At 40.9% G+C, this 206,878-nt stretch overlaps 2 protein-coding genes, 2 long non-coding RNA genes and 1 pseudogene across 9 annotated transcripts; 4 read left to right on the plus strand and 1 right to left on the minus strand.

The window, feature by feature from the left end:
* LOC110256559 lies at positions 22,399-28,813 on the plus strand. The gene is made up of 3 exons (XR_002338191.1): positions 22,399-22,503; positions 28,080-28,212; positions 28,308-28,813. It is a non-coding gene; the product is annotated as an uncharacterized LOC110256559 (long non-coding RNA).
* Positions 64,871-80,674, plus strand: CDV3 (CDV3 homolog). The gene is given in 8 exon segments (XM_021069464.1): positions 64,871-65,392; positions 65,395-65,441; positions 65,443-65,589; positions 66,289-66,365; positions 74,446-74,597; positions 76,939-77,098; positions 77,532-77,534; positions 78,265-80,674. Coding segments are annotated over 8 exon segments (792 nt in total). The 5' UTR covers positions 64,871-65,337; the 3' UTR covers positions 78,416-80,674.
* LOC110256300 lies at positions 89,876-129,772 on the plus strand. The gene is made up of 3 exons (XR_002337691.1): positions 89,876-91,493; positions 124,711-124,862; positions 129,369-129,772. It is a non-coding gene; the product is annotated as an uncharacterized LOC110256300 (long non-coding RNA).
* TOPBP1 (topoisomerase (DNA) II binding protein 1) lies at positions 127,771-205,897 on the minus strand. 6 transcript variants are annotated; one of them, XM_021069465.1, is made up of 28 exons: positions 205,708-205,897; positions 204,991-205,081; positions 202,371-202,505; positions 200,449-200,592; positions 199,424-199,605; positions 197,771-197,967; positions 195,564-195,743; positions 193,804-193,973; positions 192,240-192,403; positions 191,839-192,089; positions 185,896-186,239; positions 184,911-185,083; positions 179,715-179,926; positions 178,032-178,318; positions 160,465-160,638; positions 160,265-160,374; positions 156,200-156,323; positions 155,466-155,612; positions 155,244-155,346; positions 152,813-153,005; positions 150,603-150,823; positions 149,375-149,541; positions 149,027-149,138; positions 145,620-145,783; positions 143,498-143,635; positions 140,690-140,779; positions 140,351-140,512; positions 127,771-128,604 (listed from the first exon to the last, which is right to left on the minus strand). In XM_021069465.1, the coding sequence occupies exons 2-28, from the start codon at positions 205,072-205,074 to the stop codon at positions 128,461-128,463; spliced, it is 4,572 nt and encodes a 1,523-aa protein (XP_020925124.1). In that variant the 5' UTR covers positions 205,075-205,081; positions 205,708-205,897; the 3' UTR covers positions 127,771-128,460. The 6 variants fall into 6 exon arrangements, with proteins under 6 accessions (XP_020925124.1, XP_020925127.1, XP_020925126.1 ...); XM_021069468.1 differs by having other exon boundaries at positions 127,839-128,604; positions 193,804-193,958; positions 195,585-195,743; positions 205,708-205,877; XM_021069467.1 differs by having other exon boundaries at positions 127,839-128,604; positions 195,585-195,743; positions 205,708-205,877.
* Positions 161,427-165,783, plus strand: LOC100737323 (annotated as a pseudogene).

A 206,878-nucleotide genomic window follows, 5' to 3' on the forward strand; every position in this document is an offset into this window, starting at 1 on the left:
TACAGTTTGCATGGCACCTTTATATAATTCTGTTTATCAGGGCACATAAATAGTCAAGACACCACCTAACGCTGCATTTCAGCAAAGGGCCAATCCCTTCTGTAGCTGCACAGCCTAGGAGTGCCCAGGACAGAACCACTGGGGACCAGGGCCTCCCCAGAAGAGAGTGTGTGTGGCTGGCCCATTCACTGAGGTCTGTTTCTTTTCTTTCTTACTTTTTATAATGAATTCTTTGCCCCCCAGCCAGAACCTAAATCCCTAACCTAAACACAACTGGAGAGTCCCAGAAGGTCAGCCATCAGAAGGAGGGGCTTCTGTGTCTGAATGGTTGCTCATTTTCCAGAACCTGGAAGCTGGCTCAGCTATGAGGAAGGGGAGAATGGATTTGCACACCCTCCCGAGTTTCCACCAGCAGGAAGCTGTGCCAGGCTGTGCATGCTCGCCCTCCTTCGCTCTGTAATCTCAAAGAGCAGCTGCTCTAAATCATTAAGTTAATCATCCTTTGGCAGGGAAAGCCCAGCAGGCTGGTGCTTCCAGTTCTCAGCACGGTTTCTTGCTGTTTCTAATGAGGCTTCATTAACAGGTAAGAAAAGGCACTGCTGGCCCCCCTGACTCTGCCAGAGCCTGATTTAACTCGGGCTTCCTCTCACAACATCCGCTACAATTATACTCTGGCAGGGAGGCTGCTGCTTGTGTTGGCTTTGTTCTGGTGCAGACCAGAGAAGGGCTTCCGATGGACTCCTCTGAAAGCCCAGACAGGCTCTGCTTCCAGACCAGGTAAACTCCTCTGGGCTCTGGCCTGGCTCCTGGAGCACAATATAAACTCCCATGGCTAGAATATCCATCGGATTTCAGACTGAGGTCCTTAAGCCTCACCTTCATTACCCTCTATCTTCATTGTCTTCCAAGCCCCTGCTGGTACCCCATTTTGTTGGACTTTGGGGATCCCAGTAAAAAGACACATTTTCTGCCTTGGTGGGTTTACGGTCTCATTGAGGAGTTCACATGTGCACATCAAAGGACAAAGTATGTCAGGCAGAGCAGCCCAGTATGGTTTGCATGACCCCTTCACATAATTCAGTTTGTTGTACAAAGCGTGAAAATCGACATTCAGATCTGATCTCGGCTGGGTTTTGGTGAGATGATTCCACAGGAATCATCATGCACCAAGCTAGTTTCTGATTGTCTCCAAATACCCCATAGATTTTTCCCCGGGGTTCATTGAGATATAATTGACATACAGAACTGTGTAAGTTTAAGCGTACTGATTTGACATGTATTTTGAAATAACTACCACAACAATCAAGTTATTATGATTATATAAAAATGTAACATCCATCATCTCACATAGATTTTTAAAAAAAGAAAAAGAAAAATTATGCATTCTCATTATGCCCTAGCAGGTTAAGGACATGACATTGTCTCTGTAAGGATGTGGGTTTGATCCCTGGCCTGGCTCAGTGGGTTAAGGATCTGAGGTTGCCAGGCTGTGGCTCCAATTCAACTCCTAACTGGGAATTTTCATATGCCCCAGTGTGGCCATAAAAAGAAAAAAAAAAATTTTTTTTTTCCTTGTAATGAGGACTCTTAGGATTCACTCTCATGTAGAACATACAGCAGTGTCAATTATATAATCACGTTGGACATTACATCCCCTGTATTTAGCTACCTTATAACTGGAAGTTCATATATTTTGACAACCTTCATCCAAGTTCCCCTCCCCCAAGCTTCCACCTATGGTAACCACAAATCTGATCTCTCTTTTTATTTTGCTTTTTAGGGCCGCACCTGAAGCATATGGAATTTCCCAGGCTATGGGTCCAATCAGAGCTGCAGCTGCCAGCCTACACCACAGCCACAGCAACAAGGGATCCAAGTTACATCTGCAACCTACACCACAGCTCATAGCAATGCCGGATCCTTAACTCACTGAGTGAGACCATGGACTGAACCAGCGTCCTCATGGATGCTAGTCGGGTTTGTCACCACTGAGCCACAATGGGAAATCCTGATCTCTTTTCTCCATGAGTTTTTTTTTTTTTTTTAAGAATGCCTCATGTGGAGTTACCATCGTGGCTCAGTGGTTAACGAATCCAACTAGGAACCATGAGGTTTCGGGTTCAATCCCTGGCCTCACTCAGTGGGTTAAGGATCCAGTGTTGCTGTGAGCTGTGGTGTAGGTCGCAGACACAGCTCCGATTCAACCCCTAGCCTGGGAACCTCCATATGCCAAGAAATGGTAAAAAGACCAAAAAATAAAGAAAGAAAGAAAGAATGCCACATGTAAGTGATATAATACAGCATGAGTCTTTCTCCCTCTGACTTATCTCACTTAGCATAATGCATTCAAATTCCATCCATGTTGTCACAAAAAAGAAAGATTTCTTTCTTTTGAGGCTGAATAATATTTCTCTGTGTGTGTGTTACATCTTTATCCATTCATTTGTAGATGGACACTTAGGTTGCTTCCATGTGTTGGCTATTATAAATAGTGCTGCCTTGATCATGGGGCACAGATATCCCTTTCACATAATGTTTTAATTTCTCTCAGAGTCCCAGAAGTGGCCTTTTTAAAAGAAACTCTATACTGTTTCCATAGCGGCTACACCGGGTTAGAAGCCAAACAATGGTGCACAAGGGTTCCCTTTTCTCCACACACTTACCAGCATTTGTCATCTCTTCTCTCTTCCTCTTTCTTTTTTTTTTCTTTTTGGAAAATTTCCAGGCTAGCCACAGCCATGCCAGATCCAAGCTGCATCTACGACCAATGCCGAAGCTTGAGGCAATGCATGATCCTTAACCCACTGACCCAGGTCAGGGATTGAACCCACATCCTCATGGATAGTAGTCAGGTTCTTAATCAGCAGAGCCACAACAGGAACTCCTCTTTTGGATGCTAACCATTTTAACAGGTGTGAGGTGATCTCATTGTGGTTTTGACTTACATTTTCCTAATGATTAGTGATGTTGAGCATCTTCTCATGTACCTGTTGACTGTTTGTCTATCTTCTTCGGAAAAATGTTCATTCACATCTTTTGGCCACTTTTTTTTGCCATTTTTAAATTATTGAGTAAAGTTGATTTACAATATCGTGTTAGTTTCAGGTATACAGTGCAGGGATTCAGTTATACATGTGTATACATTCTCTTTCAAATTCTTTTCCCTTATAGGTTATTACAAAATATTGAGTATTGTTCCTTGTGCTATACAGTAGGTCCTTGTTGATTATCTGTGTAATTATGTATAATAGTGTGTGTATGTTAACCCCAACCTCCTAATCTATCCCTCCCTCCCCTTCCCCTTTGGTAACCATAATTTTGTTTTTTGTTTTCTATGTCTGTCTGTCTCTGTCTCTTTTATCTTTTTCTTCTTTCTTCTTCTTTTTTTTTTTTTTTTTTTTTTTGCTTTTTAGGGCCACACCCATGGCATATAGAGGTTCCCAGGCTAGGGGTCAAATTGGATCTGTAGCCGCCTACCTACGCCACAACCACAGCAACACGGATCCAAGCCGAGTCTGCGACCTACACCACAGCTCATGGCAACGCTGGATCCTTAACCCACTGAGCAAGGCCAGGGATGGAACCTGCATCCTCATGGATCCTAGTCAGATTCATTTTGCTGCACCACAATGGGAACTCCCAAGTCTTCTTATCTTTTGAAAATAAGTTCATTTGTATCCCTTTTTTTAAGATTTAGATTCCACATATAAGCAATATATTTGCCTTCCTCTTCCTGCCTTACTTAGTATAATAATTTCTAGGTCCATCCGTGTTGCTGCAAATGGCATTATTTCATTCTTTCTATGGCTGAGTAATATTCCATTGTATATATGTACCACATCTTCTTTATCCATTCATCTATCAATGGACATCTAGGTTGCTTTCATGTCTTTGGCTATCATAAATTGCACTGCAATGAACATTGGAGTGCATGTATCTTTTCAAATTACAGTTTGCTGCAATTATATGCCCAGGGGTGGAATTGCAGGATTATACGGTAACTATTTTTAGTTGGGTTATTTTTTAATTGGATTATTTGGTTTTGCTCTATTTTACTGTGTGAGTTCTTTATATAATTTGGATATTAAACCCCTATCAGATGTATAGTTTGCAAATACGTTTTCCCATTCCATGGGTTATTTATTTACTCTGTGGATTATTTATTTTGTTGTGCAGAAGCTTTTTAGTTACATGTAATCACACTTGTTTAATTTTTATTTTGTTTATTATGCTTTAGCTGTTATATTTTTTAAAAAATTGGAGTTCCTGTCATGGCTCAGAGGTAATGAACCTGACTAGTATCCATGACGACACAGGTTCAATCCCTGACCTCACTCAGAGGGTTAAGGACCTGGCATTGCCATGAGCTGTGGTGTAGGTTGCAGGTGTGGCTTAGATCTGGCATTGCTGTGGCTGTGGTGTAGGCCAGCAGCTACCGCTCTGATTCTACCCCTTGCCTGGGAACCTCCATATGCTACAAGTGTAAAAAGACCAAAAAATAATAATTATTGTCAAGACCCATGTCAAGGAGATTTTTTTCATATGTTTTCTCCTATGGTTTTATGGTTTCCAGTCTTACATTTGTCTTTAATCCTTTTATTTTTTTTTAATTTTTTTAATTTATTTATTTATTTTGCTTTTTAGGACCATACCCATGGCATATGGAAGTTCCCAGGCTAGGGGTCAAATCAGAGTTGCAGCTGCCGGCCTAACCATAGCTCATGGCAATACCAGATCTTTAACCCACTGAGCGAGGCCAGGGATTGAACCCGTGCCCTCATGGATACTAGTCTGCTTCATTTCTGCTGCACCACAATGGGAACATTTTGAGTTAATTTTTGTGATTGATATAAGGATCTAGTTTCATTCTTTTACATGTGAATATCCAGTCATCCTAGCACCAGTTATTAAAGCAAATGTGTTTTCTACATTGAGTATTCTTGGCACCCCTGTCAAATATTAGTTGACCATTTTTTGTTTGTTTGTTTTTGTTTTTGCTTTTTAGGGCCACACCCACGGCATATGGAGGCTCCTAGGCTAAGGGTCTAATCGGAGCTACAGCTGCCAGCCTACACCACAGCCACAGCAATTCCAGATCTGAACTGTGTCAGCAACCTACACCACAGCTCACAGCAATGCTGGATCCTTAACCCACTGAGCAAGGTCAGGGATCAAACCTGCAACATCATGGTTCCTAGTCAGATTTGTTTCCTCTGCGCCATGATGGGAACTCCTAGTTGACCATTTGAGTGTGGGTTATTTCTGGGCTCTCAATTCTGTTCCATTGATCTATGTGTCTGATTTATGCCAGTACCATACTGTTTTGATTACTGTAGTTTATAATACAGCTTGAAATCAGTAAGTGTGATACTTCTCCTTTTGCTCTTCTTTAAGGACTGCTTTAGCTGTTCAGGGTCTTTTGTGGTTCCATGTACATTTTAGGATTGTTGTTTCTACTTCTGTGAAAAATGCCTTTGGAGGAGTTCCCATTGTTGTTCAGCTGTAGTGAACCCTACTAGTATCCTTGAGGATGTGGTTCAATTCCTCACTCAGTTGGTTAAGGTTCCAGCATTGCCAGGAGCTGCGGTGTAGGTCACAGACACAGCCTGGATCCCGAGTTACTGTGGCTGTGGCGTATGCTGCCAGCTGCAGCTCAAATTTGACCCCTAGCCTGGGAATTTCCATATGCTGAGGGTGAGGCCCTAAAAAGAAAAAAAAATGCCATTGACATCTTGATGCAGAGTACATTGAATTTCTAGATGGCTTTGGGTAGTATGAACATTCTAAAAGTATTAATTCTTCCAATCCATGAGCACAGGAATACCTTTTCATTTGTTTGTATCTTTGATTTCTTTCATCAGTGTCTTGTCATTTTCAGTACAGAGCTCTTTCACCACCTTGGTTAAAGTCATTCCTAAGTATTTTATTGTTTTTGATGCTATTGTGCCACAGATATTCTTTCAAACATCATTTGTTTGTTTTGAGAAATGGCAAAAGAAGTTTGTGCCTCTTTGGGGAATTCTAGCATCTAACCTAGAGTTGCTGGAGTTAGCAAATAAAAATAATTTTCAGTAGAAGTAGGTCCACATATTGCATGAGTCATACTTCTGACAAAAAATTATCAGGCAGCCCCAGTCATATCAGACGGAAACACTCCACTTCATATTCCTTCACGTAGTTATCAGACCTCAAATGTTACAAAGTCTTGTCCAGAATTTCTAGCTTGGATACCACAACATACAAGAAGGGAAAGGGGTGACCCAGGCCATGTCCTTGCCCAGCCTTGACTGAAAACTCAGTCTCGACTCAATGGCAGGGCAGGTCCAATAATGTTCAAGAAATTAATCTACTAACTGAGTGATGAAATTCATCAAACTCTTTTCTCCACAAAGCGACTGGCTTAATTAGATCATATAGACTGGTTATTTTGAACAATAGGTTGAGCAGGAACCGGAGTAGATCCCAACATAGATGAGCTGTGCTGCAGAGTCAACAGAAAACCCAATTTTCCCCGTCATGCCCAAGAGGAAATACTCCATTTTCTCCTGCTCTTCCAGAGTGGGAAAGGTAATTCACACCACAGGGCATCAAACTTTCCTTGTACTTCTACGATTGGACACAAAAGCCATGTTGCATTTTAGACCCTTGCAGAGTGGATGAGCAAAGTAACTACCGAATTTCTTTGGACAAATCATAGGTACTTTGGTTTTGTTTTGTTTTGCTTTTACAGAATGAAATACATACATTTACACACAATTACATTCACACAGATTATTATAACATGGATCTTAAGAAACAGATTAAGTGACTCTCACTGGAAAAGTGGAATGGAAAATATGCTGAGACAAATAGGAAATTTATTCTATACTTTATCCCAATTTTATGGCTTTCATCTTTACTACTTAGTTTTATCTATTACATTTCAATTTTTCTTTAAAAATTAGCATTATATTAAATTGTTATATTATGCAACTAAAATTTATAAAGAAGAAAGCCTTATATACCATTAAATATTTTATATAGCATAGTAAAAAGAATAACAACTGGTAAGCATAACAAAAATAATACACCCTCTGAAAATAAGTAAAATATAAAATGCATAAGTTGGTTAAAAACAGTGTAACTATATAAATATGTCCTCACATTTGTTCCATCTCATTGATTCTTCAATAAAGGCATTACACCATTCTAGGTGATGTGATAAACAAGACATTATAGACTTTACATTGTACCATGGACAGAAATGGTTATTAATAATAAAATTGTAGAACTGTATTATTTAATTGTACAGTGGCATTATTTAATTATAATTATCATAAGTTCTTTGATGGAGAGGAAATCAGAATCAGATCTAAGAAGACTTCAGCATTCCAAGAATGATGTCAAATGACCCCCTTCATGGTGGCTTATGCACTTATTTACTATGAGATATATTTCTTTTCCAGAGATTCCTTGTTTGTGTATCAATTGTAGATTTTTGGTTTGCAGTTATTCTGAAGTTTTGATGTAAGAGTCTATATGTATATGAGATTGTTTTAAGTTGTTGTTCTCTTAATTGCAAGTTCATCTCCGGTGTCCCGCATTTGTACCCACCTCTTCTCATGATTTCTGATTTTGATGGTATAATTGTGCATGGATGATTTCGTATCTTTACTGTATATATACCTTTACTGGTGAGCCTTGTCATTTGTGGCATTTTTGTTTCCTGTTGCTGATCTTTTCTTTCCTGCCTAGAGAAGTTCCTTTAGTATTTGTTGTAAGGCTGGTTTAGTGTTGCTGAATTCTCTCAGCTTTTGCTTATCTGTGAAGGTTTTTATTTCTCCTTCAAATCTGAATGAGAGCCTTGCTGGGTAGAGTATTCTTGGTTGAAGGTTTTTTCCTTTCATCACATTAAGTATATCATTCCACTCCCTTCTGGACTGCAGAGTTTCTGCTGAAAAAATCTGCTGATAACCTTATTGGGGGTTCCCTTGTATGTTACTTGTTTCTTTTCCCTAGCTGCTTTCAAGATTTTCTCTGTCTTTAATTTTGGTCAGTTTGATTATTATGTGTCTTGGTGTGTTCCTCCTTGGGTTTATTTTATATGGTACTCGTTGTGCCTCCTGGATTTGAGTGAGTGGTTCCTTTCCCATGTTAGGGAATTTTTCAGCTATTATCTCTTGGAATATTTTTTCTGTCCCCTTCTCTCTCTCTCTTCTCCTTCTGGCACCCCATAATATGGATGTTGGTGCGTTTAACATTGTCCCAGAGTTCCCTGAGACTCTCTTCATTTTTTTTTTCAATCTTTTTTCTCTTTTCTGTTCTGCATCCGTAATTTCTTCTAATCTGTCCTCCACCTTGCTTATTCGTTCTTCTGCCTCCTGTATTCTGCTGTTAGCTGCTTCTAGTGAATTTTTTATTTCAGTTATTGTATTTTGCATCTCTTTTTGTTTGTTTTATATCTTGTATCTCTTTGGTTAGTGTTTCCTGTAAGTTATCCATCTTTGCCTCCAGTTTATTTCCAATGTCTTGCATCATCTTCAGCATCAACAGTCTAAAGTCTTTTTCCTGGAGGCTGAAAATCTCCTCATCAGTTAGCTGATTTTCTGGGGTTTTTCCTTTCTCCCTCATCTGAGTTATAGTTCTCTGTCTTTTCATTTTTATAGGTTTTTGGTGTGGTGACCTTTTTATAGATAATAGAGCTGTAGCCTCTCTTACTTCTGGTGTCTGCCCCCCTTGTGGCTGAAGTTGGTATGGGGGGCTTGCTGTAGGCTTCCTGATGGGAGGGGCTGATGCCTGCCCACTGGTAGGTGGAGCCGATTCTAATCCCTCTGGTGGCTGGGGCTTAGTCTCTGGATGAGATTAGGGGCTGCTGTGTGCCTGAGGCTCTTTAGGTAGCCTGTTTATTGAGGGGTGGGGCTGTGATCCCACCTGGATTGTTGTTTGCCCTGGGGCTTCTCAGCACTGACTAACGGGTGGGGCCAGATTTTCCCAAAATGGCCACATCCAGAGAAAGGCAACTGCTGAATATTCCCAAGAGCTTTGCCTTCAATGTCCTTCCCTCACAACAAGCCACATTCACCCCTGTTTTCCCATGATGTCCTCCAAGAACTGCAGTCAGGTTTGACCTAGGTTCCTGTGGAGACCTTGCTCTGCCCTGGGACCTAGTGCACATGAAAGTCTGTGTGTGCCTTTTAAGAATGGGGTCTCCATTTCCCCCAGTCCTGTGGAGCTCCTGTGCACAAGCCCCACTAGCCTTCAATGCTAGATGCTCCAGGGGTTCTTTCTCCCAGTGACAGATCCCAGCATGTGGGGGTTTGATGTGGGGCTCAGAACTCTCACTCCTGTAGGTGAGTCTCTGTGAGCCAGTTAGTTTTCAGTCTGTGGAGCTTCCCACCCGGGAGGTATGGGGTTGTTTATATCACGAAATCACCCCTCCTACCTGTGGATGTGGCCTCCTCTTTTTCTTCTGGAGTAGGGTATGGGTTTCTGGTCCATTTTTGTGGAGATTGCTCAGTCTTTAGTTGTGAATTTTGTTGTTTTTAGGAGAGAAATTGAGCTCCAGTCCTTCTATTCCGCCATCTTAATCCCGTCAAATCATAGGTACTTTGTTGTTTTGTTTTGTGCAGCTAAATTTCTTACTGATGGTCTGCCTAGACAGGACAAACGTATAAATGAGAGTCACAATTTTAAACTAAAAAGCCTACTTGGCAAACCTGACTAGCTAATTAGGACAAGTTGTCATCAACTCCCTTTGTGACAACCAGTGGTGCTCTGGGTGCTTTGAGAAGGAATCAAGAACAGGGGGGCAGGAATCAGTAGTCAAAGGGGAGGTTTAGCACCTCAAAATTTAACTATTGATGACCAAGAAAAAAGAGGCAAGAGAAATATGTTAAGGTGATAAGCTGCCCTGGGAATGTGAAAGAGTAGTTTTACACATTATTTTGGGAATTCAGTCTTAGCAGTGTATCCATCACACTCAGTAGTGGAAAACTCACTCTGGGATTAAATCCTCTTCCTTGGAGTTCCCACTATGGCACGGTGGGTTAAGAATCTGATTGCAGCAGCTCAGGTCGATGCAGAGGCATATGTTCAATCCCAGCTGGTACAGGGGGTTAAGGATCTAGCATTGCCATAGCTGTGGCAGAGGTCGAAGCTGCAGCTCAGTTTCAGTCCCTGGCCCAGGAACTTCTATATGCCACAAGGGCAGCCACTAAAAAGAAAAAAGAAAAAATTCTCTTCTTCAGTAACCGTTTATGCTACCCTGCTACACGTTACCTTGAAGGTGCCAAGGACAGGGAAATGTACAGAATGTGGACCTGACTTCAAATAATCTGGATCAGCACTGTCCAACAGAAATAGAATGCAAGCCACGTATGTCATTTTAAGCTTTCTAATAGCCACACCTTTAAAAGCAGGGCGGCGGGTAGGATCCCATTGTAACCCAACAGAAACAAACCTGACTAGTATCTATGAGGATGAGGGTTCAATCCCTGTCCTGGTCAGTGGGTTAAGGATTCAGCGTTGCCACAATCTGTGGTGTAGGTCACAGATGTAGATCCAACATTACTGTGGTGTAGGCCAGCGGCTACAGCTCCAATTCAATCCCTAGCCTGGGAACTTCCATACTTCGCAGGTGCAGTCCTAAAAATTAAAAAAAAAAAAAAGTTTTCCTTTGATGTTTACAACTGTATTGATCATCTAGAGTCACCTTTTTCAGAGGAATGCATTTAACTTTGAAGCAAAATCATGTCAATTTCAAAACCACACCTGTCCAAGTTAGGTAAATCCACTCCCTCTTGTATACACTCAGGATTACTAATATCATGTTTAAAGAGGTATTGCATCAATTGAAAATCAATTCTAAGTCTTTAAGTTTCAAAAATGCAACATGTTGGAGTTCCCGTCATGGCTCAGATGGTTAACGAATCCGACTAGGAACAATGAAGTTGTGGGTTCAATCCCTGGCCTTGCTCAGTGGGTTAAGGATCCAGTGTTGCCAGACATGGCTCGGATCCCTCGTTGCTGTGGCTCTGGCGTAGGCCAGTGGCTACAGCTCCGATTAGACCCCTAGCCTGGGAAATTCCATATGCCTCGGAAGCGGCCCTAGAAAAGGCAAAAAGATAAAAAAAAAAAAAGAAAAGAAAAAATTCTAGGACAAATATTCTATATCGCTTCAATTTTTAAATAAAAATATTAATTAAAGTTAAATCACACTTCAAATGCAGTTTCTCAGCCACATTAGCCATATTTGAAGAACTCAGTAGCCACCCATGGCTGGTGGCTATGATATTGGACAGTGCAGATTAAAGTTGAGTAGAGGTGGTTGGGACGTGTGATGGGCTTAACCACCTCATGAAAACAACTGAGGCCGTATACGTGAGCTTATTTGTGAGGACCCCTGCTTTCACTTCCCTGTGGATGTCTGAAGTGCCTGGCAGGTGGGTAGTATCCTAAGTGGGTATAAACCGAGTGCTTCCATTCCAACAGTTTTTCAGGCTTCTTCCCGGTAATCCTCTGCCATTGCATTGTTCCTCAAAACCAACTCTCTTGGAAAGAGTTCTCCTAGCAGAGCTCTTAGCCTCCTGTGACACAAGCCTTTCCTTTTATGCCACGTCTTTCTCCTTTCTCTGACCTTCTAACTTACTCAGGCGCTGGTGGGGTAATGAATCAAAAGAGGTTCACAGGACCTCACGTCTAGCTGCCACTTGCTCAACTGCCAGTTCCTTCTCCCTCATTGTGATTTTTCTCTCCCAGGTCCCATAGCCTCTCCCTCAGTCGAGCTACATCAGGACTCACCACTAGCCATTTTAGTTCCTTAGACAGATGTGACCCCACATCTAGGCTGAATTCATATTCTTTCTTCAGCCCCATGCAAATCATGGTATGTAATCAGGCATCTGTTTCCGTGTTCTCAAATATTTCCTGAGTTTTAAGAAATTCCTGAACTATCAATTGTAGTTAGTGGGATAATCTCCCCAGAGCACAAAAGGGACCTTAGGGGATAGTGCTGTCCAGCTCCACTGGGTCTTAGCTAGACCAGCCCAAATGCCCACATATACTATGTTCATGGAACTTAAGGCATCATTGATTATAAAATGTAAAATGCATCAATCCTGGATGTAACACTAAGAAATAAAACCACTCCAAATGGAAGTCTACTACGAGACCCCAGATAGAGCTGAGACACTAAAGCCATTAGAATAGAGGTAAATGAGAAATATACAGAAAAGAGAGAGCAAGAAAAAGATAAGCAGAGGGGGACAACAAGAGAAGTTGCATGTTTTGATTTCATCTCTGGGTGGAGGAGGTGAAATATTTTCCCAGATTGTTTGAACCCCAAGTTGGTTCTCACCCAGACTGTGGTACTACTGTGCAATCCAAAAATCCCCAGAGAATTTCATTTACAGCAGCCTCATGTGATCATGAGTTCCCTGGCATGGCCAGAGCCTAAAGCTTATACAATTGGGGGCCATCTTTAAGAAAAGGAACATAAAATATCTTATTCTTACAAATTTTACAAAAACAGATGAACATAGGAAGCTGTGACTCAGGCCCTTTGCAGGGCTTTGGAAGAGTCACACAAGTGAGGGGCCCTGAAGTTTTAGTTTCATTGGCTTCAGGTAGATCTGTCTCTGCTCCAAAGGGACTGGCAGAAGCAAACAGAAATCCTCTGTGAATGAACTCCATTTTAATCCAACTGGACAGCAGTAACACACCATAAACTGTTATCATTACTTGATTTCAGAGATGCTGAAGAATGAGATGATGTGCTTCTTAGGATCAGTGAAATATGGTATTTAAAAAGGAAAGGGATCGGAGTTCCCTTCGGGGCACAGCAGAAACAAATCTGACTAGGAACCATGAGGTTGCGGGTTCGATCCCTGGCCTTGCTCAGTGGATTAAGGATGTGGCATTGCCATGAGCTGCGGTGTAGGTCGAAGCCTTGGCTCGGATCTAGCGTTGCTGTGGCTGTGGTATAGGCTGGCAGCAACAGCTTTGATTATACCCCTAGCCTGGGAACCTCCATATGCTTTGGGATCCGCTCTAAAAAGACAAACGACAAAAAAAAAAAAAAAAGAATAAAAATAAAGTATTCACATTTCTTTTTTTTTTTTTTTTTTTTGGTCTTTTTGCCATTTCTTGGGCCGCTCCCGCGGCATATGGAGGTTCCCAAGCTAGGGGTCGAATCGGAGCTGTAGCCCCCAGCCTATGCCAGAGCCACAGCAACACGGGATCCAAGCCGCGTCTGCAACCTACACCACAGCTCACGGCAACGCCGGATTGTTAACCCACTGAGCAAGGGCAGGGACCGGACCCGCAACCGCATGGTTCCTAGTCGGATTCATTAACCACTGCGCCACGACGGGAACTCCAGTATTCACATTTCTTATATACTTATCTAGCTCTAGGAATTTTGACTGGCAAACACTGAGACAAAAACTTAAAATTTTAGCTGTATTATTTAAAAATTTATAAAATTAGGTAATGATTTCAAATTCGTGGACTTTATTTTTAAATGGTTAGGTTTACGGAATAGTTGAGCAGACTGTACAGAAAGTTCTTGTATACTCTCTCTCCCACACAGAGTTTTCCCTGTTATTAACATCTTGCCTTGGTGTGGTACATTTGTTACAACTGGTGAACAAATATTGGTATATTATTACTAACCGAAGTCCCTAATTTATATTAGGGTACACTCTTTGGGTTTCGACAAACATAATGACACGTATCCATCCACATCACAGTGTCATACAGAATAGTGTCACTGCCCTAAAGGTCCCCTGTGCTCTGCCTATTTGTCCTTTCCCCCCTCACCCTGGGCAACCACTGATCTTTTCAGTATCTCTATAATTTTTCTTTTTCCAGAACGTCATATAGTTGGAATCACATAGCACGTAAGCTTTTCAGATTGCTTTCGTTCACTTAGCACTATGAATTTAAAGTTCCTGCCTGTCTTTTCGTGGCTCAATATCTCATTTCTCTGTACTGCTGAATGATATTCCATGGCATGAATGACATAGGGCATGCCAACTCGTTCATCCATTCACCTATTGAAGGACATCTTGGTTGGTTTCAGCTTGGGGCAATTATGAATAAAGCTGCTCTAGATATCTTTGTGCGGGTTTTGTGTGGTTTTCAACTTACTTGGTTGGAATATTATGTATTACTTTAAAATATATGCTTCAGTTTCATATAGTATCAATTCTCTATATTAGAGAAAATGTCATTGTTAGCACAAGGACACACGTTCTCCTCTTTCCTTCTTAGTATTTTTTTTTTTTTTTTTTGGCTTTTGTCTTTTTAGGGCTGTACCCATGGCATATGGAGGTTCCCCAGCTAAGGGTCAAATTGGAACTGCAGCCACCGGCCTACGCCAGAGCCACAGCAACACAGGATCCAAGCTGCATCTGTGACCTACACCACAGCTCATGGCAACGCCAGATCCTTAACCCGCTGAGCAAGGCCAGGGATCGAATCCATGTCCTCATGGATACTAGTCGGGTTTGTTACTGCTGATCCACCACGGAAACTCCCTGCTCACATTATTTTTACTTAGGGTTTATCGTATTCACATTCTTTTCTGAAACTATAATTCCTTTTGTTGTCCAGCCGTCACCTGCCTGTATTTAAATACACTATAACCATAATGTTGTCATTCCTGGATTGTGTTTCATCTCTTGGTTAAATGGATTGATCTTTAAGGAATTTTCCAAGAAGTGCTGACGGCTGATGGGTACTTGACTTCCTGATTTCCCTGATGTTTGAACATGCCTGTTTCTGTTATATTTGGATAAGAACTGCCTAGGTACCCTGCTCCTGGGTCATACTTTGTTTCCCTCAGAACTTGGCAGACGTTGTCCCACAGTCTGTTGGCTTGGGCAGTTGTTGTGAAAAAGTCTGAGGCCAGCTTAACTTCTCCTTCTTTTTTCTGGACACCTGAACAATTTTTCTTCATTTTTCAAGTTCTTAAAAAAATGAGAATGTGCTTTGATTACCATCATTCCCAATCAGTTTTTCCAAGTATGTGATATGCCCTTTCTGCCTAAAAAATTTATTCTTATTTCAAAGAAAATTTTTGTATTATATCTTGGTATTTTTCCATTCCATCTGTGAACATCTCTGCTTCAAAACCTTCTTATATGTCTATCATCTCCTCTCTAGTTTTAAAAATCTTTTTCTGGGAGTTCCCATTGTGGTGCAGCAGAAACAAATCCGACTAAGAACCATGAGGTTGCAGGTTTGATCCCTGGCCTTGCTCAGTGAGTTAAGGATCCGGCATTGCCCTGAGCTGTTGTGTAGGTCACAGACGCAGATAGGATCTGGCGTTGCTGTGGCTGAGGCTGTGGCTGTGGCTTGCAGCTGTAGCTCCAGTTCAACCCCTAACCTGGGAATTTCCATATGCAGCCCATGTGGCCATTAAAAGAAAAAGAAAAGGGAGTTCCCGTCATGGCTCAGTGGTTAACGAATCCGACTAGGAACCATGAGGTTGCGGGTTCAATCTCTGGCCTTGCTCAGAGGGTTAAGGATCCGGCGTTGCCGTGAACTGTGCTGTAGGTTACAGACGTGGCTCGGATCCCCTGTTGCTGTGGCTCTGGCATGGCTTCAGCTCCAATTAGACCCCTGCCTGGGAACCTCCATATGCCGCGGGAGTGGCCCAAGAAATGGCAAAAAGACCAAAAAAAACAAAAAGAAAAAAGAAAAGGAAAAAGGGGAAAACACACACACACACAACTGTGGTTTCTGAAATAAGTAAATAAATAAATATATTTTTATCCCATTTCTTTTCATTCATTGTGATTATCTCAAGATTATCCTGGTATGACTATTCATAACTGTATCAGTTTGTTGATTACACATCTAACAGTATTAACTTTTATTTAACTCTACAATATTCTCTTCAACCCATTCTGCTGTCTTAGCTTATTATCTCATAGATCTTATTATATTAAGAATACACCTGTTCTTATAGTGCCCCTATTTAAGGCTGTTTTTTTCTTCTGTGTTGGTATTTTTCTATGTCATTTATATTTGAATCATGTATTCAACATAGATTTGAGTACCTACTACTGAAAGACAGTGTTTCGGTCTCTGGCAATACCACAAAACAGAAAATGTTCTTGTTTTCATGGTGCTGATGTTGTGTGGGTGTACTTGTGTGTGTCCACAGTGTGTCAGTATTTAGGTTTGCTATGATACATTTACATAATAACTACACCATTTCTTGCCATTTTACTAATAGTTAACCTGTGCTACCCAGATCTTTCATTTCTCTAATGAAGTGAGATTGAATTTTCCTTGGCATTTATTGTTTTCCCATTTTCTGGAACCAGTTTGAATTCCCTTCAGGGTTTCAGATTAAATTATCCATGTTGATTTTAATCTACTTTTCTGTGGCCTGAGGATAGAATTGCTATGATTAAATTTATGGACTTTAACCTTACAAATAGGAATTCAGTTTGTTGTCATAACAAACTTTTCTTTATAAATTCTTTTTTTTTTGGCTGTGCTTACAGCATGTGGAAATTCCCAGGCCAGGGATCCAACTCAAGCCACAGCAGTAACCCAAGCCACAGCATTGACAAGGCCAAGTCCTTAACTACTAAGCCACCAGGGATCTCCTAAATTTAATTTTAATTACATATATTATGTGTGTGTGTGTATATATATATATATATATATATATATATATATTACATTTTCAAAAAGTTGGAAAAGAATAAAGTCAACAATTTGTGAGTTTAGGGGAGTTCCCATCGTGGCTCAGTGGTTAACAAATTCGACTAGGAACCATGAGGTTGCAGCTTCAGTCCCTGGCCTTGCTCAGTGGGTTAAGGATTTGGCGTTGCCGAGAGCTGTGCTGTAGGTTGCAGACATGGCTTGGATCTGGCGTTGCTATGGCTCTGGCATAGGCCAGCAGCAACAGCTCCAATTAGATCCCTAGCCTGGGAACCTCTATATGCTGTGGGAGTGGCCCTAGAAAAGACAGGAAAAGAAAAATACAATTTGTGATTCTATTGGACTACAATTTGTATGATTTGTTGCTGTTGTTGTTGGTAAATGGACCATTACCTAAAAATGAAAAAGCAGAGGAACCAATAGAAGGAGCCCCCTGGTCTCCATTAAGAGCATGCATTTGGAGTTCCCTTTGTGGCTCATCGGAAATGGAAATGAATCCGACTAGCATCATGAGGATGCAGGTTCCATCCCTGGCCTTGCACAGTGGGTTAAGGATCTGACATTGCCATGAGCTGTGGTGTAGGTCGCAGACTAGGCTCGTATCTGGCCTTGCTGTGGCTGTGGTGTAACTGGCAGCAACAGCTCTGATTTGACCCCTAGCCTGGGAACCTCCACATGCTGTGGGTGTGGCCCTAAAAGACAAAAAAAAAAAGAAGAAGAAGAAGAAAAAGAAGAACATGCATCATTTGACTCTGAAAACTCCTTGTTGATTGCTTAGAAGCAAAACGCTAAGCTGCTTCTAACAGTTCCATGCAAGTGAGGAATCCTGAAGGTGTTCCATCTCTTGGTTGTATTTCACAACAAAAATAACCATAGGCAAGTGTAATTTCATTTCTGTCCAAACTGGAAATACAGCTTCCACCTTCTCCTTTGTCTTCCTCTCAGTCAAGAATCATGTTGGTAGATTTTGCGGTGGAAGGGAACAGAATGGTGTCAAATATCAGAAATAAAATGTATCTCTAAGATTGTCTCCGAAATCAGAGAAGTCAAGAGGCAGGACATTTGCAAAATCAACAAACACAAAATTGCCTTAAGCATTCACAAGGAAACTGTTCAAGGATTGGCATTCAGAGTAAGAAGTACAGAATAATAATACCAATTCAGATGAAAGAAAATTCCTCCTCCAATTGTAAAATGTATCTCTGAATTTCCTGGCAGCCAAGGCAAGAAGAAAAATAAAATATGTGTCACTCCTTTTGCCTTATAAATGAATGTCTCCAACCTATTATAAGATTCCAAATTTTTCCCATCTTTGCCCTCTGAAAGAACAATTTTTATTTGGATCTTTATATATAAGATCATAAACAATGGAATAGATAATATTCCATAAGTCCATTAGGTCACTGATGTCTCCTATGATCCCAGATGTAAAGACAATAAAGCAAGATGTAGTTTTATAACGTCAATGCCACAAAAGGAATTCTTAGAAGTCCTGTCTAGATTAATGAATCCACTGTGCGACTTTCTTCTTACTCAGTGTTCTGTTTTCCACTGCTCCTGCCTTTGTGCATTTTCTCTGATTCTGTTTCTCTCTTGAGCATGAAAGCATCATCTGTTACAAGCCATTGTTCAACAAACCATTCTGACAGCCAGAACAGAATGAGTAAGCTGTTGTCAGAGGCAGGTTGTGGCGAAAGCAGGAAGCAGAAACCATTCTCCTTTTGATGCTCTCTCACCTCTGCATGACCTCTATATCCACCCCCCACAGTGGGTCCTCACTGCTCTCTCTGGGCTTAGAGCTCCCCACTGCAGTGTCCTATCCAGGCTCACCTCTCAAATATTGCCCAACTTTAAGATCATCTCCTCCCTTTATATTCTATCATAATTTCTCTGCCCTCAGGGCTGGGTGCAGCATCAAAAGGAAATTATGTATATCAATCCAGGTTCACTCAGGGAAGCAAAACTGCAATGAGCTCTGGGATAAGGTATTTGGAATTAGACTTTTTACAATGATGGGAGAAGCTGGGAAGTAGAGGTCAGAAAGGAGTGAGATGAGAGAGTCACCAGCTGGTCAATCAGTTACATCCGATGCGAAGGGGAAGCTGGTCGAGAAGTGTGTCCGCAGCGGTGCCTATGTTGGTTGTGGGTCCGCAGACTGGCATCTGGTGATGGGCCTGGGGCTGCTGTTGGTCATCGGGGCAGCGCTTGGAAAGAAGAGCTGGTCTCAGAGAGCAGGAGGGCCAGGGCAAGCCAGAACCCACCAGCACCTCTTCATCTGTCACTGCCTCTAACCAGGATGACACTCACAGCGTAATGGCAGCCACTTCTCCTCACCTCCCAAATTGGGTGCAAGGTCCTCTTTTGCCCAATTCTAACCTGAAACCATGCAGGAAAAGGGATTCTGGAAACATACTTTCCAGTTTACCCAAGTGGACCATCGAACAATCCAGCAGAATGTGTTTAGATAAATTCGCACTGAGTAGCAAATGTCTGATACGCTCCATGAACTCCCCTCGGGAAGATACTTTCCAGTGAAGAAGCCTTTGTTCAGGGCTGGTGAGCAACATCCTGGGAGGGAGAGGAGCTAGTTTCCTGCTGTGCTTCAGACCTCTGCACCCTTCCTACTGACAAGCCCCAGACTGCAGAGGACAGTAAATGCAGACTCTAGAGGACACACACCAGAGCCCGAAGAAGCCCACCACAGACTCATAATTTCTTTGACATTTTCTGTTTTATCTTCATTATTCCTGCTAATCCTCTGTCTTACTTTGCTAGTTTTAATATTCAAATAAATTTTAAGTTGCTCACTGGATACATTTTTTAATATTCCTTCCCTGACAGTTCACTATATGCAAGAAGGCACGCATATTAATCCACTGGCTTCAAAAACTATCATGTATCCCCTAGAAAGTTCACATCCAAGACAGAGAAACATAGGCTTTCCCTTGAAAGCTAGGAGTTCCCGTTGTGGCTCAGCAGGCTAAGAACCCAGCTAGTATCCATGAGGATGCAGGTCTGATCCCTGGCCTCGCTCAGTGGGTTAAGGATCCGGCGTTACTGTGAGCTGCAGTGTAGTTTGCAGATGCGGCTCAGATCCAGGCTGTGGTGTAGGCCAGCAGCTGCAGCTCCAATCCAACCTCTGGCCTGGGAACTTCCACAGCCACAGGCACGGCCCTAAAAAGAAATAAAGAAAAATGGCTCAGCTAATCAGCCACCTCCCTGCTTCAAACATTCAAAGGCTCCTGACGACTCTCAGGATCAAGTCTAGCCTCCCCAGCCCAGCACCCCTCCTGACTCCTGAAGTCTGCCTTCCAGCACATTCCCGAGGGTCTCTGACCACCCTGTACTCTCGCTGCTTCCACACCCTTCCTCATGCTGTTCCCTTTCCTCTGCCCATTTCTTCGCCTGAGGAAACCTTCCTCAAGCCTCAAGACCCAGCTCGCAAGCCTGTCTCGGGCACATTCAGCCCATCTTTGTTAGCACTATTGGTGCCACAGCTTTCATTCCTTCACCTGTTAGTGTTCTGTCTGGCTTCCCAAGTGGCCTGAGAGCTCCAGGGCAGACACTGCCAGAAGCCTACCAAACAGCCATCCCGCCCTTCCTTCTTGCTAACAGACAGCCAATCATACCTAGAGGATCACAGTTTATCATGGCGACCCCGTAGTCCTCTGCCACTGAGTGACAAAAGATTGGACATGACTCATTTCCTGGCATAGATGTATAGAAGGGACGCCAGAGAGCTCTCCCTCTGCCCTCAACCCCCCCCCCCCCCCCGCCATGTAGGACACAATGAAAAGGCAGCCATCTGCCAGCCAGGAAGAGAGCTCTCACCAGAAACTGAACCCTACCAAACCCTAACCTTGGGAGTTCCCATTATGGCTCAGTGGTTAACGAACCCAACTAGCATCCATGAGGACAAGGGTTCAATCCCTGGCCTTGCTCAGTGAGTTAAGGATCTGGCATTGCCTTGAGCTGTGGTGTAGGTCACAGACGCGGCTCAGATCCTGTGTTGCTGTGGCTGTGGTGTAGGCCGGCAGCTGTAGCTCTGATTTGACCCCGAGCCTGTGAACTTTCATATGCCATGGGTTTGGCCCTAAAAAAAAAAAAAAAGCAAACTTTAATAGGCTCCTAAAACGATTATATGCCCTGGCATTGTGCCCACATCCTCCCAGTCCTAACATATGTGTTGCCCCTGGGTTATAACTGTCACAATCCCCATTTCATAGAGTTTAATTACTACCTGATGATCAAACATCTTGAAAAATGATAGAACCAGGATTAAAATTCATACTAACTCCAGTGCCTGTGCTCTTAACTGCTCTATCAGGGTTTTCAAACATCGTTGATGGTGACTCACAATAACACAGTGTGATACACACACGCACGCACACACACAAGGGAATCAAAAGGTTCATGTAACAATGTTTACCCTTACTGCACATAATTCATGCTGATGTTTTCTATTTTATTTGGTTCTATTTCATTTTTTTAAAATGCCAATTGCAGCCTGACAGAATTCACAACCCATCAATGTATTGTGACCCACAGCTTGAAAAACCATGCCCTCCACTCCAATACCATTAATAAATATTTGTTGAATGAATGTTTTGGGTAAAGAGACAGGATAAGGACATCACTCAACACAAATATTTTCAGCCAAATAACTATCCGTTTCATCTCTTGAACAACTGAAATAACATGAAAAGGAAATGTGTTATTTTAGAAACACAATGCCAGTGGTTGAATATTTTAAAGTATCTCCTTCCTAGAAAGAATGTGGTAAGGGCTCTGATTTTATGCGGTTTTTGTCTTGAATAAGTCTTAGCATTCCATTCTTCTTAAGATGGAGCTTGAAAATGTGCTTCACAAAACTCAGGAACCTGGGGCTAAAACGAGACAGCTCACTCCCTTGGGTCTGTGTTTGCCTTTTTTCTTCTTGATTCCTTAAACACAAGCTTTTAATCTGGTTTCCTTAACTGTGTGCTAGGGGAAAATGTAAATTTCAAGCTGGCTAGTTAGCTGAATAAGGATTACTTAACTAGACCCAAAAGGAAGATCGGGCCATGTAAATATGCTACTGGGGTGATTTAAAATTATTCTGAAGTCTGCAGGACTTCTGAACCCCTTAACAAAGAGGCTACTAATATTAATTAGATATTCTCAAGAGACCCTGAGGGGCTGGCTTTCCTGTCCTTCCACATCTGGGGATTCATCTTGATAAAGAAAAACCTTCATTCACCAGGACCCTGGGATAACTAGCTGTACACCAATGTCCAGACTGGCAGTGGGTACCGCATAGCAGTTGGTCACTGATGGATGAATAAGGCCTACACGAAGGAATGAATGAGTGTTGTTGGCACAAGCTGGAATTAAGGAAGTTCAAACCAAGAAGTTATAAAACCCAAGTTCTCAGAGTAGGAGTGTAAGCGAGCAACTGACAGGGATAGAGTAGGCACAGGTGGTTGTAGAAGTCCCAATAGAGGATCACAGATAAAGAAGGACACCTGGAGGATGTTGGGAGCCCACTGTAAGTCCAAGAAAGCCATCAGCACAAGGCAGCCTTGCTTGATTAGTGGAGGTGCGAGAACTGCCTCAGGTCATTGGGTGGGGGATGGGATGAGGCCTCCAGATTCAGACCAAGGGCAAGAGTTTGAGGACCGCCCTTCTGCTGAATACACACCTTAGCGGATACTAAGGAGGAGCTACTACACTACTACTCCTGGAAAGGAAGAGGCGGGCCTTTCCAACCCCCTTGCCCCTTGGATGATAAAACTAAGGCCCACGGGATCCTCGGGAGAGCTTCAGTGCCTGCCCGCTTGCATCTCTCAGGATCACCCCATCCTAGTAAGTCCGTTTCTTGCCTATTGCTTTGTCTCTCGCTGAGTTCCTTCTACGCCGAGGATAAAGAACCTGAACCTTAGTGAGTCCAAACACAGGGTAACTCAAACTTAAAACTATGGGTTTAAGTGCTAATCTGGCTTTAGGTTGGGTTTGCGTCCTGGCACGTGGGTTCAAGCCCCAATCTGTGTTCTGGCTAGGTTCAGGCAGTTCATGCTGACCATTTCACAACCATTAGTGAGGGACTTTTAGTGGTCCTGCTCAGCCATTGGTCAACATTGTAATGAGCCCTTCCCCCAAGCAAGTGACAGTGACAGAGTGACTGTTGACTCCTCCCTTTCCCCTTTCTCGGTAAAAAAGAGCCTGAATTCAGACTGAGGCAAGACGGGATTTTGAGACAATAGTCTGCCGTCTTCTCGGTCTGCTAGCTTTCCGACTGACGTCATTATTCCTTGCCCCAACAATGCGTCTCCAAATTTAGTGGCCTGTCATGCAGCCAGCAGAGTGAACTTGGGTTCAGTGTGGGGGTGGGGGGTGAGGCAAGAGGAAGAGGGCAAAGAACAGCGGAGGATGTAAGGATTATGGTGGAAGGGTCCAGAACAGGCAGGTGGGGGCGAGGTTCTGTCAGTTTTGGTGTGTAGCTTGCAGTATGATTGTGACCATTGATTTCACTTTTGTGACCCTCAGTTTCCTCACCAGTAAATCAAGATGTCTCCACCCACTGACATGAAAGGGTCCTTTCAGCTCCCAAATTTCAGAATTCCCCACATCTGAACACTGAGGGTCCTGGCTTGGAAATTTTTTTTTATAATGATTTTTATTTTTTCCATTATAACTGGTTTACAGTGTTCTATCAACTTTCTACCGTACAGCAAGGTGACCCAGTTACACATACACATACACATTCTATTTTCTCACATTATCATGCTCCATCATAAGTGACTAGACAGAGTTCCCAGTGGTACACAGCAGGATCTCATTGCTATCTATTCCAAAGGCAATAGTTTGCATCTATTAACCCCAAATTCCCAGTCCATCCCACTCCCTGCCCCTCCCCCTTGACAACCACAAGTCTGTTTTCCAAGTCTATGATTTTCTTTTCTGTGGAAAGGTTCATTTGTGCCGTATATTGTATTCCAGATATAAGTGATATCATATGCTATTTGTCTTTCTCTTTCTGACTTACTTCACTTAGTATGAGAGTCTCTAGTTCCATCCATGTTGCTGCAAATGGCATTATTTTGTTCTTTTTGATGGCCGACTAGTATTCCTTTGTGTATATGTACATCCTTAATCCATTCATCTGTGGATGGACATTTAGATGGTTTCCATGTCTTGGCTTTGTGAATAGTGCTGCAATGAACACGTGGGTGCATGTGTCTTTTTCAAGGAAAAAAATATGCCCAAGAGTGGGATTGCTGGGTCATACAGTAGTTCTGTGTATACTTTTCTAAGGTACCTCTAAACTGTTTTCCATAGTAGTTGTACCAGCTTACAGTCCCACCAACAGTGTAGGAGGGTTCCCTTTTCTCCATACTCTCTCCAGCATTTATTATTTGTGGACTTATTAATGATGGCCATTCTGACTGGTGTGAGGTGGTATCTCATGGTAGTTTTGATTTGCATTTCTCTAATAATCAGTGATGTTGAGCATTTTTTCATGTGCTTGTTGGCCGTCAGTGTATCTTCTCTGGAGAAATGTCTATTCATGTCTTCTGCCCATTTTTCCATTGGGTTGTTGGCTTTTTTGCTGTTGAGTTGTATAAGTTGTTTGCATATTTTAGATATTAAGCCCCTGTCTTCTGCATCATTTGAAACTATTTTCTCCCACTCTGTAAGTTGTTTTTAGGTTTTTTTATGGTTTCCTTTGCTGTGCAAAACCTTGTCAGTTTGATTGGGTCCCATGGGTTTATTTTTGCTTTTATTTCTGTTGCCTTGGGAGACTGACCTGAGAAAACATTTGTAAGGTTGATGTCAGAATGTTTTGCCTCTGTTCTCTTCTAGGATTTTGATGGTGTCTTGTCTTGCGTTTAGGTCTTTAAGCCATTTTGAGTTAATTTTTGTGCATGGTGTGAAGGTGTGTTCCAGTTTCATTGCTTTACATGCAGCTGTTCAGTTTTCACAGCACCAATTGCTGAACAGACTGTCTTTTTCCCATTTTATATTCTTGCCTCCTTTGTCAAAGATTATTTGACCATAAGTATCTGGGTTTATTTCTGGGTTCTCTATTCTATCCCATTGGTCTGTGTGTCTGTTTTGGTACCAGTACCACACTGTCTTAATGACTGCGGTTTTGTAATATTGTCTGAAGTATGGGAGGGTTATGCCTCCTGATTGGTTTTTGTTGCTCAGGACTGCTTTGGCAATTCTGGGTCTTTTGTGGTTCCATATAAGTTTCTGGCTTGGAAATTTTGATGTTAGAAAGAGGTCTTCAGGGAGTTTCCTTCATGGTTCAGCAGAAATGAGTCTTACTAGCATCCATGAGGGTGTGGGTTCTATCCCTGGCCTCACTCAGTGGGTTAAGGATCCGGCGTTGCCATGAGCTGTGGCGTAGGTCGAAGATGCAGCTTGGATCTGACCTTGCTATGGTGTAGGCCGGCAGCTGTAGTTCTGATTAGACCCCTAGCCTGGGAACGTCCATATGCCGTGGGTGCGGCCCAAAAAAAAAAAAAAAAAAAGGAAGAAAGAAAGAGGTTGGAGTTCCCACTGTGGCTCAGCAGTTAACGAATCTGACTAGCATCCATGAGGACACAAATCTGATCCCTGGCCTCAATCAGTGGGTTACAGATCTGGCGTTGCCATGAGCTGTGGTATGGATCACAGATGTGGCTCGAATCTCAAGTTGCTGTGACTGTGGTATAGGCTGGCAGCTGTAGCTCCGATTCAGCCCCTAGCCTGGGACTCTCCATATGCCATAGGTGTGGTCCTAAAAAGCAAAAAAAAAAAAATAATAATAATAATTAAATAAATAGGTGATAAATGGATAGATAGGTGGGTAGATGAGAAAAAAAATTAAGAAATAATGTGTATCAGGAACCTAAGATATGTCAGGACTGCCAACCCTTCACTCCAATTCTATTTCCTCTTCCCCATAGTTAGAGCTAGGCTGTATTTCCATGTCTTCTTGGGAGTAAAGCATGCCTATAAGGCTGATCTTAGCCAGTGGAATGTGAGAAATGAATGGATACCAAGCCTGGTCTACAAAAACCTCTCCATTGCCTTCTTCATGCTCTTTCCCCGTATTAACTGAATGCAGAGGATGGTCATAGTCAAGTGTTGGCAGAGCTGCAACACGGAAGAACTCGAGTGCCCTTGAGTGTGGGGGACAGCCCCCATTGACATGTCCACCTTGGACAGTTACAGCAGCAAGATAAAATTCTGTCAGTTCAAACCATACACTCTTCATAGTCCCATCTTACACTCTTGAAAAGTATTGAGGACTTAAAAAGTTTCGTTTATGGAAGCTATAGCCAGTGTATTAGCAATTAAAACTGAAAAAAATTAGAAGACTTACTAATTCAAGAAGAATAAATATATTACATATCAACATAAATGCATTTTTCTAAAACCACTCTATATTTTTTTAAGCAAAAAAATATAGGGAGTTCCCATCGTAGCTCAGCGGAAACGCATCTGACTAGTATCCATGAGGACACAGATTCCACCCCTGGCCTCACTCAGCAGGTTAAGGATCTGGCGTTGCTGTGAACTGTGATGCAGGCAGGCAGCTATAGCTCTGATTTGACCCCTAACCCGGAACCCTAAAAAGACAAAAAATAAACAAATATATGTATAAATATATATATATATATTTAGTGAGTTCCCTTGTGACTCAGGTTAAGGATCCAATGTTGTCACTCCAGTGGCTCAGGTCACTGCTGTGGTGCAAGTTCAGTCCCTGGCCTAGGAAATTTCATATGCTAGCACCAAAATACATATGTATGTATATTTTAAAATTTCTTTAACATCTGGACCCAAATAGAATATAGACTAGATTGTCATATCTGATGCATTTAATTTATAAGATAAATTGTTTTGTTTTAAATAATGAAAAAAAGCCTCACACAGGTATGCAATTGAGAAAGAAGAATTTTAATAAGTTTTCTCAAATAATTTTGGATATTCTTGTATACTACATCTAAACTCTACAGACGATAGCTTCTTAAATAGTTGCAGTGTGAAATCTGAAACCAACAATAAACTTTCACATTCTGTTAAATTAAAGCCATTCATTTATGGTATATTCTGGCTTTTTTTTTTTTTTTTTTTTTTTTTTGCTATTTCTTGGGCCTCTCCTGCGGCATATGGAGGTTCCCAGGCTAGGGGTCGAATCGGAGCTGTAGCCACCGGCCTACGCCAGGGCCACAGCAACGCGGGATCCGAGCCACGTCTGCAACCTACACCACAGCCACGGCAACGCCGGATCGTTAACCCACTGAGCAAGGGCAGGGACCGAACCCGCAACCTCATGGTTCCTAGTCAGATTCGTTAACCACTGCGCCACGACGGGAACTCCCCTATGGTATATTCTGAATGGATTCTTTTACCCATGTATAATTTTATAATATCCATTGATCGCTTGGAAAATAGTGATTCCCTGAACCACAGAGATCTTCCAAATATTAGCACATTTTATTACACATTTTATTTTATTTACTGTACTTTTAGGGCCACACCCGGGGCATATGGAGTTTCCCAGGCTAGGGGTCAAATTGGAGCTACAGCTGCTGGCCTGCACCACAGCCACAGTTTCACAGGATCTGAGCCTCATCTGTGACCTACACAGCAGCTCACGGCAACACCGGATCCTTAACCCACTGAGAGAGGCCAGGGATCAAACCTGCATCCTCATGAATACTAGTCGGGTTGTTAACTGCTGTGCCATGACAGGAACTCCTGTTACACATTTCAAAATCACATTTGCGGAGTTCCTGTTGTGGCGCAGCAGAAACGAATCCAACTAGTGACCATGAGAAACCATGAGAAAGACTGAAGAAGAAAGACTGAAAATATAAGCTAGAATTTTAACCATTTTCTTGCCGTTTTTCTGATGGTCTGGTCTTTAAAATGATACATTTTGGAATTCCCTGGTGGCCTCGTAGTTAAGGATTTGGTCTTGTCACTGCTGGGGAGTGAGTTCAATCTCTGGCCCAGGAATTGAACATACCGTAGGAACGCCCCCAACCCCCAAAAAGAAACATTTTGATATGGTCATATTTTATGAAGTCTTCCTTTCCTTCCTTCTTTTTAAAATATCCTCGGAGTTTCCGTAATGGCACAGCAGAAACAAATCTGACCACTATCCATGAGGATGTGGGTTTAATCCCTGACCTCACTCAGTGGATTGAGGGTCTGGTGTTGCCATGAGCTGTGGTGTAGGTTGCAGACACAGCTCCGATCCAGTGTCGCTGTGGCTGTGGTGTAGGCCGGCAGCTGCAGCTCCAGTTCAACCCCTAGCCTGGGAACTCCCATATGCCTCAGGTGTGGCCCTAAAAAGCAAAAAAATAAAATAAAAAATAAACGTCCTGGTATTACTAATAACAGTGCTGCCCCCAAATCATCAGGACTTATTAATTTTATAGCAGGACCCCCAAAGACTTCTGAGAAATTCTTGGCCTGCAAAAGAAAGGAATTCCCTTCTCTGGGAAAGCTGCCTCTACTCCTATATGATTAAAATGGCCATGTGCAGCAACAGCGCTAATAGAAGCCCCACAGGTGAGAATTCCTGGCCTCCTCCCCTTTCCCTATGTTCTAGGCCCCCACCTGGGGAGATTTGACTTTCTCTTTTTTCTGCTCTTTTCCTACTCCAGGTTTTCAAGCTTCTGACCCCCTGAATTTGATTAGCCTTCTCCCTCCTGGTTACACTGACTATGGAAACCTCACAAGATTCTCTTACTGAACCCTCTGGTATTTGTTATCCACGCTTCAGTATATAGTTCTTTGTGTTTAGTTATTCTTGTTGGCTTGGAATTTGACCTATCGTATTTGCTCCTCTTCATCACATATGCTGCCAGTTTTCTCAAATGATTTTAAAATTAGAAGCCTTGCACATTATGGGAGAGGCTTTCTGTAGTATCAGCATGGCTCAACTCACCCCTTCCTGAGAACTGCCTCACCCACCTTCAGGAAGGGGACATGGCAGCCATTTGTCATCTGGACCTGCCCCTCCCTGACCAGAGCTGACTGGGTCCAGGGTGAACAGCTGTCTGAAAACCAGTCAGTTTTCTCCCCTAAATGTAGAATTGGGCTTAAAATAAATGAGTCCATCCGCTGGTTGCTGGACTCAAAGATGGGCCAGCTCAGGAGCTGTGGGTGGGCAAAGAAATCTAGACGGCTTGGAGTTCCCGTCGTGGCACAGTGGTTAACGAATCCGACTAGGAACCATGAGGTTGCGGGTTCAGTCCCTGCCCTTGCTCAGTGGGTTAACGATCCGGCGTTGCCGTGAGCTGTGGTGTACGTCGCAGACGCGGCTCGGATCCCGCGTTGCTGTGGCTCTGGCGTAGGCCGGTGGCTACAGCTCCGATTTGACCCCTAGCCTGGGAACCTCCATATGCCGCGGGAGCGGCCCAAAGAAATAGCAACAACAACAACAAAAGACAAAAAGACAAAAAAAAAAAAAAATCTAGACGGCTGGTCTACTGGGGGAAGACAGGAAGCAGGTGTGCAGACAGGATGAGAGACAGAGACCTTGCAGCTTTGCGGAGTCAGATGAGATCTCTACCTGGGCTCCCAGAGTCTGGACAGCTCTTGGTCCCAGGCCCTGGGAGACTATTTACTGTGGGTTCCAGGAAAGCCCATATTTGCTCCAGAAAACTTACCCTTTTTGCTTTGACATACCTCCAATTTGACCAGGAGCCTTGGTAAATTCTTTGCCCTGGTTCTGGCTGAGGCAGGAAAAAAGAAAGTGTGACTATTAATTCCCATAACAGATGCTTCCTGAGCGTTCACAACATGTCTCATATGTTCAGAAGCTCCTGGGCATACAGACCAAGAGTCCACAGTCCCTGTGGTCAAATAACTTATGTTTATGGAGAAAACTAAGTTTTATGGAGATACTCAATTCCCATGGAACTAAGAACACTGCCCTCCCCCCCCCCCCCGCCAAAGATGTGGCTAAATGGGATTTAAAAGTGATCTCTCAAGTAGGTATGGATATGTGCACAGATGCAGATAAATATAGACACATAGGATGCTTGTAACATCCTGACATAAGTATTAATTTGCTAGGGCTGCCAAAACAAAAGTCCACAGACTGAGTCACTTTAACAGTAGAAATGTATGGAGTTCCCATTGTGGTACGCGAAAACAAATCTCACTAGGAACCATGAGGTTGCAGGTTCGATTCCCGGCCTTGTTCAGTGGGTCCGGTGTTGGCATGAGCTGTGGTGTAGGTCACAGATATGCCTCAGATCCTGTGTTGCTCTGCTGGTGGTGAAGGCCAGCAGCTGTAGCTCCAATTCAACCCTTAGCCTTGAAACCTCCATATGCCATGGTACAGCCCAAAAAGAAAAAAAAAGAAATTTATTCTCTCATGGTTCTGAGGCTAGAAGTCCAAATTCAAACTGTCAGCAGATTTGGTTTCTTCTGAGACCTCTCTCCTTGGCTTGCAAATGCCTACCACATCCCTGGACCTCATGTGGTCTTTCTTCTTTGTGGGCAGGCTTCCCTAGATCTCTGTGCGTCCAAATCTCTCCAGTCAGATTGGATTAGGACCGACTCTAACAGCCTATGTTTAACTCAATCACCTCTCTAAAGGCACTATCTCCAAATAGTCACATTCAGAGGTACTGGGGGTAAGAGCTTCAATATGTAGATTGGGGAAGGAAACACAGCTCACCCCATAACAGTGCACAACAGCCAAACCCTTTAGAACCAACTGAAATATCTAATGATAGGCTAATGATTAAGCTCATTCAAGAAATATATACTGAGTGCTCCCAGGGCCAGCACTGTTGCTGAGTTCCTGGCCACAGTCTAGTGGGGGCAGGGGGTGGATAGACAAACCATAAAAGAGACAGCCTGGTATGGTTCTCACAGCACAGATTCTGGACGGAGACTTCCTTGCTGCCCTACTTACTAGCTGGATGGCTGGGCAAGCTGTTGAACCTCTCTGTACCTCGGTTTCCGCATCTGTAAAGTAAGAGCACTTTCCTCTGTTTTAGGAATGAAATACTTATCAAGTACTTAGAATAGCAGCTGGCACATAGCTCTATGAGTGGTAAATAGATAAATTTGTGAACCTCTGTCCCAGTCTGGCCTTGAAAATCAGGTCTGTGTTGGAGTTCCCATCGTGGCGCAGTGGTTAACGAATCCGACTAGGAACCATGAGGTTGCGGGTTCGATCCCTGCCCTTGCTCAGTGGGTTAACGATCCGGTGTTGCCGTGAGCTGTGGTGTAGGTTGCAGACGCGGCTCGGATCCTGCGTTGCTGTGGCTCTGGCGTAGGCCGGAGACTACAGCTCCGATTCGACCCTAGCCTGGGAACCTCCATATGCCGCGGGAGCGGCCCAAGAAATAGCAACAACAACAACAACAAAAGACAGAAAAAAAAAAAAAAAAAAGAAAAAAGAAAATCAGGTCTGTGGTAGACGGCATTAAATGGGCTCCAGTGTGACCTCCCTCCTCACAGCCAGGCCCTTTGCCGTGTTGCTCTGTAATTTTTCAATATGTGGTGGAGTTTGCTTCTTTGCCCCTTCCCTTCAGCCCATGTGACTTGTTCTGGCCAGTGGGGTGTTAGCAGATGTGAAATTGGTAGAGATTTGAGGTGTGCTAGTGGGTGTGCCCCCTTTGTGTTTCTCTCATTATCCTGAGAACCTGCAGGAACTAGCCTGCTCATTCACTAGGAACCATGAGGAGACATATGGACCAGAGTCACACAACTGACCCACAAACACCTCAGTGAGAACTAATTTGAGACTTATTTCATGACATGAGGAAATGGCCTCAACGAATTACATGATGGCCAAAGAAGATAAAACAATTTATAAGCAAGATCCTATATTTATTTCAAGTAAATATGTGTACGTGTTTGTGTGTATCCGTGCAAAAATATAGACCGAAATGTCAATTAGTGGTTGTCCCACTGGGTGGTGATTTTTATTTTGTGTGTGTGTGTTTTCCATGCTTTAAGTAAGCTAAATGACCATGTTTGGATTATTTATTTATTTACTTATTTATGTATCCATCTTTTGTATTTATTTGTTTATTTATCGGTCTTTGTATTCATTTATTTATTTATTGGTCTTTTGTCTTTTTAGGGCTGCACCCGCAGCATATGGAGGTTCCCAGGCTAGGGGTTGAATCAGAGCTGTAGCCGCCGGCCAACGCCACAGCCACAGCAACACAGGATCCGAGCCGCGTCTGCAGCCTATACCACAACTCATGGCAACACCGGATCCTTAACCCACTAGGCAAGGCCAGGGATCAAACCTGCAACCTCATGGTTCCTAGTCGGATTCGTTAACCACTGAGCCACAACGGGAACTCCTGGATTTTATATTTAGACTGTGAGACATTATTTGAAAAGATACCTAGATGGATGGAGAGATGAATGGTAACTGGGTGGATTGAAGCTGTCCCTCCCTGGTTGGTGCCTGTTCTTTCATCCCAGATTTTGGTCTGGATTCTGCTGTGGTGTCCAAACCCACACTGCAGTAGGGCTGGAGGCCACACAGAATGTCTGATTGAAGGAGTTTGGAAAATGATTTATAAGATAGCCTTTCAAGGTGACACAACTTGTTGAGATTCTTTGAGGCCCTTGGAATGGTTCCTGTAGGGCTTGGAACATCATGTTTAAATGCATTTGGACACATGCCAGGTCAGCATGAAATTAGAGGTTAACATTTAGTTTAAGAACAAAACAAGAGAAAGCCTGAGGAACAAGCTCGAAATATCAGCTCTGCTTTCTCCAATTACTTCATTTTAGGACACACTGTCCACACTGTTGACTTGTCGTCCCCCCCCCCAGCCCCCACTTCAAGGGTGATCAGCCCTGGTAGGTGGCACCTGGGTGTGCAGGGCATGAACCTTGAGCCAGAGCAGGACAAATTGTGCAGCCTTGGCTCCATCTCACTCTGGATTCAGAATCTACCCTGGCAACACTGTGGTTTCCAGGCCTTGGTAGGAAAGACAGTTGGTATGTTCTTTTCTGATACCTTTTTTTTTTTTTTTTTTTTGGTCTTTTTAAGGCCGCACCCGCAATATATGGAGGTTCCCAGGCAAGGAGTCTAATCAGAGCTGTAGCCACCAGCCTACGCCAGAGCCACAGCAGCTCGGGATCCAAGCCACGTCTGCGACCTACACCACAGCTCACGGCAATGCCAGATCCTTAACCCACTGAACCAGGGATCAAACCCGCATCCTCATGGATGCTTGTAGGGTTTGCTAACTGCAAGCCATGTTGGGAACTCCACGATCCTTTTTAAAATCCACTTGTCGAAATCTAATTTAGAGACAATAAAATCCATCCATTTTAAATGTACGGGTCAGTGAGTTTTGACAAATACACGCATTCTTGGTATTCCTGCTGTGGTGCAACGGGATCGGCAACGTCTCTGCAGTGCCAGGTCGCAGGTTTGATCCCCAGCCCAGCACAGTGGGTTAAAGGATCCAGTGTTGCCACAGCTGCAGCGTAGGATGCAACTGTAGCCTGAGGCTCAGATCTGCTCCCTGGCCCAGGAACTCCATGTGCTGCAGGGGGACCAAAAAAGGAAAAAAATATGTACACTCTTGTAGCCACCACCACAATCAATATATAGAACTTCACCATCAACCTTTCAAGCTCCTGCAGGTCCCTTTGTAGTCAGTCCCGATCCCTGCTCCCAGCCTTCAGCAACCACTGATGTAGATGAGGTTTGCCCTTTCTAGAATGTTACATAAATGAAGTAACACAGTATGCACCCTTTTGCATCGGGCGTCTTTTGCTCAGCATAATGTTTCTAAGATTCATCCAAGTTGTGGTATCAATAGTTCTTTTCTTCTGTTGCATTGTATGGATGAACCACACTTTCTTTATTCATTCACCTTTTGATGGACATTTGGGTGATTTCTAGTTTGGGGCTGTTATAAATAAACTTTTCTGTCTTTTTTTTTTTTTTTTTTTTTGCGTTTTGACTGTACTTATATGATAGCTGTTAGGGGACTCAGTAGCTACAGAATGAATAATTCCATTGCTTTTGCACCAAGAAAAAATATCTGATCAAACAAGTTGATGATTCACTCTATTTTTTGAACCATTCACTCAAGAAACCATTTATCCACTAAACATTCACCTGCCACCTACTATGACTACCAGTAACCTTCTTTACTGAGTGCTTAATAAGGTCACCACGCTTTGAATGTTATTGGGATTTTCACATTCATCTCTCACGACTGTCATATAGGGTAGCTGAGAACTGGTCTCAGCTTAAGGTGCTTCTTTAACCATAATGTGCTATGCAAATAGCATATTTTTCAACAAAAGAATTTTCTCTACAACTTAGATTTTTTCATTTATGTCCTGGCCTGCCCTCCTCTCTCTCATTCCACTTGCCGTGAATTGATGAGGTTTTATGACAATCTCTCCTCTAATCAGGACCAAATGGTCAATGACATAGCTCAGGCTTTTGTGTTTATTGGCTGACACCAAGAGGAAGACATTACACTCCCGACATCCCTGGCATCAGAGCCAGATTGGTATTCACTCCAGACGCACACAAAACACTCCATCTTCCAGACACACGATTGCGCCAAGGTCAATCGAGTCAACAAAATAAGTAACGCACTGGAAAGCCAAGGGCAGTCCTGTCCTTACGTGGCACACAGAAATAGAGTTAAATTTCTGAGTTCCTACCGAAAGCTCATCAGGAACTTTGGGAAAAGAAAGAAAATGAGAAGATGAAACAGAGAAAGACTTTCTTAAAGAGTTGATTAGTGGGAGTTCCTGTCGTGGCTCAGTGGTTAGTGAATCAGACTAGAAACCATGAGGTTGCAGGTTCGATCCCTGGCCTCGCTTAGTGAGTTAAGGATCTGGCATTGCCATGAGCTGTGGTGTAGGTCACAGACATGGCTTGGATCTGCCGTTGCTGTGGCTCTGGCTAGGCCGGCAGCTATAGCTCTGATTAGACCCCTAGCCTGGGAACCTCCATGTGCCGCAGGAGCAGCCCTAGAAAAGGCAAAAAGACACACACACACACACACACACACACAAAAAAAAGAGTTGAATTAGTATGAGAGCCAAGAACAAGCTGAAAGAAGAGTTATCAAGAAAGTATAAATAAGGGGAGGAAAAGAGCACATCAGAGCTTCTACCATCTGTCAAACACCGTGCTAATCCAGGTGTTCTCCAATTTGGCTGGTCCACGATCCCCTAGGGGGGCTTGTGAAAATACAAATTGCCGGGCCTCAGACCCAGAATTTCTGATTCAGCAGGTCTGGAGTTTGAGCTCAAGCATTTACAGGTGCTGTTGATACTGCTGGTCCAAAGACCACACTTTGAGATGCACTCAGATTTGATAATATGTGCTAGACCCATGTAGATCCCATGAGCACTATGAAGTAGGTCTCATTGTCCCCATTTTGCACATGAGGAAAGTAGAGCTCAGAGAACTTTGAGAACTTGACTTGGGTCCATAGCTAGTGAGCAACAAAGCCAAATTTTGGGGGAGTTTGTGTTTTGTTTTGTCTTTTTAGGGCCATACCCACAGCATATGGAAGTTTCCAGGCTAGGAGTCAAAGCAGAGCTGCAGCTCCTGGCCTACACCACAGCCACGCAACACCAGATCTGAGCTGTGTCTGTGACCTACACCACAGCTCATGGCAATGCCAGATCCTTAACTCACTAATTGAGGCCAGGGATTGAACCCACAACCTCATGGTTCCTAGTTGGATTCATTAACCACTGAGCCATGATGGGAACTCCTGTTTTGTTTTTGCTCTCACATGTATTATCAAATTTAATTCTCACTGTAGAAATATTTGAATACACATCAAGTTTACTGAGTCAACAATAAAAGTGAATGGAATATCAGGGAGTTCCGTCGTAGTGCAGTGGTTGGTGAATCCGACTAGGAACCATGGGGTTGCCGGTTCAATCCCTGGCCTTGCTCAGTGGGTTAACGATCTGGTGTTGCCGTGAGCTGTGGTGTAGGTTGCAGACGCGGCTCGGATCCAGCGTTGCTGTGGCCCTGGTGTAGGCCAGCGGCTATAGCTCCGATTCGACCCCTAGCCTGGGAACTCCATATGCCACGGGAGCGGCCCAAGAAATGGCAAAAAGCCAAAAAAAAAAAAAAAAAAAAAGTGAATGGAGTATCACAATAGCAAGACATGGAAACAAACTAAATGTCCATCAATAGATAAATGGATTAAGAAGATGTGGTACATATACACAATGAAATCCTACTCAGCCATAAAAGAACAAAATAATGCCATTTGCAACAACATGGGTGCAACTTAGATTCTCATACTAAGTGAAGTAAGTCAGAAAAAGAAAGACAAATACTGTATGATATCATTTATATGTGGAATCTAAAAAATGGCACAAATGAACCTACCTACAGAACAGAAAAAAACTCTTGGACATGGAGAACAGACTTGTGGTTGCCAAGGGGGAGGAGGAGAGACTGGGATGGACGGGGAGTCTGGGGTTAGTAGATGCAAACCATTACATTTAGAATGGATAAGCAATGAGGTCCTACTGTATAGCAGAGGGAACTATATCCAGTCACTTGGGATAGAACATGATAGAAGACAATATGAGAAAAAAATGTGTAAATATATATATATATATATATATATATATATACACAGACACACATATATATGTAAATTGTAAATCAATTATAATAGAAAAAAATTTTAAAGTGAATGGAGGCATTCCACAGAAAGTCATGATCCTTGGAAGTCCCCATTGTGGCTCAGTGGTAACTAACCTGACTAGTATCCATGAAGACCCAGGTTCCATCCCTGGCTTCACTCAGTGGGTTGAGGATCTGGTGCTGCTGTGAGCTGTGGTGTAGGTCGAAGACACAGCTTGGATCTGACATTGCTGTGGCTGTGGTATAGGCTGGCTGCTACAGCTCCACTTGGACCCTAGCCTGGGAACTTTCATATGCCACAGGTGCAGCCCTAAAAATAAAATAAGTAAAATAAATTTTTAAAAGTGAATGGAATAAATCCTACAGGCAAGCAGGAACACTTTATAATCCTCCAACCAACCATTCCTCATTTATCATTTATCTTAATGGCAGAAAATTTTGAATGTCCAGATATAGAAATATAGAAATACCTTTTGTTCCCTAATTTTGTTTTTGTTTTACTTTTTAGGTCCTCATCCGTGACATATGGAAGTTCCTGGACTAGCGGTCGAATTGGAGTTGCAGCTGCCAGCCTATGCCACAGCCAGAGCAATACCTATGCCACAGCTGTGGCAACACCGGATCCTTAACCCACTGAGCAAGGCCAAGGATTGAACCTTCATTCTCATGGATACTTGTTGGGTTTGTAACCCACTGAGCCATGATGAGAACTCCCTGTGTCAAATTTTATTTTATTTTATAGGTATTTATTTGCTTTTTGCTTTTTTAGGGCCGCACTTGCAACATATGGAGGTTCCCAGGCTAGAGGTCAAATCGGAGCTGTAGCCGCTGACCTACATCACAGCCACAGCAATGTCAGATCCAAGCCACATCTGTGACCTATACCACAGCTCACAGCAACACCAGATCCCCAACCTGCTGAGCAAGGCCAGGGATCGAACCTGCATCCTCATGGATGCTAGTCAGATTCGTTTCCACTGAGCCACGATGGGGATTCCCTTGTGTCAAATTTTAGATTTCGCATGTAAGTGGTATCATATGGTATTTGTATTTCTCTTTCTGACTTAATTTGCTTAGTATGAAAATCTCTAGGTCCATCCATGTTGCTGCAAATGGCATTATTTTATTCTTTTTAATGGCTGAGTAATAGTTATATTCAATACATATTTTGAACATATATATAATGGGATATATATTTGGAATATATATGATATTGCTATATATATTCCATTATATATACATTTTATATATATATATATATATAGAATGCCACTATGAACATTGGGGTGCATGTATTTCGAATTATCGTTTTGTCTGGGTGTATGCCCAGCAGTGGGATTGCTGGATCATATGGCAACTCTATTTTCAGTTTTTTGAGGACCCTCCAACCCAACTTTAAATTTGGGTCTGTCTCACTCTAAAACACATGGTTTTCCCACTATTTCAAACTTCCCCCACACTCTTCCTGGAAAAGCAGACCTACACTATTATCTAAGCTAGTCAGTGTTGTCAGAATCTCCAGTGTTTAAGAGTAAACAGGTACAGTGACATCATGTAGAGTCACATGCTACCACAATAATAGGGTAGGTAACTGAATGGTTTGGAAAGGATCCAGACTGTAGGAGTCAATGACCCTGACCAAAACTACCTGCTCCTTTGAAGTTAACTCAGGAGGCAGAAAACTCCAAGGTGACCCACCAGCCCAGCTTCCTCCTTTCATAAAGACAGAGCCTCGCTACAAATCAGATTTTCATCTGACTTCTGATCTCCTTTCTACTTCCCATAAGCCTCCAGCTGAATTCATTTAGCGTAAGAAACAATGCTATAAAATATGTAAAAGCAAAAACTTCAACCTCGGTAGATTTCCTCATGTGAACAAAGAAATTCTATCTTCCTGTTGAATTTTTGTCTTCTAAAACACTTTAATTCAAACAAAATTACCAATTTGAGAAATGAGAGAGGAACTAATGTTGTAGATTACAAAGATAAAAGGATGATAAGAGACATTTCTGAACAACTTTATGTCAATAAATTTGACAACTTGGATGAAATAGATGAATTCCTTGAAAGACACAAACTACCAAAGCTCACTGAGGAACAAATAGATAACCAATAACATCTATTAAAGAAATTGAATTTTTAGTTTAAAACTTCTCCACAAAGAAAACCATAGGTCCCTATGGCTTTATAGGTAAATTCTACCAGACACGTAAGGAAGAAATTATATGAATTCTATCCCAGTTTTTTTGGAAAATCGAAGAGAAATTATTTCCCAACTAACTATGAAGTTAAAATTACACTGAGGGAATTCCCATTGTGGCTCAGTGGTAATGAACCTGGCTAATATCCATAGGATGTGGGTTCGATCCCTGGCCTCGCTCAGTGGGTTAAGGATCCAGCACTACCATGAGCTATGGTGTAGTTTGCAGACATGACTTGGATCCTGTGTGGCTGTGGTATGGGCAGGCAGCTGCAGCTCTCTTTCAACGCCTAGCCTGAGAACCTTTCTGCTCTAAAAAGAAAAAAAAATTAAGAGGGGTGGGAAGCAAATCACAATTTTAGTAATGCCGGACAAGATGGAATCCTCAGCCTCATAAAAGCTCCAGGAAGTAAGCAAGGTTCATATGTGTCCCTGCTTTGCAGGGACAAGGAAACAGGATGGGGAAAGTTTGACCTACATAGCTCCCCTCTGGTGGTAGGGAAGGTAGAGATAGACAGCAGGACACCCAAAATAAGCTATTTCATGATTTCCCTGTGGATGAGGTTAGAAAACCTTCAAAGTCACCAGAGGGTATCATAGATGGTCCCTCGAGAAGACTCCGGAGATGGCACTTCACCTCATGGGAAGATTTTTTTTTTAACTTTTTACTATAGAGAATTTCAAATGTATCTACAGGAGATACAGCATAATGATGTCCCACACTGCTTAGCCTGCACCAACCAACAGCCATCAACCAGCTTGTGCTTCTAGGCCTCCACCCATTGCCTCTGTCACATACAGTAGTCCCCCAGTGAGTGGTCCCCTTTTCGGTGGATGCCTGAAACTGTGGATAATACCGAACCCTATATATATGATATATATAGATAAAGTTTATAAGTTAGGCTTAGTTAGGAGATAAATCATAATAACCAACAGTAAACTAGAATGATTAACAATATACTGGAATAAAATTTATGTGCATGTGGTCTCTGTAAAACGAAGGTTGCTCGAATACCAATACTGTGATCTAAGACAGTTGATCTGATGCCCTAGGGGCCTGCTAACAGAATAACAGGGGGATACCCTGGACAAAGGGATGATTTACATCCAGGGCAGGACAGAGTGGGATGGAGTGGGACTTTACCATTTGACTCAGAATGACATGCAATATAAATTTTCCATGGAAAATTATAGATATATGATATACATGTAGAACTGATCCCCTTGCTGTACGCCTGAAACTAATACAACATTGTAAGTCCACTCTAACAATTTTTTTTCATTTTTATTTATTTTATTTTTCTTTTTTAAGGTCCTAACATGCAGCATATGGAAGTTCCCAGGCTAGGGGTCGAATTGGAGCTGCAGCTGCCAGCCTCCACCACAGCCACAGCAATGCCAGATCTGAACTACACCTGTGACTTATGCTGCAGCTTGCAGCAATACCCAATCCTTAACTACTGAGCAAGGCCAGGGATAGAATCCACATCTTCATGGGTACTGGTTGGGTTCTTAACCTGCTGAACCACAATGGGAACTCCCAATAAATTTTTTAAAGAAATAAAGGAAGGAAGGAAGGAAGGAAAGGGGGTAGGGAGGGAGGGAAGGATGTAGGAAGGGAGGGAGGAAGCAAGAAAAATACAAAAAACTAAACTAAAATTTCCCTTGGAGTTCCCTGGTGGCTCAGTGGTGAAGGATTTAATGTTGTCACACCTGTGGCTTGGTGCAGCTGCTGTGGTGCAGGTTTGATCCCTGACCTGGGGAACTTTGGCCTGCCATGGATGTGGCCAAAAATAAAGTAAAATAAAAAAAATAAATAAAATAAAATTTCCCCCAATGAGCAAGTTCTTTACATTAGTAATGGTCACCTGCAAGTCTAGGTGAATAAGATTCTGAAGCCCTGTTAAAACATATTAGAGGAGGAGTTCCTGTTGTGGCTCAGTGGTTAACAAATCTGACTAGGAACCATGAGGTTGCTGGTTCAATCCCTGGCCTCACTCAGAAGGTTAAGGATCAGGCATTACCGTGAGCTTTGGTGTAGGTCGCAGACACAGCTCAGATCCCGAATTGCTGTGGCTGTGGTGTAGGCCGGTGGCTACAGCTTCTATTAGACCTCTAGCTTGAGAACCTCCATATGTTGCAGGTGCGGCCCTAGAAAAAGACAAAAAACAAACAAACAAAAAAAAAACCCACATTAGAAAGAAAGGCGGGATTGATGACTGATATCTGACATGGGCATGTGATGGGACGGTAGTAGAGATTTATATTCCTAATCTATTTTACTCCCCTCTTTTAGAAGTCTGAATAGAAAGAAGTAAGATCATTACATGTGGCTTAAGAACAGAGTGTTGAATGTGATTATGGAGTCAGGGCAGGCTCAGAATCAAAGTGGTTATTTTTCTTTTCTTTCCGTGTGTGTGTGTGTGTCTATGTCCACAGCACACAGAAGTTCCCAGGGCAGGGACTGAACCTTTGCCATAGCAATAACCTGAGCCACAACAGGGACAATGATGCATCCTTAACCACTAGGCCACCAGGGAACACCTTTTTGCTTTTAATGATAATTCCCAGTGCTGATAATGTGCAAGAAAATGGCACTTTCAGATACTATTTGTGAGAACATAAACTGGTATAATTTTTCAAGAGGACAATTTGACAATATGTAACAAAAACCTTAAAAGTTTGCATATCCTTTGATCTAGAAATTCTACAGTCAGAAATTTATCCCGGGAATGTGCAGAAAGACTTTATGAAGTTGTTTGTTCGACCAGTCTATAGTAATAGAACATAACATCAACCTAAGGGTTTGCCTGTAGGGAATTCACTTAAGGCAGTATGCTATCTCATCAGTGACCTTTCAGTCATTCAAATATCACAGAATACGTGTAAGGGCACAGAAAGAGGTTGATGACATATCATTGAGTGAAAAAAAAAAAAAAAGGTCTAAAGTAGTGTGTTCAGGGAGTTCCCATTACGGCTCAGCAGAAACGAATCTGATTAGCAGGTTCGATCCCTGGCCTCACTCAGTGAGTTAAGGATCTGGCATTGCTGTGAGCTGTGTTGTAGGTTGCAGATGTGTCTCAGATCCCGAGTTGCTGTGGCTGTGGCGTAGGCCAGCAGCTGCAGCTCCAATTCAACCCCTAGCCTGGGAACCCCCATATGTCTCAGGTGTGGTCCTAAAATACAAAAAAATAAAATAAAATAAAAGTAGTATATTCAGTAAATCCCATTTTTTATTTTTTAAAAAGGGATTTATGCATATAAACATGAGTGGAATAAGAAGTCTCACAGAGAACTCTTCCTCATATTCTGCGATAATCTATATGGGAAAAGATTCTGAGAGAGAATGAACATGTATATGTGTATGACTGGCTCCTTTGTTGCACAACAGAAATTATCACAACCTTGTGAATTACCTATACATTACTAAAACTTAAAGAAAAACATGTCTCAGTAGTTCTACCAAAGTATTAATAGTTAATATTAGAATGTTAATATTACCTGATGGTAAGAGTAGGGATAATTTATATTTTCTTCCTTTTGCTTATCTGATTTTTCAAAATTTTCTAGAGGGAATTTAATTTTTTTTAAAGATAAATGCTTTGGAGTTCCCTAGTGGCTCAGTAGGTTAAGGACCTGGTGTTGTCACTGCTGTGGCTCCAGTCAATCCCTGGCCTGGGAAATTTCTACATGCCATGGGTGCGGCCAAAAAAAAAACAGGAAAAAAAGCTTTAATAACAAGTACTTTAAATTACAGTTGCCAGATACCATGGGATATACATACACCAAAAGATGATTTATTGTTTAATCTGAAATTTAAATTTAAGAGGGTGTTTTGTATTTTTATTTGCTAAATCTGACAAACCTACTTTTTATTTTTTTTGGCCATGCCCATGGTATGTGCATCAAATCTGCACCACAAGCGGCAACAGAGACAACCCCAGATCCTTAACCCACTGAGGCACAAGGGAGCTCCAGGAAAGACTGCTTTTAATGCAAAGCAATCAAAGGGGAGCTGGGGCCTGGACCCCAATGTGCTGGCCACTTGGAGGACCGGAGGAGAGTCATGGATTGTTTCAAGTCTTTTAAACCAGGAAATAGGAAGGGAGATGCATTTGGAAGCCATATAGATGATACCTGGACTCTGCTACCACCACCACCATCCTCACTCCCCCACCCCAGCCCCATTCACCCCACAATCTGGATGTTCTGGGGCAAGTCCCTTGTCTCCCCTGAGCCTCAGTAAATTATTAGCCTGATTTGCCGGCATCAAATGAAAACATGTGTGTGCAGGCACTTTGTAAACTGCAAGTGCCAAGCAGCACATTATTATCATGTGAGTAAATTATACACACAAGGACACAATGAACAGGAGCAAAACATCTGCACAAGACAACTGCAGAATTGTTCCTTGCAGCAGATTTTTAATGGCTCTCTGAGGTCAAAACAACTCAAGGTTTAGTCACTCCAGGACCGAACCCATACATTAACATCTATCCAGATTGTTCTTACGACCCTATTTATAGATGCACTGATCGTTAAATAGTGTTGGAACACTTGGCCACAAGTCGGTTGTTAAATGTCTTGGCGAGTGGCTCAGAGGAAGGCCGCGTGCTTTACGAGGCTGGCAGCTCATAACTCCAGGCCCTCACCTTATCCTCGCACAGCAGGCTCAGTCACCTTGGAAACTGCCCTATTCTAGATGCAGAGCACAGAGCGCCCCGGCTGACATGGAATTAATCAGCAGCCGCCTTCTCTTCTGGTCTCTGTTACTGAAAAACAGTCAGTGCCTCTCCCACTGCTTTAGGAAGGATCCAACGGTGAGGTTTCAAGGATTTTCCAGGGGGAATTAAGACAGGAGTTTGACAAAATAGAAAAACAACATGAAGGAGAAAGAAATTAAGGGAGAAGGAAAGCGGAAAGGAGGGAAGGAAAAAAGAGAAGGAAAAATCAGAAGGAAGAAAATGAGAGCATTTATCCTACTTTATAGATGAGGAAAGTGAGGCCCAGAGGCCCAAGGTCACATGACCAGCAACAGCTCCTCCTGGGAACCAGCAACTCTGGAAAGAGTGACACAAAAATGCAGCATATTAGGAGTTCCTGTCGTGGCACAGCGGAAACGAATCCAACTAGGAACCATAAGGTTGCAGGTTTGATCCTTGGCCTCACTCTGTGGGTTAAGGATCGGCGCTGCCATGAGCTGTGGTGTAGGTCGCAGACGTGGCTTGGATCTGGTGTTGCTGTGGCTCTGGCTTAGGCCGGCAGCTGTAGCTCCTATTGGACCCCTAGCCTGGGAGCCTCCATATGCCACGGAAGTGACCCTAAAAAAAAAAAAGACAAAAATTTAAAAAAAAATGCAGCTTATTTGCAAAGTGGTAGAGCACAGGGGAGCAACAGTGAGAGGCAGCCCCCACCCCCACACACACACACCACCAGCCCTCACCAGACGCTACCCCAGATCTGGGACTCCCCAGTCTCTAGAACTCTGAGAACTAGATTCGTTTAAGCCACCCAGTCCATGGCATTTTGTTCTAGAAGCCCAAGAGCGGGCTAAAACACCTGCTACTACTGTTTAACTTTATGGAGGAACATGCAGGGAAACCACTGACAACCACCAAGGTCAACCTCAGCTCAATTCTAAAGACTCACCCCCAAACCTCTGCAATGTAGCAGTTCTCGCCTTTCCTGCTTTATCCCAAACGGCAACTTAGAAACTGCAGCCACTGCGTCTCTGCCGTCTTTCTTAATGTCTTCATTCATCCCTGCTGCGTGAAGCCACCTTCTAGTCCAAGGTGTTCGCTAATCTTCCAAGGCAGAGGGAAGAGAGTCACCTTGCAGGATTGAGGGATTTGCCTCCCTATCCCCACGCTGAAGCAGGGCCTGAACACAAGTGGGCAGAACTAGGTTTCTCTTCTCAGCCAGGGTTCTCAGTTGCCGAGTTCAGTAAATTTCCAGAGAGCCAACTTTTATGGGTCCTGCAATTGCCCGTTTGTACGTTTATGCACTTTTTCAAAAATCCATGATTTGTTTGGAGGCTGTCAAAAGACATGTAAGGAAAGGCCAGGATCCAGGATCTTAGCAATTTTTTGAGACCCTGAGGAAGGGGTTGAAGAGATTGTTCCAAAAGACCTGACCTCTAAAGGTCACAGTAATGCAAATGCAAATGAGTTACACCCTCCTGTTGTCTGACTCCCAGAATGGTAATTCCATCTCAGATGGTGATCAGATAAATGACTCTCACTTCACTTACAAACTTACCCTGAGCCTTTTATTCTCAAGGGCACTGAGGAAACTGAAGCTTTTTCCTGAATTCTTTTAATCAGAATGAAGAAAACTGGCCCAGGATGACCTCAAGACAGGAACCACTAGTGTCAAGGAATCCTTTTTTTTTTTTTGAGGAGGAGGAGGGGGGACTGCACCCCTGGCATGCAGAAGTTCCTAGGCCAGGGATCAAACTGTCACCACGGGAGTCCCACTGGGACTCAGCTGGTTTTGAGCCTGACTAGTATCCATGAAGATGAGGGTTTGATCCCTGACCTCACAGGTTAAGGATCCTGCGCTGCTGTGATGCAAAGGCAGCTCAGATCCCAAGTTCTGTGGCCGTGACGTACATAGGTCAGCAGCTGCATCTCCCATTCAACCCCTAGCCTGGGTACTTCCAAATGCCACAGGTTCAGCCCTTAAAAGCCAAAAAAACCCCAAAAGAACAAACAAAAAAAATAACACATGCCACAGCAATAACAAATGCTGGATCCTTAACCAACTGAACCACCAGGGAATTCGCCCGTGAATCTTTACTAAGCACCCACTATGTGAGAGATGCACAGCCAGAAAGAAGAGCCGACTGCACAGATGCACATGACTGGAATTAGTCCCCAGCCCTGGGACAACCACCCCTCCTCCAGACTGTCTATTCCACTGAGGTTTGGGAAACCAATGTCTGTAATGTAAGGAATCTGATCCACCCAGCAATTCTCAACCCCATCAGGAGGCTGCAGCTGCAGCAAAGCCCTTATGAAGATCTACTCAAGTATGAGTTAGAATGGGTTCATCTTTCATCAACGCACTTGAGAGGAATAGGCACTGGAGAGGGCTGGCCCCACTCAGTGGGTGGGCAAGGTGGGCCTCCACCTGGGGAGCAGGAGGCTTGGCTGAAAAAATGATGGAGTGTCCTTGGAGCTCAGGACTTTGCATGCCCTAAATCTTAGGTATTTTTGGTTGGGGCTGGGAGTCAGGGACCAAGGATATTGAGGGAGTGAGGCAGCCTGCCATGGCAGGCGGGGGGTCACCAGCTTCAACTTAACCTCTGATAGGTGGGGGGACCGGGGGACCGCAGCAGGTCATTTCCCCTTTCTGACCTCAGCTGCCTTGTCAGTAAAAGATAAGCTGGGTGGAGTTCCCGACATGGTCCGGTGGAAACGAATATGATTAGCATCTACAAAGACCCAGGTTCAATCCCTGACGTTGCTCAGTGGATTAAGGATCAGGCATTGCTGTGGCTGTGGCGTAGGCCGATGGCTACAGCTCTGATTCAACCCCTAGCCTGGGACCCTCCATATGCCGTGGGTGCGGCCCTAAAATAAAAGACAAAAATAAATAAATAAACAGTCATACAATGTATGGTCTTTGCAACAAAAAAAATAAAACAATAAAAATAAATAAAAAGACAAAAAATGAGTTGGTTGTTCTAGATCTGGTGATGGGAATTTTTTTACATTGTACTGTAAAACTCATATATATGTATTCACAACATAAAGCTTGTCATTACTTTTAGACAACGTTTACAATGTCGTGTGACTGTCACTCCTCTCTAGTTCCAGGATACTTTCTTCCCCCACAAAAGAAGCCCCACACTCCCCTTTACTCAGTTCCTGGCCCCACTAACCTTCTTTCTACCTCTTCTCTATGGATTTCCTATTCTGAATATTTCATATAAATGGAATCATACAATAATGTGGCCTTTTGTGACTGACCTCTTTCACTCAGCATAATGTTTCGAAGGTTCATCCATGGATCAGCACTTCATTCTCTTTTACAGCTAAACAACACTTCATGGTAGAGATATACCACGTATTAGCCATTCATCAATTGATGGACATTTGGGTTGTGTCCACCTTTGGGTTGTTGTAAACAGCTAAACATTCTATAGATGTTTGTGTGCAACCATTTGTTTGAGTATCTGTTTCCAATGTTGGGGGATGTATATCCAGGAGTAGAATGGTTGAGTCATGTGGTGTTATGGATTGAATGTTTGTGTCCTCCCAGAATTCAGATGTTGAAGCCCCCATCTTCAAGGTGATAGTATTGGAGGTGAGGCCCTTTGGGAAGTAAGTTTAGATGAGGTTGTGAGCGTGAGGCCCCCAGGGTGAGATGAGTGTCCTTATGAGAAGAGAAAGAGACCAGAGCTCTCCTCCCAAACACCCACCCCTGCCGCCCATGTGAGGACACAGCCATCTGTAAGCCAGGAAGAGTCCTCACCAACAGCCTAAACCTGATCTTATACTTCCAGCCTCCAGAACTGTAAGAAATAAGTGTCTGCTGTTTGGGAGTTCCCACTGTGGCACAATGTTCGACTAGTATCCATCAGGATGTGGGTTCAATCCCTGGCCTTACTCAGTGGATCGAGGATCAGGTTTGCTGTGAGCTGTGATATAGGTCACAGATGCAGCTTAGATCCAGTGTTGCTGTGGCTGCGGTATAGGCCAGCAGCTATAGGTCCGATTAGACCCCTAGGCTGGGAACTTCCATATGCTGCAGGTACAGACCTAAAAGGCAAAAAAAAATTGAAAAATAAATGTCTGCTGTTTAAGACAGTCAATCTATGGGGGTTTTTGTTTTTTGTTTGTTTTGAGGTTTCTTTTTTGTCTTTTTAGGGCCATACCTGCAGCATATGGAGGTCCCCAGTCTAGGGGTCCATTCTGAGCTGCAGCTGCCGGCCTACACCAGAGCCACGGCAACATGGGATCCGAGCCGCATCTGCAACCTACACCATAGCTCATGGCAACGCTGGATCCTTAACCCACTGAGCAAGGCCAGGGATCGAACCTGTGTCCTCATGGATGCTAGTCAGATTCTTTTTCCTGAACCATGACAGGAAGTCCTCAATCTATGTTTTTTTGCTACAGCAGCCTGAGCAGACTATGATATACAGTAATTCTGTTTAATTTGTTGAGGAAACACCAAACTATTTTTTCCAATGGCTGCACCACTTTGTATTCCTGACACTGAGATAAGGTTTGAGAATTCTTTTTGCTCCTCATCCTCACTAACCTGACAATTAATTTTAAGCATGGAGGGCATTTAGTAGTAAAACCTTTTCTTCTAATGAAATCTGTCTTGGAAACTTATGATAATAAATCAGATTACAGGGGTTTCCATTGTGGCTCAGTGACAGCTCTGATTAGCCCCCTAGCCTGGGACTTTCCATATGCCACAGGTGCAGCCCTAAAAACAAACAAACAAAAATTTTAAATAAAATAAAATAGATTACAGAGAAACCGCTGGGGTAGAGGTGATAGCACTTCTAAGGAACCCCCTAGTGTTCTAAGAAACACAGTTCGAAAACAGTTTGCTCCAGATGGGTTTGTTAGAACCTGAGGATCCCACCTTGATCCCCTTCTAAGGTTCATCCTAGTGTCTGGACGTCTGGCTTAGATAGGACTCACCCCATCTCTATGCTTTTAGGAAAGGCCTCGGATTGCAGTGCTGTTCAAGGTGTGGTATGGAGTCCATCAGTGAACGAATCAGCTGGTTCTTGCTAAAATCTCTGGGAACCCACTCCAGGCTGACAGAATAGGAATCTCTTGGGGAAGAACCCTGGAATTTGCATTTTAACATACTTTCCAGTTGATTTTGAATCCTCCAAATTTAAGAACCACTGAAGTGGAAGAGACTGAGAGGTGAGGGTTATGAGAGTAAACACCTAATATTGATAAGACCACCATCTTACGGGAGTTCCCGTCATGCCGCAGCAGAAACAAATCCGACTAGGAACCATGAGGTTGCAGGTTCAATCCCTGGCCCTGCTCAGTGGGTAAAGGATCCGGTGTTGCCGTAAGCTGTGGTGTGGGTCGCAGAACCGGCTTGGATCCCACGTTGCTGTGGCTGTGGTGGAGACTGGAGGCTACAGCTCCGATTGGACCCCTAGCCAGGGAACCTCCATATGCCATGGAAGCAGTCCTAGAAAAGGCAAAAAGACAAAAAAAAAAAAAAAAAAAAAAAAAAAAAAGACCGGGAGTTCCCATCGTGGCGCAGTGGTTAACGAATCCGACTAGGAACCATGAGGTTGTGGGTTCGATCCCTGCTCTTGCTCAGTGGGTTAACGATCCGGCGTTGCCGTGAGCTGTGGTGTAGGTTGCAGACGCAGTTCGGATCCTGCGTTGCTGTGGCTCTGGCCTAGGCCAATGGCTACAGCTCCGATTCGACCCCTAGCCTGGGAACCTCCATATGCTGCGGGAGCGGCCCAAGGAATAGCAAAAAGACAAAAAAAAAAAAAAAAAAAAAAAAGCCCACTATCTTACTGAACTGTTGTGAGCTTCCTCCTCTGCTCTTGGAGTGGGAGAGAGAAGTTGGATTTTGTCTTGAGATCTAAGTGCCAATTGGGGCTACCCAAAGGTCATACTGGCACCACCTCCTGCCCACAGGATTGTGAATTTCCAAAAGATAACCACATTCTTAGGACCCTCAGGAAATGCACACAGTGTTTAAGCATTTCCCAGTGCTGTTATTTTTTAAATGATGGTTATTATGGTTACTTTTCTGAAATTTAAAAATATAGCAAATCAGTCATAACGTGATGACTGTTTATAGGAATTTTTGCAGCATTAAGCAATGCCTTCTTTGTGTTGAGACTCAACATTATTTACTTTGGGAATCTTGCCCAGATTTCTGTTAACTCCTTTATACAATTTCTCCTCCCAGACTAGTGACTCAGTGAAGTTTTCCCCATCTGGGACAGGGAATAAGGAAAACTGTCATGTGCAGACCCAGCCTAGTGCACTGAACTCATAAGTATCATCAAAGGTCCCCTACCCCAGAGCAGGAACCCCTTCTTCAGCTCTGCTGGGCCTCATTCAAGAATGAGCAGCTCCCCACCTGTTGTGGTTACCCATTGCTATGTAACAAATCTTGCCAAAGCTCAGTGACTTAACACGAAAACTATTTTATTATTACCTCTCACTAGTCTTTGGGTTGGCTGAACTCAACTTAGCAGTTCTGCTCCTTGTGATGATGGTTGGGGCTGCAGCCATCCGGGGGCTCAAGCGGGCTGAAGTATTCGAGCTGACTCATTCACATGGCTGGGAGCTGATGCTGGCAGGCAGCTGGCAGTTTAGCTGGGGCTATTGGCTGAATTGTCTACACACAGCCTCTTCATGTGGCTTGGGATTCCCACAATATGGCAGCTGGGCGAAAGAGGGCGTATCCTAAAAGCAGGTGTTCCAGCAAGGAGGAAATGGTTCAAGGCACTGATTTGGCTCTAAGGCCTTGGATAAATTACCTCATCTCTTGGATCCTAAGCTTCTCCATTATCAAATGAAGACAATGCCTTCCTCATCAGGTTGATGCAAAGACTGAGACAATGTAAAGGCCTTCACACAGGGCGCCATAAACAAGAGTGGGTTATCCTCATGGACGCACCAACACTCAGTCCTGGTACATCCTTGACAATACCTGCTGCACCTCTCCATTCTTTTTCCTAGGCTCATGCACATAGCTGAGTTTCCATCACTGACTTGAAGAAAAGGGGACAGTTGCCCTCTTTAGTGGGCTCCTACAGGACTAGAGGTAGAACTCAGAAACTATGACATGACTCCTTGGAATGTGTCTTAAAGGGAAAAAAATCTTACAAGTATTTAAATATATTTGAATGTTCATTGCAATGGTGTAAAATGTTATCAATAAAAGATTATCAAGGTGAAAATCTGTCAATAGGGGATGGAATATTATACATCCATATTCTGCTGGATATTTGTTGCTTTGAGGGTTTCTAGTATCTGATCCTTTCTTTTAGAGAAAAATTCTAAGATAGGGAAGAAGCACCCCTGCTTTCTATTACAGAAGCAGAAAGAAGACACATATGCCCATTCCCGGGACAGGAAGGTACAAGTATGTGAGCAGAGTGGCCAGTGAGAAGCCCCTGCCTAAGCTTTTGCCTACAAAGGCATAGGGACAGTTGGTGCTTTTCAAGATTGCCAGTTGGCAGTGGAACCTAGATTCCAGTGGTCCTGAAGTCAATGTCTGGTGAGGCAGAACTGCCACAGGGACCTAGACCACTCACCTTGGGACTGTTATGTGTGGGAGAAATAAACTTCTATATTCCTTAATCATTCTAACTTGAACTGTCTTAGTTATGGTAGCTTAGCTTATCCTAATGATGATGATTTTAGAACATGGCCACAATTTCTTTGATACTCCTCCCTCTAAGTAGAGTCTATATACCCTTTCCTTGAATCTGGGCAGGGTTGAGACCACTTCAATCAATGGAGTATGGTAGAAGTGACTTCCAGGGCGAGGTCAAGAAAGGTCATGCAGCTTCCACCCAGCTTGCTAGAGCCCTAGCTCCTGGAGCCCTCAGTCACCTACTAAGAAGTCAGCTTACCCATAGGCTGCCACACTGTGAGGAAGCTCAAGTCATACAGAGAGAACCTATATAGGCATTCTGATAATCCCCACTCAAGAGTTCCCATTGTGGCTCAGTGGGTTAAGGACTCAACATTGTCTCTGTGAGGATGCAGGTTCGATCCATGGCCTCTCTCAATAGGCCAAGGATCCAGTGTGGTGTAGGCCATAGATGCAGCTCCAAATCAACACCTGGCCCGGGAACTTCCACATGCGGCAGGGACAGCTATAAAAAGGAGGAAAAAAAAAAGGTGCCCACTCACCTCAGGGTTGACCGAATGCCAGCCCTGTCTCCAAACCTGTGCTTGAAGAAGCCTCCAGATGGTTCTATCACCCAACCCCCACTCCAGCCTTTCATCTCATTCCTAGTTTGTGACATTGTGGCATCATTTCTGCTGTGCTCTGTTAGAATTCCTGATCCACAGAATTTATGAGTATATTAAAATGGGAATTGTTTTGTTCCACTAAATTTTGTGATTATGTGACAATAGCTAATGGAACACTAAACAGACATTTCATAGATTCCATACCTTCAAAAAATTTCCTTTTTTGCTAATTAAGTTAACCACTATGTGTTCCTGTTGTTGCTATCAAGAATCTTGGTAGATACACAATGAAACACTATGCAACCTTTAAACTGAGGTAGCTCTATATTAACTGTCACAGAAAGATGTTCACAATGTAGTTTTAAGAGAAAATGGTAGGTTCAAAATAGTAGATACAGAATGACTCCATTTTTTGTAAAATAAAATTATTATTTTTGCATAAAATAAATTCTAAGATGCTAGGTATCAAAATATAGCAGTATTGGAGTTCCCATCGTGGCTCAGTGGTTAATGAATCTGACTAGGAACCATGAGGTTGCGGGTTCGATCCCTGGCCTCACTCAGTGGGTTAAGGATCTGGTGTTGTTGTGAGCTGTGGTGTAGGTCACAGATACGGCTTGGATCCTATGTTGCTGTGGCTCTGGCATAGGCCGGTGGCTACAGCTCCAATTAGACCCCTAGCCTGGGAACCTCCATATGCCACAGGAGTGGCCCTAGAAAAGGCAAAAAGACAAAAAAAAAAAAAAAATATATATATATATATACACACACACACACACACATATATATACATTTATATATATATATATATAGCAGTATTTAGGTATTATAGGGTTTTTTTCCTATGCTTACCTGTATTTTCTAATTATAATGAACATAATTACAGTTACATGTGTAATTTTTAAATTAAAAAAAATTTTAGGGAGTTCCCTTCATGGCTCAGCAGTTAATGAACCCGACTAGGATCCATGAGGACGTGGGTTCAATCCCTGGCATCGATCAGTATGTTAAGGATCCAGGGTTGCCATGAGCTGTGGTGTAGGTCACAGATGCAGCTCTGATTCTGCATCTCCGTGGCTGTGGCATTAGGCCAGCGGCTGTAGCTTCGATTGGATCCCTAGCCTGGGAACTTCCATATGCCGTGGGTGTGACACCAAAAAGTAAAAAAAAAAAAGAAACTTTTTTTAAAAATGGAGATCACTTTACAAATGAGGAAACTGAGGCACAGAGAGGTTAAGTAACTTACCCAAGTCCTCTCAAATAAGTGGTGAAGCCAGGCTGTCTGATCCCAGAGCCTGTATTTTCTTTAAAGCTGTGTGACTTAGGATAAAGCCTGTAATATTTCTATCCTCAATTTCTATCTATAAAATTGAGAAATCTGGAGTTCCCGTGGTGGCGCAGTGGTTAACAAATCTGACTAGGAACCATGAGGTTGCGGGTTCGATCCCTGGCCTTTCTCAGTGGGTTAAGGATCTGGCATTGCTGTGAGCTGTGGTGGAGGTTGCAGACGTGGCTCAAATCCTGCGTTGCTGAGGCTCTGGCGTAGGCCAGCGGCTACAGCTCCAATTCACTCCTTAGCCTGGGAACCTCCATATGCCGCGGGAGCAAGCCCAAGAAATGGCAAAAAAAAAAAAAAAAAAAAAAAAAAAGACCAAAAATAAATAAATAAAATTGAGAATTCTTTTTTTTTTTGTCTTTTTAGCATCACACCTGTGGCATATGGAGGTTCCCAGGTTAGGAGTCCAATCAGAGCTGCAGCTGCCAGCCTACACTACAGCCACAGCAACGCCGGATCCTTAAACCACTGAGAGAGGCCAGGGGTCAAACCTACATCCTCATGGATACTCATCAGATTCGTTTCTGCTGAGCCACAACGGAAACTCCCTAAAGCTGGGAAATCTTTGTGAGGATTAGAGATAATGTACATAAAACGACTGTCAAGGCAAGAGCCTGGCATTTCATGGATATTAACCATTTTCACTAACTGCTTAGTACTATGAGTTGAATGGTGCCTGTGAACCTGAACTTATTTGGAAATAGGGTTTTGCAGATGATAGTTAAGATGAGGTTGTTAGGATGAGAAATTTGGACACAGAGACAGACACAAAAGGAGAGTATCATCTGAACACAAAGGCAGAGATTGGGATGATGCATCAACAGGCCAAGGAACACAAAGATTGCCAGCAAAATTTCCAGAAGCTGGGGGGAGGCTTAAAGCAGATTCACCCTCACAGCCCTCAGAAGGAACCAGCCCTATGACACCTCCAGACCTGGGAGAGAAGACACTTCTGTTGTTTTTGGCCACCCAGTTTGTGGCACCTTGCTATGCAGCCCTGTGGCACTCAGGGCTCAGTGCATGTACCTGTACCTTCACTTACTTTGCAGTGTGTCTCTGGGTTTCGGGGTACAAAGCTGCTGAGCGTTCTGGGTGCTCTGCACAAGTGCAGCCCTGCAGCCTAACTGTACACAGAGGCTCCTAACACAACATTAGGGGTGGACCAAGGTCAGCTTTTCGGGTCCTTCCTGGCTTTTGGGTTCCCCTAGATTGAGCTACAACTACTCTTAGGCTACCCTGGGCAGGGCAGAAAGTAACTCAATAAACTCATTCAGAAAAAAGGTGCTGGTGGTTAGGGAGTGCCGCAGAGTACTTGCAGGCCCTACAGGCCATGCACCCCATGCATTGCTCTCTGCACAGATATCCATGTTGCTAGAGATCAAAGCAGACGTTCTAGCACAGAAGGTGATTTCAGCAATCCAGGCCTTCAGGGAAATCAGGACAGCCTCAGAGAGCATTTCAACCTGGGGAGGCAGAAGAACCTTGTGAGCCCAAGAGACTCATTGTTACAGCATGGAAAACAATTAGAGTCGGGATGCTCTCACCCAGCAGCAATCAGGGGCCCTGCCTGGCACTGTTCTTTAGGAACTCTAGAAGTAGAATTCCCTCGGGTTGATTTCCAGGAAAGGAAGAAATCCCCAAACAGAAAGATAATCACAGCTGTTTAAAACAAGGGGATGAGTTCTTATTGGGGTGCAACGAGATTGGGGGTCTTGGGAGTGCTGGGACACAGGTTCCTTCCCTGGCCTGTACAGTGGGTTAAAGAGCCAGCATTGCCACAAGTGCGGATTAGGTGCTGAGCCACAATAGTTAAGAACCAACATGGCAATTCCCATCGTGGCTCAGCGGAAACAATCTGACTAGTATCCATGAGAGCACAGGTTCAATACCTGGCCTGCTCCTTGATTAAGGATCAGGTGTTGCCATGAGCTGTGGTGTAGGTGACAGATGTAGCTCGGATCTTGCTTTGGCTGTGGCATAGGCCAGCAGCTACAGCTTTGATTCGACTCCTAGCCTGCTAGGAACCTCCATATGCCACGGGCGTGGCCCTAAAATAGCAAAAAAAAAAAAAAAAAAAAAGATAAAAAAAGAAAAGAAGCAGATAATTTAAAGGGTTCAGAAATGTTGTCTTTAATCTTGTTCATTATTCATTATTACACATACACAACTTAGAGAAGTGGAAGAGAATTGATATTTAATTGAGCTCCTAATTCGATTTCTGCCTGGTGATTTTATATGCATTATCTTATTTAATACTCAAGACAACCTAGCTTGTATTGCTATCTACCTTTTTTTTTTGGCTGCACACACAGTATGTGGAAGTTTCCCAGCCAGGGATCTAACCAACACCACAGCAGTGACCCAAGGTGCAGCAGTGACAACTCCAGATCCTTAACATGCTGCACCACAAGGGAACTCCACTGTCTACATTTTTTAAAAAAGAAAAAGAAACCAAAGCCCAGAGAAGTTAAATAACTTGTAGGTGATCACACAGCTTATGAGTCAAGAGAGTGGGGTTTGAATGGCCAGTCTGTCTATCCAGTTAGAAAATCCATGTTTTTGTCACTGTTTCCTATCCCCACACCACCTCTTTTGGCTCAGACAGTGGTCTACATTCCACTTAATGTGACAGCATATGTGCTTTTTCATGTTGTTGCAAAGCCTCCAAAACCTTCCTTTTAAATGGCAGCATAGGAGTTCCCACTGTGGCTCAGCAGTTAATGAACCTGACTAGGATCCATGAGGACGTGGGTTCAATCCCTGGCATTGCTCAGTGGGGTACGGATCTGGCCTTGCTGTGAGCTGTGGTGTAGGTCGAAGATGTGGCTCAGATCCTGTGATGCTGTGGCTGTGGTGTAGGCCAGTGGCTACAGCTCCAATTAGACCCCTAGTCTGGGAACCTCCATATGCTGTGGGAGCAGCCCTAAAAAGACCAAAAAAAAAGGGCAGCATATTATTCCAAGCATAGTTTACACACCATTCCTCTATCATTGAATATTTACTCTCCTTCCAAATCTTTTTGCCATGAAAAGGAATTCTGGGAGTTCCCGTCGTGGCTATGAATCCGACTAGGAAACATGAGGTTGAGGGTTCGATCCCTGGCCTTGCTCAGTGGGTTAAGGATCTGGTGTTGCCGTGAGCTATGGTGTAGGTCACAGATGCGGCTCAGATCTAGAGTTGCTGTGGCTGCGGTGTAGGCCAGCAGCTACAGCTCCAATTAGACCCCTAGCCTAGGAACCTCCATATGCCGTGGGTGCAGCCCTAGAAAAGACAAAAAAAAAAAAAAAAAAAAAAAAAAAAAAAAAAAAAAAAAAGATAAAAGGAATTCTGACAGGAGTTCTCTTGAGGCACAGTGGGTTAAGGATCATATGTTGTCACTGCAGTGGCTCTGGTCACTGCTGTGGCACAGGCTGGATCCTTGGCCCAAGAAATTCAACATTTGTTTGTGGCCAAAATATATAAATAAAAGGAATTCTGACAGTTGCATAATGTTGACATAGATAGGAATTGGGGGGGGGGGTTCCTTTGGTATTACCAGGAATCTCATCTACAGAACTCCTCCTCCAGCCCCCTCCTCACCCTGACTGCCTTAAGGAACATACTCAAGAGAGTCAGAGAAGGAGAAAAACAATTCCCATCGAACTCACACCCATTCAGGCCAGATGAGTTATATCACCTTTTAACAATTTAAGGCAAGACCTCATCAATCTTAAATAGTTTTGACAACTGGCAACATTAAGATTGTGTCTGGGTTCTTGTTGGTTTTGAAAAGACTGTAAATCCTCTTATTTCAAAAGGGCCAGGTGGATGGTTTTTAAATCCTGTTAAGAATTTCAGCTAGTATCCCAGAGCAAGAAGTAACCATTGAATGGTTTAAATGAGAAGTGATAACCTGATCTGATATTTCAATCCAGAAAAAAACACCCTGGTTTAAAGGGCAGGATTTAGTGATTAATAGGGTGGAGGGTGGGGGGGGGGGGGGAAACAGGGAGTAGTCTAACACAACCCCAGGGCTCTGCCCAGGGCAGCTGGGTGGGTAGGATGAGAAGCAGGAGAGGGAATGATAAGAAGGTAGTTCTCTGTGGACCAGGCGAGCTAGGTGGGCTGAGGGTGGGCTGAGGGCAGGGCCGGCCTGGGGGCTCTGCTGGGGCAGGCAAGTCAGCTGACTTCAGACTCCACAGGCCTCAGGGACTCTTGCTGGCTGGCCACTTGGAACACAAGGGTTACAAGGACTCAGGACCAGGCGGGAGGGCTCCATAGGCCAGGCCAGCCCATGGAATCAAGAAGGTTCTGGGAAGCCGGGGCTGTCCCAGCTGAAGAACTGGGGGTACTGGGGAAGGCCCTGTGTCATGAAGCCTCAGTAACCCAGAGACTGTTAATCCCCTCCTTCCTGTGAAGGGACCAGGACTACCCTATATTCAGGGACCATTTGAGCCAGAGGTCCTCAAGTCCCTGGAGACTTTCAACGATGAAGATTATGAATGATTCTCTGCTTAAGGGAAAACACTCCAGCCGTAGCCCCAGGAAGATCCCAAAGATCTTCAGCCCACCTGGGACAGAGATCTACAGCCCCTCCCAAAGATCTATAGCCCCCTGGGACAAAGGCCAAGATGAAAAGCACAGGCTGGGATCAGTGTTTTAAGGGAGATACAAAGTCTCAGGCAACCTGGGAGAGATAGAGTTTAATCCCACCTAGGCACCTGGAAAGGTGAAGTGATGGGGCCCCAAAAAAATTCGGCATATACAGGAGTTCCCCATCATGGCGTGGTGGAAACGAATACGACTAAGAACCATGAGGTTGCAGGTTCAATCCCTGGTCTTGCTCAGTGGGTTAAGGATCCAGCGTTGCCGTAAGCTGTGGTGTAGGCTACAGACAAGGCTCGGATCTGGCATTGCTGTGGCTGTGGTGTAGGCCAGCAGCTGTAGCTCTGATTTGACCCCTAGGCTGGGAACCTTTGCACGGCCCTAAAAAGACTAAAAAAAAAAAAAAAAAAAAAAAAAAATTGACATCTACAGTAGACAAGAGCAGGCAGAAAGTTCCCAGAAGAGCCAATGCAAAGATCCAAAGAGGAGAAATACAGGACATGTGGAGGCAGAAAAGCTTTGCAGTGGCCTGATTCTTTCTAGATGCAAAGAAATACAGTGGTCTGTACTTCTGAGACTTGCATGATTGTGAGGATCAGGGGCAATAATCCAACCCTGGCCCCCAAACCATCCTCATCATCAGTGTCTAAGATAGAAAATTCCTGTAGTGTCATCTGGAGAAAATGCTAGGAAGCTCAGTCCTGAACTCAGACCTGTCCTCGCTTCCAAAAGCAACTTTCCAGAGCCTTTGGATGTACATTTTTTGTGCTAGCCTCATCTCTCTCTGCTTTCCTTTCCTACCAGTGTTTTTCCTTTTGCCTTCTTTTTTTGTATCTTTTTTTTTCCCCCGTTTTTGGCTGCCCCTCTGCATATGGAGTTTCCAGGCCAAGGATCAGATCCAAGCCACAGTTACTACCTAAGCTGCAGCTGCGGCAACACCAGTTTGTTAACCCACTGTGCCGGCCAAGACGGAAACTGTGTCCCAGTGTTCCCAAGATGCTGCTGATCCGGTGGTGCCATAGCAGGAACTCCTTATTTTAAGTCTTGAGATGAGGGAATAATATATGTACAAATAAACCTATAAAATACTAAACCATATTATCTTCAAAGCAATTCCAGTGTCCACCTCCTCTTGAGAGGGGCCTTGAATCTCATGGGTGGAGCCTGATGGGGCAAGGAGCCCAGAGAGGACCTTAAAGGAAGTACAGGAAGGAGAAAAGCCTGGACAGGGGACGCTGGGGACAGGGCTTGGAGTAAGTTGGAACCTAACACAGGAAATCCTCAGGGAGCTCAGAAGGTTATCAAAGTCGACTGGCACGCAAATGTCATCTTCCACTGAGGCTGGTCAGGCAAGACCAGATGCCAGGTCATTTTCATCCAAATGTCACACTCTAGGGTAGAGGAGATTTTCAGGCGTAACATTTTCCACATGCAAGAAATGAGGTTCCCTTTCATGGGAAGTGTGAGGACCTTGGGACCTGAGAATTGGGTTGCGATACGGTGATAAGGAGTCTTGGTAGCATCATGGATTTGTTGCAGTTTGGCAGAGCAGGGCAGGGGTAGGTTGGGGTCCAAGTGCCTACATCATGGATTTGGGGATGCGGGAGGGTGAGGGGTACCACAGCACTAAGAACTTTTGTGCGTGTGTGTCTTTTTGCCGTTTCTTGGGCCACTCCCTCGGCATATGGAGGTTCCCAGGCTAGGGGATGAATTGAAGCTGCAGCCACCAGCCTACACCACAGCCACAGCAACATGGGATCTGAGCCACGTCTGCGAGCTACACCACAGTTTGTGGTAACACTGGAGCCTTACCCCACTGAGCAAGGCCAGAGATCGAACCCACATCCTCATGGATACTAGTAGGTTTCATTTCTGCTGAGCCACGGCAGGCACTTCGCCCTCCAATTTAATTGGAGCATAGTTGATTTACAAAGTTATATTAGTTTCAGTTGTATAACAAAGTAAATCAGTTATAAATATACATGTATCCATTCCTTTTCAGATTCTTCTCCCATATACAGTTATTACACAGTGTTGAATAGGCTACCCTGTGCTATACAGGAGGTCCTAGTTACCTACCCATTTTGTATACAGTTGTGTGCATATGTCAATCCCCAACCCCCTAACTTACCCCCCCCACACACACATTTCCCCTTTGGTAACCATAAATTTGGTTTCAAAACATTTGAGTCTGTGAAATTTTTTTTTCAATTGTCAATAAAATCTAGTGATTGTTTACTATGGGGCAGACACCCACTCAGCAGGCACTGAAGACCCAATAATGGTCAAAGAGGACGGATAAAGGAACAGTCACCAAAACCCCCATGTAACTATAAATCATGTTATGCACCTTTGTAATACCATGACCATTATTAATAACTAACACTAACTCTCAGACGCCTACTTGGGGGGTCTTCAATTCATCCTCTCATTGAATTCTTACAACCCCATGAAGCAGATGTATTCATCACCCTTATTTTACGAATGAAAAAAACCTAAGATGTAGAGAAGTGAATTGCTAGGAAGAGGCAGAGCTGTGATTTGAATCCAGGTCTGACTCTAGAAAACATGCACTTGATGGTAAAACAAATAGCAAGGTGCCTGAGAGAATGCGACGGACTTGCCTTCCACATGGAAAGCTCTCTCCATGCTCCGTACACTCTCACCCTTTCTCTGCTTGTTTAACCCAAGGAAGATGACAGTACTGCTGACCCACTGACCTGGTAACCAGGATGGGGCTGGCTCTGATTCAGAAGCAGAAAATGGCAGACAATTTCACCTCTACTTATTGGGTCATGAAATAGGATTACGACTGGAGTTGGGGTCAAGGACAGGATAATGGTGCCTTGCCAACATAATTATATCCATTGCACTCTGTGATCAAAATGATTGAGTCAGAAGGTTTTGCTTTGTCCTGGAGTCATCTGACTGGCTCCCACAGAGGCCATCCAGGGTAGTTTCACCTTGATGAATTTACCGCAGAGCTGAACCTGTTTCACAGCCAAGTTCTGAGGTTTGCCTAGAGAAACCTCAGACTAGAGAAGACTGACTCCCAGCAATCCAGCTCACAGGAGACTGAAGTATATGACTGGATAACCATGTATTCATTAACAGCTGGTGTTAGTCTTTCAGTAACTAGACAGCTCCTCCCTCAACTGAAGCATCTTTTCCCAAGATCAGCAATCCCAGCAGGCTGGTTGGCGAGTGTATCCCAAGAGGGAGGCAGATTCCTCCAAGTCGGGGTGGGGCTGGGTGAGTCATCTCCGCCTCACAGCAGAGCACTGTGTGAGCTCCAATTTCATATTGCTCTTTCCTGGACAGTGGTGGGTAATAAGTGCCAACTTCTAGACTCTTGGCTTTACCCTACTTCTTTTTCCTTCCTCTCTCTTTTGGCCAGCCTCATTCTTTGTTTCCTGCTTTCTCCATACAATGCAACTGATTAGGTTGCTGATTATTCAATCATCATCACATTCCAGCACTATGCGCCTGAGATGACATTAGGGTCAGGGACATTGCCTTGATGGGTGGGTTGGTTGTTCCCAAGCTCTTCATTCATTTGCCAAATGTTTGTGTTTATTCTCAGATATATTAGGTTGAACCATGTGAAACTGCTGTTTTGGTAGGTCAACAGCAGTCAAATAGCAGCAACTTCACGTGGCTAAACAAACAGCAGACCAGATCCACTAGGGGTAGGCTTAAGGAGTCCAACTCCCTTTTGCAAGCCTAGTGGTAGGTGTATATCTGGGTGTGCTTGGCTTATGCATGGCAGCCCTTTACCTCTTTTTGCCAACGTTTTGTTTTATTTTATTTTATTTTATTTTATTTTAGCTTTTTAGGGCCTCACCCACAGCATATGGAGATTCCCAGGCTAGGGGTCGAATCGGAGCTTCAGCTGCTGGCCTACACCACAGCCACAGCAACGCCAGATCTGGGCCACATCTGCAACCTACACCACAGCTCACGGCAACACCAGATCCTTAATCCGCTGAGCAAGACCAAGGATCAAACCCACAGCCTCATGGTTCCTAGTCAGATTCATTTCCGCTGAGGCAAGACAGGAACTCCTCTTTACCTCTTTTTGCAAAAAGCCTCTCCTGGGTGTCTGGGGCCTCATTCCTCTTGCTGTCCATTCATCTTCCAACTAGAACCTTAATGTCAGGGATGAGCCAACAAGGAACTTGAGGCTGAAGGAGAAGGTCAAATATGTGACAAAATATATATTCTGAAGCCAACAAAGAGCAATGTCAAGGAACACTTAGATAGTCCATGGTTTGTGCAATCCTCTGTTAATGTGGAAACAGAGGACTAGTGGAGACATTTTACAAACTTTGGTCAAGGCGTTCTCTTGTGGCTTATCAGGTTAAGGATCCAGCTTGGTTTGCTGCTGTGGTGCCGGTTTTATCCCTGGCCTGGGAATTTCCACATGTCATGGGTGTGAACAAAAATTTTAAAAAAACTTTGGTCAAATGCCTATGTGGGAGTTCCTGTCGGGACTCAGTAGTTAACAAACCCAACTAGTATCCAAGAGGATTCATGTTTGATCCCTGGCTTTGCTCAGCGGGTTAAGAATCCGGCGTTGCTGTGAGCTGTGGTGTAGCCTGGCAGCTATAGCTCCGATTAGACCCCTAGCCTGGGAAACTCCATATGCCATGGGTGCAGCCCTAAAAAAACAAACAAACAAAAAAATTGCCTATGTGATGTAGGCTGTATGCCCAACACCATTCCTACCTTCAAGTGTCTCCACTGTGTAGAGCACATTGAATTATATGTGTATTTGTGTGTCTGCTGCTGGCTATCAGCTCACTGTATAGGAGGCTCTCTGAGGGCAGGGCCTATATCTGACTTACTTAGCTTTAACTCCTAATTTCAGGCCTGGCATACAATAGGTGCTCATTAAATAAATATTTTACATAAATGAGTGAATAAAAGGGGTTAAACAATAAATAAATCATGGGAATACCAGGAAGGCATTAAACACCCATATGAAACGGAAGGTCTCTGGGCCTTTAACGATCAGGATCCAGGCTGTGTGTAGAAGTCAGCAGAGGTTCCCCAGAGGAGGTGACGTGAAAGTAGTTGCTCCCCCATTGGAAGAGGTCAATGGAAGAGCCCAGGCAGTAGCTCAGTCCCTCACAGATGCGAGAGAGGAAGCCACAAATGAAAAGCTGCTCCCCATTTCTTGGCAAGCTCTTTGGCCAGCATGAGCTGCATTCCTTTGAGCTGAGCATGTGTGGAATTTCCAGCCTAGGTAGCAGAATGGAACTTAGAACAAATAGCTCAGCAAAAAAGAACCCGGGACAATGGGCTGGGCCCAGCTGCCCTGTGCCAGCTCTTGAGCTCACGGAATACTGGAGCTCAGTGGGCCTTGTCGAGGGAGTTAAATGATGGCCTTTGGATTGTACTACTTTAGAGGATTCAGAGAGAAATTTCCATGTTCAGACAGCTTTAGGATTCTTAGAACATGTGCTGTAATTCCTGGGAATGGTCTGAGCGCTCGACACTATTCAGTTTTCCATCTACCAAGGACAAATGAAGGTCGGTTTTGCTTTAAAGATGGGGAGGGTCCAAACATTGAGATCTGGAGGATGCTTCATGATAAGGGTGGGGTGATGATGAGGGGTGTGGCAACAGTAGGATTTAGGACTCTGTGTAACCCATCTGGAGAGTAGGAATATATGTGGTCAGTTTCAGGGCAGGGGATTCAAAGAGGAGAGACTAACTTTATGGAGGAGAGGATTAACCACAGATAGTGACACAAACACAAAGATCCTGGTCCCTCTACAGGCTTGGCCTGAGATTCTTATATATGATCAAGGTTGGGGAGCACTGAAAGGAAATTTTGCTGTGTTAACCCTCAACTGCTGTTCCTTCTCTGCTTTTTCCCATCATTAATTCCTTCAAGACACTGATACATTGATGGGGACATAGGAAAGGGAGGACTGAACTTATTATTCATATTAAGATTTTTTTTTCTTCTGGATTATAAGGGAGTTGAAGTAGGAACAACAAATTATGCCTTGAATAAAGCACATTGCCTTAAATAATAGCTAATAGGTCTTTCACAGATGAAAGAACAAGAGGAAGGAAGGGAAAAAGGGAAGGGAGGGAGAGAAAGGAAGAAAAATATTTGATCAGAGATATTAAGGAAGATGGGGGTAGGGGCAATGCTGAACTTGGCCTGCATCACAAGAAAAGTGGTGTCACAGAAGGAAGTAAACTAGAGACTCATCCTGAGTGGTTGAGGGCAGTTTATATCTGGGGAATAATATGTAAGCTTGCTGTTGGCCAAGGCCAGGTCTTTGATTTGCTTCTTTGACATATTCTGGACTTAGTGCTTTAATAGTAGTGTTGGGGGGGGGGGGAGTGACAAATTTTAACAGAAAAGCTATAAAGGAAAAGATCAAGAAGTAGTTCCATTTACTGGCTGTGCTCTATCTACCCCACAAGGCTACTAACATACGTCTGAGTCATTTCCTCAGTGGTTGTGACAGTTCTCTACTCTGTCTTTAGAAGGAGGAAGTGGAACGTTTAATAACCTTACATTAGACCCTTTTTTCATATGCGAGGATTCATTTCATTCTCAAGGCCCAGAAAGTATTTAAATGGTACAGCTAGGTATAGCATGAGCACATTTGGTCCCCATCTCTATGTTCCATTTCCCTCCTCTTATCAGGGATAAAAGCTAATGATAGATTACAGTCATCATCTAGACTCAAGCCAGGGCAGGAGGTACTATTTAAATGTATTAAAAAAAATCATTTATTACATCCATTGTGTTTTAAGCACTACACTGGGCAGCTAACAGTTACTCTTTCCCCACATATCTTGCAGGAGCTAACTTCTCTGTTTTACAGATCTAGAACTCAAAGCTCAGATTTATTTAGCTTGATCTTAGTAGCCATATCCAGGAGAGGGTGGAGTTCAGATAAAATCAATTCTCTTTTATCTACCTACCGGCTTACCAAGATCATTTAGGAAATGAGAACTAAACTTCAAGCTCGGGCTCCTCACTTTCGTAATAATCATCGTGTATGATGAAGATGAGTAGTTGCCAGACCAGAAAGGGTGAAAGTACAGAGAGCAGCAGAACGGATGGTACCGTTTTTAACATAGCTAGCTTAACACAGTGCTTTTCCGTTTCGATAACGTTCAAAAGACTACAAGGCCATAGTTAGCACTGGACGAGCAGACACACGTGTACTCTACGCATGCGCCCTGACGGACCTACCCGCCCCTTCAACCCGACCTGTTTAGCCAAGTCACCAATGAGCCCTCCAAAAGCCCGCCCTCAAGGCTAAACCCTTGGCCAATCGAGAGACAAGGGTCATCATGACGACACTTATTTAGCATAAACCCTCTCCCCGCCCCCAAGCCACGGCCCCGCCCCATCTGAAACAGGGATTGTCTCCTAAGCGCTTCATCCTGGCATCTGATTGGCTACCTTGCCAGCCCCACCTCCGTCTCCTCCCACCGCCCTCCCCTCTACGCTCTCACAGTAGCGGGCGGAGCTAAGTACGCAGGCGCGGGCGCTGCCTCTCTCTTCTGGTGGCCCGCCCTCCCTCCTCCCCTTCCCACCCCTCCCCACCCCCTTTCCCCTCCTCTCCGGGCCTGCGTGCGCGCGTCGTCCTCCTGCACGCGCCGCCGCTAGCCAAGCACTCTCGCCAGAGCCTCCGGCCCGCGCGTTCCTTTCCCTCTCCGTCTGCGGAGCGGGCGGGATCCTACGCCTCGGTGTTGGTAGCAGCCGCAGCCGGACGGGCTCGGGCGGCCTCAGCGGCACGCGAGCCTTTAGGCGGGCCGTACCATCGTTCGCCAGCACACAGGGGAAGCCATCTGCCCCACCTCACACGCCTTGGCGACCCCACGGGGCTGAGGCGTCGCCGCGCCCGGGAGCGTGAGCGCCGAGCCGGCCTCGACCCCGAGATCGGAGCCCCGCGGGCCGCGCCCGCCACCGGCCCCACCCATCCGGGCCGAGGAGGCAGCGGCCATGGCTGAGACAGAAGAACGGAGCTTGGACAACTTCTTCGCCAAGAGGGACAAGAAGAAAAGAAAGAGCGGAGCAACCGGGCGGCAAGCGCCGCGGGCGTCGCCGCGGGAGCAGCGGCGCGGCGGGAGCCGCCGCGGGAGCAGCGGAGCCGCGAGCGCGGCGGGCGGTGGGGCAGGCGCGGGGGCCCGGCCGGGCGACGGCGGGACCACCGCGGCCGCGGGCCCCGGGCCCGCAACCAAGGCTTTGACAAAGGTGAGGGGCCAGGGAGGCCGGGAGTCGGGGCCCGGGCCGCGCGCTTGCGCCCATGTGCCCGCCCCCGCCTGCCGGCCTGCCTGGGGGAGCGTCGGGGAGGGGCCACCGGGGCCGGCAGGCCGGCAGGCCGGCTGGCCGTCGGGCTCAGGAAGCTGCCGCGTGACGCGGGCTTCCCACTGCCGGCGGTCTCGCGCTCCCCGCGGGACCCCCGCCACCCTGCTCCTGACCTGGGTCGCCTGGCTCAGGCCAGGACGCAGTCAGGCGGTGGCACCCTCCCGGGGAATCGACCCGGGTCGGAAGTGCATCTATCGAGTGACGTAGACTCTCAGTAATTTAGCCTCTGACTTCAGCCCAGGAGTCTGAGCCGAATTTTCTAAGCATCACGTTTGGGGCGGCTTGAATTGACACGACTTGGTCTGAAGCCCGTGAAAGCAAGTCTCATGGCAAGATTGAGCTAGGCGTTTAGTTGTGGGAATACTATTGACTTCATTCGGGGTTTTTTGGTGCCTTTTAAAGTGACCCAGCGGAAGTAACAAAGTTTAGTCACGTTTGTCCTCCAGCCTGGATTGAGCAAAGGCTTTGGCCAGAAAATGAGTACACACTTTACCCTAGGCTCCAGCCACTTAATCCCTTTTTCATAGTCTGATAGTTGTCTCATTACAAATAGCTTTGATTGATGAAATGATGCCTCTTTTACAGGAGGAAGATGAGTGGAAAGATTTTGAGCAAAAAGAGGTTGATTACAGTGGCCTAAGAGTTCAAGCAATGCAAATAAGGTATGGTCTGGGTACAGATGTGTTTAGTTAACCCACAGGAGAGATACTGTGTGTTTGGGGCTTTTGGCCCCCAGACTGCATCACAGTAATTTTGTGCCTTAAATATGCTAATGGAATGTGTCAGTTACTACTCCTTGCTGATGGCAGCCCTTCTATATACTGATCAAATTAGCTGCCAGCCCCAGAATCCTGTGAGAGCTTGCCTACTTCGAATCTTGGTTAGGTCTTTTTATTTGAGACAGCTAAAATGGATTTCGTGGTTTCAAAATTTTTACCTTTAATATTGGTGGGTGGGAACTTAGTTTTTCTTTTGTTTCAAAAATGATATTGGTGGTTTTTAGGTCCTCTGACAAGCAGTAGATACATAAAGCAGTACATATGTATGTGTGTGTTTGTAATTGAGGGAAATACAGATTTTACGCATTCATACTGTGAAACCAATTTGTGTAATCGGCACTGAGGTCAAGCAACTGAGCTTAACTGGAAGAAAGCCCCCCTCCTAACCCTTTGTAGTCACTGTTTTTGCCCCGAAAGAACCATTATCCTCACACTATGGATTAATTTTCCCCAATTTTTATAGGAATGGCATCATAGTCTGCATGTTTTTAAAGTTCAAGGAAACTAATTTCTGAAAGTTGGGTTGGTTGGTTTAGAGGATTTGAAATTGACATTTTTTTATCAGGTCTAGTCTGCAGTAGTCATATGAACTTGAGATTCATGTAAATAAATGTCATGTTTTTAGGGTCTTGTAGGAAAAAGCAGGTGAATATATGGTTTCATTGGTTGCGATTAAAAACACACTTTATTATTCCCAGCTTTAAGAAATCAGTGATCCAAATGCACAGCCTTTCCAGCACAGTGGAGGAAGTAATTTTCCTTAGCTGAACCCTGTCTTCTGATCACTCTAGATGGTAATATTACAATGTTTAAAAACTTACTTAAAAACCAAGGCTAATATTTGACATTTGTTGAGTATCTACCACAGCTAGGTGTTCATTCCTAGGTTCTTTAACATCCTTTGATGAACTTAAGCAAAATGAAACCTGATTGATGGTGGGAAACTTTTAGGAAATGGAGCTTCTCCACACTTGAAATACCTTTATGGTACTAGAGGACATTAGACTGGAGTTTTTTTTCCCAACCACTTCTTGGATTCCTTCTTTTTGAAGAGGTATAGTTTAGAAAATAATCAGTTTTATTTCTCCTGGGGAGAAATGTGGAGGTAGGGATATGAAGTTACTAACAGCCATTTGTGGCCGTGGAACTTCCTGTGTGTTTAGTTCCTCTCTGTTGTAGAGTATGGTTCTTGCTCTGCCTTTCCTGACTGCTCCAAGCAGCCTTTTCTTGGCTGCTCCAAGACGTGGAATGAGAGTCATATTGAACTTACTGAGTAAGAATAGCACTTTATGAAGGAAAACGTTTCACGTTCACTGAGTGCTGGAAATTGCTTTTGTTATAATATGGAGGATGTTTAAACCATACTTTTGTCAATGAATATGTAACTTCCATTTAAGATTTTTTTTCTTTTTTTAATATTTTTTTTTACGTCTGCACCCAAGGCTTGTGGAGGCTCCCATGCTAGGGGTCAGAATCGATGCTACATCTGCCAGCCTACACCATAGCCACAGCAACACGTGGTCGGAGCCACATCTGCAGCCTACACCACAGCTCACGGTAATGCCGGATCCCCAACTCACTGAGCAAGGCCAGGGATGGAACCTACAACTCATGGTTCCTAGTCAGATTCATTTCTGCTGCACCACATAGAGAACTTCAAGATTTTTTTGGAGTTATATATTTTTTATTCATTTTTGGTTTCTACTGAGATGGTGAAACTTTTCTTAAATCCCATATATCTTCCCCCTTTGCCAGGGGCATAAATAAATCCCAACTAGTATGAGCATGAAGTTCTACTTGGCATGAAGTAGACCAGCTTCTGTACTGTGTTGTGATTTCGTTTTTTTCTGCCTTCTTTTTTTGGCCGTGACTGTGGCATAGGTAAGTTCCTGGCCAGGGATTGAACCCATGCTGCAGCAGCAACCCAAGCAGCTGCAGTGACAACATGGGATACCTAACCCACTGCTCCACAAGGGAATTCCTATACTGTGTTTTTTCATTATTCTTAGCATCTTGTCATTGCCCCTAGGCCACCATCCAGAGGTCTTTCTCTTACCTGCTAACTTTGAAAAACACCTTCAGGAAGCTGTTTTCGTGGCTCTTGAGTCACTATGGAATCTGGGGTCTATTTGTGTCCTTCATAAATCAACAAAGGGGAATAAATCTTAACCAGCATCCAGGAAAGGCTTGAGAGGGGAGCCATCAGAGGTTTAATAATAATGACTGGAATAAATGTAAAATATAAATTGATTTTATGTACCTGACCCATGAACAACTGGGTTTGAATTACATACATCTGCTTATACATGGATGTTTTTCTTTTTTTTTTTTTTTTCCTGCCACAGCCTGCAGTGGCTTGATAGGATCTTAGCTCCCAGACCAGGGATTGAACATGGACCACTAGGGAACTGCTGTGGATATTTCAACAGTAAATGATTTCACCACATGCAGTTGGTTGAATCTGCAGAAGAATCAAAGGATGCAGAGGAACTGGAGATGAAGCATATTGTATACGGAATATCTTTGTAAACTTTTGTATTAAATGTTCTTGATAGTGAAACTCAGCAGGTGTGGAAGTCCTCGAGGAAAGACACTTTGGCTCAATAGAATGGGAAGTAGGTTACTTTCACACAAATAGGATGTATGTAGTTGATAGTTTGGCAAAAACAGACTTTAGGGAAAGACAAACCTGGGCATGTGCGACCTTGGGCAAGCTACTTTACTTGCGAGTGTTTTACTTGCAAACTTGAGATGACTGCTTGGAATTGTTGAGGATTTTGAATATTGTCCACTTGGTTAATGTTAATCAACTTCTCCATTCAGCAGGTAAATTAGAATGGCTTACTTTCCTGGGACTTTCCTGGGAGTTGCTCTGCTGCTGAACCATGAGGCACCTGGTTTATAATACCAGGATTTGAGGAGAAAGGATGGGGAGGCACATAATATCATGACCTAAAGTCATACTCTGGTGAATCTGTGGACATTTGAGTACATGGGAATTTCCATTGTGGCACAGTGGGGTTAAGAATCTTGACTGTAGCCGCTCAGGTCTCTGCTGAGGCAAGAGTTTGATCCTCAGCCTAGCGCAGTGGATTGAAGGATCCAGCATTGCTGCAGCTGTAGCTTGGGTTCATTTGCTGGCCTGGGAACTTCACAGGCCATTTTTTAAAAGAGTTACTGTGTGGCTCCGTGGTAATGTACCTGAACAATACCATGAGGATGTGGGTTCAATCCTTGGCCTTACTCAGTGAGCGTTGCAGTGAGCTGTGGTATCTTAAGTTGCAAACATGGCTCAGATCTGGTGTTGCTGTGGTTATGGTACAGGCCTGCAACTACAGCTCCAATTCAACCCCTAGCCTGGGAATTTCCATGTGCTGCAAATGTGGCCCTTGAAAAACAAACAAAAAATACACACAACAAAAAAAACCCAGAAATGTTCAGGTTGGCCTTAATACAACTAAACAAAAATCCTTCAGAATTGCTAGGGATTTTATTTTAGTCTTTTTAGGGCTGTACCCGCAGCATATGGAAGTTCCCAGGCTATGGCCAGAGCCACAGCAATGCAGGATCCGAGCCACATCTGCAGTCTATATCACAGCTCATGGCAATGCTGGTTCCTTAACCCACTGAGCAAGCCAGGGATCAAACCCTCAACCTCCTGGTTCCTAGTCGGATTCGTTTCCGCTGCACCACAATGGGAACTCCAGCTACAGATTTTAAATGGTTGTCTTTTCTGACTTTGTCTTACCTTTTGGGCAGAAGACCTTAGAAGAGGGAAATGAAATCTCTCTTTAGGATTGGAGGGGGCGCATTTAGGCCTTTTTTTTCTTTTTTGATCTTGGGGGGGGCACCTGTGGCATATGGAAATTAATCAGAGCTGGACCTACACCACAGCTCATGTCAGTGCCCCCTCCCTTAACTCATTGAGTGAGGCCAGGGATTGAACTCACATCCTCATGGATATTAGGATTGTTAACCTCATGGATATTAGGATTGTTAACCGCTGAGCCACAGTAGGAACTCCACTTCTTTGATCTTTTTTTTTTTTTTTTTTTTTTCCCAGTTAGGCCTTTTAATTTGTTAACTTTTCTATCCAAGAGAGGCAGCCTTGCTATTTCAGTATGTGACAAGGGAAAATGAAACTTTGGAAACTGGCTTAAAATATCTTGAAATTCTTCATCTATAGGTAGTCTTTTTTTTTTTTTTTTAAATCTTCCAGCTTCTCGCATTGAAAAAGAACCTCAAAAGTTTCGAGAGTAGTAGAATAAGTAGCCTTACATGCTTACTGAGATACCAATCACTTTTGCCACATTTGTTCCAACACAAGTTAGCTGCATGCAGTTTGGTTAAAGACAAGTTCTGAGGGGGAAGACATTGAGATGGTGATAAAACAAGGGGCCTAGTGCTTGCTGGAACTTGAGTTATTGCTTGATAGTAGAAACTAACTGTAGGCCTCTCCCATCTTTAAAGTGGATTTGAGGGAGAAAGGTTTCATTTAGTATTTGTTACTAGGTGGTGAGTAAGCATTTATCCTGCTTAAATTTGTCCTCAAAATACTGAAATTTTCTGTATCATATATTAGCTGTAAGGAGCATAAAATGCAGTAAGAGGCAACCTGAAAGAATGTGGGCTCTGGAATCCCACTAACTTGGCTCTGCTACTTTGTAGCCCTGGGGAAGGTACTTAAGTATCTGAATATAAGTTTCCTCATAGGTACAATGAATCTTCTCCCTGCATTAATGTTATTGAAAGGTTTAACTTTGTAAAGTGAGTACTACAGCTGCCTGGCATAGTAGATACCCAGTAAGTATTCCTTTTTCTAGCAGTCATCATTCCCTTTGCTTCACCAGTAGTGCCTTACAGACTTAGGCATATTTAAGACAGTATCCTTTGTATTGTGAAAATGAATTTACAGTAGCATTAAAATTTTTTTTTTTTTTTTTTTTTGGTCTTTTTGCCATTTCTTAGGCCACTCCTGCAGCATATGGAGATTCCCAGGCTAGGGGTCGAATCAGAGCTGTAGCCACCGGCCTACGCCAGAGCCACAGCGACCCAGGATGCGAGCCGTGTCTGCAACCTACACCACAGCTCACGGCAACGCCAGATCCTTAACCCACTGAGCAAGGCCAGGGATCGAACCCGCAACCTCATGGTTCCTAGTCGGATTCATTAACCACTGAGCCACAACAGGAACTCCATCAAATTAGGCTGTAAATTGTATTTTGGTCAAATAGCAAATTTAGCCTAGTTGTCTTCTGTGGAAATTTGCAACACGTTTCTTTTTCTTTGGCATTTGGAAGTTTGACATTTTTTGGAATATGTAAATATGAAAGAATAGGATACTTGAAGTATTTCTTTTTGGTACTATGGCATTTGGCAAGGCTCTCAGTATCTCTGGGCCTTAACTTCCTTCTGTTGGATGAAATGTCTTGACTAGACAATTTCCAGGGCTTAGTTTAGCTAATATTTCAGAATTTTATGAAGCCAAAACACTTAGTTGTTTTGTGCCTATTATAAATTTACAATGCCTCTAAATCAGATCACTCTTATTTTTTAGTAACGGTTTATAATCTAGAGACATTTTAAATTTGTGGTTATTTTAATCATTTTTTCACTCATCTTTGAGGGTGAAAAGGTGATGAACACTAGATAGTAAAGGAATCTCTTTTTACTTTGGATTCTCAGCATTTGGAACATTTGAAAAGTGTATTTGTAAGTATTATAATCTCTTTTGCTTAGGGATAATCAGTGTTAAAATCTTTTGGTTTTAGTTTATTGCAAGCCAACTAATTCTGGAGTTTGAATATATTAATTAGCCAGATACTTATGGTTTTATATATGCTGCTTATATGAAAACTCAGATAAATATTTAAAAGCATGTAATAGTGAACACTTAGAGTGATCACTGTGTGCTAGGCACTATTCTCGGTACTTTGTGTCTCTTAACTCAGTCTTCGTTATGCAGCGCCATTTTATACATGAGGAGACTGAGGCACACAGAAGTTAGGGGCTATACTCAAAAGTCTGACTGGCTAGAAAATGGCAGAACCTGGTAGTATTGAACCAGGCAGCCTGATTTTAGAATCTGCTCATAGCTGCTTTCTGCATTAAGAAAATAAAGTCATGCATTCTAACACCCACTTTTTTTTTTTTTTTTTAAACGGCCGCACCTGTGGCATATGTAAGTTCCCAGGCATAGGGGTCAAATTGGATCTACAGCTGAGGCCTACACCACAGTCACAGCAACGCTGGATGAATCTGAGCCCCATCTGTGACCTTTGTTGGGTTCTTAACCTGCTGAGCCACAAGGGGAACTCTGCTAGCACTCACTTTTAAACATTTGCACTCCCCCAAATCCTTCTAAATATCTTTCTACTTAGGTACACAGATTTTGTTTTAGTACATTGTTAGTTTATGTGACGTGATTATTCCATGTTAGTATAGGACTAACACATCATTTAAAATGACTGCAGTGTGAAGATGGAATACATATACACAATGGAATATTACTCAACCATTAGAAGGAAAGAAAGAATGGCATTGGCAGTAACATGGATGGACCTAGAAATTATCATGCTAAATGAAGTCAAAGAATGAGACACCAACATCAAATGCTATTACTTACATGGTGGAATCTAAAAAAAGGACACAATGAACTTTGCAGAACAGATACTGACTCAGGCTTTGAAAAACTTAGGGTTTCCAAGTGAGACAGGTTGAAGGATGGGGAGATGCCCTGAGGGTTTGGGATGGAAATGCTATAAAATTTAGCTGTGATGATTGATGTACCACTAAAAGAAATAAAATGCACAGAGAGGGAGGAAAAAAGTTGAAAAAAAAAGTGGCTACAGTGTTAGAAAAAAGAAAACTAAGGCTGGCTTGGCCAAACTCCATCCTTTTTTCATTTTTCCCTCTCAAACTATAGTCTTAAGGAAAAAGGAAAACAAAACTATAGTCTTAAATTCCCATCGTGGCTCAGCAGAAACAATCTGACTAGTATCCATAAGGACACAGGTTTGTTCCCTGGCCTCACTCAGTAGGTTAAGGATTCAGTGTTGTCCTGAGCTGTGGTGTAGGTCACAGATGCAGCTCAGATCCTGTGTTTCTGTGGCTGTAGTGTAGGCCAGCAGCTGCAGCTCCGATTTAGCCCCAAGCCAGGGAGCTTCCATAGGCCACAGGTGGGACCCTAAAAAGCAAAAACAAACAAAAATTTGATCACTAAAAATATGCTTACTATAAATGTCTGTTTTTGTATGCTTTGGTCTTAGAAAAATCTAGTAATTATATCTTTAATCCTTCAAGTTGCCCTTTTCTCTAAATAGTTAGATTGACCTCTCTTCCCTCCCCCAGTAGGGGCTGTTATAAATAGATTATTAAAAGTCTGGCATGTCAGTATGTTAAATATTTCTAGACGTTCTGAAATGTATGAAGTTTGCAAAAAGGAAAGTAGAGACCGACCGAGTGGTTTTCTAAACATTTTTCAGCAATGAATCCTTTTCACATGAAGCTGAAGTTGGGCCTCAATGCACAAAACAGACAAAATCCCCCACTTCTCCTCCCGCTTTTTATTTTTTATTTTTTTATTTTTATTTTTTTTTTGTCTTGTCATTTTAGAGCCACACCTGAATCATATGGAGGTTCCCAGGCCACAGCCACAGCAACGTGGGATCCAAGCCACACATGTGACCTACACCACAGCTCACTCCGGACGGATCCTTAACCCACTGAGTTAGGCCAGGGATCGAACCTGCATCTTCATGGATGCTAGTTAACCACCCAGCCACGACAGGAATTCCTCCACCTTTTTTTTTTTTAAACAAGTGAGGCATTTGGGCTCGAAGAGGTTAATTTAATTAATACCTTATCCAATGTCACAGAGATTGGCTTTCATAGAACTAAGTATTTGGACTGCTGGTTTTCTGATGTTTCTGAAATTGAATTCACTTGTTTGCTTTTCCAATAGTGAAAAGGAAGAAGATGAAAATGAAAAGAGAGAAGATCCAGGTGATAACTGGGAAGAAGGTGGAGGTGGTGGTGGTGGTGTAGGTGTAGAAAAATCTTCGGGTCCCTGGAATAAAACAGCTCCAGTACAAGCACCTCCTGCTCCAGTAGTTGGTAATTTTATTTATTTATTTTTATTTTCTGTTTGCTGATAACTAACATTTTATTTGGCAGGGGATTGCCAGAGCAGAAGTGGAAAAAAAAAATAAGATAAATGCAAACATCTCAGAAGGCAAAATTATAGTTTTTTTTTTTTTTGGTCTTTTTGTCTTTTTAGGGCCGCACCCGCAGCATATGGAGGTTCCCAGGCTAGGGGTCTAATCGGAGCTGTAGCCGCCAGCCTACACCAGAGCCACAGCAACATGGGATCTGAGCCACATCTGCAACCTACAGCACAGCTCATGGTAACACCGGATCCTTAACCCACTAAGCAAGGCCAGGGATTGAACCCGCAATCTCATGGCTCCTAGTCAGATTTGTTTCTGCTGTGCCACTATGGGAACTCCAAAATTATAGTAAATTTTTAAGTTCAAGAAAGATGGGAACATTTATTTACTGAACATAGAGCAAAAGATAGATGTTTATGGCTCATGTAAAGTAATGATAGGAGTTCCTATCATGGCTCAGCGGAAACAAACCTGACTAGGATCCATGAGAATGTGGGTTCTATCTCTGGCCTTGCTCAGTGGGTTAAGGATCTGGTGTTCTGTGGGGTCTGGTGTAGCCGGCAGCTACTGCTCCAATTCGACCCCTAGCCTGGGAACTTCCATATGCCGTAGGTGTGGCCCTAAAAAGGGGAAAAAAACGTAATGATAATTTTACCAGCATAATATCAAAAACAAAAAGTTCCTAAATATTAGTTTGGTATATATTACTGAAGCTTTTACATTCATACATTGCTGCATAGTTCTTTTCAATTAACTTACATTGCAATTCTCTGAGTAGCTAATGACAAGTCTTATTACCCCATTTACAGATAGAAAAGGCTGTTCTTAATCCCTTCTATTACCTTTGCCTCCTGGGGTAATTTTAATATTTCATTTTCATAAAGATATCTGTATAATTTTACATGCAGTCAACTTCTGACTCAGTGCATGCTTGCACTTGGTAAGTGAGCTCTCCTTTCCATTCCTAGGGGGAAGAGAGAGTTTTGTCTGTCTAAAGACTTTCACATCCTAAAAATAAAGGAATTTGAGATTAAGGCTGTAGGCTCCTTAGGAGTTCTCATCATGGCTCAGTGGTAACAAGCCAACTAGTACTGTGAGGATGCAGGTTCGATCCCTGGCTTCTTTCGGTGGGTTAAGGATCCCACGTTGCTGTGACTGTGGCATAGGGTGGCAGCTGCAGCACAGATCCGACCCTTAGCCTGGGAACTTTCATATGCCATGGGTGCAGCCCTAAAAAGACCCCCCCCCAAAAAAAGTTGTACGCTGCTTAAATCTAAATGTAAACTGCCTTCCCAAATTTACATGTTAAAGCTTTTTTTTTTTTTTTTTCAATTTTTGACAGCTATTAAATAAGGAATATTGGGTATCTATGGTTTTTGTTTTTCCTGTTTTCCATTTTATTGTCTTGGGTGAATTCTCAGGAGTGTGGATTTTATCACCCCCAAGGGGATGAAAAGTGCTTGGGTGGAGGTAGTGGGGGCAGTAAAGAAATCTTAGGTCTTACATATGTACGGTGTATGTGTAGTGATAACATTTCTTGGTTGGAGGGCAGGGGTACTGTTTAGGAAAAAGATGTCCAAAGGGGGGGGTTCCTCCATGGCGTGGTGGAAACGAATCCAACTAGGAACCATGAGGTTGCAGATTGAATTCCTGACCTTGCTTTGTGGATTAAGGATCCAGTGTTGCCATAGGTTGTAGACACTGCTTGGATCTGGCGTGGCTGTGGCTGTGGCATAGGCCAGCAGCTGTAGCTTCAGTTAGACCCCTAGCCTGGGAATCTCCATATGCTGTGGGTGCAGCCCTAAAAAGCAAAAAAAAAAAGATGTCTAAAAAGATTGCTTAGGAAGGCAGTGATGAAAAAAAAATTTGAGAAATACTGCTTTAATATATACCCATTATTTTATACAGAATAATAAAAAGAGTAACATCACTGTCCAAAGATCAGATTATTACTATCAACATTTTTCTTTGTGGCTGCATTACACTTGAGCTAATAATGATGTTGATGTTCATTTGAAATGAAGCTTTTGATAACTGGAAAACATGTATAAAACACTGATTCCGTATTGAGGATGGGGGAGAATGATACATAAGAAAAAGCTGGAAGGCTTTGTCCCTAAAATCTTGGCCACAGCATAAGACTGGGCTGCTCCCAGGTCTGCCTATTTTTTCCCCCCATGTTTTATCAGAAAATAAGAATAATTGTTAAGTGATAGGGAATTCAGGAGTAGCTTATTGAAATGCCAGGCATTTTTGAATAGTTTCTCTAACCTGCTATGAAACGTTAGTTTCAGAAACCCCAGAACCCACAATGACTAGTGGCGTGTATAGGCCTCCTGGGGCCAGGTTGACCACAACAAGGAAAACACCACAAGGACCACCAGAAATCTACAGTGATACACAGTTCCCATCCCTGCAGTCCACTGCCAAGCATGTAGAAAGCCGGAAGTAAGTGCTCTCAGTGTTGTATTTTGTTTTGAAGCCCTCCTATCCCTTGGCTGCGGAGTCGGGTGTAGGGAATTTGAAAACCCACCTGGGGGTTGTAAAGCTCAGGCTGCAGCTGAGAATTATGACGGGACTTAACTTTGCCCAGGATTGGGGGGAGGGGGGAAAGGCCCTGGAGGGAGCAAGGGGAAAGAGCACCAAAGACAAACTACTTTATCTGCAAAAGTTTATTTTATCACTAGTTTGTCATTCTGCAGAAATGACGTCTCATCTAGTTAGAATTCTTAATAAATATTAAGTATATTATTGCTGCTTCTATGTTTCTTGTAATATAGAAACTAGAAAAGAGCAATGTTTCATTGTATTCCCAGTTAATGTGAGTAGATGAAAGATGTTGGCATTTATAAATCTAATGTTAAAAATAATCTTATTTCAGCAGGTACTTAAAATGAATGCTACCTGGAGTTAAATGACCACATATGGCACATCCACCCACATCTTATTTAGGGAGATGGATTTTTTCTTTTAAGTAAATAAAATGGGAAGAAACATAAATGACATCAGATGGAAGTGTTTTTTCGGGTGGCTTTTAAAATGAAATCCTGGCCTTTTTGCCTCTTTGAGAGCACAGCTGGCCTGAATTTAAACTTCCACTTTGACTTGCTCCTTAGCTCTATCCTGTACAACAGGGGCAGTGATTCACCACATTCATCTTTCTTTGATCCACTCTCATAAAGTAGAAATTAGGAGAATGATGAGTAGAACTTTAATTGAATGAGAACCATCATTGCCCTTACTTATGCATAAAGAGAGATGTATTGTCTATTATTTGCTAAGAGTAAAAGGGAGTTATTAGAAGGAATCTCCATGTCATTATACAGCTTTTTAACTTAGCTATTGTCGTGAATCTGGTCCCAAAATAGGTTTTGTTTAGTATTCAGAGATTTGCTACTAAGAAAATAGAGCTTTGGTACAGTATTCTCTATTTTCTGTTCAATTGAAGCCTTAAAAATGATTTTGATAAGGATTTTATATAACAGTTTTCCTCTTCTGTCCCTTAAGACTTTTCCAAGGGGTGGCCTTTTTTATTTTTTTAATTGAAGGAAGGATATTTTCCAAAACAACCTAGTGAAGAAATGTATTTACTGATTACATTTCTTTTCCCTTAGGGATAAAGAAATGGAGAAGAGCTTTGAAGTAGTAAGACACAAAACTAGAGGTAGGGATGAGGTTTCAAAAAACCAGGCCCTTAAACTTCAGCTAGACAACCAGTATGCTGTGCTTGAGAATCAGAAAAGCAGCCACACACAGTACAATTAAGGAACGGTCTTTGGTAACCCTTCTAAGGTAACTAGACCACAACTAACCATCACGGACAGCCATCCATCATCTGATCTCTGCTGGATCTACAACTGATGCAGACCACTCGGTATACACGTGATCAGCCTTATTGCACTATGGAAGTTTTAAAGTGTCACAGCTGCTCTTTGTGTATTGGATTTAGGGGGATTTTCAATGTTACATAAAATGCATGAACTAGATTCAGCAGTCAGTGTTCTTTCCTGATTACTCTTCACATACTCAAAAGTCAAAAACTGCAGCCAGTGGTCATTTCAAAATCTTTTTATGTTCAGATACTGAGCCTTCGTAAGGGTTGACTACCTCAGATTTGCTGCACTCATTGTGGACTTCATGTGGATCACAACTTCTGGATAAGAAGGTTACAGCTATTAAGTGTCGGATGTGAAACTTGAAACCAGCTCTACTGGATTCCTATCAGAAATCCTGCAGAAAGTCAGCCATCTGGGTTCTGATCTGCTGTAAAAGATGAAGATTTAAGTGACCTTAATTAACCTGTCCTGTGCCCCTTCCATAAGGAATACTCTGTAGTGGGCTGTGGCTGTATTAGACTTCCTGGAACATGCCGCTCTCAAAAGAACTGATGTATTCAGATAATCTATATAGGGCTGTGATTTATAATTTAAACTTTGAGTTGTATTCTGAGGTAACCACAAATTAAATTCAACCAAACTTGGGTCCACCAAGTGGGAAAAGGGGTAAGGGAGGTAATAATCTTGTTTCTTTTAGTAATTTTTTATTTGGATAGTGCTTTTTTTCTGTGTTCCATATTAAGGCCGTTTTTTCTTTTTCTTTTTTTTTTCTTTTCTTTTTTTTTTTTTTTGCTTTGACTTGGAGTAAGTTTTTTTGGCAGAGCATATTGCTTGGTTAAGTAACCTAAAATATGCATTAGAATTGTGAGATGTCTCATGAATTTGCCAATCCCTAGAGTGGAACCAAATAGCCTTTGATGTAAAGGGCAGTGGCTGCAGGGGGCTCTACTTCAGGTGCTGCTAAAGCCTCCTCTAATCAGGTCTAAACTGTGTAGTAAACTGCAGTGGAAAGAGGATGGTTTCTGCTCAGGCCAAGGGATTCACTGATCTGTCCTTACAAATTCAGAACAGTGTGAGCAGAACCTCAACCCAAAACCCATTTTAACGTTTCATGGATCTCACATGATCTTTGACAAGGATTCCAGATATACTTGTGCCCAAAGGTATTGAACAGTGATTGTCCCAATGTAGTTCTGTTATCAACCTTCTTGTGTCTTTATATTGTTTATTTGGAGAGTCAGGGGCGAAAGACAGGTGACGTAGCACTTCTGTTTTTAATAATTACAGCTTAAACTATCCAGTAATTTTTAGTCCTAAAAAGGGACATCAGGAAGTTACCCGGGATTACTGACAAAAGTCTTTCCATTTGATGAGATAGTCTGGTAATTTCCTAGTTTTGTATCTTTGGTTGAGTAAAAATATTTCAAAGTGGCATGTGACCACTTGATGCAGAGTCTGGGTTTCTCTATAATAAATCCCTTTGCCAAATGCAGGAGTTGCAGACTTGCTACTGGCAAGAGTGAAGCAAATGGGTGAGTAAAACTATCCTGATGTGGGAACATTTTTTCTCTAGGAGTTGTCTTGATAAAGGTGACAATGCAGGAATCGCACTTCTAGGAGGGCTACAGTTTCACCTGACAGGACCTGCCAACCATATCTGGGCAATAATGTTGGCATTATTTGAGGTGGTAGGCAGGATGCCTATATTCTAATAGATTTGGTTGAGTAGCTGAGCCAGCTGAGGAGAGGTTGGATGATTGAAAAACAAAGGATTCTTGGTTAATCTGAAGGTTTCGTTTGGGAACCAACAGTCTTTTAACAGAAAATCTCCTGGATCTTGAGCTACATGTTTTCCCTGAAAAGTATGCATTTTTTCCAGCAAAATTTTGCTGGGGTTATGTTTTTGAAGAATGAACTGAGATGAATATGTGGAACTGTTATTAATGGCATACTGTCCTAGAAACCTGGAGACCTGCAGGAGATTGAAAAATTCCAGCCCTTGTTATAAATTTTTAAAAGATTGTGAAATTATCAAAATGCACATGAATCAAGTTTTAATATGCTGTATGATGGGTGGATGAGGCTGTCCATTATACCATTTCTTTCTTTGAATTCTCAGGCATGGTTTGGCAGTGCAAGAACTCTGTAACATTAACAAATTCAATAAAAAGTAAATATATGGATCTGAGTCTGGTGGTTTTTACTCTTAATGGATAACTTACCCTCGAACTGTGAAAGTGGCATATTGATGTCATGCCTCCTTTGCTTAGGAGAATGGCCATCTCAGGAATGAACTTTTTCATTTTACATAAAACCAGACCTAGAATGAAAAAGACTGTGAAGCTGTGATGAATATTCCTTTCTAAAGATAAACGCTGAAATGATCTCGTCTTCAGACTATATTAAATGTGTTGCCTTAAGCTATGGCAAGGGAATGTATAGTCTCTAAAGATTTGAGTTTTTCTCCTCTGGGAAGAAATGAGAACCATTATAGTTTCAGATTAAATCTGTATTGTAGTCCCTAAATTTCTAAATTAAAAGTAAGTATATTTTAAGTTTGTTTTTTTTTCTTTTGGCATCACCTGTGGCATGTGAAATTACAGGACAAGGATCAAACCTGTACCACAGTGGTGACTTGAGCTGCTGCAGTAACAACACTGGATCTTAACCCACTGTACTACAAGGGAACTCTTGTTTTAAGGGTTTTTTGGTGGTTTCTTTTTTGTTTTTGTTTTTGTTTTTTAGGGCTGCACCTGTAGCATATGGAGGCTAGGGATCAAATCAGCTGCAGCTGCCATACTACACCATGGCCACAGCAAAACCAAATCCAAGCTGCATCTGGGACCTACACCACAGTTTGGCAACACCAGATCCTTAGCCCACTGATCAAGGCCAGGGATCAAACCCATGTCCTCATGGATACTAGTCTGGTTCATTACCACTGAGCTACTACTAAAGTCATTTTTGTTTTGGAGTTTGAAATGTCAAGTTTTATACAAGTTTTTTGTTTTTTTGTTTTTGTCTTTGGGGCCTCACCCATAGCATATGGAGGTTCCCAGGCTTGGGGTCCAATCTGAGCTGTAGCCGCTGGCCTACGCCACAGCCACAGTAACGCCAGATCTGAGCCACATCTGCAACCTACAACACAGCTCACAGCAATGCCAGATCCTTAACCAAGTGAGCAAGGCCAATGATCAAACTTGCATTGTTGTGGGTACCAGTCAGGTTCGTTTCCACTGAGCCATGACGGGAACTCCTTCAAGTGGTTTTAAACTGAACTTTTCATTTTGGAATGAAAATATATATATATATATTTTTATACCTATGACTCATTTATTTTGTACCTGGAAGTATGTACCTGTTAATCTTCATCTATTTCACTCAACCCCCTTTGGCAACCATGTTCTGTTTCTGTGACTGTTTCTGTTATGTTGTTTTGTTTTGTTTTGTTTTTTTAAATTCCACATAAAAATGAAGTCATACATTATTTGACTTACTTCACTATGCATAATACCCTCCCAAGTCCATCCATGCGGCAAGTGGCAAATTTTCATTCTTGGTGGCTGAGTGGTATTCCATTTTACCTATGTAACTTTTTTTTCTTTTCGTAGGGAGGGGACTGCACCTGTGGCATGCAGAAGATCCCTGGCCAGGGATCAAACCTGCACCACAGCAGTGACCTAAGCCACAGCAGTGTCAGTCTGTCTATTGATGCACACGTGGGTTCCTTCCATGTCTTCACTGTGGTGAATAATGCTGCGTTGGACATAGTGATATACATATCTTCAAATTAGTGATTTTGTTTTCCTCAGATAAATACCCAGGAGTGGAATTTGTAGATTCTATGAAGAATCACCATACTATTTTCCGTAGTGGCTGCACCAATTTACATTCCCACCAACAGTGCATGAGCGTGACAACACTTATTTGTAGTCTTTGATAGTAGCTATTCTGACAGGTATGAGGTGGTATTTTCGTTTTGGTTTGCATTTCCCTGATGATAGCAATATTGAGCACCCTTTTATCTGTTGGCCATGCGTATGGCTTCTGAAAAGTGTCTTAGATGCTCTATCCGTTTTTAAATCAGATTGTTTGGGTGTTTTTGATGAGTCATTTTTGTTACCACTTACTATGTCCATCGTAATATCTTCTCCCTTTCAATAGGTGGCCTTTTCATTTTGTTGGTAGTTCCCTTCACTATGTAAACACTTTTCAGGTTGAGGTCCTATTTGTTTTTGCTTTGCTTTCTCTTGCCTGAGGAGACAGCAGATATCTGTGTGTGTGTGTATCTATACATAAACACATATATATATAAATGAACAGTGGTAAAGAGCATACTGCCATTGTTTTTGTTTTGTTTTGTTTTTTTCTTGAAATTTTATGGTTCCAGGTCTTACATTTAAGTCTTTTAAGCCATTTTTAGTTTATTTTTGTATATGGTGTGGGGAAGTATTCCAGTTTGAGCCATTTAACTGTTCAGTTTCCCAATTCATTCATTAAAAGGGTCATTTTCCCATTGTTTGTCTTTTATCAGAGATTAATTGATAGTATAAGTGTGGATTTGTTTCTGGGCTATTTTTCATTGATCTATATCTATATATCAGAGCAGAGGACAATCTCCTGTTCTTTTTTTTTTTTTTTTTTTTTTTTGCATTTTAGGGCCTCGCCTGCAGCATGTGGAATTTCCAGGCTCGGGGTCGAATTGGAGCTGTAACTGCCAGCCTACACCATAGCAACGCAGGATGTGAGCCGCGTCTGTGACCTACACCACAGCTCATGGCAACACTGCACCCTTAACCCACTGAGCAAGGACAAGGATCGAACCTGCATCCTCATGGATGCTAGTCGGGTTCGTTAACTGCTGAGCCGTGATGGGAACTCCCTGTTGATTCTTTCTACTGCATTTTTTTTTTTCAGTTATTGTATTCATCAGCTCTGTTTGAGCCTTCTTTATATTTTCTTCATTAAACTTCCTCTGTGATCATCGGTTCTTCTGGGTCCACTGAGCACCTTTATGATTAGTGTCTTGAACTCTTTACTGGGTAGATTGTTTATCACCATTTAGCCCTTCTTCTGGGGTTTTATCCTATTCCTTCGTTTGGAACATGTTTCGCTATTTCCTCATTTTGCCTGACTTGCCATTTTTATTTCTATTAGGTTAGTTATGTCTCTTGGGAAAGTGGCTTTATGTAGAAGTCCTTCATATCCCAGCAGCACACTGTCTTCTGATCTATATGATCTAGAGGTGCCCTCTCTATGAACTTCTAGCTTCTTCTGATATGGTGGAGCAGACCACTGTGGGCATGCTGGTAGGCATGACCGAACCCTGGTTCATTGATGGGCAGGGCTGGTTCATGGGCAGCTGGCTTCAGGGAAGCTTTAGGGACTAGTGCCAGCCTACTGGTGAGACAACCAGGTCCTGGGATGGTTGCTTGCCCAGTAATGGACCAGGTGTCCCACAGCTGTTGTCTACCCACTGGTGAGTGAGGCCAGGTCCAGGGCTAGTGCTGGCCTACTGGTGGGCACAGCTGGTTCTGGTTCCTGGGGTCTCTGGCTGCTGGGATTCAGGGTTCTAGAGCTGGTATCAGCCTGCTGGTGGTTGGGGCTTGGTCTTGACATGGCTAGCTTAGGAACCTTGGGGGGTCCTATGGCTAGTGCTGACCCACTGGTACGTTGAGCCTGCTTTTGAGTTCTCTGGTGTTGGGGGCCAGGTCCCAGGACCTGGGGGGGCTGCAAGGGGACCCGCAGCCACTGCTGTGGCCCCCTGGTAGGTAAGGCTGTATCCCTATGCACATAGCTGTTTGGCTTGGGGGGAGTGAGACTGGTGCAGACCAGCTGGTAGGTGGGGCGGGGTCCTGGCACTCATAAGCCAGAGGGAGGACTCCAAAATGGCATGTGCCAACACCAGTGTCCTCATGATAGACTGAGCTCCCCAGAATGACTACCACCAGCTGCTAATGATTACAATTTACTATTTGGTCATGTTTTGACTTGATTGAGCCTTTTTTCAACAGTCCTATTTAAAATAGAACACACATAATAACTCACACTTCCTATCACTCTTTTCTAAGTTCCTCATAGTCGTTTGTTTTTTTACCAACCTTTTTTTTTTTTTTTTTTTTGAGATGAAAGTCACCCTTTTAAAGTATACAATTAGGAGTTCCCTGGTAGCTCAGTGGGTTAAGGATCTAGCATTGCTACTGCTGTGGCTCTGGTTACTACCACTGCACAGGGTCCGTCCCTGGCTCCTGAATGTCCATATGTCACAGGTACAGCCAAAGGGGGGAAAAAGTGTACAATTAAGTAGTTTTCAATATATTCTCAAAAATTATGCAACTGTCACTATTTTCAGTTCTGGAATGTTTTCATTATCACCAAAAGAAATCCCACACCCATGCGCAGTCCCTTCCCACTTCCCTTCAAATCCCTAGCCCCAGGCAACAACTGTTCTTTTTCCTCCATAGATTTCTTTATTCTGGACATTTCATACAAGTAGGACAATATAATATGTGCTCTTTTTTTGACTGGCTTCCTTCATTTGGCCTGCTCTTGAGATTCATTCATATCAGTACTTCATTTCTTTTTATTGCCAGACTGTACTTAATTGTATGTATACACCATATTTTATTTACCCATTCATCATTTGATGAACATTTGTCCTTGTTATGAATAATGCTGGTATGAACTTCCATGTACAAGTTTTTGTGTCAACATGTTTGTCAGTTCTCTTTATATAGTTAGGAGGTCACATGGTAACTTTTTGAGTAATTGCAACTCTTTTCCAAAATAGCTGTGAAATGTCTGAGGATTTTGATTTCTCTATATCTTCATAATTACTTGTTACCTGCCTCTTTAATTCTAGATGTCCTAGTTGGCATGAAGTGCATCTCACAGTTTTGATTTGTATTTTGGTAATGATTAATGATGTTGAATGTCTATGTATGTACTTATTGGCTCCTTGCATATCTTCGGAAAAATTCATTTACTTAAATCCTTTGCTAATTTTTAAATTGAATTATTTGTCTTTATACTATTGAGTTATAAGATTTCTCTATACTAGTCCCTCACTGGATATATGATTTGCAAATATTTTCCCCCATCTTCACTTTCTTTTTTTTTTTTTTTTTTTTTTTTTTTTTGCCTTTTTGTCTTTTTTAGGGCTGCACCTGCAGCATTTGGAGGTTCCCAGGCTAGGGGTCTAATTGGAGCTACAGCTGCCAGCCTAGCCACAACCACAGCAACACTAGATCCAAGCTGCGTCTGCAACCTTCACCACAGCTCACGGCAACTCCAGATCGTTAACCCACTGAGCAAGGCCAGGGATCGAACCCGCAACCTCATGGTTCCTAGTTGGATTCATTTCCACTGCGCCGTTTCCACTGCGCCACGACGGGAACTCCTTTACTTTCTTAATAGCGTCTTTTAAAAGGTTTTTATTGAAGTATAGTTGATTTACCATGTTGTGTTAATTTCTGCTGTACTTTTTCATATTCTTTTCCATTGGGTTTATCACAAGATACTGAATATAGTTCTCTGTGCTATACCAGTAGGAACTTGTTGTTTAGCCATTCTATATATACATGTTTGGATCTGCTAATCCCAGGTTCCAAATCCTTCCCTCCTCCACCTTTCTCCCCCTTGGCAACCAGTCTGTTCTCCATGTCCATGATCTGTTTCTGTTTCATAGACCTGTTCACATGTGTTGTTGTTGTTGTTGTTTATGGCTGCACCCACAGCATATGGAAGTTCCTGGGCCAGGGATCGAATCCGAGCCACAGTTGTGACCTACACCTTAACTGTGGCATCACCAGATCCTTTAACCCACTGCTCCAGACCAGGGATAAAACCTGCACCTCCACAGCAAACCTGAGCTGCTTTGGTCAGATTCTTAATCCACTACACCACAGCAGGAACACCTGTGTTGTATTTTAGATTCCATATATAAGTGATGTCATATGGTATTTTTCTTTCTGACTTTGCGTACTATGACCATCTCTAGTTCCATCCATGTTGCTGCAAATGGCGTTATTTCATTCTTTTCAATGGCTGAGTAATACTCCACTGTGTGTGTGTGTGTGTGTGTGTGTGTGTGTGTGTGTGTACACGATATCTTTATCCTCTGTTGATGGATATTTAGGTTGCTTCGATATCTTAGCTATTATAAATAATGTTGCTATGAACATGGATGCATGCTTGTTTTCATATTATACTTTGGTCTTGGTTTAATGGTGTCTTTTGAAGCACAAAACTTTTTAGCTTTGATGAAACACAATTTATCTTTTCTTTAGTTGCTTCTGCTTTGAGTATAAGAAATCATTACCTAACCAAAGTCACAAAGATTTATGCTTGTTCTAAGCATTTTGTGGTTTATTTTTATTTATTTATTTAGTCTTTTTGTCTTTCTAGGGCCATACCAGAGGCATATATGGAGGTTCCCAGGCTAGGGGCTGAATTGGAGCTGTAGCCACTGGCCTACACCACAGCCACAGCAACACAGGATCCAAGCCGCATCTGCGACCAACACCATGGCTCACGGCAATGCTAGATCCTTAACCCACTGGGTAAGGCCAGGGATCAAACCCGAATCCTTAGAATCACACAGATAATCTAATCATTAGTGCCCTGAAACTGCAGGTGTATAAAGATTTTAATTCATCACCCAGCTACTGTGACAAGACACAATGGGGCTTGCAGAATGCAGGCAAGTTATGAATTGCTTCTTGAGCTTGATATAAAGATAATGAAGATTATGAAGGATATATTAATCAAAGAACATAAATAACTGCTTTAAGTGTTTTCATTCTCTAAAAATAAACGAGAGGGATTATCTCCACATCAAGGATTTAGAATATATGTGCATGTAAATAATAATTAAGGTAGTTTAAGTCTGAAATTATAGCCCAACTGAGAACCAGAATTTTTTTTTTTTCCATGCCTGCAGCCTGCAGAAGTTTCTTTCTGGGCCAGGGATTGAATCCGTGCCACAGCAACAACCTGTGCCACAGCAGTGACAACTCCAGGTCCTTAACTGCTAGGCCATCAGGGAACTCTCTGAATTAAAATTTTAGACAGTAACTGGATAAATGAGGAGATGAGGAGAACTTGTCAACTCTTCCTTCACCTGTGAATATCCTCCCCACTGAATAGCACCCCCAACTGTACCCTACAAGGATCCAGTCAGAGCATGCAGTAAAAAAACTTATGAAGTGGTAAGATCCTTTGTCTACAAATGTGATGGAATATAGTGTGTAAATATGAAAAAAGCAGCATCTGTAGTCTTTCTTCATTGGTAATAGGCTTGAGCAGACAACTTTAGTATCAGCTACTGTCTTCCTAAAAAGTAGCAGATTCAACAGAAGGAATGACTTTAAAAACTTATTGCAAATATTTAGGTTGGTGGTCTACATTTTTACAGTGGGGACGTATTAGGAAACATGGACCTCTGGTTTTGTTTTTCTTTATATTTTAAAAATATTTGTTTTGGGAGTTCCCGTCGTGGCGCAGTGGTTAACGAATCCGACTAGGAACCATGAGGTTGCGGGTTCGATCCCTGCCCTTGCTCAGGGGGTTAACGATCCGGCGTTGCCGTGAGCTGTGGTGTACGTTGCAGACGCGGCTCGGATCCCGCGTTGCTGTGGCTCTGGCGTAGGCCGGTGGCTACAGCTCCGATTCAACCCCTAGCCTGGGAACCTCCATATGCCGCGGGAGCGGCCCAAGAAATAGCAACAATAACAACAACAACAACAAAAAAAAAGACAAAAAGACAAAAAAAAAAATTTGTTTTTATTTTTGTTGCTATTGTTATTTTGGGTTTTGTTTGTTTTTCTTTAAACCTGAGCAGTTTTTAAACCCCAAGCTCTGAGGTTTTACAACTTAAAACCAAAGTACTTTACCTTTTCTTACTGTGTTATGACAGAGTGTCTGGCAATAATTTTCTAGACCATCTCTTACCTCCTGTTGTATAAGTTTATCTCCCCCCCTCCTGCCCAGAAAACTCAAACTTTGATTTTTTTAATCTTATTTGTGTGTGGAAGCAAATACATAAAACACACTATTGATAGTTTTGGATGTGAGCATATGGAAACTCACAACATTACCACAGGACACAGACTTTGTGTTCTTGATTTTCTTTTTTTTTTTTTCTTTTTCATTTTTTCACTTTTTAGGGCTGCACTCGCATATGGAAGTTCCCAGGCTAGGAGTCTAATCGGAGCCGTAGCAGCCAGCCTACACCAGAGCCACAGCAACGCAGGATCCAAGCCACGTCTGAAACCTACACCACAGCTCACGGCAACACCGGATCCTTATCCCACTGAGTGAGGTCAGGGATCAAACCCGCATTCCCATGGATCCTAGTCGGGATCGTTAACTGCTGAGCCACGAAGGGAACTGCATGTGTTCTTGATTTTCAGCTCCAAAGTTCAGACATCATATCATCCCTCAAAAGACTGCAGCTGAAATTTTCACCCTATAGTGATTTTCTTCATAAGAAGTGAGGCAACTCTATGGGTTACGTCCACGGTTCTCAGTCTTGCATTTGGGAACATCCTGGAGATCTTTTTTAAAATATTGACACCTCACTCCCACCCCCAGGCAGTCTGACTTTATTGGTATGAGATGTGGCCCGCACATAGGAAAATTTTTTTTTTTAGGAATTTTTTGTTTTTAATGCTCCAATTAGTTCTAATGTGTGGCAAAGTGTGGGAATCACTGGGTTATGTCAAAATGAGAGACAAACGATCTGTGACTCAGTTGGAAAACAGTCACAGAGCTGGAATTCGTAGGAAATCTTTTCAATTTCTTAGCCCAGAAATGATTGTCATATTTCTAAATGTATTTTTGGAGATGGTGAAATGGGTGGAGATGGTTACTGAAGTGGGGGAAAGAGTTGTTGGATTTTGGCAGAGGGGCGGGGAGTTGGCCTAGCTCATGGCATGCAGAAGTTCCCAGGTCAGGGATCAGACCCATGCCACAGCTGCAACCCGAGCCATAGCAGTGGCAATGCTGGATCCTTTAACCACTAAGCCACCAGGGAACCAAACTCCAAGTTTTAAAAAAAATTTAGGTACACTTTCTATAGTTCAGTAATTATCAATATAGAGACCAGGTTAAATATTTCCTGTCATTTCCTAGAAAACTACCTCACCATCAGTATAATTGTAGTTACCTTGTTTCCCTCCTCTTAATTTGATTTGCATCTTGACAGTAAATCTGACCATTCCAGAATTTACTCACCGTAAGTGTTAATCTCCTTTGCACGACTCCTTGTTTATTTTTTTTGGGGGGGGGCACCTCTGTGGCATATGGAAGTTCCCAGGCTAGCGGTCAAATCGGAGCTATAGCTGCTGGCCTACGCCACAGCCACACCAGATCCAAGCCGTGTCTGCAAACTACACTGTTGCTCATGGCAACACCAGATCATTAACCCACTGAGCAAGGCCAGGGATCGAACGCACATCCTCATGGATCAGAGTCAAGTTTGTTACCACTGAGCCAGGACGGAAACTCCCTCCTTGTTAACTTTTAATTTGCCCTTCTGTTAAGTTGCCCAGTGATAACACCTGTGATTTTTAAGGGTTTCTTTAGAATTCTGTAGCTCCCCCGGTGACTATGAGATGAACATGATCAACTTTATCTTTAGCAGTTGCAGATCCTGGGGCTTACCTCCTCAGGCACTGGGACCTCGGATGCTCGTAGTGCCTACAGGCCTGGCTGGTGGTTCACTTCACTCACCAGCCCTTAACTTCTAGGGGTCATGTCGTTGCACTGAATCATCCTTCTGAATGGTGTGTGGGCACTGAGAGGGATCCTCTCAGGCTTTAAACTCCTGGTGAAACTGACAGCACTAACGGGCTGAACCTAGCCAGAACACAGATTGGGACTTAAACACACGTGCTGGGACTTGAACCCACAGTTTTAAATTAGAATTACTCACCCTGTGTCTGGACTCAGTAAGGTTCAGATTCTCTGTGCCTCTGCACATAAGGAATTCAGCAAGAGACAAAGTAATAGGCAAGAAACAGATTTATTAGGATAGGAGGCTTGTGAGAGATGCAATCGGGCAGTCAGGGAAACCCAGCCCGGGGAGGATCTGGTGGGCTACAGACTTATCATCCAAGGGGCGTGGTGGTTGGAAAGGCCCGCCTCTTCCTTTCTGGGAGTAGTAGCTCCTCCTTGGTATCCAGTAAGGTGTGTATTCAAATCAGCAGAAGGGCGGTCCTCAAACTCTTGCCCTTGGTCTGAATCTGAATGCACGCCTCATCCCTAGGACCTGAAGCAATTTTCGTACCTCCACTAGTCAAGCAAGCCTGCCTTGTGCTGATGGCTTTCTTGAACTTGCAGTGGTCTCCCCACATCCCCCAGGTGTCCCTCTTTATCTGTGATCCCCTACTGGGACTTCTACAACCACCTGTGCCTACTCTATCCCTATCCCTGGGACCATTGAAATTTTCTTCCTCACTTTCTCTGGTTTTAGTTCAGATGGATGCCCTTCATTAGGACCTGAATTAAACTTGGATGTCAGAGACTCCCAAATCTCCGTGGCATAGTGTTAGTGTAATGGGGGTGAGAACGGGATGCAGCTTCTATTATATTCCCGTGTCCTTTTCTGAACTCCCTTCTTCCTTCTCAAGAGTGTTACATGGCAAATCATTAATTAAGAGTTTTTAAAAATTACTCATGTAACATTTAACCTTGGGCCAGGCACTCTTCTCAACAGGTAACAAATGGTATTCATTTAATTCCTGGCAGTCCCTGATGAATGGGAAAATAGGTTCTGAAAAGTTAGGTAAGCTTATCTCAATCACAGAGCAGGTGATGAAGAAGCCAGGATTCCACCCAGGTGTTTTGGCTCCTGCACGTCCTTAACCATGAGGCTTTGCTCCCATTCTTGGCTTGAAGATGCCTTTTGCTGCATCCCCACCCCAGGTCAGTGTGAAAGGCCTACAAGCTGGTTTCCTTACCGTCTCCCTCTCAAAGCAGCAGAATAGAGAGTTCCTAAGGCTGAGGTAAGTTATATGACCTTTAAAAAATTTTTTTCTGGCTGTGGGATTTTACTTTTAAGGATGTTTTATGATGACGGATTTCAAATACTTAGTACAGGGAATAGTATAATAAATGCCCTCAAACCCACAAACCAGCTTCAACAATTACTAGTCTGATGGCCACTTTTATTTCACCTGTGAACACACTTGCCATTTTCAAGATTAATTTAAAGCTAATTCTAGACCTATTTCATCCATAAATATTTCACCTACAGATAGAAATTCTTAACCCTAACACTATTACCACACCTTAAAAACTAACCTTTTTTTAATATCAAATATTGTGTTGGTATTAAAATTACTCTAATTTCTCATAGTGCTTCACAATTGGTTTGTTTGAAACAGAATCCAGACCAGGTTACCCACTGCATTTTAGTCTTTAAGGCTCCTGTAGTGTTTTTTTTTGGGGGGGGTCTTTTTAGGGCTGCACCCATAGCATATGGAGGTTCCCAGACTAGGGGTTGAATCGGAGCTGTAATCACTGGCCTGTGCCACAGCCACAGCAATGCCAGATCCTAGCCATGTCTGTGACCTACACCACAGCTCATGGCAATGCCGGATCTTTAACCCACTGAGTGAGGCCAGGGATCAATCCTGCATTCTCATGGATGCTAGTCAGATTTGTTTCCACTGAACCACGAAGGGAACGCCAAGGCTCCTGTAATTTTCCCATTTTATTCCTAACATCATTCTGTTTATTTGTCCTGTAGAATTATCCACATTCTGAATTCATCAGGTTACTTTCCTACACTTCCTATAAATGAGTAGCGCCCCGGTTGTAATAGCTTTTAGCTTCTGAAGCCGCCTTTTCCCGACATTGCAATGGAAGGAACTCAGGACCCGGTACACATCTCCCCTTTGCCAACAGAGGGCGCTGGAGGAACACTAGAGTTAGCTGAGGCCATGACTTTCTCCAGGACCTTTTGGGCAGGTTGGCTTGTGGAATTGGGATGTTCATCTCAGCAGCCCTTGCGGTTCAGCCATGGCTCACACCCTCCTGCTGTTCCTGTAGCCTTTATCCCCCAGCAAGTTCCTCCACTCAGGGCAGGTTGGATGTTGCAGGGCAGCCATGCTCTCTCCCCTCACAGATTTGAACCTTAACTTTGAAAGGGATGCTGCCTTTATTATATTTTTTATTAAAGTATAATTGATTTACAATGTGCCAATTTCTGCTATACAGCAAAGTGACATATATATGTTATACACATATATACACAAAAACATACATATATATATTGTTTATAGATATATATTTTATACTATTTTCCATCATGGTCTATCCCCGGAGATTCGATATAGTTCCCTGTGCTATATACAGTACATCCTCATTGCTTATCCATTCTAAACGTAATAGTTTGCATCTATTAACCCCACTCCCAGTCCATCCCACTTCCTTCCCCCTCCCCCTGGGTAAACACAAGTCTGTTCTCCATGTCTGTGAGTCTGTTTCTGTTTTGTAGATAAGTTAATTTGTGTCTTTTTTTTTTTTTTTCCAGGGCTGCTCCAGTGGCATATGGAAGTTCCCAGGCCAGGGATCGAATCAGACCTACAGCTATCAGCCTACACCACAGCCACAGCAACATGGCCTCCGAGCTACATCAGCGATCTACACCATAGCTCACAGCAATGCCATATCCCCTACCCACTGAGCGAGGCCAGAGATCAAACCTGAATCCTCATGGGTACTAGTCAGATTTCTTTCCATTGTGCCACAATGAGAACTCCTGTGCTATATTTTAGATTCCCTATATGAGTGATATCATCTGGTACTTGTCCTTCTCTTTCTGACTTAATTCAGTTAGTGTGATAATCTCTAGTTCCAGCCATGTTGCTGCAAATGGCAATATTTCATCCTTTTTATGCCTGAGTAGTATTCCATTGTATATATGTACTGCATCTTAATACATATCTGTCAATGGACATTTAGGTTGGTTCCATGTCTTGGCTATTGTGAACAGTGCTGCTATGAACATATGTGTGCATGTGTCTTTTTGAATTGCAGTTTTGTCTGGATATATGCCCAGGAGTGGGATCGATGAATCTTATGGTAGTTCTCTTTTTAGTTTTCTGTGGAATCTCCATGCTGTTTTCCATAGTGGTTGTACCAATTTACATTCCCACCTACAGTGTAGGAGGGTTCCCTTTTCTCCACACCCTCTCTAACATTTATTTGTAGACTTATCAATGATGGCCATTCTGACCAGTGTAAGGTGGTACTTCATTGCAGTTTTGATTTGCATTTCCCTAATAATTAGTAATGTTGAATATCTTTGCATGTGCCCACTGGCCATCTGTACGTCTTCTTTGGAGAAATGTCTATTTAGGTCTTATGCCAATTTTTCAATTGGATTGGTTTTTTTGTTGTTGTTGAGTTATATTTTGTCTTTTTGGGTTGCACCCATGGCCTATGGAAGTTCCCAGGCTAGGGGGCAAATTGGAGCTGTAGCTGCTGGCCAATGCCATAGCAACGTCAGATCTGAGCCACATATGCACCCTACACTGCAGCTCACTGCAATGCTGGATCCTTAACCCACTGAGCAAGGCCTAGGATCAAAGTCACATCCTCATGGATGCTATTCAGGTTCGTTACTGCTGAACCACAATGGGAACTCGTGTTTCTATATTTTAGAGATTAAGCCCTTGTCATCAGTTGTATAATTTATAAATATTTTCTTTCTTTCTGTAAGTTGTTTTTCATGTGTATGTGGTTTCTTTGCTGTGCAAAAACGTAAAAGTTTGATTAGGTTGCACTTGTTTATTTTTGCTTTTGTTTCTATCTCCTTGGCAGACTAAGAAAACATTTGTATGGTTGATGTCAGAGAATATTTTGCCTATGTTCCCTTCTAGGAATTTTATGGTATCTTGTCTTATGTTTCAGTCTTAAAGCCATTTTGAGTTTATTTTTGTGCATGTGTGAGGCTGTGTTCTAGTTTCACTGATTTACATGCAGCTGTCTAGTTTTCCCAACACCACTTGCCAAAGAGACTGTTTTTTTCTCATTTTATATTCTTGCTTCCTTTTTTGAAGATTAATTGACCATAGGTGCCTGGGTTTGTTTCTGAGTTCTCTATTCTGTTCCATTGGTCTGTATCTGTCTTTGTACCAGTAAGTACCACACTGTCTTGATTACTGTAGCTTTGTAATATTGTCTGAAGTCTGGGAGAGTTATGCTGCCTGTTCTGTTGTTTTTTTTGCAGGATTTCTTTGACAATTCTGGGTCTTTTGTAGTTCCATATAAACTTTTGGATTATTTGTTCTAGTTCTGTGGAAAATGTCATGGGTAATTCGATAGGTATTGCATTAAATCTATAGATAGCTTTGGATAGTATGGCCATTTTTTTTTTTTTTTTTGGTCTTTTTGCCATTTCTTGGGCGGCTCCCACGGCATATGGAGGTTCCCAGGCTAGGGTTCAAATTGGAGCTGTAGCCACTGGCCTACACCAGAGCCATAGCCATGAGGGATCTGAGCCGTGTCTGTGACCTATACCACAGCTCACGGCAACGCCAGATCCTTAACCCACTGAGCAAGGGCAGGGACCGAACCCTCAACTCATGGTTCCTAGTCGGATTCGTTAACCACTGAGCCACCATGGGAGCTCCCTAGTATGGCCATTTTAATGATAGTAATTTTTCCAATCCAGGAGCATGGAATATCTTTCCATTTCTTTGAATCTTCTTCAGTTTCCTTGGTTAGTGTTTTGTAGTTCCCAGTGTAGAAGTCATTCAACTCCTTGGTCAGGTTTATCCCTAGATTTTTTTTGGTGGGAGGTGTAATTTAAAAGTTATTATTTTTTAATATTTCTTTTTTCTTTCTTTCTTGTTTGTGTGTATTCTAGATTGAATAGTTTTTTGTGTAGTCCTTAGAGTTTTCTATATCGTGTCATCTTCATATAGTGACAATTTTACCTCTTCTCTTCCAATCCCAATTTAGATACTTTTTCTTTCTTTCTTTTTTTTTTTGGTCTGATTGCTATGGCTAGGACTTCCAATACTATGTTGAATAAAAGTGGTGAGATTGGGCATCCTTGTCTAGTTCCAGATTTAAGCAGGAAGGCTTTCAGCTTTTCTCCATTGAGTATTATATTGGCTGTCGGTTTGTCAGAAATGGCTTTTATTATGTTGAGATATGTTCCTTCTATACCCACTTTGGCAAGAGTTTTGGTCATGAATGAATATTGGATTTTGTCAAATGCTTTTTCTGCACCCATTGAGATGATCATGTGGTTTTTTACTTTTCTCTAGTTAATGTGTTGTATTACATTGATTGATTGGCATATGTTGAACCATCCTTGTGATCTTGGGATGAATCTTACTTGGTCATGGTGTATGAACTTTTTTATGTGTTAATTCAATTCAGTTTGCTAAAACTTTGTTGAGAATTTTTGCATCTATATTCATCAAAGATATTGGCCTATAATTTTCTTTTTTGGTAATATCTTTGGGGTTTTTTTTTGCCTTTTTTTAGGCCTGCACATGTGGCATATGGAAGTTCCCAGGCTAGGCATCAAATCAGAGCTGCAGCTGCTGGCCTACATCACAGCCACAGCAATGCCAGATCCAAGCTGGGTCTGTGAAACTACAACATGGCTCACAGCAACACCAGATCCTTAAACCACTGAGTGAGGCCAAGGACCAAACGTCTATCCTCATGGATACTAGTTGGGTTCTTAAACTGTTGATTTAATTCACAATGGGAATTCCTTTGGCTGGTTTTGATATCAGGGTGATAGTATCTTCGTAGAATGTCTTTGGGAGTGTTCCTTCTTAAATCTTTTGGAAGAATTTATGAAGGACAGGTATAAGTTCTTCTCCTTTTTTTTTTTTTTGCTTTTTTTTTTTTGCTTTTTAGGGCCCTCCCTGTGGCATATGGAGGTTCCCAGGCTAGGGGTTGAATCAGATGGAGCTGTAGCCACCAGCCTACACCAGAGCCACAGCAATGCCAGATCTGAGCCATGTTTGCGACCTACACCACAGCTCACAGCAATGCTGGATCCTTAACCCACTGAGCAAGGCCAGGCATTGAACCCGCAGCCTCATGATTCTTAGTCAGATTCGTTTCCACTGAGCCACAACAGGAACTCCATAAATTCTTCTTTATATATTTGGTAGAATTTGCCTGTGAAGCCATCTGGTCCTGGACTTTTGTTTATAGGGAGTCCCCCCCACCTCCGCCCCGCTTGGGGTTGCATCCATGGCATTTGGAATTTCCCAGGCTAGGGGTTGAATTAGAGCTGCAAATGCTGGCCAGCGCCACAGCCGCAGCAATGACAGATCAGAGCTGTTTCTTCCACCTACACCACAGGTCATGGCAACGTCGGATCCTTAACCCTTGAGCAGGGTCAAGGATCAAACCTGAACCCTCATGGATACTAGTTGGGTTCATTACTGCTGAGCCACAAGGGGAACTCCTGTAGGGAGTTTTTAAAATTACATATTCAATTTCATTTCTAGTGATTGGTCTGTTCAAGGATCTATTTTTTCTTGACTCAGTTTATGGTGGGCTGTAAGTTTCTAGAAAGTTGTCTATGTCTTCTAGGTTGTCAAGTTTGTTGACATATAATTGTTCATAGTATTATGATTTTTTTGTATTTCCACAGTATCTGTTGAGATTTCTCTTTTTTCATTTCTTATTTTGTTCTCTCTCTCTTCTTGGTGAGTCTGGACAGAGGTCTCTCAATTTTTTTCACCCTTTCAAAGAAACTCGCTCTTGGAGTTCTCATTGTGGCTCAACACTAAGGAACTAGTATCAGGAGGACATGAATTCAATCCCTGGCCTCGCTCAGTGGGTTAAGGGTCCAACATTGCTGCCATGAGCTGTGGTGTAGATTACAGATGTGGCTCATATCCTGAATTGCTGTGGCTGTAGCTAGGTCGACAGCTACAACTCTGACCTGACCCCTAGCCTTAGAACTTTGATGTGCTGTAGGTGTAGTACCTAAAAAAAAAAAAAAAAAAAAAGGCAAAAACTAGCTCTTGGTTTTATTTTTTTTCTATTGTTTTTTGAATCTCTGTTTTATTTATTTCCCCTCATATTTTTATGATTTCTTTCCTTCTGCTAACTTTATGTTTTGTTTGTTCTTCTTTTTCTAATTCTGTTAGGTGGTAGGTTAGGTTTTTGATTTTTGAGATTTTTCTTGTTTTCTGAGGAAGGCCTCTATCACTATGGACTTCCCTCTAAGAACTGTTTTGTGGCATCCCATAGATTTTGTATGGTTGTGTTTTCATTACCGTTTGTCTCAAGGTGCTTTTTTGTTTGTTTTTTGTTTTGTCTTTTTAGGACTGCACCCATGGCATATGGAAGTTCCCAGGCTAGGTGTCGAATTGGAGCTGTAGCTGATGGCCTACACCACAGCCACAGCAATGCCAGATCTGAGCTGCTTCTTTGACCTACACCACAGCTCATGTCAACACCAGATCATTAACCCACTGAGCAAAGCCAGCGATCAAACCCTCATGCTCATGGATACTAGTCAGGTTCGTTACTGCTGAGTCACAACGGAAACTCCCCTATTTGTTTTTTAGTAGCTTGTTTTTTAATCTCCATGTAGTCAGTTTTTTCTCATTTCTTTTTCCTGTGGTTGATTTCTAGTTTCATGCCATTGTGGTCAGAGAAGATGCTTGAAATAATTTCTATATTCTTAAATTTGTTGAGGTTAGTTTTATGCCCCAGTATATGGTCAATCCTAGACAGTTTTCTATGTGCACTGGAAAAGAATATACATTCTGGTTTTTTTTTTATTTATTTACTGTCCTGAAAATATCAATTATGTCTAACTGTTCTATTGTGTCATTTAGGATCTCTGTTGCCTTATTGATTTTCTGTCTAGATCTCTCCACTGATTGTGAGTAGGGTGTTAGGGTCTCCTGTTCTTATTGTATTCCCATCAATTTCTCCTTTTGTGTCTCTTAATTTGTTGTATGTGTTTTGGTGCTCCTATATTATGTGCATATAAATTGATAAGTGTAATGTCCTCTTCTTCAATGGATCCTTTTATTACTAAATGGTATCCTTCTTTATCTTTCTTTACGGCCTTTGTTTTAAAGTCTATTTTGTTTGATATGAGTATTATGACTCCCACTTTTTGTTTTCATTTGCTTGAAATATCTTTTTCCATCCCCTCACTTTCAATCCCATGTGTCCTTTGCCCTAAGGTGGGTCTCTTGTAGGCAGCATATTGGAGACTCTTGTTTTTTATCCAGTTTGACACTCTGTCTTTTGACTGGAGCATTCAGTCAATTGATTTTTTTTTTTTCCGACTGTACAGCAAGGGGGTCAGGTTATCCTTACATGTATACATTGCAATTACACTTTTTCCCCCACTCTTTCTTCTGTTGCAACATGAGTATCTAAACATAGTTCTCAATGCTATTCAGCAGGATCTCCTTGTAAATCTATTCTAGGTTGTGTCTGATAAGCCCAAGCTCCCGATACCTCCCACTCCCTCCCCCTCCCATCAGGCAACCACAAGTCTCTTCTCCAAGTCCATGTTTTTCTTTTCTGAGGAGTCAATTGATATTTAAGGTAATTATTGATAGACATATTTATTGCCACTTTAAGCTTTGCTTTCCAATTGATTCTATGTTTCTCCTTTGTTCCTTTCTTTCTGTGGTTTGATGATTTCCTTTTATTTTATGCTTATGTCCTCTTCCTTTTGGTTTTTGTGACTCTATTTGTCTTTGATTTGTGGCTGCCCAGTTTTTCAAGTATGTTAACTCCTTTCTATATCTACTTGCTTTGATGGTGATATATTCTTTTTATTTTTATTTATTTATTTATTTTTTGTCTTTTTGTCTTTTCCAGGGCCGCTTCCCACAGCATATGGAGGTTCCCAGGCTAGGGGTCTAATCGGAGCTGTAGCCACCGGCCTACGCCAGAGCCACAACACGGGATCTGGGCTGTGTCTGCAACCTACACCACAGCTCACAGCAATGTCAGGTCCGTAACTCACTGAGAAAGGCCAGGGATCTAACCCTCAACCTCATGGTTCCTAGTCGGATTTGTTAACCACTGCGCCACAACGGGAACTCCAGGCTCAGACACGTTCTTAAAAAAAAGAGTCTAGGTTTTCTTACTCTCCTCCACGTTTTATGTCCTTTTTTACATCTTCATGTTTATTCTTTTGCTGTTCCTTGTGTTTAACATCGCTTTCACAAATAAGTTTTGTGGGAGTTCCCAACTAGGTCTCAGCGGGCTAAGAATCCAACTAGTATCTATGAGTTTGTGGATTTGATCCCTGGCCTCACTCAGTGGGTTAAAGGATCCAGCATTGCTGTGAGCAGGGGTGTAGGTGGCAGATGCAGCTCCAATGCAACCCCTAGCCTGGGAATATCCATATGCCACAGTTGGCACCCTAAAAAGAAAAAAAAAGTACTTTTTTAAAAATCTGTATACTAGTTTAAACATTTACTTTCCAATTGTGATTTCCTCCATCCTCCATCTTCTTTCCTGTGTAGAAGAGACCTCTCAATATTTTTTTTAAGGATAGGTTTAGTATTGCTGTATTCTTTTAGTTTAGTTTTTTGTTTGTTTTTTGTCTATTTGTCTCTTTAGGGCCACACCCATGGCATATGAAGGTTCCCAGGCTAGGGCTTGAATTGAAGCTGTAGCTGCCAGCTTACGCCACAGCCACAGTAACATGGGATTCAAGCTGTGTCTGCGACCTACACCACAGCTCATGGCAATGCTGGATCCTTAACCCACAGAGCAAGGCCAGGGATCCAACCTGTGTCCTCATGGGTGTTAGTCGGATTTGTTAACCACTGAGCCATAATGGGAACTCCTATCTGAGAAATTCTTTATTTCTGCTTTTTAAATGATAATCTTGCTGAGTAGAGTATTCTAGGCTGCAAAATTTTCCCATTTACAAGTTCAAATATTTCTTGCCACTCCCTTCTAGCATGTACTTTTCTGTAGAGAAATCAGCTCTTAGCCTTATGGCCATCTCCTTGTAATTTACTTTTTCTCTTGCTGCCTTTAGAATCCTCTCCTTATCTTTATTTTTATTTATTTATTTGTTTGTTTATTTTTGCTTTTTAGAGCTATACCTTCGGCCTATGGGGGTTCCTAGGCTAGTGGCCTAATCAGAGCTACAGCTGCCAACCTACACCATAGCCACAGCAACTCAGGATCTGAGCCGGGTCCTACACCACCGATCACAGTAATGCCAGATCCTTAACCCACTGAGCAAGGCCAGGGATCAAACCCACAACCTCATGGTTCCTAGTCAGATTTGTTTCCACTGTACCATGATGGAAACTCCAGAATCCCCTCCTTATCTTGTAACTCCTGCCATTTTTATTATAGGTCTGTTTGGGTTCATCTTGTTGGGAACCCTCCTGTATCTGAATATCTGTTTCCTTCTTTAGATTTAGAAAATTTTCAGCCAAAATTTCTTTGAGTATATTTTCAATCCCCCTTTCTCTTTCTTTTCCCTCTGGGATCCCTATTATGCATAGATTGGAATATATATTATATTATCCCATAGATCTCTTAATGTTGCTTTCACTTATTTTTTCATATGGTTTTCTGTCTGCTGTGCTGACTGGGTGATTTCCACTCTTCTATCTTTCAAGTCACTTATTCATTACTCTGCATTATTCACTCTCCTGTTCAGTGCCTTTAACTCAGCTTTCAATTATTTCCTTTTTGAACTTGGTGTCTGTTAGACTGTAGAGCTCTGGTTCATTATTTACTCCTTCAGGGGAATTCTCCTGAGCTTCTTCCTTTTGCTTATCTTTTTCTTAGTCTGTGAATTGAAGGAAGACAATTATCTACTTAATCTTGGAGGGCTATTTATATGCAGGAGCATCCCTGAGTAGCTTGTGTGGGTTAATTTTTTTTTTTTTTTGCTCTGAGGATTGCTTTTGGTTTGAATGCTTCTGGTCTTTATCCTCAGTGTGGGCAGGCCATTATTCTCTTGAGAGGGGATGTGCATGTGCATGGCCTGCCCATGCTTGCAGGGAGGGGCAATGGGTGGCATCTGGTTGCCAGGCCTTTTGGCAGTGGCAGTGACCCCATGGAGGTGAGGGCAGCACCTGGCCCTTGGCAGCAGCAGAGAGTGTACATTCCTGGGGAGGTGAGGGCAACAGGCAGTGTTTGCTTGCAGGGCCCTCCACAAAGGCAACACTTGGGGTGACTGGGGCAGCAGACAGTGTTTGGGCACAGGATCCTCATTGGTGGTGGGCTGTACCTGCCTCTGGAGCACAAGATGCCTGTAGCAGTTTGCATCCACCCCTGCTGCACATGCAAGAGCCCCCGCCCCAGAGCCTGTGTGTGTCCAGAGAAAGAAATTCCTATGGTGGGCTCATCTCCCCTCCTCTTGCCCTCCCCAACAATGGCACCTTGCTTCTCTAGTGGGCCCAAGCCTTCTCCTGCGCTCCTCACCTGTGGCACACTGCTCTGTAAGCCCCCTCAGGCTGTCGCCACCCAGCCAACCCTAGTCCTCTCCCAGGAACTGACCTCCAAGGCCCAAGTCTTAGCACCCAGCCCCTGATCAAGTGTATCACTGGAACATGGTCTGTATAGCTCTCTCTCTGCTTTGCCCTCCTCAGACCAGCCACTGCCCTGTTGTCTGAGGCTCAGAGGCTCTCCCTCTGTCCCCACTGGTCTCCCCATCAGTTAGGTGGCCTCCCAGGGTGCAGATACCTTTCCTCTTTCACATTTCCTTCTCAGGAGCTTTTTCCCCTCTTCTTTCTCTCTCTCTCCTTCTCTTCTACTGAGTTAGGTGGAGGTTTTCTTGCCCTTTTTGGGTGGAAGTCTGTGGTCTTCTGCCAGCATTCAGTAGCTGTTCTGTGTGAACCATTCTACATGAAGAATTTTTTTTTTTCTTGATGCGTTTGTAGGAGGGGGTGAGCTCCATGTCCTACTTCTCTGCCATCTTGATTCCGGATCTCAGGATGCTGCCTTTGTATTTCTGATTTCCTTCTTGTTCACTCTTCCTCAGCTCTAGGGCTAGTGGCTGCTTTCTATAATTGCTACTGCTTATCCTTAGCACATTTCTTTTTTTTTTTTTTTTTTAATTTTATTTTTTTGTCTTTTGTCTTTTTGTTGTTGTTGCTATTTCTTGGGCCGCTCCCGCGGCATATGGAGGTTCCCAGGCTAGGGGTCGAATCAGAGCTGTAGCCACCGGCCTACTCCAGAGCCACAGCAACGCGGGATCCGAGCCGCGTCTGCAACCTACACCACAGCTCACGGCAACGCCGGATCGTTAACCCACTGAGCAAGGGCAGGGACTGAACCCGCAACCTCATGGTTCCTAGTCGGATTCGTTAACCACTGCGCCACAACGGGAACTCCAGCACATTTCTTTTACACTATTTAGATGTTAACCACTTTTACTAGTGAATAATTCTTTATATTTTTCCTGTCTAAAATTTTTCCTGACTGTTGGCTGATGAAATGTTACCAGGAATGATCTCAGGAGAACTTCAAAGACTGGATTTAGGGATTGGTTTGGTGCTGCCTTTTTTTTTTTTTTTTTTCTTTTTTTTTCTCCTCTTTTTGCCTTTGTCTTTTTGTGTGTGTGTGTCTTTTTCAGGGACACACCCGCAGCATATGGAGGTGCTCAGGCTGGGGGTCAAATCGGAGCTGTGGCCTCCAGCCTATGCCACAGCCACAGCCATACAGGATCCGCGCCATGTCTGCGACCTACACCACAGCTCACAGCAATGCTGGATCCTTAACCCACTGAGCGAGCCCAGGGATCGAACACACAACCTCATGGTTTCTAGTCAGATTCGTTTCCACTGTGCCACAACAAGGAACTCTGAAAAGAAACTTGGAATGGCAAATTATGGCTGGGCTCAGACTAAACTGAGAGTGTTAGTATGTAAGGTCTCTCATATTTGAGAATGGACCTCATTTACCCTCCTGTGTTAGCTGAGAAGGCTAACCTTTTTTGAAAATCCTGAAGTCCTTCACTTGGGCCAGATTGCCTTGCACAGACATTGCTCATTCTCAAGAATTTCTTTGGTGCCACTATACCCATAGCGAGTGACCACAAGGAAAACAAAAATTGTAGGATTTCCCTAACCTGTATGAGCAGAAATCTGGAAAAACATGTGTGGGAGTGTATGTGAAGAGTGTTAAAGCAAGGAGAACAGAACGTACTACTAGATTTAGAGCTGAATCCATTGATATGGGTGCACCTATCAGAGATTCTGGACTTAAAGTATTAGATCTTGAGGCTCTAAGAGCTTACTTGGTTGGTTGATTGAAACTTGGACTCAGTGGTAGCCTATATATTTTTTGTTTTATTTTTTTTTTGTTTGACATCAATGACATGTAACATACTAGTTTCTGGGGTACAACATAATGATTTTATATGTGTATATATTGCAAAATGATCATCACAGTAAGTCAACATCCGCTACCAGGAGCTCCTGCTGTGGCACAGCAGAAACGACCCTGACTAGTATCCAGGAGAATGTGGGTTCGATCCCTGGCCTTGCTCAGTGGATCTGGGACCCAGTGTTGCCATAAGCTGTGGTGTAGATCACAGACAGCTCAGATCCCACATTGCTATGGCTGTGGTGTAGGCTAACGGCTGTAGCTCCAGTTAGACCCCTAGCCTGGGAACTTCCGTGTGCTGCAAGTGTGGCCCGAAAAAAGAAAAAAAGAAAAAAATCCATCACCACACATAATTACAAAAATTCTTTCTTGTGATAGAGATGGAGGTTCCCAGGCTAGGGGTTGAATCAGAGCTATAGCTGCTGGCCTACACCACAACTCACAGCAACACTGGATCCTTAACCCACTGAGCGAGGCCAGGGATAGAATCCATGTCCCCATGAATGCTAGACAGGTTAGTTAACCACTGAGCCATGATGGGAACTCCTTGTGATGAGAAACTTTAAGATCTACTCTCTTAGCAGCTTTTAAACATGTAGTACTGCATTATCAACAGTAATCACCATACTGTACATTACATCCCCAGTACTAATTTATACATTTTTTTTCCCTTTTTCAGCTGCACCCATGGTATATGGAAGTTCCCAGGTCAGGAGTCAAATTGGAGCTGCAGCTACAGGCCTATGCCATAGCAACACCAGGTCCAAGCTGCATCTGTGACTTATGCCACAGCTTTGCGGCAATGCTAGATCTTTAACCCACTGAGGGAGGCCAGGGATCAAACCTGCATCCTCATAGAGACAATATGAGGTCCTTAACATGCTGAGCCACAATGGGAACTCTTCTCTGCCTGTTTTTAAATCAGATTGGTTTTTTGCTATTCAGTTGTATGAGTTATTATAAAGTTTGAATATTAACCTTTTATCAGTTATATGGTTTGCTAATTTTTCTCCCATTCAGTATGTTTTCTTTTCATTTTGTTGATGGTTTCCTTTGCTGGGTAGAAACATTTATCCCACTTGTTTATTTTTGCTTTTGTTGTCAAGTCCAAAAAATCATCACTGAGACCTATGTTAAGGAACTCACTGCTATGATTTCTTTCAGAAGTTTTATGATTTCAGGTCTTATATTCAAGTTTTTAATTCATTTTGTGTTCATTTTTATGTGTGGAGTAAAGTAGTGGTCCAGTTTCATTTTTTGCATATGGCTGCCCAGTATTCCATAACCATTTATTAAAAAGAGCATCCTTTCCCCATTGTATATTCTTGGCACCTTAGTTGTAAGTTAATTAACCATGTATGTGAGTTTGATCTTTTTTTTTAATTACTCAAATGAATTTATCACATCTGTAGTTGTATAATGATCATAACAATCCGATTTCACAGGATTTCCATCCCATAACCCAAGCATATCCCCCCACCCCCTACACTGTCTCCCTGGAGACCATAAATTTTTCAATATCTGTGAGTCAGCATCTGTTCTGCAAAGAAGTTCAGTCTGTCCTTTTTTCAGATTCCACATGTCAGCAAAAAGCATTTGATGTTGGTGTCTCATTATATGGCTGACTTCACTTAGCATGATAATTTCTAGGTCCATCCATGTTGCTAAAAATGCCGGTATTTCATTCCTTTTAATGGCCGAGTAATATTCCATTGTGTATATGTACCAATCTTCTTGATCCACTCCTCTATTGATGGACATTTAGGTTGTTTCCATGTCTTGGCTATTGCAAGTAGTGCTGCAATGAACATTGGAGTAAATGTGCCTTTGCGAGTTGTGGTTTTCTCTGGATAGATGCCCAGGAGTGGGATTGCTGGATCAAATGGTAGTTCTATATTTAGTTTTCTGAGGAATCTCCATACTGCTTTCCACAGTGGTTGCACCAATTTACAATCCCACCAACAGTGTACTAGGATTCCTTTTCCTCCACACCCTCTCCAGCACTTACTGTTTGTAGACTTTTGGATGATGGCCATTCTGGCTGGTGTAAGGTGGTACCTCATCATGGTTTTGATTTGCATTTCTCTAATAATGAGTGATGTTGAGCATCTTTTCATGTGTTTTTTGGCCATCTGTATGTCTTCTTTGGAGAACTGTCTGTTTATATCTTCTGCCCATTTTTTCATGGGGTTGTTTGTTTGTTTTTTTGGTATTGAGTTGCAGAAGTTGTTTATAAATTTTGGAGATTAATCCTTGTCAGTTGATAAAAATGTGGAACACTTCATGAATTTCATGTCATCCTTGTTCTGGGGCCATGCTAATCTTCTCTGTATTGTTCCAGTTTTAGCATATGTGCTGCTGAAGCAAGCATCTGTTCCACTGATCTAAGTGTATGTTTTTAGGTCCACACCATACTGTTTTGATTATTATATCTTTGTAATATAGTTTGAAATCGTCTTCTAGTTGTATTATTCTCTCTCAAGTTGCTTAGGCTCTTCTGGGTTTGTGGTTCCATACAAATTTTAGGACTGTTTTTTTCTATATCATGAAAAGTGTCATTGGAATTTTGATTTGAATCTCTATATTGCTTTGGGTAGTATAGACATTTTTACAATATTAATTCTTCCAATCCATGAGCACAGAATATTTTTCCATTTATTTGTGTCTTCTTCAGTTTCTTTTATCAATGTCTTAGAGTTTTCAGTGTATAGATGTTTCACCTCTTTGGATAAATTTATTCCTAGGTATTTTATTCTTTTTGATGTAATTATAGATGGCATTTTAAAAGTTATAAGTATAGTTGACTTACAATATTATGTTAGTTTCAGGTATACAGCAAAGTAACAGTTTTATCTATGTTTTTATATATATATATACATATTATATATATGAATATATATATTTCAGATTATTTTCCATTGCAGGTTATTAAAAAATATTGAATATTTTTCCTTGCGTATATAGTAAATCATTGTTGCTTATATATTTTATGTGTGTATCTGTTAATTCTATACTCCTAATTTATCTTTCACCCAATTCCCTTTCCCCTTTGGTAAATATAAGTTTATTTTCTTTATCTGTGAGTCTATTTCTGTTTTGTATGCACATTCATTTGTATTATTTTTTTAGATTCGACATATAAATGATACCATAGAGATACCATACCATCTTTATCTGATTAAGCATAATATTCTCTAGGTCCATTCACATTGCTGCAAATGGCAGAATTTCATTCCTTTTTATGGTTGAGTGGTATTTTCTTGTATGTATATACTACATCTTTATCCATTCATCTGTTCTTGGATACTTGGGTTGCTTCCATATTATGGCTATTACAAATTGTGCTGCTATGATAATTGAGGTGCATGTATCTTTTTGAATTAGAGTTTTTGTCCTTTCTGAAAAAAAAAAGTTTTTGTCCTTTCTGGATATATGCCTAGGAGTGGAATTGCTGGGTCATATGGTAACCATTTTCAGTTTTTGAAGGAAACTCCATGCTGTTTCCCATATTTGGGAAAATATTTGTAATACTTGAAAAAATATTTGCAAATGATATTTGGGAATATAAACTGGTGCAACCTTTGGAAATATTTTTTGCAAATATTTTCTCCCAGTCTGTGGGATGTCTTTTCATTTTATTTATGGTTTTCTTTGCAGTGCAAAAGCTTATGTTTGATTAGGTCCCATTTGTTTACTTTTGCTTTTATTTCTTTTTGCCTTCAGAAAAAGATATAAGAAAACATTGCTACATTTTATATCAGAGGATATTTTACCTATGTTCACTTCTAGGAGTTTTAATGGTGTCGCATCTTATGCTTAGGTCTTTAAACCATTTCAATTTTATTTTTGTATATGGTGTGAGGGAGTGTTTGAATTTCATTGATTTACACGAGGTTACCCAACTTTTCCAACACCATTTGCTGAAGAGACTGTCTTTTTCTTCTTTGTATATTCTTGCCTCCTTTTGTCAAAAAATTTTTAAATAAAAAATTTTTTTAAAAGGGAGTTCCTGTTGTGGTGCATCAGAAATGAATCCAACTTGTATCCACGAGGATGTGGGTTCAATCCCTGGCCTCACTCAGTGGGTTGGGATTGGCATTGCCATGAGCTGTGGTGTAGTTCACACATATGGCTCAGATCTGGTCTTGCTGTGGCTGTGGCATAGGCCAGCTGCTGCAGCTCTGATTTGACCCCTAGCCTGGGAACTTCTAGGGTGGGTATGGCCCTAAAAAGCAAAGAAAAAAAATTGATTGAGGGAGTTCCCGTCGTGGCGCAGTGGCTAATGAATCCGACTAAGAACCATGAGGTTGCAGGTTGATCCCTGCCCTTGCTCAGTGGGTTAATGATCCGGCGTTGCCATGAGCTGTGGTGTAGGTCACAGACGTGGCTCGGATCCAGTGTTGCTGTGGCTCTGGTGTAGGCTGGCAGCTACAGCTCCGATTAGACCCCTAGCCTGGGAACCTCCCATATGCCGCGGGAGCGGCCCAAGAAATGGCAAAAAAGACAAACAAACAAACAAACAACAACAACAGCAACAACAAAAAATTGATTGAATGTAGGTCTATGGATTTGTTTCTGGGTTCTCTGTTGAATTCCATTGATCTGTATGTCTGTTTTTGTACCAACACCACCCTGTCTTGATTACCATAGCTTTGTATAATTGTCTAAAGTCTGGGAGGGTTGTGCTTTCACCTTTTGTTTTTTCCCTCAAGATTGCTTTGGAAATTCTGGGTCTTCTGTACTTCCATATAAATTTAGGATTATTTGTTCTAATTCTGTGAAAAATACCATGGGTAATTTGATAGGAATTGTATTATATCTGTAGATTGTTTTGGGTAGTATGGCCATTTTAACAATATTAATTCTTCCAATCCAGGAGCATGGACATCTTTCCATTTCTTTGGGTCATCTTCAGTTTCCTTTATCAATGTTTTATAGTTTTCAGTATAGATCTAAGATTGTTTTCTTAATTTCTCTGATAGTTCATTATTAGTGTACAGAAATGCAACTTATTTTGCATAATGATTTTGTATCCCCATCTTTACTGAACTCAATTTTTTTTTTTTGGTTGTAACAGTCTTTTGATGACATCTTTAGGGTTTCTTTTTTTTGCTATATAATATGTCATCTGCAAACAGTGAGAGTTTCACTACTTCCTTTTCAATTTGAATGCTTTTTATTCTTGCCTAATTGCTCTGGCTAAAACTTTCAAAACTATTATGAATAAAAAGGACTTTTTGTCTTTTTTTTTTTTTAGGGAAAAAAAAAACCCTTGTATGATGTACCATGAGGTATAAAGAAATTGTGATATGAATATAAGTAGAGGCATATCTCAGAGAGATTGTGCCTTCAGTCCCAGACCATCACAATAAAGTGACCATGCAATAAAGTGAATCACATGAATGTTTTTATTTCCCCAGGACATAAAAAGTTAAATTTACATTATATTTGTAGTCTGTTAAGTGTGGAATAGCATTATGTCTAAAAAAAGGACATACCTTAGTTAAAAAATACTTAATTGCTGAAAAATGTTAAACATCATCTGATCCTTTAGCAAGTCATAATCTTTTGCAATAGTAACAGTAAAGATTACTGATCACAGGAGTTCCCGTTGTAGCACTGTGGAAACAAATGTGACTAGGAACCATGAATTGCGGGTTTGATCCTTGGCTTTGCTCAGTGGGTTAAGGATCCAGCATTGCTGTGAGCTGTGGTGTAGGTTGCAGACATGGCTCAGATCTGATGTTGCTGTGGCTGTGGTGTAGGCTGGCAGCTATAGCTCCAATTCAACCCCTAGCCTGGGAACCTCCATATGCTGCAAGTGTGGCCCTAAAAAAGCAGAAAAAAAAAAAAAGATTACTGATCACAGATCACTATAAAAAATAATAATAATGAAAATGTTGTATCTCTGGTTTGTTTGTTTATTTGTTTGTTTTTATGTCTGGAACTGCTGAATATGGAAGTGTCCAGGCCAGGAATTGAATCTGAGCCACAGCTGCATCCTACATTGCAGATGTAGCAATGCCGGATTCTTTAACCCAGTGTGCCTGAGCCAGGCGAACCTGTGCCTCCACAGCAACCCAAGCCACTGCAGTTGGATTCTCAACCTCCTGTGACACAGCAGGAGCTCCCTGGTTTGTATTTTTTTTAATTTTTTTAATTAAAGTACAGTTGATGGAGTTCCAGTTGTGGCTCAATAGTTAACGCATCCAACTAGGAACCATGAGGTTGCGGGTTCAATCCCTGGCCTTGCTCAGTAGGTTAAGGATCTGGCATCGCCATGAGCTGTGGTGTAGGTTGCAGATGTGGTTTGGATCTGGCATTGCTGTGGCTCTGGCGTAGGCCAGCGGCTACAGCTCCAATTCGACCCCTAGCCTGGGAATCTCCATATGCCATGGGAGCGGCCCAAGAAATGGCAAAAAGACAAAAAAAATAAATTAATTAATTGAAGTACAGTTGAGTTACAGTGTTGTGCCAATTTATGCTGTACAGAAGTGACTCAGTTTTATATATATATATATACACACACAATATATATATATATATATACATACACACAAACACATGCACATTCTTTTTTTTTTTTTTTTTTTTTTACTTTTTGGAGCTGCACCTGCAACATATGGAAGTTCCCAGACTAGGGGTCAAATCAAAGCTACAACTACTGGCCTATGCCACAGCCACAGCAACCCAGGATCCAAGCTGCATCTGCCACCTACACCACAGCTCATGGCAATGCTGGATCCTTAAACCATGGAGAGAGGCCAGTATCAAACCCACATCCTCATAGATCCTAGTTGGTTCATTAACCACTGAGCCATGAAGGGAACTCCCACTCATATTCTTTTTTTTAATATTCTTTTCCATCATAGTCTACCTCAGGAGATTGGATATGGTTTTCTGTGCTACACAGTAGGACCTTTTGTTTATTCTTTCTAAATGTACTAGTTTATGTCTATTAACCCCACACGCCCAGTCCTTCCCACTCCCCTCCTCCTCCTTGGCAACCACAAGTCTGTTCCCTATATCTGTGAGTGTGTTTCTATTCTGTAGATAGGTTCATTTGTGCTGTATTTTAGATTCCACATATAAGTGATATCATATGGTATTTGTCCTTCTCTGTCTGACTTGCTTCACTTAGTATGATAATCTCTACATGAATGGGCATTTTTGTCTTGTTCTTGATCTTAGAGGAGAAGCTTTAAGCTATTCACCATTGGGTATGATGTTGGCTGTTGGCTTGTCATGCATGACCCTTTCTGTGGTGAGGTACATTCCCTCTATACCCATTTTTTCTGAGAGTTTTTATAAATGGATGTTGGAAAAGCTTTTTCTGCATCTATTGGAATGGTCATGTGATTTTTCTTCTCTTCTTCTTCTTTTTTTCTTTTTGCTTTTTAGGGCCACACTTGCAGCATATGGAGGTTCCCAGGCCAGGGGTCTAATTGGAGCTACAGCTTCTGTCCTACGCCACAGCCACAGCAATGCGAGATCCAAGCCACATCTGTGACCTACTCCACAGCTCATGGCAGCACCAGATCTTAACCCACTGAGCAAGGCCAGGGATCAAACCCGCAACCTCATGGTTCCTAGTCAGATTTATTTCCACTGTGCCATTACAGGAACTCCTATTCTTCATTTTGTTAATGTGGTGTATCACATTGACTGATTTGTGGATATTGAACCATCTCTATCCTTTGCATCCCCAGAATAAATCCCATTTAATTATGGTATATGATTCTTTTAATGTATTTTTATTTCAGTTTACTTATATTTTGCTGAGAAATTTTTTTTTTGTCTTTTTGTCTTTTCACCATTTCTTGGGCCGTTCCCATGGCATATGGAGGTTCCCAGGCTAGGGGTCTAATCAGAGCTGTAGCTGCCAGCCTCAGCCAGAGCCACAGCAATGCAGGATCCAAGCCGCGACCGCGACCTACACCACAGCTCATGGCAAAGCCAGATGGTTAACCCACTGAGCAAGGCAGGGATCAACCCGCAACCTCATTGTTCCTAGTCGGATTCGTTAACCACTGCACCACAATGGGAACTCCTGCTGAAGATTTTTTGCATCTGTGTTCTTCACTGGCCTATAATTTTTTTTTTAATTTAAATTTTATTGGAGTATAGTTGATTTAATATGTTGCATTGGTTTCATGTGTTCAGCAAAATGAATCAGTCATACATATAAATATATCCATTCTTCTTTTCCCACATAGGTTTTTACAAACTATTGAGTAGATTATCCTGTGCTATTATAGAGTAGGTTCTTGTTAATCATTTATTTTGGGAATTCGCATCATGGCGCAGCAAAAATGAATCTGACTAGGAACCATGAGGTTGCAGTTTTGATCACTGGCCTTGCTCAGTGGTTAAGAACCAGCATTGCCATGAACTGTGGTGTAGGTCGAAGATGCGGCTCAAATCTGGCGTTGCTGTGACTCTGGCGTAGGCCGAAAGCTGTAGCTCTGATTAGACCCCTGGCCTGGCAACCTCCATATGCCACAGGTGTGGCCGTAAAAAAAAAAAAAATAGTTATTTTGTACAGTAGTGTGAATATTATCCCCCCCCCAACAGTTTCACCTATGGTAACCATAAATTGGTTTTGAAATCACAACTTTGTTTCTGTTTTTTAAAATAAATTCTTTTGTATCATTTTTATTAGTTTCCACATGTAAGTGATATCATATGATATCTGTCTTTCTCTATCTGATTTACTCCACTCAGTATAATAATCTCTAGGTCCATACATGTCGCTAAAAATGGCATATTTCATTCTTTTTATTGCCAAATAATATTCCATTGTATATACATATTGCATTTTTATCCATTCCTCTGTTGATGGATATTTAATTTTCTCACATGTCTTGGCTCTTGTAATAGTGCTGCAATGAATATTGGAATGCATGTATTTCTTTGAATTGTGTTTTTCTGTGGGCATATGCCCAGGAGTAGATTGCTGGATCATATGGTAATTCTGTAGTTTTTTAAGGCACTTGCATACTGTCCTGCATAGTGACTGCACTAATTTACATTCCCACCAAAAGTGTAAAAGGGTTCCCTTTTCACCACACCCTCTCCAATGCTTATTGTTTATAGACATTTTGATGATGGCCATTATGACTGCTGTTCCATGAGATGTTTGCAAATTTGGAGATTAATTGTTGCTTCCTTTGCAAAGATTTTCTCCCATTCTATGGGTTGTCTTTTTGTTTCATTTATGGTTTCCTCTGCTGTGCAAAAAACTTTTAAGTTTATTAGGTCCCATTTGTTTATTTTTGTGTTTATGGTCATTATTCTAGGAGGTGGATCTGAGAAGACACTGCTGCAGTTTATGTCAGAGAGTGTTCGGCGGTTTTGTAGTATCTGGTCTTATATTTTGAGTCTTCAATGGATTTTTAATGTTCTGCATTTGTCCTGTCTTCTTACTAGTAATCAGTCTAATCAAATTTTTATTTTCATTTTTTTGTCTTTTTAGGCCTGCACCCATAACATATGAATGTTCCCAGTCTAGCGATCGAATCAGAGCTGCAGCTGCTGACATATGCCACAGCCATAGCAACACCAGATCCAAGCTGCATCTATGATCTACATTGCAGCTTGCAGCAATGCCGGATCCTTTAACCCACGAGCAGGGCCAGGGATCACACCCACATCTTCATGGATGCTAGTCAGATTCATTTCCACTGTGCTATGACAGGAACTCAGAATTTTTTATGCCTTACCTCAGTGTATTCCTTGATAGGAGGTGTGACTAATGTTGTGGGTATCAGAGCCTGCACTGGATACTGAGTTTGGCCTCTTCTCTGCTCAGTCAGGAGAAGAATCTTCCTCCTTTTGTTGGTGTAGGAGCCACCAGATCTGTTTGTGAGTTGTGCTTCTGCTTCATGGTGTGAGGCGGGCAGGATCAGAGCACTAGGAGAGGATCCCTGAGTATTCCTCTGATAAAGCTCTTCACTTATGAATGTGCCCTGTTTTTCAATTATTGTGCAGGTTCACAGAGTACACTATTGCTGGTACTGCTGTGCCGGCAATTGGCCCTGGTGTCTGTCAGGTATTGTTTTCACCAGGCCATCAGCATAGATCCAATGAGGTTAGGTCCCAGGATCATGGTACTCATGCCCCTGTGCCCGCTGTGGGAGCTACAGAGACAGCTTAGACTCTGGCCTTGTCCAATCCCCACGTATATGTGCCCACAGAGCCCAGAGATGGGTGTCTGAGTTTTCACCAGACCCGTCTCAGCTGCAGGAGCCCTCGTTGCCTGTTGGGAGGTTTTTCAGGTGCTAGATTTACAAAATCGGCTGCAGAGGTTTAAATCTGTGGTTCCCACAGCTGGGAGGAGAGATTTTAGCTCTTCTTCCTTAGTTGTAGGGCCCCTGGGGCTCATCTGTTTTTATAGTCCCCACCTCTGAATGTGGGCAGCCCAAGGTAGGAGGAACACAGGACCCTATCCAGAAGGGAGGCAGGTGGGGCAGGGATCAGGCCCATGGGGCTCACTCTGCACTCTCGGTACAGTGGTGGCAGGGTCCAGGCCCCACTCAAAAGTTTCATGGGATATCTGGGATTCTCTGCTCTCCCAGGACAGACGGGGTAGTGGTGCCTGCTCCCAGGTTGCACAAGGTAGCTATGCCTCCCTGCATTCCCAGGACAGCTGGAGTGGGAGTCAAGCACCTGCTGGCAAATTTCAGGGGTATCGTGCCTCCCTGTATTCCTGGGGGAGCTGGAGCTGATTCTGGGGCCTGTTGGCAAGTTTCATGGGGTATTTGTACCTTGCTGTACTCCTGGGGTAGCTGGAGGAGAGTCATGACCTTCCTGGCAGTTTTCACAGTAAAGACTGGGATTAGAGAACTCCCAGGACCACAGGGGTAGGGCCTGGCACCTACAGGCAATTTTTGCTGGGCTATCTGGAATTCCTGCCCTTCAGGGATTTCAGAAGCAGGGCTTGGTGTCTGCTTACAGCTGGTCTCCTGGCAGCCCCTGGGTTTGAATTTCATGAAGGAACCAGAGGTTTGTACCCACTCTGTACTCTTAGTAGGTGGTTTCTCATTGCCTGAAAGGCTCCCAGAGGAGGAAGCCCTGATAGTGGTCCTGTCCTTCTTCCTCTCCTTCAATGCCTCTTGGTGTCTTGTCGCTCTGGTGGGACCTGGTTTCTTCTGAATACACCCTCCAGTGTCACCATCCCGCCTCTTTAGGCTGTCTCAGAGCAACCAACCCTGGTCATCTCCCTGAATCTGACTTCTGAATCCTGAATATCAGCTCCTAGCCCCCAGCCGCTCTTGGGGGATGAAGCTGGGAAGTGCAGTTCCAGGGTTCTGACCCTCCGTGCTTGCTCTTTGTTTGAGGGTTCTGACCCTCAAAATAAAGTTCACTCTTTATTTGGCCCCTTGAAAACTGCCTGCTGCTCTTTGCTTCTAGGCTCCAAAGATCCCCCTCCACTCTGGCGGATCTCCCTGTGCTGAGAGGGCTGCCCAGAGTGCGGGACCTTTTTCTCCCACACGGCTCCCTCCTTGGGGGTGCAAGTCCCATCCTGGTTCCTTTCTCTCTTTCTTTCCTCTATTTTTGTTTCTTCTCCCCCTTATCCTACTCAGGCTTATGGGGGTTGTCTTGGCTTTTCAGAAGTTGATATCTGCTGTTGGTGTTCAGCAGATGTTCCGTGTGGATTTTTAAACTCGTAGATGTATGCTTAATGTTTTTGTGGGAGGAGGTGAGCTCTGGGTCCTATTCCTCTGCCATTTCCTCTGATCCCCCTGTAATTTTCTTTTGTTGTAGTGGCTGTGTCTGATTTTGGTATCAGGGTAATGCTGGCCTCATAAAATGGGTTTGGAAGTGGTTCCTCCTCTTCTATTTTTGAAAGAGTCTGAGAAGGAGAGGTATTCTTTAAATATTTACTAGAATTTACCAGTAAAGCTATCTGGTCCTGGATTTTTGTTAAGAGGGTTTGGATTACTGATTCAATCTCCTTATTAGTAATCAGTCTAATCAAATTTTTTATTTCTTCATGATTTAGTCTTTGTGGTTTTTACATTTCTAGTCCAGTTTGTTGGTATATAATTTTTCATAGTATACTTATGATTCTTTGTATCTATGTGATATCACTATAATTAATGTCTCTGCTTTCATTTCTTTTTCTTTTTGTCTTTTTAGGGTCATCCTCTCAGCATATGGAAGTTCCCAGGCTAGGGGTCTAACCGGAGCTACAGCTGCCGGCCCACACCACAGCCACAGCAACATGGGATCCGAGCCACGTCTGTGACCTACACCGCAGCTCACGGCAATGCTGGATCCTTAACCCATTGAGCGAGGCCAGGGATCGAACCTTTAGCCTCACGGTTCCTAGTCAGATTCTTTCCGCTGTGCCACAACAGGAACTCCATAATTTTTTTTTCTTGATGAGTCTACCTAAGGTTTGTTTCCTTAGTTTTATTTGATATATCATTTCTGCTCTGCATTATTTCCTTCTTTCTATAAATTTAGACTTAACTTTTTCTTTTTCTAGTTCCTTGAGGTCTAAAATTAGGTTGAGATCTTTCTTGTTTCTTAATAAGGCATTTACCACTATTAACTTCCCTCTTAGAACTTCTTTTGCTGCATCGCATAATTGTTAGTATGTTGTATTTCCATTTTTATTTTTCTCAAAGTATTTTTTGATTTCTCTTTTGAGGCCTTCTTTGACCCATTGGTTGTTCAGTAGCATATTGTTTAATCTCCATACGTTTGTGAATTTAACTACTTCCCCTTGTAATTGATTTCTAGTTTCATACCATCGTGGTTTGAAAAGATGCTTGGTATGCTTTCAATCTCTTTAAATTTATTGACTTGTTTTGTGTCCTGGAGAATTTTTTTATTTTTTATTTTTTTCTATTATAGTTGATTTATATTGTTCTGTCAATTTCTGCTGTATAGTAACGTAACCCAGTGATACATACATACATACATGTGTGTACGTATGTATATATAAGATATATATTTTTTTCTCACGTTTTCCTTGTCCTGGAGAATATTTTATGTGCACTTGAGAAAAATGTGTATTCTGTTTCTTTGTGGATGGAATGTTCTGTATTTGTCTGTTAAGTCCATTTGATCTAATGTGTCATTTAAGGCCAGTGTTTTTATATTGATTTTCATCGGGATGACCTACCCATTGATTAAAATAGAATATTAAGGTGCTGTCTACTTCTTCCTTTAGGAGTATTAATTTCTGCTTTTATATATTTGCTTCTATATTCAGGGCATAAATATTTACAAATGTTATATCTTCTTGACATTTTTATCATTATTTAATAACTTTCTTTGCCTCTTAAGACAGTCTTTGAATTGAAGTCTGTTTTGACAAATATATGTATAGCTACTCCAGCTTTTTTTGTTTGTTTCCATTTTCATGAAATATCTTTTTTTAAAAAATCATTTGGGCTGCAACTGTGGCAAGCAGAAATTCCTGGGCCAGGGATTAAACCTGAGCCAAAGCAGTGACAATGCCAAATCCTTAACTGCTAGGCCATCAGAGAACTCCTGGAATATCTTTTTTACATCCCTTCATTTTTTGTGTCCCTACACCCAGAGCAAGTCTCTCATGAGACTCATATAGATGGGTCTTTTTAAAAATCCTTTCAGCTACTCTATGGTTTCTGTTGTTGTTTTGGCCACCCGGTGGCGTATGGAGTTCCAGGGCTAGAGATCAGATCTGAGCTGCAATTGTGACCTACACTGCAGCTGTGGCAACATGGGACCCATTATACCACTGTGCTGGGCCAGGGATAGAACCTGTGTCCTTGTGTTGCAGAGACACTGCCTAATCCATTGAACTCCTACTCTATGTCTTTTAATTGGAGAATTTATTCCATTTACATTTAAAATAATTATTGATGTGTATGTAGTTATTGCCATTTTGTTAATTGTTTTCTGGCTATTTTGTAATTCTCTATTCCTTTTCTCATCTCTTGCTCTCTTTTTGATTTGATGGTTTTCTGTAGTAGTATGGTTAGAGTCCTGTCTCTTTGTCTTTTGTGTATTGACTGTAGGTTTTTGCTTTTAGGTTACCATGAACTTACTTAAAACAACATAATATAATAGCTTATTTTAAGTTGATAACAACTTAAGTTTGATCTCATTCTAAAGCTCTACATTTTTACTCCCACCACCATTTACCTCTTATCTTGTACATCCATTAGCAAATTATTATAGTTATAATTTTTACCACTTTTGAGTTCCCACTGTGGCTCAGCAGAAACAAATCTGACTAATAACCATGAGGACACAGGTTTGATCCCTGACCTCACCCAGTGGGTTAAGGATCTGGCATTGCCATGAACTGTGGTGTAGGTTACAGATGTGCCTTGGATCTGGCGTTGCTGTGGCTGTGGCATAGGCCAGCATCTATAGCTCCTATTGGACCTCTAGCCTGGAAACCTCCATATGCCATGGGTGTGGCCCTAAAAAGACTATATATGTGTGTGTGTGTATGTGTGTGTGTGTGTATACACACTATATTTATATATATATACACTATATTTATATACATACATTTTTTGTCTTTTTAAGACCATATCCAGGGCATATGGATGTTCCCAGGCTAGGGGTTGAAGCAGAGCTGCAGCTGCCAGCCTACACCTCAGGCACAGCAATGTGGGATCTGAGCTACATCTGCAACCTACACCACAGCTCACAGCAAGATCAGATCCTTAACCCGCTGAGTGGGGCTAGGGATTGAACCTGCATCCTCATGGATACTAGTTGGGTTCATTACCACTGAGCCACAACAGGAACTCCTTTACTACTTTTGTCTTAACCTTCATATTACCTTTATAAGCGGTTAATCCGCCAACTTCATTATTCTGAATTTTACTATATATTTGTTTCTACTGGTGAGACTTATACTTCTGTATGTTTCTCATTAGTAATTAGTGCCCCTTCTCACCAGCTTAAAGAAGTCCCCCCCTGAGCTCCCTACATGGTACAGTGGTTAATGAATCTGACTAGGAACCATGAGGTCGGGTTGGATCCCTGGCCTCATTCAGTGGGTTAAGGATCTGGCATTGCCATGAGCTATGGTGTAGTTTGCAGATGTGGCTCAGATCCCATGTTGCTGTGGCTCTGGCATAGGCCCACGGCTACAGCTCCAATTAGACCCCTAGCCTGGGAACCTCCATATGCCGAGGGAAGTGGCCCTAGAAAAGGCAAAAAGACAAAAAAAAAAAAAAAAAAAAAAGTACCCCTCCCCCTTTTTATTTTGGCTGCACCCACAGCATACAGAACTTTCAGAGCCAGGGATTGAACCCGTGACACAGCTGCAACCCAAGCCACAGCAGTGATAACTCCAGAACTTTAACCCACAGTGCAACCAAGAAACTCCCATCAGCTTAAAGAAATTCCTTTAACATTTCTTGTAAATCTGTTCTCGGGTGAGAAACTCCTTTAGTTTTTGCTTTTCTGGGAATCTCTCATTCAATTCTGAAGGACAACTTTGTCAGCACAGCATTTGGTATTTTCAGCAATTTAAAATATATCATGCCACTCTTCTCTGGCCTGAAAATTTTCTGCTGAAAAACCTGCTGATAATCTTCATGGGGGCTACATTGTACATAACAAGTTATTTTATTTTCTTTTATTGCTTTTAAGATTCTTTTGCTATCTTTAACTTTTGACACTTTAATTATAATGTATCTCTTTGGGTTCATCTTTGGAATTCTCTGCAGTTCCTGGATCTGCATATCTGTTTCCTCCTTCAGGTTAAGAAAGTTTAGAGCCACTATTTCTTCATGTATATTTTATGCCCCTCACTCTCTCTCTCCTGGGATTCCTATAAAGCAAATATTTGTCCACTTGATGTTATTCCATAAGTCCTTTAAGCTATCTTTTCATCTTTTTTTTTTCTACTCTGATTCAATGAGTCCCACTGACCTGTCTTCAGGTTCATTTACCTTTTCTTCCATGCCATCTAATCTTAATTTGAACCCCTCTATTGTCTTTTTCAAAAGTTCAGTTATTGCATTCTTCAGCTCTGTGACTTCTATTTGGTATTTATGTTTTCTATCTGTTGAAATTCTCACTTTGTTCATTTATTTTTCTCATGGTCTTGGGGAATATCTTTATGACTGTTATTTTGAATTCTTTATGAGCTAAATAAATCACTTATCTCTGTTTCATTATGGTCTTTTTCTGAGGTTTTAGCTTATTCTTTTGTTTGGAACATATTCCCTTTTTTCATTTTTTCTTACCTCTTTGTATTGGTTTCTGTACATTAAACAACCACTTCTCTTAGTCTTTGAAGAGTAGCCTTGTGTTGCAGATGAAACTGGTCATTCAGCCCTGCTCTAGACATTAGGTATCCTTCAAAACTTTGTGATTTTTGCAAGCAGCCTAATTTATCTTTTTTGTTTGTTTGTTTGTTTGTTTCGGCTGTGCCCACATCATGTGGAAGTTTCTGGGCCAGGGATCAAACCCAAGCCACAGTTGTGGCCTGTACCATAGCTGTGGCAATGCCAGATCCTTAACCCTCTGCACCACAAGGGAACTTACAGCCTAATTTATACTTACTGGCTCCTGAGGATTGAGGATGTGCCAAGACCTGTCAGTTTCCCAAAGGGGAGGATCTCAGTCAGCACCTAAGATTCAGGCTGATTAGAAGCCAGACCCTCAGGAAGTATCTTTTAAATATTCCATTTTTTCAGGGGAAGACTGGGAAAGGATCATTTCTGTTTGCTCCTCTGCCCGGAGCCCTGGGGTGACAGCCAGTTAAGAACAGTTTGCTACCATCTTTTGAACCTGTGAACACAAATCCCACTGACTACCAGAGCCAGGTCATCAGGGGTATGTCCTCTGGGTGGCAGCAAAAAAAAAAAAAAAAAAAAAAAAAAAAAAGCTGGGATACCAGATATGTACATGTTGGCTTAAAAAAAAAATCACAACCTGAAAGTTGAGAGTGAAGTTTTATTTGGGGCAAAATTAGAACTTAAGCTGGGAGACAGCATCTCAGGTAGACCTGAGAAAACAACTCCAAGGAGGTGAGGCACGGAGCTGGGGTATGTAGGAGTTTTTTTCCCAACAAAGGGCAGGTAGTCAGAACAAAAGATTACAGGAAAAACAGATATCTCGATTTAAGGAATTTAGGGGGGGTTATATGGGAAATTGCAAAGGTCTGGGCTTACTGTACTCACGCCTTTGATATTCACGTTAGCTATTGGGGTCAGTATTCTTTTTTTTTTTTTTTTTTTTTTTTTTTGGTCTTTTTGTCTTTTTGCTTTTTCTAGGGCCGCTTCCCATGGCATATGGAGGTTCCCAGGCTAGGGGTCTAATCAGAGCTGTAGCCGCTGGCCTGCACCAGAGCCACAGCAACATGGGATCTGAGCTGCGTCTGCGAACTATACCACAACTCACAGCAACGCCAAATCCTCAACCCACTGAGCAAGGCCAGGGATCAAACCTGCAATTTCATGGTTCCTAGTTGGATTTGTTAACCACTGCGCCACAATGGGAACTCCTGGGGTCAGTATTCTTTGTTTTTTTTTCCCCTGAATTCCCTCTGGGCTCACTGGCTCACACTTGGGAGTGGCTGCACTCACATATGACTGTGACATCGTTTGCTTTAAAGAAAAATACTGTCCGGATGGTGGTATTTCAGAAATACCAAACTGTGAAATCTCTCTCCAAAGAGGCAGGGGGAAATAATAATGTAGATGTGATAAAGGTGAAGGGGGGTGGTGCATGCAGCCATGCACACAAATTTTACAAAAGTTTGCTTCTGGTCTCATGAAGCTTACTCCTAGTTACAAGGAGCAGACATCACCATGAAGGATTTTAGTGTTTTTCTAGATATGAGGAGATGCAAGAAGTGGGCTCATAAAATCTTCTAAAAATACCTAACTCTCTTGAAAACCTGTTCTTCCAGTTTTCCCAGAGCACAGAGTGCCTCACTTCTGCTCTGCTGGGGGGTGATGCAGGGCAGCCACTGCAACGGCTCATGGTTTAATCCATGTAGAGGCTGATGGCACGTGCCAATTTCCAGTACACAACACAATCTCCTTTCTCAGAGATACCAGTTATCTGGGGCAAGGCAGAGGGGGAGAGTAGAGATGGTGCCCACTTTCTGGGGTCTCTGGAGAAGACTGTGACCAGCTCTTAGGTGTGCATTTAATCAGATGCCTGACCCCAGGTCATAGCTATGAAGACATGCTAATAGACCTCTTTCACAGAAAGCCTGGCTGCGTTTTAGTCTGCCAGCCTTATGATGTGCCCTGGGGGTAGTAGCTGGTTAAAGATTGATTCTCCCTTTGTTGCAGTGTGGGTCCGGTGAATGTAAGCCCTGCTGGCCACCAGAACCAAGTGATCAAGTCACGTCCCCTAGGCAGCAGCCACAAAGACCCAGAGTCAGGCATGGGCACACGTTCCTTTTCAGGAGATTCCAGTGACCCGGAGTGAAGCAGAGGGAGCTTCCATGGCTTCTGCAGACTTTAAAAAGTACGTCAGGAGACCTCTCCATGTGTATTTAATTAGAAGCTCCCCCCTCAGGTTGTAGCAATGAAGATAAGTACTAGCCTTCTTTCATAGAAAAAGTAGGTGTTTCTTTTGCTTCCGTGTTGTGCCCTGGGGGTGGTAGCTGTTTAAGGACATGCTCCATTTGTTACAGTCCTATGAGACCCACTGGCGTAAACCCCACTGACCACCAGAGCCAGGTGATCAAGGGGTATCGTGTGAGTGGCAGCTGCAAAAATCAGGGCACCAGGCAAGTGCACCAGCTCCTTTCTGGGAGATCCTGGCAATCTGGAGTGAAGCAGAGAGTGCTGGGGTGTGGTGGCCTCCATCTTTTGGAGAGTGTTTCAGTGGACCCCTCTTTGTTAAAATGAGTGCCTGCTCCTCAGGCTGAAGCTTTTTTTGTTTTTGTTTTTGTTTAGTTTAGTTTTTGTGCACCTACAGAAGTTTCCAAGCCAGGGATCAAATGTACCCACACCACAGCAGGGACCCAAGCCACAACAGTGACAATTCTGGATCCTTAACCACTAGGCCACCGGGGAACTCCTATTTTTTGTTGTTTAATGGCTGCACTTGTGACATATGGAAGTTTCCAGGCCAGGGATTGAATCTGAGCTGCAGATGTGACAGTGCTGGATACTTTAGCCCACTGGGCTGGACCAGAGATTGAAACCATGCTTCCACAGTGACCTGAGCCACTGCAGTCGGACTCTTAAGCCAGTGCACCACAGAGGGAATATTTATTTTTTTTAAATTGAGGTATAGTTGATGTGTGCTATATTTCAAGTGTACAGCAGTGATTCCCAATTTAAAAAGGTTATATTCCATTTATAATTATTATAAAGCCCAAAGGTTTATGATGAGCAGCTAGACCTCTTAACGGTCTGCCTCTGAACGGGGCCCTGGGATGGGGGTGTTCCCAGATCACTGTAGCCTTGTAGGTCTTGTGGACGCAAGCTCCTTTGGCTGTTAAACTGGATGTTTTGGAAGCTTGTCTCTCAGGTGCAGGTCTTAAAAGTTGGGGTGTCAGATGCAGGGCTCAAAGTCTTTGCTTCCAGGGAGACACTCCGAGTTGCCAGTTCCCTTCTGACTGTGGATTGCTGTGGTAGGGGTGGGGTTTATAGTGAGATTGGGTCTCAGCCTTCCCTTACTTGCTTTGATGTGACTCTCATTTCCTGATGTGTAAGGTTTGCTTAGCTACTTTGGGGGTTTCTTTCAGAGGACATTGTTCTGTATGTAACTGCAAATTGTGTCTCCCTGAGAGTAGAGTTCAGGATCCACTAACATCATCTTGAACTGGAGCTCTCCTTACTCAGTGTTGATTGATTTTAGGTAGAAAGATCTAGAAGCTTGATCAAATTCAAGTTTAAGTCACTGGGCTACAGGCAAGAGTACTTGGCAGATGGTCCCTGCTTCCTATTGCATTGCATCAGGAGGCATGTCTGGCTGTCTTGAGTGACCAATGACTTCAGGTATTACCAGTTTGGTCAAATATTATAAAATGCCCCATTTGCCTAGATCTATAATTTTTCATTAGGAGCTCTAAAATGGCTTGCTTCTTTCATTTCTTCTGCACTTATTGCCTGTAATTATTCAATAGGGTTTTTCCACGACTGTCATGTTATCCTGAAATGCAGTTCATACCGGTATAATTGCTTGATTCTCTCCTTTCATTTATCAGTTTCTATTGCTTTAACATTCTTTTAGGGCTTGAAAAATCCCAATTAAGTATTTGTACCATGGCTTTTCTCCCCATAAATACCTCACAAATTAAAAACACTTGATACTTTTTTTTGGGGGGGGGTGGCATGCAGAAGTTCCTGGGCCAGGGATCATACCCAAGCCACAGCAGTGACCATGCCAAGTCCTAAACCACTAGGCTACCAGGAAACTCAATACTTTTAATTACAGAACCACAAATGCTAAACAAGTAGAGATGGTTCCACCAAAAGGCACTCTTTATAGGGAGCTGGGTGCTTTTTTTTTTTTTTTTTTTTTTTTTGTCTTTTTGCCTTTTCTAGGGCCACTTCCCGCGGCATATGGAGGTTCCCAGGCTAGGGGTCTAATCGGAGCTGTAGCCACTGGCATACTCTAGAGCCACAGCAACGTGGGATCCGAGCCGTGTCTGCGACCTACACCACAGCTCACGGCAACACCGGATCCTTAACCCACTGAGCAGGGCCAAGGATTGAACCGGCAATCTCATGGTTCCTAGTCGGATTAAGTAACCACTGCACCACGATGGGAACTCCATTGCTTGACAGATATAGATTAAAAATACTTTTAGGACTATAGAGTGGGGGTCAGCTCACTATAGCCCACTGCCTACTTCTGTATGGCCTTGAGCTAAGAATGGTTTTTACATTTTAAAGAGTTGGAGGGGAAAAAAATGCCACAAAGATCAGTGGACACGAAATGTTTACTCTCCAGGCTTCTATAGAGAGTTTGCCAACCCGATACGAAGCAACCTGTATGAAAGCACCGGATTGAAAGGCGTTGTCTGTGAAGTTGTTGTAGGACCGGGAAATGTCCCATCCTGAGATGGACCACAAGAAAGGATCCTTGGCTTTGCCCAAAAATTCGTAAGTGAGCCAGAGAAATTGTGTTTATTTATAAAGATATACATTCCATAGGCAGAATGTGGCTGTCTCAGAGAGAGCAGCCCCAGGGCATGGGGACTTTATGGGCCGAGTAATTTAACAAGCTAAGGAGTTGGAAGGAATATTCTTGCTATTTTGGGGAAGGGGTGGGATTTCCCGGAAAGTGGGCCAACTGCCCACATTTTGGCCTTTTGTGGTCAGCCTCAGAAATGTCCTGGAGTAAGGGGGAGTGATTTATAGTATTACAATAAAGGTATAATGAGCTAAAGCCCAATTACCAGACTATTCTTAAAGCTATGTGGCTCTAGCCGATTCCAACCAATTTTTGTGGCATCCTTACAGCTGTGCCTCTCTTTCATTTTTCTAGAGGTTCTTTTCTCCCCTTTCCCTCCTGTCTCAAAATAGGTTTGGATTAAAGAGTGGTTTGTGTTTTTTGGGTGGGAGGTCACAGATATGAACTCTGAGCTCTATCCTACAAAAATGTCCTTATGTCCATTCCTGGGCCGTATGGCCGGGTTAAGAACTTCTGCACAGTAATATTGTATTAGTCTGCTCGGGCAGCCAAAAGAGAACTCCAGAGTGGGTGGCTTAAACAAATTTCTCACAACTCTGGAGGATAGCGAGGTGGAAGTGCTGGCAGGGGTGGCTTCTGGTAAGGCATCACCTCCTGACTTGGAGACAGCCTCTCTTTCCTTGGGGCCCATGAACTTCTGGTTTCTCCTTATAAGGCCACCCATCCTACCAAATCAGGGCACCACCCATAGGACCTCACTTAACCTCAATTACCTCCTATAAGGCCCAATCTGCAAGTACAATCACAGATGGGGTTAAGCTTCAACCTATGAAATTTTCTCTTAAGGGAGTGGGTGGGGGCAGGGAAGACACAAGTCAGCCCATAACATAAATACTAAATTTGAAGGAGCATGTGTTCTAAGTGCTTTGCTCCTGAACCCAGGCACCCTACATGCTAAGGAGTCGTATTTGTTGAATTAATGGTGATGAAGTCAAAACGAAACATAAGAAAATTCACGGAGGAAAACAAGATGCTAATAGAAGTATCACAGATTAAAATACTGCAGCAAGTCTTTTTTATTTTTTTCCCCAAACCCACAGCACTGTAAGTTGCCAGGCTAGGAGTTGAATTGGAGCTGCAGCTGCTGGCCTACACCACAGCAACGCGGGATCCAAGCTGTGTCACAGCTCACGGGCAATGCTGGATCCTTAACCCAGGCTTGTTACTGCTGAGTCAGGACAGGAACTCCAAAACACTGTAGCAATTCTAAGGAGAAAGTAAGAATAATCAAAGAAAGTTTTTTCCTTTTTAAACAATATACCTGGGGTTCCCACTGTGGCTCAGCGGGTTATGAACCTGACTACTATCCGTGAGGATGTGAGTTCAATCCCTGGCCTTGTTCAGTGGGTTAAGGATCTGGCATTGACGTGAGCTGTGGTGTAGGTTGCAGATGTGGCTCAGATCTGAGTTGCTGTGGCGTAGGCTGGCAGGTGCAGCTCTGATCTGACCCCCTAGCCTGGGAACTTCCATATGCTACGGGTGCCACCCTAAAAAAAAAAAAAAAAAAAAAAAAAAAAAGACACCTACCTATGCTTGGAGTCATTTGCCTTTAACACACAGCAGTATAAGAAACAAAACTGAGTTGAAATGGTTTATGCAGGGTGTAGACAGATTCTGGAGTCAAGAGAAGCTGAGATCTGGAGCCTTAAAATTGTAAACTATGTACTTAAGGCCTGAACTGGAAAAACAGTTAATAATTTTAGCAGAAAATAGTACATTAGGTCATTTTTTCCGGGATAGAAATAGAAATATTTGTTTTAGCAACAGCGTGCTCATCAAGGAGATCTGAAGAGTAGCCACTTCAAAGAATTTTTTTTTCTTTTTAGGGCCACACCCACAGCATATGGAAGTTTCCAGGCCAGGGGTCGAATCAGAGCTATAGCTTCCAGCCTACACTACAGCCACAGCCACACAGGATCTGAGCCATGTCTGCCACCTATACCAGAGCTCATGGCAATGCCGGATCCCTGACCCACTGAGAGAACCCACATCCTCATGAATACTAGTCAGGTTCGTTTCTACTGTGCCACAACGGAAACTCCTCAAATAATTTTTAAATTTAGGGAGATACTTACTGCAAACTGCCAATGGAAGATCCAGTTAACACCAAATGGCTCTAATAAAACCAGGCCCATGGTTTTTTGGGGGGTAAGGAATAGGAGTACAGTTTTCTTGACAATGCCACCTGCTTGGTGGTGTAGGAATTTGTATTGTCCTAAGCTATCAATTAGCTCAGAGCTGAAAAGTGAAGGGCAGGGATGACCCTGACTCCAGTTACAGGAAAATCTGATGAAAACTTCAGGGGTTTGGTGTCCATTTGAATTTGCCTCTTGAAGAATCATTAGAAGAGTTCCTGTCATGGCGTAGCAGAAACGAATCTGACTAGGAACCATGAGGTTGCGGGTTCGATCCCTGGCCTCGCTCAATGGGTTAAGGATCTGGCATTGCCGTGAGCTGTGGTGTAGGTTGCAGATGTGGCTCGGATACCAAGTTGCTGTGGCTCTGGTGTAGGCTGGAAGCTGTAGCTCCGATTAGACTCCTAGCCTGGGAACCTCCATATGCCATGGGTGTGGCCCTAAAAAGCAAAAAACAAAAACAACACATTAAGAATTGAACAGTTTACAGCAAAGTTATGGTCTTAACTAATTTGTCCTTTAAACAAAGTGAGGTAGCTTTATATTTAGAGGATTGTGGTCATGCACATAGTTTTGGTGTTTAGGTTTAGATTAATAAAGGCTAATGCATTTGTATTTTTTTTTAACCCAGTAGAACAATATTCTTCACAAACAATATCAGAAATGTTAACTAGAAATTTGCTTTTTAAGCCAATTTTACAAATCTTTTATTGTAACGAGAATAGATACCAGACTGCTTTTTTTTTTTTAAACTTATCTATTTCAACAACTATTTTGAGTCACTACTTTTATTCTTTATTGTCTTTATTTTCCAAGTTTTGGTGCCCAAACTTGGCAAACGTCATGGAGATTCATACAAACATGCATATACACATATACACACACTCATTTACGTTTAAAGTCTCGGTTCCTCATTAACCCTTGTAGCTCAGGCTCCTGTTAAAAAGACGTAAAATGGTAAGATAAAAATCAGGGAAAACGTTAATAAATTCCAATTGATAACTTCCTTATTGTTATTTAAGTAGACATTTTAAGGCAAAATCCATCACCTTGCTAAAACTTCCACTAAGTTATAGACTCAGATATTTACACGAAAATAAATAAACCAAAAGCCCCTTTCACATGTCAATATGGTTTAGCAACAACCTAGCTGAGCAGTTGTATTCTGTTGTTATTTCAGTGACTTTCCACTCAGGAACAGTTTAATATTTCAGTGATTAAAATTTCAGTTGTTAAAAAACTAACTTTAAGCAGGGTCATTGTTTCACTGAAGTGGAATTCTTCAGGTTCTTGTCTTTATGATACAAATCCATCAGAGTAACGTTCAAGCTATTAATTTGAAAAACATTTAATGTTTGGTAACTAAGTACAATTACTGTACTCTAGGGCGTTTGATTTTATTTTTCTCGGTAGGAGCTTTCCTCTTTTGTGAGAATCCAGGCCCAGGTTCCTTATTGTTCGGAAGAAAGGAAACAGCTTCTGGTAGACAGTAATTTTCTACTGGAGGTGGGGATTCCTATGAAAGGGGAAAAAAAAAAGCAACATTGTTCATTGTTTTCAGTTAGCAAACTATTAATCAGGTAATAGATTCCTTTATTCTATTTCATGACCAGAAAAACTTAAACATTTGTCTTTCAAGGTAGCTATTTAGCACTTGTCACCTTTAGTGAACAGATTCCGTGTGACAAAATTTTACCTTTTATCAGAAAAATGAGTTTATAGCTCAGGCAGAGTGGGGCCAGCTCACTCTCATATTTTCTTCTGTAAAATATGAATTAAAAACAGAATATGGAAAATATGGTAAAATACAGTAAACAGCTATCATTTAAGTGTGAGTTTTTACTGTAAATTTTTGAAAATCTTTTAATTTTTCCAATAAATGTGAGGTAGGTGTTTTTATTCTTGATTTCACAGATAAAAATAATACAATGTTACGTAACTAGCAGGTGACAAAGTCAAAAATTCATATACTTTTCCACTTGACTCCAAAACCCTTGCATTTTCTTCTTAACAACCATATTCCAACATAAAGAAAAGGACTCTTTCCTCTTATTTTCATTGTAATAAAAATTTTCTGGAAATATGGCAGACTGAAGAACACAAAAATAAACACCAGAAAATACTGGGTAAGTGCCTTTTAACTCTCCCACAGATAACAAGTATAACTTCTGACCTATAAGATACTATAGAAGTAACAAAACCAGGCGAATACAGAAGAGGGGTTCACATCTGGAAAGAAAGGCATGTAACAGGGTGAATTCCCCTTTTCATTTTTTATAGCTTGTAGTCTGAGAAGAAGACCTCTCTGTGTCATGCTGACTGGCTCAACATCTAATAGAAAACACTGAAGAAGCAGAGGACAGAATGGCAACCACAATACTAGAAACTGAAGTGAGAAATTCCAGAAAGTTTGGGGGGAACCCACATTGTGCTGTAAATGCTGACCAAATTCCTTGCTTGACCTCTAAATCATGTATGTGCAGAGACTCAAGGTAAGGCTCAAAGCAGCAAACTGCAATTTGAGCTGCCACTCACTGCCTGCTAAACAAATCAAATGTGTGAGTTCCCTTCATGGCTCAGCAGTTAATGAACTCGACTAGGATCCATGAGGACATGGGTTCAATCCCTGGCCTCACTCAGTGTGTTAAGGATCTGGCGTTGCCATCAGCTGTGGCAACTTCCATAGGCCACAGGTTCGGCCTTAAAAAGCAGAACAAGGAGTTCCTGTTGTGGCTCAGTGGTTAACGAATCTGACTAGGAACTATGAGGTTGTGGGTTTGATCCCTGGCCTTGCTCAGTGGGTTGAGGATCCGGCGTTGCTGTAAGCTGTGGTGTAGGTTGCAGACTCGGCTCAGATCCCGCGTTGCTGTGGCTCTGGCGTAGGCTGGCGGCTACAGCTCTGATTAGACTCCTAGCCTGGGAACCTCCATATGCCGAGGGAGCGGCCCCAGAAAAGGCAAAAAAAAAAAAAAAAAAAAAAGGCAGAACAAAATAAAAAAACAAATAAAATGGTACTCTTCAGAGGAAAGACAGAATCTACAGTTTCTACAACCGATTCATAATGTCCAGGATACATTCAAAATTACTACACACATGATAGAAACAGAACATGAATTATTCTCAAGAAAAACAATCACACCCAAAATGGAAATACTCTAAGCTAAGAAAAATACATATATACTGAAAATTTAAAAATGCTCATGAAAGGAATCAAAGACAACCTAAATAAACAGAGATAAGCTGTTTTCAAGGACTGAAAGAATTACATACTAAAGATGTCAATCACTCAAACTGATCGGTAGGTTTAATGCAATTCCTATCAAAATCACAGCAAGATATTTTTATAGGCAAACAAGCTTACTTAAAAATTTACATATAATGATGCAGGCAAAAAAAAAATTAATGCCCTAAAATAGCAACAATTTTGAAAAAGACGAATAAAGAAGAAATCACTGCCTAAAGATCATCATATCAACTGAAATGGACTTATATATACAGTAATTAAGAGTTTTGCAGAGGGAATGACACCGAAATGGATAGAAGAGAACAGAATTCAGAAAGAGACCCCCACAAAATGCCCAACCTAACTCTGACAAAGGTCCAAATGCAACCAAATGAGGACAGTTCTTTTAACAAATGGTGATGGAGCAACTGGACATTTTGAGGCAGAAAACCCCTCAAACAACCCCTCTGTCGGTTTTGACCTAAACCTCACACCTTTTATGAAAACTGGCTCAAAATGGATCATCAACATAAAATGTAAAAATTACAAAACCTTTTTGAAAACTTCTGTTTTGCAAAAAACCCTGTTAAGAGGATAAAGGTAAAATGGATGGAGAGATAAGCCACAAACTTGGAGAAAACATGTGCAAATACATTTCCAATAAAAGACTAGTATCTATTATAAACAATTCTCAAGGGCAAAAAACAATTCAATTATAAAATGGGCAAAAAATATGCATTTCAATAAAGAGGATATAAAGATGGAAAAAAGCACACACAGAAAGACATTCACTTGGATTAGCCTTTAGGGAAATACAAGTGAAAAGATATCATCACAAGAAAAGATCATCATATCAACTGAAATGGCTAAAATAAAAAATGACAAGTAAATGCTGATGAGGATACAAAGAAACTGACTGGATCCTCATATATTGATGGTGTGAATGGAAAATATGACCACTCTGGAAACATTCTTGGGCATTTATCTCAGTGCAATGAAATCTTATATTCACATACAAACCTGTACAGAAACGTTCACAGCAGCTTTCTTCATAGCTCCAAACAGGAAACAACCCAGATGTCCTTCAATAGGTTAATGATTAAACTAACTGTGATACATCTGTACTACTCAGCAATAAAAGGTAATAAAAAGTATTATGCAATAATCTGGATGAATCTCAAAGGAATTTTACTGAGAAAAGGCAATCACCCCAATTTACATACTATATTAATTCCACTTAAGATTTAAAAAAGGGGAGTTCCCGTCGTGGCGCAGTGGTTAACGAATCCGACTAGGAACCATGAGGTTGCGGGTTCGATCCCTGGCCTTACTCAGTGGGTTAACGATCCAGCGTTGCCATGAGCTGTGGTGTAGGTGGCAGACACGGCTCGGATCCCACGTTGCTGTGGCTGTGGCATAGGCTGGCAGCTACAGCTCTGATTCGACCCCTAGCCTGGGAACCTCCATATGCCGCGGGAGCGGCCCAAGAAAGGGCAAAAAAACAAACAAAAAAAAAGATTTAAAAAAGAACACAATTATAGAAACAGACAATAGATTAGTGGTCACTAGGAGTAAGAGCTGGGAGGATGGGGGAGAAGAAGGAGGTGGGTCTGGTTAAGAACAGGCAAAATGAGGGATTCTAGTAATGACAGAACTATATCTTGACTGTGGTGGTGGATACATGAATTTACACATGATAAAAGTGCAGAAATCTGAATAAGATTATTAGATTGTATCGATGCCGGAATCCAGGTTGTAATACCGTACTATACTTTTTGCAAGATGCTATGCATCGGGGGAATCTGGAGAAAGTGTATACAGGATCTCTCTGCATTATTTCTTTTACTGAATGTAGATGCACAGTTATTTCAAAATGAAAAGTTTTATTTATTTATTTTTGTCTTTTTAGGGCTGCACCCACGGCATATGGAGATTCCCAGGCTAAGGGTCAAATGGAGCTGTAGCTGCTGGCCTACGCCACAGCTCACGGCAACGCCAGATCCTTAGCCCACTGAGTGAGACCAGGGATCAAATTTGCAACCTCATGGTTCCTAGTCGGATTCATTTCTGCTGTGCCACGACAGGCACTCTCCTCAAACTGAAAAGTTTTTTAAAAAGCAACAGAACATCTTGCTTATGACCCAGATGTTAAAAATAGTAAACAAGATTCCAACATAACTACTGTAACTGTGCTTAATGCTGTAAAGGAAAATATTCTTAAAATGAGTGAAATGAGGAAATCTCAGCACAAAAATAGAAACCACAGAAAAGAACCTGAGATTTTTTTTTTTTTTTTTTGGTTGCCCTTGTGGCATACAAAAGTTCTCCGGCCAGAGACTGAACCCATGCCACAACGGTGATAACACCAGATCCTTAACTTGCCAGGCCACTGGGGAACTCTGAATCAGATATTTTGATATAAGAAATATATTTAATACCTAAAATCTTACTGGATAGGCTTAAGAACAGATGAAGATAACAGAGGGGGAAAAAAAATCAATGAAGTTGGAGGTGAATAAACAGGAGTTAGATAGCCAGAAGAATACAGAGAAAAATAAGTGAACACAGCCTTGGGGACCTGTGGGACAATATCAAAAGGAGTAACTGAATTCCCAGACAAGAAAGAATGGAGTAGAAAAAAATAGCAGAATGAAGAAATAATGCCCGAAATTTCCCAAACTTGGTGAGAGACATAAACTTACAGATTAAAGAAGCTCTGCAGATACCAACCAGTATTAACACAAAGAAACCACACCTGAAATATCACAAATGGTTGAAATCCAAAGATGAAGAAAAAATTCCAAGCATAGCCAGGGAAAAAAATGATACATTGCATAAAGGGGAACAATTCAAATTACCACTAACTTCTCATCGGAAGCAACAGTGGCCAGGAGAGCACGAAGTCTTTATAATAGTAGTAGAAGAAAAAAAAATACCAACCCCAAATTCTATATCCTGCCAAATATCTTTAAGAGTAATGGTAAAACAGACATTTTCAAAAAAAGACAACTAGAATTTGTCTCCATCATATTTGAACTACAAAATAAAGTTCTTCAGGCTGAAGGAAAATGATGCCAGATAGAAATTTGGATCTTCAGAAAGAATACTCAAAATGGTATACATTAGGGTAAGTATAAAAGACTTTTTTCTTTTGATTTCCTTAAAATATATAGGATTGTTTAAAGCAAAACTTGCTATACTGATATAAAATTAAAATAACAGATATATATATAAAATATATGACAAACATACCACAAAGCAGGGGCCAGCAAATTCTTTCTATGAAGGACCATACATTAAATATCTTAGTAGTTGCAAATCTCTATTGCAACTACTCAACCCTGTAGTTTGCAGTGCATAAGCAGCCTAAGTGAATATACAAATGAATAGATATAGCTGACTTTCAATAAAACTTTATTTATAAAATAGGCAATGGGCTGAATTTAGCCTGTGGGGTATAGTTTACTGACCCCTGGCTTGAAGAACAGGGGAAGCAAATGAATTTATATATGGTTGCAAGATTTCTACATTTTATGTAAGGTGGCACAATATTAACTTTAGGAAGACTATGAAAAATTAAGAAAGTATATTGTAACCTGTAGAGCAAAACACTCCCACCAAAAAAAGAAAGTTTTTGTTTTAGAAAGACAATGTAAGAAACGGAATTCTAAAAAATTAAATAGCAAAAAAGGAAAGAAAAAAAATAACTGAAGAACTAAAGAGACAAACCAAAAACAAACGGTAAAAATCAAATCAAATTAGTAAATACATCATGCATTAAACATTCCAGAGAATACAAAGCAAGACCCATCTATACCCTTTTTGCAAGAAAGCAATTTTATTTAATTAGTTACTTTTTTTGGCTGTACTCACAGTGTATGGAAGTTCCCAGGCAGGGATTGAACCTGCACTAGAGCAGTGATCTGAGCCACAGCAGTGACAACACTGGATCCTTAACCTGCTGAGCCACCAGGGAACTCCAAGAAAACCATTTTAAATATAAAGACACATATAATTTAAATTTTTAAAAAGAGAGAGAGGAGTTCCTGCTGTGTCACAGTGGGCTAAGAATCAAACTGTAGTGGCTCGGTCACTGTGGAGGCACAGGTTTGATCCACAGCCCAGCACAGTGCATTAAAGGATCTGGCATTGCCACAGCTTTAGCACAGGTCGAAGCTGCTGCTGGGATTCAATCCAGGGCTTGGGAACTTCCATATGCTATGGATGTGGCCATTAAAAAAAAAGAGAGAGAGAAATAAAACAAAACAAAACAAAACCATTTACAATTGCATCAAAAGAATAAAATACCTGGGAATAAATTTAACCAAGGAGGTAAAATACCTGTAAGTTGAAAACTACAAGACCACTGATGAAAGAAACTGAAGGAGATACAAAATAAAGGAAAAGATATTCCATGCTCATGGATTGGGAGAATTAATATTGTTAAAATGTCCACACTACACAAAGCAATCTAGTGATTCAATGCAATCTGTATCAAAATTCCAATGGCATTTTTCAGAATCAAAACAAACAATCCTAAAATTTGTATGGAACCACAGATGATCAAAGCAATTCTGAGAGAGAACAACAAAGTTGGAGGCATCATGCTCTCTGATTTCAAACTATATTACGAAGCTACAGTAATCAAAATATTATGATACCAGCATAAAAAGAGATCTATGGAAAAGAATAGAGAGCGCAGGAAAAAACTCACGCATACATTGTCAATTATGACAAAGGTGCCAAAAATATATAATAGGGAAAAGACAGTCTTTTCAATAGATAGTACTGGGAAAACTGAACTACTACAAGCAAAAGAATGAAACCTGACCACTATGTGACATCATACACAAAAATAAGCTCAAGATGGATTAGACTTGAATGTAAAAACATAAAAAATCCCCCACAGTTTCCTCTGTGGTGCAATGGGATTGGCAGCATCTCTGCAGCACTAGGATGTAGGTTTGGTCCCTGCCTGGCACAGTGAATTAAAGGATTTGGCACTGTTGCTGCCACAAGTGCAGCTTGGATATGATCCCTGGCTTGGCAACTCCATATGCCATGGGGTGGCCAAAAAAGGAGGAAGGAAAAAAAAAAAAGACTTGAATATAAGACCCAAAGTCATAAAACTAGAAAAAAAAAAAAAAAAATAGAAGATAGGCAGCAAACTCCTTGACACTGGCTTTGGTAATGATTTTTTTTTGACACCAAAAGGAAAGTTAACAGGCAAAAATAACAAAAGCAACACAAAAAAGCTCTTGCACAGTAAAGGGAACCATCAACAAAATGAAGAGGCAACTTACCAAATGGTAGAAAATACCTGCAAATTACATATCTGATAAGGGGCTAATATCCTATATATATATAAAGACATACAACTTAACAGCAAAAAAAAAAAAAAAAAAAAAAAAAAAACTGATTAAAAAACAGGCAAAGGATCTGAATAGATATTTCTCCAAATAAGTCAGACAGCTAAAAAAACACATGAAAAGGTGTTCAACATCACTAATCAACAGAGAAATGCAAATCAAAACCACAGCAAAATATCACCTCATACCTGTTAAAATGGCTAATATAAAAAAGACAAGAGATAACTTGTGTTGTCAAGGATGTTGAGAAAAGGGAACCTCTGTGTCCCATTGGTGGGAATGTAAATGGTGCAGCCACGATGGAAAGCAGTATGGAGGTTCCACAAAAAATTAAATACAGAACTGCCATATGATCCAATAATTTTACACCTGGGTATTTATCCAAAGGAAACAAAAACACTAACTCAAAAGATATCTACACTCCCATGTTCACTGCAGCATTTTTCTTTTTCTTTTTTTTTACAATAGCCAAGACAAAGAAACAACCTAACTGTCCATCAATGAATGAATGGATAAAGAAAATGTGACACAAACACACACATATACATACACCAATGGAATACTATTAAACCATTAAAGAGGAAATCCTGCCAATTGTGGCAATATGAATGGAGCATGAGGGTATTAAGCTAAGTTAAAAAAAAAGTAAGACAGAGAAATATAAATATTGTATGCTCTCTTGTAGGTGGCATTTAAAAAACATAACACAACACCCTCAAAACTCAATAGATACAGAGAACAGGCCTGATACATGCAAGGACTGCGAGATGGGCAAACCCTGGATGAGGGTGGTCAGGAAGTATAAAATTGTTGTCAAAATAAATGTCATGGGATATAATACACAGAATGATGGGTAAGTTAATAGTACTGTATAGGATTTTTTTTTTTTTTTTTTTGCTTTTTAAGGCTGTATCTGTGGCATATGGAGGTTCCTGGGCTAGGGGTCTAATTAGAGCTATAGCTGCTGGCCTACGCCCCAGCCACAGCCATACCAGATCCAAGCCATGTCTGTGACCTATATCACAGCTCATGCAATGCTTAACCCACTGAGCGAGGCCAGGGATCGAATTTGCAACCTCATAGTTCCTAGTCGGATTCGTTTCTGCTTCGCCATGATGGGAACTCTTATATAGGATATTTGAAAGCTATTGAGAGTCAACCTTGCGAGTTCTTATCCCAAGATAAAATTGTAATAATGTGGGAGTTCTCATTGTGATGCAGTGGAAACGAATCCGACTAGGAACCATGAGGTTGCGGGTTCGATCCCTGGCCTCGCTCAGTGGGTTAAGGATCCGGCATTGCCGTGAGCTGTGGTGTAGGTCACAGACGCAGCTTGGATCCAGCGTTGCTGTGGCTGTGATGTAGGCCGGCAGCTGTAGCTCCGATTGGACCCCTAGCCGGGGAACCACCGTATGCCATGGGTGTGGCCCTAAAAAGCAAAAAAAAGTTAGTATGTGTGGTGATGGATATTGACTTATTGTGGGAATCATTTCACAGTATACATATACTGAATCATTATTCTGTACATCTAAATAATGTTATATACCAACTACATCTCACTGTTTAAAAAAGGGTAGCCAGGAATATCATTTTAGGCAGATGGGAAAACTCCTCACTGGGTAAAATGAAACAATTCAAGAAGCACTAGGAGAGGCTAAATCTAGGAGAGGGTGTCCAATAACTCATCCATCCGCACTATCGCACCCAGTTCAAAACTGTCTGACAAGATCCAACTATGTGCTTAGTACTACTTCTTTTTTTTCTTTTTGGCTGTGCCCAAAGCATGCAGAAGTTCCTGGGCCAGGGACTGAACCCATTCCATAGCAGTGACCTGAGCCATAGCAGTGACAATGCTGGATCTTTAAGTTGCTGTACCACCAGGGAACTCCAAGAGGATGTCATCAAAAAAATAAAATGTAAATTCAAAAAATGAAAAAACAGAAGACTCAACTGAGGAAATCTCAAAAAATGAAGATAAAATAAGTGAAAAATATAAAATCTAATTTACAAATGGTAGAAGTACAGGAAGTAGAAAAAAAATCATCATTAAAATTATTCAAGATTCCCCAGGAGTGGAGTTCCTGCTGTGCTACAATGGGTTAAGAATCTGATTGCAGTGGCTTGGGATGCTGCAGAGGCATGAGTTCAATCTCCAGCATGCTGCAGTGCCCTGACCCAAGAATTTCTATATGCTGCAGATGTGGCCACAAAAAAAAAGATTTCCCGGAATGCAAAGATAGAAGTCACCAACCAGAAGAGGTCCAACAGGTGCCTAGCATAATATAAACAGACCCTCATGTTGAAATTTCAGAAAACAGGAACTTCCCACTAGACTACAGTTACATGTAAAGGATTAAGAATGAGAGTGGAATGCTCAACAGCAATACTAGAGGCAAGGAGACAACCAAAAGGCTAAGCAGTTTCCAACCCAGAATCTGATGCCCACCCAATCAGTCAAGTATGAGCACAGAAAAAAGAATCTTTACACACAGAAAGTCTCAAACATGGTGGATCTCTCCTGTGTTCTTTCTCAAGAAGAGACCTTCATCAAAATGAGAGAGCTGATCAGGATGACACGGGATTCAGAAACAGGAGATCCAGGAGTTGCCATTGTGGCTCAGCAGTAAGGAATCAGACCAATATGCACGGGGACACGGGTTCAATCCCTGGCCTCACTCAGTGGGTTAAGGATCCAGCGTTGCTGTAAGGTGTGGTGTAGGTCACAGACACAGCTTGGATCCCATGTTGCTGTGGCTGTGGCGTAAGCTGGCAGATGTAGCTCCGATTCGACCCCTAGTCTCAGAACCTCCATATGCTGCAAGTGTGGCCCACTAAAAAAAGCAAAAAAAAAAAAAAAAAAGAAAGAAAGAAAAGAAAACAGGAGACCCAACAGAGAAGAGACAAAAGATGCTGACTAGAACTCCTGGGATGATGGCAGTGCAGACGTATACAGAGGTGGCCATCCAGATTGCAGCGATGTGACTGAAGACATGTTGAAGGCTGTTATCACCAAGATCCCAGCGGCCATCTCTCCTAGCTTCTAACCTGACATCAGAACACTGGGGTGAGCCTATCTCAGTCTTATCTGTTCTTGGCTTGTCCTGACCATGACCTTGACAGAAAGCTCCTGCTCTCCCCTCACTGGCCTGCTCCTTAACCTACAGAACTGTTCTGTTTTGACCTACTCCTGAGAGTCAGAGGTAGGCAATGATGAACTCAGATGCAGAAATACAGAGCAGCTCTTTTCCTCAGTGCATTTCTCCAGACATCTAGTACTTGATACACATGACCACCCTGAGAAAGGTAGGGACACGAACAACCAAAAGTCAGACAGTGATGACTTCTGATGGGGAAGGAGGAAGATGCAACTGGGGAAAAGCAACAGGCAGCTCCCGTGGCACTAGCAATCTTCTATTTCTAGCATCTTTTTTTCTTTTTTGTCTTTTTGCCTTTTCTAGGGCCGCTTCCTGCAGCATACGGAGGTTCCCAGGCTAGGGGTTGAATCGGAGCTTTAGCCACCGGCCTACACCACAGCCACAGTTACACCAGATCCGAGCTGCATCTGCGACCTACACCCCAACTCATGGCAACACCGGATCGTTAACCCACTGAGCAAGGCCAGGGATAGAACCCGAAACCTCATGGTCCCTAGTCGGATTCGTTAACCACTGAGCCACGACGGGAACTCCAACATTTTGCTATTCTTTAACTAGGACATATGTCCATGACCTATACACTTTTTATATGTAAGGAAAAAAGAAAAGAAAAACAAACCCAAATGATAGCACATATTCAAATGCTTAACACAGCACAAACTGCAAGTGATCCATCTTGGATGGCAGCTGTATCCCTGAAATAGGAACTTCCGCAGGGATGAGGTTCAGGAAGTCTCTACATCCCTCCCGAGGGTAAAAACTTAAATCCTCATATGTCTCAACAAATAGAGATTTTTAAAAAATTATTTAGAAGTTCAAGGAGAGCTATTACTGGTTTACTAATTCCTAATCAGTATGCCTCACTGCTTTATGACAAAGGCTTTGTGTTTATGTTTCAGGCATTCCTCTATTAAACCCTGACCAACTTCCAAACACAAGCAGCAATAAACACAAAACAGGTTGAGTTTTGGTTTCCCCCTATTTTTACACTATTCTGTTGAAATCCTTTGTAATAAGACCTTTATGACCATGTCTCCCATCTTGCTAATTCTGGATGGAATTTTGGGCACTCTGGTGTCAGGAAGATTTTTTTTGCCCATTCAAGTCATCTAGTGTATTATCCCTTCATGTAGCAAATGCTTGATTTACCTTATTGTCTAATACAGGTGTTTACAATGTATGAAGCAAAAGGTCAAGAAAATTTAAAAAGAACCATTGGTTAAATGTTTCTTCTTGGGCCATGGAATCAATTTCTACTTTCTTTATATTACAACATTTTAAAGAGCACTTTTAAAGTGTTTCGAGGAACCTAGGTTTTGACCGTTCTCATAGTTAACTTCCAGGCTACATGTTTATATATGTGTTCATTATTATAAAAATACTGAAATTGAAGGGGGTTGAGTAGAGGAGAATGACATTCTACGAATAACAAGCTAAGGGTTTTGTTGTGTACTCACATCTCTATGCACACAAGCGCATTTCTGATAATGAAGTCAAGGACCAGATCTTACAAACCTGCATAAGATAATCAGCAATGTATTCTGTTTTCAAGCAGTATACATTCTGGGCAGCAGCTTCTGCTATATTAACTCCTGAGTCATCTGGTTTCAGTTTATTAAAGTCAGAAAAGAGATGTGTAGCTTCTTTAAATAAAGATACAGAACGACCAGGTAGCACCTAGGGGAAAAAACCAAGGTATCACCATCAATCAGTGTCCCAAAGTACAAAATAGTTCAACTGTATAATCTATATATAAGGATTACCACCTAATAAACTACAAAAAACAAGAACTTATCACAGCAACCTCAGTTAGAAATAATTGTAAAAAACTCAGTAAGTTGATTCAATACAAACCTTTGCTCCTCCTGACTGAAGAAGGCGTTTGAATCCTGCTTCTCGAGACTGATCAACATGTAAAATAGCCTTCCACCCACTAAATGCCCCCTATAGGAAGAAAAAAAAAAAAACAAAAACAAAGTGTTGAAATTATTTGGAAAATGAATATCAAAATACAGAAAATCCATTATTTTATCTGCAGACTTAGTTTTATGTTAATGAAAAATCTTGTAGCCTTTACTTTTGATGAACACAGCAATAACTGTATTGGTCTAAAAACTTTGAAACAGAGCCATGGTGTCTGGCACATACGCCATCAATAAATATTTGAATAATGAAGGGAAATGATTTAATGATTAGGTAACATTAAAACAAAGCAACTTGACAGTTGTTTAGTCTTTTCTAGTATTTTTTTTTTCTTACAATTAATCAAAGGTAGAGCGTAAAGCACAGCTGCTTAGATTAGATGAAGCCTCCATCATACTTCTCCTGAAAATGTTTACAAATGAGAAATATAAAATATTTAAGTACAGTACTGACAAAGCCAGAGGAAATACTCTAAAAGACAGGGAATCAAGGCTAACATGGATTTGGAGACAGCAGAGAACTCAGAATACCACACAAAAAATGATATCATCCGGGTTTATAATCTTTTCATGAGCCATGGACTGGTTTGGCAATCTAGTAAAACCTATGGATCTGTCCTCTTATTTTTTTAAAATAAGAGTTTTATAGAGACGTAATTTCCATACCATATGTTCTTTAAATGTTTGAAATAAAATATAAAGTATTTTTTACAAAGTTTTTATTGAAAATTATCAAAATATTAAAAAATTTGTCACATAATAGAGGTACTTCTATATCGAACTATATAAACTGAAAATATTTAGTCAAAAGTACTAAATGATACAATATCTAATACATCCATATATATCTAGATCTACTAAATGATAATACATCTAAACTGGAGTTTCCTGGTGGCCTAGCAGGTTAAGGATCCAGCACTGTCACTGCTGTGGCTTGGGTTTGATCCCTGGCCCAGGAACTTCTGCATGCTGCAAGCACAGCCAAAAAACAAACAAACAAAAACCAAAAACATCTAGTCTACTGACTATCATAGCTTACTAGCCTACATTGACATAACACATTAGCCTACAGGTTGGCAAAATCATCTAACACAAAGCCAGCTTTACAATAAAGTGGTTGAATATTTCATGCAATTTATAGAATACTATACTAAAAGTGAAAACCAGAATGGTTGTTTACCCTTATTGATCATATGGCTGACTGGGAGCTGTGGTTTGCTGCTGCTGTACAGCATCAAAATAGAATACTATTACTGCACACTGCTAGCCCAGGAAAAGACCAAAATTGAAAATTCAAAGTATGGTTTCTACTGAATGTGTATCTCTTATGTACTATAATTTTAAAGTAGTGACAAACATAAATAATATTTCAAGTTCCAATCACATTGCAAGCAAAAATATTGGATTTCTGTCTGTGGGGCAAAGTCACAGTAGTGTTAATGATTGTATGATTTGTTGCCTAGACTCATAAGGAAGGAAATGCTAACTTTCAGTTATAGAGTAGTAAAAATAAGGTTGTATTTCCTCTCCCACCTGAGGTATATAGCCTTCCTGAATTTCATCTATAAACTCCTTTGGGAGAGTCTGTGGACTCCAAGTTGAGAAGCCCTGAAGCTAAATGCTGAAGAGATTCTTTAGAAGAAATACTGTATGAGTCATATTTTACACACATAAATGACTTTTTTTTCTTCTTATGGGCACACCTGTGGCAAATGGAAGTTCCCAGGCCAGGGGTCAAATTGGAACTGCAGCTGCAGGCCTATACCATGTCCACAGCCAACACTGGATCCAAACCACATCTTCAACCTACTGCAGCTTGTGGCAATGCCAGATCCTTAACCCACTGAGCCAGGCCAGGGATTGAACCTGCATCCTCACAGAGACCACGTCAGGTCCTTAACCTGCTGAGCCACGACAGGAACTCCTAAAGGATTTTTAAAAGACCCATCAGTAGGAGTTGCCTGGTGGCCTAGTAGTTAAGGATTCAGTGGTGTCATTGCTGTGGCTCAGGTTCAATTTTTGGCCTGGGAACTTTGACACGCTGCAGTGTGGTCAATAAAATAAAATAAAAAATAAAAAATAAAAGAGGCATCAACATTACATATACGTCTGTTGGTCATAATTAAAATAATTAGAAATTGAGACTAAGTTTATTTATTTTTGCTTTTTAGGGTTATACCTGCAGCAAATGGAAGTTTCCAGGCTGGGTCTAACAGAGCTACAGCTGCTGGCCTACACCATAGCCACAGCAACTCGGTATCCCAGCTGTGTCTGTGACCTACAACCACGCTCACGGCAATGCAGGATCCCCGGCCCACTGATCAAGGTCAGGGATTGAACCCGCATCCTCATGGATACTGGTTGGACTCATTTCCACTGTGCCACAAGGTGAACTCTGTAAGCTCAATTTAGAATGCCCAATTTAAGTATATCAATCAAGGGATAAAGACAAATAAAATTATTCTTTTGTCAAGGGCATTCTCTTAAAAAATAAATAGGAGTTCCCATTAGGTGAGCTGTGGTGTAGGTCGAAGATGCGGCTTGAATCCCACGTTGCTATGGCTGTGGCTGTGGTGTAGGCCAGCAGCTATAGCTCTAATTCAACCCTGGGAACTTCCATATGCCATGGATGTGGCCCTAAAAAGCAAATAAAAAATAAAAATAAATAAAAATAAAAACCTGGGATGGTCATGATATCAAATGCTATTTATATTACCTACATAATTATATATATTAATACCTCAACAATGCCTGATTCTTGTCTTTGCTGGATTTTTTTCCTCCATCTCATTGCTGCAAGTGCTAGTTTTCGCTGCTGTACACTGATTCCAGTCAAAACATCAAGTATGGAACTGCTTCCCCATTCATAGTCTTCTTCCTAGAGAATTAGTCCAACAAATTTTTAAGTTTCTAAAATATGTTCTCAAGGAGTTTACAATCTAATAAAAGTTATAAGCTATACATTTCATTCCTATAAATACAGAGTACTAAGTAAGCATCAGTTTACGAGCATGGAGGAAATGCAGATTAATTTGGCTTCATAGGAAAGTCAAGTACATCTGGCTTCTAACTAGAAATGAGAAAAATAATTGGTACAACCTCTATGGAAAACAATATGGAGGTACCCCCAGAAAACTAAATATAGAACTACCAACCAGCTATAATGGAAAAAATAAAAATCATTTAAAAAAAGAAAAAAGAACTATCATATGACCCAGTAATCTCACTCTTGGGTATATACCCAGACAAAACTCCTTGAAAAAGATACATGCACCCATGTGTTCACTGCAGCACTATTCACAATAGCCAAGATATGGAAACAACCTAAATGTCCATCAACAGGTGAAGGGATTAAGAAGATGGGGTATATATACACAATGGAATACTACTCAGCCATAAAAAAGAACAAAATAATGCCATCTGCAGTAACATGGATGGAACCAGAGACTCTCATACTAAGTGAAGTAAGTCTGAAAGAGAAAGACAAATACCATATGATATTACTTATATCTGGACTCTAACAAATGACGCAAATAAACCTTTCTACAGAAAAGAAACTCATGGTCTCGGAGAATAGACTTGTGGTTGCCCAGGGGGAGTGGAAGGGAGTGGGATGGACTCAGAATCTGGGGTTAATAGAGGCAAACTATTGCATTTGGAATGGATAAGCAATGAGATCCTGCTGTATAGCACTAGGAACTATACCTAATCACTTGTCTCACATGATAATGTGAGAAAAAGAATGTATTATGTATGCGTGACTGGGTCACCTTGCTGTACAGTAGAATTTTTTTTTATTCAATGAATTTTATTACATTTATAGTTGTACAACAATCATCACAATTCAATTTTATAGTATTTCCATCCCAAACCCCCAGCCCAACTCCCCACCCCCAACCTGTCTCCTCTGGAGACCATAAGTTTTTCAAAGTCTGTGAGTCAGTATTGTACAGCAGAAAATTGATAGAACACAGTAAACCAACTATAACGGAAAAAATAAAAATCATTAAAAAAAGAAATACATTGCACACATTTCTTTTTTTGGGGGGCATGCATTTCTAAGAAACACAGATAACTACAACTCAGTAAATGGTAATTTAGATTATCAGGTTCCACCTACTATAAGATGAACCCCACAGAAGGACATGGTCTCAGAGGAGGTATGTATCAATAGTTTGATTACCTGTCTATATTAGAGAGATTCCCTAAGGAATCCTGATTGAAAACTTCAAAAACTACATGATAGATATTACTGTGATAGTTAGAAACCAAAATATTTCAAATAATTAGTTTATTATTTTATGGGCTAACAGTAAAGATAAAAGCTTACAATGAGATACTCCTGAAAGTTTTCTAATGTTATTTGAATTCAAAAATTTCAAATCAATTAAAACTGCTATAACTAAGAATCTGGGTCTGAGATCTTTAAGTATTTTTGCTTTAATTGTTAACATGGATCTTATAAATTTGGTATAGTCTAACTGCTCATATTTGGTTATTTCAATGATATGAATGGTCAGTGTACGTGCTAAAATAAATTATTAAGACATTTACTTTCAAGAGTTCCTGTCATGGCTCAGCGGTAACAAACCCATCTAGTATCCATGAGGACATAGGTTCGATCCCTGGCCTTGCTCAGTGGGTTAAGGATCTGGCATTGCCGTGAGCTATTGCATAGGTTGCAGACATGGCTTGGATCCCTCGTTGCTGTGGCTGTGGTTAGGCCAGCAGCTGCAGCTCCAATTTGACCCCTAGCCTGGGAACTTCCATATGCCGTGGGTGGGGCCCTAAAAAGACCAAAAAAAAAAAACAAAAAAAACTTTAGAAGAAAAAAGACCCTTCACATTAATTTGCATACACACCGGCACGAAGCGCCCAGCAGTCCTGCATGCTTCAAGGTAGGAGCGATGGAGCACCCACTTTCCAGCTGCCACTGAGGCTAAATACTTCTCGTTCCGAAGTGGATGTCCCACAACAATATGTGTACAGTTGGGATCAAAGCACTGCTTCTCAATCACTAATCCACCTTAATTAAAGAAAAATTGATACTTTGTTGATTTTTAACCTTTTCCTAGGAAAAATATACTTGACCTATGCAGAGAATTATCTGTACAAAATGCACCAGATAACAAAACCCCTGACAATTATTTTACTTTACATATATATTTTTATAAAGTAATGTTTACTATGAAAATTTTAAATGCAAATTAGATAAAACAGTAAAATGAACTGGCTACCTAGGCTCTAAATTTATCAAAATTTTGTCATCCTTATTTCAACCTACCTCCCCCCCCTTTTTGCTTAACCATTTTAAGGCAAATCCAAGAAATCATTTTAATCTGCTCCTATGTAGTCAGTATGCATCTCTAAAATAGACGGAAATTTTTTTTACAGGTACAATGCCATTATCAGATCTAATATAATTTAAAAAATTCTTTATCTCACTACTAAATCCTTGGTCAAATTTTCTTGCTTATCTGTAATTGGTTTGTTACAATTAAGATAATACGAGGAAAAAGGTATGAGTAAAATATCAGCTTATGTAAAGCATGGCTTTTGATTTATACTTTAGAAGTTAACTTGACTACTGGTTAAGCAAGGTGGTATCAAGGACTAAGATTTCAACAAAACAGTAGAACTCTGCCCATGCTTTACAGATGACTAATGATAATAGCCGTAATACTTTTGAACACTTAACTATATATATGGCAGGGACTACTGAAAGTTGAAAGTATTACATCATTTAATTCTCATAACCCTGTGAACCTTGGTTACTATTATGTGAAGTTTACACGAGGACACAGGGATAGAGTAACTCACCCAGGATCACAGTGACGAAAGAACAATACGGTAAAAATTCCATTATAAATATCAATATCTAATTCTACAGAACAAGTTTATTCTGTGATCCAGACAACAAAACAGACCCACTTATTTATGTACATCAGTTGGTTACAGCTGCTTCATTTATACAATAAACGGTCTCTTGGCATTTCAGTATTAAAAACCCTCTAGTCACATGGAGTTCCTGCTGTGGCTCGGTGGGTTAAGAATCTGACTATAGCAGCTCAGGTTGCTTCAGAGGTGCAGGTTCAATCCCCCACCCTACAGTAGGTTAAAGTATCTGCTATTGCTGCAGCTGTGGTGCAGGTTGAAGCTGCAGCTCAGATTTGATCCCTGGCCTGGGAACTTCCATATGTTGTGGGTGTGGCCATAAAAAACAACAAAATAGAAACAAGCTCTCATCACAAACTCTCATTCTAGCACAGTCTGCACTCATCTGTCTCTGCTCTCTGTCCTCCTAGGTAAGTCTCTGCTAGCTGCTACTACTCTTGCCCAGAATTAACAGAGATGGAGCAATATCTAGAAAACAGACACATGAAAGCATTCCATTTGGTGACCTCTACGTAAAGCTTAGCAATTCTGACTAATCTCCATCTAATTTATTAGGTAACTGGGAAACAAAGTGTTCCATATGAGTAAAGTTTCCAAAAACTATAGCTTCTCAAGTGACAGAAATCTTTAAAGAAAACAAACACAAAAATGTATATCATAGTTCTCCACAACCCTAAAAGGATAGCAATAAATGACACTTAATCTTTTCTTTTTCTTTTTAAAAAAAATGTTTAAGGGCCACACGTACAGCATATGGAAGTTCCTGAGCTAGAGGTTGAATTGGAGCCATAGCTGCTGGCCTACACCACTGTCACAGCAATGTGGGATCCGAGCTGCATGAGACCTTAACCCACTAAGCAAGGCTAGGCATCAAACCTATGCCTTTATGGATACTAGTTGGGTTTGTTTCTGCTGAGCCACAGTGATAACTCCACACTTAATTTTTTGATGATTGAAGGCTACTATTAAAAACAACCATTACTTTTTTTTCCCTCTGTCAGTCATGCTAGCAGCATGTGAAAGTTCCCAGGCCAGGGATCAAACCTGCACCACAGCAGTGACCTGAGCTGCTGTAGTGATAATGCCAGATCCTTAACCCACCACACCACAAGGGAACTCCTACCCATTACTTCCTTTTTTGGGGGGCTGTAGCCATGGCATATGGAGATTCTGCGGCTAGGGGTCGAATCACAGCTACAGCTGCCAGCCTACACCACAGCCATAGCCACAGCTACGCCAGATCCTAGCCACATGTGAGATGTACACCACAGCTCACAGAAACGCTGGATCCTTAACCCAATGAGCAAGGCCAGGGATCAAACCTGCAACCTCATGATTCCTAGTCGGATTCATTTCCCCTGCACCACCAATGGGAACTCCGAACTCCTACCCACTACTTCTTAATGTTTTCTCTAGGTCAAGCTGTTCTCTTTTTTCTTTTTCAGCTGCCCCTGTGGTATATGGAAGTTCCTGGGCCAGTGAGCAAATCCGGGCTGGAGCTGCAACTATGCCACAGCTGCAGCAATGCTAGATCCTTAATCAGCATTAAACTGGTACCTCCACAGAGATAAGCCAGATCATTAACCCACTGCACTGCAGCCACAGCAGGAACTCTCCAAGTTGTTCTCTTTCAATACTGTTCTTAATTCTACAGGGCTGCTTTGCCCCAAACAGTACCACTAGCTACATGTAGCTACTGAATACGTGAAGCACAGTGTGTCCAAACTGATGTGTGTACTAAGCATAAAATATATCCCAGATTTCAAAGACTTCGTAAGAAAAAAAGTTAAACATCCCATTGATAACTTATCTTAATTACATGTTGAATATAATATTTTGCATATACCAGTTTAAATAAAATCTATATTTAAATTAATTTCACCTGTTTCTTTTTACTTTTGAAAATACAGCTGGTGGAAAGTTTACCTTTCTAGTATGTTGCTTCCAGAAAGGTGTCAGATGGAGAGCCTGACAACTAGTGGAGGAAGAATATCAATATGGAGAAGCTCCTCTCTGGGTATTAACTTAACTTCATTAAAACATAGTTTTAATTATATTTAAATCTGTAATTCCACTGACTTTTGTCCAAGATTCAACAATGAACAAATGCGTGAAGCAGCACAAGAAATTCTTAAAGCTTAATGGTTGGTTTCAATTTAAACACTTAAATCTAATGACCCAGTGACTCTAGATTTAGATTAGAGAGTTATAAAATCAAAGTTCTATTGCTGACTCAACTCAGCATATAGTCTTAGACAAGTTACCCATTCTTTTTTATCTCCATGTCTACAGCTTACAAATGATATCAATAATTAGCTTACATTTGACTTCCAAATAAGGTGGGACATTTTTAACCTAAGTAAAATACTTGTACCTAGTTTTTCAATCAGATGACAATAATCAATACGTTCTTGAGGATTCAGAGATGACAGCTGAAATATGTACTGTTTTTTTAAGTCTTCATGAGTTTCCTCTATCGTTATAACCTGGAATAAAAGAGTTTACTTTAGAAAAAAATTACATTAAAAGAGTTATCAGGTCTATGGTTCTTTTACAGTGACATTTTACTTAGTCTTCTGAGTTCTCAAGTATAGAGTAATAATAGAGTGCAAAGAAATAGTTTTCAACATCTGACGAACCCTTGATATTGATATCAACAAATTTGAATGCAGTATAACGGCAATATCCAAAAGCCTTAGCACCATACTAAGGATTAACAAACCTTTTCTCTAGGGTGTGGAGCCACAGGTGGGTTGGCTAGGGGGAAGGCAATACTGGGGGCTTGAGGCGTAGGGATCAGGTGGCTGTCTTTTATTGGAGTTTCCACTTCTTCAGAGACCGGGTGTTTTGGGGCTTCAGTCACACAAATGTTCCCAGGATCACAGACAGCTGAGGGCAATAAAATGCTGCAGTGTGATGTTATCCAAAACAAAGTCTGGGAAATATTCTCATCTGTCTTAGCCAAGATGATATTAAACACAAATTCTGGAATGTATAAAGTACATGCAAAAGAAGTAGCCTATTTCTACAGCTGATAAAAAAATGCAATTACTTAGCTTTAAAAGGGCTTTAAATGGTATTATCTGTGTGCTTTTCCAATGCTCGCTTTGTCTAGTTGTTTTTTGCTTTTTAGGGCCGCATCCACAGCATATGGAAATTCCCAGGCTAAGGGCTGAATTAGAACTACAACTGCTGGCTTACATCTCAGCCACAGCAACACAGGATCTGAGCCATGTCTGTGACCTACACCACAGCTCGTGGCAACATCAGATATCCAACTCACTGAAGAGGCCAGGGATCGAACCCTTGTCCTCATGGATACTGGTTGGATTCATTTCCGCTTCAACGGGTACCACTCCAACCAATTTCTTTTATCAGTAAAATGAAACCAAATTTAAAAAATGAGAGTAACTCTACACTTGGAGGAAATCAGAAGCAGAGATAAATCTATACATTTAGTATAGGGAAATAATCATATGATATGAAAGAGAAGGGGTGGGGGAAGATGACCTAAATAACAGATAAGAAGCATTTTCTTTTCAAGGTAGAGTCCAAGAAAGAAAAAATAAGGAATTCATAAAGAAACTCATACAACTCCAAACAACAAATTTTGTAGGTATGTGCTCAGTGGAATTTAGAAGACAACAGATGAAAACAGGAGAAAAACCAAGTATTAACTATACAAATACAAAAGGCACTGGAAAAATGGGGGGAAAAATGCCTAATCCTAGATTTCACAATATAAGAATCAAAATATATTTTTCAGTTTACTGATAAATTACCTCAATTTACAATTATTTTTCTGACTTTTTAAATTTAAACTCAAATCAGAAACATCTAGCGAGTTTTTTGTTTGCATGTACAATTCAGAGAACCACAAGGTGCTTATCTATTTTTAAGGAGTTAGCATTACCTAACACAAACAAATAAATAGACTCCTTTCTCATTACCCTGTGCAGCAATTTCTGAATCATGTAAAGGCTCCTGGAAAGGAGAATCCTCCAGTTTTTTAACGTCAACCTGAAGCTCAGAGTATTGTGTGGGACAGCTAGGCCACTGCAAATTGCTGGCAAGTCTTGCTCTCTCTTCCCTGGCTGTAGGGTCATCCCAAATGATCTGTTCATTTTGGGAGGGCTCAGTGTTGATATCAGGTACTGTTTGACGAGACTGCCTAAGGAATAAAAGTGAAAATTTAATAAACAGATAGCCATAACAAAATCCGCTCATAAATTCCCTAAGTTAGATTGTAAATTGGTAGCTCACCTTTATATGTCCATCATCTAACACACAGTAAACATTTGAAAATACTTATGAAACACATTATTTGGACTGAACATGCATACACTTAAAAGTGTTAAAGAAAGGTGAAAAAAATTCTAAAATGATTGCTGCATTTAAAAAAAGGATTTCTGGGAGTTGCCGTTGTGGCTCAGTGGTTAACGAATCCGACTAGGAACCATGAGGTTTCGGGTTCGATCCCTGCCCTCGCTCAGTGGGTTGGTAATCTGGCGTTGCCATGAGCTGTGGCATAGGTGGCAGACTCAGCTCAGATCACAGGTTGCTATGGTTCTGGTGTAGGCCGGCGGCTACAGCTCCAATTAGACCCCTGGCCTGGGAACCTCCACATGTCGAGGGTGCGGCCCTTAAAAAAAAGGCAAAAAAGACAAAAAAAAAAAAAAAGGGATTTCTCGGAGTTCCCATTGTGGCTCAGCGGTAACCAATCTGACTAGTATCCATGAGGATGTGGGTTCAATCCCTGGTCTTGCTCAGTGGGTAAAGGATCTGGTGTTGCTGTGAGCTGTGGTGTAGGTCACAGACGAGGCTCTGAGCTGGTGTGGCTGTGGCTGTGGTGTAGGCTGGCAGCTGTAGATCTGATTTGACCCCAAGCCTGGGAATTTCCATATGCCACGGGTGCAGCCCTAAAAAGCAAAAAGATTTCTCTTGATTATATAGCCTTGGGGAAACATGGTAATATTTAGAAACCTCATCACTTTACTTACCAGTTAATATTTGTATTCTTTTTTTGGCCATGCCTGAGGCATATGGATGTTCCCCAGTCAGGGATCAAACCTGTGCCATGGCAGTAATCAGAGCCATAGCAGTGATCCTTAACCCAATGGAACTCCCAGTAGTTGTATTTTTATCACTTGAAATAATTAAGAAATATAATTACATGGGAAGCACAGTGTTTATAGGCTGCCTTAAAAAAAAAACCACGTCCTTTTGGCTACTGGTAACCAAACCTCCCAGAACCTAAGGTAGACCAGCTATACAGTGGACTAGAGTGAAGTGTATTTTATGGTGTCACGTAACAATTCCACTGGAAAGGTGACAGAATTCCAACTATTTTCCCTCAATGTGTATATACTGAATATTCCCATGTATAAACATATATGGAATCTTAGAAAAATAATTCGCCAAAGCTGATGGCACTCCCAAAGAGTTCATTTGCCTCAAATACCAGGAAGATGGCTCTTTATTCTCAGAGTATATTTATTTATTCAGACTTGACAAAAAAATCTAGGCTCTCTCTGATAAAAAAGACCTGAAGTATATTAAACAGAGAACCATTTTTGCTGAGTACTCAGATAAAGAAATAGCCTCATGAAATACAAGTTAATGTAAGATAAATGCATAGTTCAGCTAATCAAGATATGAGTACCATAACACTCATCATACAATTAGAGATTTTTCTATCAAGGAAAAGATGAAAAAGATGAATTCATGTTATGGAACTTAAGTCACATCACACTAAGATCTGTAATCACCTTCCCTAGAAGATATGTTTATAAAGAAGATTTATAAAGACATTTACAAAGATGCATGTAGTTCCAATAAGAAATCACTGCTTAAATACATACATATATATGTACTTACTGTTAAAAATTAAAATTACTTAACTCCAAAACTAACAGGACTGTCCATTGAATCCAATTCAAACAAGACAAACTAGATCTTAAAATCACTTCTTTCTCAGAGGAGGTAATAAAATGCATTAATCATGCCTTATTGGAAGCAGGTGCTTGATATGGAACAAACCTCTGCTTCCTGTTCTCCAGTAAGAATGCTAGAACTGCTCGGAACAAGGGAAGGAAGGAGGAAAAGCTAGGAAGGCCAGGAGGAAAGAAAAGCTATTCTGCCATCAGTGACAGGTACGGACCTCAGTGCCTCTAGGACTCTACTTCGTCCGCTGCGGGCAGAGCGAGTGCTGTCAGGGGTTGAAGAGGCACTGTTACAACCACTTCTTGAAAGGGAATTCCTCTGCCCCTGGGGTTTCACTATTGAAGTTGCAGACATTATCTCCTGCAGCTGCTTTTGAAAGTTTTCTCTCATCTCCAAGGTCTGTGTCAGAGCTTGAAACAAACATAAGTACACCAATAAAGTTAAGTTTCTCCTTTTTTTAATCTACCCTATTCACAGTAATTATTTCATCTAGATTTGGTTGAACATAAATTTATTAACTTGACATTTACCAAATACTTACTACAGGCTACGGTAATATACTAAGACTATGAATCCTGCAGAACATAACAGCAGCCCTTACTGTGAGGACTGTATAGAAAGTAATCAGCAAGCCCTTTGCAAACACCTTGCTAAGATCTGCAGCCCTCACCCTTTTGTAGAGTTTCGTGCCTCCTTCTGACCCTTCAGGCTCTTAAGTCCGACAGTCACTTGTGATTGATGATTTTCCCCTATGATCCTTGAAAACACAGACCACAACGTATTTATCTTTGGTTTCATTGTAGACTAAACACTTAAGTAGGGGGGGTTCCCGTCGTGGCGCAGTGGTTAACAAATCCGACTAGGAACCATGAGGTTGAGGGTTTGATCCCTGGCCTTGCTCAGTACGTTAAGGATCTGGTGTTGCTGTGAGCTGTGGTGTAGGTCTCAGAAGCGGCTTGGATCTGGTGTTGCTGTGGCTCTGGCATCGGCCGGCGGCTACAGCTCCAATTCGACCCCTAGCCTGGGAACCTCCATATGCCGAGGGAGCAGCCCTAGAAAAGGCAGAAAGACAAAAAAAAAAAAAAAAAAAAGACAAAAAAAAAAAACAAAAAAAACACACACACACAAAAGTAGGTACTAAATATACACTTTTCTAATGGACAGAGTGGGACTAAGTAAACAGGTAAATCATAGACAGGAAAAGCTCTGGAAGAGTAGAATAAAGAAAACAGAGGAGTTCCCGTCGTGGCGCAGTGGTTAGCGAATCCAACTAGGAACCGTGAGGTTGCGGGTTCGGTCCCTGCCCTTGCTCAGTGGGTTAATGATCCGGCGTTGCCGTGAGCTGTGGTGTAGGTTGCAGACGCGGCTCGGATCCTGCGTTGCTGTGGCTCTGGTGTAGGCTGGTGGCTACAGCTCCGATTCGACTCCTAGCCTGGGAACCTCCATATGCCGCAGGAGCGGCCCAAGAAATAGCAACAACAACAACAACAAAAAGACAAAAAAAAAAAAAAAAAAAAAAAAAAGAAAACAGAAAATGTTAATCCATTAAAAAGAGGACATATGCTGCTGCACTCTTTACAATAGCAAGAAGTTAGAAATAACCTACGTACCCATCAACAAGGGACAGGCTAAATAAAGTGGGCCATTTGTACTGTGAATAAATACTACACAGTTGCCAAAAAAGGGAAAAAGACAGAAGCTCCTTATGTACTAATGTGAAACACGCCACAAGATAAACTGTTAAATAAAAAGATCAAGATCAAAGTATATAGTAGTTCACCATTTACATATTTTTAAAAAAGTAGGTAAGTAGAAAACATTTATGTTTATGATTGTGTTTTGCATAAAACAGCTCTAGAAGGATCCATAAGAAGATGGATCCCACCAGAAGGTGGAAGAAACTCTTCATACCTACCTCTGTATCTTTAAAATCACGTAAACTTATGTTAAAAATACGGTACATATAATTAAACTTTTTGAAAAATACCAAAAAGAACTAAAGAACTGAAGAACAAATTCTTTTTTTTTTTTTTTTTTTTAAAAGTAGGATTTGTTTTATTTTATTTTTTATTTTTTTAATTTTTTGTCTTTTTGTCTCTTGTCTTTTGCTGCTGTTGTTGTTGCTATTTCTTGGGCCGCTCCCGCGGTATATGGAGGTTCCCAGGCTAGGGTTGAATCGGAGCTGTAGCCACCGGCCTACGCCAGAGCCACAGCAACGCGGGATCCGAGCCGTGTCTGCAACCTACACCACAGCTCACGCAACGCCGGATCGTTAACCCACTGAGCAAGGGCAGGGACCGAACCCGCAACCTCATGGTTCCTAGTCGGATTCGTTAACCACTGCACCACGACGGGAACTCCCCTGAAGAACAAATTCTTGAAAAATACCTTTAATTGAATAGGGCTGTGTTGCACTAACTCCATAAAATACCTAGTTTCACAAATTTCACAGATTTCACCAATCATTTAAAGCTTTGCTATTACTGAATGACTGGCATGGAACCTCAACTCAATCCTCAAACAGATGCTTTACTTATATTTAGCAACATAGAAAATAACTTTATTCATCTATCTGATGCAATGGAAGCATTCTATATGAAAGATACATATTTACAAAAAAACTTATTTTGTAATTTAAAATATTTTACCTCCTTTAGAGTCATTCCTTCCATTTCCATTTGCTGTTGCTGATTCTTTATTACCGGTGGTCATACTGTCTATATCATTTTCTTCTATGGGCAAATGATCTGCCTATTGAAGGAGAAAAATGACAATTTTTCAAACCAAGCCTGGTATAAGATTCATGGTAACCTACGATTGCACATTCATTCAGCTTAAAGAGGGGTAAGTGTATCATACACATCATCTACCTCATCATCCATTGCTGTTGAATCAGCTGACAGTAGTCGATTATTACAGAGTCTGCCATCTTGCACTGCACTGATATCCAGACTCATTTTAGGATTATAAGTATGTGGATAAAGAGATTCAGGAAGATGTTTATACTCTTGGGCACACTGCAATACAATGGTATGCATTGAGACAGGACTGAAAAAAAAAAACCTTAGCAAATAAGTGACCTTAAGTACGATAAAGACAACCAATACATTATGTTCTAAGACAGCGAAAGTTCATAAAATTAAAGTTTGGAAAAGTAGTTGACACTTAATAATTCCACCACACAAATGATGAGTTGTCCTCACTTTTTAATGTTACGTCCATTAAAATATAAACCTAATTCTATTTCTATGCTTTTGTCAAGGTATAAATCGCATTCCAGGGAATACCCAGAAAGAAAAGAAACACAGTTCTAAACTAATTAAACTATTTGGCATGCTAAAATAATTCTGCTCAAATTTTTATAATCTTCTATCACATCATTTTTAACTAGTGAAAATAATCAGAGAATCAGAAAAAGTACCCAGTAAAGTCCCATTAAGCATTCAAAGATTAAAGATCTTAAGTTTCTGATGCCAAAGAAATCAAATGTGTAATTAACTGAGGTTATCAACTTGTTTATACACAGGGAAGTAGGTTTGCCCCTTGAAATAATGTTTGTATACATTTTCATTTAACAGGGAGGGGAGAAAAAAGTATGGCTTACTTCTAAAAGCCAGTGCTCTGAAACAATGTGTACTCCTCTTTCTTTTACAGATTTATACTCCCGATTAGTGTCATTTGGTCGCCCTTGATAGATAAAATGAGTCACTGTTTCATCAAAACTCCACCTGAAACAACCAAGTACAAAAAATTGAATACCCAAGAGGAATAAGTACGTTAAAGACATAAACAGAATACTCTTGACCTTCACAAAACTTTCAAGAACCAGAGTAAGCAAAAACATTAAATGATAGGCTCCACTTTTGTTGTCAAATTTTATATGTATATCTCTAGGAATATAAATACAGAGAGATGTCTGAAGGATAGTCTTTAAAATATTACTTTCTTTTCTGAATTTTCAATTTCCTCTTTTATAATATCACCTTATGGTAACAATAAAGATATTTTCAGGTTAATGAAATGGCAAAGCGTTCAATCTGTCCTCCAGTTATTGGCAGTCACTGTTCATTGTACATTTGCTCTGTGCTCCACAGGAGACTATGTATTCCAAATAGCATTATTTCATCCATTCCTCCCAACAATCCTAGAATATTGGTATTATTTTATACACTTAACAGATAAGAAACCTGAAGGGCATGGTTAAAGTCACATGTTCAAGGATATAAAGTAAGTGGTAGAGCCAGTTTTGACTTTAAAACTCACTTTTAGCTATTATACTGTGCTCCTGATTTCTTCCCATTTAACATTTTCTTGACCTAGGAAAATAATCTAAAAAAGTAAATTATGTCATTCTTCAAAAGATCTTTTTGGGAGTTCCTGTCGTGGTGCAGCGGAAACGAATTCGACTAGGAACCATGCGGGTTCGATCCCTGGCCTCCATCAGTGGGTTAAGGATCCAGTGTTGCTGTGAGCTGTGGTGTAGGTCGCAGACACAGCTTGGATCTGGCGTTGCTGTGGCTATGGTGTAGGCTGGTGGCTACAGCTCCAATTCGACCCCTAGACTGGGAACCTCCATGTGCTGTGGGTGCAGCCCTATAAAGACAGGAAAAAAAAAAAGATCGTTTATAACTACTCAGCTCTTGCCTTGCTGTACACAAGCTGCAGTAGGTAATAGGTAAACAAATTGCTGGATTCCAATGAAACTTTACTTACAAAAACAGATGGCTGTCTTGCCCAATCCTTCATCTAGATTAGTGCTTTCAGCAAAACTGCTAACTTTAGGAACTACTTTGGAAATTGGTGGAGTGATTTCATTATTAGAATAATATATGTTTGTATATGCTGGCTGTGCTACTTGCATTTAGGGATGCCAGAAATTCTGTCATAACAGTCATAACAAACAATTATCCCTACATGATTTCTCAATGTCCTGACAAATTCTTATCAGTTAAAAAAAAGTTCTAATTAGATGAGTCTAGAACCTGTTTTACATATAAAGACAGTTTATATGTTTTGCAGTTTTAATATACACTAATATACCAGACAAGCAACTACTGAGTAATTGATGGAAGACTGCCCTTTGCTTACTTTGAAACTTTGCTAATAACTCTTGGTGAAGTCATATTACCAACAGAAATGCTGCTCATGGTATTTGAGTCTCCATATCTGTTTCAGATCTTTTTTTTTTTTTTTTTTTTTTTTTTTTTTTGTCTTTTTGCCTTTTCTACGGCTGCTCCTGAGGCATATGGAGGCTCCCAGGCTAGGGGTCTACTCAGAGCTGTAGCGGCCAGCCTAGGCCAGAGCCACAGCAACACGGGATCCCAGCAGTGTCTGCAACGTACACCACAGCTCACGGCAACGCTGGATCCTTAACCCACTGAGCAAGGCCAGGGACCGAACCCGCAACCTCATGGTTCCTAGTCAGATTCGTTAACCACTGCACCACGACAGGAACTCCATCTGCTTTAGATCTATAGCTGAATCATTTGAAGTGATCTTACACATGTATGTAAAAATATAAGTACTCCATTTCCATCTAATGTTGTCAGGCATAGGCATTTACATACTAAATATACATTCTATCATTATTATCTTTTACTGACTTAATTATTTTTTATATTATAAAAGTTGATAAATTAATGAAATCCATTTCAGTAGAAGGAATGTTTTATAAATATTTGTAATAAAAAGGGAATGCCATGTTGAGGTCTGGTCTAAAAGCTTAACTGTCAGCAGGTGGAGCCAGTATCAGATGATCTCTTCAGAAAGGATGTCCTAGTCCTAACTTATGGAAGGGAACATCAGGGACATCTTCACTTGAAAACTGACTACTCTATGAACACATACATACTATAACTTCTGCATATTAAGAGTTCTTGGAGTTCCTGTTGTGGTGCAGAGGAAATGAATCCAACTAGTATCCATGAGGATCAGGGCTTGATCTCTAGCCTCACTCAGTGGGTCGGGGATCTGGCACTGCCATGAGCCATGGTAGAGGTCACAGATGCCACTTGGATCTGGCATTGCTGTGGCTGTGGTATAGGCCAGCAGCTATAGCTGTGATTGGACCCCGAGCCTGGGAACTTCCATATGCCCCAAGTGCGGCCCTAAAAAGCAAAAAAAAGAGTTCTTCCCTCTCATTCATTACCAACTCTGAGAAATCCACTTTAGGAATACATTTAATGCAAACTTTAATGCAACTGACCAGTTAAATCTTATTTAGGACTTTCAGCAATATATTTTATTTTTTCATACTGAGAGGACTGGCATTTTATTTTAAACTTTATAAAAACACAAGTCCTATATGGTCCCTTTAAATCTTACATCAAGTCCACATCCAAACAACACTCAAGGAAGCATTAAATTCTGCTAAATATGTATATTCTTACAGGGCTACTGTGAGGATAAAATGAGATAATACTTGCATTATATATACTAAGTGATCAGCAACTGGTAATAGGTAATATAATATAATAGCAGATAATTATAATATTAGACAATTATTATAGAATATATCTGTAGTTTAGACAATACAAATAAGTTATAAGAAGAAAGCTTCACTATTCTATAATAGATGAATTAACCACTAAATACTTATAACTATTGCAGATTTATTTTATTTTTACATTCTACTGATCTAATTTCTTTTCAAATAGAAAGATAACTGAAATAAGACTGACCAAAGGGAAAGATAAATCTAATCATATTCCTCAAACTGTTAGTTACTTGTAAAACTATCATTATGCTATCTATGAATGGCTGAAAACAAGTGATCAAGGGAGCTAACACCACAGACAATGGAGGAGCACAATCAACTCAGGATTGGATAGACAAGGGTCTCTCAATCCCTGAAACTGAATCCACTTGTGCTAGAGACCTGTCTCTAGTTTGGCTGAAAGGTTGAGAGTGGATCTGATAATCTATGCCTCCAAAGTAGTAAAAATGATAGAAATTAAAACAAAAAAGACAAAAAAAAAAGTTTCCATCATGGCTCAGTGGTTAATGAACCCTACCAGCATCCATGAGGATGCAGGTTTGAGGTCTGATCCCTGGCCCTGCTCAGTGGGTTAAGGATCTGGTGTTGCCATGAGCCATGGTGTAGTTCACAGATGCAGCTCAGATCCAGCGCTTCTGTGGCCCTGGCGTAGGCTGGTGGCTACAGCTCTGATTCGACTCCTAGCCTGGGAACTTCCATATGCCGCTGGTATGGCCCTAAAAGACAACAACAACAAAAATCCTTTAAAAAGACCATTTTAATTCAGGAGTGCTGCAGTACTTGCCACTACTCACACTAAGAAAATCACTATGGTAAAAACATGCTTAATCTCAGACCTAAATGTATTACTAGACTATATAAACTCCTTGAAGACAAGGATCTTTCTAGATTGTCCTCATTCATGGATCCCAAGTTTCTAGAACAGTGAATGGCACAACATAGGTTCTCACATATTTATTAATATACCCTAAAAAGATACATATAAGAGTGAATTGATATGGGAGAGGGTATTTTAAAAAGATGCGGTAAATTAAAAGTCAATTGGAGAGATTCTATAGATATAACCAACTGAAAAGCAAAATAACTTTTTTTTTGGTAGATGCTCACAATAGTTTAAGGTTCCCCATAAATTTAAGGCCATATAACCACCAAACAGAAAGATGTGCCAACTACCTGTAGTCTGCTCCTAGAGAGGCTGCAATCCCATTTAGTTCACTCTGCTTCTTGCTGAGTTTTTTACTAACACAGACTACTACCTTGTGAAGAGGTTTTGGAGCTTCTTCCTGCCCATGGAAAATAAAAGAAACAAATCAACCATTATCGCTTTAAAGGTTTTGTGTAAAACTTACTTGTAATTAGAAATTTAATTCTACCTTTTCTGATTGGGCATCCTTCAGCTGAGGGCTGGCAGAAAGAGCAACAGCATTTCGAGAGCTATTTGCCAAAGCAAGTTTCAAGTTTCTGACAATGACTTCTGAGAGTGGTGTACTCAGTTTTCTTTTCTGCTGGCTGGGACCTCCTGGAGTTTGTAAGACTGCAAGTGCATCCTGCACATATAGAGGGGGAGAGGGAAGAAAGGAAAAGGAGGAGAAAAGGAAAGAGAAAGAAGAGGGGAGAGAAGGGAAATGAGAAATAGAATAAGAGGGGGAAAAAAGAGGTAAAGAGAAAAGGGGAATAATTCTCAATATTAACTGGATTATAGCTTTAACCCCCTCCAGCTTTCCTCCAAACTACACCAAAAGAACGAAATACTACCTGAATCTATACACAATTAAGAAAAAAAAATTTCATAGTGTCCAGCAAAATGGCTCAAAGAGACTAACAAGCTTAACACTTTCAGTAGCGTTTACCGTATTTGCTTGATCTTATAGTTGAAGTTGCAGTTAAAATACCAAAAAAACCAAACAAACAAGCAAACAAACAAACAAAAAAACACAGAGGGAAACAAGCAAGCAAGGATGAATTAAAAAAAAAAGACATGAACTACAAGAAATATTAAAAAGTCAGATTGAGCTGAGAACTGTGAAAAATCTTCAGAGGCACAAATTTTATTCCTATTCCCAGGCCACCCTCAAGTCCCATGTGAGCAGAGGTCACTGCTGTCCAGGACTTGAGCTCATTCTCTTTCCCAGCTGTATAGTCTCCCATGTATATACAGCAGAAGGTATTTAACCAGTACTCACTGATGAATTATTATAACAATCTTTTTCCCATATAACAATGCAGTGAATAACCTTATACACACATTTTGCACATGCAAAAGTAAAGGGAAAATTTAAACAAGATGTATGCACCCACATTGACATTTCCATAAGCAAAAGCATTAATGTTTCCCATGCTTGACAGCACAGTGGTCAAGTAAACAAATTTTTCTTTTTTGCCAATCTGATAGGTTAAAAACATATCTGCATGCTCTTATATGACAAACCTACAGCCAATATAAAGTCAATGGAGAAAAGCTGAAAGCCTTCCTGCTAAAATCTCGAACAAGAAAAGAATGCCCATCCTCACCACTTTTACTCAACAAAGTATTGGAAGTCCTAGCTACAGCAATCAGACCAAAAAAAAAGTATCTAAATTGGAAAAGAAGAGGTATAACTGTCACCATATGCAGATGACATGATATTATATATAGAAAACCTTAAGGACTCCACACAAAAACTATTCCAACTGATCGACAAGTTCAGCAAAGTAGCAGGATATAAGATTAACATTCAGAAATCAGCTGCACTTCTGTACACTAACAATGAAATATTAGAAACAGAATACATAAAAAATACCTTTTAAAATCACACCCCAGGGGAGTCCCTGTTGTGGCACAGCAGAAAAGAATCTGACTAGGAACCATGAGGTTGCAGGTTTGATCTCCGGCCTCACTCAGTGAGTTAAGGATCCAGCGTTGCCAGGAGCTGTGGTGTAGGTTGCAGGCACAGCTCGGATCTGGCATTGCTCTGGCTGTGGTGTAGGCCAGCAGGTGTAACTCCGATTAGACTCCTAGCCTGGGAACCTCCATATGCTGCGGGTGCAGCCCTAAAAAGGACAAAAGGTAAAAAAGTAGAAAATAAAAAATAAAATTGCACCCCCAAAAATTAAATACCTAGGAATCAACTTGACCAAGGAGGTGAAAGACTTATACACTGGGAACTATAAGGCACTAATCAAGGAAACTGAAGAAGATTTAAAGAAATAGATACCCTATTGGAAGAATGGGATTGGAAGAATTAACATCATTAAAATGGCCATACTATCCAAAGCAATATATAGATTTAATTCAATCTCTATCAAGTTACCCATAACATTTTCCACAGAACCAGAACAATCAACATTTATAGGGAACCATAAAAGGACCCAGAACTGTTAAAACCATCCTGAGGAAAAAACAACAAAGCAGGAGGCATCACTCTCCTAAACTTAGACAACATTACAAAGCTATGCTAATCAAGAGAGTGTGGTACTGGTACAAAAAAAGACATATGGATCAATGGAACAGAATAGAGACCTCAGAAATAAATTAAGACACCTACAGTCAATTCAATCTTTGACAAAGGAGGCAAGAATATAAAATAGGAAATAGACAGTCTCTTCAGTAAGTGGTGCTTGGAAAACTGGACAGCCACATGTAAATCAATGAAACTAGAACAGACTCTCACACATGCACAAAAATGAACTCAGAATGTTGCTTAAAGACTTAAATGTAAGACAAGACACCATAAAACTCTTAGAAGAGAACATAGGCAAAATTATCTCTGACATCAACCAGGCAAAATTATCTCTGACATCAACCATACAAACGTTTTCTTAGGTCAGTCTCCTAAGGCAAGAGAAATTAAAAAAAAATAAACCAATGGGACCTAATCAAATTTATAAGCTTTTGCACAGCAAAGGAAACCACTAAAAAAAAAAAAAAAAAAAAGACAACCTGTGGAATAGGAGAAAATGCTTGCAAATGATGCAACTGACAGGGTTTAATCTCCAAATATATAAATAACTCATACAACTCAACAGCAAAAAATAAATAAATAATAATAATCCGATTGAAAAATGGGCAAAAGACCTAAATAGGTATTTCTCCAAAGAAGACATACAGATGGGCAACAGGCACATGAGAAAATGCTCAACATCACTAATTATTAGAGAAATGCAAACCAAAACTTCAGTGAGGTACCACCTCACACCAGTTGGAGGGTGTGGAGAAAAGGGTTCCCTCCTACAGTGTTGATGGGAATGTAAATTGGTACAATCACTATGGAAAACAGTATGGTGGCTCCTCAGAAAACTAAATATAGAAGAACTACCATATGATCTACCAATCCCACTTCTGGGCATATTTCTGGACAAACTTTCATCCAGAAAGATTCACTCATATGTTCACTGCAGCATTATTCACAATAGCCAAGACATGGAAACAACCTAAATGTCCATCAACAGGTGAAGGGATTAAGAAGATGTGGTATATATACACAAAGGAATACTACTCAGCCATAAAAGGAAACAAAATAATGCCATTTGCAGCAACATGGATGGAACTAGAGACTCTAATACTAAGTGAAATAAGTCAGAAAGAGAAAGAAAAATCCAAATATCACTTAAATCTGGAATCTAATATACAGCACAAATGAATCTACCTACAGAAAAGAAACAAACTCATGGACTTGGAGAACAGACTTGTGGTTGCCAAGTGGAGGAAGTGGGATGGATTGGGAGTTTGGGGTTAGTAGATGCAAACTATTACATTTTGAATGGATAAGCAATGAGTTCCTGCTATATAGTATAGGAAACTATATACAATCATTTGTGATTGAACATGATAGAAGATAATATGAGAAAAAGAATATGTGTGTATGTATGTGTGTGTGGTGTGTGACTGGATTACTTTGCTGTAAAGCAGAAATTGACAAAACACTGTAAATCAACTATAATTTTTAAAAAAGAAAGAAAAAAACCTATCTGCATGCTTTAATTTTTCATCCTCTTATACTGAATGAAATTAAACATCTTCATGCATGTATAATATTTCCATTATTTTTGTGACCACTAACTCTTCCTATCCTTTGTTCACTTTCCCACTGAGTTATTAGTCTTTTAAAAATACTCACTTGCATAAATGTATTTATATAAACTTTTATACACACACACACACACACACACACACATGCATGGTGTGTGCCCCAAGCTCTCTACCGTCTCCTCCTGCCAGTCTGAGGCAGCCCAAGCCCAGTACATGGCCCCAGTAGCAGCCCCAGTAGCAGCACTGTGGTTAGGTGGAATGCCTACATCAATAACCTCATGGCAGATGAGACCTGTCAGGACATGGTCATTGTGGGCTATAAAGATTCACCCTCCATCTGGGCCTCCATCCCAGGGGGGAAAAAAAAACCTTCATCAACATCACGTCAGCTGAGGTTGGTGTCCTGGTCAGTAAAGACTGGTCAAGTTTTTTTGTGCATGGGCTAATGCTTGGGGACCAGAAATGTTCTCCGATCTGGGACTCACTGCTGAAGGAAGGGGAATTTACCATGGATCTTCCTACCAAGAGCACAGGCTCAGCCCCCACCTTCAATACGACTGCCACCATGACTGCCAAGATGCTAGTCTTGCTGATGGGCAAGGAAGGTGTCCAAGGCGGTATAATCAACAAGAAATATTATGAAATGGCCTCCCACCTGTGGCATTCCCAGTACTGACCTCACCTGTCCCTTCCCCTTCATCACTGCCCACTGCTTCTGCACCCCTCTCCTTTCCCTCCCCAACACATACACCATTTTTATTTTTTGGGCCATTACCCCACACCCTTATTGCTGCCAAAACCACATGGGTTAGGGGGCCAGGGCTGGTGGACAGACACCTCCCCCAACCTATATCCCCTTCCTGAATAAAAATGGTTAGAAAACTGTTTTGGGGGGCTTTTTTTTCCTGAATAAAAAAAAGATTCTATTAAATATATACACACACACACATCCACTATGACATACACATATTTGCTCCCAATTTGTCATTTGTCAAATTTTTGCTATGGAGAATTTTTTTAAAACAAATACTTTTTACTGCACATTTATAAAATCTACATAGTTGAATATAGAGAATTTTTAATGCTGTCAAATTTATACAAATATTTCATTTATTAAAAGGTCTCTCATGAACTGTTCTAATATTTTTAAGCCCTCATTTCTTATATTTAAATATCTGACTCTCTGAAATTCATTCTTAGCTAAGGTTTGAGGTTTCAACCCATTTGTTTTCTCAGACAGCTGCCCAGCTGTCTGAATGCCCCCTTTATCATATAATAAATTTCTTCTACCTACGGGGTGTAACCTTTTGTACAGATTTGATTATTCATGTGACAATAACACACTGCTTCAATTACTACAGCTTTATGTCTTAACAATTAGAAGGGCTAGTGCCTATGCTTAATTATTCTTTTCAAATTTTTATATTGTTTTTGGATCTATATTATCTTTTTAGATCTTTATGATGTTTAAACTTTTTTTTTGAGAACATGGTAAGTCTTTCTATTTGCCAATGATTTTTTTTTAAATTTCTCTTTGCATTTAAAAGGATTCTTCATATGCCAAAGAAATCAGAGCTCCCACACCACATCTACCCACCTTCTGTACCTGTGCCTTGAACACTGCTTCCCTTCTGGTATTTTAGTCCACTGAAACACCAGATTCCCTCTCACCAATTCTCCCGTCATCCACATCACCTACTGCATCCGTCATGCTGGCATACAGTTATTTCTTCCATCTCAAAACAAAACAACTTTTTTTTTTTTTTATCATGCTTTGCCCTAAAGCTAGTACCCCATTCCTTGGTTCCCTTTTACAGCAGACTCCTCAAACATTCTCATGTTTCCATATGAACCCACTAACTTCCACCTCCAATGTTAACATTGTGACATTGTGGTCAATTTTCTGTTTTCACCTTTCTTGACCTTCCAGCAGCATCTGACACAGTTAATCACTCCTTCAATACTTTCTTACTTGGCCTCTAAGATAATCTATAGGCTTTCTCTTTCCTCACTGGTGGGGTCTCAGTTGTTTTCTCCTCTAAATGTGAGCCTCTCTGGGTGTTCCCTGGACCTCTTCTCTTTTCTTCTGCTCTCTTGGCATCTCTTCCCATGTGGCTTTAAATGTTACCTACAAACTCAGACCTCCAAATTTCTTTCTTGAGCCCAGACCATTCACCATTCCACAAACTTCAGGCTTTATGTGTAACTGCCTATGTGACAAAAGTACTTGGATATCTAACAGGCATCTCCAACTTTATGTGTCCAAAATATGAATGCTTGGTCTTTAGGCTTCAATCCTAACAAGTTCTATTAAACTCAGTTAATCAGCAGCTCCACTCTGATCTGTCAGACCAAAAATTTGAAAAAGAAGCCAAGTGCTAAACACTTAAAAACTCACCATTTATGAGGGAAAATTGACTGAGAATGATCAATATCTAGATATATCCATGTAAAACTGTAAGGCTTTAAAGACAGAAGTCCACACAGCTTTCAGGCAAAAAAGATGAAATAACTTACAAAGACAACATAATTAAATTGGCATCAAAATTTTCAAAAACAATACACATAAAAGCAAACTAGCAGTAGAGCAGCATTTTTAGGAAACTCAGGGAAAAAAAAAAATGAAAACTAAGAATAGTACATCCAAACAGTCTGTTAAAGAAGCAAGCTTTTAGAAATACTGTTCACACGTGTCCTTCCTAAGAAATCTACCAGAGGATGAACTACATTCCACCAGAAGATGACAGGCGAAAAAAAGATGACAGGGAAGATGACAACATTAAGATTAAAACAAGGGTGAGGAGTTCCCAGTGTGGCACAGTGGGTAAAGAGTCTGACTTTAGCAGCTTGTGTCACTGTGGAGGGGCAGGTTTTATCTCTGGCCTGGCACAGTAGGTTAAGGGATCTGGTGTTGCCACAGCTATGGCTAGAATTCAATACCTGGCCAGGTAATTCCATATTCTGTGGGTGTGGCCATAAAAAAGGTAATAAAATCAAAAAAAGATAAAAGCAACAGGGTGAGGTCCATGGGTTGAAGAATAAAAGGCAGGAACAGAGTAAGGTTGGAAAAGGTCACTGACTGTACAGAAGCAATAAGCAGGGGTCAAGACCTAATTTAAAACTGACATATATAAAAGGTTAAGGAAGAAGGGGGATTAAAGCACTATAAGAAATATTAATACAAAGGTAACCATGACAATTAAACTCTTTCCTAGATAGCAAAAGAAAAAAAATCTCAAGACAGAAACGATAAGGGACAAAACATAATAAACATACATAAAACATAATCACAAAGTAATTACATTTAAAAGAGACACATGCACCCGCATGTTCATTGCAGCACTATTCACAATAGCCAGGACATGGAAACAACCCAAATGTCCATCGACAGATGATTGGATTCGGAAGAGGTGGTATATATACACAATGGAATCCTACTCAGCCATAAACAAGGATGACATAATGCCATTTGCAGCAACATGGATGGAACTAGAGAATCTCATCCTGAGTGAAATGAGCCAGAAAGACAAAGACAAATACCATATGATATCACTTATAACTGGAATCTAATATCCAGCACAAATGAACATCTCCTCAGAAAAGAAAATCATGGACTTGGAGAAGAGACTTGTGGTTGCCTGATGGGAGGGGGAGGGAGTGGGAGGGATCGGGAGCTTGGGCTTATCAGACACAACTTAGAATAGATTTACAAGGAGATCCTGCTGAATAGCATTGAGAACTATGTCTAGATACTCATGTTGCAACAGAAGAAAGGGTGGGGAAAAACTGTAATTGTGATGTATACATGCAAGGATAACCTGACCCCCTTGCTGTACAGTGGGAAAATTAAAAAAAAAAAAAAAAAACAAAAACAAAGTAATTACAATACAGGGCAGACCTAAGACCAAATATAAGTTGTATTAACTATTTGAACAGGCTTGGAGTTCCCATTGAGGCTCACTGGGTTAAGGATTCAACACTATCTCTGTGAAGATGTGGGTTCAATTCCTGGCGTTGCTCAGTGGGTTAAGGATGCAGCACTGCTGCAAGCTACATCATAGGTTGGAGATGCAGCTCGGATCCAGTGTTGCTATGGCTGTGGTGTAGGCTTTAACTGCAGCTCCGATGTGCCCCCAGCCCAGGAACTACCATACACTGCAGGTGCGACTATTAAAAAAAAAAAAAAAAAAAAAATACATGAATGGGCTTAACTTGCTTAATTGAAAGAAAACTTTTCAAAATAGCTCAAAAAGCAAAGCTCAACTCTGTGCTGTATACAGGAAACCTACTTTAAAACAAAGCAATACAAAAAGGCTAAAATTGAAGTAATGCACAGATTTATAAGGGACATAAAAACAGTAAATAAGAGAGTAAGGATTGAAATCCTGACACCGAAGTAGACTTCAAGTCAAAAAAAAAAAAAAATGAAATAAGACAAAGGACACATTCCAATATACATAATAGTTATGGATACCTATGCACTAAGACAACAATGATCTACTTAAAACAAAATCTGGAGTTTCTGTTGTGGTTCAGCAGTAACAAACCCAGCTAGTATTCACAAAGACTCAGGTTCGATCCCTGGCGCCTTGCTTAGTGGGTTGGGAATCTGGTGTTGCTGTGAGCTGTGGTGTAGGTTGCAGATCCAAGCAGTAGCTTGGATCCCACACTGCTGTTGCTGTGGCATATGCCGGCAGCTGCAGCTCCAATTCGACCCCTAGCCTGGGAACTTTCATAAAGCTGCATCTAAAGCCCCAAAAAAAGCAAAAAGAAAAAAAACCCAACCAACCACATAAAAAAACCCCTCACATCGGAGGCAAAAAAGAAATAGAAACACACTAATATTAGGAAACCTGAAAATGCCATGTAAGAGGGGTTAGATGAACAAAATATAAGAAAGGATATAAAAGATCCAAACAACATAATAAGTAATTCAGATCCTTTATAGAGAGAAAACCCTGAGAATGTATCTTATTATCAAGACATTTTCTCAAAAATCAAGGAATAGTCTCAAAAAACTGATGATACATCAGGGGAAAAAGAAAAGATCAGTAAACTCTGTGAAGTACTATAAACAAGTCTGATCACACAGAAATAAAACTAGACAAAATGAAAAAATGAAATCCTTCCATCTGGAAATTAATGAAAACTCTACATACATTACCTGAATAAAGAGTATATAAGTATCCCTTGTACTATTTTTATTTTGCAGAGAGTACAAGTTAGAAATTATTTCCAAATAAAATATTTTTAAAAATAACACCTCTTGGGAGAACAGGATTAATATGGTGGAATAGAAGGACTGGAGCTCACTTTCTCTCATAAAAAATAACAAAATTATAACCAAATGCTGAACAACCTTCAACCAAATGGACAGCAAACTTTCAAAAAGATATCCTACTCCAGAAGACAAAGAGGGAGGCCACAACAAGAGGTAGAAGGTGTGATTATGCAATATAAGCAACCCCACACCTTCCGGGTGGGAAGCCCCACAGACTAGAAAGTAACAGTACCATAGTGACTCACCTACAAGAGTAAGAGTTCTGACCCCACATCAGGTCCCCAACACCTGGGGATCTGGCACTGGAAGAAAGAGCTCCCAGAGGATCTGGCATTGAAGGCCAGTGGGGCTTGTGTGCAGGAGCTCCAGGGATTGGGGGAAATGGAGACCCCATTCTTGAAAGGCACACACAGACTTTTGTGTGCACTGGGTCCCAGGGCAAAGCAGAGGCTCCATGGGAATCTGGGTTGGACCTGACTGCAGTTCTTGGAGGATCTCCTGGGAAAACAGGGGGTGACTGTGGCTTGTTGTGAGGGAAGGACATTGGAAGCAAAGCTCTCAGGAATATTCATCAGCATGTGTTCCTCTGGAGGTGCCATTTTGGGAAAGTCTGGCCCCACGCATCAGCATTAAGAAGCTGCAGGCCAAACAATAACCCAGGTGCAGAGATGAAGCTTCACCCACCAGAGGGACAGGAATCAGCCCCACCTACCAGTGGGCAGGCACCAGTTCCTCCCATCAGGAAGCCTATAGCAAGCCCCATACCAACTTCAGCCACAAGTGGGGCAGACATTAGAAGTAAGAGAGGCTACAACTCTATTGTCTGCAAAAAGGAGACCACACCAAAAACCTATAAAAATGAAAAGGCACAGAACTATCACTCAGATAAGGGAGCAAGAAAAACCCCAGAAAAACAGCTAAGTGATCTGCAGACTATCAGCCTCCAGGAAAAATACTTTAGACTAATGATGCTGAAGATGATACAAGACACTGGAAATAAACTGGAGGCAAAGACTGATAATGTAGAGCCAACACTGAGCAAAGAAATATAAGATTTAAAACTTAAGCAAACAGAGATGCAAAATACAGTAACTGAAATAAAAAATTCATTAGAAGCAGCCAACATCAGAATACAGGAGGCAGAAGAACGAGTAAGCGAGGTGGAGGAGGGACTAGTGGAAATCACTGATGTGGAAAAGAAAAGAGAAAAAAGATTGAAAAGAACCGAAGACAGTCTCAGAGAACTCTGGGACAACGGTGAACGCACCAACATCCATATATAGGGGTACCAGAAAGAGAAAAGAGACAAAGGGACAGAAAAAATATTCGAAGAGATAATAGCCAAAAACTTACCTAACATGGGAAAGGAACCACTCACTGAAATCCAAGAAGCACAATGAGTACTGTATAAAGTAAATCCAAGGAGGCACACCCTGAGACAGATATTAACCAACTGACCAAAATTAAAGCCAAAGAGAAAATACTAAAAGCAGCTAGGGAAAAGAAACAAATCACATACAAGGGAACCCTGGTAAGGTTATCAGGTGCTTTTTCAGCAGAAACTCTGCAGGCCAGAAGGGAGCAGCATGATATACTTAAAGTGATGAAAGGAAAAAACTTCCAACCAAGATTACTTTATCCAGCAAGGCTCTCCTTCAGATTTGAAGGAGAAATCAAAAGCCTTACAGATAAGCAAAAGCTAAGAGAATTCAGGGCCACTAGACCAGCTTTACAATAAATACTAAAGGAACTTCTCTAGGCAGAAAAGGCCACAGCTAGAAACAAAAATACCACAAATGACAAGGCTCACCAGTAAAGGCATATATACAGTAAAGGTAGGAAATCATCCACACATAAATATGCAACCAAAATCAGGAATCATGAGAAAAGGAGGGTACAAATGCAGGACACTGGAGATGATGCACTTGCAATTAAGAGACCAACAACTTAAAACAATCTTGTATATCTATATAGACTCCTATACCAAAACTTCAGGGTAACTGCAAACCAAAAAACCTACAATTGATACAAATATAAATAAGAAAAATCAACTCAAATACAACACTAAAGATAGTCATCAAACCACAAGAGGAGAGAACAAGAGAAGAAGAAAAGAAAAAAGGGCAACAAAAACTAATCCAAAACAGTTAATAAAATGGCAATAAGAACATACATATCAATAATTACCTTAAATGTAAATGGACTAAACACCCCAAACCAAAAGACACAGACTGGCTGAATGGATACAAAAACAAGTCCATATTCATACTGTCTTCAAGAGATCCACTTCACTTCTAGGGACACATATTAACTGAAAGTGAGAAGATGGAAGAAAATATTCCATGCAAAGAGGAATCAAAAGAAAGCTGGAGTAGCAATACTCAAATTAGACAAAATAGACCTTAAAACAAAGAATATTACAATAGACAAAGAAGGACAGTACAGGAGTTCAAGTCATTGCTCAGTGGTTAATGAATCTGACTAGGAACCATGAAGTTGCAGGTTTGATCCCTGGCCTCACTCAGTGGGTTAAGGATCCTGCATTGCTGTAACTCTGGCGTAGGCCAGTAGCTACAGCTCCAATTAGACCCCTAGCTGGGAACCTCTATAAGCCGCAGGTGAGGCCCTGGAAAAAGACAAAAAAAAAAAAAAAAAAAAAAAAAAAGAAAAAAAGAAGGACAGTACATAATGATCAAAGAACCAATTCAAGAAGAAGATACAGCAATTGTAAATATATATGCGCCCAACATAGGGTCACCTCAATATATAAGGCAACTGCTAACAACCTTAAAAGGAGAAACTGACAACACAATAATTGCAGGGGACTGTAACACCCCACTTACAGCAGTGGACAGATCATCCAGATAGAAAATCAACAAGGAAACACAGACCCTAAAAGAAGCATTTGACCAGATGGACTCTACAGAAATTTATAGGACATTCCAACCCAAAACAGCAGAATACACATTCTTCTCAAGTGCACATGGAACATTCTCTAGGATTGATCATATCTGGGCCACAAATCAAGCCTCAGTAACTTTAAGAAAACTGAAATCATAACAAGCATCTTTTCCAACCACAATGGTATACGACTGGAAACCAACAAGAAAAAACTTCCAAAAACACCAACATGTGGAGACTAAACAAATGCTACTAAACAAGTAATGGATCACTGAAGAAATCAAAGAGGAAATTAAAAACTACCTAGAAGCAAATGACAACAAAGATACACTCCAAAACCTTTGGGATGCAGCAAAAGCAGTTCTAAGAAGGAAGTTTACAGCAATACAAACCTATCTCAGGACACAGTTCAAAAAGCTCAAATAAAAACCTAACTTTACTCCTAAAGCAACTAGAGAGAGAACAGACAAAACCCAAAGTTAGCGGAAGGAAAGAAATCACAAATATCAGAGCAGAAATTGATGAAACAGAAATGAAGAAAACCACAGACTAGATCAATGAAACGAAAAGATGGTTCTTTGAAAAGAGCAACAAAATTGATAAACCCTTAGCCAGACTTATCAACAACAAAAAAAAAGAGGACTCATGGAGTTCCCGTCGTGGCACAGTGGTTAACGAATCCGACTAAAACCATGAGGTTGCGGGTTCGGTCCCTGCCCTTGCTCAGTGGGTTAACGATCCGGCGTTGCCGTGAGCTGTGGTGTAGGTTGCAGATGCGGCTCGGATCCCGCGTTGCTGTGGCTCTGGCGTAGGCTGGTGGCTACAGCTCCGATTCAACCCCTAGCCTGGGAACCTCCATATGCCGCAGGAGCGGCCCAAGAAATAGCAACAACAACAACAACAAAAGACAAAAAGACAAAAAAAAAAAGAGGACTCAAATCAATAAAACTACAAATAAAAAAGGAGAAGTTACAACAGACATCACAGAAATACAAAGGATCATAAGAGCAACTACAAGCAACCATAAGCCAATAAAATGGACGACCTGGAAGAAATGGACAAATTCTTAGAAAAGCACAATCTTCCAAGACTAAACCAAGACAAAATGGTAAAGAAGAACAGACCAATCACAAGTACTGAAATTGAAACTGTGATTAAAAAACTTCCAACAAACCGAAGTCCAGGACCAGATGGCTTCACAGGTGAATTCTATCAAACATCTAGAGAAGAGCTAACACCTATCCTTCTGAAACAATTTCCAAAAACTGCAGAGGAAGGAACACTTCCAAACTCACTCTATGAGGCCACCATCACCTTGATACCAAAACCAGACAACACCACAAAAAAAAAAGAAAGAAAATTATAATGAACATAGACGCAAAAATCCTCAACGAAATACTAGCAAACTGAATCCAACGATACATTAAAAGCATTGTACACCGTGATCAAGTGGGATTTATCCCAGGGATGCAAGGATTTTTCAATACCCGCAAATCAATCAGTGTGATACACCACATTAACACACTGAAGAATAAAAAACATCTGATCCTCTCAATAGATGTAGAAAAAGCATTGACAAAATCCAACACCCATTTCTGATAAAAACCCTCGAGAAAGTGGGCATAGAGGGAACCTATCTCAACATAATAAAGGCCATATAGGACAAACCCAGAGTTAACATCATTCTCAATGGTGAAAAGATGAAAGAATTCCCACTAAGATCAGGAACAAGACAAAGATATCTACTCTCACCCTACTATTCAGCATAGTTTTGGAAGTCCTAGCCATGGCAGAGCAGAAAAAGAAATAAAAGGAGTCCAAATTTGACAGCAGGAAGTACAACTACCACTATTTGCAGATGACATGATACTATACTTAGAGAATCCTAAAAATGCTACCAGAAAACTGCTAGAGCTCATCAATGAATTTGGCAAAGTCACAGGATACAAAACTAATACACAGAAATTATGGAAACAATCCCATTTACCACTGCATCAAAAAGAACAAAATACTTAGGAATAAACCTACCTAAAGAGACAAAAGATCTGTACTCTAAAAACTCTAAGACTCTGATGAAAGAAATCAAAGATGACACTAACGGATGGAAAGACATACCACACTCTTGGATTGTAAGAATCAATATTATCACAAAGACTATACTACCTAAGGCAATCTACAGATTCAATGCAATCCCTATCAAATTACCAATGGCATTTTTCACAGAACTTGAACAAAATATTTTAAAGTTTGTTTGAAGCACAAAAGACCCAGAAGAGCCAAAGCCATCCTGAGAAAGAAAAATGGAGCTGGAAGCATCAGGCTCTCTGACTTCAGACTATACAACAAAGCTACATCATCAAAACTATATGGTACTGGCACAAAGAAGAAAGATAGATCAGTGGAACAGGATAGAAAGCCCAGAATTAAACCCACACACCTACAGTCAACTAATCCATGACAAAGGAGTCAAGAAAATACAATGGAGAAAAGACAGTCCCTTCAATTAATTGGTGCTGGGAAAACTGGACAGCTACATGTAAAAGAATGAAATTAGAACACTTCCAAACCCCATAAACAAAAATAAACTCAAAATGGATTAAAAACCTAAATATAAGACCAGATACTATGAAACTCTTAGAGTAAAACATCGGCCAAACACTCTCTGACATAAACCACAGCAATATCTTCTCAGATCCACCTCCTAGAGTAATGACAATAAAAACAAAAATAAACAAATGGGACTTCATTAAACTTAAATGTTTCTGTACAGCAAAGGAAACCCTAAACAAAACAAGAAGACAACCCACAGAATGGGAGAAAATATTTGCAAATGAATCGACTGACAAGGGATTAATCTCCAAAATTTATAAACACCTTCTGCAGCTCAATACAAAAAAAAAAAAAAAAAAAAAAAAAAACAACCCCATAGAAAAATGAGCAGAAGATCTAAACAGACAATTCTTCAAAGAAGACATACGGATGGCCAAAAAACACATGAAAAGATGTTCAACATCACTCACTATTAGAAAAATGCAAATCAAAACCACCATGAGGTACCACCTTACACTGGCCAGAATGGCCATCATCAAAAAGTCTACAAACAATAAATGCTGGAGAGGGTGTGGAGAAAAGGGAACCCTATCACACTGTTGGTGGGAATGTAAATAGATGCAACCACTGTGGAAAACAGTATGGAGATGCCTCAGAAAACTAAAAATAGAACTACCATTTGATCCAGCAATCCCACTCTGGGGCATCTATCCAGAGAAAACCATGACTCAAAAAGATATATGCACTCCAGTGTTCACTGCAGCACTATACACAATAGCCAAGACATGGAAAAAACATAAATGTCTGTCGACAGAGGAGTGGATAAAGATGTGGTACATATACACAATGAATATTACTCAACCATTAAAATGAACAAAATACCAGCATTTTTAGCAACATGGATGGGCCTAGAAATTACCATGCTAAGTGAAGTCAGTCAGTCAGTGAGACACCAATATCAAATGCTATCAGTTACATGTGGAATCTAAAAAAAAAGGACACAATGAACTTCTTTGCAGAACAAATACTGACTCACAGACTTTGAAAAACTTATGATTTCCAAATGAGACAGTTGTGGGGTGGGGGGGACACGCTGGGGGTTTGGCATGGAAATGCTATAAAACTTAGTTGTGATGATTGTTGTACAACTATAAATGTAACTAAGGAATAAAAAAATACTATAGAAATAAAATAAAAAATAACACCTCTGGCAAGGATGGGCAAACTAGGTGCGCAATACTCTGTTAGTGGGAGTGTAAACTGGTACAACCATTTGGACAGCTTGTCAGTCTCTACTGAAGGTGAAATATGACCTAGCAATTTCACTTCTAGGTATATACCAAAGAGAAATGCATGCACACATATTCTAAGATCATGCACAAGAATGTTCACAGCTGCAGTATTAAGAGCAAAAAACCAGTAACCATCTAAATGCCCATCAACAGTGGACTGAGTGTGTAAATTGTGGTACATCCCTACAATGGACTGTTACACAGTATAGAATCCATGAATTATTAGAGGTTAACAACATGGACAAATCTTCTAAATGAAGGCTGAACAAAAGTAGATAGACTTCCAAAGAACACATGCTATGATTCCACCTATTTAAAAGTGAAAAGTGAGCATAATGAAGCTAGTGTTAGATGTCAGAAGTATTGCCTTCGGAGAGGAAGCAGAGATGGGGAAGGGGCATGAGGAAGGTTCTATAGTATTGGCAATGATCTTTCTGAACATGTATTATGGTATCCCATCTGTTAACAGTGATGGTTCATTTATTAGCATAATTGGTGTACTTTTCTGATGTGTCAATTAAAAATTAAGTGTAAATAAGGGTTTTTTTTTATTGTGAGGCCTAATATATGTTCAGTTTTGTGATCCATATTGAATCATGGGCCCTTCAGTTTTCAGAGGAAAAATTCAATTTACCATATCACATAATTTGGAGAATCACTGATTATAAGATGAAGTACTATTTTATATGATCAGAGAGAGGAGAGCGAGGGAAAGGAAAGGGAGAGAGAGACATTGCTAAATAAATTATGACTCTAAACAATGAAACCTTTAAATGTCTTTTGCACCTTCACTGAATCATCAGCTTTTAATTGCAAGGTATCTAAAGAATGGTCTCAATGACTTGAAATGTTTCTGTATTTTCTTGCCTCCTAAAATTATTCCATTTACTATTAAAGAGTCTACGTGTTAGGAAACCTAGAAAACATTTAGATACGCTCCATGATTTTACAGATGGAGATAATGAAACCCAAAGAGGCTAACTTGCCTTAAAAGGCTGCATGAGACAAAGAAGAGGCTTGATTCTAGATTGTGAAACTGTGTCAATCACAGGACAAAATGTTATTACAGAAGAAATTTGATCAAAGATTTAGCTTGGAGAAAATTTCCCCAGGGATCAATTTCACTTTGTGAAGATGAACAATCTGTCAACTTCATTTAAGTCTGCTCTAAAACACACTAGTAAAAATACTAAACTCCATGAGCAAAACCTCAATAAATAGTGCAATAATTTTGCAAAGGTTCATAGATAAAAAAAATCATAGACAATGGTTTGAACAGTCACTTGAAAAGGCAAAAGCTACTAAAGGAATGATGAAGATAACTATCTTTGGAGAATAAAAGGAAACCATTTGAGAAGGCTGAATTAGTCCTTGATTTGTGTATGAATTTTTAAGAGAGGGAGCCATATTCCAGCACTCAGAAGTTCAAAGAAAGATGCACACTTGACTCATCTTTGTAAAGGAAATGATTGAATATAGACATTTCCAGAAAGAGAGCACTGGGTGTACCCCAGAACCAAAAAATAAGTAGCAATGTATTTACATTCTTTTATACTTTATGAAATTATTCCATCATACCATTCTACTTGATCCTTACTGAAAAACCTGTAAATTTTCAGTGATATTATCCTTGCATAAAAGAAGAAACTGTTGCTCATGATATGTTAAATGATCTGTGAGTCATAATGTTCATGACAGATATAGGACTTGAACTCAGATGTCCTGATTTCACACTGTACATATTTCCAGCTCACCTCTGGGTATATACTAGGACTCAATACTACGAATCTACTTGCCAACATCTCTGAAAGTTACTACTACAAACTTCTGAGAAGATGGAGAATTCATTGCTTTAACTTTATAAACTATAAAAATGTTATTTCCAAGACGATTTTCTATAAACCTTACCTTCACATCAAAGGAAGGCTTGAAGAGTTTGTCCTTGGAGAGGAATTTTGATGGTGTATCCAGGTGTAATGAGGGCTCCTTCTGAAGTGGCTGTCCTACCGCAGGGGAGACTGAAGCCTGTCCGGAGTGCTGTGAAATCACAGCGCGAAAAGCTTTGCTCTGAAAGCGATTCATATCTAGAGGTGTAATGGCTGTTTTTCTTTGAGTTTCCAGCTGTTTGACAGGATGCTCTGGAGTATTTGGATTTAGATTCACCCCGTTTGTTGTTCCAGCTTCCAAACTTTGTTCTAGAGATTTAAAATGAAAAGAAGTGATTTTTTTTTTTTATCTTGTTGGTTTTCCTGTGAATTCTCAAGTATACTTCAAACCACAAAGTTATATATATACACCTACTTTCCAAGAAACAAACCACATGATATATTAAAATATATATTTAGTTAGACAAGCACATCAAGAAGAAATTAATGAAATTAGATTTCCCATTTCATCTTATAACTTAAAGATATTCTCAATAAACCTCATATAATTTGCTCTAATTTATATAAATAAACATCTTTTTTTTTGGTCTTTTGTCCTTTTAGGGCTGCACCCATGGCATATGGAGGTTCCCAGGCTAGGGGTCCAATCAGAGCTGTTGCTGTCAGCCTACACCAGAACCGCAGACATGCCAGATCCGAGCCACATCTGCGACCTACACCACAGCTCATGGCTATGCCGGATCCTTAACCCACTGAGCAAGGCCAGAGATCGAACCCACAACCTCATGGTTCCTAGTCGGATTCGTTTCCACTGCACCACGATGGGAACTCCAATAAACATCTTCCTTAATCAATGGCAGAGTAAAAAGAATATCCCAATTACATGTACTCAGACTTAACAACTACTGTCAAGTTTTTGAAAAGTCCTTAATAAGTAATGCCTCTGAAAGCTATTCCCAAGCTTCCCTGAACCTGCCTAGGGATGCCATCATTTATTTACAAGAGGGCCTACTGTGTCCACCCACCTTGCCTCCTACCTTCTTTCAACGTTTAATAAAAAGGCTTATTAGATGGCTGCTCCATGCCAGGCCCAATGCTAATAGAAATATAAGATGCATAAGACATCCATATACTCCCTGCCTTTTCAGAGTTTATAGTTGAGTAGGGAACCATGGAAATAAACTAGAAAGATAACACTGAGATAAGAGCTATAAAGAAACAGGGTGCAAGAAAAAGGCCACACCTGGTGAGTCAATGAAGGCTTTCCAGGGAAAGTGACATCCAAGCTGAGAACTGAAAGAAGAACGGGTAAGCACGAGATGGGCAAGAGTAAACATGGAAAAGTCCAAAGATGGGGAAGAGAGAGCACTTTAACATCAGTGTGAGGAACAGAAGGGACAGTAAATGGGATCCAAGCTCGCATCTTTAGACTTCAAATACTGAGACCCTAGAATGCTCCTATATTGTTTTGTATCCTCTAGTTTCCAGATAGTGACTACACTTGATAGTATAGATGGAAATTAAATATTTGTGCTATGAACACAATTTATTTTGCCTACACACCCCCTAATAATGAATACCCAACAGTGGCTCACATGAAAAGGAAAAATTAATGACCTTCCCTAAAAACAAGATTTAGCACATTCATATCCCCAAAACCATTACATTGTAAAACTTCATATAAAAAACAAAGTAAAGCATTAACCTTCTTTAGGTGGATTTTCAATCAGAAAACAGCTTTCATTTGCTCTCTTTCCCATTCTAGCAGTCTCCAACAGCCAAGCTATAGTGACTGCTGGTAAATTCCATTTCTTGGCAGCTTCATATTTAGATCCACCTGGTTCTTTCAGTACAAGATGTGTACTGGCAAACATGCCTTTTTTGGCATTGGATTTGCGAACGAAGTATTCTTGAACACTGAAAGATACATTTAAATAAAAGCAAATGGTCATATTCACAATTAGTCAGCAAAGTCAGAATAAAGTGTCTAATACAATGGAAGAGTTCTAAGTGTAAGAAAATACTCACAGATTAACTAGAAAAATGATCTGTTTAGTCATTACCCACCCACTTTATCTTTCCTCCCAAAAGAGGTAAGGAACAATTAGGGGAGCAAAGGAAGTATAAGAATGACACATTTTATCTTTTAGCCTACTACAACTGCTCTAAGCATTTTCACTATCTCATTCGATCCTCTCAACATTAGTGAAATACCAATAGTTTACAAATAATTGCAAAGAGATAACCTGGAAATACAGGGAAATTAAATGCCTTGCTCAAGACCACAGAATATTAAAGGGAGCATGGGGGCAGAAACAGAAGTCCATGACTTGAAATACAAACAGAATTGTCATTTCGGACCTCTGGATTTTCGGTCCTAGCTCCCCACTTTTAAGATTTTTTAATTTTTATCTTATTTTTGTCTTTTTAGGGCCACACCCACAGCTATGGAGGTTCTCAGGCTAGGGGTCCAATCAGAGCTGTAGCCACTGGCCTACGCCACAACAAAAGCAACATGGGATCCAAGTCATGTCTGCAACCTCCACCAAAGCTCACAGCAAGGCCGCATCCTTAACCCACTGAGCAGGGCGAGGGATTGAACCTGTGTCCTCGAGGGTCCTAGTCGGGATTGTTAACCACTGAGCCATGATGGGAACTCTGTAATTTTTTTAAATCTCTCACGCTTTTCCTAGTACTTTTATGGATTGATTTTTCATATTTAACCCACTGATCAATTAATTTGGTACTTATTTTCGTATGCAATATGGCTCCAACTTTACTGAATCATATTATTAAATAAACCACCAATCACTTCTTTACTAAGCTGAAACATCATTTTTATCATATATTAATTTCCTGTTTGTGGTCTGTTTGTAGACTTTCTGCTACTTATAGACACACTATTATTCAGTGAGGTTTACAAAATATATTTAAATAACTATTCTACTCCAGAATTTTATGACCTTTCTGCTTGCTAATTTTTTCTTATGAATTTAAGAATTACTTTGTTTGTTGCCCTCCCTAAAAAATTCCTTCAGCTTTTTTATTAAGATAGTAAATTTATACATTAAAATAATGGAATTATCACAGCCTTGTAAATTAACTATACTTTAATAAAACTTAAAAGGCACACATACAATGCAAATAAAACTAAAATAACAATAATAATAAAGAAGGGGATAAGAGAAACTTCTTTGTAATGTTTAGTCTTCCTGTCCAAGAATAGGTACATTTTTCCTACTATTCAAGTCTTACTTTGCTCCCATCAATAGCATCTTACAAGTTTCTGTAATTCTTACAAGTTTCACTTTCAACTTTTTAAAAAATTGAAGTATAGTTGACATATAATATCATATTAGTTTCAGTGTACAACATAGTGCTTCAACATGTAAATACATTACAAATGATCAACACCATAAATCTAGTAGCCATCTGTCACCACAAAAAGCTAGTACAATATTACTATTTTCCTTATGCTGAGTATTAACTTCCTATGACTTTTTTTTTTTTTTTTTTTTTTTTGTCTTTTTGCCATTTCTTAGGCCGCTCCTGCAGCATATGAAGGTTCCCAGGATAGGGGTAAAATTGGAGCTGTTGCTGCCGGCGTACGCCAGAGCCACAGCAAGGAGGGATCCGAGCTGCGTCTGTGACCTACACCACAGTTCACAGCAATGCCAGATCCTTAACCCACTGAGCAAGGCCAGGGATCAAACCCGCAACCTCACGGTTCCTAGTCGGATTCGTTAACCACTGAGCCACAACGGGAACTCCAACATCCCTACCACTTTTTAATTTTATAACTGAAATTTTGTACCTCTTAATCCCCCTTCAGCTATTTTGCCCTCCCCCCTGCCCCCACCACTTCTTTCTTTGTTCTCTATATCCATGAGCTTATTTTGGTTTTATTCTGTTTAGTTTTTTTTTTTTTTTTTTAAGACTCCACATCATGTTGCTAGGTACTATTTCTTACTACAGACTTTGTAAGAGACCTTGTTTTCATTACCTTTTCTAACTGGTTGTATATATATGAAGGTCAGGGACTTCTGCATATTAATTTTCTATATAGCCACTTTGCTGAATTTTTCTGTGAGCACTGCTTTAGTTGTACCCCACAGAGTCTGTTGCCATATTTTTGTTACTGTTATTCTAGATTTTCTGCAATTTCAGTTTTTTCCAAAAGCTTATTGCTTAGTATAGTTCAGACACAGAACACAGCAAAAGGGAAATATACAATGTAATTAATTATCATAAAATGAAAACCCTTATATCCAAATCCACGTCAGAAGATAGAATCTTACCAGTCACTTCAGAACCTCTCCAACATGCCTCTTCTCAGTTACAATCCCTCTTCCCTTTCCCTTCCTTTTTAATAGTAGCCCTATTTAGATATTTATGGTAATCATTTCCTTACTTTTCTTTAGTTTTAATCAGAGTGTTTTCCTTAAATACTACATTTAATTTTTTATGTCTCTTAGCTTGTAGGTTCCCTCTTCTTTCCCTGCCATCTTAATACATAGTTGTTGAAAACACCAGATTTATAATGTAGTTATCTCAGAATCTGGATTTTGCTGATCTTATTGCTATGCTGTAGTTAATCAAGTTATTATCCTGTCTGTATTTCCTATAAATCAGTAGTTAAATCTAAAGGCTTCAACAGATTGAGGTTTTGTTATTTCGGTAAGACTACTTTAAGGTGGTAGTGTTTTCTTCATCGGAAAGCATATATTGTCCAGTTTTCTCTCTATTATGTGATTAGCTGTTGATTTTCAATGACTAGATTCTTTATTCATTAGGAATCACAATCCTATCACTCCTTTTTTACTCATTTGTTGGGATACCTCTATAAAGTGAAATTCCATCTTATCTATTATTGTGGTACTCTGACACGGACTGCATAGGAAAGGAAGGATAAATGCTTGATCCTTTCTCTACTTATCAGCTTTCAAAATAATAGGTTGGTTTCCTAGCAACTTTCAAATGTGACCAATTAGCTTAGTTTGTTTGATGCCCTTATGAAGTTATGATTTAAACATTATTTGATGTGTCTGGATTCATTGCCATTATTATCTCTCATGATACTTAACTCTTCTTGTCCTTGGTTAGTGGATGTCCTTTTGTTACAACCCTCCCTTGTAGTCTGATAATATACTTGCTATCTGATCTGACAAAATGTTGCAGATTCACTAATATCCTTTCTGCCCTAGACCTGGAAGTGATCATTCCTTTAAGCTTTAGTTTTTTAGTGGGAATTGGTATTTTAGGTTCACGATGTAGGCACGGGGATTCTAGTTTTCTTGCACTGTGATTATAGAGAATATGGTCTCCACTCTTTCTACTTTAGAGAATTTACTGAAGTTTCCTTTGTGGCCAATTTCTTTACGAGTGTTCCATGTGCACCTGAAACAGTACAGTCACTGTTTCACGGTAGACAGCAAACTGTAACTAAGTCTGTATCCTTCCTTATTTTCTCTTTGACCTGTTACAAAGGAAAGCTGGTCTCGATGTGTTTCTGCTGATTCCTCCTTGTATTTCCTATTGTTTTTGTTTTATGAATGGTAGTCATGCTCTTTTTGGTATATATTTTTAAGCTTCAGTAAAAAAATACCTTTTATTCTTTTTTATTTACTCTTTTCTTCTAATGCCCTTTGATTTGAATCCAAATTGTGTGACATTAAAATTGCAATCTCCAGAGTTCCCATCGTGGCGCAGTGGTTAACGAATCCAACTAGGAACCATGAGGTTGGGGGTTCGATCCCTGCCCTTGCTCAGTGGGTTAACGATCCGGCGTTGCCGTGAGCTGTGGTGTAGGTTGCAGATGCGGCTCGGATCCCGCGTTGCTGTGGCTCTGGCGTAGGCTGGTGGCTACAGCTCCGATTCAACCCCTAGCCTGGGAACCTCCATATGCCGCGGGAGCGGCCCAAAGAAATAGCAAAAAGACAATAAATAAATAAATAAATAAATAAAATAAAATTGCAATCTCCTCCTTCCTTTCTATTTGCACTTACTTGACATATCTTTGCCCATCCCCCAACCCCACCAAATGTTTTGAATCACTTTGGTTTAGATGTGTCTCTTGTTTAAAAGGATTTTATATCTAATTTAAGAGAACGTTCCCTTTAATGGAAAGGTTTAGTTCATTTATATGTATTTAGTAAGTTCCCATCGTGGCTCAGTGGTAACAAACCCGACTAGTATCCATGAGGACACGGGTTCGATCCCTGGCCCTGCTCAGTGGGTTAAGGATCTGGTATTGCCATGAGCTGTGGTGTAGGTCACAGATGCAGCTCAGATCTGGCATTGCCATGCTTAGGCCATCAGCTACACCTCTGATTTGAACCCTAGCCAGGGAAGTTCCATATGTCACAGACGTGGCCTTGATAAAGACCAAAAAAAAAAAAAAAAATCCATTTATATTTATTTATAGAACAGTTTTCTACCTCTTTTTCAAACAGCCACCATCAAATGTTAACTTAGGGGTTGGGCTAATCTGGATTTTGGAACTTTTAAATTCATTTTATTCCTCCCTGAGTATTCAGTATTCCACTTAACATCTGCACTACAGAGAAACGATGAATATATACTCAAAAAGAATAAATCATCCATCTGACATATGGAAGGGAATAATGCTTACACAAGCAATATTCAATAATTGCTCATGTATCAGCTTTAAATATTCCCTTTCCTGGCAGGTAAGCATTAATGCCTACAGACTTAACATCTGCCAGGAATCCATCAAATAGCCCTCTCCCTCTCCCACTGTGAGCCATCGCATAGATATACAACATACTCCCCATAAGAATTATAAAGATGCCCTGCCAAATTCTAATTTGAATGCTGTTCAATAGGTCAAAACAAATCCAAAGTACTCCAAGACAGCAGGTGCACTAAAAATACTACTTACCTTGCTCCAAGGCGATTTGCTAAAAATGTCAATGAATCTTTTTCAGCTCCTGCACACTGGCTGAATGAAATAACACAATCCTCTAAAGGAGTCATTCCTGCCATTACTGGGACTGGCGTGAAGAGAGGATTTGACTTTGGATCAATTAAAGTCTGATAGTCTATACAAGTTACCTTTTAAAAACAAAAGAAACAATAATATCAACCTGAAATAAGCAACCAGTGTTAACCACATATGCATATGGAGTTCCTGTCATGGCTCAGTGGTTAATGAATCTGATTAGTATCCATGAGGACATAGGTTCAATCTCTGGCCTTGCTCAGTGGGTTAAGGATCTGGCGTTGCCGTGGCTGTGGTGTAGGCTGGTAGCTACAGCTCTCATTCTACCCCTAGCCTGGGAACCTCCAGCCAAGGGAACAGCCCTAAAAAGATAAAAGAAAAAAAAACGAAAATGAAAACAAAAACGAAATGTGCATATGCTCATTCTCAATATATTTAAAATTATAATATTTGAAGAAATACATACATGTCAATCTATTATATATTAAAATCAGATTTATTATTGAAATTATTGAATGTTGCTTTAATTTCTTCCAATATGTTCGTTTAAAATTTTTTCTCTTAATTCTCAGAAAATGAAATTATCAGTGATAAGCCAATAATATGGAATAATACAAATAATACGTGCCATGCTTTGTTTGTGAAATAGGGAAACTGAAATAATATGAGATGATCTGGACTAACTCCCTAATTAAGAACATTGCTGGTGTGGCCCCCCAATACAATAACCTCTATTCTACTAGGCTTAGGACCAAGAAGCTTGCATATTTTATTATTTATAATTTCCTCTGCTAAAAGCAAAATTCAGACAGTGCACAAATACAAATACCAACTTACCAAAACTGAACTAAGAAGTAAACATTAATGCTCTTAGCATTCAGATATCCCTCAGCACTACATTTCAACTGCTGCAGTGTTTTCTTACCAGCCACGTATTTGTAACAACTTCTCCCACAGTTGCCTGTACTTCACACCCCAGCAGAGGAACCACAGCATAATCAGCAACAATTCTGCTCTGAAGGGAGACAATTTTTCCAGCATTTTCTCTTATGATAGTTGCAATATTAGACTCGTTTTCATTACTAAAACCCAGAATAAGGAAACTCTTTTGGTTAAATAAACCTTCTTCAGTAACTGTAGAAGCATCAGGGAGGCAGTGACTGACAGAAGACTGGTTCTCTTCTTGCAGAGAAATATGACTAGACTCATTAAGGGGCTCAACATGAGTAGAATCATTAAAGGGCCCAACTTCAGACTTCGCAGCTTCAACTGGAATAGAAAAAGAAATGTTTGCTAACAGATAATTGATCTTATAAAGATTATTTTCTAGTAAGGACATATTAAAGTATCATGGAGGCTGAGAATTGTGATATTAAAAAAAATTAAGGCTTTATGAGTATACAACGAAGAAAGAATATAAACCCTTGTCTTCTGTGTTCCCAAGAGTGTTATCAGTACTATCTCGCATTGGAAGGACAATAGCAATCATGTTACTATTCTAAATATTTTGATTGTACTAGAAACTCTAATTAGTTCAAACTCTAATTAGCTGAAGTTCCAATAATTCCATGGGCCTGTTCCAAAACTGGTTTATATAATTCACAACAGAATTAAGAAAATATCATTAAAGAAAAAAACAGAAGTAACAGGCCTAAGGAATAAGCTCTTCAGATGGAAATAACTGAATAAATGCAATAATAAGAGAATTATGGTTACTTAATTCTCTTTCAAAAACTCCTAAAATGTTTTATACTGAAATTGGAGCTATTTAGTTTCCATACATATTTCTTAAGAGAACTGATCGGCGTTCCCGTCGTGGCACAGTGGTTAACGAATCCAACTCTACCATGAGGTTGCGGGTTCAATCTCTGGCATTGCTCAGTGGGTTAAGGATCCAATGTTGCTGTGAGCTGTGGTGTAGGTCACAGATGTGGCTCAGATCCTGCGTTGCTGTGGCTGTGGCATAGGCCAGTAGCTGTAGCACCAATTCGATCCCTAGCCTGGGAACCTCGATATGCCATGGGTGTGGTCCTAAAAGACAAAAACAAAAAAACCCCACAAATAAGCAAAGTGATGGAAGATAGACGGGTGAAAATCACTGATGCAGAACAGAAAAGAGAAAAAAGACTGAAAAGAAATGAAGACAGTCTAAGAGAACTCTGTGACAATTTTAACCACACCAACATCCATATTATAAGTATGCCAAGAGAAGAGAGAGAGTGAAAAGGCCAGAGAAAATAACTGAAGAGATAATAGACAAAAACTTCCCTATCATGGGAAAGGAATCACTTACTCTAATCCGGGAAGCACAATGAGTACTACATAAAATAAACCCAATGACACATTAATCAAACTTACCAAAATTAAAGAAAAAAAGAAAAAATTCTAAAAACATCTACGGGAAAGAAACAAATCACATATAAGGGAACCCTGGTAAGGTTATCAGGTGCTTTTTCAGCAGAAACTCTGAAGGCCAGAGGGAGTAGGCACAATATACTTACAGAGTAATGAAAGGAAAAAACTTCAATCAAGATTACCCTACCCAGCAAGGCTCTCATTCAGATTTGAAGGAGAAATCAAAAGCCTTACAGACAAGCAAAAGCTAGGAGAATTCAGCACCACTAAACCAGCTTTACAAAAAATACTAAAGGAACTTCTCTAGGTGGAAAAGAAAAGGCCACAACTAGAAACAAAAATATTACAAAAGACTCACCTGTAAAGGCACACATATAGTAAAGATAGGAAATCATCCACACACAAATGCTACCCAAACTAGAAATTGTGAGGAGGGTACGAACGCAGGATACTGGAGATACATTTGCAATTAAGAGATCAACAACATAAAACAATCTTGTATATCTATACAGACTCCTATACCAAAACCTCATGGTAACTACAAACCAAAAATCTACAATAGATAAACACACAAATAAGAAAAAGCAATCCAAACATGACACTAAAGATAGTGGTCAAACCACAAAAGAGAACAAGAGAAGAAGGGAAGAAAAAAGACCAATAAAAACAACTCCAAAACAATTAATCAAATGGCAATATGACACAGATATCAATAATTACCTTAAATGTAAATGGACTAAATGCCCCAACCCAAAGACACAGACTGGCTGAATGGATACAAAAACAAGTCCATACACATGCTGTCTTTAAGAGACCCAATTCACTTCTAGGGACACATACAAATTGAAAGTGAGAGGATGGTGGAAAATAGTCCATGCAAATGAGAACCAAAAGAAAGCTGGAGCAGCAATACTCATATTGGACAAAATAGACCTTAAAACAAAGAATATTATAAGAGACAACGAAGGACATCACATAACCATCAAAGGATCAATACAATAAGAAGATACAGCAATTGTAAATATACATGCGCCCAACATAGGGTCACCTCAATATATAAGGCAACTGCTAACAACCTTAAAAGGAGAAACTGACAACACAATAATTGCAGGGGACTGTAACACCCCACTTACAGCAGTGGACAGATCATCCAGATAGAAAATCAACAAGGAAACACAGACCCTAAAAGAAGCATTTGACCAGATGGACTCTACAGAAATTTATAGGACATTCCAACCCAAAACAGCAGAATACACATTCTTCTCAAGTGCACATGGAACATTCTCTAGGATTGATCATATCCTGGGCCACAAATCAAGCCTCAGTAACTTTAAGAAAACTGAAATCATAACAAGCATCTTTTCCAACCACAATGGTATACGACTGGAAACCAACAAGAAAAAACTTCCAAAAACACCAACATGTGGAGACTAAACAAATGCTACTAAACAAGTAATGGATCACTGAAGAAATCAAAGAGGAAATTAAAAACTACCTAGAAGCAAATGACAACAAAGATACACTCCAAAACCTTTGGGATGCAGCAAAAGCAGTTCTAAGAAGGAAGTTTACAGCAATACAAACCTATCTCAGGACACAGTTCAAAAAGCTCAAATAAAAAACCTAACTTTACTCCTAAAGCAACTAGAGAGAGAACAGACAAAACCCAAAGTTAGCGGAAGGAAAGAAATCACAAATATCAGAGCAGAAATTGATGAAACAGAAATGAAGAAAACCACAGACTAGATCAATGAAACGAAAAGATGGTTCTTTGAAAAGAGCAACAAAATTGATAAACCCTTAGCCAGACTTATCAACAACAAAAAAAAAAGAGGACTCATGGAGTTCCCGTCGTGGCACAGTGGTTAACGAATCCGACTAAAAACCATGAGGTTGCGGGTTCGGTCCCTGCCCTTGCTCAGTGGGTTAACGATCCGGCGTTGCCGTGAGCTGTGGTGTAGGTTGCAGACGCGGCTCGGATCCCGCGTTGCTGTGGCTCTGGCGTAGGCTGGTGGCTACAGCTCCGATTCAACCCCTAGCCTGGGAACCTCCATATGCCGCGGGAGCGGCCCAAGAAATAGCAACAACAACAACAACAAAAGACAAAAAGACAAAAAAAAAAAGAGGACTCAAATCAATAAAACTACAAATAAAAAAGGAGAAGTTACAACAGACATCACAGAAATACAAAGGATCATAAGAGCAACTACAAGCAACCATAAGCCAATAAAATGGACGACCTGGAAGAAATGGACAAATTCTTAGAAGAGCACAATCTTCCAAGACTAAACCAAGACAAAATGGTAAAGAAGAACAGACCAATCACAAGTACTGAAATTGAAACTGTGATTAAAAAACTTCCAACAAACCGAAGTCCAGGACCAGATGGCTTCACAGGTGAATTCTATCAAACATCTAGAGAAGAGCTAACACCTATCCTTCTGAAACAATTTCCAAAAACTGCAGAGGAAGGAACACTTCCAAACTCACTCTATGAGGCCACCATCACCTTGATACCAAAACCAGACAACACCACAAAAAAAAAAGAAAGAAAATTATAATGAACATAGACGCAAAAATCCTCAACGAAATACTAGCAAACTGAATCCAACGATACATTAAAAGCATTGTACACCGTGATCAAGTGGGATTTATCCCAGGGATGCAAGGATTTTTCAATACCCGCAAATCAATCAGTGTGATACACCACATTAACACACTGAAGAATAAAAAACATCTGATCCTCTCAATAGATGTAGAAAAAGCATTGACAAAATCCAACACCCATTTCTGATAAAAACCCTCGAGAAAGTGGGCATAGAGGGAACCTATCTCAACATAATAAAGGCCATATAGGACAAACCCAGAGTTAACATCATTCTCAATGGTGAAAAGATGAAAGAATTCACACTAAGATCAGGAACAAGACAAGGATGTCTGCTCTGGCCACTTCTATTCAGCATAGTTTTGGAAGTCCTAGACATGGCAATCAGAGAAAAAAAGAAATAAAAGGAGTCCAAATTGGAAAGGAAGAAGTAAAACTATCACTGTTTGCAGATGACATATTATACCTAGAAAATCCTAAAAATGCTACCAGAAGACTGTTAGAGATCATCAATGAATTTGGCAGGATACAAAATTAATACATAGAAATCAACTGCATTTCTATATACTAACAATGAAAGATCAGAAAGAGAAATTAGGGCATAGATATATGACTGGGTCACTTTGCTGCGGAGCATAAATTGACAGAACAATGCAAATGAACCATATTAAAAAAATTTTTAAAAAGGAACCCTTATTATTATTTTAAATTGATAACCTAGCACAACCCTTCAGGAGTTCCCGTCACGGCACAGTGGTTAACGAATCCGACTAGGAACCATGAGGTTGCAGGTTCGATCCCTGGCCTCACTCAGTGGGTTAAGGATACGGCATTACTGTGAGCTGTGGTGTAGGTTGCAGACGTGGCTTGGATCCCGTGTTGCTGTGGCTCTGGAGGAGGCCGGTGGCTAAGGCTCTGATTAGATCCCTAACCTAGGAATCTCCATATGCCGCGGGATCAGCCCTAGAAAAAGCAAAAAGACAAAAAAAAAAAACAAAAAACCACACACACACACAAAAACCTTCAGATAGCAATACGTATCATGTTAGAAAGATGAAGATGTACATAACATATCCCATGAATCAGCCATGCCAACCCTAGAAAAATTCTTGCTCATGTGCACAAAGAGATAAGCATTAACAACAATCTTAGGAGTACTGTATTAGCAAACAGGAAAACAATGAAAATGTCCTATTGGTGGGAAAAAAAATTGTGGTGTGTTTATATACTACTGTGGTATATTCATAACCAGTTACCTGGATGAGATGACTATCTCTCATGTTCAGAACACGGAAGTAGAACTGTACTTGCCATGTATCATTTACATTAAGTTATAATATATACACAATGAAACAATGAATATATATATATGTAATTTATAGATACATACACATTATAAACCATAAAGAAAATGGAGAGGGATTCACTGGAAAATTTTGAGTAGAATATTCTATATTTTATAGCTAGACAGTAGGATATGGTTACTCAGCAAATTACTCTTTATATCTTTTTGGGCATATTAAATACTTCTTAATAAATTTTTTTTAAAAAAGAAGAAATGTTGCTCACAACTCTACTGGCAATTTTGCCTACCATACTGTACTACATCCTGAGACTACAGCCCAGAATTATATATGGTAAAGACCACAATAACCAACCAAGAGGCATTTGTTACAAAGTTAAAATGAAAGCTCAGGTTGTTACAAACTCACACAAACCAAGTGATGCCTGTAAATAAAACGGAAGTGGAACAGGTGAGCTGAAGAGAGAAAAGGGGGTCAGAAGGTCCAGAACCCCTTAGCCTTAACTGCTTAAAAAATGCAACAAATGCAAAACTTTAAGGGAAGAAAAAGGCTATATTAAATTGAATTCTAGAAAATTTGGCAAACACAAATCATTCTTTCTTACCTACTGTTGCATCATTAGTCACATATTGAGAGAGCAGATCTTCATCAGCTTGCTCTTGCTTTTCACTAGGACCAAAGTCTTTCTTAGAGAAGCTGCTGTTTTTTCTTTTTAAAAGGGCTGTTTTACTTTCAGGTTTATTTGAAACTGGAATTTCCACTGGCTGGTAGTTAGCATGGATATACGGTTCTTCGGGAAGCATATAACCTTTACTAAAACACTCCAGCAACCATTTTGCTCCCACTACATGAGGCCTACAAAAATAGTACATAGTTTATATATTAGTTTAAACTATCAGGACCGTTAACCCACTTGCCATGCAGTTTCTATAACTGCAGGGACATGCAATTTTAAGAAAAATCACTACAGGGTAGAAATTGCTTTGAATTAAAAACTGACAAAACCTGTGGGCTGATTTATCCCAAAACTGCTTCAATTCATCATCATAATCTCCCACAATAACATGAGTTACATCTTCATTGAGCTGATTAAAACGAACTCCACCTCCACTGTTAATAAGCCTTCTCAGTTTATCTAGCTTTCTGCCACTAAAACCGCAAAGATAGATCTGCAAAGAAAGGAAATATTTACTTTAGATTAATGCAATTAAAATGGTTTATTTCTCAATAGAAACTTATTTATTAGAAGTACATATCTAAATCCATTGTGTATAAATAAGACAACTCTTGCGTACATTTTAAGATATATTAAGTGCAGTATATTCTGAAACTCTGATTTTTCTTTTTTAAAAGAATTTTTTGGTATGGAGTTCCCATCGTGGCTCAGTGGTTAACGAATCTGACTAGGAACCATGAGGTTTCAGGTTCCATCCCTGGCCATGCTCAGTGGGTTAAGGATCCAGCGTTGCCGTGAGCTGTGGTGTAGGTTGCAGACATGGTTCTGATCCCGAGTTGCTATGGCTGTGGTGTAGGCCAGTGGCTACAGCTCCAATTAGACCCCTAACCTGGGAACCTCCATATGCCACGAGAGCGGCCCTAGAAAAGGCAATAATAAGACCAAAAAAAAAAACAAAAACTTTGGTTTTATTTTTATCACTTCTTCACAATGCCATAGCAGTATTATCCTTTACAGTAGACACCTGATAAGGATTTTGAGGCTTTAAAATAATTACAGAAATAAACTGGAGTTAAATGTGTGAACTCAGAAAATCTACATTTAAATTTTGGTTCAGTGGCCAATGATTAACCACATGACCAAGTCAAGATACCTAAGATTCTCTAAAACCAATTCCTCTTATTTATAAATTGAGAGATCTTTTTCAGCTAATTAAACAAAGAAATTTAAGTCAATGAACTGAGCACAATGCTTTGAGGATGATACATACGCAATAACCTATTTTTAACTATCAATATGTACATATTTAAACTAATTTAATCAATTTAACAGTCTTCTTCAACTCTTTTTTTTTTTTTTTTTTTAAAGGGCTGTACCCTCAGCTTATAGGAAGTTCCCAGGCTAGGAGTCAATCAGAGCTACAGCTGCTGGCCTATGCCACAACCACAGCAACGCAAGATCCAAGAGGAGTCTGCAACCTACACCACAGCTAACAGATCCTTAACCCACTGCATGGGGCCAGGGATCAAACCCACATTCTCATGGATACTAGTTGGATTCTTTTCCACTGCACCACAATGGGAACTCCCTTCCAGCTCTATTTTACATAATGTGTTTTCTAAAAATTTCTCAAGAATGACCCATCTATTCCTAACTACAGTTACATTCAAAACTAAGTAACTCTGTTACTAGAATATATTTTAACAAAAATTAGGAATCTTACACTTATTATAAGTAAAGAATAATTAAAAGTCACAACCAGGGAGTTCCTGTTGTGGCTCAGTAATTTAGATAGATAAGGATCAAGCCCAACTCTGAAAGGTATTCACAGTGAAGCTAGAAGTACTAATGTACATTACCACTTACTGCTTTAATTATATGACAAAGACATACCCGACAACCATCCAGTAAATCTTCAGGGGCTTGAAATGCACTGACATCCAGATTTTCCAGATTTTCCAGAGTAGGCTCCACTTTGCTATTAAGAACTGAATTACATATTGATTCATTTATACAACTTGCATTGATGTTGGAAATATGGCTGACATCTGAAAGAGTACGACCTACATATTAAACAAAAATGTATAAATTTATGGATACAAAATAATTGAGATTATATATTTTCCTATAGATTAACTTGCCTTATATAAAAAGAGCTATGAACAGTTTCCAAAGTAAGAGTCAAATGCTGGAGTTCCCATGGTGGTGCAGAGGAAACGAATCTAACTAGGAACCATGAGATTGCCGGTTCGATCCCTGGCCTCGCTCAGTGAGTTAAGGATCTGGCATTGCTGTGGTGTAGGTAGCAGACACGGCTCGGATCTGGTGTTGCTGCGGCTTGGTATAGGCTGGCAGCTGCAGCTCTGATTCAACCCCCAGCCTGGGAACCTCCATATGCTGTGGGTGTGGCCCTAAAAAGACAAAAAAAAAAAGAAAGAAAGAAAGAAAAAGAAAAAGATTCAAATGCTTTTACTGAAATCTTGGTGCTAAGTATGAAAAGGGAAAATGAAACTAATTAAAATTCATTTATTTAAAGGAAAATCTATTTAAAACATTTTCTCTCTTTTTTTGCTTTTTAGGGCTGCACCTGAGGCATATGGAAGTATCGGACACATATGCCAACATATGCCACAGCCACAGCAATACAGGATCTGAGCTGTGTCTGCAACCTACACCACAGCTCACAGCAACACCAGATCCTTAATCCATTGGGCGAGGCCAGGGATTGAACCCACAACCTCATGGATACTAGTTTGGTTTGTAAACCAATGAGCCATAACGGGAACTCCCTGTAACTTTTGATAAATTGCTGACATGGTACCTCCAAAACAGAAGTGGCTTTAAATTTCATATGAACACAGATGATCTATAACAATTGCAGTAAACAATAAGGAAAACATACTAATATGTACATGCCAGTCAAAATTAGTCCTCTTATTTTAAGTCTTTAGTATTTTTTTTGCCTCTCTCTCTTTTTTTTTTTTTTTTAGGGCTGCACCCTTGGCATATGGAGATTCCCAGGTTAGGGGTTGAAATGGAGCCACAGCTGCCAGCCTGCACCACAGCCACACGGAATCCGAGTCAAGTCTGAGATCTACACCACAGCTCACAACAATGCTGGATCCTTAACTCCACTGAGCAAGGCCAGGGAATCGAACCCATGTCCTCATGGATCTTAGCTGGATTCGTTTCTGCAGCACCACAACAGGAACTCTCTACAACTTTTGTTAAATTGCCAATATAGTACCTCCAAAACAGAAGTAGGTTTAAGTCACATAAGAACACTGATGATCTATAACAACTGCAGCAAACTAGTAAATAAGGAAAATGTACTAATATGTGCATGCCAGTAAAATTCTAAAAAAAAAAAATCCTCTTATTTTAAGACTTTATTAGTATTCTTAATTTCTTTAATCATCTTCTGCATTATATTAGGGTATGAAATAAAGTATGCATTCAATATAAAAAGAAATAATCAGGAGCTCTGGACTAATTTTTAAAATACAATTTGGTTATTATACCATTATACCTGGAAGCACAGTAAGAAAAGATGAAATCCCTCACCATATCTCCTTGATCCTATTAACAAATCAATTCTAACACAGTAAACTGCCTTAAAAATGACTGTTTACTTGAATCCCAAAGAGACCTACTATCAATAGTGTTGATCTGACCAGTAGGAGTTGAAGTATCAGGCAGGGTCTTTGTTTCTGGTCTAGGCTCCGTCTTGTATATGGATTCATCCTGACAAAAACCCTTCTCAACACTGTCAAAAAACCACTGTGTGGTCACACAGTGTACATTCCATCTCTTTGCACATTCATATTTTTGACCTAATATATTCATTAAAAAAGAGAAAGAGAGAAATATAAACCATTGAGAAAATCTACCTTTGCAGAAATATTCAAATTACAGTAGGTTATGAAAAAAACACACCTGAGACAAAATTAAAAGTTACCAGTAATTAGCTATATAGTGTATTAAAAAGTAACATTATAGGTTATTACCCAGTTATATTTTCTGTTAGGTAAATACTCATGCTATATGAGGGAGTTATCTCTTACAAAATTGCATAGAGACAAAGGCAACTGTGGGGTAACTGAAATGAACTCCATATTAGACTTGGTTTGAGTATAGCCTCCATCACTTAAATTCTTTAAACAAGTTTCTTTTTCCTTTTTGGCCATGCCTGCAGCACAAGGAATTTCCTGGGCCAGGGATGAAACCTGAACCATAGCAGTGACCTGCGCTGCTGCAGAGACAACGTTGGAACCTTAACTTGCTGCACCATAAGAGAACTCCTGAACCAGTTTCTTAATCTGTAACACGGGGATAACTCACAGAATTATATGGTTTTAATAAGGCTGCATAAAACAATTGTGAAAACTGTAAACACGTGCAATATAAAAAAATACCAACTTTCAATAGATTACTCTGACATAGGAGGAGGGTTCTATTTGACATCCAGGACAGACAGGCAAGTAGATAAGTTAAGTCATATTAAAAATGTGTCTTTTTATTACTTTAAAAAAAACTTTAACACAATGTATTTTGAAATGATGTCATAGAGACATTGAGGTCAATATGTAGTAAACAATAACATGAAAGTGTGTGGTTTTTTTACATCCTTGAGAGCTAAGAGATGAACTGCCTTCAGATTCAGAAAACTAAAAGCAATTATCAAGTTAACTCACAATCATAAGATCATAATTGGCCACACCTAAAGCTCACTTAAGGACAATTACCAATTAATTTTAACCTTTTTTTCTAATTTTACCTTTTAGGTAGTTTATAGGTAGTTTAGTAAAACACAGTATAGATATAAAAAGATAATAAAAACACTAATAAAACTCTTCTCTCATTAATTTTTATACATTTTAAGAGTACTGGTAAAAAATATTTTCCAGAATAAAGGTTTTAGAACCCCAAAATTATAGCAATTTTAAAGAATTCTTCTTAGTAATGTATTTCTCTTCTTTTAGTTGTCTCATATTCTGCAAGATGTATTTTCAAGTTAAAATTTGTAGCTCATTCAGTAAAGCCGATTCATTCATTTACAAACTAAGCCAAGCCTTTAGAATTTATCATCAGAAAGAAATGTAATTTAGCAACATCTATTAAGTTTCCTGCTCTGCAACCAAATTTCCTGTCTCTTTTAAGTATTTTTTTTTTTTGTCTTTTTGCCATTTCTTAGGCCGCTCCTGTGGCATATGGAGGCTCCCAAGCTAGGGGTCTAATTGGAGCTGTAGCCGCCAGCCTACACCAGAGCCACAGCAACGTGGGATCCGAGCCGCATCTGCAACCTACACCACAGCTCACGGCAACACCAGATCCTTAACCCACTGAGTAAGGCCAGGAATCGAACCCGCAACCTCATGGTTCCTAGTCAGATTCGTTAACCACTGAGCCACAATGGGAACTCCCTGTGGGGACCTTCTTTAAAAAAAAAAAAAAAAGATCTGATAATAAATTTAGGTAAAACACCACTGGAAATTTTTGTTTTTTAATATTTAGTCAATGACCTGATAAACACTAGGATAGTTATGTAATTTTTCTACAGACTGTACTTTTTTTTGGCTGCACCCATGGCATGCAGAAGTTCCTGGGCCAGGAATCAAACCTGTGCCACAGCAGCAACCTGAGCCCCTGCAATAACAACACGGAGTTCTTAATCCTCTGAGGCACATGGGAACTCCTCTACAGACTGTAAACCAAACTATCGAACTATTTTTGGAAGACTTTAGGGAAAAAATATCATAGCAGATTTATGACATGTCAGAAGTAAAAGCCATTCTATAAAGACCTTAAAATGTTAAATCCTGGACAACTTTACATTTGCCCATTTGGAAAACAGTTTTACCTTTTGGTTCTTGCACAATGAGATGTGTACATTCATTCATTTTCAACTGTCCCATGTATTGACCTCCATGCTTAACTGTGAGTCGCTGAACTGCTTTCCTGTCTAAGCTACATAAGCCAGTCACACAGATTATGCAGCCAAGAAAAATAGGACACTTGAAGTCTTCCATGTTTATATCCGTATACCTAGCTATCTTTCTGGGGAAAAAAAATGATAAAAAGGAAAAAACATTAACATATGAAATATTCCAGATAGTTTAAATTTCACCACAACAATGACAAGACAAACAATATCACCAAAACAATGACAAGACAAACAATAGAATATCTTTAACGTTTTACTCATTTTTTTAGGATTTTTTTGTTGTTGCTTTTTAGGGTCTCATCTGCAGCATACAGAGGGTCCCAGGCTAGGGGTTAAATTGGAGCCACAGCTGCTGGCCTACACAGCCACAGCAACGTTAGATCTGAATCGCGTCTGCGACCTACACTAAGCTCACAGCAACACCACACCAGATCCTTAACCCACTGAGCAAGGCCAGGGATCGAACCTTCAACCTCATGGTTTCTAGTCGTATTCGTTTCCGCTGCGCCACTACGGGAACTCCTATAATCATTTTTAGTAACAGGGAAACTGATAAAGACACTTCACTCATCTAGCTCAAAATATGTCTCTGATAAAAATTAATATTTCCAACAGAGTCTCTCGAATAGAACTGTTTTAAGGGAAAAGGGAAGAAATATATGTATTTCATTAACTCTAAGTCCATGCTGGTCAAAGTGATGCATTTCCCAAAACCGTAAGTCTAAATTTCTACCTAAAAAGCCAAAGTTTCTTTGGTTGCCCTCTCGAAAAATATACTTTTAATTCTTCTTTTATACTATACAAATAATAAGCAATGATTTTTAGCAAAATAACAACAAAAATATCATTATTCTGTTGCCATGTTAGGCAGATGTGCTGATGAAACAGTCTAGGAATGAGGCTGCCAACATCAAGACATGTTTAGGATGTGCTGGATTGTGTTGAAAGGAAGACTGAAAAAATGCCTACTGAATTCTAACAGTGGTACCTGGACTTATTGGCTGTTAATCTAATTTTAAAGGAGACTCTATTCTACCCTTTGAAATAGGCTCTAAGCTCCACAAGGGCAGGGATGCTGTCCTGTTTTTGCTCTCTTTATATCTAATGCCTTGCTCAGGTCACATAAAATAGGTTTTTATATGTTTACATTTAACTCTTTACATATACCTTTGGGAGGGAATACAAATACCAAAGTGGCTAAAACTTACACTCCATCTTAACTACGGGCACAGTATTGATGGATAATGCAACCTAAGAGCTACGGTTGCCACACTGATTTTCTCAACTATTTTACAAACATTATTGCTGAAAACAATCCTATTATCAAAGCTTTTCTTACCTTTCAGCTGATGCTAAGTACACAGCTCATTCTACCTATCAACTTGATGATGAGAGCTTATAGGTTATATTTTGTTTATATTAGAGAAGAGTAACAATTTTTTTTTTGTCCCCAAATAACAAATCCAAAGAGAGTGTCATAAAACCTCCCCTATGAAAGCCCACAATATGCCAAAATGATTGAATGCATCATTTTTTCAAATCTAGAAAATATCTAAATATTTTTCTTACTTCTCTTGTGATTTCTCCCAAAGTGTTTTTATCCAAGAAGGAAGCAAAATAGGTTTTTTTAGGTTTGCTGCAACTAAATATTTTTTGCTACCAACTTCTCCTGCAATAAGGTGAGTTACTGATACGTTAAGGTCTCTGTATACGCGTCCACCCATCATTTGTACATATTTATGAACTTCTTCCTGTAGCCCCAAAAGAAAATACTTTATTAATAGGGAGGAAAACTATATCTCTTCCACTTTTTATACAATATCCCATAAACATCTTTTGTTGTTAGTTTGAATGTACAAATGTTCACCACCACCATAAAATTAAATAATTGACAAAATTACTTGTGGGAATATAAAGTATACGTTTTAGAATAGTTATCTTTATACACATTATCTCCCTACATTTATCTTCCATAAATTTAACTATGTTGCTTCTACAATAAAAAATAATTTTTACGCCATGTACATACTCAAAAAATATAAATTATACACGTAATATATAAAAACATATACATAGCTCTCAGAAGCCTTTTTTAAAAAAATTAACCAACTATGATGGAAAAATATAAATGATTCAAAAACAAACTCACTGATTATACAGAGGAAAAAACTGAGCTTCCTCTTTAAATCAAAACAAAAAACTTCAACTAGCCAGTTTTCAACAAAAGATTCCACTGTATTCAATTTATTTATCAATTTTTTTTCTTTCGTGGCAGCCCCATGGCATATGGAGTTCCTGAGCCAGGGATCAGATCCAAGCTGCAGCTGTGGCAACGCCAGATCCGTTAACCCACTGTGCCAGGCCAGGGACCAAACCTGCGTCTTAGTGCTGCAGACACTAGATCATGTTGCACCACAGCAAGAACTCCTTAATTTATTAAAAAATTAAAAAAGATATACACTGTCATCTTGATTTTGCTATAAGTCATGAACACCAAGTGCAAGGTCTTTTGAAGTATCTCCTACACAGTGAAAAATTAAGTGTGGAAATATATATATTGATCATGATATTCCTCTCAACACCTCAACACCTACCCTTTTGTCTTTTTCCAGGCTTGTACAAGATACAGTTACATCAGACATAACCATGTTATAAACTGGATGCTCCGCTCTTGGGACACATCGCTGGTGGTGCATACAAAATATGACCACTTGAGGACCAACAATTCTGCAGCCAAGCTACAAAAACAGATAAAGTTTAGTAAGTAGGAAAAGACCTTCAGTCTTACATTAAGATTACATTTTGTAATATTTACCAATTCTTTATAGGAGTTGATGACCACTGCAGAAAAATCACCAAATTGTTACAAGGAAAAAAAAAAAAAAGACCATTATATGATTTCTCAAACATACACCACGTTAAAACACACACATACAAGCAAATCAAACAATGCAGGCTATCAAAAGAAATAAGCTCTAAAAGCCATACTCAAAGTTGCCATTAAATTTTTAATCTCTAAAACAAATGCAATCTTAATGACAGGGGATGTGAATTAACAGTCTCATGCCATTAGAATTAGTAAATATCTACATTTACTTTTCAAATGAAGCTTTCAGCCAATAAAGTAGTTTAAAAGTATGAGCTCAGATAAAGTCCCTCTAAATACCTATTATGTTACCCCAAAAAAGTATAATCCTAGGCAGTTTCTGTATTTGTTTTTTTAAAATACTTTGTCTTCAACTTAATGTCTTTTCAAGGAAGATCCACAAAGACTTCTCCTAAGATACTGCAGGTTGCTCAAAAAAAGAAAAAGAAAAAACCTTTTATTTTCATTGCTAATTGAGAAAGGTGACAGTCTTGCTCAATTCAGCACACCTGGGCCAGACTAAAAAGCCTACTGTTGCCAAAGTCACCAAAGCATGACTGATTTAAATATCCACAGAGCAAATGATTGTTGCTACCTTTTTGGTCAGTCATAAGAAAACTGAGTTTTTGATGCTGCTGATTCTACCTGACAAGCAGTGTTATTTCAAGACCAACAATGCTTTTGGCAAAGGTGGGCACAGACCTTCTGTACACTGTACAGACAGTACTGCATCTACCTACTCTTCTATGTTTTCTTCTTCTTTAAACAAGAATAAGTTCTTTGTAATCTGGATGGAATTATAGTCAGTTTACTCTTATTTCAATGCTTCTCTCTTGTCCAGACACCAAAAAAGTAATGAGTCAGTAGACTCTAGAATCAACAAAAAGAAATAAGATGGCTCATTGGTATATTAGTAATGCTTAACCCCAAAATGCTTCTGTTTAGCATATCATTTTTCAGACCCTATAAAGATATGAATACTAAGGAGTTCCTGTCTTGGCGCAGTGGTTAATGAATCCTACTAGGAACCATGAGGTTGAGGGTTCGATCCCTGCACTTGCTCAGTGGGTTAACTATCCAGCGTTTTCGTGAGCTGTGGTGTAGGTCGCAGATGCGGCTCGGATCCCACGTTGCTGTGGCTGTGGCGTAGGCCGGGGGCTACAGCTCCGATTTGACCCCTAGCCTGGGAATCTCCATATGCCGTGGGAGAGGCCTGAGAAATGGAAAAAAAAAAAAAAAAAAAAAAAAAAAAAAAAGATATGAGTACTAAAATTCAGGAGCACATAGGAAAGACAGTAAGTAACCAAGCTTTAGGTTGAGGTCTTTTCCTACTCGATTATTTTTTCCTGATAAATCTTACATTCAAACTGTGTTTACAGTGCAGTGGAATTTCATCAATAAAATGCTTCATTAACACAGGATTAACTTGTACTAAATGAAGTTAAATTCCCTGAAATATGAACTTACATATTAACCAAAGCTTACTGAAACACAATTAGCCTTAAAAAACACTACTTCCAAAACCAAAGAATTTCTCTGATTTCATAAATTGCAAAATATTTCATGGTCAGTAAAGAACTTATGTCTGCTGAAGCAAAAGCAAACCAAAAAACAGATTGCTGAAGGAACACACTAAAAGTTAAAGCAAACCTTTTTGAGATGGTCAAAGACAACACCACTAAAAGGGTCACAAATATAAAGTGATCTATCATTCTCCTTTATCTTCAATGCTTCCTCTTCTGTAATAATCTGAAGATATTCTTCTGATTGGAACTCTTTTATTGACTGAAACAAAAAATAAATAAAAATGTATCAGAAATTATTCACCTTTATTTATGTCCTATGAATTCCATCTTCAAAATCCATCTCAAATCCATCCTTTTTCCTGTTGCAAGCTATCTCTCATTAGATCCCTCCAAAGTGGTTCCTTCTCCCTCTCTTGCCCTAAATCTATTCTCCACAGAGCAGCTAGTTATCTTTTCAACAATACAAATCAGGTCAAATCACTCTGTTCAAAAATTCCAACAGCTTCCCACTACACTCAGAATAAAATCCACATTTCTTAAAATCACTTATAAGACTGGCCCCTGCCTGTCTCTGCCCTGCTCTCCACTTACCTTCTTCCTCTCATCCCTTTGGCTCACTCTTTCTCTAGCCACTCCTGCTTTCTTGCCAGGCCTGGAACAATTTAAGCATAACTTCATCTACATGCTCTGCTCTTGTTCGCACTGACCGAAATACTGTTCTCCCAGAACTTCACCTGACTTGATCTTTCACTTCGACCACATCTGCTCAAATGTCACTTCCTCAGAGATGTCTTTCCTGATCATACTTTTCTTTTGTTTTGCTTTTTCTTTACGGCCGCACCTGCAGCATATGGAAGTCCCCAGGCTAGGGGTTTAATCGTAGCTACAGCTGCCAGCCACGGCTACAGCCAGACACAGCAACGCAGGATCTGAGCTGCATGTGCAACTTATGCCATGAGACATGCCAGATCCTGAAGCTACTGATCAAGGCCAGGGATTGAACGCATATCCTCAAGGATACTAGTCAGAGTCTTAACCCACTGAGCCACAACAGGAACTCCCCGATCATACTTTTTAAAATAATCTTGTGCCTCTAGTGTACTTTATGAAGAAAAATAACACATATATATCAATCTCTCTATATATTCATATATCTATAGTTTTTGTCTCTCTCCTTTACAAGAATGAAAGTTTCATTCTCTTTCTTGTTTGCCAACATATCATGACTCCCAGTAAGCACTTAAGAGTATTTTCAGAATAAATTTTGAAGTTCTTATGTTAAATACTTAGCGTCATCCTTTTTAAATTAAGTCAGATTATGTCACTCTTCAGAGTATAACTCTCCAGTGGCTCTGTTTCACTGCAAGATAAAAGTCAAAATCCTTACAATGGCCCACAAGGCCCTCCTGACCTTTCTACTCTTACTCTCTGCAGTAAACCTAAACAGTCTTCCCCCATCCCTTGCTCACTACTCTTCAGCCACATTATTGCTGAACAGACACTGTGACACTTTCCCAGGGGCCTGTGTGTGATTATTCTTTCTGCCTGAAACCTTTTTCCCCAGATATCTATATGGCTCATTATCTCACCTTCAAGTGTACTCAAATAGAACCTTCTTCATAAAGTCTACCCTGATCACATTCTATTTAAAATAAATTGTTATCTTCCCTTCTCCTTTTCCCCCAACAAACATCCTCCAGAACCCTTTAACCTGTTTTGCATTTCTCTCCCCACGGTACTTAGCACCTTTAACACACTATAGTTTCTTCATTTATATGTCTGATTAATGTCTATTTCCTCCTAGACTAAAATGAAAACTCTGAAAAACTATGGATCTTTGTCTGCTCTGATCACTGACACATGCCGAGTACTAGAACAGTGCTCATCAGATGAAGGATACTCAATAATTACTTGCTGAATGAATGAACTTTAAAAAGAAACCTGCTACAACAGTGGTTTTTAAACTTTAACAGACCCAGGATCTTGGTTTTTTTTTTTTTTTTTTTTTGCTTTTTAGGGCTGCACTCACGACATATGGAAGTTCCCAGGTGGAATGGGAGCTAAAGCTGCTGGCATTCACCACAGCTATAGCAACACAGGATACAAGCAGAGTCTAAGACCTACACCACAGCTCATGGTAATGCTGGATCCTTAACCCACTGAGCAAGGCCAGGGAAGGAAGCCGCATCCTCCTGGATCCTAGTAAGGTTTGTTAACTGCTGAGCTACTAAGGGAATTCCTGAACACAGGATCTTGTTAAAAACCAGATTCTAGCTGCTAAGTATGAGTTAGGGCCCAACTCTCAGGCCATGGTGATGCTACTGATGATGTCAGTGAGTAACAAGGCTCTACACGACCCTACCTGCTCTGATACAATACTGTACATAACAAAACATAGTTTTAACAATTAACATCAACAAAAAGAAAGTGTAACCAATACAGGACTCACATTTTTTTCAACAAAGGTCTGTGGTTTGTAGACAAAAAGAAATTATTTTCAGAACAGCAGGTCCACCACTTTCAACAGAAATGTCATCAAAGATTTCATGCACCCCCAAATATATAATGTTTACATCAATTCAAAAATGTGTAACAATGAGATATCTAATAATGTAGACTACAGTAAAACTATTATGAACATAAAATAATTATGAATAAGACATAATAGGCCTAATAAATCAAAACAACTAAAAACAAGAAAAGGAATTCACTGCATCAAACAAGACATTTTCAAGTATTCTTACCTCAAGAGCTTTAAAAAAACATTCGGAATTGTCTGAAGACTTTAAAAACTTCACAAAAAACGGTTCTTTGTCATTTTTGGACATTTTTGAACTGTCAAAATAAAGGAACCGTTAACAAGAACATTACATATGAAGTTAAATGTTTAAAGCACCTATTTTCCTGCGTAGATAAGAATGCCTCAGGACAAACATTCTGGCCTTGCCTTTGAATTCATCATTACGGTTTGTAGAAAACACTGGAATGTGGACAAAGTCAAGGAAAAAGATGACAACACCAATCCTTGCAAATAAATCGGATAACGAAATTAAGGTCGCTAAATTGAATCCGTCAAGGGCCTGTGCTCAGGGGCTCTAAGTTCCTTAAGCCAAAGCGCATTCAATTGTACTTAGCTTAAAGATCCTCTGAATGAATCGGTCCCTGCGGGAATCCGCGGCCCTTGAGGTACGTTCAGCCCTCAGTAATGTAAACGTTTAAATATAAACGTGAAAACAAGCGAGCAAAGTCATGCCCCGTAATTGGCCGCCGAAAAGCGCTTGCTCCCCAGCTCCCGGGGCAAGGCCCGGCTCTTGGTCCAGCAAGCAGTCATGTCCTCTCTGGCGTCTAAGTTCCACCCGCCGGTCCCGGGCCGGTTACAGGGCCCCAAAGGCCAGAGACAGCGTCCCGAAAGCACCGCGGGATGGAGAAGGAGCTGACTCCTCTCTCCGAGCTTCACTCACCACGGTGGCGCCTGGGGGTCTCCGGGCGGCGAGAGTGGGGCCGCGCAGCCGGCAAGACGGCTGCTGGGCTCGGGCGCCAGCCCGGCGCACACCCGCCGCACCCGGCGGCGCCCCCGGCCCAAAGCAAGCGCAGACCCGGAAATTGCCGAACCCGAACTGACTTTCGCGCCAACTGCAGAAACTTCCGGCGGAAGTGACATCAACGGAGTCGAGCGAGGCGGGCAGAGGCGTCTAGAGACGTGGTGGGCGGTCGCTATGGTGAGGTGGGATCCCAGTCTAGGTGTTCTGGAAATCTAGGGCTAGAGCCTTTGGGACCTCCGGGCTCGGAAGGGCGAGCTGGGCTCCGCTGGGAGTTGGCCAAGCGCTGAGGACTAGCGGGTAGGGGGCCCGGAGTTCCTTAGAGGAGGCCCCAATACACCCAAAAAATAAAGCCAGGGGAAAGAGGGTTTTCCTCGATAAATATTTTACACCTAGAGACCATGTATTATCGTCCAAAACAACACTGTGGGGCAAATAGTGGTATCTCCACTTTATAGATGTAAAAACTGTGGCTTAGGGAAATTAAGTGACGTGCTCAAGGTCACAGTAAAGTAGAATTTAGACTGCTTCCGGGTCTGTTTCACCCTGTGGACTGGCGGACTGGATTCTTTTCCTTTCAGTGTATTATGAATGTATTCATCAGCTACCTCAGCCAGGAAGTCTAAAGGGAAGAAAGGTGTCAGGACGACCTGAATTACACACCTGGTGCAAAGAGATCTTTACCAAGGTCTTCTGTGATTCCCCCTTCCCTTAAACCTTTCAATGAGCATCTCATTTTCCTTCTCTGTAACCACTTGAGTTAGATTCTGGGATGGAAGCTACTGTTGAGAAGGCAAAGATCAGGGGAGAGGAGGTGAAACAGGATCGCTGGATCCTGGCTGGTTGATGGACAATGACAAAGTGCTGAGTTAGCATTTTCTCCTCAATTTATTCCAGACGAGGTTGATAAAGTCATGACTTGAGTAATGTTGAGAGTTTAAGGCCCTGTACCTTGATTGTTTTTCTTTTCCGTTTTAATGTCTCAATATAGCAAAGAGCAGCTTGGGTCTAAGTGTGTGAACATATCTGTGGAAGGGTAGTCAGAATAACACAGGGGCTCAAAGGTAAAGCACTGTTATCAGGGAGATGGTGA

The sequence above is a fragment of the Sus scrofa genome, chromosome 13 (assembly GCF_000003025.6).
Source record: "Sus scrofa isolate TJ Tabasco breed Duroc chromosome 13, Sscrofa11.1, whole genome shotgun sequence".
In the NCBI taxonomy this organism is placed as follows: domain Eukaryota; kingdom Metazoa; phylum Chordata; class Mammalia; order Artiodactyla; family Suidae; genus Sus; species Sus scrofa.

Coding starts and splice junctions, on each gene's coding strand:
- TOPBP1 (XM_021069465.1), bottom strand. CDS start 205,074: ATGTCCAAAAATGACAAAGAACCGTTTTTTGTGAAGTTTTTAAAGTCT. Junction 193,974..195,563: donor TCAGATCAACACTATTGATA/GTAGGTCTCTTT, acceptor TTTAATATGTAG/GTCGTACTCTTTCAGATGTC. Junction 140,780..143,497: donor AAGAATCAGGCATTGTTGAG/GTATTAATATAT, acceptor TTCTTCCTATAG/GGGGCATTTAGTGGGTGGAA.